Here is a 203821-nt window from a genome sequence, read left to right on the forward strand (position 1 = left end):
CAGGAAAGAAGTCAGGAGGAAAGAATAGAATGCACAAAGACCCAAAGATGTGGGCAGGCACGTTGTGCTTTGGGAACTCATTCTTTATAGCAGTATGATTTTTAAAAAGAAGAGGAAAAGAAGCTTTTGTTGAGTGTCTACTTTGAGCCAGGCATTGGCAGCAGGCCTTTCACATCCATTCTCATCTTCACAACTACAGGACGAAGGGAAGGTTATTCTATTTTGCCAAAGACAGAATGGAGGCTCAGAAAGGTTGAACTATTTATTCTCGGAGTTGTTCTTCCTCTTTATCTGGACAGCCTCTTGGAGACGGGGAGCCTTTCGTTAACTCCTCTGTTTTCCTCCACAGCACCTAACACGCAGCTCTGCACGTGGTAGGCACTCAGAAAGTTTGTCTTGAACGCAGAGTATTTTCTCAAGTCAGAGCTCCATGCGCAAAGCCAGGGAGCAGAAGCACCAGAGGGCGCCCACGAGTATTCTCACCCGCGGGTCCCCAGGGCCCGGGCAGGATTCAGGACTGGGTGCGGCCCTTCTGTCCCAAGCAGCTGCGCACCCCAGAGAGAAGAGGGGGCGAGGGGAGCCCCACGTCCTGGCTCCGCCCCGCCCCCTCCCCAGAGCCCAGGCGCGCGGAGCCGCCGGGTGCGGAACGACGACACGACATCCTGTTTTTGGGGCCCGCGGCTCCGCCTGCGCCTCTGCTGATCTTGTCTTTCCCCGGGTGCTGACGCCAGCTCTCCTTCCCCCAGTCTCCGCACCCTTCCCAGGGGTCTGGGGCCTTCCCACTACTGAATCACCGCCACCCCGCACTCCCCCGGGGCTCGGGGCAGGGGTGGGGACTGCCCCAGCCGGACCCATTCTGGCCAACCCCCAGCCTGGGCCATCGCTCGATCCCTGGGCCTGACTGAAGGCACCAGGCCTAGGGGCGCCTGTTCTCAGCATCTTCCCGCGGGGGCTGCTGGGGGCGAGATACGGGGAGGGGGGACAACAGCCAAGCGCCTAAGCTACGGCCTCTGCCGGGGTGGGGGTGCAAGGAGACTGGGAGGGACTGACCTTAGGAGGCCGGACCTTAAGGATCTCAGAGGGAAAGGGCCGGGGTGGGGGAGTCCAGCGCCCAGCCGGGGCCCAACCGGGTGGGGGCGACCAGAGGTGGGGGGGACCGGCCCACGGACTTCCTCGTCGGGCCCCGCCCCGCCCCCGCGCCCCGCCCCGCCGGCCGGCCCGCCCCCCCCACTTCCTCCGGCCTCCCGCTCTCACTTCCTTCTCGAGCCCGGAGCTGCTGCCGCCGCCCCCAGCTCCCCCGCGGCGGGGAGGGCACCAGGTGAGGCCCGGCGCCGGCCGGCGGGCTGGGGGTCCGGGGGAGGGGAGCCCGGCCCGCCCTGGACTGGACGCGGCCGCGGGCCGGAGGAGTTTGGCTGCGGGAGGCCGCGGCGGGAGGTGCTCGGCTCGCTTCAAGTTGGGCGGGCGCGGCCGGTCGGGCGGGGCGGGGACGGGCCACTGCGAGCCGGCGGCGGCTCGAGGAGGGTGGGTTCCTGAACTCCGGGCGGCGGTACCGGCCCCCGCGAGCCTCGAGGGACGCCTGAGGTCGGAAGGGCTCCCACTCCGAGAGAAAAGCCTCTGAGTGGAAGAGCTCGGAGCTGGGAGATGGGACTCGGAGGTGGGGTGCCCCCAGCAGTTGCGGGGGGCTGTTCCAAAGTGTATTGAGGGGAAGGGGGCCTCTGGGCTAGAGAAGGCGCTCCCTCTGGTTTGGCAGTTGTGACACTGGTGAGGTAGAGAGAGAGGCTGTCTGTTGCCCCTGAAGCCCTAGCCTGCGGAGAAGGAGCTCCTTCCCTGGAAGATCGAGGCTGGTCCAGACCAACGCTCGCAGCCTGCAACCCAAGGGGCTTCTGTGCTCAGGCAGAGGGGGGAGGAGCCCCACCGACCCCAATCCTTCGCTCTTTATGTCTGTTTTTCTGAGGCCCAACCTCTCCATCCCTGGAACGGAGCAACAGGTATTTTAGTGAGCAAACATCCACTGTGCCTAGCTGCCTGGTGCCTGGCTTTGCTCTTTGTGGGGTAAACTGAGGAAGGAGAGGACCTGATCTTGCCCTGTGACTAGAGGTGAAAGGACTCTTATTCAGAGGTACTGATAGTCCTTGAGGAGATGGCATCACTGAGAGCAGAACTGGTTCCAGGAGATGGAGAGAATAGGGCTTCTGGGAGGCAGCAGAGGCTCTAGCCTTAGAAAATGATCAGGAACCATCTCCTGGTCGCCCCCCTCCCCACCCATCATTAGTCCCTGAATTCTGCATGTTCTCATTCTGTCTTCCTCCATTCCTTCTTCAAACTCTACCCACGACGAACCCTCCATCACCCTCTTCTTGCACGCTCTTCAGTCCCTTTCCCCCCAAACACACAGTCATGCCTGGGCCCTGACCTCTCACCTATGCTGCTTCTCTGTCCACCTCTGTCCTTTCCCTGCGGCCTCCCCTCTCCTTTCCTTGCCCAGCTTCTGGCTCCTGCACACATGTCCACCCTCTCGATTCTTCTATCTCCCCTCATTCCTCTGGATCCCTCTCTGTCTCCTTCCCTTTCAGCCACTCATATCCAGCTTTGGAGAGCCTTTTCAGACCTCCCTAGTTCAGAGAGGCAGGCTACCGCCTCCCCTTGATAGAGGTGATGAAAGGGCTGGAAAACTCTGTATATGTGTATGTGCGTGCAAGTGTCTGCATGTCCACAGCTTTATCTTTTGGAGACAAAATAACTGCCCTCAGCCTTGAGAGGGCCCAGAGCAGGGGAAGCCAGCAGAATGAAGGGAACCTGCAGTGGGTGAGGTTGTGGTTAGGTAGGAGGAAGCAGTCTGTAGCAGTCAGGGTATCAGGGTAGAGTAGCACAGGAATAGGACTGGTGAGAGAGACCGTGGGAAATCAGAATCACCCAGACCCTTGGTTGCTTGATCAAGAGGCCAGGCCTGGAGGCTGGGGGGCAGCCTAAGGTCCCTGACTCTAGTGCTTACTGGTTCCAGCACCACCTGTTGGGCAGAATGGGACCAGGTCAGCTAGGTGTGGTGGAAGGAAAGGGAGGAGTAAAGGCAGGATTCTGGAGGGAAGACTATAGCTGGTCTAACTTCAGTCTTAACTGTTTTAGTTACAATTCAAGAAAAAAAGAGGGGTATGAGGCAAAGGTGTCTGCCCCCTCTTTCCTGCTGCCTTCCAGGGCCTGCCCGGGCCAGGTTCCCATGTGCCCTGGACTGCGTCAAGGCTTTGGTGACCAGGAAGCTCTCTGGAGTTCTGCTCACCCCTCTGCCTTTAGGTATCCTAAATACAACCCCCCCTTACCTAGAACCCTATTCCCTCTCTTTCGGAAATTTCTTCCGAGTCTAACTGCAGTCCAGCCTGGCTCTACAAGCTCTTGCTGTCCCCATTCTAGAGCTCCTTCCTCAAGCCTTTGAGATGCATGCTGAGAGATCCTGCTTCTCTTTGTCTCCTCAAGTCTACTCTATTCATTTCTCTCCACTAGAAGAAAAGAGAAGTGGAGGGGAGCAAATGCTACTCTTGTGGAATTCCCAAGCACAGCTAGATTTAAGGACTATCTCTGTTCCCCATTCTGCCCTCTTCCCTTCTCATAGTTGTCCCTCTCCCGTGGATTGTCCCTTCCTCCGCACTCCTGTTTCTTCTACTCTCATTCTGGGAGGCATAGGGGGTTTGGCCCCAGCAGGAAATCCCAGGGACCTATATAAAAATCCCAGCTCAGAGAAGAACATGTATGCAAGGCACTTTCCCAGCATCGGGGCTCAGTAAAAAAAAAACCACCCAAGAGTCCTGACTCCCCGCCTGCCAAACCAGTACTTATTTTAGATAACTGAGCAACCCATAGGACTCTAAGGGTGAAGATAAGATGGATGAGACAGGGGTTCTCCCAGGCAAGATCTGGCCCCACTGGTGGTTTGAGCTAACTGCATGAAATTCACTGCTGGAAAAATATAACCAGGGTGGGAGGAATCTAGGTGCGGAAATATTTGGGGGTGGGGGGTTGGGGAAGGGATGTGAGCCTGCTATAGGAGGCTGCTGTTGAGGTCTTGGCTAAAGAAATATGGTCAGTGTCTTGACATGAACAGAAGTGGCTGATGTGAGATTGTCACAGATCCTGGTTGAGAATCTAGGATATGGAGAGTTGTTTCTGGCAAGGTATTAAGGCAGATGAGGTAGCTGGTGTGAGTTTTTAGGGGGTCATGAGCAGGAAGATTTGAGAGGTTGTAGCTATAGTGAGACAGTTGGGAAGATACTAGAATGAGGGTAGCTCGGCAACTGGGAGGAAGATGGGGGCCCAGACTGAAAACTCCTCCTCCATACACAATGTAGACCCATCAGTGGTGAGGCTTGTAGGGTTCTGTGAGGAGGGAAACCAAAGACGAAGCCTAGGCCGCCTCCCCAGAACAGATCGGTTTTCCTGTCCGGGGTCCAGCTTCCTCTTTCGTCCTCATGTCATGGGGGGAGGGCATCTCCCCAGGAGCTAGAGCCTAGAGGAGGTTCTCCTCCTCTGGGACAGGGTGGCTGTCTGTCCATAATGTCTGTTCTAAATCATGGATGTCCCAGCATGGGCTAGGCATGAGGCCCTGGAAGCAAAATGGGATCAGATGCCAACCTGGCCCCTTTGGCCCATTTCCTGAAGGGATAAACCATGGTGGGGTCATCCTGAATGAGGTCAGAGAGATGGGCCCATTCCCAGGCTGGAGGTCCAGAGACCCAGGTCCTTGTCTTGGATTTGCTCGCAGCCCTCTGTGTAACTCTGGTCAGCTTTGTCTCCTGTGGCTCAGCTTCAGGATTAAGAAGTTGCCTATCGATACCTCCAAAGCGCATACAGAATACTGGTAGCTCAGACTCTCCTTCGCTCAAGAGGCTCCTTATAGCAGCGCCCCCGGCTCTGGGCCCAACCTTAAACAGGTTTAAGTCTGGGACAAGAACTGTGGCCCCTTTCCCCAAAGCACAAGAGAAGAGGGCAGAGAGTGTCAAGGATTTTGCCAAGGGACAGCAATATGGGGGAGTACCTGGTGCCCTGCTCCAGCTCTGCCCCAACTGACAGTGGAAAATAGATGCCGGAGTTTCCTCCCTGATGTTTTTTTCCCTTGTGGAAACCCCCTCAGGTCTGGGGCGGGGCTGAAGGGACTGGGCAGCCCTGGGTCTCTCTGTGGGTATTTTCAGGTGGGGGAGGCAGGATTGGGAGGATGGCACTTCTGTACAGCCTTGTGTGAAATGAGCAAAGGCAAAGGAAGTGCCATTTCATGGGCCTTTCGTGGGGCCCCAGGACTGCTGAGCTGCTGTTAGGCGGGGAGGAGGAAGGGAGGAGGAAGCAAGTGTTCAGCCTTCCTCTGTGCTGCCTGGTGGGGGAGGGGACAGCCTCCTTAGCTCCCCCAGCCAGAGCTGCCCTAGCCCTGGGGCTTAGTGTGTGTGGAGCGCCCAGGTGCTGGGACACCAAGAGAGGAAGGAAGGGAACTGGGACTGAGTGAAAGGGTCCCAGCCTCCCACAGCCCTCCCAGCTATGGCTGTCTTGTTTCCTCCTCTCCAGTCCCTAGTGGGGAAAGTCACCTCACTCCATCTCTTACACTATCTGTGGCGTGCAGGATCCTCTACAGAGTCTGAGGGGTGGAGAATGACAAGAGGTGGAGAATTCTCCAGGATGAATTTTTTTTAAGGCTGGGAACTAGGCTCTCTTGGGTTCTGTCCCTACTGATGGTAGAAGGGGAAGAAAAAGAGAGACTCAGCCCTTGGCCTGGTCCCAGCCCCAGACTGACCTCATGTCTCCCCCAGCTTCCTCCTGCAGCCCAGCTGCAGCCCCTTTGAGCCTCTCCGTACCATTTCTCCTCCACTCCTCCCTTCAAAACAAACAGACAGACTGGCAGAGCTTCTAAAGCTCTTTCCAACACTGCCCATGACCATGACCGTTACCATGACCCTGACCCTGGCTTCATCTTTCACCAGTCCTGGTCTTCAGATATTCTCAATCCTTAGCCTCATCAGGACCACTTTTCCTACCAATCTTCTCATCACCGCTGGGCTAGAGCTATGCCTGGTCCAGCCGTCTCACCCTTCCAGTTAAGGACATGGCAGTCTAGCCAGTGTGTTCATTACCCTAAATTGTACTCCTCAGGGGGAGGAAGTTAGTTACCCTTGTCTGGTGTCTCCTGGGCATGGAGGCTTTTCCTTATTCCCGGAATCAAAGCCTGAATCAATGAGGGAGGAGATGTGTGTCTGTCTGCAGCTTTTGCTCAGCCTTCTGCTGGGCTTCTGCAAGTAAGCAGGACAGATTTCCCTCCACATGAGGTATCCTGTTAGTTCAGCACAGTGAACCATAATAACATTTTTGGGGAAGGTAGCGCAGAAGAAGGGGTGGCTGTGGTGTCCTGGAGAAGCTGGGGAGCAGAGCTGGGCCCTGAAGGGCTGGGAGGCTCTGGGGTGGGGTGGCAGTGGGGGGAAGCAGAATTCCAGGAGGAGGAACTCCCATGTGCAAAGACATGAAAGACAGATTGAGTTCATTCAGCTATTTACTAACAGCCACTGTGTGCTGTGCTCAGCCTGGGGAGACCTTGCCCTTTAGGCCCTCCCAGTCTAGTGACAAGAGATAAGATTCAGATCAGCTTCCACGTGACTAAGATAGAATGCACCTGTGAGAAAAGCAGGGCCCAGACCTTGGATGGGATAAGTCATTGTGACTTGGGTGATATACAAAAGCTCCCCTGGAGGATATGGCAATGGTGCTTGGCTCTGGAGGACCAGTTGGGGGATCCTTTGAGGGAACTGGAGTCTTCTGAGCTGCTGGGTGGGGTGTTGAAGGATGGAAGTGGGGGAGAAATACTGGATTCCCACCGGGACAGTGAATGTGGGAAGAGAATGTAAAGGCTGCTTGTAGAGAGGATCGGGGTGATGTGGCCAGAGCGTAGGATCAGAATACCCAGAGTGATGGATTATAGTTAGAATGAGTTTCGGGCAGGGCTGCAGAAAGGGATCCCCCATGTCAGGGAGGCAGGTTAGAAGGCTGTAGTAAGTTCCCATTGCCTCCACACTCCCCCATCTCTTAGGGCCTATTCCTCCCCTCCCCCACTCCCAGTTGGGACACTTCCCCTGCTATAACGGCCACAGAGATCTGGCAATCAGGAGATCTGGCAATCAGGCAATCCACTGCTTCCTTTCCTTCCCCCGTTCTGGGCCTGCCTGGGCCACACCCCAAGACCAGGCCCCTCTGGGTACAAGCTGGGCTCTGGGGACTATACTCAGACAGGGTGAGCCATGGAGTGTGCTCCCTGCGGGAGCCAGGTCAAGCTGATACTGGGGAGAAAAGATCTGTCTATCCCGGTCAAAGCTCTTGGCTGCCATTTCTGTGCAAAAGATTCAGCACTGCAGTTTTGACCGTGGGGGTGTCAGTCCAGTTCTGGGCTTCTGACCTGTCTGTCCAGATCTCAGTAACAGGAACAGAAGCAAGCAGATTAGATGCCCTATGTTCAGCTATTTTGTGGGGGAGTTGAGAAGCTCAAGCTTCAGTATTGGTCAGGGGAGCACCCACAAGCTAAGGAACTTATGTATGACTACTGGAGAAGGGGTCCCACAGAGCCAAAGAAGGGTTAAAAGTGGCCATACTGTGGAAGTTCAAAGAAAGGAGAATTTAGTAGCCTCATGGAACCATGAGACTTAAGCTAGGCCTTGAATTAGGAAGATTTGAGAGGAAGATTTGGCAGCAGAGAGAACAAGAGTAAAAGTTCAGAGGCCTGAATAATGCTGGCTTGTTTATATAGAACAGTGAAGACCCCTCTGGAGCAGGGAACTCACATTGCAGACTACCTGCTTTGTACATATATATTGTGCATCAATGCACTTCATCCTTATAACAACCTTATAAGGTTGGTACTATTACCTAGCTCATTGTAGCAGAACTAGGATTTTTTTTAATATAAATTTATTTATTTATTTATTTATTTTTTCTTGGCTGTGTTGGGTCTTTATTGCTGCACACAGGCTTTTTCTACTTGTGGCGAGCAGGGGCTACTCTTCATTGGGGTGTGTGGGCTCCTCATTGTGGTGGTTTCTCTTCTTGCGGAGCACAGGCTCTAGGCACGTGGGCTTCAGTAGTTGCGGCACATGGGCTCAATATTTGTGGCGCACAGGCTTGGTTGCTCCGTGACATGTGGTATCTTCCTGGGGCAGGGATCGAACCCGTGTCCCCTGCACTGGCAGGCAGATTCTTAACCATTGTGCCACCTTGGAAGTGCCCAGAACTAGCGTTTAAGCCCAGGTCTATCTGACTCCAAAACCCCTGCCAGAATATGAAGAACTCTGTATGCCGAGATGAGGGACCAGGCGTGATCTGAATTGACCTGGGAATAGAAAGCCAGAACAAGTCATTGTAATGTGGTTAATACTATACCTATCTGCAAACATTTATTTATTTACTAAACAAAAGTTGTTTAAAAAAAAGAAAAAGGGACCTAGTGAATACGTCACAGTCGATCCCCAACCCCAGGCAGGCCACTCTCCTTGTTTGGCCTCCTGCAGCACTGACTGTCCTTTTTTTCCTACATGGCACAGGCTAGACCCTACCTTTTAGCATGTTCCCTCCTTAAATGAGATTTGGGAACTCATTTGACCCAGTTCAGGCTATTGGATTCCAGAGAAAACAGTTGTCCTAGGAGAGAGGATAAGGGTCTGAACTAGACCTGCATAGGGAGAATTGGGCTGCCTGCCGCCTCTCAGACACCTGCATGCTCACCGATTCCTGCCTCTGGGTGTGAAAGGCTTTGTTCTTGCCACCTCCTCTGTGTACCCTACTTCCCAGTTTATAAAGCACATTCACCCCCATGCCCGGGATCCTCACTTCTGCGCTTTGAGACAGGGAGGGCGAGTTTTATGACGCCTGTTGTACAGATGAAGACACTGAGGTTCCAGGAAGGGAAGTGACTTACTTGCTTAAGGTCACAAAATCAGCTGCTGAGGGGTAACTTGGAGGCTGTGTGACACACTGAGGAAAAGATAGGACTTTGAATTGCAAAACTGGGGTCTTTGTTAAAAAAACTGGCATCTGTGTTAGCTCCCGTTCTTACTAGCTGTGTGACATTGGGTTATTTTAACTGCTGTGGGTTTGTTTCCTCATCTGTAGATAGAAAGATAGGAATAGTACCAGTGAGTTGTTATAAGGATCAAAAAAACCCGTAATATGATCTGTACTGTGATCTATTAAAGGTTGTACCAAGGGCTTTTACTCAAGGGGCAGAGTCAGCAGGTGAACCCAGGAGGTCAGATTCAGGTTTCTGGTGCTCTTGGCCCTATGCTATACTGCCTCTGCCCTGCTTGTTTCTGGACACTACCTAACTCGTGATCCTTTTCCGGTGTCAGTCCCTGTTCCCGTGCCAGCCCGGAAGCTTCCCTCTCCCTCCTGGCTCCTTTGAGGGCTGATTTACTGATTGCTGATTGATAACCCCTCCCTAGAAAGCTGCCTGGAGCCAGCTGTACTTCTAGTCTCTTGGGCCTTGTGACTGTCAGCCAGAGTTCCCTCCTTGCCTTCCTGTCTGGGCCAGCCCAGTGCTGGGCTTGAGGGGGAAGAGTTCCCAGTCACACTGCCATGCCCACTCCCCTGCTTTGTGTGAAACTGAGGATTTACAGGCCTAGGAGTTCTGCTTTCAAGGTGCTGGGGTGTCCTAGAAAATCCAGTGGACACGAGTAATGGCACCAACACCCCCCACTCCAAGATGCTGTCTCTTCTCCAAAGAAGAAGAAGACACAGAATCCTGAGATGAACGTGCCCTGACTTGCCCTCATGTGCCTAGGTCTTAGGTGTTTGCTGACTGACTCAGCCCTCCCACCCCCATCCCTCGTTCCTGGGGGCCTTTCCTATCCCCATCATCCTATCCCCTGCTCCCAGATTCCTTAATGTCTCATCTCATCTACTTAGTACCCTTGCACAGGCTTTTTTCTCTCCAGTTCATGGATTGGGAAACTGAGTCCCAGAGAGGGTAAGTGCTTCATGCTTGGTTACAGCAGAGCAGAGCTGGGGCTAGGACTTAGGTTAGTTCTCTTGACTTCCAGTCCCAAATTCTCTACTGTCCTAGAGAGTCCTTACCCTCTTTCTTCCTGGACCTATACCCCGAGGCCCTCTCTCTTCTCTCCTGAGGTTGAACACACATACTTTTTCGTGCAAATAAGATGAAAATATTTTTAATGTGAACCAGAGAGGCAACCTCATATAATGAACTCATTTCCCTCCCAGCTGGTCCCAGGGAAGCTGGGGCCTGGGCGGGAGCTGAAACCAAGCCCTGGATCCTGTGCAGGTGCCACACCACTGGAGTTCCTTTTCCACTTCCCAGTGGTGGATTCCCCTTCCTCCTCTCAATTTGACTTTTGAGGCTTTGGAACCAGTGGTTGAGAGGTCAGGCTGTGGGGTAAAGGGTTATAAGACCAGGGTGCAGTCTTGCTGTGTATAAAGTGAAATGGAGAAAGTGGGCCAGTGGTGATGGTGCTTGGGTGGAGTCTGCGATACTTAAGAGATCTGGGCGTGTCTGAAACAGGGCTGTCCCCTCCCAAGGAGCAGAGGCCTGGTTGTGAGCAAGCGGCAGGGAAAGGAAGTCACATACTAGCCAGAAAAAGTCCCCCATGGCTGAGAGGAAGTAGCCAATTAGAGGAGGACCCTTGTCACAGCAGTATAAATAATCACAGGGTTTCCGGAAGCTCTGTTCTGTTCCAGAACCCAGAAGAGCAGTTCCTCACCGCAAGGTCCCGTGAGCTGCAGAGGTGACCAGGGTGAGGGCTAGAGCTAGGACTCCTCTCAAACTCACCGCACCGATACTTACAGCAGCTTATTTATTTGGCACTTCCTGTGTGCCACGCCTCATGGCAAACACTTTCTGCACATTAGCTCATTTCATACTCTGACTAACTCTAACCCAACAGGCAAGATTATCCCCATCTTACAGAAGAGAACATTTGAGGCTCAGGAAACTTAAATATGTTGCCAGAGATCATACATGATTAGCTGGTGGAGCTGTGATTAGAATCCTTGACCAGTCTGATTCCAGCATGTGTTCTCAGTGATAGTGCTTTAATGACACTGTGTTCTCTACCCAAGAGTCTGGAAGCCCTCAGGTTCTCCAGAGGCACAGGCCATGGTCTCAGGAAAGGGACAGAAGATTAAGGGGAAAATCAAGTTTTTGTCTTGCTCTTCTATTCCTCCGTCTTGGCTGGGCTTGGAGGATGTGCCTCACCCCACCCCGAGAGAAGATGCAGACATCTGGGGGCCACAGCCTCTGCCTCATTCATCGTTACACACCCAGATCCCAGAGCAAATCCCAGCACTGGCTCCATCTCCAGTGTTCTCCTACACTGGGTTGCCAGCCTGGGTATGTGTGGCCAGATAGGATTTCCCATGCTTCCAAGAATGATGGCGTAAGCTCTCCCTCCTTTTCCCCATCCCCAGGGCACCCTGGATTGAGACAGGGCAGCTGTCTAGAGAATTGTGCCCCCTACTTAGCAGGTTTCTCATTGCACCTTTTGGTTTGCACTCAGTAGCCAGGTTTGGAGTTGAAGCGTCAGTGCACTAGGTGGGGTGGGCCCTGAGTTGGGAGAGGCTCCACCCATGGCTACATCTCAGAGTGACCTGGGACAGCTAGCTGCCCTGTGCTGGAAGCCCGCTCCAGTGTATGGTGGGAGGGGTCCATATCTGATAGAGGATCTGATAGATCCCTGCACACGTGTACCCTCCTTTTGTGTCTAACTTCCTGGAGGAAAAATAAAAGTAGGTAATACTTATTGAATGCTTATTATGACCAGGCACTGTTCTAAATGCCTTATATGAGTTAACTTACGTAATCCTCACAACAACCCGATGAAGTAGGTATTATTTTATCCCCATTTTACAGATTAGAAAAATGAGGCATAGAGAGAGAGGTTAAGTAATTTGTCCAGGGTCATACAGCTAGGAGATAGCAGAGCCAGATTTTGACCTTAGTCTGGCATCAGAACGTATGTGCTTCACATAATATATTACACATTAGTGCCAGCCTCCTTATCCTTGAGCATCTTTGCTTGGTTTCAGGGCCTCTCTCCCGTTTTGTGTCTGTCTCTCTGAGGTCTGTCTTGATGGGCTTGCAGGATGGTGTCAGGTTGAGAGAACTGGAGCTGGTTTCCCTCTGTATGCCCCCATCCTTTCTTCCCAGTGGATAGAGGCCTCCCTAACCAAGCGTATCCCTCTTATCTCTCCATAGGTCAGTGCATCCATAGGGGCCCAGAAGGGGAAGGAGGCATAGCCTCCCCCGCAGCAGCTGCACCCACCATGCAGAGCATCAAGTGTGTGGTGGTGGGCGATGGGGCTGTGGGCAAGACGTGCCTGCTCATCTGCTACACAACCAACGCCTTCCCCAAGGAGTACATCCCCACAGTGTTCGACAATTATAGCGCCCAGAGTGCAGTTGACGGGCGCACGGTGAACCTGAACCTGTGGGACACAGCGGGCCAGGAGGAGTACGACCGCCTCCGCACACTCTCCTACCCTCAGACCAACGTGTTTGTCATCTGTTTCTCCATTGCCAGCCCGCCCTCCTATGAGAATGTGCGGCACAAGTGGCATCCCGAGGTATGCCACCACTGCCCTGATGTGCCCATCCTCCTGGTGGGCACCAAGAAGGACCTGAGAGCCCAGCCTGACACCCTGCGGCGCCTGAAGGAGCAGGGCCAGGCACCCATCACACCGCAGCAGGGCCAGGCGCTGGCCAAGCAGATCCACGCTGTGCGCTACCTCGAGTGCTCAGCCCTGCAGCAGGACGGCGTCAAAGAAGTGTTTGCTGAGGCTGTCCGGGCCGTGCTCAACCCCACGCCTGTCAAGCGTGGGCGGTCCTGCGTCCTCTTGTGACCCTGGCACTCAGCTTGGAGGCTGCCCCTGCTCCCCCACCAGTTGTGCCTTTGTGCCTTGGCGCCTTGTCTGCCCCCAGCTGTGCCTTAAGGACTAATTCTGGCACCCCTTGCCAAGGGGGCTCCCCAAATGCCTTTTTATCCTTAAGGAGGCCCACAGGGAAACGGGGTCTGGGCCTTGCCCCACTCTGCTTGGGAACACCAGGTAGTCTCGAGAGCTCACCCAGGCCAAGGTCGGACCCCTCCCCAAGAAGCCAGCCCAGTGCCTCCTGCCCACTTTCCCCTACTGACCAATTGATCCAGCTTTCCACACAGATGTTGCTGCCTATTGTGGTGCCTTCTCTCAGGTTAGGAGCTCTCAGCCATCCCTAACCGCTCCCTCGCTGCTCCTCAAACTGCTGCCCCCTCAAGATGCTCTCTCCCTTCCCCGGAGAAGGAGCCTCAGAATCCTAAGAAGATGAATGTGCCCTAATCTACCCCCCTGTGCCCAGGCCTTATGCATCCGCTGACTGACTCAGCCCCACCCCCACCCCCTCCAGGCTCCTGGGGGCCCCTCCTACCCCCATCCGCATCAATAAAACCTCCTGTCTCCAGTGGCCCTGGCTCCTCCCTGTGTGCTGGGCATTGGGGGTTGGGCAGGGGCTGGGCATGGGCTGGGGCTCCCCAGAGACTGGGAGCCTTTTGTTTCCTGCAAGAGGGGACAGGGGACAATAGACTTCATTGTGGTCCCCCCACCCCCCAATTTCCCTAACAAAGCTCTGGGCTCCCTTGGAGGGGCCAGTCTTGTTCTGGGGCCCAGCCACAGATTCTGTGGTAGACTGGGATGCAAAGCATGAGGGAAACCTTCCTGATCTAGGGCTCAGAAAGGGAGAGGTTGAGAGCCATCGGCCTGCAGGTAAGTGCTCTCACAGTCATGCATCTGAGAGCTGTCCCCTTACACCCTCAAGGGGACAAATCTTTACTGACAGAGTTGGGGCTGGAAATCAGGCCTTTCCTTCAACCCAAGACGCTCCCAGGTATCCCAGCTTCCAGACCTGGAGTCATGACATGGATAGCTCAGTCACTCCTGCTCATCAGATCCAGGCTTGGACCAGCCTCAGGAGACGACAGGCCTAAGGGGGTGGGGGCGGGTGATGCCACATGGAATCATACCCTCCTATGGACTCATTCCCTCCATCCTGGAGTCTGTCCCTCTCCTCAGTTCCATTAAACAGACGAGCCCCCAAACAAGCAAGTCTCGCCCAGACTGTTGGCAAAAACAAAAAAAATTTATTTTCCTTTGAAATATAATATACAACCAAAGGAGCACAGGACCTGAGGCAGTAGGGAGGACAGGGGGACACCAGAGAGCCCATGTTGGGGTAGGAATCTGTGCCTCTGACCCCTCTACCTGGCACTTTTGCCAAGGAGGAAGCATCTGTAAGCCAGTGATTTCAGAAGGGAAGGGAAATACAGACTGAGCCAGTGCTTTTTCTGGAGCAGGTCATCCTTTGGGTACAGAACACCACCTCCACAGAGAGCAGCACAGACTGGCAGAGTCCTTGGAAATGATACAGCCTTCCCATTCCCCCCACCCCCATCATCCCCATGGACACAGAGGCTCAGGTAGGGAAGGGCACACAACAAATCAGAAGTGAAGTCAGGATTGGGACACCTGGGCAACCTTAGCAGGGGACTGTGGTCATAGGCCTGAATGTGCAGAGCAGATCATTAGACACGAGTCTAGTGAATGGCCCCGTGGGGAGAAATGGCTGTGGTTTTCTGGTAACAGCCACTGCTCAGTGGTCCCTGACCTCAGCGAGGGGTGGCTATGTAAAGGCCAAGAAGCGGATGGTGGTTATGAACCTCAGGACTTTTTTTAGCACCAAATGGTGGAGCTCTCCTGCCAGCTCAGCTTCTTGGGGCTTCTCAGGTACGGGTGGTGCTGCTTGAAGGCCCCTGTGCCTTCACGTGGGTGGGGGAAAGGAGAACCCAGCAGGGCTGGGTAGAGTCTTGTCCTGTGCCCCTCCTCCCTTCTTCCCCTTTCCCCCAGCTTCCCCCAGTAGGGCTCAGAGAGGACACGGGGTGAGGGAAGGCCAGAGTGGTATCTTGTTCCTAGCTCCTGGGCAGTGGGCCTCCTCCTCAGCAGCAGAGAAGGGTTTAGAACCGCTTTTCCTCAGGCTGGGAGGTAATGAGCAGTTCCTTGTTCCCGAAGTCCCACCAGGCCGTCATGTGGAACGCCATGTTGGTTAGGACAACGGTGTACTCCAGGATGGCAAAAATGGTGTATACTGTGGTGAGGACACAAGGAACAGAGCATGATAAGCCTGCTTCCCCCAGGGGCCTCTTGATAGATCACCGCCACTGCATCACTGCACAGAGGACACAATGGCAGGCAGCCCCCAAGACCACTGCCACACTGCACGTTATAGAAAACACCACAGCTGTCCCATAGCCACTGTGACCACCCATGCGATCCTCGCCCGGCCTCACCTCCAGCCTCACAATACATGTTGTGCCGGAAGTAGACAGCCAGCGCCGTGAAGAAGGAGACGAAGTTGACGATGAAGAGCCGCTGTTTCCAGCTGTAGGACTTGCGATCCTAGGGGATGGGCTGCCCGATCACTCTGCCGCTTGTTAGATGTGTGCGGACAGCCTCCCCTCTTGGCCCCAACTCTTAAGGGCTGAGTCTCACCTCCCTTGGTCATGGAAGGGGGCACAGGCAGGGGCCGCAGGAATGACGGACATTTCATACCCCTGCATTTGGGGGTGTATTGAGGCCAAGGAGCAGTGGGGGTCCCTGTCCCTCCCAATTCAGGGGGATGGAGTATGAGAGTTACTTGGAGTTACCCAGCAACCCAACACCTCCAGATACGGTGGGGAGAAGAAAAGTATGAGGGGGCTGGGGTGGGGGGTCAGGAACGCCATGGACCCCGACATGCTGTTCCTGACCCACTGCGGCCTGGGTGCTGCCCCTCATTCTACTCCCATTTGGACCCTCTGCCTCTTCTCTTCTCCAGTTTCCCATACTATCCAAACACAGCCCCAGATTCTGACCAATCACCCTCCACTCGTCCCCAAGCCCAAGTTCACAAAAGAACTCCAGTTCCCACCTCACCATGACCCGCATCCTGCGGACGAGCGTCTTGATTTTCCTCTGGGCCACCTGGAGCCCCTCTAGGGGTAGACCGTACCTCTTGACTTACTGTGTGCTTCTTGGTCAGCCGCCAGAGAATGCAGGTGAGGAGCATGTGACTGAGGGATGAGGCGATGAACACGATGAAAGCATTTTCATGGATGGCTGGAGGGGGAGAGGAGGGTTGGGAGCACGCACCGCAGGGAGCACCCACGGCCCTGCGGCAGAAGGTCCCAGGGCGGAGGGGGCAGGGACGTTCCCTCCCCAGACCTTTCCCCGCTCCTCCGTCCCTTGTCTGGGCACCCACTGAAGTCTTCGGAAGAGGAGACGTAGGTGAGCACCAGCAGCGCGAGGTTCTCCACGACGTTGAGGCTGAAGTTGAGGCGGCAAAGCTGGCGGTAGCCGGGACACGGGGAGGCGCAGCTGAGGTAGTGGTTCCAGTAGGCGAAGGCCACCAAGAAGCGGGGCGCCGAGTGCAGGCCGATGCAGAAGCGCCACACATAGCGCTGGGGCACCTCTCCGCCGATGGCCGAGCTCACCGACGGCAGGTAATTGGGCACCTGGAGAGGTGTGACCCATCTGGACGCCAGCCCCCTGCCGGCCTCACCCACCTTGAGATCTTTCTCTCTGTGTGATCACCCTGACACACAGAAGGCTCTGCTCCAGTCCCCTCCCTCCAGGCAGCCCTCCTTCAGAGCCCCAGAGCTTTCCAGGGAGACCTCCCCTTCCAGGTCCTGGGCCCCCAAACTGCCTGGTTCTCATTCCCCAGCCAGCCTGGGGTTTGTGCTGGGGCAGAGTGGGACGGTCTCCATCTCCCGTCAGGTGACAGGTTCAGATGCTCTCTGAGCCCACAGCACAGGGCTGTGACCTGGATAAGGCCCTGTGGGAGGGTCCATGAGCCCAGCATCCCAGATTCAGTCCCAAAGACAGAAACAAGTCACAGACCATCTGAGTCTCCTTGGGACAGCGCTGGATTCACTGCCCAGCTAAGCTGTTCCTGACTGCTCCCAGCTTCGCTTTTCTTCCGGTCAGGGATACTGAGGTAGTCGAGGGTGCTGTGAGATCCTAGTAGAGCTGGGCTAGAAGGATACCCCCACACTGATCATGCTTAAGAAAGTGGGTGCTCCTAACCGGGGGTAGTCTAAGAAAATGACCCTGTTCTTATGGATCTCTCAGCCATCTTTCTCAAAGCCAGGAGTTCCTCATTCCTTATGGAAATAAGACGGTCACCCTTCAAAGTTGAGGAAGGAGGAGATAATATTACATAGCTGCAAGGACTGGTGTGTTGCTTATATTGGAGAGTGAGAGAATGGGGCATGGGTGAATAGTAGTTTTGATGGGAACAGGAAGGCCAGGAATGGGAGGAGGATCTCTTAGACTTGGGGGTGGACCTAGAGCAGTTCGGCTCAAACTTTAACATGCATACAACTCACCTGGGGTTGTGTGAGAATGCAGAAGGTCTGGAACCTGAGAATCTGCATTTCTATAAGAGTCCATGACTGTAGAAGCTAGCAGTCTGTTGCCCACACTTTCCATGGACATTTTTAGACCTTCAACACAAGGCAGAGTAGTGCCAGAGCCCAGAAACCCAGAGAGGGAATGACCCTGCTGTGACTGGCAGGACCCGTCTTCAGAGATGGAGTTCTGGAAGACCCCTTCCTTTCTCCCAATGGGGATGCTGAATGGGTCTCCAGGAATGACGGAGGCAGCTCACAGGGCAGGGGTGGGCCCGGGCAGGACCAGCCAGGGCCTTCACAAGCATTCACAGAGAAGGAGATGGATTCCCCTCAGCACTGTCCGTGGAAGCTAAGGGCAGTACTCTGAGAGAGAGGGTGATGCTACCAAGGCCGTGGCTTGAGATGCCACAGCTTGAAACCAGGCTCAGATATTCACTCTGAGGAATCAGCGAAGGGCAGCACGGAGGCTTTGGAGCCACACAAACTCGGGTCTGCATCCCAGCTCTGCCTTTATTAGCTGGGGGACCTTGAGCAAGTCACTTCACCTTTCTGAGCTCTAATTTCCTCACTGGCAAAATAGGGATGACATCACCTACCTTGCAGGGTGATGGTGAACACTAAATGTCATGTATGCAAGGCGTCTGGCACACGGTGAGTACAAGCGATGGCTTCCAGAAGACAGACCTTCCTGAAAAGCCTGCAAATAGGCTGTGATCCATGTGGCTACTGAACATGGGAAGGCCGACCTCTGAGTGAAAGGTGGGCGTCATATCTCGACTGGACACTTCTGAGACCTACACGCCTCCTTCCTTGACTCTTCTGCCTCTCTGGGTGGGTCCCCTGAGTAGGGTTAGTGGGAGTGCTGCCTCTGCTTCCTAGGATATTCCTTCTGAAAACTCCTGCCCCAATCTCAGCGACTTGAAGGGGAACAGTACTGACATCTAAGGCTTGGCTGGGAGAGCCCAGAGCGTTCAAGGGCCCAGAGCCCTGACGGATGCTGGGAGACAGGTAAGGGGTAGAGACGGCACAGAGTCAGGGGGATGCCTCAGGAGGGTGAGAGAATTAGGGCCCTGCGGCTGCTCGTCCCACCCTCACAAGCTCCTCTCAGATTAGGGGCGGGGGCAGGATTCTAAGCGCAGGCATTGCCTCCATCATCTCACACGCACACGCACGCGCGTAATCGGGGACAGATACTCACATTCCCCCCCCGCCGTCCCATCTACACAAGCTCCCACTCACCAACTACGCCCACGAGAAGCAGCAGCAGGGGCTATCAGAGCCCAGGCACACAGCTCGCCGCAAACCCCCCCGCAAGCCCAGCGCCCAGCGTGCTGAGAGAGAGGAGCGTAACCTCCTTCCCCTAGAAACCCTTTGGTCTGGAAGACAGGGCTGAGTGGATCTATGGCAGGGCAGTCGATCAGAAATTCACATGGCATAGAGGGAGAAGGTCCAAAACCCTCCTTACCATAGAACCTCACGTTTCCCCATTAGCGATTCATTCCTTTGGCCTCAGATAAAAGTCCCCTGAAATTATGGATGACTTTTCTTTATGCCTGACCATCCCTCCCTCTCCCTACCCCTTGGCAACTGGACAGAAACTCCCGTTCCTGTCAATTCTACTTGCTTCTCTTCTCTGGACTCCCTCCTCTCTTCTCTAACCTCAGAGTTCCCATCTTAGCTCTGGTATCCCCTGTACCATGAGCGATCGTACGAGCTTCCTCACTGGTCTCCCTACTCTCGCCTCCTGCCCTTAAATCTGTTCTCCACTCAGGAGCCAGAAGGGTCTTCTAAAGCTCAAATCTGACCATATTCCTTTCCTGCTTAAAATCTTTCCAAAGGCCCCCAGAGCCCTCTGGTTAAAATCAAAAGCTGTCAGCCTGGCACTCACAAAGATCCTTCTTCACCCCCACAGCAACAATTTCCCCTCCTCCAGGAAGGAAGTCTCCAACGTCCAAGCCATCCAAGCCGGGTTAAGTGCTTCTTCTGGGCCCAGCATCCCTCTGCTCTCTTTTATCACAGAAGGAATTTCACCTTAGAGTGTTGTGACTGACTGTGCCTAGGTCTGTCTCTTGTAGGAAAAAAAATCTAAAGGCAAGTCCATGTTCAATTCCATGCCCCTGACACAGAACCTCCACCCCTGGGCCCTAAGGAAAGGCTTGATGGACTGCTCTTGGAGGCTGGAACTCCTTCTAGGTTCCTTGCTGGCAGAGCTCTGAGTGGACACACATTATGGGGCCTGAGACTGCCAGAGGAGAAACCAAGCTAGAAGAACCCAGGGCAGGGCTGGGGGTCTTCTCGGGTCAGGGCCCTAGTCTGGGCTAAAGCCACCTGTTACTTCTCCTGGCCCATCTTAGCTCTTCAGTCCTGGCTTCCTTTCCAGTGTGGTCTTTCTTCAGCCCCCTTCTCCTTCTCACGATCTCTCCTGCCTATTCCCACTCTCTTCCCTTCCCCCAAGCCCCCTCTGCTCCCTTGTACCCTCTACAATCCTCCTCTACTCTTGGAGGACTGTGACTCTACTTTCCCTGAGTCTCTCTCCCCAAATTCCCCCCCACCATCTTTTTATCCCTCTCCCCTCTCTGCCCCTCCGCCTTCTCTTGTACTCTCTGATGCCACCCTTATCACCATCTCCTGACCTGGCCCTGACCCAGATGCTGGGGAGCCTGGCACTCACCCCACAGTCAGTGGCCACCGTGTACTCAAAGTGGAACACCAGGGACCAGATGATGCAGAAGAAGAAGCCGAACACGGGGAAAGTGACGACCCACCAGATCATGGCTGTGAAGCGGAGTCGGAACACGGTCCCATCGGGGTCCAAGGGTTGGGAGGCCGCAGAGAACATCCTGTAGGGAGTGCTGCCCAGGCAGGGCGAGGGACACAACGTGGAGCCTGGTGGGGATAACTGGGCCTAGGACAGTGGGGCCTTCTCCAGAGCAGGCTCCTCAGGGTATAGAGAAAAGCCAGAGTAGAAAGAGCAGGAAGGGCATAAGGGAGAAAGGAAAGCAGTGCAGAAGAGGAGGTACAGAGTTAGATGGGACAAGAAGAGCAGAGAGAGGCAGGGTCAGCTCACTAGGAATCCCCTTGGCACACGGGTCCTATAGGTTCACCTCTTGAAGCGGCTGGAGAACAGAGGCTCCCAGTGGCCTGGACATGGGAGCTCCGATGGCCCACCTCATTCCCAGGACCCTCATACCCACTCAGGAGAAGGGTCGGAGGTGGAAGGGTTATTATTTCCATTCCACAGAAGGGAAGACCAAGGCCCAGAACTACGGTAGGATCAAACATTAGGACTAAGGCCTCTTGCCACTTGATAGCTTAAGACTCCAGATCAAGGTTTTCTCCAGGCCAAGTAATCTAGATAAAGGACACTTGACTCAGAGTGGCCCGAGCCCTCCCACTGACCCCGTCTGACCACATTCCCGCTCTTCACCCACGTTCAACCAGGAACAGTGGGAGGGCCCCATAACCTGTTTCAATGGGACCACAGGCTTCCAGCCATCCCACCCCCAGGCTCAGAATGATCCAAGCCTCAGGCCAGCAGTACCCTGACCCCAAGATACCAGGGTCCCTCCGGAGGCCCAGACCTCTATCTCCTTCCTCTCTGAGAAGACCATGTCACCCAATCCAAGGCTTTCAGGAACCTGAGGGTCACGGGAACCTTCTCTGCTCAGGCTGAGCGTGCTGTGCCAGGCCAGACCCAGGAAGGACAGACCCAGACGGAGGTGGCTGGGCTTTTTCTGCTCCCTTCTCCCTCTGAGCAGAGAACTCCCTCCCCCACCCCCACTGCCCCGACCACCACGACCCTTCAAGCTAGGCTTCTTTCTGGAGGGCAGATAGAGATGGCTTTGTATTAAGAGGCCAAAGCCCAAATCTCCCCTTGGGCCTCAGACCTCCCTCCATTAAGGGAACTCTAGTCCACCAGTCCAGCTCAGCATCAGGGGGTCAGGGCTGGGGTAGGCGCACTAAGCGACACTCACACTGGGTGCTGAAGGATCCGGGGCTTGGGTTGAGGGCTCCAGCCAGACTGAGACTGCTCTAAGACTGGAGGGTCCCACCCCCAGTTCCCTAGGGCCTGCCTCCCGCCCACAGAGCCCAGATCTCCACGCCTGCCAGGGCACACAAGCTTCCCATGACCAACAAGGCCAAGTAATAAATCCCAGAACATTCTGCACAGGTAAGAATGATAGTGGCCAAGGTCGACCCAGAGCAGATCCTTTTGCCAGAGATGGGGGTGGGGACATTTCTAAGGGTTGGGTCCAGGGATGTAAGCAGGTTTTGGGGAAGGGAAAGGGAGAAAGCAGAATAGGATTTAGCCCCTTTCTGTTGGAGCAGGACTGAATGTGTTTGTTGGGCCCCATCAGAGAGCTAGCTAATCTTAAATAGATTCACGGTCCAAAAGAGATCTAGACAGGCCTGAATGTGAGGTATCAGTGTCCCACCAGTACCTGTGCAGAAACAGTTAGTGGCAGCTCAGGCTCATTCACAGAGGTCTAACAGCCCGTAACAGGAATAGAACAGTCCTGATTTTGGCTGTACTGCCCAGGCCATATGAAGTCCTATGTCCATATCAGGGCCAGGAGAGAAGAATGATCAACTGGGCCAAGTCCGGGGGCACATATCTTGTAAGGATTGCCTGAAGGAACTGGAGCTATGCTACCTAAGGAGAGTAAACTCAGGGGACCCTCCTCCCCTACCATTACTGCCTTCCCATCTCTGCAGGGCTGGCTGGAAGCCAGGTGGAAAAAGTAGCTCCAAGGGTCCCAAAGCAGAGCCAGAGCCAGAGCCAGAACTGAGATTTCAGCAGAAAGAGAGTGTACGCTCACTATAAGATAGAGCTTGCTAATTGTTAGTTACTAAGTCCCCTTGGAGTCAACTGCCTGGGGAGGAAAGAAGCTCCCTATCACCGGGGATGTGCAAGTAGAGGCAAAGTCATCTATTGATAATTATAGACTAAGGCTACTCCTTTTATCCTTGGTTGGCCATTCCTGGGATACTTTGGGTGAGAAATTCAGAGCATACATGAAAATTCCCAGGTGGATCCAGCATAGGAGTCCCAGGGAGTAGGAACAAAATACCCCTGGGGTCACTAGGCCTCGTCTTGCCCCAGAGAGGCCAGGTACCCCTCCAGCAGCTACCTATGCCTCAGCTCCCTAACGAGTATGTTGAGAATGGGTTTTAAGTATACTGAGGTTATTGATCCCATTATCGCTTGGAGCCAGCCATGAGGACCAGAGCAAACAGCCTACTCCATCTAACTCCATATGCCATACAAATACTATAATTCTCTGTACGGACTATGACTGGATTATATCATGCCTTCCTTTATCCAGGGTGCTGAGCTGATATGTGTGTGTGTGTTGGTGGGGCTGGGGTGTCCTATCCATTTATTCAACAAACACTTTTTTTCTCCAGCCGTGCCACGTGGCATATGGGGTCTTAGTTCCCCGACCAGGGACCAAACCCGTATCCCCTGCAGTGAAAGCACAGAGTCTTAACCACTAGACCACCAGGGAAGTCCCTCAACAAACACTTTCTGATTCAGATGCAGTACCCACCTTCAAGGAGTTCCCAGCCTAGTAGAGAAGAGAGACACAAATATAATATGACAGAACGATATGAGAGAGAATACCGGGAACTACGGGCACCCAGAGGAGGGAGTAATTAAGCTGGCCCCATGGAGGATGGAGAAGGAGAGGCTGTTGGATGGATCCTTTCTGACCCTCCCCCTCAGCTCACTTGGTCACCCCCTTTCCTTCCAGTCCTGTTCTTTCTGATAGCTCCCGGCCCTAAGCCTCACCAGACTGGCTGCCCACAACTCAAGGCCCACATTTACCCATTACAAATCAAGAAGAGGGAAAACCTGAAGTCCTATGAACAAAAGAAGTGGGCCCCCACGCCTGCCAGTCAGAGCCCATTCCTGACTGTACCCCGTTTTCTCAAGCAAATGCTCTTTATACGAAGGTGGGAAGCTCAGCTGATTGGGGGCCTTCTGAGCTCTCTGTGAGGCTAGTCCAAGGGTCCATGTCCAGGTTCTGCCTCTTTCCCACCTAGAGACCCTTGGCTAACGTCCCCTCCTGCCCTATCTTCCAACGTGGCAGTCTCCTTTTCCTCTTCCTCCTTCTGCTCCTCCCCCTTCGCATTTCCCAAACCACTTTCCTATTTCCTCTACCTGGAGCTCTACATCAATTCTGAGAAGGAGGACAGGAATTAGCAACCCTGTCAGACATGGGGAAACTGAAGGCTCAGTCTCTGAATCTCAGGTAATATACAGAGTCAGTGGATGAACTAAGAGGAAAACAAAGGTCCACAGAGGTCTCACCCCATTTACTCCAATAACCTACAGAGAAAGAACTCTCACAACTTTCCTTCTGGCCCAGCACTCTATATCCCTGTCCAAGAGGGTGTATGGCCACCTATACAGAGGTCACGGGACCTACCCCAGAAAACACATGTACACAGACATAATCAGGTCCCCAACCAGACGGGCACATATAGTCTCTCTCACACACATACCCCACTCAAAGCCATCACAGTCATGTCCCTCACAGTTAACACACACATACACAATCACATTCCTGTAGAGACAGGCACAGCCCACAGTGCCACCACACGAAGAGGCCCCAAATGCCCTCTAGCCCAGTCTTATTCTCTGTCCCCCAGAAAACCCTGAGGCTGATGAATCTGCCCGTCTGTGAAGTAAGGATTAGGTTCTGGGGATGCCCAACTTCAGGGACCCTGGCCCCCAACAACCTCCATGGAAAGTGGAGGAAGACTAGTCCTTGGGACGTCAATGTGCAGGCGTCCCCCCAGTAGCCCAGTACATATGGTGGCTAATCCTGTTACAATAACATCAGGAGCCAAAATAGATTTGATTGGGCCTGAATATGAGGTAACAGTGCACCCTCCCACACACACAAGCCCTACCCCACAGTGTGTGGCCGTAGTCTCCTTGAAGTAGAAGAGCAGGGACCAGAGGACGCAGAAGAGAAAGGCGACAAGTGGACAGCAGACCGTGACCAGGGCCACCAGGGTGAAGCGGAGCCGGACCAGGGTCCCATCCCGGTCCAGTGGCAGTGGGACCTGGTACATCTTGTCAGACCTGGGGGTGGAGTGGCGTGCTGTCAGGGCCCGAAGTAGTGAGGCTGGGACTCAGTGGTGAAGCTAGCCCTTGTGCTCAGTCCTCAGCTTAGCTATGCTATGGGGTGGGGAGTTTGAGAAAGAAGCCACCTAACCCCTAAGCTTGGACAGCTACTGCCCTGGATGAGGAAGATGGACTCAAAATCCCATGAGAACATTCACCCTCAATTTCAGAGGAAAGACAATGAACCAAATCTGTGCTAAGATGAAGCTTGAATAGATTGGGAAAACTTCTCATCCTTATGCCTGGCTTGACAGGCCTAGGACTACAGGAGCTGGTTCAACTAGTCTCTCTTGTTTCAGGAACCAATCCTAAAACCTCCCAGTGGACAGAATGGCCCATTTCCTCCCTCAGGCCTTGGAGCCTCCATGTTTCAGGGCCTCCTATCAGCTCTCACTGCTTCACCCACCGGCCCAGGGTCCTTCTGCACCTTCAGTTCCTTCCCAGCTCTGTGTGCCCTGCGTGCCTGCACCACAGTCCACTGCGGCAAGGACTCCATGGAAGCCAGCAGAGCCTCAACCCCCAGCCTGTCCCCACCCGCTGCCTCACGTGCTCTGAGAGTGAAAGGCTTTGCAGAATCAGGCCTGGTGCTAGCCTGGGCTTGCTGTTTGCTGGAGAGAGTTGCCTGGTCAGCTTCTGGAGGCTTCCCAGGGGCTATCCACCCCACTCCGGAGACTAGGCAAGGGCTCCTGAGGACTGGTCCTCCCCGCCCACCCCCCAACTCAGACGATGATATCTAGGGTCAGGCACTATACTACTAGCCAAGCATATACCAGCAGTCTTAGCCCAGCTTCCCTCGGTGTATAGAAGGGGAAGTCGAGGCCAAGAGAGGGGCAGGACCCTGCTCAGGGTCACATAGCAAAGAGAAGGAAGAGCCATCAGTGGGGAGATACGGGGCTCACAGTGTCACAGACTGCACCTCTGGCCTTCCTTGACCCTTTCCTCTCTGGGCCAGGGCACTGGGCAGGGAGGTCAGGTTAGGTCAGGTTAGGAGGAGAATGTAAAGGGGTACCTGTCCATAGGAGGAAAAAAACGAAAACACCAAATATATAGATGAGTCAGTCAGCCCTGTTCCCATCTTAAAGACACAAAGAGAGGAAGGTCCTTTCTCAAAGCCACATGCTGAGCCTGAGGGAAAGCCTTCCTTGGAATGTGCCAAACTAGGGCTGGCTCTAGACTCCAGATACACAAAGAACCGGCCCTTCTGGACTCCAGGGCCTTGCCCAGAGACCAATTCCCAGCTCTTCCCGACCCTGCCCTCAGGACTCCCTCCAGTCCCGCCCTCAGCAAGAACCCTGACCTCTAGGAGGCTGGCCTCCTGGCATCCGTAACAAGCCAGGTGGGTAGGCCTCTCATCCACCTGCCTCCACCCACCTCTCTGCCAGGCTCCATCAGGCAGCCGGGCCCAGCTGCACAATCTCCTTCCTCCTTCTGGGGCCGGGGCTTTCCCAGGAGTGGTGGAAGTGGCTCTGACACCACGAACATTCCTACATTCCTTGGATCATCCCCCAAACCTTCCCCACCCAGCCCGAACCCAGATTCTGTGGTTGTAATGGTACCAGCCCCCCTTCCAACAACCCTTCCTGAAGCCAGCTGCTCTGGATTCCCTCAGGAATCACCGGGACCCCCAAACCAAAGACCAGATCCTCAGGGAATGAACAGGCAGTGCCCATGGCAGGGGTTGATAAGGTTTGAGGAACAGTCTGTTGCATTTCTTGGAGGTATGCCTAACCTCCTTTTTAGCTGTGTGACCTTGGGCAAGTCACCTAACCACTCTGGGCCTGTTTTCACAGTTGTACATATGGGATTATGTGGTTTGGATTACTAATAAGGCCATACCATCTAGGTCATTCTACTTTCCCAGGACAGAGAGCTCACTATCTGAAGGGCAGCTATTCAGCCCCAGTCAACTCTAACTTCCACACAGGTACCCCTTAAACTGAACACCGCTTTCTTAGGAGTATCCCTACCTTATTTCCAAAGATCCTTAAAGATCTTCTCAGCCTCCAGTCCAAATCCATACCTACTGGGTGCCTTTGAGTACTAGGCACCCTGCTTAGCACTAGATATACATTGTTTCTTTTAATCCTCACCATAATTCCATGAGGTAGGGGCTAGAGCCTGTATATTTCCATTTTACAGGAGAGGCAAGTGAGGCTCAGGGAGGTTAACACTTGCTCAAGGTCACAGGCTAACAGCTGGCAGAGCTGGGACTTGAAACTAAAGGGTTGCAAAGTCCCCACACCTCCCTCCTGGGCACCTAAGGAAGAATCTGGACCAGGAGTGCCTGCGGAGTGAAGACGGGAGAGCCCACCCCGGCACGTCGGGCCCATGTCGGGAGGCAGAGGGGAAAGGGGTCAGCTCCCCCAGCAGGGACAGCTGCAGTTCCTGGGCAGGCACCAGGACCCCTGCAGCCTGGGGCCCGGCCCTGCGGAGGACAAACCGCGTGGCCGAGCTCCCCCAAGTGGGACTGCCCAGCAGTCCAGCACACCCATCCCCGTACTCACCCAGGCCGTGGCGGCGAGGAGGCCGCGCCGGCGCAGGCCGGGGGCCCGGAGAACCCGAGGGAAGCCCAGGCCGGGCCCGGGGGGCGAGCGGCGGGGGGCGGGTTGGAGAGGGAACGGCGGGGGCGGGGCCGGCACGCTTGCGGCGGAACTTGGGGAGGAAACGGCTCCCAGATCCTCTGCTGGCCCCTCCCCGCTTCTGCGGCTCCGGACCCCGGGCAGCCCCCCTTGATCTGGCGTCCCCTCATGCCCTGCCGATCCAGCCTGGTCTGCCCCACTAATTCCGACTGCATGGGGGCAGCCGGAAGAGCCCTGGACACCTGGGTCTGCCACGTTGGATCAAGCCACCTTGTCACCTTACCTCTCAGCTGCTTTCCATCACCTGTTGAAAGAACATAAAATTAACTCAATAGGGCCCCGAATTCTCTCATTTCCTGACCCCATTCTCTACCCACCTCCCACTCCAATTTAGACGAATCATCCAGTTTCGCACTTCTGAAACATTAAACCAGTTTGGCCCCAGTCTCAGCGCCCCTCCCCAAACTTTGCTCCCTTGAGCCCAATCGGGGTATTTCAGCTAAGGGGAGAGCACATTACAGGGAGTGGGATCTCGTGGTGCCCACCCCAGAAACTCTGGGTCACAGCTATTCCCGCATTTGATCAGGAGAGGGCGCCCTGGCCCGCCTATCATAACACAGCGGATCTCTTGCCACCAAACTCGATCCTGGGTCTCTCTTCACGGTGAGCGCGCTGATCCCTAGAAACCAGCCCTCGGCTAGGATTCCTTCCCCACCATGAATTGACCCCTAAAGTAACCTGAGGGGGAAAAAAGTAACCTTTGTAAAGGCCATCTTTCCTCAACAGGCAAAAAGAATGAAGGGACCAGTAATCCCTCCTACAGTTACAATGTGGGGTTGTCAGAGCAACTGCAGCAGGTGCAGGATGTCTGAGCTAGGCACGGTTACCATCACATTTTCCCCATTTAAATCCACACAGTAATAATTAGCACATTTTGAGCATCCTCTGTGTCCCAGGCACTTTTCTACTTTTTTATGTTATCCCATTTAATCCTCATAAAAGCCCTATGAGGTAAATACTATTAATATCTCCATTTCACCAATGGAACACAGAGAAGATAAGTTACCTACTCACACAGCTAGTGTCAGAACTAGGATTCCAGTCTGGCACCTGAGGTCATTCCCTTAATCACTGTATACTGTTATTCCCACAAGGTAGCTACAGCTATTACTTCGCAGATGGGGAAACAGAGGCCCAAATTTGATTAACTTGCCAAAAGCCCTTTTGCATGCATCCACTCTTTTTTTTTTTTTTTTTTTTTTCATGCATCCACTGCTGTTCATTTACCCAGCCTAGGCCCCCTCTGTGGCAGGCCCTGGGTTGGGCAATGGTGGAGGACCCAGAGATATCTTGCTCATTCCTGTGGGTCCAAGCCTACGGGGGGGTGTCTTATTCTAAAAAAATACTTTTCTTGACTTGAATCTCCCCCTCCACCCTGTCCTTTAAGGTCCCAGGGCAAATGAACAATTAGTGAAACATTACTAAAAGAACGACTCCCATTTAGTTTTGATAACTGGGTTTATGTTTTCTTCCTTGGGGCTTTATGTCATGCTCTTCATCTAGCTCTAACCCACACTTGCCTGCTCCTGGCTCTTGTTACCTGTCTTGACCCCTTGTCTGTTCCTTTGGCTCTAAGTACCATTTTCTGAGGCTGGGTCCCTTCTCCCTGCCTCTAGACTACTGCCCAATGCCTGAAACTTGAGATGTTCTAATTGGCCTTTAATTCTTTGGTGATTTGGGCACTTCTCCACCATACCATCCTGAGTCTCAGTTTCTTCATCTGTAAAATGGTTTTAGGAATATCCACATTATATAATGTTGTTGTGAGAATTAGATGAGGTAATATAGAAATGTGCAAGGTTGATGACAACTAGTGTCAGCTATAGACTGAACTTGTCCTGATTGAGCCTTTTCTGACCTCAGCTGTCACTGACCTTCTCTGAATCTGTTTCCTCCACTGTCAGTTTGAAAGCCTATCACCTATTCAATTTATGTAAGGAAAAGTGGAAGAAGATGAGTTTTCACTATGTGCCAGGGACTATATATGCATTCTCTTATTTGATCCTCTTAATAATCTGATGAAGCAAGTTTGATGAAAGCCATTTTACAGATAAAGAAATTGAACAAGCATCTTAACATCCAGCCTCGCCCTTCTTCAGGAGGTGCTCAGTGTTTGCTGAACTGGCATTTATCCATCGTCCAAGTAGCTGCTGCTGCTATTGAAGCCTTCCAGTTGTCTCTTGTCCTCCTGGCTGGTTTACCTGGTGCCTGGACATACCCGAGAGAGGCCTGTGCCTGAAACAGCACCACCATCTTCAAACATGAGCCACAATCACCACTCCACTCCCCTTTTCACATCTACATACCAGATACTCCAAGCTGACTGAGCATTTGTTTTCAGGGATGTTCCAGCCCCCAGGAGCATGGGGCAATGTAAGAGGGGAAGTGAATGTGGGATGTAGTTATCAAGGAAATTCTGTAGCTCTCCTTCATTTCCCTCCTATTTCTCCATCATTCTCCCCATTAGTCACATTGGCTATGATCAGAGATCTGATCATGTTCCACCCTTGTGGCAAAGTAGTAAATCCTCATGGCTTTCAGGATCAAGGACAAATTCCTTAGCATGGTGTTCAACATCTTTCATAATCTCTACTCCAGCAACCACATATTTTATATTCTAACTGCATTCACCTCTTCCATGGAGCTTTGCTTAACTTCCTTCTTATCTCTCCCTACTCACCATGATCTGCCACCCCCCACCCCACCCCACCCCCACTCCACAGGCAGCCTAGGATGGCCTTCCATCACACCCTTATTAGGGCTCTAACCACAATGAAGCAAAATAATTTGTTGCCTGTTTCCCCCACCTTCCTGGGAGCTCATTTAAGGACACAACCTCCACCTGTTCCATTTATTTCTGACTCTCTCAGCTTAGCCAAGGCACTGGCATACAGTAGGAGCCCTGAAAATATTTGCTAGATTGATTTAATTGAACTGGATTTTGAAGGATAGGCAGGATTTAGATATATCAAGAAGAGATTTAGGAACTACAAGAAAGGCTTTTGAAAAATGACTGCTGGGGATAGAGGGTGGAGGCAGAGAGAGCATGGCTCAGGGGTAGGTAAAGTGGCAGAGACAGAGACAGTGCTAAAAGCTTCCAGCTTCAGGCCAAACTCTTCCCTGCCTCCTGGGCAGCCTTAGGAAAGTCTTCCTGGATTGAGGAGGAGTGTTCTTTTTTTCTTCCCAGAGATCTTTTCCATGGCAGAGACATCCTTCTCGGATGGCTTTAAACTACTCACCTTAGGCTCACACATCTTGCTCTAGCTCCATTCTGCCTCAATTAGTAATTACATCTTCATTGTTCTATAGAACATTCTTTAGCTCTCTTACCACTTCTAAGATGAAGCCACAGTTTGCACCCATGGATACACTGAGCTCTTTCGGGGTCCCACATCTCTGTTCTCCCTGTTCATCTGGCCTGGAATGCATCTTTTCCTCTTGTCTCAGCAAACTCTACCCTTCCTATAAAGGTATTGATTGGCATGACAGTTTAGTAAGTTAGGCATGCATGTAGTAATTTCTAGGGCTATCACTAAAATAATAGAAAAAGAATTTAATTTCCAAACTGATGCAGGAAGAAAAATGAAATAATCGAAAAGACTGCAAGAAAGGAGGTTTAAATGGCCAATAAGCACGTGAAAAGGTGGTCAACATCATTAGTTATTTGGGAAATGTATAAAACAACCACAGTGAGATGCCACTTCATACCCCCTAGCATGGCTATAATTAAAAAAGAAAGCAAAAAAAATAGCAAGTGCTGGTAAAGATGTGGAGAAATTGGAACCCTCATGCATTGCTGGTGGAAATGTAAAATGGAACAGCCACTTTGGACAACAGTTTGGCAGTTCCTCAAGAAGTTAAACATAGAGTTACTATATGACCCTACAAATCCACTCCAGATATAAACACAAGAGAATTGAAAACACATGTCTGCAAAAAACTTGTACAAGAATGTCCATGGCAGTACTATTCATAGTGGAATAATGGAATAATCATTATTCATGATGGAAACAACTCAAATGCCATCCAACTCATGAATCTATAAACAAAATATGGTATAGTCATAAAATGGAATATTATTCTACTATAAAAAGGAATAAAGCACTGATACATACTACAACATGGATGAAGCTGTAAAACATTATGCTAAGTGAAAGAAGTCAGACACAAAGACCACATATTTTATGATTCCATTTATATGAAATGTCCAGAATAGGCAAATCCATTGAGACAGAAAGTGGATAAGTAAATTGCCAGGAGCTGGGGGAAGGGGGAGATGGGGAGTGGTTGCTAATGGGTCTGGGGTTTCTTTTTGGGATTTTGAAAATGTTCTGGAATTATATAGTGGTGGTGGTTGCACAACCTTGTGAATATACTAAAAGCCTCTGAATTGTACACTTCAAATGGGTGAATGTTATATTATACAAATTGTATCTCAATTAAAAAAAATCTGGCAAAGAGCTGGGCCTCGGTAAATGGCAGTTATTTTTACCAAAAAACAAAAATTTTAAAAAACATTTTTTTTAAATGGAGAGAAACAGAAACAACACCAGGGGCAATTAGAAAGTCTAAAATGTTAGATAAAATCCTAAAAATACCAGTAAATTCGTTGAATGCAATTGACTAAATACTCTAGTTAAAAGTCAAAGATATTCACACAAGATTCATATAAATCTAATTATACCATTTATAAACATCACCCTTTCTTACCAAGTTATAGGAAAAGAAGAAGGAAATCAACATTTACTGTGTGCTTACTACATGCCAAACAGGGGCCCAATCCTTTGTAAATTCCATGATCTTATTTGACCTTCACAAGCACCTTATGAAACAAATTATTGTGCCCACTTTATAGATAAGGAAACTGGGGCACAGAACAATTAAGTAATTTGTGCAAGGTCTAAAAAGTAGCAGATCTAGGACTTGAATTTAGATCTGTTTAAATCTAACTCTGCTCCTCTTTCCAATGTATCATGTAAGAAATCTAGAATCATTTGTCTGGAAGGAATTCTCTTGCTTTTTTAAGATTCTAGAGTCCTTACAGGTCTCTCTCCTCCCTGGGCATCAATCCTTCAGAGCTGCATAGAGTGAATTCTCAAGCCATGTGTGAGAGAGACTGGAAACTCCCAGGACAGAAATGGACTTTACTTAGCTCTGCCTCTTTTGGCCAGGGCAGAGTGTTGAGCAGTGGACATTTCTGGGCTCCTGATGCCCAGGACAGAGCTTGGCTCTGCAAGCTTTTGTGAACATGCACCAAACTCCTTGGCTTTAGAGGGGAAGAAGGCAGATGATGACAATCAAAAGGGGGTGTTATGAGAATTGGGTAGAGTAAGAGTATGTGGGCCCAGGAAGCCCTGGCCCACAAAGAAATTCTTCCTGGGGCAGAAGTCCCTGGGAATGATAATCTTGTGGGCCACATGCCTATCAGAATATCTAACAAGAGGTCCTGCTACTTAGAAATCACCGTAGTCACAGGAAATTCCTCCTGGGAGCACTCCTTGTCCAATGTCTCCCCCTCCAGTCTTCCAATAAGAATACACTACTTAAAGGGCCCAGCTCCTGCACATCTGCTAGTACTCTGGACTGAACATACTCACTCACACAAGACATATTTCTGAGCTCCTTTTCTGTGTCAGAATCCATGACTTAGAATATTTAGGATGGGAATTCCTTAATATTTTTAAAGAATACAAATAATATCTGTCATTTATTGAGGGTACCTGTGTACCAGGTACCATATGCCTTATCTCATTTAATTCTCACAATTCTGCAAGGCAAGTACAGTTATTATCTCCATTTTACAGACAAGGAAACTGAAGTTCAGAGGGGTTAAGAAATTTGCCCAAATTCATACAGTTAATACATGGTTGGGCTCAGATTTAAACCCAGCGTTGTCTGACTCAAAAGTACCATACTTCTTTTCTACTTAAGAAAATAATTCACTCATTCATGCATCAAATATTTACTGTGCACCTATGCTGTGTGCCTGGCCTAAGGGACATTAGAAATAAATAAGTAGAGGAGAGGCTTAAACAGAGTTGGGTTTAAGGATTGGAAGATGAGAAGTCAAAGGTTCAAGAGGGCAGTGAGGAAGCTACTGTAACTCTCCAGGGAGACCTAACGACTTTCTGATGCTGAGCACAGGTGAGGGAGGGTGGAGGGAAAGGAGTGATGTTTGGATGGAGGAGCTGGGGGAAAGTGTCTGGAGTCAGATGTTTAGCTTTACTATTTGACCATCCATATACTTATTTTTTTCTTCCTTCAAGCATCTACTGAACATCTACAAAGTACTAGGTTTCTCCTATCCATTTTCTTGTTTTATCTTTACCACCTGATCACTCTACTTTTTGATTAAGTCTCTCTAATCCCTTGCCACCACTGAAAACTCAGAGTGATTTAACTTTATGTTTTGGGCAGAGCCCATTTCAATTTTGTATTGATATGTCCCAGGGAGGACGGACATGGAGGGGTAATCCTAAAAGGTTTTGCTTTCTGAGCACAGTCCCTGCTATTTTGTGTGGGACCCTCAGTCACTAGATCTAGTTTCTAGAACACACTCAACCCATCCCCTTGAAATATAAGGCTTCTTCTCTGGGCTAGGCCTTGGAGAAAAGGAACACCAGCTTGAAAATGAAGCTCTGACCTCCAAAAGCCCGGCACAGAAGATAGGAAAGTAAATAACAATACAAAGTAACAAGGCTGTAACAGAGGTCTGCGCAAGCATTACCCCAACTCTCTGGGAGAGATCCCACAGAAGGTGGGAACATTTCAACTAGACTTTAAGAATAAGTAGGGGTTCCTAAACTGGAGGAGAGAAAGAAGTTCCAAGAATTGTCATTTGTACTAAACCCTAAGCTGAGCCATTCCTTTAAGGCATCTCTAATGCTCCTAACGACCACTCTAGGGACTCAGAAAGGGAAAGGTTGTGTTGGGGCTGGCATGGGTCAGGGGACAGGAAGCCAGGTTTTGGGGCCTCGGACCAGCTGCAGGCGAGCTACGCAGATATACCTCCTAGGAGGTCCCTCCGGCTCCGCACATGGTCTGGCCAGGAAGTGAGGGCAGGACGACGGGGGGGGTTTTCCCATCACCGCCCGCGGACTGGGGTAAAGGAAGGGTAAAATAGTTACCATGCCATCCTGGAGCCTTCACTCTGATTGGCCCGAGCCTCAGCAGCCCAAGACTCTCCGCTCCAAAGAAGGGGGCGGAGCCTCAGCATAGCGTCATCACTCTTCTCCCACCTCCGCCCGATGTAGCCACTCACCAGCTCACTTCGAGGGGCCCTGTGTGACGCCATGACTCTCTCCCAGCCAACCGCGGTGACGAGGGGCGGCACTTCGTGTCCCGCCCACTTCCCTTCCCCTTTCCTCCTCCTAATTCCTTCCGTCCCTCCTCTTCCCCCTCTCCGCGTCTCGCAAAGACAGCCCTCACGTTCGGTTTCAAAAGACTTGTGGTCCAATGACTAACAGGGCGGGCCTAGAGTGGCGGCGCCGCCTGCCAATGCGCAGACAGCGAGGGCGGAGCGCCCTCAGCGAGCCTCTGACGGCGGGCGGCGTGTGACGCAGTCGGGCCCTGTGCGCGCTGCGCCCGAAGCGGCGGTCGGTATCGGCGGCGGCGGCGACGGCGACGGTTTCGTGGCGGCCGCGCGCTGCTCTCTGAGCGGCGGGTGGCAGACGGGCTTAGGCTCTCTCTCCTGACACTTCCCCTCCCCCACCGCACCGCGGTAAGTCGGGAGCCGGGGTGGTGGCGGCCGGGAACCGGCAGGCTCCTCCTCCCCTCCGGGCGGGCGGGTGCGCGGGGCGTCCCAGGCCCTCTCCGCGCCCGAGTCTCGTGCCTCCGGCGCGCACCTTCTGCCCGGAGGGAGGGGGCGGGGCCCGCGACCCTGCGGCCCCGAGGCCCAGCTCTTCGGGCTCTGGGAAGGAATCGCTATCGGTGGGATCTGGGCCTCGGGGTCTTGCGTTGCAGCCTACGTTGAGGGGCGTCCCTCAAGCCGGTTGTACTCATTCATTTGTCCGGCGGTGGTTAGGTGGGCCGGCCCTTGGCGGGGGCAGCGCCTTCAGACCCTGAGTACGGTTTCTCCAGCACTTCCCGGACCAGCGTGCGGGATGGGCTTTATTTTGCCTTGGCTTCTCCAAGGGGAAATTTGCAGCCCCAGGGGAGGGTGAGTGGGTCGGGAGTTTGTTAGCTTTTTAAAACAGTATCTGAGAATTAAGGACGGTTTAATGGTGTGATAGCTTATTTTCTGTCCTCCCACGTGTTCCTTGTAAAGCTACACGAGTAGAAAGGTGACGTTTCTGGATTACTATAGCCATAAAGACCTTGGAAATTAAGCTAATCCCCCTACCCGACATCACGTGCAGGTTTTATAGGTGGAGAAACCGAGGCCCAGAGAAGAAACAGGATTAGCCAATACCAGGTCTGACTCAGTGTACAAATTTTTCCACTATACCGCTCTCCTTGGGTGTTCCAGCTTCCCATTACTGAGGATTCCGTTTGGAGGAGTGAAGGGGGTTAAGGTGGGGACATTGGATAGTTAGAAGCATACCAAGTCTTCAGTAGCGTTTCCGATTTAGTTGCTACCAGGTCTGTTCATGGGAAGGCAGACGCTTCGTTAGTGGCACCCTAACCTAGACCATGAGAGCTAAGCTTACAGGTTGAGTAAAGAATGTCAGTGATGTTATGTATTGGGAATGAATCGATAAAACTACATATCAAGGGCTAGTTTCCTGTTCCAGGTCTGAAATTTTTGTTTGTGTCACCTGTTGGGGACCCAGAAGAAAGAATCCGGTTAGTGAACTACAACATTATTGGAATAGAAAACAGGAAATATGGACAAGATTTAGGTACACAGAAGTCATTTTGTATTTCTTGTACCTTGGAACTCATAGCTTCTCTCTTACTGAATTTGAAAATTGTGGTAGAATAAAGTGAGAAAATTAAACCATTTTGGGAGAAGAAGCTAACTGGAAGAAAGAAAGAAAAGAGCAGTGATCATTCCTGTGACAGTCTTATAAATTCAGAAAGAAACACTTGTTAACTGAGTGACAGATGGTGTGTTTGGAAGTTGGTCGAAGAAGTTAGGATATTTAAAAAGCCAGAAGTTGGACAGGAAGGAGGTACTGGGAAATACTTTGATAAAATTATTTTTTGATGCTTCATTGAGATTTGATGAAGGCCACTTTGGTCTGTTCACATAAGTCAGATCGTCACTTTCCTCTTGTTTAGATGACGAAGCAAAAACTGAAAAATGTAGCATATGAGAGCAGAAGAGAACTGTAATCTTAATACTAAGAGGTGAACAGGGTATGTTTTCTGTGATATTTTCTCTTCTAGGAAGCCTTTCCTGGCATTCTTTCCCCTGCAAGCTTCCACAGCACTTACTTGATACTTCTGTTTATAGCACAAATCATTTTGTATTTTAGCTGTCTTTTTATTAGACTGGTAAAAAAAATTTTATCTTTGTATTCAGTTCGCTTGGCACAGAGTAGGCCCTCAGTAAGTGTGTTTGCCTGAATGGATAAACAAATATGGAGGAGTTAAGCCTAAAAATAGTCTGTAAAGAGGCTGGGTATTTGTGTACTCCTGAAATAGGGGCGCAGATAAGAGGACATACCATTTGTGTGTTACATGGTATTTTGGTACCTCACTTTACTCATGTCCACTTGTTCCTAGATAGCGAAGAACAAGCACAACTTTTAGGGAACCAAATTCATAGCTTGGAAAAGTCAGTAATATTGCTTTATCATGATATTTTTATAGTAGCAATTAACCTTAGGAAGTAAGGGGTAGTGGTACTGATGTTCTATTTCCAGTAAATAAAGAGCACATCTGTAATTATGCAATTTGTCCAAAGCTTAGGAGACTAAGAAATTTAGAGATTTAACAATAGGTATTAGAGATAAAGTATGTTAAGAATTGACAAAGTTTCTTGAGAATTTGGTGCCTTCTGTGTTGTTTGGAATTGAACCTAAGTATTTGGCGTTTGTGTATTGTAGTATTTTAGCCATTAGATACTCATAACACCCCCTCCCTAAGTTGTAACAATCAACAATGTCTCCAGACATTGTCAGATGTTACCTAGGAGGAAAAACTGCCCCTGAGTGAAACCACTGCTCTAGAGAAAATGTTCCCAGTATTTCAGTAAAAAATCTTACCTTTGTCATGCCTGGTCTGTGCTTGTGGAGTCCGATAATAAGTTGCATTTGGTTAAAATTGTCCCTGAAAGCCCTTAAATTGTCAAAAGCTAGTGTGGGAAACTGAAAAGTTGAGAGCCCTAGAGTCACTTTCTTTAGTTTCGCCTCTCATTTCGGTGGTAGCCTCCCTTTCTCTGGGATAGGAGAAATCAAGGTCCTTTTTTTTTTTTTTCCCTCCTTTCTAAGCCCCGTGGCATGTGGAATCTTCCCAGAACAGGGCTTGAACCCGTCCCCTGCATCTGCAGACAGATTCTTTCTTAACCACTGCGCCACCTAGGAAGTCCCAAGGTCCTGTTTGAAAGGGAATAGGTCGTTGGGAAAATAGAGCGAGATTTATTTCAGTTTTTGTGAAAGAGGTCAAAAGAGCTTGTAGCTGAATTGATATAATTAAATGCGATGCTCTGTGATTCCATTATCTTTCCGTTTCACTGATATACTATATGCCACATGAACTGGAGGTCTTGTCCCATTGTACTGACTCTGAGAATTTAATAAACACAGAATTATTTGCCATATTTTAAGAGTTTGTACTTAATTCAGTGTAATGTGAAACAATTGTAATTTTGTAGTAGAGAAGGAAAAATAATTTCTTAAAATATAGCTCTAATTAACTAAATCTGGTACTAAGAGTGAGTTTAAGCTGGGAGGCAGGGTAAATTGGAAGATGCGAAACTGGAGTCAGACGATTAGAAGGAGGCTCTAGCAATGGTCTAGCAGTTCTTGAAGTTTGAGATCTTGGGACTCCTTTATGCTTTTAAGAATTATTGCAGACTCTGAACAGCTTTTGTTTATGTGGGTTATATTTAGTCATATTTACTGTACTAGAAACTGAAACTGATTTTTAAAAGATTTATTGATTTAAAAAATACTATTATGAAAAATTACTAAAACATTTAGTAACAAGAGTGGCGTTGTTTTACATTTTTGCAAATCTTTTAAATGTCTGGTTTGATAGAAGACCACTGAATTTGCAGATCTTTTGCATTCATATGGTTGGTATATTGTTTTAGTTGAAGTATGTGAAGAAAATCCAGCCTCATACAGATAGTATAGTAGTTGGGAAAGGGAATGTCTTAATAGCCTTTTCAAATAATTGTAGATTTCTCCTTTAACACTACTTAAACCTTTTTAAAGTTTTATTGCAACATGGAATCTGAAACCTTATCATTGAACTTTTGTACAACGTTATGTTAAAATTCATTGGTCTGTCTTGCACTTTGAATGGGTGTTTATCCTTGCATGATTTTATGACATCATATACTGGTCATTAGGAATCATTGGTCACTGAGTTATGCAGCTCTTCTAAATGTTGACAGGTTTACAGTTGCTAATATTCCCACCCATTTTATGAGATAAATCTTTTAAGAATTGGGAAGCTGACAAGCTCATAGCGGTACACACAACTTTTCAAGATTCCAGTTTTCCCTTCAAATCTAGGTAACCATAGTTTGTCATTTATTCTTTGAAATAAAAATGGTGTTTCATTAAAAAAAAAAACAAAACCAGTTGGTTCAGCTTTCTACTCAAAAGTAATCACCCAAGTGTTTTTCCCTGGGACAACCGTTGTATTTCAGTATGTAGAAGTGCTTTTGAGTGCTTCCCACTTCATCTCCCAAAGGAATCACACAGAGTGTTGAAAAGAAGTATACTGAAATGTCAAAAGTTAATACAATTAATAATTTTAACTGCTCCGTGAAGGACATTCAAGTGAAAGTGGATTTTTGTGTGTGCTATAGGTGGTTGGCAGTGAAGAATCCAGTGACTATACAGTTTGGGGCCGTGAAGAATCCAGTGACTATACAGTTTGGGGCCATTGTCTGGTTTCGTGTTCAGGTTCTAGGTGCAGAGATCAGCACAATTTTTTTAAAAGGCAAATAATGTCTTAGGATTATTATAAAAATAGTTTTAACTTCTTAGGCCCCCTGAAAAAGGTCTTGAGGACTTCTAGGAGCCTTCAGACCACACTTTGAGAACCACTAATCTAGGACAGTGATTTTTCACACTGGTTCATAACAGCTGTAAGCCTCTTTGAAAGAGCTTAGCTGATGGGGTTCTTCTGTGCCCCCACGCCTCTTTACTTCATCCAGAGCAGCTTTTGTGCTTATGTCTGTTTTATGGACTGGGTTCCATAGCTAACAATATTTGAAAACCGCTGATTAAGGGGAAAATAATCGAATGCCTGAATTAGTCTGTTCAGGAAGGCAACAGTTCATCCTCCATGAATATGTGTTGGAGACACTCATTTCACACCTACTTACTTACATGTGCTTTTTTTTTTAATGAATTGATTAATTTATTTTTGGCTGTGTTGGGTCTTTGTTGCTGCGAGCGGGCTTTCTCTAGTTGTGGGGAGTGGGGGCTACTCTTCGTTGCGGTGCGTGGGCTTCTCTTGTTGTGAAGCACAGGGTGTAGGCACGCTGGCTTCAGTAGTTGTGGCACATGGGCTTAGTCGCTTTGCTGCATGTGGGATCTTCCCAGACGGATTGAACCTGTGTCCTCTGCATTGGCAGGCGGATTCTTAACCACTGCACCACCAGGGAAGTCCCCTCATGTGCTTCTTTTACACAAAGATTACCAGTATCTGCACACCCAACCCTTCTTGCTGGAATAAGCTTCTTAAGAAATAGGCAAATGGTTTTGTAAATTAAAAAGGTGTGAGTAGTTGGGAATGAGGCTAGAGATGTGAGATGAGCAGAAGTGAATGAATGATAAGAGTGACCTCAGTATATTGTGTGGGGAGGTAATAATTGTTTCCATCGATTGCAGTGGTGCTTTATGGTTATGTTAAATGGTCAGTAGGTGATGCTGAAACATTGGAAAATGTCATTATATATGGAGTTCTAGCTAGGCATCGATCAGTCAAGGTTTGGGGGGGTTATTACATTTTTTAAATTAAAAATATTGTAAAACTAAACACAGACCTGCTTTTGAGGAGCTCTAGTTTCAGGCAACCTTGTCCTCCTAACAGTCCTTTGGTATAGGCTGTATAATCCCTATTGTTCAGATGTATCAATAGAAATTGAGATCTGAGTTTGAATATCATGACTTAACTACAATTACACAGTAGCAAGTAGTGGTTTTTTATTCCTCTTTAACCTTTCTATTTTGAATTAATTTTAGATTTACAGAGAATTGCAAACATACTAAGTGGCAGAGAGTTTTAAATATAGATTTGTCTCTAAAGCTAATGTATTCCTCACTACTTAAGTTTGTAAAATGAGTGTTATGTTAAGGGGATGGAAAAACGCTACTCAGCACTATAAGGAAGGAGCTGTATTAGATACTATGGATTATTTTAAATTAATTTTACACACGAATGGGAGAAATTGAGCAAAATCAAGATGCTTTTTACCAGGACAGCAAACAGCTCTTACACTCAAGTGGCAGGTATAACAGTAAATATATTGCATAACTAAAAACAGCTGGGAGGCATTAGTTTATGTAATAGGAGTTGGAAAGGGGGAGGGGAAGGGGAAGTATTTTTATACTGATAAGAGTCTGAAGGGTCTAATCTGGGACAGTCATGTGAAGCAGGTGCGGCTTGAGCAGCAATTTTTGGAAAGAAAAGGGGACATAGTTTTTAGAGAGAAGAATGAATGTTCAAACTAGGGGAATGGCTTGATGTGGGGATCAGTCATAGGAAGGATACTGTAAAACAAGAGGATTGTGGATCGTTTTGCTGGGATGTGTTATTAGGTGATTAAGATTAGGCTGATCTCTTTTACCTGGAATTCTCCCCAACTCCAATCCCTCCTCACCCATTCAAGGCAAAAATTAACAGTCATTTTTCTATTCAGTTTATCTGTGGATGATAATTCCTATCTTTTTAGTACTTTTGTAAAGAGTAGATGAGACTATGAAAAAGTACTTTGTAAAGTGGGTAGTACCTATACTAGTCCATTTGTCTAACAGATGTTGAGTGTTTTTGCTCTTTTCTAAGTTTAATACAAAGGAACTCAGTGAAGTGGAAAGAAAAAAATTACTTCCCATTTGTGTAACTTTCTGTTGTCAGCAGCAAGCTTGCTTAGTCATTCAGATAGCACTTAAAGTTGGCAGTTGACTGGGTGTTACCATGTTTCAGGGTCTGTCCACCACTTTTCTGGAAGAAAACTTGAGTTTTGCCATTGTACCCAGAGTTCACAAAGCTCACAAAAATTGGACATCAGTTTATTGTGCTTTAGTTGGGACAGTGGGGGAATATTGGACTACTGTTAACCTGTTATTAAAGTTACCTCTTTCTTGTGTCTGACAGTCTGAATTATTAGAACCTAATAATTGAGAATTGACCATAGAGAACAGAGTAAATTTAGGGACATTGTCTCTTTCTGTATAGCACTATTTCATTTTTATTTTTTCTTTCTAAATATGTCTTATTCACCACTCCCCCCCCCCCCGCCAAATGCAACCAGTGTAAGTCAGTCCATCTGTAAAGGAAGTGGTTAATCTTTATAGGAAAGTTCATCGAGGCCACTGTGATACCTTATAAATTGTCAGTCTGCAAGAGATATTACCTTCCTGGTGACTAGAACTCCCATGTTTGCCAGAGAAGTGTCTCTTTCTCCTGATAGTGCTGGATCTTTACTGCCAAATTTTGGTCTTATAGGTTCCCTATTTATAATGAATGCAAAGTCATTTCCCTTTAGGTGTCAGTGTCCTTTCTTAAAGAGGTCTAGACTCTAAGAGCATAGCATATGGAGTAAATAATAGCTTTGTGATCTTGGGCAAGTTATTTTTGTCTCAGTTTCACCATTTGTGAAATAGAGATAAAAATACTACCTCATTGGATTTGGGGAGGTTTATAAGAGAATTCATTAAAAAGCACTTAGAAGAGCGCTTGGGACACAGTAAGAACTCAAATGTTAACTAGTCCTTACTTTAGGAGGGTTTCAGTTTGAGCCAAGTTAATGTATTTTTGAAAAGATAAAGACTTGAATATGTGCTGTGCCTTTAAACTTGACTGAATTTAGAAATTCCACACATTTCACTCTCTAGGATTACTTCTTTCTCTTTGGAATAAATTTTTTTATAATATTTTCATTATTTGATGGCTTGACACATTTATTTTAATTTTAATTTTTTTGTCTGCGTTGGCTCTTCGTTGTGCGCAGGCTTCTCATTGCAGTGGCTTCTCTTGTCGGGAGTCATGAGCTCTAGGCTTGAAGGCTTCAGTAGTTGCAGCACGAGGGCCCTAGAGCAGGGGCTTCGGTAGTTGTTGCGTGTGCAGGCTCAGTATTTGTGGCGCATGGGCTTAGTTGCTCTGCGGCATGTGGAATCTTCCCCAGCCAGGGATTGAACCCTTGTACCCTGGATTGGCAGGTGGATTCTTAACCACTGCTCTAGCAGGGAAGTCCTTGAATAGATTTTCTAAATGGAAATAGAGTTAGTACAAATATCTGCATCCCCTAGCTCTTTTGTTGTTGTTAATAGAGGAAGTAAACGTTACAGAAAAGCTTGGATCCTCTGAATTCTCTGCTCCATGTCTCATATCCCTTCCTCTCTCCAGAGGCCACCACCTTCATGAATTTTGCTAACTAGTCTCCCTCTTTTACTTTTACTATTTACTTTTACTGTGTATATATGTTTCCATAAATAACAGTGGATTATCTTTTCTGTTTTACATAAAGAATCTGCCAGATGTATCTTTTTCAATTTCCTTTTATTCATTAAACATCTTTTACTTGAAATACTTCTCTTAGGGTAACTTTGTTCAAATATTCTGGTGGTACCTTATTCTTGATATACCATATTCTGGGTACATACTGAGCAGAATGCTGATTCACTCCTTTAATTGGGTAATTTAATGTTAATGACATCACTACATAATAAACTGTTAAGTACATTTGTTATATGTTTATCATATGAGGGAAACGGGGCTTGGTATTGAGATAGAAGGCCAAATAGGAGAGGTACACAAATAACCCATTCTTTTTTTTTTCTTTTAAAACTTATATTGAGAGACAATTGACATACAATAGACTGCATATATTTAAAGTGTACAATTTGATTTTTTTTCTTTTTAGTAATGTATATATGGCAATCCAATCTCCCAGTTCATTCCCCCTCAACCCCCCACATCCACCGCCTTTCCCCACTTGGCATCCATATGTTTGTTCTCTACATCTGTGTCTCTATTTCTGCCTTCCAAACGGGTTGATTTGTACTATTTTTCTGTATTCCGCATATATGTGTTAGTATATGATATTTGTTTTTTCTCTTTCTGACTCCACTTCACTCTGTATGACAGTCTCTAGGTCCATCCATGTCTCTACAAATGTCCCAATTTCGTTCCTTTTAACAGCTGAGTAATACTCCATTGTATGTATGTACCACATCGTTTTTATCCATTCAGCCGTTGATGGACGTTTACGTTGCTTCCATGTCCTGGCTGTTGTAAATAGTGCTGCAATGAACATTGGAGTGCATGTGTCTTTTTGAATTATGGTGTTCTCTGGGTGTATGCCCAGGAGTGGGATTGCTGGGTCATATGGTAATTCTATTTTTAGTTTTGCAAGGAACCTCCATGCTGTTCTCTGTAGTGGCTGTATCAATTTACATTCCCGCCAGCAGTGCAAGAGAGTTCCCTTTTCTCCACACCCTCTCCAGCATTTACTGTTTGTAGATTTTCTGATGACGCCCATTCTAACTGGTATGAGGTGATACCTCATTGTCGTTTTGATTTGCATTTCTCTAATAATTAGTGATGTTGAGCAGCTTTTCATGTGCCTCTTGGCCATCCGTATGTCTTCTTTGGAGAAATGCCTATTTAGGTCTTCTGCCCATTTTTTGATTGGGTTGTTTGTTTTTTTGATGTTGAGCTGGATGAACTGTTCATATATTTTGGAGATTAATCCTTTTTCTGTTGATCCGTTTGCAAATATTTTCTCCCATTCTGAGGGTTGTCTTTTGGTCTTGCTTATAGTTTCCTTTGCTGTACAGACGCTTTTAAGTTTCACTAAGTCCCACTTATTTATTTTTGTTTTTATTTCCATTACTCTAGAAGGTGGGTCAAAAAAGATCTTGCTGTGATTTAATGTCAAAGAGTATTCTTCCTATGTTTTCCTCTAGGAGTTTTATAGTGTCTGGTCTTATATTTAGGTCTTTAGTCCATTTTGAGTTTACTTTTGTGTATGATGTAAGGGAGTGTTCTAATTTCATTCTTTTACATATAGCTGACCAGTTTTCCCAGCACCACTTATTGAAGAAGGCTGTCTTTTCTCCATTGTATATCCTTGCCTCCTTTGTCATAGATTAGTTGACCATAGTTTATCTCTGAGCTTCCTATCCTGTTCCATTGATCTGTATTTCTGTTTTTGTGCCAGTACTAAATTGTCTTGATTACTGTAGCTTCGTAGTATAGTCTGAAGCCAGGGAGTCTGATTCCTCCAGTTCCATTTTTTCCCCTCAAGATTGCTTTGGCTATTCGGGGTCTTTTGTGTCTCCATACAAATTTTAGGATTTTTTGTTCTAGTTCTGTAAAAAATGCCATTGGTAATTTGATAGGGATTGCATTGACTCTATAGATTGCTTTGGGTAGTATAGTCATTTTCACAATGTTGATTCTCCCAATCCAAGAACGTGGTATATCTCTCCATCTGCTTGTGTCATCTTTGATTTCTTTCATTAGTGTCTTATAGTGTCAGATAGTAGAGGTACACAAATAACCCATTCTTACCTGTGTACCTTTCTTATGCTTTCCTTCTCTTCTCTTTCTAATCCCTTAAGCCCTCACGTTTCTCACTCTTTTTCTGACCTAATTTTGACCTCTTGTTTCTTGGCACTTACATGCTCTTTGAGTTCTTAATGTGTGGTCCTTTCTCTGATTATATCAGAAGTTACAAACTCAAAACCTGTTGGAGCCAGGCAGCTGATGGAGATGAATGATACTGCGTGGGTATTGTGGCACATTGGAGAGTATGGCTCTGATCAAAAGAGACAGTTCCTACTAAGCTCCATCCAGACTGTTACTGCCATGAAGTGATTACAGTCCTAGTCTGCTTAATCATTTTTCTGAGGTATCCCTATTTTAAGTGTTATCAGCTGGTTAAGACAGTATATACATATACATAAACATTTTACAATTCCCTGGTGGCACAGTAGTAAAGAATCCACCTGCCAGTGCAGGAGACATGGGTTCGATCCCTGGTCCTGAAAGATCCCACATGCCACGGAGCAGTTAAGCCGGTGCACCACAGCTACTGAGCCTGCACTCTACAGCCTGTGAGCCACAACTATTCAGGCCCTCGTGCCTAAAGCGGCGCTTCACAACAAGAGAAGCCACTGCAATGAGAAGCCAGTGCGCTGCAGCAAAGAGTAGCCCCCACTCACCACAACCAGAGAAAGCCCACGTGCAGCAACAAAGACCCAACACAGCCAAAAATATATAAATAAATTTATTTAAAAAAACACATTTCAAAATACATATGTGTGCATAATATACCATATATTATATATATGTGTGTATATATAATAGGCCAAAGAAGTATCTACTGGTTGTATCCAGCCATTTTGCGTTCTCTTCCCTTTAGCAACCTCTGAATTAAATGATAAATTCTACCAAGAATCTTTCCTCTCATGGCTTCCTTTTGTTATAAGAGTTAGTCTATCATAATTGTAAGTTAGAAATTACTTCTAAAGTAACTTGATCATGGGACTTCGCTGGTAGTCGATCCAGTGGGTAAGACTCAGTGCTTCCAATGTAGGGGCCGCAGGTTCGATCCCTAACCTGATCAGAGAACTAGATCCCACATGCCTCAACTAAAGATTCCGCGTGCTGCAACTAAGACCTGGCACAGTCAAATAAATAAATATTGAAAAAATAATAAAGTAACTTGATCATTCAGACTGTGTTTTAAAAGCACATTCATGATGGTTGTCCTTAATTTAGAAAATGATACGTCTGTGTTTCAGACCCAGTTAGGTTCTGGGATGGTAAACAAAGGATACTGTTCCTGTGCTGAAGAAGTTCATTACGTACTGAGGGGAGCTTTGGGGGAGGTTGAGAGGTTGACTTCTTGGGAAGCAGATGCTGAATTGGAGGTAATCCTGCGTGAGCTTTATTAGAGATTGTGCTTGGACACCACCCGTGGGAGAGAAGAGAAGGAAGCAGAAATAAGCGGAGGAAGAAATTGAGTTGTGATAGTATCTTAATGAAGTCCTCAGCCAATCCATGGAGAGTATGAAGCTGGGATCACCCTTTAAAGTTATCCTAAGTTGGAGCCAGGGCGCCTGGCTTTTGGATATGGGCTATCCTCTGGAGAGGATCTGACCTTGGGTGAGGCATCTCTCTTCAGCGGAGGCCTTTCTGAAGAAGGCCGACAGCTGAGGGCTGTCTTTTGGTAGTACTTCCCAGCAGCTGGGATAACAAATCTTTCAGTCCCAAAGGGAGATCTTTGTAGTTGGTATTATCACAGGGTCCACTGTAGAGAGTCAAGATAGATATGTGTAAACAAATCATAATGTGTTATGGGAGCCCAAAGGAATGACTAATTGCTAAAGGGAGTTAGGGAAGGCTTATAGAAGAGATGTCACTTAGAGCTAGGTTTTGAAGAATGAATTAGTATGTTGTTTGGTAGGGGCAAGGGTGGGGGGAGCATTTTTCATTGAGTCACTGACATTTCATGGCATATTCAGGAAGTTGATTTGTTTGATGAGCAAAGGGTTTAATGTATTAGCCATTCTTTAATTTCTAGCGATCATAATAAAAATAATGAGGCTGTTTCCAAAATCTTGGTTTACTTCCATGGTGATAATTTTTTTAAAAACACTTAGAATCCCAGTACGAACAGGCTTGAGACTAAGCCAGGCTCATCCTTGTCAGAACCAAAAAGATAGGCTAAGCTTGAGTGAGGGTTTTTTTCCAGGAGGCTCAATTGGATTTGTTCCCTCTATTGTCCTTGTCTTTGGGTCTGGAACAGATGCATTTCCTTAATAAATGGCACATGTTCCTTGCTTGTTGCTTAGTATCTTCCATCCTAGGACTGAGGGTGTCCATGGGAGGTTAGAGGTTAAACTGGGTTGGGGGTCTACCACTTATCACTTCTTTGACCTTGGAGGAACTTGCTGAACACCTGATCCTGTTTCCTCATCTGTAAAATACGGGTGGTGATGCATAATAGCATCCTTTTAGGGTTGTTGAGATACTTTATAAGGGCTTATAAACTGTGAAGTGTTTCTCAGGATATTTTATTACTACATAAAATCCCTTTGTGGAATATGTGTGTGACGCTTAGGTTTTTATATTAGGATCAGACTCTTAAAAATCAAATTTTGAATGTTAGAAGTTGTGGATTTGGTCTGTAATACCTAGTGTCACTGAAGCCCAAATTAACACTAAAATCTTCTATATGAGGACAAATTTCATAGAGAAAAACTGTTACTAGGCTTTTGAATTCTGACATGTCTGCTGTATGGAAGATTTACATGAATAGATTGTTATTTGTGGGGTTGAATAATAAAATGAATGGCAGATTTAGCATGATAACAGTATTACAGCTCAGTTTTTGCCTTACTGGTGATGGGTCAAAGAAGTTAAGAGATAAAGGAAAGTGGATTTAGCAGGGGCTGTGGCCCAAGACTGCGGTATGAGAGAGAGTGCAGTCAAAATGATTTGGTCCAGACATCAGACCCCTAGCACAATTGTCAATTCTGAATGAGTTGTTGAAAAGCAAAACTAGTACTTCCAAGAATAATTTCCCCTGGAAGGGAGAGTCACCAGTTAATATGGTAAAGGTGCAGTCTGTCACTTTGTGACACTGGATAAATTGGGAAGGCAGGAAACTTCAAGCAGATCTCATTACTGAAAGAGAAATGACAGTTACCTGAAATATAGCCTACAGTTCCAAGGGAATGCTTTAGAGTCACTTGAGGAGCCTTTCAAAATACAAATATCTACATCCCAATCCTGAACATTTTGGTTTCTGACTTCTGGAATGGGGCCTAGAGGGTTGTACTTTGAAAAGCTTTCCATCTAATTCTGATGTGGACTTCTTTAACCACTGGTTTCAGTGAGCTTTGTTTAATTGAAGGAGTTGTTAAATTCCTGGATGTTAGGATAAAGAACTAAGTGTTGGAATTTTTTTTCTAGGGGGATACGGGGAGGAGGGTGCAGAAAGTTGCTTTCTATAAAAGCATTTCTTATTTCTTTTCTCAATGTTGCACAAAATGTTTTGGGTGTTAGAATACCAAAGTGCTAATGGGACACTGGAGCATTGTGGGGCACACCTCAACATGTTATTGATACATTTAATTCTGTTGTGTTAATGAGGCACATGATTTTACTAGAAGAAAAAAACTACTTCCTTATGTGTAAATAATAGAAAAGCCATCATGCGTGTCACAAAATCCAAGCAAGCGTGAATGGCTCTTTTCTGAGTTTTCATATTAAAAGTAGTTTACTCATTATTTTTTTTGTCTGCTGGCAGGTAAGTGGCAGCTGATGTCCTAAGTTTAAGGAAAATTTATAGAGCGGGAAAGTGTTTACTTTTTAGTAAGCTATACCTTTACCTTGTTTTCATTCAAATCTAGGGGGAAAAAATCAAACTTCACTTTCATACTTGTTGGAACTTTGGTCCAATTCATTAAGTGAGTGGGTGCATAGTTTGGATACTGGAGGGGACTCATTCATATGAGGTGGGGGTTTTTACCAAAGGTTTTCTATAATATTCCCAGAAGAAGTAGAAGATAGATAAATAGGGGACCATAGAGAGTAGTGTTAAGAAGTAATCTCAAAAAGAATGTCATGGCACCAGAATATCTGGGGCTTAGAGGTGGGAGGAGGGGTTGTGCATAGTTTGAAGAACAATATTACAACATTTTGTATACAAACAAATGGGGGGGGGACTTTTTACAATGCAAACTATTGAAACTGAAGCCTGACAAATTTTAACTTCTCAGGTGGTTGCAATAACAGAATATCCTTGTAATTTTTAATGGGTATTCTGCATAACTTCCTACATGGGACATAAAATCTGGCATAGTAGACCTGAAATCTTTGTTAAAGGAGGGCTTAGGTTTTTTTTTTTTTTTTTTTTAAAAAAAGGTCAAAAAACATTGTTTTAAATGGATGGTTAGTGGTGTGGGATATGAAGTTTAACTTCACATTATGGTACTAATTCAGTTCAGCTCAATTTTACAGTCTATTTTATCATATAGAGTTTTAGAATATTGAATGAGAGTGAATGTTATATTATAGTTTGAGTAGGCCTAACTAAATTTGTAGAATGATACATTTTTTGAAAAAACTCCATTGCATTTTGTGGTCTTTAAAAAGTGATAATTTTTTCTTCTTTCCAGCTTTCTGAAGATTTTTGAAGATGTTTAATAAGTCATTTGGAACACCCTTTGGGGGTGGCACTGGTGGCTTTGGCACAACTTCAACCTTTGGGCAGAGTAAGTTTTAAAAAATAACAAATGAGGGAGAAAAATCTTAAGCTGTTGTTAAGAACAAATCCACTCCGATAGGTTTAGATAGGAATTTATTTATACTTTGGTCTTTATAATAACCTCAGAAAATGATCAGGATAAGATCTTGTTAAAATTTTCTAAAAAAAATAGAAATAAGTTCTGAATTTTCATGGTTTTCTGATTATCAGTAGAAGGTACTTAAAGTATTGTTATTTATTGGCACTTTTAGCAGAAATTTGTAATTTGTTAGTAGTTTTCAGACCAGGAAATACTTTTTAAAATATTGAAGTCTAAAAATGCAATTATTGAGGGACATCTCTATGGTCCAGTGGTTAAGATGAAGTGCTTCCACCGCAAGGGGCCCTGGTTGGATCCCTGATCAGGGAGCTAAGATCCTGCATGCCACATGGCCAAAAAAAAAAAAAAAGAAAAGAAAATACAATTACTGAATACATGCTCTGAGATTTGCTTTGTGAATAAGAAACAACTGCTAAAATGTCAGTCCCTAAACCCCACCAGCCCTCCTGAGATCCATTTCCCCTTCTACTCCACATGACACTAACTGCCTGTAGCAACCCTTATTTACTTACTTTTAAACTTTTTCTTAAAAATTTATACTTAAACACAAAAACAGAAAGAATGGTATAATGACCTTTCATGTACTTCCCAGCTTCAGCAGTCAGCATTTTCCCAATCTTGTTTTTATCCCTTTTCTTTTTAAGTGGAGAGGAGCATCTGAGCAGAGTATTTTAATGGAACTCCCAGAAACTTAACTCTTGAAGGTTTTTAAAAAGCATAACTACCAGACCTCAATCATTCCTAACAAAAATAATAGAGAAAATTTTTACAAGTGTCTCCTGACCTTTTTTTAAACTATTTTATATCTAGGTCCTTGATTTTTTTTTTTTTTTTTTTTTGGCACACGGGCTTAGTTGCTCCGTGGCATGTGGGATCTTCCTGGAGCTGGGATCGAACCTGTGACCTCTGCATTGTCAGGTGGATTCTTAACCACTGCACCACCTAGGAAGCCCCATAGGTCCTTGATTTTTAATCAAGAGTGCCCAGCAGAGTCACTTTTTATTTTTATTTTTTAAATATTTATTTATGGCTGTGTTTGGGTCTTAGTTGTGGAACACGGGCTCTTTGTTGTGGTGCATGGGCTTCTCTGTAGTTGTGGTGGCATGAAGGCTTAGTTGCCCCAAGGCATGTGGCATTTTAGTTCCCTGACCAGGGATCAAACTGCATCCCCTTGCATTGGAAGGTGGATTCTTCCCTGGGACCACTAGGGAAGTCCAGAGTCACTTTTTTTTTTTTTTTTTTTTTCAGAGTCACTTTTTAAAAAAAAATTTTTTTTATTGAAGTATTGTTGATTTGCAATGTCGTGTTAGTTTCTGGTGTACAGCAAAGTGATTGAGTTATACATATATGTTTTTTCAGATTCTTTTCCATTATAGTTTCTTACAAGATATTGAATATATTAATAGTTCCCTGTACTATACAGTAGGACCTTGTCGTTTATCCCAGAGTCACTTTCGGAGGTTTTTTCCAAAATACATATATCCCATCATAGAACTATGGAATGAGAATCTCTGCGATTGGAACTTGAACATGTGTATTTTGAAAACTTCCCAGGTTATTCTGATGTGCTCCTTTAATTAAGGACCATTCATCCCATCAACTATGGAGTGTATGGTGTCTGGAGAAAATTTTAACACTTTAATTTTGGTTATTTTTGTCTGTGGCTCATAGTAGCTTGGCACTCCTTTTTTAAAAACCTGTGAGTATCTTTAACTGATAGAAAAGTCATAACCTTTTTAACTTTGCTTCTTTACTTTACCCAGACAATGAATAAAATGTGGCTTAGTATTAACTCTGTTATAAGTAGTCTGATGGAATCTTGGAAAAATAGTTTTCAGATTAGACCAGTGGTCCTGTTCAAATGCCGACTGTTAAGAAATATTAAAATCCTCTTTCATTGGGTCACCTAATTTAGATTTGATTCTGACCCTGGATTTTACTTTATCAGATACTGGATTTGGCACTACTAGTGGAGGGGCGTTTGGAACATCTGCATTTGGTTCTAGCAACAATACTGGAGGCCTGTTTGGAAATTCACAGACCAAACCAGGTAGGGGCTATATTTGGAATATAATTGGTTTACTCATAGCTGGTATAGGACTTTACTTAGTGGCTGCAGTCTGCTTAACTTTCTTTTTTCCCCTATCTCTCCAGGAGGCTTATTTGGTACCAATTCATTTAGCCAGCCAGCTACCTCCACAAGCAGTGGCTTTGGGTTTGGCACATCAACAGGAACATCAAATAGCTTGTTTGGAACTGCAAGCACAGGGACCAGTCTCTTCTCATCTCAAAACAATGCCTTTGCACAAAATAAACCAACAGGCTTTGGGAGTAAGTAGTAAATCTTTGGACTTCTGCATCTTGCAATTTGATTTGCTTATTGAATGTGTTCTCTCTCCTCCTTTTCCCTGTGTTTACCCACCTCCTTTTCTTACCAGATAGCAAAAACATGGGGAGAAGAAAACTTCAAAATGTATTGAAAAGTTTAATAGGCTGGAAAGGAAGGGGTTATGTACATCTCTTCAAGATTGGAAGTCTGAGGAGCACTGGTATTTAAGGAATATGCAGAGGAAGAGGCACCTGATGTAGAATGACCAGAGAATAAGATGAAAAGCTAGATCAGAGTACCGTCATAGGTGTCAAGAAGGGAGAATTTCAAGGAGAAATATGTGTAGTCAACCATAGTTTACTGCAGGGGCAACTTGTGGCCTTTGTTTCACTTTTTGTTTGTTTGTTTCACTTTTGATTTGAAGAGACTAAAGCAGGAATGATAAGTACTGGATGTGACATGGTTACTCCTCCATTCCTTAGCCATGGCAGGTGTTTTTAATTGATGGCTTCTTTCTCTTTAAGTCTAAATGTGGCCCAGGGATACTTTTCCACACAGTTCTTTGAGGCAAAAACACTGCTAGTTGCACAGGTGTGCCCTGTGAGTTGATGCCATTCCCAGCACTAGTATGACAGAATGAGTAAGTTAGCCAGCTATCAGTATTTTACAAAGGAAAAGTTGTTTGAGGAGATGTTGAAATATTTAACCATGACAATATAAAATGCAATCTGAAAGATTAATTCAAAAGAGATGTGCCTATTTACTTTATATATTAAGACCTGTTTTTAGAAAAGAAATAGTTTGACTGCCAGTCAGAAATCACATTCCTTTTAACTTGGTATTAGGATGTCACTTAAATATTGGTGGATAACTTTTTATTGCTTACTGCTATTTCTGGTACCTTATGTATAATTTCTTTAGAAGTAGTATCTTATATTTTGAAAAATATGTTCCTTAGATAACAGTTAAATTCTCTGTTATGTAATTTTTTAAAACTCAGCATTTTGGAAAAGTAGGTTTATTTCTATAAATGACCAACATGCCTACTAATTTTTCTAAATTGTTTTTCTGGGTGAAATTTTATATTAACCTATGTGTGGTTACCCTAATGGGACCATTTGTTTGTTTTAAACTTTTTGGTTATATGTGGGTGTTTGTAATAATATATGTAAATAAAATATACTGTGACTTCTGTTCAGGTCTGTTGTGATAAGACATTGTCAGAAAGACAAGTACATTTAGCATCTGGTCTTACCAAGAGAAATGAGATAAAATATTTGATGAAACAGAATACTATTTCTTTCAACTTCTTATCTAAGTATGTCCAAGAAGGACTTTACAGATACTTAGCTGACTTAAGGATTCTGATATTGTTTCACTTCAAAATTGTGAGCCTAGAACTGTGTGTGTCTGTATGAAATATCTGTTTGAAGGTACTTGCTAGAGAGATTTGAAAGATAGAAAATTTGAGGATTTCAAGGTAATGCTGCTCTAATGCCACAGGCCAATTCCAAGATAGGTTATAGGTTTCTTAAATTCTACACTGTTACCATCCCATTTTTCTCTCTAATATATAGATTTTGGAACAAGTACCAGCAGCGGGGGACTTTTTGGAACTACAAATACCACCTCTAATCCTTTTGGTAGCACATCTGGCTCCCTCTTTGGGCCAAGTAGTTTTACAGCTGCTCCTACTGGGACTACTATTAAGTTTAACGTAAGTATTGTCTTCCCGTCTTTGTGGAATATTTTCGTCTCCTGTATATCTTCTTGCAGGATGAATCATAAAATTTCTTCTCTTTCCAGTTATGCATAGCTTAGTCTCACTGTTCCTGAAAGGTGTATTAGGAACAATATCTGGGAATAGTTGTATAGTAGACAGGAGAAGTCACAAAACATGAGTCTAGATTATAATTTATATTTGAATTATTCTCAAACCAATTAAATTTGTATTCACAAGGTTGATTACAGTAGCTAGTATAGGGAGTTCCCTGATGGCTTAGCAGTTAGGATTCTGGGCTTTCACTGTTGTGGCCATGGAACTGAGATTCCATAAGCCTTGCAGTGCAGCCAAAACAAAAAACAAACAAAAAAACACATCAAAAAACAAAGCTAGTATAAGGTTGAACTTGTATTTACTGTGTTCATGATTGGCCTCTGAATGGTCAACCATTCTTTATAGAAATAAAGAAGGAATGATGGGGCAAACTATAAGACTCATTGAAAATAGGGCCTCGGAACTTCCGTGGTGGCGCAATGATCAGGAATCTGCCTGCCAATGCAGGGGACGCTGGTTTGTTCCCTGGTCCAGGAAGATCCCGCATGACAGAGAGCAGCTAAGCCCATGTACCACAACTATTGAGCCTGAGCTGTAGAGCCCGAGAGTTATGACTACTGAGCCCGCACGCCTAAAGCCCATGCTCTGCAACAAGAGAAGCCACTGCAATGAGAAGCCCGTGCACCGCAACAAAGAGTAGCCCCCACTCACCACAACTAAAGAAAGCCCACGCGCAGCAATGCAGCCAAAATAAGTAAATAAAATAAAAATAAATTAAAAAAAAAATAGGGCCTCTTAAAGGAGCTGTATGGAATAACTCTTCAGTATTCTATGTGCCAATTAGAAATAAAACTTATGAAAAAAAAAAGAAAACTTTTGTTGGTGAAATGGCAAAGTGAAGCAAATGAGTTTTGTGTTTTCTTCAGCTTTTTTGAGAGAAGTTGGATAGAAGGTTAGAATGAAAGATTTTCTTTTTGAAAATATATGGAATACTGCTTGATACAAGATACCACTTGGTGTGATTGCTTTGGAGACACTTAGGATAGGCTGGCAGTGCACTTAGTCTAATGGAAATCTCTGGCAAAAACAGGGATTGGCAAAACTTGTTAAAATTTTTCCAGGAAAAGAAGAATTTCTTAGGCAAGGTGGTGAATTCATAATACTGAATTTAGAATCCTGAATTTAAAATAAAGTTAAATATAAATGATAGTGAAAAATACTGTGTGTTGTATCTTGGAAAGTACAGTAATTGAGAAAACTAACAATACAAGTAGGAATATTTAGTTACTAATGCCTTTTGCCTCGTAAGCTTATAGGGGTAAAAACCAGGCTTCCATATTTCTTAAATGCAGCAGTAGTCGCAAAGCAGACTCTTCAGAGCTGAGTAGGAATTAGAACTCAGAAATAGAGGTTTAAATGTATATATTGGGTAAATTGGATGAAGCTTCCCTTATGCATATATTATTAAGTGTATTTTAGTAGATAATTGAATGGCTTGGTTATGGCACTAATCTCTGGGTTTTTGATAACTGTTACTGAGATTGACTTATACAGATAACTTTGATACAGGGAGAGGTCAGGAATGCAGTGTATTTAATCAAGCACTCTTGAAACTGTCTTGTTAAGTAAAGGACCTATGGGACTGGTTATAGAGTTTAGTAGTTGAATTTTGTCTAGGAGAGTAAAGCTTGAACTTAAACGTTTGCTTTAGACTTTCAGATTTGCCTTTAACTTCCTTTGCAGCCTCCAACTGGTACAGATACTATGGTTAAAGCTGGAGTTAGCACGAACATCAGTACCAAGCACCAATGTATTACTGCTATGAAAGAATATGAAAGCAAGTCACTAGAGGTCAGTAAAATGCAGTACAGAGTATCACCCTAACCTTTTGATTCTTTTGGGAAGCAGGTTTTAAAAATGTTTTTGATTGTTTTTCAGGAATTATGTGAAAAACATTAACCAAATTACTTTTTAAAATTAATATATTATTTATAGATATCTGTTGTTTTAGGCAAGGATGATATTCAGCTTGTGTGTGCCAGTATAGTTTTACTGATAGTCTGTTCTGATTGGCTGTTGCTCATACTACACTGAGCAGTGTGTGCACATGCATATATTTTTTAGGAAACTCATGCAAAGTCATAAGTGTGCAACACAGTGAGTAAATCATCACCAGCATCCCTGATGTCCCCTTTGGGCCCATAGTCACAATCCTCCCCTTTCCAAAGATAACCACTATCCTGACTGCCCATGTTTTGCCCATTTTTGAATTTTACATAGATGGGATTGTGAGGTTAATCCATGTTGTTGTGTGAAGTTATAGGTTGTTCATTATCATGGCTGTGTGATAGTTTGCTGTACATTTTGACTGTCATCTCTAGTTGTTGCTGTTGCTTATTTTACATCTCAAACTGTGCTTGCTTTTTTGGAGTATACAGAAACACCCTTACTTGTGAGACAAAACTGTTAAACTTTATCCCTTCTTTTCCTAAGTTTTCTGAATTCCTCAGAATCCTCCATCTCTTAATTAGCTAATCTTTACATTTAGGGTGGGAGTAGACAAGATTATTGTATAAATGAAAGTATTATTGACTATAAAAGAAAACTGAAATTAAGATGTGGTTGGTCCTTTGACCTGTAGTTTTATGGTAATTTTGGTATGGATTTTAATGTCCCTTATACACTACTGAAAATGTTTTTCTATAATGATAGTAAGTTAACCATTCCATAGTTTTCTGTTTTTTTAATCATGGTTCTTATGTGAACATAGAAATCAAATACTAAATTCAAGTATTTAGTTTCCTAAATAACTTTTTTGGCTGCACATTAATTTGGAATATATTTTCCCTTACTCTAGGAGCTTCGTTTAGAGGATTATCAGGCCAACCGGAAAGGCCCACAGAACCAGGTGGGAGCAGGTACCACAACTGGCTTGTTTGGGTCTTCTCCGGCCACCTCCAGTGCAACAGGACTCTTCAGCTCTTCCACTACGAATTCAGGCTTTGCATATGGTCAGAACAAAACAGCCTTTGGAGCTAGTAAGCACTTGACATCATCTTGGGCCATATTGAGGAGGGACAGACAACTGAAAGTAAAACATAATTGTCATTTTGTGCTGAAGGGCTATGGAGAAAAATGATTCAGGGGTGCTGGAGGAATAGGAAATGCCTGGTATGTTTGTGGGGGGTGGGGAGATATATAGTATTAACTGCAGATGGTTAAGAAGGGCTTCACTGATAGGTGAAGTTTGAACAGAGTGACCTCTCTGAAGAAGGTGAAGGATAAAGCTATACAGATTTCTGGGGGAAGAATATTCCAGCTAGGGGAAACTAGAAGTCTAAAAATCCTGAGTTTTTGCCCAAAAGGAGAGGACTAGGGAAAGTACTGGAGGATATAGGAGACTATATTTTATAGGCCTTTGTGGGCCAGTGTCAAGATCTGAATTTTTGAGTCAGGAAGCCATTAGAGGGCTGAGATAAGTCATGTGATCATGACTAAAGGATCATTCTGAAGGCTGCTGCATTAAGAGTAGATTGTATGGGGGCAAGGGTGGAAACAGATCAGTTAGGAAAGCTGTTACTCTATCCACATGAGAGATGATGGTGACTTGGAGAGAATGGTGCTGTGGTGATGGTAAAAATGTCAGATTCTGGAACCAGTTTGAATGTAGAACTGATGGGATTTACTGATGGATTAATTTGATGTGGGATGTGAAAGAGGGAAGTCTAGGATGATTACTAAATTACTTCATAAAAATATTATTTTTGCAGAAGTAATACACATATATAAAGTTCATGAGATACAAAAAAGTACGTAACCAAAGGCCTTTTCTTTTTTTCCCCCTAGCCACCAGTTTGCTTCTGTGGAAACAAGCAAAAGTTACATTTTTGGGGGTAGCCTTCTATAGAGATACATACACAAATACACAAATGAATACATATTTACGTGGCATTTACATTCTTTTCAGTTTTGGTATTCTGTGATTTAGTTTAGCCATTATTAAGTATCATTATTGGTCACACCCTATGCTGGATATATTGCTATAAAGAGAAAGGCCCTGTTCTGCAGAAAAGCAGCCTAACAAGGTTAAAAATACACACATGGGCTTTAAGTGTAGTGTGTTATCTTGTAAATAGACAAAAAGATATGTAGTCAATAACATAGACTATTTTGGAGTAACTGGATAATGTGGTGTTTGGCATTTTCCCCCCATTTATTTTTCCTTGTTTCTCCCTGAAAGGTACGACTGGATTTGGAACAAATCCAGGTGGTCTCTTTGGCCAACAGAATCAGCAGACTACCAGCCTCTTCAGCAAACCATTTGCCCAGGCCATAACCACCCAGACCACTGGCTTTTCCTTTGGTAATACCAGCACACTAGGACAGCCAAGCACCAACACCATGGTAAGGAAACAGGTCTTATTTGTAGAGCTAAGTAATGAGGCTTTTAATCATGTCAAACTAACAAGTCCTGTCCCTGCTGCAGTTCTTAAGAGTTGATGGTATGTGTAGTAAAAGGAAGAGAGCAAAATCTTTGAATAATAAAGACATAGAGTCTAGTCCAGGCTTTACTCTGTATTTAATGAGAGGCTATTGAACAAATCACTTATCTGGGCATGTTTCCTCATCACTAAGAGCTCTTAGTGTGCTAGAATTGGCCACCCTGAAGCTATGCCTTAGGACATTGACTCTAGCTATTCTATAGAATATAGGAGAAAATATTTATAAACTACTAGCTATATTTCAGAAGGTTCTTTCAGCTCATCCCCTTAAGCAGAGTCAGGCAGAGAAGTTTAGTTCATTAAAATAAATAAGGGAGAACTAAAACTCAGCCATGTTGGATAATTGCTACTTATGTCCAGATAGTAAAAGAGGAAGTCCTTATAGTCATTACCAGGTTGTTTCTAGGGACTCTTTTTTAGGGAAGTATAAAATTAAAGGTTAATTGTGAGGTATGATTTATTGATTAGAATCCTTGGAATGTACCTGGAGATACTTTGCCTGATTAAAAAAAAGCAAGTACAGGTAGATGCAAGAATCTTCAAAATACTAGCAAACTGAATTCAGCAACATGTAAAAAGGATTATACACTGTGACCAAGTGGGATTTATCCTAAGAAGATTGGTTCAACATATTTTCATATTAACGTAATAAACCATAAAGTAGAATAAAGTACAAAAGCCATATTGTCACCTCAGTGGGTAGAGAAAAGATATTTGAGCATCATTCATAATAAAAACATTCAAAAAAGAATAGAACTCAGTGGACTTCCTAGGTGGCACAGTGGGTAAGAATCCACCTGCCAGTGCAGGGAACACGGGTTCGATCCCTGCCCCGGGAAGATACCACATGCCACAGAGCAGCTAAGCCCGTGTGCCACAACTATTGAGCCTGCACTCTAGAGCCCGTGAGCCACAACTGTTGAGCCCATATGCCGCAACTACTGAAGCCCACGCACCTGGAGCCAGTGCTCTGCAACAAGAGAGGCCATCGCAACGAGAAGCCCGCACACCACAAGGAAGAGTAGCCCCCGCTCGCCACAACTAGAGAAAGCCCATGTGCAGCAACGAAGACCCAACACAGCCAATAACATAAATAAATTAATTAATTAAAAAAAAAAAAGAATAGAACTCAGAATAGCCAAAACAGTCTTGAAAGAGAAGAAAGCTGGAGTGATGAATAGTGATGAAGACAGAGTGATACTGGCATAAGGCTAGACATATAAATCAGGGTATTAGAATTGAGAGTCCAGAGACAAGTCATCACAGTTAATTGATTTTCAACAAGAGTACTAAAACAATTCACTAGGGAAAGAATCTTTTCAACAACGAGTGCTGGGATAATGGTTTTCCACATGCAAAAGAGTGAGGTTGGACCTTTTCTTTACACAGTTGTGGTAACTTTAAAAATTAGCTCAAAGTGGATCAAATGTAAGAGCTAAAACTATAAAACTCAGAAGAAAAGGAGTTAGGCAACGATCTGTTAGATAGTACACCAAAAGCAAAAGCAGCAGAAGGGAAAAATAGATTAGGCTTCTTCAAAATTAAAAACTTTTCTGGATCAGAGGAGATACCATCAAGAAAACAAAAAGAATACCTGCAAATGGGAGAAAATACTTTCAAGACATGTATCTCACAAAGGACTTGTGTACGGATAAGTAAGGAACTCTTATAATTCAATGATAAGACAACCCATTAAAAAATGGGCCAAAGACTTGAATAGACATGTTTCCAAAGAAGATAAACAAATGGCTAATAAGCAGATGAGAAGTTACTCAATATCAGTACACATCAGGGAAACTGCATATCAAAACCACAGTGAGGTATCATTTCATATCCACACTAGGAAGGCTGTAAACAAAAGGACAATAATAATGAGTGTTTTCAAGCATTTGGAGAAATTGGAACCCTCATGCATTGCTGTTTGGAATATAAAATAGTGCACCCACTTTGGAAAAGTTTGGCGATGTCTCAAAATGTTAAACATAGAGTTAGCATATGACCCAGAGGTTATACACCTTGATATTTCCCCCAAGAGAAATGAAAACAGAAGAACTTGTATATAACTGATCTTAATAACTAAAAGGTAGAAACATCCCAAATGTCCATCAGTCATGAATGGATGAACAAATGTGGTATATCCGTACAATGGACTGTTATTCTGCCATGAAATGGAATGAAGTATTGATACTTACTACAGCATGGATGGACCTTTTAAACATGCTAAGTGAAAGATGCCATTCACAAAAGACCACATTTTGTATGATTCCATTCATATGAAATGTTCAGAATGGACAAATCTATGGAGATAGAAAGTAGATCAGTGGTTGGTTGCATAGGAATGGGGAGTGACTGCTAATGGGTCCAGGGTTTGTTTTTAGAGAGATCAAAATTTTCTAAATTTAGAGTGGGGTTGATTGCATAGCACTGAACATAGAAAAAACCCACTGCATAGTCCACTCTAAGTAGATAAACTTTATGGTATGTGAATTATGTCTCAATAAAGCTGTTAAAAAACACTATGTTAAATTCTCAATTCAGCTGTAGTCCATTAATGCAGTGTTTTTCTTCTGTTGACTAATGCATAAAAAATCTTTAAACATTGGATGATACCAACTTTGCTTATTTGAAATTGTGCAGTTTCTCATAACAAATGAAGACTTATTACACTACTGCCTCTGTTCAGATTAATTTGATTATTTTCAGCTGATTATTTTCAGTTATTTGATTCAAAGTCTATTCCCCAGCTCAGTATTAATACGTTCTTTTGGCCTCTCTGAAAGTGAAGCACCCTGTCATGCCATTCTGTTTTCAGTGTGGCAGCCCTGTTATCTCTTAGAGCACAAGAGTTAGTATAAAGTCTTTATAGCTGTCCAGGACTGTGGAGCTCATCAGGCTTAGATACAGGTATGAATTTCTCATCCTGCCACTTAAGAGATATGACATCTTGGGCAAGTTTTTAACTACTCTGAGTTTTATTTTCTTTTGGAAAATGGCCCTGCTTTTTAGGGTTGTTGTAAAGAAAAGAAAAGTTCTATGTAAAGTATTGAGCATAGTATCTGTTACATAAACGTGAAAAAATGGCAGTTATTACTAATAATCTAATAAAGACAACTGACTATTCTAGGATATCTTGTAACCTGGATTACATTTTACAGGGTTTATTTGGAGTAACTCAAGCCTCACAGCCGGGAGGTCTTTTTGGGACAGCTACAAACACCAGCACTGGGACAGCATTTGGAACAGGAACAGGTCTCTTTGGTCAGACCAGTACTGGATTTGGTGCTGTTGGTTCGGTAGGTTTTTACAGTTAACTGTAATTTGAAGATGTGTATAAATCTGTTAAAGGAATATCTAAGAAAAAATCTGTCTTTTGTGAATTCCCTAGTGGTCCAGTGGTTAAGACTCAGTGCTTTCACTGCCGTGGACCTGGGTTCAATCCTAGGTCGGGAAACTAAGATCCCATAAGCCACACAACTTGGCCAGTTGGAGATTGGGGTTGCCATATATACATTACTAATAGGAAAAAAAAATATCAAATTTTACACTTTAAATATATGCAGTTTATTGTATGTCAAAAAAATAGACAAAAAAATAAAATTTTAGAAAAGAAAAAGAATGCTGAATTTAAAAAAAAAGTCTTCAAGTATTTTTTTGGATTATATTGTATGATTTGATACTGATAGTACTGGAGGCTATTTGGTACAAAAAAATTGGTAACTTATAATAGGTTTATTTTCAAAAAATAAGTTTTTTTAAAAAATTTGTCTCAATACGTGTGTAGGGTTTACTTCTGATAGTGAAATATCACTCCCGTTGATTAGTTTAAATTGTTGAGTCTAAGTTGAGATGCTTTTGCTCTTAAAATCAGGTAATTTTAAATTCTTATTTTTAACTTGTATTTGGGTGATAAGTTGGTATCGTATTTGTTAATTAAATATTTTTGGTGGTGATCAAGTTGTTAAAATTGTTGATGTTCTCAAGGTCTTCATGCCGCTGGAGGCTTAACTGAATTTTTTCCCTTGTTAAGTCATTTAAGTAAAAGATTGCTATATAGGAATACACTTGACCTAAAAAACAATAGTAAATACCACTTAAAGAAACTTCATGTCTGTATTATGTACCCATTATAATAAGCTCTGAACTGCAGTTTAAAAAAAAAAAGTCCCCAAATCATGTAGTTGTTTTCATGGAGATTGAAATCTTCTATTTCTTATTTGAGGTGAGAAATTGAGCAGGTTATCTAGTGCTTCAGAAAGTTTTTTTTTTTTAAGTTCTTTATTGGAATATAGTTGCTTTATACTTTTGTACCACCTTTTGAGGTACACCAAAGTGAATCAGCTGTATTTATACATATATCCCCATATCCCCTCCCTCCCACCCTCCCTGTCCTGGCCCTCTGAGGCATCACCCATCATCGAGTTGATCTCCCTTTGTTATACAGCACAGAAAGTTATTTTTTAATAACTTTATTGAGATATAATCCATTGCCATACACTTCACCTTTTCGAAGTGTGAAATTCAGTGGTTTATAGCACATTCACAGATTGTGCAGCTATCACCATAGTCAATTTAAGAATATACTTGTCACCCTAAAAAGAAACGTCATCCCATTAGTAGTCATTTCTCATTTCCCCACAGTCACTTCAGGCCTGCTGTCTATGGATTTACCTGTTCTGGATATTTCATATAAATGAAATCACATCTTTTGTGACTGATTTCATTCACTTAGCGTAATGTTTTGAAGGTTTATCCATGTTGTAGCATGTTTAAATTTTTTACTGTAACTCTTTCTACTCGCAAATTAAATACATGATAACATTTCTGTTATCAGGTAAAAAAATATTTGATTGCCTTGGTTTTTTTTTTTTTTTCTTTGTCTGAAATAGTATGTTTGATGGGGGATTACCATTAACTTCTCAGGCCAGGAGCATTGTTTTGTTAATCTTGCTCAGTATATTTTTATGATAGTTATTCATCCTTCATCATACCTTTTCATAGATATTATGACATCTTCTCTCGCTTACCACACACCCAATCCAGTGTACCTGAGGTAACCTCTATTTACTGCTTAGAGTGTATCTTTATACTACTTAAAATTTTCCTGTATTGTGTTCTTTTTAGACCCTGTTTGGCAATAACAAGCTTACTACATTTGGAACCAGCACAACCAGTGCTCCTTCATTTGGTACAACCAGTGGCGGGCTCTTTGGTAACAAACCAACCCTGACTTTAGGAACCAATACAAACACTTCCAATTTTGGTACATATAAAAAGCAGGTTTGACTCTCTTAAAGTTACACTGACTATACCACACATCATTCTCCTGATTCATATTATTGGGAATATTTTAAAATTCTCAGGTAAGCCGTGGCTTGATATGAGGTACCAGAGGGAAAGGTTTAAAATCAGGGACTTGGGTTGAGATGCCTGGAAGAGATGTAAATTGCCTTAACTAATTTTTATTCTCCTGACTCCCTGCTTTGTATAAAATGGTGCCTTCAGCACATGCAGTAGTGGTACCTTGCAGAACGTTGGTTCTCTAATGGAGGTAGAGTTTTTTCAAAATAAGGAAACATTTTCTTTGGATTACCTCACTAGTAATTGAGAAACAATAAGTGAAACACATTTGATTGAGATAACACAGTCTGATAGGCCAGGTTTCAAACAAGGAAGTAGTGAACAGATGAGATTTGATGATTCTTTTCTCTTTTTTTAACGTTTTATTGTTGTGGTGGTTTTGTATTTTGCTTTGCTGTTTTTTTGAGATTTGATGATTCTCATTGGGAGTTGAAGCCTCTCTGATTTGGGGGATTGTTCAGTAATTTTCCTATAGTTGCAAAAGTTTTATTTTTTAATGCATGTTCATTGGAAAAAAATTTGAAAATATAGGTCAGATTGAATAACAAAAACAAACCTTATACTACTCTTCAGAGTTATGCTGGAAAATTTTCTTCAGTCCTTTTTTTTTTTCCTTGAATTTATTCATTGGCTGTGTTGCGTCTTTGTTGCTGCAAGCAGGCTTTCTCCAGCTATGGTGAGTGGGGGCTACTCTTTGTTTCAGTGTAAGGGCTTGTCATTGCAGTGGCTTCTCTTATTCAGAGCACAGACTCTAGGGAGTACGGGCTTCAGTAGTTGCAGCACATGGGCTCAGTAGTTGTGGCTCGTGGGCTTAATTACTCCGTGGCATGTGGATCTTCCCAGACCAGGGCTTGAACCCATGTCCCCTGCATTGGCAGGTGGATTCTTAACCACTGCGCCACCAGGGAAGTCCCTGAAAAATTTTAAATTTGTTTAATAGAAACATTATTTCTATTATTCTAAATCTCATTTATAACTACCTAATTAAGTTGTTAAACAAATTCAGTGTATTTTGAGTTAAATCAGATATGAAAAGTTCATTTCATTACCAAGGGAAATAGTGATTGAAATAGTTAAGAATTTCATGTGCCAGATGCAACATTAGGCTGTGGATATCTACTGGGAGATGAGTACAAATATGTGGTCATTTGTTGTAAGTCACTAGTTACAGTTTTTCAGTAAGTTTTTTTTTAATGATCTTGTACTGGAGAAAGGCTACGTTATGCATCCACTGGAAGGTTATATGAACTATGTGAAGGAGATAGATATATCTTTGTCAGGTACCAATTCCTGAATTAATGTATTTGACTTGATTTTTTTAGCCCCTTTTGTTGGGTTGTTCATTCATTCCTAGTAATGATTATTATTCTACCTATAATTCTTTTTGGCTGTACTCTATGAGAGAATGGTTTTGAGGCAGTGGACTTGGTTAGCATGGATATCAATTTTGTGTATTTGTTTGTTATCTGTGAAATAAGATGGGAAAGATACCTAAGGGTTAAATCAGTGTTTTTCAGCCTTTTTTTTTTTTATTATTCTCATGGTCACTTCCTCTACCCCAGGGAGCCTTTGTAAACCTTTTCTCCTCTTAATAATTATCTTCTCATCCCATGAGATTTTAATACCACATATATACTGTGTATCTGCTTATGTACCGTGGCCCTTTGAAAGGCCATGAACCATCTTATATCTATGATTTTTCCTGTCCCTTAAGAAGTAATTTTTCTCCCTTTGAAAATGCATGTTTTTTGGTAGTGCACTTCGTGGTCAGAATTAAATATATTTTCTATCTGACAGTGTTTGTGTAGGCTATACTTGATTTGAAAATGAAAACTCTCATCTTTATTTGATATGCCTCACTACTTATGCGCTGAATTTGAATTGTCCTTTTTTTTTCTTTCTTTCTTTTTTTTAAATCCTTAAAGTTGATCTAGTGCCTGGCATAGAGGAGGTGCTCACTAAAAGTTTTTTTAATGAATTAGTGGGGCCCTGAGAGGAAAGACTCCCTGTATAAGTAGGGGTTACAGGGTGGCAAGTTTTGTTTTACTCTTGTGTGAACTTATCATTCCATTACTACCCTAGAGGGATCCAGATCTAAGTAAGACTTTCTTTTATGCTCCTGTTGTCCTGGGAAGCTGTCAGCTTTGATGTTGTGGGTAGAGATAATCTTCTGATTTGGAACTAAGTCATATAACAAATCTGGAAATGGAATAAGGTTACACAAAGATTTATAGCATCGTTATATCATTGTTAGTTGCATGTTACCCAGTATGGGATTGTGTTTCATTATGGTGGTGATTAATCCACAGAGTTAAAAACAATGGGGTACCTACTATAATTGATGTTGCCACATCCTTAAGTCATTCTTTAGAGTCATCAGTTCATTTTCTTAGTAATTATTCCTAACAGGGACTAGTTTAAGATTGAATATATGACAGTGTCAGTTTCTGAGTGAATGAATAGAATTGTTTCAGAAGAGAAATTACAGGTAGGATGTCAGCACTGTGAGCAACAGTTTAAAGAGGTTGAAGATCTTTTGGGTATTGATAAGATGGTACTGGGTAATAAATTATTGATTCTTCCTGCTACATGGTTCAGGGGACAGTTGAGCTGCTTGTATACATAAATATCTGATATTTTAAGCTTTTTTTTTTAATTGAGATAAAATTGACATGTAACATTATATTTCAGATGTATTGGGTGGGCCAGAAAGGTTTATTCGTTTTTTTCCGTAAGACAGCTCTAGTAGCACTTAGTTGTCTTTAATTTCATTGTAAACAATTTTGTTAGATTGTATGTGACAGATGTCATATCAGCATACATTTAAAAAAGACTTATCAAAATTGGTGGATTTTTTCATGCTGCGGAGCAACTAAACTCATATACCACAACCACTGAGCCTGTGCTCTAGAGCCCACGAGCCACACCTGTTGAGCCCATGTGCTGCAACTACTGAAGCCCACGCTCCACAAGAGAAGCCACTACAATGAGGAGCCTGCGCACCACAATGAAGAGTAGCCCCTGCTCACCGCAACTAGAGAAAGCCCCGTGTGCAGCAGTGAAGACCCAATGCAGCCAATAAGTAAATAAATAAATAAATACATTTTTTTTAAAAATTGGTGTATTTTTGTGTAGCCATTTTAATATTGAAGATGGAAGAGAAAAATCAACATTTTCAGCATATAATGCTTTATTTTTTCAAGAAAAGTAAAAAACGCAACTGAAATTCACCAGAAGACTTGTGCAGTGTTTGGAGAAGGTGCTGTGACTGATCGAATGTGTCAGAAGTAGTTCTCGAAGCATCATGCTGGTGATCTCTTGCTGGACAATGCTTCATGGTCAGGTAGACCAGTTGAAGTTGATAGAGATCAAATCAAGACATTAATTGAGAACGGTCAACGTTATACCACACAGGAGATAGCCAGCATACTCAAAATATCCATATCAAGCATTGAAAGTCATTTGTACCAGCTTGGTTACGTTCATCACTTTGATATTTGGGTTCCACGTTAGTTGAGCGAAAAAACCCTTCTTGACCATATTTCTGCATGCGATTCTCTACTGAAACATAATCAAAACGTTTCGTTTTTAAAACAAATTGTGACGGGCGATGAAAAGTGGTTACTGTACAACAGTGTAGAATGGAAGAGATCTTGGGGCAAGCAAGATGAACCACCACCAACCACACCAAAGGCCAGTCTTCATCCAGAGAAGGTGATGTTGTGTATGTGGTGGGAGTGGAAGGGAGTCCTCTATTTTGAGCCTCTTCCAGAAAACCAAATAATTAAGTCCACAATGTACTGCTCCCAGTTAGTCCAACTGAAAGTGGCACTCGATGAAAAGCATCCAGAATTAGTCAACAGAAAATGCATAATCTTCCATCAGGATAACAGAAGACTGCATGTTTCTTTGACAACCATGCAAAAACTGTTACAGCTTGCCTGGGAAGTTCTGATTCATCCGCTGCATTCACCAGACATTGCACCTTCTGATTTCTGTTATTTAGTTCTTTACAAAATTCTCTTAATGGAAAAAAATTTCAGTTCCCTGGAAGACTGTAAAAGGCACCTGGAACAGTTCTTTGCTCAAAAAGATAAAAAGTTCGGGTAGATGGAATTATGAATTTGCCTGAAAAATGGCAAAAGTAGTGGAAGAAAAGGGTGACTATGTTGTTCAATAAAGTTCTTGGTGAAAATGGAAAATGTGTCTTTTGTTTTTACTTAAAAAACGGAAGGCACTTTTTGGCCCACCCAATACAATGTAATGGTCTAAAATTTGTACATATTGTGAAATGATTACCATAAGTCTAGGTAAATGCCTGTCATCATATTTAGTTAGAATTTTATTTTTCTCATGAAAATTTTAAGGTCTACTCTCTTAGCAACTTTCAAATATGCAGTACAGTATTTTTAACTGTAGTCGCCATTGCTGTACATTAAAACCCCAGGACTTATTTTCACAGCTGGAAGTTTGCACCTTTGGACTCCCTTTCACCCATTTCTCCTATCACCCACCCCTTGCTGTGGCAACCACCCATCTGTTCTCTGTTATGTATAAGCTCATTTTTTTGTTGTTGGTGGTAGTGTTGGTGTGGTTTTATTTTTGTTTTTTGGGTTTGTTTTTTTTTTTTTAAGATTCCAAAAGTAAATGAAAATACTTATTTGTCTGTCTTGCAGCACTTATTTGTCTTGTATTTGTCTTTCTTTGCCTGACTTAATTCACTTAGCATAATGCCCATAAAGTCTATCCATGTTGCACAAATGCAAAGATTTTTTTGTATTTTGTGGCTAAATAATATTTCATTGTACATATATACCATGTTTTCTTTACCCATTCATCCATTGATGTGCACTTAGGTTGCTTCCATACCTTGGCTGTTGTAAATAATGCTGCTATGAATATTGAGGAATATATATCTTTTGAAATTAGTGTTTTTGTTTTCTTTGGGTATACCCAGGAGTGGAATTGCTGGATTGTATGGTGGTTCTATTTTTAGTTTTTTGAATACCTTCCGTACTATACCGTTTTCCATCATGGCTGCGCCATACATTCTCACCAACAGCGTGGGAGGGTTCCCTTTTCTTCACATTCTCACCAACACTTCTTATGTTGTCTTTTTGATAACAGCCATTCTTGACTGGTGTGAGGTGATACCACTGTGGTTTTGATTGGTATTTCCCTGATGATTAGTGTTGTTGAGCATCTTTTCATGTATCTGTTGGTCATCTATATGTCATCTTTAGAAAGATGTTTATTCTGATCCTCATTCCATTTTTTAATTGGATTGTTTTTTGCTGTTCAGTTGTATGAGTTCTTTATATAGTTTGAATTTTAACCACTTATCAGAGATATGATTTGCAAATATCTTTTCCCATTCAGTAGATTGCCTTTTCATTTTGTTGTGGTTTCCTTTGCTGTGCAGAAGTTTTTTAGTTTGATATAGTCCCGCTTGTTTGTTTTACCTTTGTTGCCTTTGCTTTTAGTGTCACATCCAAAAAAATCATCACCAAGACAGATATAAAGGAGCTTACCCCCTATGTTCCCTTCTAAGAGTTTTATGATTTCAGATGTTATGTTCAAGTCTTTAATCCCTTTTGTTTATGTTGTAAAATAATGGTCCAGTTTTATTTTACATATGGTTGTCCAGTTTTCCCAACACTGTTTATTGAAGAGACTGTCCTTTCTGCATTGTATATTCTTGGCTCCTTTGTCATAAATTAAATGACCATTAATCAATTAATTGTTCTTAATTTTAATTTAAAGTTGTTTTGAAATAACAGAGTTGATAAAATTTTGTCAGTAAGAATCTGTGGAAATGTGTGGTATAAACAGTGTAAGTTGGGACTTACCTCCTGTGGGTTTGAGGTAGTTCACGAGTATCTTGTTTTATGGGGTTGAAAGATCCTTTTTGGTTAAATTTTAACTCAGAAAGATAACATCTCCAAGTACATTTTCTGTTTTTTCCTATAAAGAAAATTGATTGTGCTTGAGTGGGCAGTACTCCATTTTTGTGGCATAGCTATTAATTAGGAGAATTGAAGAGAATGTTCAATGAATGCATGAAATAAATGTATTGAAAGTAAGTCAGGTTACTTGCTTGGATTTGTAAATGACATTAGAAGTATGTTTTCAAACTGTATAGTTATTTAACTTTTTTTCTTGACATTTTTCATTCAGACATAAATTCAAATATTGCCATGACAAAGTATAATATTCTTAGTTGGTGACACTGACATGTATTCCAAAACACTTTCTTTATTGTTATGTTGAACTTGTTCACCTCCATGATACGTTTTAGAAAGACTTCAGGTATTTCACAAACAGGATTTGCTGGCCAGTGGTTGTCTTTTTTTTCCCTGTTATCAAAAGAGATTAATGATATATTTGTTGATATTTAGCTCCAAAAGGGTACAGAAATTGTGGATATATCTAAACAGAAGAGAAATAATAGCAGTAATGTGATGTGTAGGTGTCTTTGTGGGGAGACTTGTGGATTTTAGAGGGGAATCACAGGATTTTCTCTAAATGATGGGTTATAGTGAAAGAGGATGGTTTTTTCAGCCCTCCATCATCTCTGATAATGAAACAGTTCAACTCAATTCAGTTCATAGAATATTTTCACTTTTTAATGTCAGCTAGCTGAGTCCTTGAATGCTCCTATGAGCTGATTGAGTCTGACTCCTTTAAAGTTCTTATGTGTGATTAGCCACACATTACTATTTATACGAGGTCCATCTTTTCAAAACAAAAGATGCTGTAGAGATTTTTATAGGTAATGTTCTCTTAGCAAGAATCTTTAGGTTCAGTGAAGTGTCTTTGTTGACTGTCTTTATTTTTTAGTGAAAGTTGGGAGGATTTAGTTTTTCTTCTGCTAATTAAACATGAAACATAGAATGGAGGCTTTGAGTCTTAACGAAGGGAATATTCCCCAAGCTCAAGCACAATCACTTTGCTTTAATATTGGGTATTATCCTATTACTGAATTGATATTTCAAGTTTAATATGTAATTAAGTAAATAGGAAGACTGTGGGGTCTGTTTATAGTTATCAAAGTTAAACTTAAAAAAGTCAAATTAGCCTACCATTTAGGATTTCTAAGTATCAAAAAATGAAGGGATGCTAAACTTAGGGTCAGACTGCTTTGTTTTAAATTCCCTTGTACAGGAATGAGAGTTGTGTTAAAGTGCAGTCCACTCATTCTTTTGTCCTTCTAGGGTTCGGCACAAATACCAGTGGGAATAGTATTTTTGGAAGTAAACCAGGACCTGGGACTCTGGGAGCTGGGCTTGGTGCAGGATTTGGAACAGGTAAGGAACTGTACCACAAGATTTAGGAAGTGATACAACTAAATCTAATTGCTGGAACTTAAGACCTGTCTGTTTGATCATATGCATGGAAATAAGAGGCCTAGATTTTCATTTTCACAAATGGATTTAGAAAGCATTCCCATATGCTCTACCAGATTTTAAAACGCTGGCACATTTATCTTAGAGGCTGTATGTTCCTTTTCTACAAAATGTTTGTCCTCTGATAAGTCCTGGTCTGCCTGGGATTTTCATTACTTAATGTGTTATGTCAGAAGATACACATATTTTGAATTTTGGTCAGTCTTGCTAATTTTTAATTTGCCTTCCAAAAAGAATGCCCGTTTGCATTTCTGTTCATGTTTTATAAAAGCTCAAATTTTTTCCTACCCTTTCCATATTGTTGGGCTTCTTCATCTTTGTGTGGATGATAATGGAAGTTGGTATGTTCTAATTTGCACTTCACTGATTACCGGTGAAGGATATCCTTGTGTATGTTTACTGGACATTTGAATCTTTCAGTTCTCTATTCATAATATTTGATCATTGTTTATTTTTGAGAATGCTTTACATATTGTGGATATTAACGCTTTTGGGTTGTGTGGTAAACTTTATGATCCTTAAACTTAAGCAGAATATAACATCTGATATCAGTGTTCTTCTAATCCCAGAAGTAAAAATAGCTTTGGTGTGGGCCTTTTCAAGGTAGTTTTGACTCTGGCCAGCTTATGAACCATAAACCTAAGCTGGGGTAAGATGCTACTCTTAAGGTCTGATACCAGATATTTCCACTCAGTCTTTATCATTTAATTTTGTTTATGGTATGGTCATTGTACAAGTTTTATATTTATGTGGTCAAAGCTATCATTCTCTCTTCTTTGGCTTCTGGGTCTTGCAGGTTATGATTAGCAGTACTTTATTCTGTAGTCCATGATAATAAAGTAGTTTGTAACTTTTTTCCTGATGCTGTTGTCTTCTGTTCCACAATAATGTAATACCTCAGCCTTTTTTTAAAATTCGAATATATTCGGTTTTCCTTGAGCAACTGCACCTCGCAGACAATGAATCTCATTTTCATTGCTGTTATATAGTCCTAATTCATGCCTTGCCCATATACACTGAAAGCCAAATACAATTAATAAAGAATTTTACACCCCCAGCCTTAGCAGCAATAGGTCATATAGGGAAAGGAGAATTGTGAATCACTGAGTACACACTATTTAAATTCTTTGATGGTCATATCTGCTAAAGCAGACTTTTGGCTTTTAGAGGAATGTGTCTGGAGACTATTGGATATAATAAATACCCACATTAATGAATTCTGTATTTCATGGTATCACAATTAGGATAACATTGTAGCTTTGGAGTGTCTAGGGGGAATATTGGCTAAGTGGGTATTCCTATACAGCTTCCTGTTTTGAGTGATAGTCAAACTCGTACCTCAACAGAAGTACTTTTTCATGTAACATAGGCCTTTGGGTACTTCATGACATGAGTAGTAGACTGTAGAAACCTTAAATGTACAAATACATAAATTTTTTGTACACCTAGATTTGTGACCAATGTTGGTATAAAGTGTTTATATTTTCTTTTGATGTATGATTTTTTTTTCTCCCAATGCGCTAAGGTTAAGGACCAGTCATGAATTAAATCATGGGTGCATCTGTTTCTTGTTTCACATAGATATTAACTATCAGCACTATCAGTAGTATGTCATTTTCTTGGTAGTTACTTATTTTAATTCTTAAAATTTTCCATGAAGTAATCATAAGTTTAAGGGTACACCTAGTAAAGTTTGTTACACTAAGATATACACAGAAAAATCTACCCAAAGCTGATACCATAGATAAAATTAAATTCTAACATTTATTAGAAATCTCAATGAAATATAAGCATTCTTACTTATTCTTTGAGCATCCTTGGAGTTTTTAGGACCACTGTACCATGGTGCCCCCAGTATATCTTCCTTATGCCTCCTACAGCTACTCATAAATATAACACAATTCATAAATTGACATTATTTTACATCAGAATGTCCCTCAACTTGGGTAAGTCCTTTCATTAAGTATAAAAAGCATTTTGTGCATAATAGAAGACAGATCTGGATACAATACATGTTTTAATTATTTTGTAGGTTATTGAAGTCGTGATTTTTACACTGTTTCATGATTCTTCCTTTAGGGCTAATGCAAATACACACCCATCCAGAACAGAAATTTTTATCCATTTTTATATATTTGAGTTTTATCTAAGCTTTTTGTTAGGGTAAGGAGGTGTTCTCTGGGAAAAGAAAAGAATCCTGAAATTTTTGCTGTAAACTATGTCCTTTAAGGGAGTAATATAATTTTAGTTTTTCTTGGAATTTTCATCAGTTTCTGATGGGTTGGAACTTTAAAAGAAGTCTTATTCCCTGTTTCAAAGCTGGGTTTTTTAAGGTGAAATAATCCCATTACTATATTGTTATCTTATTATTACTGAGTTGGACAGGGAGTGTTTTGTTCATTTAAGAGTCACCCTCATTAATTTATATTGTATGCATTCTCTGAGTGTAAACTTCCTCTCCTTTTTCTCTGGTTGCAATCTCAAAGCAGTTCTCATTTGGTATTTTTGACCTCCAAGTATTATATGTTTGAAGTGATTTTCCTGAAGTGATTTTCCTGGTAAACTATATCTCTGTCAAGAAACATTGATATATTAAGAACTTCAGATCTTCCAAATTGCCATTAACTTTTTTTTGGGGTGCGGAGGGGAATGGAAAAATTGTTTAAATTTATGCCAATAACTTACTTATTCTAAAAAAACTAAATTCTGCCCATTTTGCACTTTAAAAATCACTGCCAACAACATGGTCCATAAGCAAGATTCATTAGGCTTTAAAATATAGGTTTCTGCAGCAGGTTTCTCCCTGGTGAAAATAAGTTCTTATTCCATCCACAGATTCATGCTGAAACTTGAATCTATTTAATAACCTCATCACAAGGCGTTTATTTAGCTTTTTATTTTTTTTAAAAAATTGTCTGTCAGAAATAGTTTTCATGAGATGGTATACTTGAAAGTGTTACTTTTTGTTCTTCAAAGAAAATATATTGGGTTTGGTTTTCTATTGCCAGCATGTTAGTCAAAAAGATGACGTTATAATTAATTCAGTTGAGTATTTTGATTCGTAGATATTGAAATTTAAAGAGAATTGACAATTTTAAAATTCTTTCAAAATCTGTTTTACTATAGAGTGGCAGTTAAGAGCCCTGGTTGTATTGTCAGATGCATCGAGGTTGGAACTCTAGTTTCACCACTTACTACGTTTGTGACATTGAGCTAATTATCAAACCCTCCATTTTCTCGTCTGTAAAATGGGGACAGTAGTTCCTGCTTCAGGCTTGTGAAGGTTAAATGAAATGATAGTAGTTAATATTTAAGGAATGTTAGTATCTATCAGACCTCTTCTAAATGCTTAATCTTAGGATAAGTATCTAAGCTATGTATTGTTATCTCATGTTATCAACATGTTATCTCATGTTGAGGAAATTGAAGCACAGTGAGGTTAAGTATTTTGCCTGTGATATATATATATTGTACTCAACACCGTGCCTGGCATATAGTTAGCATTTACTGTATTAGATTTTTTGTTGAAATGAGTGGTTATTATGAAGTTTCCAAATGTATTATATTTTTAAGTAACTGACCTCTGGCATAACATTCAAAGGATCTCCTGTGGCGCTTTTTCTTTCCTCTTGTCTCCATAGCTCTTGGTGCTGGACAGGCATCTTTGTTTGGGAACAACCAGCCTAAGATCGGAGGGCCTCTTGGTACAGGAGCCTTTGGGGCCCCTGGATTTAATACTACGACAGCCACTTTGGGCTTTGGAGCCCCCCAGGCCCCAGTAGGTAAGTGTCAGTCACTTCAGAAGGCTTTACTAAATTTATTTCTTGCAATACTTGCTGACTTGATTTTCCTCTCCACCCCATCCTGTCCCTACCAAGCAGTACATACACACTGGTCATTAAACAATCATGTAGTACAGAAGGGCTTATAATAGATCCTGGCCTTCCCCACTTGCCCACTCCTAGGCTTACTCCCCCAGAGAAACTACTTTTTCGTTTTAATATAAATTTATTTATTTATTTATTTATTGGCTGCATTGGGTCTTTGTTGCTGCACACGGGCTTTCTCTAGTTGCTGAGAAGCGGGGGCTACTCTTCATTGTGGTGCTCAGGCTCCTCACTGTAGTGGCTTTTCTTGTTGCGAAGCATGGGCTCTAGGCGCATGGGCTTCAATAGTTGTGGCACACGGGCTCAATAGTTGTGGCACACAGGCTTAGTTGCTCTGTGGCATGTGGAATCTTCCCAGAGCAGGGCTCGAATCCGTGTCCCCTGCATTGATAGGCAGATTCTTAACCACTGCGCCACCTAGGAAGTCCAAGAAACCACTTTTGTTACATCTTTTAATTCATCTGGTGTGTAAGTAAGTTTATATCTGTAAATGATGTGCTTATATATTGCTGTGTTTTGCTTAAGTCTACATATATCAATATTTAACTTGTTAATGGTAGATGAGAATTTAGTTCAGTTATCACCTCTTTTTTATTCACTTCTCCCAATATATGTGTTTACTAAATTCCCTAAGTTTCGGTTTTGTGGGTTTGTTTTTTGTGGCTAGATTTGACTTTTTTTGGTTTTTTTTTTGAACAAATATTTATTTATTTGTCTGTGCCAGGTCTTCATTGTAGCTTAGTTGTGGCATGGAAACTCTTAGTTGCAGCATGCATGTGGGATCTAGTTCCCTGACCAGGGGTGGAACCTGGGCCCCCTGCATTGGGAACACAGAGTCTTAATCCACTGTACCACCAGGGAAGTCCCCCCCCCATTGTTTTATTTATAAAAGTGTTTTTCATACTTCATTCGTTTGAATACACCTTCCCAGTTTTCGTGATATCTGCCTGCCACATTTATTATTATTTCTAATTTAAAATTAACTTACTTTTAACTTAAATATCTTCTTTTAAAGAAAATTGTGTTTTACCAAAAATAAAAAACTGGTATCACCTGGCAGATATAGAATAACTGGGATGGAAGGAAGGAGGGAGGGAGGGAGGGAGGGAGGGAGGGAGGGAGGGAGGGAGGGAGGGAGGGAGGAAGGAAGGAAGGAAGGAAGGAAGGAAGGAAGGAAGGAGAGAAGGAAGGAGTCTCTGTACCATTAAATTCATTTTCTGTACTCTCCTGATCCATGTTTCACATTTTGAGATTTCTTTGCAAATTTAAGCCGTGTCCTTGCATACTTTTTCTTACTCTGTCAACTAGGAGATAGTAGTTCTTGAGTCCCCTTGGTCAAGAAAGGCTAATATTGCTTTTCCTTACCCTTCTTTTTCTCTCATTTCTTTGCCCTCTTAATATTTTTGTATTGATAAAGTACTCTCTCCTAATAATTACTTTCTTCTTTTCTTTGGGGAAGGAATAATTTAAAAGTTGCAAGTGAACACAACATTTTATTATAACTGTGAAAACATTGTTACTTAGTCAAGTAACCTTTCCTCATAAAGCTTTTTCTTTCTCCTGGCACTTCTAATTGTTTTTTCCCCTTGCATTACCCACCCTTATCACCTTCTTACGCTAGTCAAAATTCTTTTTTTGCTTGTTTTTTTTAAAGATTGATTGATTTTTGGCTGCCTTGGGTCTTATTGCTGCGCATGGGCTTTCTGTAGTTGTGGCGAGTAGGGCTCCTCTTCCTTGTGGTGCAGTGGCTTCTCTTGTTGCGGAGCACAGATTAGTTGTGGCACATGGGCTCTAGAGTGCAGGCTTAGCAGTTGTGGCTCACAGGCTTAGTTGCTCCATGGCATGTGGGGTCTTCCCAGACCAGGGCTCGAACCCATGTTCCCTGCATTGGCAGGCAGATTCTTAACCACTGCGCCACCAGAGAAGTCTCTAGTCCAAATTCTTAAAGGGTGGTATGAGGATTCTTTTACCTTGGATACCTCATTCTTTGATCTCTCTGTCCTCCTGCTGCAGTATGAACTCTGATTACTCCCTAGGCCTTCAACATTTCTCTGGGATATATTCCCTTAAAGTCTAGTCAGTGGAAACTGCTTTATCCTGGATATAGGGTTTACCTCTTTATCTGTTTCCTAAATTTTCTGGAATGTGTCTTCAAGTAACCGTGTATATGAAAAGTAAACTTTGACTACTTACAGTTCTGAAAACATCTTCATTCATTCCATACACTTTAATGTTATGGAATTCTGGTGTGAAAATAATTCACCCTCAGAACTTTGACTGTATTTCTTCTTGGATTAACCATTTCTGATGAGAAGTCTAATGCCTTTCTGATTCTTGAGACTTGTTTCCCCCCCACCCACCCCCACAACCATTTAGGATTGTCCCTTTGTTCTGAAATTTCAATGATTTGCTTAGACCTTTTCTGTCTTTTTTTTCTTTGGCCATGCCGCAAAGTATGCGGCATCTTAGTTCCCCAACCTGGCTCCCAGCAGTGAGAGCGCCGAGTCCTAACCACTGGACATCAGGGAATTCCTAGACCTTTTCTGTCTTAACATTTGATTTTTTTTCACCCATGTTTCTACTTTCTAGAAGTTTTTTGGTTTTATTTTTTTGTCTTATGAATCATCTTTTTGGATTTTTATTGTCTTTCTTATTCTCTGAAAGTTCCTTTTTTTAAGCATCCAGAAACCATAAACAAGACTAAAAGGCAACCCTCAGAATGGGAAAAAATAATTGCCTATGAAACAACGGACAAAGGATTAACCTCCAAAATATACAAGCAGCTCATGCAGCTTGATACCAAAAGCATCCAGTTCTTAGATGCACTTTTTTTCTTGAAACTCTAAATGTAATTGGCATTAAAATTTTTTTTTTAGAATTCCTGTTCCTTAAATCTTCAGGATTATTTTTGTTTTGATCCTATTCTTTAATACTCAGTGATACTTTCCAGTCATATTTAAGAATAAAATAATAAAAATCTCACTGGCAACTTGTGTACCAGGGTAGAGCTTTTTTTTTTTTCTTTTTAAAGAACTTCTATTGAGGTACAGTTGATATACAGTAAACTGCATATATTTGAAATGTACAATTTGATATTTTTTTTCTTATTAGTAATGTATATGGCAATCCCAATTCATCCCTTCCCAACCCCCTTCCCCCCACCCCGTTTCCCCACTTGGTGTGTCCATATGTTTATTCTTGTGTAGAGCTTTTTTATCAGTAGATTTCACTTGATAAGTAGTCCAGGAACCAGCTATTAGCCAAGGGTCCTCTGAATGTTAGAATATTACATTCTTAGCTCTGGGATGGTGCAGGTCCCCCCTGTTAACTTGATTTCAGCAGAGGCACACTCTCTCATATTTTGACTTATCTGTTGGGTGTTAGGAGTTAGGAGGATGACAGGGTATAGTGGTTGTTTTGTATATATACTTTGCATTGGTTTTTCTCTCCTTCCACAGTCTTACTTCATCACATTTAGTGTTCTTGAATCCCTCAGCTTTCTGGGATTCAGGCAGTTAGTCCCCCCTTTTGGCTGCAATCCCCTTTGAGTGTACTCCAGGTTATAGTTTACTCTCTCCTGCTTTATCACTTTGTCCATGTCTTTCCTCTAGACATTTGTTATATTTTCTCATCTGTTCATCTACTGCCTTCCTATTCTTTGTCGTTGTGGGTTATGTAGATATTTTAATTTGTTTTAACCATAGATTTTAATTATTTCTTTGGAGGTAGCAGAGGTGAATTAGAACTCTAATTTTTCTGTGAAAATTAGAATCAGTTTTATCATAAAATTATTTTTAAATTTTATTTTTTTACCTTAGTTTTGATTTCAGTAGGGGGTAGCACAAATACCATAACCTGCTATTTTTACATGGATAGCTTTTGAATGGTTTTTAATAATCCATCTTTTCCCAAAGCCAATTAAAAATTCCTGGCATGAATTTGATATTACAGTTATATACAGTAGTGTTTCTGCTCATTTAAATGTAGTTGTATTGATCTAGAATGTATATCTTTGCATCACAGGATCTTAGTTATAAGGTGCTTTAGAGCTTGAGGGAGTCCCTTACTTAAAAGCCTTAGCTGTGGTGGTTTCCTGGCAGGTTAGTCCAGAAACTAACCTATTTTGTTCAGGTTGTTTAGAAACCAAAACCTGACTTTATAGAATTTCCACCTAGTGGTTCTGCTTCTACCTCCTAAAGCCAAGCAAAGTCACTCTCCTACAGTTTCTTTGTGGTAACCCTGTTGCCTTGCTTTCAGATGAAGTATCAGTTTCTTCTGGCTCAGAAGACCTAATTTTTGTACCTTTTTTCTGCCTCTTTAATCATTTGGTCATGATGTGGTTTTTCAGTATGTTTTCAAATTATTATGACCATAACTGAATATAACACCAATAAAATGTTAGCTTAACTAGCACTTATGCTTGCTTGTTACTTATTTTTGCTAACTTATCAGCTCTTTTTTCTGTATTTTATTTGAAATAATTCAGTTAGCATAAAGAAGATTTCATGTTTAAACATACAGAAATGAAGATATCTTTACACACTTTCCTAATTATGTATGTTTGGATTTGTTGAGGAAGCTTTTATTTGAGCATGCCCAAGAGGGGATGACCTGTGCTTGTTAAATGATGGGATCAGCTGGTGTTGATCAGTGTCTTTTTTAATGTATAATTGGCTGTCAGGTAACAAACTGACTAGTGAATATTAGAGTTTTTAAAAAATATCCAGGTTTTCTTTAGTCTCATAGAATAGTCCACAGAACAACATTATGTTATTGTGTGGCATTGTGTATCAAAAGCTACTTCTCTGTATTTTTTCCTCAACAGTAGTCTTAAATTGGATTTAGGAATTTTCTGAATACAGATGATTTACTGTATGATCTTTAAATTGACATCTCCTCTGGGTTTCACAATCCTAAGCAAATTTGTACTCTCTCCTTAAACACCAACATACAGTGTTTTAGTGGTTAGTGAATATATCCAGTTTTAAGAAAGCTTAATTTGACTAAGGTGGATCTACCCCCTTTTCATTAATTTTACTTTAACTGTCTGTTCTGGATTTGTTGATGCTACTGTTTGCTGCTGTTTTGTGTCTGCTCCCCACGCCCCGCCCCCCAACCTGTATTAAATTTTTGAAAATTGTTTGTGGCACTCCTTTTTCTGTGGAGTATCTTTATATTTTGGTTTTAGCCTTATTTTAAATGTTTATAAAGGAAAATATTTCTATTTCTAAAATAACTTAAGTGTGATTTGGTTTTTTTATCATTATATTTTTTTGAAATATTTATCTTACAGAGAGGTTTCTTCATCAGTCAAGGTACAGTGCAGATAATTGTGGGATTTTTTTGTTGCTGATTTCTTTTTACCTGTACAGTTGTATATCATTGTTCCTGTCTAATGACATTTGTTCTTACACTTTGAAAGAAAATGGGGTGATCTTTTTTCTTTCAATTTTTACTTATATGTAATATGAATATCAAATGCAAGTAGTAAATATAAGGATGCCTTAACAGTCATTTTCATTTTTGTTTGCTACCCTCTCTATATTCTCAGTGTACTTAATATTTTTTATTCTCCTATTAAATTAAATCAAAGATATTTTGTTATTTCCACATTGTCATTTTTAACTACTTAATCCACCATGTTGATGAATCATGATTTTTTACAACTGTTAACTTAATGTTGGACATAGGTTTTTTCCAAGTCTTGACTCTTACAGATAATGATCGGTGAATACTTACAAATATGTCTTTATTTTCTTTCTAGTTTAATTAAGTTAAAAAATATAAAACAGTACCTGCTCTATGTACTGTCATATTGGTTTTTTTAGACATATTAGACCAATTTGCAGTGTTTCTAGAAGTCAAGACTGTATCCCCTTTTATATAGCTAGCTATACCATTGATAGATAATGAGGTAGATATAAAATTTCTTCAAGGTTGTTTTGGTTAACATTTCTTTGATTATTAGTAATAATGAACACCTAAGTAAAATTTCATGGTGTGTTGTCTCCTATGAAATGCTCCTTATGTCTTTGACCTTTTAGATTATTTGATTGTTGATTTTCTTCACAGTTTGCTCCTCTGCTCTCAACCAGTAATGCCATTGAGTTGAGTGAGTCTGAGCATTTTGAAGAGAATCTTGAGTTCTCTTGATTTAAAGCACTGGATCCTTGGACTGACATCTTGTTTTTTCTTTTCTTTTTTTCAAAAGCTTTAACAGATCCAAATGCTTCTGCTGCCCAACAGGCTGTTCTCCAACAGCACATCAATAGTCTGACGTACTCACCTTTTGGAGACTCTCCTCTCTTCCGGAATCCCATGTCAGACCCTAAGAAGAAAGAAGAGGTAAATTTAAGGATGTTTCTATGAAATCTATTCTCAGAGTAGGAGAAACGTAGGTGTAATTTAAGTTTGGGTTTTTTGTTGTTTTTTTTTTTAAGATGTATTTATTTATTTATTGGCTGTGTTGGGTCTTCGTTGCTGTGTGCAGGCTTTCTCTAGTTGTGGTGAGCGGGGGCTACTTTCATTGTAGTTCACGGGCTTGTTGTTGTGGTGGCTTCTCTTGTTGCGGAGCACAGGCTCTAGGCACACAGGCTCAATAGTTGTGGCTCGCAGGGTTAGTTGCTCTGCAGCATGTGGAATCTTCCCAAACCAGGGATTGAACCCGTGTCCCCTGCATTGGCAGGTGGATTGTTAACTACTTTGCCACCAGGGAAGTCCCAAAGTTTTTAAGACACATTATTTATGCTTTTCACTATGCCAGGGGATAAATTATTTTTGTATCTGGAAGACAGCATGACAGTGAAATAAGTGTTGAACCAGAAGTGAGGGCTGAGACTTTACAATAGCCCTGAAGTAAGGCAGACATACTCATTTTATAGTTGAGCATACTAAGGCTCACAGAGGCTGACTTCTCTAACATCATAATGTCTTAAGTGGCAAATCAAAATTTTTTTTCTCCTGATTTCTACATAGCTTTGTCTTAATCTTGTAGGCTCTAGAAATGATCTTCTGTTCACTGTGGTGTGGCATTAATAGTAGTCTTTGGTCCGTTTAATCTTTGTTTCACTACTTATAGTCTATGAGATGTTGGTCATCTTTTGCCTCTCTGAATGTGTTTCATCTGTAAAATGGGAATAATAATTCTCTTCATCATTGAAAATTAAAGTTGCTCAGTATATAGAAATTAGTCATTTTTGTCTGATTGGTCATTGTGTTCAGCACTGAGGATACCTAATAAAAATAAACAAGAATTTATTCTGTAAGAGCTTGCTATGTAGTGAGGAAGATCAGACCTGTACATGCTTCAAGTTACTCATCTTTAGCATAGTATATGCAGTAACAGAGACATTGAGCCCATAAACTGGTGAATAGATAAACACAGTGTTGCATATCTATATAATGGGATATCATTCAGCCATAAAGAGGAATGAAGTAATGATACATGCTACAACATGAATGAATCTTGAAAACATGCTAAGTCAAAGAAGCTAAATGCAAAACCCACATGATTCCATTTATATAAAATGTCTAGAATAGGCAAATCCATAGAGGCAAAGTAGATTCATGCTTGGCAAGAGATGAAGAGAGAGGACTTCCCTAGTGGTCCACTGGCTAAGACTCCATGCTGCCAGTGCAGGAGGCCCAGGTTCTATCCCTGGTCAGGGAACTAGATCCCATGTGCCACAACTAAAGATCCCACATGCCACAACTAAGACCTGACGCAGCCAAATAAATTAATTAATTAAATAAATGTTTAAAAAGCGAGATAAAGAAATTGGGAGGCACGGGATTTCTTTTTCTAATGAGGGAAATGTTCTGGAATTAGTGGTTGGTGGTTGCACAGCCTTGTAAATATACTAAAACTCACTGAATTATACGTTAAAATGGTGAATTTTATGTTAGTGAATTTTATAATAAAAATTTTAAAATACCATAGAGGGAAGAGCATAGATTCTTGGGTGAGTTTGATAAGGATTTTCAGAAGAGGTAGGGTTTAACTTTTTTTGAGAACATATGTAGAAGTTGGTAGATCTAGGTCAAGACATTCCAAGCAAAGGCACAGAATTTTAAAAGATCACAAAAGAGATTTGGGAAGGTTTATTGTTACTGAAGTGTAAACAGTCTGCATTGTGAAGAGAAGAATAAACTGTGACAAGTTTTATATGTTAGATATTGTTGTTTCAATGGTTATATAATCCCATGTATACTGTTTAGGAAAACAAATGTATAATCTACTGAAGATGCTATGGAGACATAGTAAAGGTGCTATTAAAACCAACCTGAAGACTAATTTAATTGTATGTCTCCTGCACTGATTACTAATATTGTAATATCCTTAAAAATCAGGGAGAGTAATTATATTGTTTTTATCCTTAGTGTTGACTCATGGTAATTATCAGTGTTTATTAAATGGTTGATAAATGCAAGCTAGTATCTATCCACTTTTTCAGAGTGATTTAGATTGCATAAAAGTTGAATATTTATGGCTATCTCTCAGTTTTTCTTGAAGCATAAGACTTTTGGTTTAATTGAAAAGTAATTAGGCTTTGAATAATTTTGGTATTATATTTTCTTAAAATTGAATATAAATATTGTCACCTTTGTTTTAGAAAGCAAAACAACTGCCGGCTATTCTCTTCTGTAAGATGAAGAGAAATGCACAAAGTATATTAGTATGTTCTGTTAGTACATTTTGATTTACAAGGTACTTCAAATGCAATATCTCAGTTACATTTTGAAACAAGTCAGACAAGTTCTGTTAGTACATTTTGATTTACAAGGTACTTCAAAAGCAGTATCTCAATTACATTTTGAAACAAGTCAGAAAAACTCATTGAAAATGGGGGCTGGAGAGGTGAATAAAAATCAATTATAGAGAAATAAAGACAGTTCCATTAGCATTCACATATACATACAAAGTTGGGTGGGAAATCCTTGTGTTCCGGGAGCCCAGACTCCAAGAGGGATCTAGCAGGTGAGTGGCAGAGATGAGGTGTGAACTGTGGTCTTCTGATTTTTAAGGTTAATACCATACTTGAGTTAAACTAGAACTTTCCTTGATTTTTTTTTCCAGAGATTGAAACCAACAAATCCAGCAGCTCAGAAGGCTCTCACAACACCTACTCATTATAAACTGACACCCCGCCCCGCCACCAGAGTCCGACCAAAGGCTTTACAAACAACAGGCACAGCCAAGTCACATCTCTTTGATGGGCTAGATGATGATGAACCATCCTTAGCCAATGGAGCATTCATGCCCAAGTGAGTTTCTGCTAAATTAGATGTAAAATATTAATATAAACTAAATATAAAACTGTTTACTTAAATGTGCCACAAATATTATACATTTTTTCTTGTAATTTGAAAAATAGAGAATATTATGAAGAAGAATAAAAATAACTTGAGCACTCCCATGGATAATCATAGTTAACATAAGCATGTCTTGGTTAATATGCTTCCAGTTTTGCATATACCTCTTATTTGGTTTTGTTTTTGATAAGCTAATGCTTACATTATTTTAAACAGAAGATACTGTTTTCTTTTACAACTCAAATTGGCCAAACTAGTTAAGAAAATATGTGTGTGTATATATACACACGTTTGTTTTAATTCCTACACATACAGATATTAAATAATAAAATAAATAATTACACAGAACGTAAATTCAGGAAAGTATGTAGAAGAGTTGTTGGTAAACATTGAAAATTATACTTAAAGTATGCAAACGTACCTTACTAGAGTGTTGATATTTATACATGGGAAAAAACCGAAGAAAAATACATATCAACATGTCAACAGTAGTTAACATCTGGAGGTATAATTTCAGGGCATTTCATTTCTAAGTTATTTATTTTTCTAGATACATAGCTAAACACACACAAACATAGAGGGTTTTGTTAAACACTAAGTACTTTTCTAATCAGAAAGGAAAGCTTTTTTTTTTTTTTTTTTTAAACTTTGGGGGGAAAAGTAGGAATTCATCTCTTGTAGTTCTTTGTCTATGAATGTTACAAAGTGTAAAAAATTATCACTCCTTTTTTCCTCTTAAAAGTATGGTGAGCAGCTGCTTCAGAAAAGATGGAAAGTACAATTTTATACATTTCTCATAACATCATTGGATTGTTTTGAAGGCAGGGACTATGTGTTATTCATGTCTGTGTCCCCAGCATTTAGCAAATTGTTTGGTACAGAGTAAGTAAAAATGGCTTAGAGTCACCCTTTTTAGTCCAGTCATCAGATCAACAACTCTCAGGGCAATTTCACCAGGCCTTAGGATCTGCAAGTATGATATACAAATAGAGAGGACTGGAGTGGGAAGGCACACATTTTGCTGTAATGTGGTATCCCCTTCTTGGCTTCTGCTGGTCTGTGGTGTTGCTCTCAACAGTCTTTACTTAATGTATCAGAAGTACACAATTTACCTATCACTTTTCCTTGATTTACTGTCCTGGAAATGTGGCTTCCAGGACCACCCCCCCATCCCCCCCACTTTTCTAGTTTTGTTCCTACCTTACTGGTTGCTCTTTCTGTCTCCCTTGCTGGTTCCTCTTCTTGGCCTCTTAAAATAGGAATCTTGGCCTCTTAAAATTGGAATGCCCCTAGGCTCAGTTCTTGATCACATTATCTTTACTCACTTCCAAAGTGATTTAATTTAATTCAAGACTTTTATTACTTATTTTAATTTAATTAGACTGTAGTCTAATTCTCAAACTTTGATCTCTAGTCTGGAACTCTCTCTCAACCTCCAGAGTCTTATATCCAATATCCAGCCCTACTCAGCATCTCCACTTGCATGTCTAATAGACATTTATTTCAAAATTAACATGTCCAGAACTGAACTTCTGATCTTCCACCTAAAAGCTTTTCCATGCAAAGCCTTTCCTATTGCAGATAGTTGTGTTTCTATCACTCTAGTTGCTCAGGCCAAAAATTTTGGAATCATCATTGACTTTTTCCATACATCCCATATCTAAGCCATCAGCAAATCTTTGTTCTACCTTTAAAAATTATCCAGAATCTGACCAATTCTTACCACCTTCACTGCTACTAATTACCTTGACCCAAGACACTATGATCTCTTGACTGAATTACTGCAGTATTTTCCTAATTGATCTTTCTGCTTTTATCCTTGTTCCTTTGCATTCTTTTTAATTAATTAGCTGCCTTGGGTCTTCGTTGCTGCACACGGGCTTTCTCTAGTTGTGGCGAGCGGGGGCTACTCATTGTGGTGCGCAGGCTTCTCATTGCGGTGAACTCTCTTGTTGCAGAGCACGGGCTCTAGGTGCGTGGGCTTCAGTAGTTGTGGCACATGGGCTCAGTAGTTGTGGCTCACGGGCTCTAGAGTGCAGGCTCAATAGTTGTGGTGCACAGGCTTAGTTGCTCCACGGCATGTGGTATCTTTCTGGGGCAGGGATTGAACCGGTGTCCCCTGCATTGGCAGACAAATTCTTAATCACTGTGCCACCTAGGAAGTCCCTCCTTTACATTCTGTTCAGAATACAGCTAACAGTGATTCTTTTGAAGTGTAAGTCAGACCATGTCACACTCTGTCCAAAACTCAATGGTGGTTCTTACTTCACCCAGTAAAAGCTGAATTCCTTACAATGGCATATAAGGCCCTGAAAGATCTGACCCATCATTACCTCTGTAAACACATCTACTACTGTCTTCACTGTTTACTGGACTATAGTCTTGCTGCTGTTAGGGCAGGAAAGGCATGCTGTCACTTTTGGATCTTTGCTCTAATTGTTCTCTTTACCTGAAACACTTCTCCCCATAAATCTATATAGCTAACTCTCTTACTCTTTACTCAAATGTCACCCCAGTGAAGACTACTCTGACCACCCTTTTTAAACATTTATTTGGCTGCATTGGGTCTTAGTTGCGCCACGTGGGTTCTTTTAGTTGTGCCATGTGGAATCTTTAGTTTCACCATGCAAACTCTTAGTTACGTCATGTGGGATCTAGTTCCTTGACCAGGGATTGAGCCTGGGCCCCCTGCACTGGGAGCGTGAAGTCTTAGCCACTGGCCCACCAAGGAAGTCCCAGAACTCCCCATGTTCTTATCCTTTTCCTTTTTTTCCCATGCCTTCTGTTTATTTATTAACGTTTGGTTTTTGTCTGTTTTCTCTGTCTAGAACGTAAGTTCTATACAGGCAGGTACTGTTTTTTTTTCTTCTGTGATTTAACGGGCCTAGAACAGTTCTGGTGACATTGTAAATGATCTATAAATGTTGAATATATGAATGGATGTTAGGCATAAATAGAGCTAGATAAAAATAAGCATTCCCACTTTACTCCTGTAGCCACTCGTGGGAGGGTGAGGCTTTGAGATGGAGACCATCTAAGCCAAGCGACAGGAGGGGATAGGGACTGTAAAAGTCTTTCCAGTGTCTGCTGTCAGTTTTCTATTACTGAGTTGTTAGTAACTGTATTTTATTTTTTTGTTTGTTTTTTGGGGGTTTTTTTTTGTTTGTTTTTTGCTTTTTTTAAATTTTATTTATTTATTATTTTTTTGGGGGGGTACACCAAGTTCAGTCATCTGTTTTTATACACATATCCCTGTATTCCCTCCCTTCCTTGACTCCCCCCCCCCCCCCCCCCCGAGTATTTTAATAACTACCTAAAGGAAATGGTGTATGCCACTATTCACTTCCTGAACTAAGCCTTGGGCCACCACATTATGGCTTTGTAGAGAGTTGCCATATAGTATCACAAATGGCAGAGGATTCGTGAGGGATTTTATGACTGTGGCCAGCACTAGAACAGTACACTGTTTGCTCTGAAAGATGAATTTGGTAGCTTGACAAGTGTGAGAATCTTATCAGTGCCATGTCATTTTCGTTTTGCCTTTTCATCCTAGTCAGAGGAAATTTGCTATAGAGCAAGCCATTAATTTTCTTTATTCTGAATGACAAAATTAGAAATATTCTTTATTGTTTATGTTCATTCCTTTATTCAGCAAAAATTTATTCAGCTACTACATGCCAAGTGTGATGGGCACTGGGAATGCAGCTGTGAATAAGACACATTCCTCCATCACAGTCTGTGGGGGAAGAGAAATGTTGACAGAGTAATCACAAGTGAGACAAGTGACAGAAAGAAGTAGAGATTGCCACTGTAGGAGACAAACAGAATGATGAAGGAAAGCTTCTCTGAGGATGTGTTGTTTAAACTGAAGAGGGGTAGGGAGAACTGTCAGGCAGAAGGGAGTGTTTTGATGTTTATGGTTTTAAGTACACATATATATTTTTTCAAATGGATATATTTTTATTTTCGAGTTTTCTTTTCAATGTTTGTTTCAAACATGACTTGACCAAATGGTGTTCTGTCTTGTATTTACCAAGCTAGTTTCTGTGCCGACCAGTCCCCCCCCAATTACATCAAGTACTAGAAAGTGCAAGTTGTTGCCTGGAGATGAGGGAGAGGTCTTGGAGAGGTAGAAAGGAGAGATTACAAGGTGTATGAGGAGACTTCTGAGTGTTTATGGCTATATTGTTTTTCCTGATTGTGATGATGGCTTCACTGGTGTATACAGATGTCAAAACTTATCAAATTGTACAATTTAATGTGTGCTATTTACTGTATGTCAATTTTGAACTAATAAGTAGATGTAGCAAGGTTGTGGGAAACAAGTTAAATATATACAAGTAACTTTTATGCCTTTGTAGCTCTAGTCCTATAAGCCAGCTGAGGGCAGTGACATAAATATGGCAAAACACATATGGATCTGTCACTTGTTTTTACTTATGAAACATTTCATTGTTGAAATAAATCAGGTATTCAAAGTCACATAGTTTTGCTTTCACAAATTGTGCAACACTTTTCTGTTCTTGTGTTTGTTTTTTGTACCTGTCTCATCTTAATATTTCTGATCCTAATCCTCTTCACATTTGCCTGACACTGTTTTTATGTTTCATATTTAGCCTTGTCTTTTAGTTGTGTGTTCTTCATGAGAAACATTTAATTAAACCATCTTCTCTACCCCACCCCCTCCACCCCTGTTGCTGTGTTTCCATCCATTGCAGCCAATATTTTCTGTGATCACCAGGTTGTACGCTCTTTGGCCAGAAAGAACCCTTTCACATTGGCTTCTAAGTCCTTTCCATAGGCTCTGATAGTGTGTGGTAACTTACTTTCTTGTAGAATTCTCTGTGTAAAATTGTGTCCGGGATTTTTTTCCCCTTCTTTGTTCCTGATTTAGATTGGCTTCCTTTCTTATAATTTCCTTGCCCAATTTTGGTATAAAAGTTATGCTGATCTCACAAACAAGTTGGATCATTTCCTCTATTTTCTGGAAGACTTTGTGTAAGATAGGCCTTTTTCTTTCTCCCCCTTCCATTAAATGTTGGATACTGGTAAAGATACAAGTCCGTATCTAAAGTAATAGGACTTCAGCTTTTCATTTTTTTTGTCACTTTTGAGAAGTTATGTTCTTATAATATTCATTTCAGCTCATTAAAATTCCAAACTTATAGGCATAAAGTCATTTAAAAATATCCTTACTGTCTTAATTCATTTTAGTGGAATCTGTAGGGATGTCCCTGTTTTCATTCCTGACATCTTGTGCCTTCTCCTTTTAGCATTGTGGTCAGGAATCTACCAGTTTTACTGACTGCTTCAGAGAACTAACTTCTGGCATTATTGATGCTCTCTAGTCTGTGTTTCCTGTTTCATTAATTTTTAATTTTATTTATCATATTTTCACTAATGTTTAATTTTGTTTTTAGTCCCTTTCTCCCCCTTTTTTAATGGTGTTTAATTTTCTGTCCTTTGTCTAAATGGATGCTTAGCTTTTATTTTCAACTTTCCTTCTTTCCAAATATTAATATATGCTTTTAGAGATGTAAATTTCCCTTTTATTTCAGCTCTATTTCTACTGAGTTTTGATATGGAGTACTTTTTTTTTTTTAATAAATTTATTTATTTTTATTTATTGGCTGCATTGGGTCTTTGATGCTGCACGTGGGCTTTTTCTAGTTGTGGAGAGCAGGGGCTACTCTTCATTGTGGTGCGCAGGCTTCTCATTGCAGTGGCCTCTCTTGTGGAGCACAGGCTCTAGGTGCGTGGGCTTCAGTAGGTGTGGCACGAGGGCTCAATAGTTGTGGCTCACAGGTTCTAGAGTGCAGACTCAGTAGTTGTGGTACACGGGCTTAGTTGCTCGTGTATGTGGCATGTGGGATCTTCCTGGCCCAGGAATGGAACCCGTGTCCCCTGCATTGGCAGGCAGATTCTTAACCACTGTGCTGCCAGGGAAGCCCTGATATGGAGTACTTTTAACATTCAAGTAATAATTATATGATAAATGCTTTCTGATTTTCATGGGATTTTTTGAGGCTTGGGTTATTCAAGAGTATAAATTCTTTTTATTTATTTATTTATTTATTTATTTATTTATTTATTGGATGCATTGGGTCTTCGTAACTGCACAAAGGCTTTCTCTAGTTGTGGCGAGCAGTGAATGGGGGCTACTTTTCATTGTGGTGCATGGGCTCCTCATTGCAGTGGCTTCTCTTGTTGCAGAGCATAGGCTCTAGGTGCGTGGGCTTAAGTAGCTGCGCCACATGGGCTCAATAGTTGTGGCTCATGTGCTCTAGAGCTCAATAATTGTGGTGCATGTGCTTAGTTGCTCCGCGGCATGTGGGATCTTCCTGGAGCAGGGATCAAGCCCATGTCCCCTGCATTGGCAGGGGGATTCTTAACCACTGTGCCACTTAGGAAGTCCCAAGAGTATAAATTCTTAACATGAAGATTTTTAAGTTATCTTTTTGTTATTGATTTCTAGCTTATGTGCAAAACAATGTACTTCAGATGATTTCAATTCTTTGAAACTTGTGGCTTTTATTTTATTCATTGGCTGTGGCACATGGGCTCAATAGTTGTGGCTCATGGGCTCTAGCGCGCAGGCTCAGTAGTTGTGGCACACGGGCTTAGTTGTTCCTTGGCATGTGAGATCTTCCCGGACCAGGATTGAACCCATGTGCCCTGCCTTGGCAGGTGGATTCTTAACCACTGTGCCACTGGGGAAGCCTGTGGCTTGCTTTAATAATCCAGCATATGGTTAGTTTTTGTAAACATTCCATATGTATTTGAAAAGAATATTTATTCCATAATTGTTGTGTATGGTGATATTAAATTAGACTAAGCTTGCTAATCATTTAGGTCATCTACGTACATAGTGATTTATTTGGTTCGGATATTTCAGTTACTTTATTTCTTTAACCTCCAACATCACAAAAACATATATGGACACGTCTGCAGTTTTCCTAAATTTATTTTAATATTTAGCAGCTTTTACAGATGTGTGCCTGAATCGCTTGTATTTTACCATTTTTTTTTACTCACTAATTATTGTGGTAAAATATACATGAAAATGATTAAAATGATAAATTTTATGTTATATACAATTACAGTTCCCTGGTGTTAAGTATATTTACAATATTCTGTAACTCTCACCACCAGTATCTCCAGAACTTCATCATCCCAAACAGAAACTTTGTATCTGCCATGCTGTAATTCCCTGTTTTCTTCTTCCCTAATCCCTGTTAACCTTTATATTACTGTCTATAAGAATTTGCCTACTTTTGATACCTTATATACAGAGAATCATTCAGAATTTACCCTTTCATGTCTGGATTATTTTACTTGGCATAATTTTTTAAAATTAATTTTTATTGGAGTATAGTTGCTTTACAATGTTGTGATAGTTTCTTGCTGTACAGCAAAATGAATTAGCCATACATATACATATATCCCCTCCCTTTTGGACTTCCTTCCCATTCGTGTCACCACAGGGCAATAAGTAGAGCTCCCTTTGCTATACAGTATGTTCTCATTAGTTGGCATAATGTTTTAGAGGTTCATTACGTTGTAGTATGTATCCGAACTTCATTCCTTTTAAAGGCTGAATAATATTCCACTGTATGGTTAACCCACGTTTTGTTTATCCATTCCATCTATTAATGGACATTTGGGTTGTTTCCACCTTTTAGCTATGTGAGTAGTGCTGCTGTGAGTGTTGGTGTAAAAGTATCAGTCCCCGGTTTCAATTCTTTTGGGTATATATCTAGGACTGGAATTGTTTGGTCATACATTAATTCTATAGTTAACCTTTTAAAGAACTGCCAAACTATTTTCCACAGCAGCTGCACCATTTTACATTCCCACCAGCAGTGCACAATGTTTTTATTTTCTCCATACCCTCGTCAGCTCTTGTTATTTCCTGGTTTGTCTGTTTGTTTATAACAGCCATCCTAGTGGGGGTGAAGTGGTACCTCATGCTTGTAATTTGCATTCCCTTTATGATGTTGTGTATCTTATGTGTTTATTGGCCATTTCTCTTCTTTGAAGGAAACTATGGCAGTAATTGAAGTTCAAGGATGATGATATTGATCGTCAGAGGATTTTGGGTGTGTTTGTTTGTTTGTTTGTTTGTTTTTGAGGTGAGTCAAAGCTGAACTTAGGACCATGTGCTGAACTTACGACTTGGGACTTTCTAGGTCCCAACACAAAATGAGTGGCATTCACTAGTGCCCCACCCCCTCGGTAGACTCCAGTCTCTGCCTCCACAGTCCCACAAGACTGTCAAGTTCACCATCAACCTTTTAGCCTTCCCCTTGGAATCAGAAAAGTCTCCAGGAGAAAAGCAACCCCAAGTATCTTGGACACCTCCCCATGCCACTGTGCCCCCAGGTTGCTGGTACAGTCATTTTTTGCTATCTTGTTGGCTCTTAATGCCTAGAAAGAGTTCTGAGTTTTCTGGTGATCCTCCCTAGGAGAATTAGTCTGCACTACCTAGTCTACCATTAATAAGAGGGCAAGTTTTATTTCTCATGGAAATAATAATTTTTTATTGTCAAGTGCCTATTTTATTGGCTTACTTAATACTTATTTAATAACATTATTACAATAGGGAGTATAACTAGCATACATAGGTAAGGAACAAACACTAGATGTTTGTTACTGTATAACCCAATTGTTGAGACTAGAGTAAATAAGAGAGTAGCCTGCTACTTAATGGTTGGCTTTGAGGGGCGGGGCAGGGGGGTAGCGGGTTGGTTGGTGGGATTTTTTTGTTTTGTTTTTGTTATTTTGGCCATACCACCCACCATGTGGGACCTGAGTTTTCTGACCAAGGATCGAACCCATGCAGTGGAAGCCTGGAGTCCTAATGACTGGACCACCAAGGAATTCCCAGTGGTTGTTTTTTTTAAAAGAGGGATTGGAATGCATTCCCAGTGGTTGGTTTTTTTAAAAGAGGGAATCCAGTGATTTTTTTTTTTTAATTGTTTTGTTTTGTCTTGTTTTTAATTGTGGTTTTTTTTTTTTTTTTTTTTTTTGGCTGCATTGGGTCTTCATTGCTGCGCGCAGGCTTTTCTCTAGTTGTGACGAGTGGGGGCTGTGGTTCATTGCGGTACGTGGTCTTCTCATTGAAGTGTCTTCTCTTGTGGAGCACAGGCTCTATGCACTCGGGCTTCAGTAGTTTGCGGTGCATGGGCTCAGTAGTTGTGGCTCGAGGGCTTTAGAGCTCAGGCTCAAGTAGTTTTGGTGCACAGGCTTAGTTGCTCTGCGGCAAGTGGGATCTTCCTGGACCAGGGATCGAACCTATGTCCCCTGCATTGGCAGGTGGATTCTTAACCACTGTGCCACCAGGGAAGTCCCAATCCAGTGACTTTTAAGTGGAGGTTAATTAAGACCTCTTATATGGTTTTTCTATTTAAAGCTGGCATACTGTAGAGATTGTTACCTTCAATAAACCTATTGTACACAAACTTGAACTTTTGAGGTATTCATGGTCATTTCCATTATTGGACATCAAGGGTTTTTACTCCTCTTTCTTGTCTTTTCTTAAAGAAACCTTTTTCATTACATCAACAAATATCTATCCTCCTATTTTCCTTCAAGGCAGCATGCCAGGTTCTATACAGAAGCAGTCATAAATCCTGACTGCCAAAACAGAAAAAATTAAAGAGAGGAAAGACGTGTAGAGAAATAATTGAAATATATGACAGTGTGATGAGGAAACTAGTGTCTGGACAGAATGCTCAGGGAGTTCAGAAAGGGAAGAGTATTTTCTGTGGGATTTCCTACTTGTTTTTGATGTGCTTAGGTTATTCTTCCAGACACCAGAGTGTAATATATTTGAGACTTTGTATTCTGGTTATATGTATTTATGGGACAAGTTGGTGAATTGAACTTGTTAGGTCAAGTTTAGATATATATGAATTGAATAAGAGTACCTTTTTCCACTCAAGGTTTTAAGATAGTCTTTGATGTAATCATGTGTGCCTGAGTTCTTTCTTTTTTTCTTTGGTCTCTGTTTATAGGAAGAGCATTAAGAAGTTGGTTTTGAAAAACCTTAACAATAGCAATCTCTTCTCTCCTGTTAATCGTGATTCAGAAGATCTAGCTTCACCATCTGATTATCCAGAAAATGGAGAGAGGTAAACTGAATTCTCTTTTGGATTATTTCTGGTTAGAGAGCGTTGTTCTCTTTTAGAGGAGATTCTGAGCTTAGCATTTATTCATACTATGAAGTTAGAAGTATTGGGTTGGCCAGAGTTCATTTGGTTTTCCTGTACCATCTTATGGAAGAACCCGAACAAACTTTTGGCCAACCCAGTGTTACAGCGTATGAGCACCTAGAAATTATGTTGTGTTTTTGCTTCTTGAGTACTTTAGACCTTAAAATTATTATTTTTCTGATTCAGTTCTGCAAAACTATTTTGGTATCCAGGTATGTCATTTTTGGACAGGGTTAGCATGCATGTGACACCCCATGCCCCTTTTAAAATAAGGTTTTTTTTGTGATAATTATTAAAGTGATACACAGTCACTGTAACCAACCTCCCCACCCCCCAAAAGTATAGAAATATATAAAGGAGGAAGTAAAAGTATGTACACTAATCCTTAATAGTTCAGTATATATTCTTTTTTTTTTCTAACTATGTACATAGCTTTTTTTTATTTTTTTTATTTTTTTTATTTTTGTTTTTTTTTGTTTTGTTTTGTTTTTTTGGCACACGGGCTTAGTTGCTCCGTGGCATGTGGGATCTTCCTGGAGCAGGGATCGAACCTGTGTCCCCTGCATTGGCAGGCAGATTCTTAACCACTGCACCACCTAGGAAGCCCCTCAGTATATATTCTTACAGTTTAGAAATTTATTTATAAATATATTCTTACATATTGTGGAGTTTTGCACAAAATAATATTCTATAATTTGTTTATTTCTACTTACTATAAATACCTTTCTGTATCAGTATGTATAACCTACCTCTTTTCTAAATGACTCTGTAACCATTACTGTGAATGTAAAGTAATTCAGTCAGTTCTCTATTAGAGGACATGTGGATTATTTTGGTATTCCTATAGTCAAAGTAATGCTTCAATGAAAAATCCCTGTATATATGTCTTTGCACTCCTGTTTTTTTCTCTTTGGATAAAATTTTTTTTTTTTTTTTTTTTTTTTGGCACACGGTCTTAGTTGCTCCGTGGCATGTGGGATCTTCCTGGAGCTGGGATCGAACCCGTGACCTCTGCATTGTCAGGCAGATTCTTAACCACTGCGCCACCTAGGAAGCCCCTCTTTGGATAAAATTTTAGTTTGAGATTTCATAAATGAATCATCTAATGCCTTACTGATTATAACATTAAAAATTAAAATTTTTTCAGGTTTTTATATTGAAATTCACCAGATTATTTGACCGCATATAGTAGACACCCCCCCCCCCACACACACACACACAAACTAAAAATTGTGATGCTCAGATTCATTCATTCATGAAAATAGATCAGTTAAAGGCATGAAATCTACAGCCAGATTTCCTGGGTTACAGTCCCAACTCTAGCTTTTATAGCTTTGTGACCTTGGCAAGTTATTTTTTTGTGTCCTAGTTTTCTATAAAATACAGAGAATGATAGCAGCCCATTTTACAGGATTACCATTAAGTAGTAAGTGAATTTTTAAGACATAGAGTTACCTAGAACAGTGCCACATACTTAGTAAAGGCCTAGTAATGGTTGATTGTTACCATTTTGTTACTGCTACAGGGGACTAACATAGTATTTGTTTATTTTCTCCCTTTTCAGATTCAGTTTTCTGAGCAAACCGGTCGATGAAAACCATCAGCAGGATGGAGATGATGATTCTCTTGTGTCACGTTTTTATACTAACCCTATTGCCAAACCCATTCCTCAAACCCCAGAGAGTGCTGGAAGTAAACATAACAGCAGCAACAATGTGGATGATACCATTGTTGCATTAAACATGCGTGCTGCCTTGCGAAATGGACTGGAAGGAAGCAGTGAAGAGACCTCTTTTCATGAGGAGTCACTGCAGGATGACCGAGAAGAAATAGAAAGTAATACTTACCCTATGCATCCAGCAGGTCAGATTCATATTGGCACACAAGTAAACTCTTAGCAGGCATATGAGACCTCTTGTTTGTTACTGTTTTTCAACATTACAGAAGTCAGCTATCTGAATTTCTAAATGTTTTTTTATTGCATTTTATGGAAGTTAACACAAACACTTCTCACTGATGCCTTGGTTGATTTGGAGTTTACATCTTTTTGTACCTTTGGAGTAGTTAAAATTCATTTCGTTAATTGTCCTGGTATAGTTTAAATATCGCAAATTTTGAGACCAGAGAGACTATCCTGACTTTTCCTAGCTTTATAAACTCACATAGATAGTTTATTGGTTTTTTAATTAAAATTATAGCAGTATTACTTATCATATGAGATTTGAATTAGTTTAAGTATATAGACCATAATACCTGACGAGAATAGGCATTCAAATGTTAGTGGTTGCTGTGGTTATCATCACCTCAGTTCTGTGCTTTTCTTTTTTGTCCCCAACAACGAACTGATTAGTTTATCCAAATTAATCCATGAAACAGTATAAACTACAAGATTGAAGTTTCTTAATGGGATGGTTAAAGTTTGCCCCTTTTTTGTCTGTTGACTTAACATCTCATTTAGGTTTTGACAGGTATCATTACATTCTCCCTTCCCCCCTTGTACTGAGGTACAATTTACATATAGTGAAGTACACAGATCTTAAGTGTTCATTTCAATGAATTTTGAGACATATATACTCAATCAAGAGATACAACATTTCTTTCACCCTGGAAAATTCCTTTACATCCCCATCTCAAGAAGTCAACGAGTCTCATTTCTGTTACATAGATTAGTTTCACCTTGTCTGTCTTCCTTTCTTCCTTCCTTCCTTCCTTTTTTGCCTGCCTGGCGTCTTCGTTGTTGCGCTGTGGGGCTTTCTCTTTCTCTGGTTGTGAGCCAGGGACTTCTCACTGAGGTGGCTTCTCTTGTTTCGGAGCATGGTTTCTAGGCGGGTGGGCTTCAGTAGTTGTGGTGCATGGGTTTAGTTGCTCTGAGGCAAGTGGGATCTTCCTGGACCAGGGATCGAACCCATGTCTCCTGCATTGACAGGCAGATTCGTAACCACTGCACCACCAGGGAAGTCCCTCTTGCCTATTCTTGAAATTTATATAAACTGAGTCATACTATGCATACTTTTATTGACTCTGATTTTTGAGATTTTATTCATGATGTACATATACCAACAGTTCATTATTTTTTATTGCTAAGTAGCATTCCATTATATAAATATGACACATTTGGTTTCTCCATTCTCTGTTAGTGAACTTTTGGGGTTATTTTTACAGTTTGTCTTGATGTGTCTATAAACTTGTTCTATATCTGATTATCTTATTGCCTTCATATATATCTTCTGGTCACTTGGTGCCGTAAGGAAACAACTTTATGCTTTCACATTAAGAATCCTGTGTTATCTATATCTGTGTTTAGACATCTACACGAGTTCATTATGATACTACAGCTTAAGTACCCAGTCTAGATTTTTTTATTGTTTCTAGTTTTCTCACTAACGTTTTTTGCCACCTCCCAATTTAAAATTCCCTTCTTAAGGACACTCTAACAACCCTCTAAAAGTTGCCCATAGAGAAGCAAGTTAAGCATGTGAGTGAGTGGGCATTGCTAGAGGCTGGAGCTTGACCTTATATTGGCCTTGAACTCTTTTCTCTTAGAGAGTACGTTACCCTGATCTCTGCCTATAAATGGAACAAGGAATGGTCAGAACAAGCAATACCCATTATATATTTTCTTTGATTTCTTCAGAAATCTACCGAGTTAGTACTTTTTAAAATAACATCAATGTAGTCCTTTAAGTTCCCATTTGTCTGTGGGACTTTCTCATGTAGGATTTTTCATCTTAATTTTAGCTCTCAATTTGAGGATGTAAATTTGAAAGATACAAGAGGTTTATGGAAGGCAATAGGTTATAAAACTAAAAGCATTGAGCTTGGAGTTTTAGCTCCACCACTACGACTGAATTACTGCGTAAGCCAAAAATCTGGGTTTGGGCATCTTCCATGTGTAAAATAAAAGGAAAAAAATAAGTCTTTCCCAGAATATATTCTATGGAATGCCTTTTATAGTGCAGTATGTTAATGGGTGTCGTATGAAAAGGAAGTTCTGTGGTTAATTAAGTCTTGGAAGCACTGGATTAAGTAAATAGATTTCGTTATTTTGTGAGTTTTCACAGTCTGTAATATGCTGCCTTGTGCATGTTCTCCCAGCTTAACCTAACCATGTTTTTTTTAAAAAAAACACTTGGTTCTCTTAGGAATAGTGTTTCTTAGAAAACCAGATTTAAAAAGAAAGAAAGAAAGAAAAGAATACCAGCTTGGAAAAATGCTTTATTTGTGTATATTTTCTCCTTTTATAATAATTCAATTACTGATTATTTCAGGTAATTTTTAAAATTATCCACTTTGTAGAAAACCTTTAAAAAGGAAAAAGTGAAATAAATATTACTGAAAATTCCTCTACCTGAGGTCAGTCACAACTAATGTTTTGTTTCTTTTGTCATAGGCATCATTCTCACCAAGGCTGGCTACTATACCATTCCGTCCATGGATGACCTTGCCAAAATTACCAATGAAAAAGGAGAGTGCATTGTCTCTGACTTCACTATTGGTCGTAAAGGTGAGTGTGAATTTGGGAGTTAGTGTATAAGACAGAGATCTGTATTTTATTTTGGTAATTAAATAAAGGAAGCTTTTGATAGCTAAATTTGTTTTTTTACCTACATTTGGATCCACCTTGGCCTGAATAGACACTTTGATTGACAAGTAACAAAAAAGACTAGAACTTTGTAACATTCTTTGGTAAGTATTTGCCTCATTGCAATTTTCTGCAATTAAAATACTGCAAACAGCAAGAAACACTAAGTGAGAAAATTAGTAGTTAACAAGAGATGGGTAATATTTAGGTTCAACTTCACATTAAGTTATTACAGATAAAATTTTCTTGGGGAAAAATCTCATCTTGTATTAAAAGAAGGGCTCAAGTATTTTAATTCATATTGTGGGCTAAGTGTTAAGGATTGTTTATGTAGCAGCTGTACGGATACGTGAGAAGAGATTTTACAAGGCTATTTTGAGGATAAGTGCTATAAAAATGCATATGTTAAATCAGATAACAAATGTATTTGCTGTCACCTAATACATATTTTATGAAATAACGCATTCAAGGAATTGCTGGGTGATTTAAAATATTGATTAATATTAAAAGCTGCTTGCTCCTTCTGTTTATATAATCAGTAGAAGTATGAAGAGGGTATTTGCCCTCTATATAGGATGAGTTTTTAATTGTTTGCTCTGATTTATAGGTTATGGTTCAATCTATTTTGAAGGAGATGTGAATTTGACAAATCTAAATTTAGATGACATTGTGCATATCCGAAGGAAAGAAGTGATTGTCTACTTAGATGATGACCAAAAACCACCTGTGGGTGAAGGGCTAAACAGGTAAGAATTTATTTACATATTTAAAAAATAATCAGCTAAATCACGATTTTTTTTTAACACAAATATATTCATATTATATACATTTTCCTGCAACTTGTCTCTTTGATTTACTATACAATGTGTGATTATTTTCTCTATTTTCACTTAAAAGTGTGAGTAATAAAGAAATGCTGTAGTATGACTTTTTTTGACTCCTTTTCCCTAATATCATCAGGTCCAATTGTTAGTTTCCAAAAACTTTTGGAGAATGTTTTGGTTTTTTTAGTTGTTTTTTGTTGGTTGGTTTTTGTTTGTTTTGGTTGGTTGGTTTTTTTGTTTTGTTTTTTTGCCATACCACGTTGCATGCAGCATCTTAGTTCACCAACAAGGGATTGAACCTTTGCCTTCTGCAGTGGAAGCACAGATTCTTAACCACTGGACCACTGGAGACATCCTGGAAAATGCTTTTTAATAGTATTTTTTTCTTTGTGCTGTGACTGTGCTTAACTCTCTCTGTAAATTTTAGTGTGAGATGCTAGCTTCTAATATAGTCTAGGTAAAAGGGCCATAATTAAAATCATTTGTATTCACAACCCACTGAGATTGAATCATGAAGAAATAGAAGTTCTGAACAGCCTGGTAACTAATAAGGAAATTGAGTTTGTAATCAACACCCCCTGCGCTGGCCCCCACTTCACCCAAGCCAGGGACCAGATGGCTTCACTGTGAATTCTAACAAACATTTAAAGAAGAATTTACACAAGTTCTCCTCAAACTCTTCCCAAAAATTGAGGAGGGAACACTTTCTAATTCTGTGAGGCAAGCATTACCCTGATTCCAAAGCTAAAAAAAGATGCTACAAGAAAAGAAAACTACAGACCAGTATCTTTAATAAATATTGATGTAAATATCCTCAACAAAATACTGGCAAACAGAATTCAACTCTGCATTGATTGGATTACACACCATGACCAAATGGGATTTATATCTGGAATGCACAGATGGCTCAACATACAAAAATTGATGAATGTAATGCATCACATTTACAAGATGAAGGAAGAAAACCACATGATCATTTCAGTTGATGCAGAAAAAGCACTAGATAAAATTCAACACCTTTTCATGATAAAGACACTCAACAAAATAGAGATAGAAGAAAACTACCTCAGCATAATAAAGGCCATATTTGAAAAACCCACAGTAAACATCATACTCAGTAGTGAAAGACTGAGAGCTTTTCTTCTAAGATCAGTAACAAGACAAGGATGCTTGCTTTTGCCACTGGCATCCAACACAGTACTAGAAGTCCTAGCCAAAGCAGTTAAGCAAGAAAAAGAAATTAAAAGACATTCAAATTGGAAAGAAAGAAGTAAAATTCTCTCTTTTCACAGATGGTGTGATTTTTTTTTTTTTTTTTTTTTAACCTTGCTGCGCAGTACATGGGATCTTAGTTCCTTGACCAGGGATCAAACCTGTGCCTCCTTCAGTGGAAGCATGGAGTCATAACCACTAGACTGCCAGGGAAGTCCCAGATGATGTGATCTTATATATAGAAAGCCTAAAGATTCCACAAAAAAACTTAACAGCTAATAAACAAATTTAGCAAGGTAGCAAGCTACAAAATCAAGATGCATAAAACAGTTGGGTTTCTGTACACTAACAATAATCTGAAAAGACGTTAAGATGACAGTTTCATTTACAATTGCATCAGAAAGAATGAAATACTTAGGAATAAACTTAACCAAAGGAGGCAAAAGACTTGTATGCTGATAATTACAAAACATTGTTGAGAGAAATTAAAGAAGACAGATAAATGAAAAGATATCCCATGTTCATGGGTTGGAAGACTTAAAATTGTTAAGATGTCCATACTACGCAAAGCAGTCTACTGATTTAATGCAGTCCCTATCAAAATGTCAGCAACATCTTCTGCAGAAATAGAAAAAATAATCCTAAAACATATGGAATCTCAAGGGTACCAGACTAATCTTGGAAAATAACAAAGCTTGGAGGACTTACACTTCCTGACTACAATAACCAAAACAGTGTGTTACTGGCATAGAGACAGACATATATAGAGTAATGGGACAGAACAGAGAGCCCACACGTATATGATTAAATGTCGACAGGGTTGCCAAGACCATGCAGTGGTGAAAGAACAATCTCTTCAGCAAATGGTTTTAGAAAAACTGTATCCACAGCAGAATAATGAAGTTGGACCCTTACCTTATGCCATAAATAAAAATGAACTCAAAATTGATCAAAGACCTAAAACATATGACATAAAACTATAAAACTCTTAGAATATGTTTCACAACATATTTGACAAAGATATTCTGGGTATGACACTAAATGCACAGGCAACAAATAGTAAAAATAAACAAACTGGACTACATCAAAATTTAAAACTTCTGTACATCAAAGAATATAATCAACAGAATGAAAATCCAGCAAATCATGTACCTAATAAGGGGCTAATATCCAGAATATGAAGAACTTCTGTAGCCCAACCATTTAAAAAAGAAAAAGGAAATATCAAATTAAAAATGGGCAAAGGAGTTGAATACATGATTCTCCAAATATGATAAACAAATGGCCAACAAGCATATGAAAAGATGCTCATCGTTGATAATAATTAGGGAAATGCACATCAAAACCACAATGAACTATCACACCCCTTAGGAGGTTACTTTAAAAGAAAAATCACATGTTTTTGCAAGTGTGTGGAGAAATTAGAACCATTATGTATTGTTGGGAATGTAAAATGTGGTGCAGCTGCTGTGGGAAAGAGTATCTGTGGTGGTTCCTCACAAAATTAAAAATGATCCAGCAATTGTGCATCTGAGTATATATCCAAAAGAATTGAAAATAGAATCTTAAAAAAATATGTACACATGCATATTCATAGCAGCACTGTTCATAATAGCCAAGAGGTAGAAGAAACCCAAGTGTCCGTGAATAAACAAAATGTATGTACACACAGTGGAATATTATTTGCCTTAAAAAGGAAGGAAACTTTAACATATGCTACAGAATGGATGAGCCTTCAGGACATTATATCTAGTGAAAGAAGCCAGTTGCAAAAAGACAAATAGTGTATAAGTCAAGTTATTTGAGGCATCTAGAGAGTAAAATTCATAGAAACAGACAGTAGAATGGTGATGATAACTTTTATTATACCTTTTTAACCACAATAAAAAATAATATTTTAAAAAGTCATCTATTAATGTGGTAGTCACTGTACTGGATGCAAAGCACACTGGATGAATAGGACAGAGTCCTTGATCTCAGATTTTGCTATTGGAAGGAGTACATTACCATTATTATCATCAATTCACACTCATTATTTAGTGGTTAATACTGTGATGTTCCTGATACGTCATTCTGCAAGCATTTGTTGTTAATGGTAGTTGCTGCTGTTATTACTGTTGTTGTTCTGTACAGTAGCACTTTAAGACCCTTACTAAGACTTAGGTCTTTGCACTGGACTGTTAGCACTGGACTTGGTCAAGGATGCATAGCTTAAGTATTATTAAAATCAGATTGGAAATAATTGATGTACCATGGTAGTTTGAAATAAGTGGGGTTTGACACTCTTGAACCAGATATTTAGCTAGTTGATATGGGGGTGATTCCTTACTCTTAAGCCCATCTACCTTAGGATCTAGGACTCAAGTTTATGAAACACCTGCAGAATAACTCCAGAGTAACACAGGTATCTTTATTTGCTGTGTATGTAGATGTTACTTGGCTTTCTGGTCATAAATATGAAACATTTACACTTGATTTTACATTACAGGAAGGCTGAAGTTACATTGGATGGAGTTTGGCCAACAGATAAAACATCTCGTTGTTTAATAAAGAGCCCAGATCGACTTGCTGATATCAACTATGAGGGAAGATTGGAAGCAGTTTCAAGGAAACAGGGAGCTCAGTTCAAAGAGTACCGCCCTGAAACAGGTTCTTGGGTATTTAAGGTATAGTCATTTAACCTAATTCTTATAAATTATAGTTAGAAATTATAAACAGTATATAATATATGGAAGTTATAAACATAGTTCTTATAAATTGTAGTTATAAACTATGTTAGAAGAGGTCCTTTCTTAAGTTCTGTTTTTACAAATTAGGAATTAGGTATAGAGATACATTATAATTTGCTTCAAATTACACATCTCATTAAACCCCAGAGCTGTAAGGAGCTGTTATAAACTTTATGAGCACATGATTCAAGTTCCACACCCCATCTTATGACCATTTAGATACACTTCTGTGGTGTGTTTTTCTAATTTGTGGCATCGTTGGGACACCAGGCAGGATTTTTGTCCCTTGATAGATCAACTCTTCCTAAATAATTGTTAGTCTTTTAAAGATTTCTGGGGGTGTAGAGGTTGATTTCCTTCCTTCCAGTGGATTCTTTCTCTTCTAAACCAGTTGGATTATTTAGCTTGTTGAAGGCCCTTGTGTAGGTAGAGAACAACTAGGGGTATGTGTGTGGGTGTGTGCGCGTGCGCGCGCACACACACACACACAGAAAATAGTAATGGCTCTTTTGAATATGGATTCCTGTATTAATAAGAAACTTAGTAATTATATGAGCAACTAGTACACACACCAAACATCATCTAAATCTTAGAAAAAACAGTGAAGTGTGATATATGACATTTCATTGTGCTTTAAATATTTTGATCTCTCCTTTTTAATTTTTTTGTTTTTAGACTAATTGTGCAAGATTGCAAGGGCTAGTAGAATGATTTTAAAATTGACTTTGTTGGATTCTTCTCTTCCTTAGGTCTCTCATTTTTCTAAGTATGGCCTTCAGGATTCTGATGAAGAGGAGGAGGAACGGCCATCCAAAACTAGTACAAAGAAGTTGAAGACTGCCCCTTTACCTCCTGCAGGCCAGGCCACCCCGTTCCAGATGGCTCTTAATGGCAAACCAGCACCTCCACCCCAGGTAGAGACGGGACAATGAATTTGAACGGAGCCCATGATACAGAAGTTGAAAGCAAGTCATTCAGCTAGTACAAAGCTGTTTTATGACCCCTGGAACTTTGAAGAGTACAAATGTATTGGCAGTCACGTAAGACAAGTACAAGGGAGGGCATGAGGTGGTACTGGCATCTGTTGTTTACTTGAGAGATTTAAAGAATTCTCTTACTATTTGGATCATTCCTTCTACAGATTGTCATTCTTAAACACCTCCCTTTCTCTTCATTTGGACTTGCTGAATTCTCTGCTCAGTGATCAACTTAAGATAGTATTTTGCTTTTGTGGGTTGATGCAAAGTAAATCCTACTTTTGCTGACTACCTGATGTGCAGTTTAATCTTGTTCTTTACCTTCATGGTTTTTTAAAAGTTCAATTAGCTTTCTGCAAGGGTTTTTAACTCCATTTTTCTCAAGTCTTTTACTTATGCTTCAGGTAATCTCTTGATATTTGTATTTTAACAATACATAATCTTTATGAAAATACATAAAGCTTTAGAATACAAATGAATTACTGGCTTGGGGAGAGTAGGGGCTGCATTATTTATTGCAATTACCTGTACGACACTGTTTTTCAGTATTGTTAAGCCAGTATAAACCTTTTGTCCTTGAAAGGTTTGTAATTTAAATATCAGATAGTTTCTTTGCCAACTCATGAGAGTTTTACTTTCATTTGGATGTTGTTTATGTTCAGTCAAGTTATAACGATTTTTTTCTGTGCTGCCATACTCCCTCAAAGAAGAGAACTTGTTATAAAATTTCTTTGTAAAGCATCCTCTACCTCTGAGCTACTAAAAGCAGTACCTTTGGAATTTTCCATGCTACAGTTCTTATGGCTGCTGAAATGTGCGATTTTTATGATTGATTAAATAATTTCTTGGGAGGCACTTTCTGGAGATTTTTGTGTATATATGTTCATGTTTGTGCGTACAGGGTGGGGGGAGAGTACGATATAAGTGGGAAATGGGAAATATGTTGACTTTTATGTTTATAATTATAGCATTTAGAATACCTCTCTATTTAGAGTACATCTCTTATGAACTAAAGAAATGCTGTAAATGGACTTGATTTTCCAGTTACCCACATTCATTTTGTCTGAATCATATGCTTTGTATAATCTCTCTTTCCAAAGTGTTTTTTAATCTTACAGTATATGTGTTTCTTAGGATGAGAATCAGATAGCCTTCTTTTCTGCCAATAAAAGTAATATGTAGAATCCTTAAAGATACAGCCGAAAAAGAAAAGCTTCATCTTGTGGACAGAAAATTTGTATAATGTTGACCATAAGTGGTTTTTAGGCTCTTTAATCTACAGAATACAAATAGTAAGAGATAACAGTAAATTCCTGTGATGGCACTATAATAGGTGAGAGGGTTTTTGGTTTTGTTTTTGTTTTTTTAAACTGAGCACCAAAAAATTCCAGGAAAACCAGGTTCTAGGAAAAAGAGGTGGTAAGGATGAAGATGCGCAAAGAGCATATAGTGCATAGGTATCCTTTCCAGATATCTCCTTTGATTGAGGAAGTGGGTGATCTTTGACCTTTTGGATACATAAGGGAGAAATGGGTAGACTTGTTTAGATATTCGGGCTAAAGTGTTAGAACAATAATGGGGGACTTTGGAGAACTGTTCTTTCGTAATGCCCAGTGACCTCAGAGAGGTTAGGGGAAACGCCACTGGTTGCAGTCTTTAAGTTATTAGTAGCAGGACCTGCATTTTACTTGGCATGAGGAAAATACTTGAGCCATTTGAATAAACTGGAAACAGCACAGTCTTCTCTTCTCATCCCAGCATCAAGATGACTGTCTTCACATTGTCACCTGGCTCCCTGGAGAGGTTAATTTCCGTGATACAGTGTTCCTTCAGTCTGCTGTAGCTTTTTTTCCCACCCTGTACACAGTCTCAGGTTCTCTGCCTTTGTGGGGAGGGGGTCCTTGTGGCATTAGGAAGATAATATAGTTTTGTTTAATGGTTACATTTACTCTACTGTCTTTTATGTATTACCCTCAGTCCCCTCTTTGCAGTTCATTCTTAAACCTTGCTTTGCTCCTAAGAAAGCAAGTGAATCTAAGCAACAAGAAAAAAGGAAGGTAACTAAATATTTATGTAATCGTCTCCTCTTTGCCTCCCCCCCCTCTTTTTTTTTTTTTTTTTTGATACACTGCACAGCTTGTGGGATCACAGTTCCCTGACCAGAGAATGAACTCGGGCCGTGGCAGTGAAAGCACCAAATCCTAACCACTAGACCGCCAGTGAACTCCCTCTCTATGCCTTTTAAGTTACAGAAAATATTGGCAGAAAAACCGTCATCACAGATGAATTAGGGTAGTTGCAGAAACATTTGTTTAGTAGTTAGAACATTTGTTCTAAAATGCTGATCCAAGACCCAATTTTCAGCTGACTGCATCAGTACTTCGGAGAGCTTTGATTCCGTGTATCTGGCATTGGGGCTCAGGCATGTTTGTATTTTAAATGCTTTCCCCCAGGTGATTGAGATATGCAGCCTCATGTTTCAAAATTGTCAAAAGACTTCAGATCTTTAGCATTGAGGTAGAGAGACATGTAGCTTTTTCCTCAGCCTTATGCTTAAATGTAACTTGTGTTCAGTACCATCAGGGTACACTAGTTGACTTGCTCAGAAACTTAGCATTGTTTACTCAGCGAGTACATTCAAATAACTTTAAAAGTTTTTTAAGGGAAAAAAGTGTTTAGAATTTAGAAGAAAATTCTATTTTATCTTGTGTTTACTTTTTTAAAAAAATTAAGTGGCAGCTATGTAAATTTAGCCACTGAATCAGCACGTTTTTAATTTATATTTTATGTAACTTATATATATAAAATAGTTCTATAGCCACAATCCTTTTTGCTTCAGATAGTGATGTTATTGAATCTGATGCCTCCTGCAGTAATATCCATGAATGTATGTGTAGAAACATGCACACTTTGATGAGCCCTTGAAACCCTGGCATGGAATTTCTCTTGAACACAATATTGTTAACAGGGCTGATTTTCCAGCAAAATGAATATAAAACATTCTTTGCTGTTAGAAAATGAGTTGTTTTCAAGGTGGGCAATAGTAGTAGTTATGCTGGATTAGGCTATTTGGCTAGGAGGACAATATGAATTATTTAAACATGGGTTTGACCTTGGATTGGATATTTACCCTTTGTTGAATAAGAGTATCTTGATTTAACTTGACTTACTTGCATTACTTTATCTGTTGGATTAAGAGATGCTTTATCTTTAGGGTGTTGTTTGTATGAGGAAGATTCTTTTGAGTTGGAGAGTGGAGGTTTCTAAAAATATTAAAGGTTTCAATCTTGAAACATTGCCCTCCATATATCTAAAGAGAGTCATTTTGTAGATCTTGTCTGTTTACGTAGTATTTGATGGGCTTCTTTCCCCCTCCCCCTTCTTTCCTTACTTAGTTCCTTCTCTGTCACCAATTTTTATTAGTCTACTTTTCTTTCTAGTACTAGCTTTGAAGAAGCACCTGACCTCCCAAGATTTTTCTGAAAATAACATCTTTTGGGGTAGTTTACTGCAATTACGTAGATATACTTAAACAAAATTCATACATGGGGTTTCTAGTTTACCAGATCCTGATAGTTTCATAGTAATTCACTTCCCCCTGTCTACTTACTAGATGATATTAGCTTGGACGTCTCTGCATGAGGATGAAGGAAATAAAATCTTGATCCTTAGCATTCTTAAAGATAGGCTGAGTCCCTTAGGTCTCCAATCTAGTTATTTGATGAAATCCTGCCACTTTGCCTAAAAGTGTTCTAAGTGAGCATCTCTTGCTGTTACTGTTATTCCTTTGTTGAATAGTAGTAGATTGAAACCCTCTTCCCCCTTCTTCCTTTCCTCCCACCTATACTCGCTCCTTCTTATCCTTTCAGCTATTAGCTTTTTCTACCATGTGGCAGACACTACATTAGGCAATAGAAATAACAAAGTGTTTTGGTGAATTTAACAATGTGCTTGATGTTACATATAGAAAACAGTAGACTGTAATCTCTGCTTTCAAGCCCTCACAATCTGGTGGGTCAAATATATATATATATATATATAATATAATATATATACACACACAAGAAATTATACCATAATACAGTGTATAAAATAGGTATAGACAAGGTGTTATGGGAGCCCAACAGAAGAGAGTATCCTGACAGGTTGACAGAGGATGGGGAGTTTCAGAACTTTTCCTAAAAGTGAATTGGTTAAAAATTAACAGACCAGGGGAGCATTAGAGTGTTCCCATAATTCATGTAATTATAATGGGAGGATCACCACCAGGACTGCTTTTATTTTTATTTTTTTTTCCAGAATTTTAAAGCATAAAAGTAGTTAGGCCTCCCTGTAGCCGATAGGTAAAAAATAGGTTACCATTATGTAGCCTGCAGTTTGTTAGAGCAGTCCTTGGGGATTTTTCACAACCTAAGTGGCAGTTCACCATGTTCCCAGCACCTCGACTTTTCTATAGTTATAGATGGAAGCAGTCATTGTTTTAGTAAGGATATTTGTTTAAAGGAATTCAGGGGAGTAATAGATAATATACCATTGAAAATAACGTTTAAAAAGTTACGCTAATGGTTCTATCTTGGTTCAAAGAAATCATGAAAAATTTTTTTTTAACCACCTGTTGTATAATAGCATCCATTTGAAGTTTAACATGAAATAGGCCGCTCATGAAAGATAAGCCAGAAATTGTGGAAGGTTGGTAATCTACAGATGAGATTATGGGAGAAAAATAATTGGAAGAAGTTTTAGATAAATAAATTGGCCTAGCTGCTTATTATGACCTCGTTTAACCAGGTCATATGCAAGTTTAGGACATATTTACTGAATTTGCACTGAGCCAATTTTACAGTGTGTTTCAGCTTTATGAATGTTTATCTTTTCAAACCATAGACTGTTAATCATGGCTATATCTTTAAAACTGCTTTAATAAATATAAATCTAACTCTTGACGCATTTAAACAGAGGAACTATTTCCAGATTAAAATTGTTCCTAATAGAACTTTGTTTTTTCTTTTGGGAAATTAGAGTACACATTTGTTATCTAATATGGTACTGCACAGGTAAATAAAGCCCAGCTAAGCTTAGAATTCAGTCTCCCAAAAGATAAATTCCAGGCCCAAAATTGTGTTTGTGATAACTAGAAATTTATTTCTAAATGTTTTTTAAAAATGCAGAGTTACTGGAGACTTTGATATTTGTATCTTTTATTGTCTTTTCGCAATGGCTTTTGGCTGCAAGGCAATGTGAGGGCAGGGCAACCCTTTGTAAATGAGAAAATTATAGTTGCTAACTAAATCAAGCAAGGCATAATCTTTGTCTCAAGACAACTGTTTGTTCAGTATGGGTGCTGGCTGAGGTTCCAGGCTCCAGACCATAATATTACAAAAGGGTGATTCCATGAATCCTCATTTGGCTCATAAGTACTAATAGAGGAATTTGGGGGTAATTGTTAAATCCTCTTTAGCAAATATGCTACCTCACATTATGATAGAATGAGCAGAATCTAATATTGTTATATCATATTTTGAATAAAGTAAATATGGTCTAGAAGCTCTGTGTCTATTTGGTGTCATTTAATGCTGCTTCCCTGATCTTTCTGCTGTCTACAGAGCCAGAGCCCAGAGGTGGAGCAGTTAGGGAGGGTTGTGGAACTGGACAGTGACATGGTAGATATCACCCAGGAGCCAGTTTTGGATTCCATGTTAGAAGAGAGCGTGCCTGAGGATCAGGAACCTGTGTCCGCCTCAACACACATTGCATCTTCACTGGGAATTAATCCACATGTCTTACAGGTGAAGTCCTAACCCAACCTTACCACAACAGGAATCCAGACTAATATTTATCTTCCTTTCATGACATCAGGCTTTTTCTTTCATTAATCACTTAAGAGCATTGAGTGGTCACTGGAATGAGAAAAACCAGGAATATGCCCCATGTTTAGGCATTATTTTCCGATTTGTGGAAATAAGGCAATATTGGGATTCATAAGACCTGAATTCTAACCCCAGTTTTGTAACTGTTACAGTGTGAGTTTAGGCAAGTCATTTAACATCTGTGAGCACTGATTTTTCTCTATAAGATACTAACTTCATTGACTTTGTAGAGAGGTTTTGAAGCTCTGGCAAGTGCTCCACAGGAGTTTTGTTGTTTTATAAATTGTAGTTACAAGTTTCTTTAAGCTCTGACTTCCCCCTGCCTGTGACTTTTATCATGTTATGAATTTAGCTTTTGACTTATATTTGACTTGGAAATTCATTCATTCAGCAAACACATGAGCAACTGCTGTGTGCCAACCTCTGGTGAGACTGTATATACAAAGCAGAGGAGTTTTATATAACTTCTATCCTTCAGGCACATATAGTGTAACAGAGTCAGTCACACAAATATTGTACTAGCTCTGGACACAGCCTGAGGCAGAGCTTTTTAAAAAAATTGGTCGTTGTAAACTGCATTTGTCTTTTATGACTTTGGATTTGGGGGAGCACATTCATTCTGTAGATATTGCCTTTTTAGATCATGAAAGCATCACTGCTTGCTGATGAAGAAGATGTAGATATGGTCCTCGATCAACGCTTCAGTCGCCTTCCTCCTAAAGCAGATACTTCTCAAGAAATCTGTTCTCCCAGGCTCCCCATTTCAGCAACCCACTCATCCAAATCCCGTTCATTAGGTACTGTAAAAGATGCTCTTTTACAAGAAAGCTGTAAAGTCTGGCTTTTCACATATCTTCTAAGTTGAGTCAACTTCTCTAGCAAACAACTCCCTAAAGGCATATGACATAATGATGCCAAGCAGAAATGTACTCTTATAAATGTACTTGTTAGGTGGGGCCAGTTGTTTTTTTTTTTAAAAAACACCATCATTGGTGCAGATGTGAAAGTTGTATGGAGAAAAAAAAGCATTTGTTTTGTTTAGGGGCGTGTTTTTATTTGCTTATGGGTTAGATAGCAAGCTCAGATATCCTAATTTTTATCGTATCTTAGAGGAATCAGCAAGTTGTCCTGAGCTGTACTCTCTTTGTGCAGTTTTAACACTATCCTTATTGCTTTCTAGGGGCAAATGTTGCTTCTTATAATGTGCAAAACTTTTTAGATTTCTACTTTTCCCTAAACCTTCCCAAATTTCCGGGGAATCGATTACCTGTTTCATTTTAAAGCTTTTCTTACCTCTTCTAGTGGGCTTGTAACTGTGTGGGATTGGAGGTAGAGTACTGATATCAGCAAAGGACTTAAGCAGGTATAATTTCAAAACGTTTTGAAAACCAGAGGGACTATCAGAAAGAGATTTGTTTTGTTGCCTTAAAAACTTTATTTTTCAATTCTTTTGAGTACCCTTATTAACTTTGCTTTTTAAAAAATACTTTAATAAAGCATCAGTTAAACGTTTATAACACACTTTTCCATAACGAGCACTACATGAAAATGTCATACTTTAATAACTTGCTTTAGACAGAAAATATGTAAAATTGAAAAACAGGCAAAAGTAACAAGAACTATCCTTCTGAAAGGCATATATGCAATCACAAGAGGCCTCAGTGGGTTTTTCTTAAGTCTAGCATTAAGCACCGGAGTGGTAGGAATTTGAGTTTTGATCTTACCAACTTTTTATATTAATTAAGAAAGGTTACATTTGGCATTCTGATAAGGGCATGAGCATTGGTGTCTGACTTACCTGGGTTTACCTCAGTCCTGCCACTTAGTGGCTTTGTGGATATGGACAAGTCACTTAACTGAGCCCAGTTTTCCCACCTATAAAATGAGGACTGTAATGTTCTTCATTTAAAGTTATTGAAGGGTGAAATGAAACAGTGTATACGAAGGGCTCATCAAGAGTCTGCTGCAGAGAAGTGCTAGATTGTTTTTTTAAATAGCAGTAGTAGTGTTTGTTATCAGTGTTGTTATTGCTGACATCATCATTAGAATTCCTGCCTTGATTTCCCATGTGAAACGGTAATTTCTGCACAGTCTGCTTTAACCTACTCCTGATCATTTATATCTGATTTAATTAGTTTAATAAAGCTGTAATTTCAGCCTTGCTGGTTGTTGTTCAAGAATCAATAGACTATATTTTCTAATAGTCTTTTTTCCCTCCTTATTTTAGTAGGTGGGTTACTACAATCAAAATTTACAAGTGGAACTTTTCTTTCACCAAGTGCCTCTTTACAAGAATGTCGCACTCCCAGAACATCATCATTGATGAATATCCCATCCACATCCCCTTGGTCTGTCCCTCCACCCCTGACCTCTGTGTTTACAGTGCCCAGCCCAGCCCCTGAGGTTCAGTTGAAAACAGTGGGTACACGCAGACAACCAGGCCTAGTTCCTCTTGAAAAGTCTGTCACCTATGGAAAGGGGAAACTCCTAATGGACATGGCCCTATTTATGGGACGCTCATTTCGGGTTGGTTGGGGCCCCAACTGGACTCTTGCTAATAGTGGAGAACAGCTGAGTGGCTCTCAAGAACTGGAAAATCATCAGATTGCTGATTCTGTGGAATATGGATTCCTGCCTAATCCAGTAGCTGTTAAATCGTGAGTCACATTTCTTTATGCTTTTTGAGAAAAGCAACGTGGTAGGTGAGAAGAAGCTTTTCATCACCAGCAGACCCAAGGTCAGGGCCCTGCTTTGTGATCTTTTTAGATATATTCTTAGCACAATTTTATTTATATAATTGAAAACTAAAATGATTAATACCTCCATTTGTACCATCAGGGTATGAAGAGTATATAATACTTAATCTAATAGTTAAACTTTAGTTGGAAAAGTAACAGACCCAAAACTAATGCTGCAGCATTCCTTAAGTTTTCATCCTTTACGGCATTAGTCATTTTTCTGTTTTCTCACTTAGATATTTGTAATTTCTTCATATATAAGGTATATTCTCAATAAAGCACATCCCCTGTATCTTAGACCTAATAAGGTAAATGTATGGACTGTGGATTATCCATATACAAGTTTTTGGAAATAAGATGACATCTGATAATTATATGTGTTGTGTATCTCTACACAGTTCCCACCGTTAATATTTACATATGTGTGTTTATAATTCTGTATATACTTTACATACTATATTATGCCATATTGATTTTATATGTATAGTGTGTCCTGATAGTTATTAGGAATTACGCATACAGTTTGTTTTGTGTAAAATAGGTAACATTTTTCTATGTACTTTTTTGTGATTGTAACAATTTGTGCTGTCCTTACTACAGATTAAGTGACTGTGATCACCTATTATTATTAGTTTTTAAAGTTGACTTTGAAGAAATAAAAAAACAACGGCATCTCTTGTACCTCACAGTTAGGACTGTGGATCCTAAACCCAGGTTATCCATGGTGTCATGATACTTTAGAGGTTGTTAATGTCAATCTTAAAATTTGGATCAAGACTGGTTGACTGTATGCTCATCTTAATTGAGAATCAGTTCTTTTATATCTGTAAGCTTAGCCGCATAACTTTTAATACGGATAACTCATAATTTAATGAGTTAAGTATGATTTGAGAAACAGGTGTCCCACAGTAGCTTTTGGCCATTGGATTCCCTAGTATCCAGATACATGCAGAAGCCATATCCAGGTCTAATTGTACTGACTTCCATGCTTCTTATAATCTGGCCTGAGAAGTCTTGGAATTCTGAATGCATGGTCAGATAATTTGTTTGCTCAATATATATCAGATAAGTTCATTATAGTTTGATGCTAGGAAACAAAATTTCTTCAAAATCATAGTGGAATGTTTTGCATCCTATTTTGTAATTATAAAAAGAAATGAAGGTTTCATTGTAGGAAAATTCTATCATCTGTCTTCATTTTCTATCTTGTTTGTCATTTGCCCTTGTAGCCTAACAGAGTCTCCATTCAAAGTTCATTTGGAAAGACTCAGTTTGAGACAAAAGAAGCTGGATGAAGACCTACAGTTATACCAGACACCTCTGGAGCTTAAATTAAAACATAGCACTGTCCATGTGGATGAGCTGTGTCCTCTTATTGTCCCCAATCCGGGAGTTGCTGTCATTCATGATTATGCAGATTGGGTTAAGGAAGCATCAGGAGACTTATTGGAACCACAGAGTGAGTATGGACTATGTTGCTAACCTTTGGTGTTCCAAGAACAGGAGTAGGAGCATATGTTCATAGCAGGACACATTTCCTTGTGCCCGTGTAGTGAATGGATGCCTGAGCTTGCACTTATCTGCAGTCGAGTTGGGATGAGCAAAATTTCAAGCAGGAAGAAATCATATCGTTGTCTGCCATTGCTTTTATCATTACTCTTATGTCCTTGTTCAGGGGAACTGTAGCCAGTCAGAGGGATTTATGAAATTAGATCCCTTACCCCCGCCACACCCCCCACCCCCCCACCCCCCAGAGAACACAGGGAGAGAGAGATCCTACACATGTTCAAGTCAGGTGCCACTTGTTTTTCACAACAGCTTCGGTGGTTATAACTTCCCTTCCTGACGTTTCTCACAATGACCTCTCTATAATGATTGTGACCATGTTTTTCTGAACCAATACTTTGATTAAGGGCTTTTATATTTGGCACTTACTGTTTCAAGTAGTAGGAAAAGTACATATTTCACACGTTTCACATCACTTTTATTGAAAAATGGGGACCATTTTACAGTGTTCCATACCACACATTTTGGGAATTGTTTATGTGCATTTCTTTGTGTTTACTTCAGTTGTTTCATCTCTTCAAATATGAGAGTCATCTTCCCAATGCATACTTGTAAGTAGCTTAAGGTGGTAGTCAGTGCTTTTTGTTTTCCTTCGTGAGGAGAAATACTAGCGTAGTGGTTAAGAGTATAGAGTTGGAGAGTAGCAGAGACATATTGGGGGCTACTCTTCCTTGCAGTGTGCTGGCTTCTCATTGTGGTGGCTTCTCTTGTTGCGGAGCACAGGCTCTAGGCATGTGGGCTTCAGTAGTTGTGGCACATGGCATGTGGATTCAGTAGTTGCAGCTCATAGGCTCTAGAGTGCAGGCTCAGTGGTTGTGGCGCACGGGCGTAGTTGCTCCACGGCATGTGGGATCTTCCCAACCCAGGGCTTGAACCCATGTTCCCTGCATTGGCAGACGGATTCTTAAGCACTGCGCCACCAGGGAAGCCCTATCATACAGTTTTATTGAGTAGATTAGAATTTGTTTACTCTTAGGTGCTTTGTTCAGTATCATTTAGTCTCACTAAAATGTTAGGCAGTGCGTCTAGCAGAGAATAATCTCCCACAGGTTTTTAGAGCACTTTATATTTCTTAAAGCATTTTGTGAAAAGAATTTGATCAAACTGCAGGATTTTTCTCTGTCACTTGAGACTATGTTAGTCATAATTAGGCTAGAGGAACCTGTTTAAAGGAGCCTAGAGTTACATTTGTTACATAAGTACCATGAGTACATGCAGTGAGCAGACAGTTATACCACACACCTCTGGAGCTTGTAAAACACAGCTAAGTGAGGTGGAGACAGATTCAGGGACATCAACTTGAGTTGTTGTTTGGGGTATATATTAATTTATGTATTTTTAATGCCAGATTAACTTGATCCCCTCTCTGTAGTTATTGTGTGGCTTCATGTCATTGCATTATGTTCCTGTCCCTTCCTTAGTTGTGAAGCATTGGAGCCTAACATGGACATTATGTGAAGCTCTGTGGGGCCACCTGAAGGAGCTTGACAGCCAGCTAGATGAGCCCAGTGAATACATTCAGATTCTGGAGCGAAGAAGAGCTTTCTCTCGCTGGCTGTCCCGTACCGCCGCACCTCAGATTGAGGAGGAAGTCTCCTTAACCCAAAAAGACAACCCTGTGGAGGCTGTCTTCAGCTACCTCACGGGCAAGAGGATCAGTGAGGCCTGCTCCCTGGCCCAGCAGTCAGGTAGGACATACCGTCCTTCTCTGTACCCCTGCCTACTTCCTACTCAGCTGCCCCTACCCCTTAATCATGGGTTTGCCCTTGTCTTCTAACCTGAATATTAAGTGTAAACTTCCCAGGGACTTCCCTGGTGGTCTAGTGGTTAAGAATCCGCCTTCCAGTGCAGGGGACATGGGTTTGATCCCTGGTCGGGGAACTAAGATCCCACATGCCGAGGGGCAACTAAGCCTGTGCACCGAAGCTGCTAAGCACAACGACCCACAACTAGAGAGCCCTTGTGCCGCAGCTACAAAGCCCATGTTCTCTGGAGCCTATGTGTCACAACTAGAGAGAATTTTGCTCGCTGCAATGAAAGATCCCTTGTGTCGCAACTAAGACCCAATGCAGCCAAATAAATAGTTTTGAAAAAAAGAAAAGAAAAAAGTATAAACTTCCCAGGAAGATCACTGGTTCCTCCAGAGTAAGTAGGAACTGTCTTCTAGTTTTCCTTTAATAACCTCTTTTTTTTTTTTTCTCTGAACTTTATTTATTTCCCATATTTTACCCCGAACACAAAATAACCGAGAGATTTACTCACCGGCAGGATTTTTCAGAGGCCTCTTACTCTCCCCTTGGGGCTTCACGGCACTTCCCAATTCTTTATTTTTATCAATTTCACTTTTTGTGAGCCTTCATCACTCAAGCCCTTCGTTCCCCACGTTGGGCGCCACTTGCTGAGACCAGCTCGGCGACTCGAGGTGAGTGAGTGACGGGTGCTGCAAGCTTAAAGAAAACACAGACATAGATTTAAGAGAAAGATGGGACCGCAAGCTTAAAGAAAACACAGACGTAGATTTAAGAGAAAGATGGGACCCGGGGACTCAAGACCTCTAGGATCAAGAGCCTAGTTTTCCTTTAATAACCTTAAACTTTAAGTGTTAATGAAAATTATTTTAATTTTATATGCTACACATGCATTTGTAGTAAAAGTAGAAAATGCAGATAAGCAAAAAGCAATAAACTAAAATCACCTAAATCGTTTACTGCTATTCACTGCAGACATTTCAACATGCAATTTGAATTTGAAATGTTTACTTTATAAAGTATATACAGATATGTGCACACAGAACAACATATGCATGTTTACTTTTCAAAGATAGTAGCCTGCTATGTAAATCTATTATATATATATATTCTTTCTCACGCAATCCATTCAAAATGTCCTATAATAAAGATATTATAGTCAAATGCTTCTTAGTATTCTTTTACATATAAAATGTACAATGTTAGCAGATTCCTTTTTTGACATTTAGGCGCCCTCAATATTCTGAACTTTTGGGAGTGGGAGAGTTCCCCGACCAGGATTTGAACCCAGGCCCTGGGCAGAGTCCCAACCCCTGGACTGTCAGGGAATTCCCTTTTTTTTTTTTTTTTTCCCACTTCTTTCTTTCTTTCTTTCTTTCTTTCTTTCTTTTTTTTTTTAACTTCTTAAAGATATGTGTTTTGCACTGATTCACTTATTTAATTCAAGTAAATAATAGAAGTTTAATTTCTGAACTTCCCATATATATTTGTGTATATTTAGTTCCCTATCCATTAATGAGAGGCATCTGTCAAGTACTTACCAAGTTTCTAGATAAGAATCTTGATAAGATTAAAAGATGACATAGTTCAATATATATATAATTAGATCCTTGATCAAACTTTGATCTGAAACCAACTAATTGAAGCCATCAACTGAGGTTTTTTCTTTTTAATTTTCACTTTTTATGATTTTTATTCATTTATTGGCTGTGTCAGGTCTTCCTTGCTGTATGTGATCTTTCTCTAGTGTGGCGAGCTGGGACTATTCTTGCAGTGCATGGGCTTCTCATTGTGGTGGTTTCTTTTGTTGCAGAGCGTGGCTTCTAGGCACACAGGCCTCGGTAGTTGTGGCGCATGGTCTTAGTTGCTCTGAGGCATGTGGGATCTTCCCGGACCAGGGACTGAACCCGTGTCCCCTGCATTGGCAGGCAGATTCTTAACCACTGCGCCACCAGGGAAGTCCCTGGGTTTATTTTTAACTTAAAATAGTTGCATTCCACTGTCATTACACATTTAGCTCGGTGCCTTGTGTGGTCTTCATATATATGTACAATGAGAACTTGTCTGCAGGATTGACTTTCTGTGAATTTATAAAGATTATGAATCATTAGAGAAATAATGTTATGCTTACCAGCACACATACGTGTAGTGGAAGAGGATCTTAAGGATTGCAAGAAGTCAGCCTTTAGATTTATTCATTCACAAACTCTGCTTTTCCTTCCTTTATTTTTCTTACCCTAAGATTAAGCTTTTGGCAAGGCACTACCTTTCAGCTTATTAAAAACTTTTGCTTTGGGACTTCCCTGGTGGTCCAGTGGTTAAGAATCTGCCTTCCAGTGCAGGGGATGCAGGTTCAATCCCTGGTCAGGGAACTAAGATCCCACATTCCGTGGGGCAACTAAGCCCACACACTCTGGAGCCCACTCGCCACAACCAGAGAGCCCACATGCCCTAACTGCTGAGCCCATATGCCACAGTGAAAGATCCCACGTGCTGCAACTAAGACCTGAGGCAGCCAAATTTAAAAAAAAATTTTTTTTCCTTTAAAAACAAAACAAAACAAAAAGGTACTGTTGCTTCACTGCCTTCCTCTACTTGCAATAATTGATAGAACAACTACACAGAAAGACAAGAATACAGAATACTTAAACACTATCAGTAATGTGTTACTTGATACCTACCCAACAAGAACAGAGTCCTCAAATCAATAACCTAAGCTTCCACCTTGAGAAATTATCAAAAGGAGAGCAAACTAAACCCAAAGGTAGAAAAAAGGAGGAAATATTAAAGATTAGAACAGAAATCAATGAAAATGAAAATATAGAAACAATAGAGAAGTCAATAAAACCAAAAGTTAGTTGTTTGAAAAAATCAAAAAAGTTTATAAACCATTACAATGACAGTGAAGAAAAGAGTAAAGACATATTGCCAAAAACAGGAATGAAAGGGTGACCGTCACTATTACAGAAAAGGGAATACTATGAGAAATTCTGTGTCAACAAATGGAACAATTTAAATGAAGTTGACAAATTCCTAGGAAGATATATTTATCAAAGCTCAAGAAAAAGTAAAAAGGAATCTAAATAGATCTGTAAGAAGTTGAATTAGTAATTTAACATCTTCTCTTAGAAGAGACCCAGATGTCTTCACTGGTGAACACACTTATATTTAAAGAGGAAATGATACCAGGGAATTCCCTGGAGGTCCAGTGGTTAGGACTGCTAGGTCTCACTGCCAAGGGCCCAGGTTCAGTTGCTGGTTGGGGAACTAAGATCCCACAAGCTACGTGGTGCAGCAAAATAATAATAATAATAATATTAGTAGTCTACAACTGTTCCAGAAAATAGGAGGGATCACTTTCCAACTCATCCTCTCGTACCATTATTGTCCTGATATCAAAACAGATCTATAAAAAACCTACATCTAACATCATATTTAATGTGAAAGACTGGATGATTGGGGACACCATTTCTGGACAATATTGTAATAGATCTTGTAGCCAGTGTGTTCAGACAAGAAAAAGAAGCAGAAGTCATATCAATTGAAAAGAAAAAGATAAAACTGTTTTTATTCATAGATGACATAATTATATAAACAGTCCTAAAGAATCCACAGAAGAGGTCATGAGACTAATAAACTAGTTTAACAAGGTCTCAGGATTCAAAAATCAATATTCAGGATTCATTTAAAAAAAACTGAATTTATTTAAAAAACAAACAGACTTACAGACTTAGAGAATGAACTTATGGTTTCCTGGGAGAAGAGGGTGGGGCACAGATTGGGAGTTTGGGATTGACATGTACACACTGCTATATTTAAAATGGATAATCAACTGGGACTTCCCTGGTGACACAGTGGTTAAGAATCAGCCTGCCAGTGCAGGGGACATGGGATCGATCCCTGGTCTGGGAAGGTCCCACATGCCGAGGAGCAGCAAAGCCCGTGTGTGACAACTACTAAGCTCAAGAACCACAACTACTGAAGCCCGTGTGCCTTAGGGCCCACATACCACAACTACTGAAGCCTGTGTGCTCTAGGGCCCACGTGCCACGACTACTAAGCCTGTGCTCTGAAACCAGAGAAGCCACTGCACTTAGAAGGCCACACACCACAACAAAGAGTAGCCCCCGCCACAACTAGAGAAAGCCTGCACACAGCAACAAAGACCCATTGCAGCCAAAAATAAAAAAGTAAAAGATTAAAAACTTTTTTTTTAATAAAATATAATAGATAACCAATGAGGACCTACTGTATAGCACAGGGAACTCTGCTCAGTACTCTGTAATAACCTAAATGGGAAAATAATTTGAAAAAGAATAGATACATATATATGTATAACTGAATCGCTGCTGTACACCTGAAACTAATACATTGTTAATCAACTCTACTTCAATATAAAATAAAATAAAAAAATTTAAGTATTAAAATAAAAAAAAAATTCAGAATCCAATTGTATTTGTGTATCAGCAACAAACATCCATAAATGAAATTAAAAGAAACAATTCCATTCATAATAACATTGGAAAGACTAAAATACTTAAGGAGTAAATGATACAAAAGTGTAAGGCTTATATACTGAAAACTACAAAACATTGCTGTGGAAAAAAACCTCTAAATAAATAGACATCCCATATTTATGGACTGCATCTCAACCTCAGCCCTGTTGGTGTGCTTGCCTGGTAATTCTTTGCTGTGGAGGCTGTCCTGGGCATCATAGGATATTTAACAGCATCCCTGCCCTATATGCAAAAGAGCCCTTTCCCCTCCAGTTGTGATAACCAAAAATATCATCAGACATTGCCAAATGTTCCCGGGGTTGGGGTGGGGGGTGCACAGAACCACCCAGGTTGTGAACTGTTGATGGATTGGAAACTTCAGTATTGTTATGATGTCTGTTACCCCAAATTAATTTATGCATTCAGTGCTAGCTCTGTCAAAATCTCTAGCAGATGTTTTTGCAGAAATTAATAGGCTGGTCCTTATTTGGAAATGTTGAAAACCTAAACAGTTTTGAAACAGAACAAAGTCAGGGGACTCAAAGCTTTTTGATTTCAGAACTTACAGAAAGCTACAACAGTCACAACAATGTGGAACTGGCATAAGGATGAGCATTTAGATCAATGCAACAGAAATGAGAATCCAAATATAAAACTTTCAGTTATAGTCATTTGAAATATTTTTTGACAAAAGTGCCAAGGTAGTTTAAATGTGAAAAGGATAATCTTTTAACAAATAATGCTGGAGTAGTTAAAGATGAATTGCATGCAAAAGATTAATTTAGATATCCTTACCTCACACCGTAGACTAAAATCAACTTGAAGTTTTCTAGAATCCTGCCATTTGCTCAAGTGTGTTTTTGTCAGTGGAAAAGTCTATGTGAAAAGTCAAGGATTGGCAGAAGCTAATTGGTTGATGAGAGCAAAGATAAGACAGTCTTAGTGAATGATTGAGTCAAGATATGATATGCTAGTTTCTTCTCAGAACTTGTCCAGTGGATACACAGAAATCTTTTTTCCTTCATTGCCTAGAATACTAGCAGCTCATGGTCAAATGGGCTGCAGTACTTATTGCATGAATCATAGTCCAGTCAAGTTTTGGTTAACTGTATACAATCAGGCAGCTTGGCCTATTAACACATTTCTAGATGTGCTCCTGATGCTTGATTTCTTTCCTCCAGGCATCTCTAGTTTGTGAAGGAAACTCTTTGAGATGAGAGCCTTAGTTTCTGGGCAGGACAGTACTTTAGTCATGTAAGCACTGACCCATATCCAAAAACAAAAGAACAAAAGGAAAAGGAGTATTGACTTTTAGGAGGTATGTATTAGGGCCGAAACAAATAATTATTCTTTTAACTTACAGTCTAACTGGAAATTTTCATGAACTGGAATTTCTGTCCCCTCACATTCTGGTTAATTAGTCTTTTTATTGCCTCAATCCTTTGTACTTAACATTTTTTATTAAGAGATACTGGACTCTAGAGAGTGAAAGACTCAACCATTTTCTTTATATCATACACACGTTTTTCCTTTAGGTTTGAGTTTGCCATTTCTCAGTGTCATTTTATAGTACATGCTAGTTGGGCATGTTTCCAGTTATGTCATCTCAGTTTTCACTATAGACCTTTAAATCAGGTGATACTTCCCTCCATTTTACAAATGAAGTGCCTTGTATAGGGTCACAGAAGTAATAGTAGATCTGACACTGAACTCTATATACTATACAATCTATATGTAATTAGTTTAAGCTACAGTACTTTGAAGATTTTATACCCAAGCCAAAAATGGTAAGTTCTGGATCAGTATTTTAGCACTACTGCAGAGAGCAGTCAGAGGTGTTTCTTGAGGGCCAGAAGAAGTAAGATAATGCCCCCAAGTGTTTTCCCAAGTCTGTAAATTCTCAGTATCACCGGAGAACTTCTATTTCTCTTGTAGGTGATCATCGTCTTGCCCTTCTTTTATCCCAGTTGGTTGGCAGTCAGTCAGTCCGTGAGCTGCTTACTATGCAGCTGGTAGATTGGCATCAGCTCCAAGCCGACTGCTTTATCCAGGAGGAGAGACTGCGCATCTTTGCCCTCTTGGCTGGAAAGCCGGTATTTTCCTCTTTTCTCATAAACTCACGTAAATTTTCTCATAGATTCAGGATTGCTTGAGGTTAAGGCAAGAGCTATCTTTGTAAATTGTACTCTGTTACATATAACTAAGCAACTTGTATTTAACTTTTAGCAGAAATAGTTTCAGATTGTAAAGGTACAACATATACATTGTTGGGGAAAATACTGGTTATTTACGTCTATTTTGACATATGTGCGCATATTTACACTTATATATGTATTCAAATAAAATGAAGTATACATAGCAGTTCTGCAACTTTTGTTTTTTAACTTAATGAATATGGACAGTTTTTCATAGTGTGGCCTCTCCTTTTAACAGCCACTTCTCTTCCATTTTATGGATGACGTATCATGATTTAAGCCAGTTTTTTTGCTGGCTGCCTGTTTTGCTTGCCATCTTAAAGTCAATTTCCAAAAATGAAATTGCTGATCAGAGTTTATTCACATCTTAAAGTTGGCAACTGTGGGCAGTGAGTGTTTCTCAGCTCTTCTCAAAGCACTTAATGTCTAAGTCCACCCTATCACTTGCCACCAAGGGACTGTGTATTTTATATCTGGATTGTTAACACTGCTATTTAAATCATTTAAAATCAATTTGAATAAGTGAGCAACGTGCAGGCCTGGGCAGTAACAACAGTTATGTATAATGTAGAGCTGTGATGGTGATTTTGTCTCCTGCAGGTATGGCAGCTCTCGCAGCAGAAGCAAATCAACGTGTGCTCCCATTTGGATTGGAAACGGTCCCTGGCTGTCCATCTCTGGTATTTGCTTCCGCCAACAGCCTCCATTTCCAGGGCACTCAGAATGTATGAAGAAGCATTTCAGGTATATGTATTCAGTATAATAACCAAGCATGAGTCTTGGTAGGAGTTCTGTTTTTGCTAGAAAAGTACTGCAGAGAAAAAAACATGGTCACATTTCATAATACTTTTTCCTAACTGCTTTTTTGAAAGTACCATGAAATTGAAATGGACACAGGAAATCTGATGGGATGCTTCTATTTTATTTAATACAAGTTTCACAATTTCTTTTCTTACTGCTGTTTTCCTGCCCCAACATCAGAGGGTTGTTCTTCATTCATAATGCTGTCTTATTCCTTTGGGAATTCCCTGAGCTACATCCTGACCTCATGTTTAATATAGCCCCAAATTAGCAGGTCTGAAATTTGCCTCTAAATATCATTGTATTTCATATTCCTTATCCATTTGGAGGTTAAAGGATTATTAATGTTTTTAATGCCATTATTTGGTTTTCTTACTGTTCATTTTGGGTCTTTGATATCATTTGCCAGAATTAGCAGTATTTGTCAGGAAAAAGAGAACAAAAAAACTAAGTGTAATAAGAATTGTGGCAAGAAAGGTGGGGTTAGTGAGAGCTATCTGAGGTCTTTGCCAGTCCATTGAAGGCAGGTGGAATGTGTCACTGATCAAAATAAGTTTATAATCCTTGAAACATTCCTTTAGAGGATGTCACACCATTCTTAATACACATCTGAGTAATTGAGACATAATAGAATCTAGTGAAACATAGTAGCAGCTGATGTATTGTTTTATCAAATTCTTCAGAATACCTCTGAGGGTGACAGATATGCCTGCTGCCCACTTCCCTCATACCTGGAGGGCTCTGGCTGTGATGTAGAGGAGGAGCAAGACTCGCAGAGACCTCTCCAAGATGTCTGCTTTCACCTTCTGAAACTCTACAGTGACAGGTGAATCAGAGCCATGTGTTATAGTCACTCAAGGGTTCCATGAGCCCTAGGGAGTCCTTTCTCTTTTATGTGTGGTCAGATTGCTGTACGTCTGTATAAATTACCAAAATATAACTTACAGTAATTGAGTGCAAAGAGCATGGGAACTGGAATTAGAAATCTAAAAATTCACAGCATTTTAAATCAGCTATCCTTCAATGAAAATTTTTTTTAAATCTAAAAATTATTTTAATCATCTTTAATGAGATACAATTTACATATGGTAAAGTGTGTGGTTTGATATGTTTTAATGTAATGTAACTTCCATCACTATCAGGTAGCATTTACATTACCCTCAAAAAGTTCCCTCATGTCCCTTTGCAATCAGTCCACACCACAGACAACTACTGACTGACTTTTCATTACTGTAGGTTTGTTTTGCTTTATAGAATTTTATATAATTGGGATCATACTGTATGTTATCTTTTGTGTCTGGCTTCTTTTACTCAGCACAGTGATTTTGAGATTTATCAAAATTTTGTGTATCAGAAATTTATTAACTTATTCATTTGTTAGTGGACAATTTTCTTGTTTTGGGCTATTAAGAATAAAGCTGCTATGAAAATTTGTATCTGAAAGTGCTTGTATTGTTTTACATTCCCACTGAAATCTGTAATTGCTTCATAGCCTCTTCAAAACTTGGTATTGTCAGCCTTTAAAATTTTACCATTTTAGTGGGCACAGAGTGGTGTCTCATTTTTATGTGCTTAATAAGAATATATTAACATGTATTATATCTAATCAGATAATTAAGACTATCTCAGAGCTGTCTTTTTACCTTATCAGAAACACTGAGCAATTTTCTCAAGTCAAAAGTACGAGGGTGAATCAAAAATTATCCATACTCCGTTGTATTAAAACTTCTGTAAATTCTACAGCCAGAACGCGGATCATTTTGGACTCACCCTCATATCAGCTCACATCTCATTTCAGTTCTTTAAATACTTTCTTTCGAATTAACTATATTAATTATAGAATAATATTAGTCTTTCGTGGTAAAATACACATAATTAAAATTGTGTTTTAATTTGCATTTCCCTAATTCCTAATAATGGCAAGCATTTTTTTCATGTGCTTATTTACCGTGTATCTATATATCTTCCTTGTCGAAAAGTCTGTTTAAATCTTCTGCCCCTCACCCCCTTTTTAATAGGATTGCCTAATAGTTCTTTATTGTGTTGTAATAGTTCTTTATATATTTAGGATACAAATCCTTTATTATAAATGTGTTTTCGCAATTATTTTCTCCCAGTACACAAGCACAGAAGTTTTACATTTTTGTAAAGTCCTATTAAAGTTTTTAAACTTTGAAATCAGTTTCTTTGATACAGAGCTGTTGAGGTTTTCTGTTTATTCTTGAGCCAGTTTTGTTCATTTTTTTTCCCTAAGAAATTTGTCTATTTCACCAAGGCCACCAAATTTATTGCCATAAGGTTCCCTAATTCTTTTGTAATGTCTGTAGAATGTGTGGCTGTGTCCGTTTCTTCCCTGATACTGGTATTTGTGCCTTCTCTCTTTTCTCGATTAGTCTGTCTCCAGCTTTTGGTTTCATTGATTATCTCTATTAGTCCTCTAACTCAAAATGGATCATAAACCTAAATGTCAAACTTAAAAACAATAACCTTTTAGAAGAAAATAAGGAAGAAAATCTTTGCAACTGTGGGTTAGGCAAAGATGTCTTAGATAAGAAACACATAATCCATAAAAGAAAAAATTAGTGAACTGGACTTCAACAAAAATAAAAGCTACTACTTATTAAAAAGACTGTTAAGAAAGTGAAAAGATGAGCCACAGATTGGGAGAAGATATTTGCAACTCATATATCTGATAAAGGACTCTTATCCAGAGCATGTGAAGAACTCTCCGAACTCAATAATAAGAAAACAAACAGTCCAATTTAAAAATTGGGAAAAATATTTAAACAGATGCTTCACCAAAGAAGACCTATGTGTCAAGCCCATGAAAAGTTTTTTTATCAGTAGACATCAGGGACATGCAAATTAAAGCCATCATGGGATGCCACTACCCATCTACTAGAATGGCTAAAAATTTTAAAAGACCTGTACCAGATATCATGGCTGTGGAGCAATTGGAATTCTCAACACTGCTGGGGTTGAAAATGTAAAATAATACTGGCACTTGGGAAAGCAGTTTGGCGGCTTAAAAAGTTAAACATACACCTATATACCTACGATCCAGTATTCCACTCCTTGGTATTTACCCAAGAGGAATGAAAACATATGTCTGTGTATGTATATGTTGATAGCAGCTTTATTTGTAAAGGTCCAAAACAGGAAACAACCAAAATTTCCATCAACAGGTGATTAGATAAGCAAATTGTGGCACATGTATACAGTGGAATAGTATCTCAGCAGTAAGAAAGAATGAACTGTTGATAACACACAACAGCATGGTGAATCACAAAATACTTAGTTTTGAAGAGGTGAGGGGAAAAAAAAGAATACCCTCAGAAATGTACCTACTGCTTGATCCCAATTTATATAAAATTCTGGAAAATGCAAACTAATCTATAATGATAGAAAGATCAGTGGTTGCCTGGGAAGGGTAGCTGTAGGGCGGGGCAGGAAAGAGGGGTCACAAGAGGGGCTTAAAGAAACTTTTGGGGGTGATGGGTGTGCTTGTTATCTTGACCTTGGTGGTAGTTTCACGGTGTGTGTGTGTGTGTGTGTACATACATATATATTTAAACATGAAAATTATGCATTCTAAATATGTACAGTTTATTGTATGTCAGTTTTTTTAATGTCCAGAAAAAAAAAAAAAGACAGTGGAAGAAAAGCATATATCTCAAGGTGCCAGAAATAGAGAAACCAAAGCCAGAATGAGCTAATAAAGCCTTCTCATGTAGGGTAGAACTGCTATGACTAAAACCCTTACATAAACTGTAAGGAACTGCACTGTATAATGGCCAGTTTATAATGGCCGCTATTCACATAAGAGTATTTTAATTTAAATTAATTTTTAAATTTAATTACTCATTCACACTAGCGATATTTCAAGTATTTAATAGCCACATGTTGCTAGTGGCTATCTTATTAGTCAAGGCAAATTATAAAATATTTCCATCATCACACAAAATTCAGTTTGACAGCACTGGTCAAGAAAAACTACTCATGGGACTTCCCTGGTGGCTCAGTGGTTAAGAATTCCCCTGCCAATGCAGGGGACATGGGTGCAGTCCCTGGTCCAAGAGATTCCGACCTGCCTTAGAGCAACTAAGCCCGAGAGCCACAGCTACTGAGCCTGCATGCCTAGAGCCCACACTTCGCAACAAGAGAAACCATTGCACTGAGAAGCCCACGCACCGCAATGAAGAGTAGCTCCCACTCTCCGCAACTAGAGAAAACCCATGCACAGCAACAAAGACCCAACACAGGGTACTGCTGCCCTCCCCCCACCCAGGAAGGAAGGAAGAGAAACTGCTCATTATTTGGGGAGGTATTAGGAACTTGTAAAATGTCTGGGATCTTAGGTGAAAGGGAAAAGGTTTGGTTGGTAATCCAAGTCCCAGACTTGTAGGTATGGGATCTTAGTTCTTACTGTTCTTATGGTCTGGGACTTGGAAGCTAAGAACATAGCACATAAACTGGTCCAGAACCACTGGTCCCTGAGCCCCCAACAGAGGAAAAAAACGAAAGTCTATAGGGAGACTTTCAAACCTGAATTTCGATATAAAGAGTAATACCTACTGTAGACAAAATCAGAAGTAAGATTTACAAGCCGTAGAAGGAAATAACCATTTTTAAGACTAGTTAGCTGTTCAAACAGGTGAAGTAGCATTCTAGCAACTTCCGATAGTAAAACAATCTGAAAGATACTAAGGTAACTTGTATTTTTTAAATGATTAAGAAAAGTAACCGACACTATAATGAAAGAATGGAATGGTGAAAGTTGTGAAGACTCCCTTTACCAGGACGGTAAAAATAGACCAAATACCAGCAAACCTGATAGAAGAGCCACCGAAGGGAAGGTGCCTTGGTTTTTGGTAGGTCTGTAATGTGGCTGACCTTAGAGGAGGCTTATGATGCTTCTGTCCTTGGGTGCCTTTATTGTTTTCTAAGCCGTAGTCAAAACAGTTGACTTGTCCAGCTCAGGTGTCTGCTGACTGGGTTTGGTAACTCTCAGCACATTCTCCTTTGCAGACGTTACGATCTCAACCAGCTGCTGGAGCCTCGAAGCGTAACAGCAGACCCTTTGGACTACCGCCTAAGCTGGCACTTGTGGGAGGTGCTGCGGGCTCTTAACTACACCCATCTCTCAGAGCAGTGTGAGGGTGTGCTGCAAGCCAGTTATGCTGGCCAGCTGGAAAGTGAGGGACTCTGGGAGTGGGCCATCTTTGTTCTCCTGCACATTGACAACTCAAGGTGAGTGAGAAACCATCAGACACACTGGTTGCATCCAGCACTATAGCAGTGCCAAAGGAATCAGTCTCTTAGGGTTCAGTGCAGCAAGTAAGTGTTTAGAGTGTATTTGGGGTCCGGCCTTGTGATAAATCGTAAGACACTTCAGCTCGCAGCCCAGACTGTCTCTGTATTCATGTGAACAAGTTAGAAGACTGCCTTTGATTAAGTGCCAAATTATGGTGTTTATCGTAAGGCCTCCCAGTTGTCTGAGGAAAGGAAGCGAGACCTCTTTGAACTGCAGAATCTCTGTGTCTTTCAAGAGGTAAGATTCAAAGAACATGTAAAATTGGTACAGGAAATAATTAAGTAGAAAGGAAGGATATGCCTGGGAGGGGAAACCCCATTAACTTAGGCACAAATTCCTTGAATGTGGCATGTTTAGAATTTTGCGGAAATAGTGCTGGCTGAGTTGCCTCAGTGGATCCGTGGAGTAAAGGTTGGCAGGGAGGGCCCCTGCTTTTTCTCTACTGGCTTTCTCCCTTTCTGGCCCTTCCCTTTCCACACCCACCCCTATCCCTCAAGTTTGATAGTGTTGTATTTACCTGTTACCAATACAGTCTTACCTAGGTGCGTAATGTTTTGGTTTTCTGTCCTGAACAAAAACCAGAGAAACACCTTTTCTCCATGCTGTGAATAAGATAAAGTTGGAGGTTTTTTGTTAATCGTGGCAGCATATGACATAACACTAAGAACAAAAACATTTATACAGTACTCTGTTACATAATGCTTTTATATATCTTTATACTCTGTTGTAAGTACTTTAAATATATTAACTCATTTAATACCCATAATGAACCTATGAGACACTCTTATTGTTTATTTTATAGATGAGCAACCCAAGGCATAGAGAGATTAGGTAACTTGTTCAGAGTCACATAGCTAGTAAATGGCAGAGTGAGGCTTTCAACTCAAGACAGCCAGAGTCTGTGCTCTTAATCACTGTACTACACTATCTGTCATGTTGTAGGGCATGGAAGGAAGTTGTTTTGTAGTCAAACCTTTCTAAATGCTGGCTCCACCATGTACTCACTTTGACCTAGCATAAAGCTTACTCACTTTTGACTCTGAGTAAAGATACTCTCTAGGCCTCAGGTTTTTAATCTGTAAAATCATAATATTAATCTCTATTCAAAGGTGATTGTGAAATTAAAAGTATAAAGCATCCAGCATAAACTCCCCTTTAAGGAATTTCTCTTTCCTCTTGCCCTTACCAGGAAGCAAAATGATCCCAGAATTTTCCTCTAAGTTTATTGAAACACACTTGTGGAGAATTTCACATGGTAAAAGGCTGGCTGATGGGATGGGATTACTGATGATTGGCTATGGGAAAGCAGATCCTGTTTCCTAAAGGGGAGGAAAAAAGGAGGCGGTTGTCATGAGACTGGGAGTCCTTGAATAGCCTAGGAGTTGAGAAAAGAATCTAGCATGAGGAGAACAGCTTTGATCTGAAATTAAAATGACTGATCCTTTGGCCCAGACAAAGAAGGACTCTTTTTTTTTTTTTTTTAAATAATGGTATGCTTGCTTTATTATTATTTTTTAATTTATTTTTATCTATTTACTGGCTCCCTTGGTTCTTCGTTGTTGCATGTGGGCTTTCTCTAGTTGCAGTGAGTGGGGGCTACTCTTCATTGCAGTGCGCAGGCTTCTCATTGTGGTGGCTTTTCTTGTTGTGGAGCACGGGCTCTAGGCACTCGGGCTTCAGTAGTTGTGGCTTGCAGGCTCTAGAGCTCAGGCTCAGTAGTTGTGGCACACAGGCTTAGTTGCTCCACAGCATGTGGGATCTTCCCAGCCCAAGGATTGAATCTGTGTCCCTTGCATTAGCAGGTGGATTCTTAACCACTGCACCACCAGGGAAGTCCCAAGAAGCACTCTCTTTAAGTGGCCTGGAGAGCAGAAAGAGTGAGTTTAGCCTAAGTCTAGCCATAAAGAGAAAATGAATTAGGAAGGCTGATGGTTTTAAGGGAAAAAACAAGGACCTGAAAGAGACCTTATGTTTAAAAACTCCTTTTTTTTTACTTACACTGAGCACGTGGGAGAGACGGCAGGGAGGAGGTTGGGAATGAACTGCAGAGGACTGTTCGGTGGGTCTCGAATTCCCCTATCCCAGTCCTTCATCTCCTGTTAGCGAAAGGAAACAAATGGGATGAACACACACACACACTACTATATATATGATAGATTACCAACAAGGACCTACTGTATAGCACAGGGAACTGTACTCAATATTCTATGATAACTTATATGAGAAAAGACTCTAAAGAAGAATGAACATATGATTATATATGTACATGTATAACTGAATCACTTTGCCGTACACCCAAAACTAACACAACATTGTGAATCAACTGTACTCCAATAAAAAAGAAAGAAAGGAAGGAAGGAAAGAAGAGAAAAGAAATGAGCCGAGTCAAGTGAAGACCTTTTCGGGACAGTGGGCAACCTTCCCAAGAGTATTCGTTTTCAGAGTTTTTGACTGTGAAAATATAATATACTTCTGTTCCGGTTCATTGTAAAAATTAATGCTGGCGCGATAGCTTTTTTTTAAATTAATTATTTCTTTATCGGCTGCATTGGGTCTTCGTAGCTCCTCACGGGCTTTCTCTAGTTGCAGCGAGCCGGGGCTTCTCTCTGCTGCAATACATGGGCTTCTCATTGTGGTGGCTTCTCTTATTGTGGAGCACGGGCTCTAGGCACAAAAGCTTCAGTAGTTGTGGCATGCAGGCTCAGTAGTTGTAGCACAGTGGGCTTAGTTGCTCCATAGCATGTGGGATTTTCCTGACCCAGAACTCAAACCTGTGTCCCCTGCATTGGCAGGTGGATTCTTAACCACTGTGCCACCAGGGAAGTCCCGGTGTGATAATTTTGTCCCTTCACCCCCTCCCCCCCCGAACCGTTCCCTCTCTCTCTCTTTTTTTTTGACATATAATAAACTGCATGTATTTAAAGTATACGATTTGATTTTTTTTCTTACTAGTAATGTATATGTGGCAGTCCCAATCTCCCAATTCATCCCACCCCCCCACTTTCCCCCTTTGGTGCCCATATGTTTGTTCCTACATCTGTCTCTATTTCTGGCTTGCAAACTGGTTGATCTGTACCATTTTTCTATATTCTGCATATATGCATTACTAAACGATATTTGTTTTTCTCTTTCTGACTTACTTCACTCTGTATGACAGTCTCTGGGTCCGTCCATGTCTCTACAAATGCCCCAATTTTGTTCCTTTTTACGACTGCATAACATTCCATAGTATATATGTACCACATCTTCTTTATCTTTTTTTTTTAAATTTATTTATTATTTTCTGGGGGGTACACCAAGTTCAGTCATCTGTTTTTATACACATATCCCCATATTCCCTCCCTCCCTCCCTCAACTCCCCCCTCACCCTCCCCATCCCAGTCCTCTAAGGCATCTTCCATCCTCCAGTTGGACTCCCTTTGTTATACAACAACTTCCCATTGGCTATCTATTTAACAGTTGGTACTATATATATGTCTGTGCTACTCTCTCGCTTTGTCTCAGCTTCCCCTTCACCCCCCGCCCACATCTTCTTTATCTGTTCATCTTCCAGTGGATATTTAGGTTGCTTCCATGACCTGGCTATTGTAAATACAGCTTCAGTGAACATTGGGCTGCATGTGTCTTTTTGAATTATGCTTTTCTCTGGATATATGCCCAGTAGTGGGATTGCTGGGTCATATGGTAATTCTATTTTTGGTTGTTCAAGGAACCTCCATACTGTTCTCCATAGCAGGTGTACCAATTTACATCTGGTGTGATAGCTTTTTTTTTTTTTTTTTAATTTTTATTTTTTTGGCACACGGGCTTAGTTGCTCCGCGGCATGTGGGATCTTCCTGGAGCTGGGATCGAACCTGTGACCTCTGCATTGGCAGGCAGATTCTTAACCACTGCGCCACCTAGGAAGCCCTGGTGTGATAGCTTTTTAAGTGAAGTTTGTGGTGATCCACTAAGGGTCAGGACCTGAAGCTTAAGAGACTGGCCCAGGGGCCACTTTGAGTTGTCTGAGGCAGCCTTCTCCATCAGTGGGAATGAGATTTATCCCAGCTGACCTTTCCTCCTATAGCATGCGTGAGAAGGCTGTTCGAGAGCTGCTTACCCGGCACTGCCAACTGTTGGAGACCCCTGAATCTTGGGCTAAGGAGACTTTCCTGACTGAGAAGCTTTGTGTGCCTGCTGAATGGATTCATGAGGCCAAAGCAGTGCGAGCACACATGGAATCCGACAAGCACTTGGAGGCCCTCTATTTATTTAAAGCAGGGCACTGGAACCGCTGCCACAGACTCATCATCCGACACTTAGCTTCTGGTGAGTGCTATAGACGAGGGCCTATGTCTGCTGGAATTACCCCCAGTTCTTCCGGTCTCTGAGCCCATGGTGAGTCACGCCAGAGATGATGCTCAGTACAGGGACATGGCAGACTTGAATCAGATCACACAAAAGCTCTCTGTGCAGAAGACGCTTGGTGAGGGTGAGGGGCAGGGGTCAACAGCGATATTGTTACATTCACATTTGCCAGGAATATTCTTGATATTCACTCGTTATGTTAAGCTCTTTGTTTATTTGGGGAGTTTTACTCAGCGACATCAGAAATATCTGTTTGGAAAAGTGAAGCCAGAAATTCATCACAGTTTTCTTTAGAGAATTTCAAAATATCTACTGTAATTCTCAAGTCTAAACCAACATAATTTTCCTTTTCTTCCTGTCTTGGATTTCTACCATGTCATTCCTCTGTGCACTTTTGGTCAATATTTTGTTTCTTCAGATGCCATTATTAATGAGAACTATGACTACCTGAAGGGGTTCTTGGAAGACCTGGCACCTCCAGAGCGCAGCAGCCTAATCCAGGACTGGGAAACATCTGGGCTTGTTTACCTGGACTACATTCGGGTCATTGAAATGCTCCATCATATACAGCAGGTACCCAAGTTCCTTAAACCACAGCCTGGTTTTCTCTTTCTCTGGCCTGTAAAGCCAGAGACCTCCAAAGGCTTGAGCAACGACTTGAAAAACTCACTGGCAGAGATCGCACTGCCAGTGCAAGAGGGATGTTTTGTTGAAGCTGATTTGATGTAGCTATTATGACAGCTGTCAGAACGTTAAAGCATTTTTTTGTGCTTATTGCCAAGTAGCGTGTACAGTGGACATTCCTAAGGCTTATCTGGAGTCAGTCTCCTCCCCCTTGTCCTCCCCTTTTCTCCTAGTTTTAAGTGAGAAGTTTAGGGTTGAGAGAGACAGTAAGGTCAGAGATTTGGTGAGGATGTTTCACACAACATTTGGCATGAAAGTAACTGTGATTTCTTTTGAAACAAAGTCACAGTTGCTGTTAATATCTGCATTAATAATTAAATGCTAATTCTTAGTTGGAGTCAGGAGACTTAAGTGCTGGTTTGGGCTCCACCTCTCATTGTGTGCTCTTAAGTCAATACCATGTCTGTGAACCCAGATTTATGTAGATTTTTGGTGCTGTGTTAAAGCTTGCTAGTTACATGGTTCATGAATGGTGATTTCAAGACTTTCACAGTCCTAGGCCCTGTACACTGTATTCTTTCTTGTTGTGTATAATTGCTAAGCTCTTGTCTTGTCCTCAGCAGCTAGGCTGGATGGTGGTGACATGGCACTGCCGTCCAGCTTCTTGGGTTTTCCCCTCCCTCACCTCATTCTTAAATAAGTGTTGCATAGTCGGTCTATGGGTAGGATTGGAGCGATGGGAGCTCCTCTTGGCCTAATTAGTTTTTCTGCTTCTTTGTAGGTGGATTGCTCAGGTTATGAGCTAGAGCAGTTACACACCAAAGTGACCTCCCTGTGCAACCGCGTAGAGCAGATCCAGTGTCACAATGCCAAGGATCGCCTGGCTCAGTCAGGTCAGCCTCCTCCCCCTTCCTGCCTGGTCACTGCCTGTCTTTATGATTATTGGAGCCCCACCTCACCCCCAGTCCTTTGGTGCTCACTCTGCTCTTTTTCTCCAGATATGGCCAAACGCATAGCCAACCTGCTGCGGGTGGTACTGAGCCTTCAGCATGCCCCTGATGCAACCTCCGACTCAACGCCAGACCCTCAGCGAGTCCCTTTGCGCCTCTTGGCTCCCCATATTGGCCGGCTCCCCATGCCTGAGGACTATGCCTTGGAGGAACTGCGCGGCCTCACGCAGTCCTACCTGCGGGAACTGACTGTTGGGAGCCAGTGAGCCCCAGGCTCCTCCCACCACACTCACATGCTCATCCACACTCACCACACAGAGGTTCCCTGCATTGAGTTTATTGGCACCGTTTACCATTCTCTGGGTTGGCTGTGGAATCCACCCTCCCTTCCTGCTGCCCAAGCAGCAACCTCCAGTTGTTCAGGGCTTTCTTATACTAAATATAGCATAAGGGCTTTTGGTACCCCAAAAATGGAGCCAAGTCTCTTTTTACCATCCTGAAGACTGTTCTTTTTTTCCCTTTTTTTTTTTTTTTTTAATGGTCAGTAAAGCACCTTTGGCCGAATTCCCCAATCCCCAAAGAACTAGGGAATGCTTTTCCTCCCTCAGCCATTCTGGATCTTGTGACTCTCAACGCCAACCTGCTACCCTACTCCTACTCCTGCCCTTTTATACTAGGACTGTTTAAAATGAGTGGGATAGGTGGTGGGACAAATGTGATCTAGGTCTGTCCTTCCTTAACAGGTGAACTATCCACAGAAGGAAAGAGAATCTGTCTCTGAAGTAGGTTGATGATTAACACTGACTTTTGGAGTCAGAGGAGGATTGGACTGAGGAAGCAGAACAGGGTCTTTCTGACTCATTTAGGGTAGAAGTGAGTGCCTGCCATGGAGGGGTGGGGCTCCAAGGCTTGATTGTTCTTGTCTTGAATGTTCCATGAACACCAAACCTTCCCTATGCAGGAGCCCTTGGTCACAGATCACACGTCTCTGGGAAACTCCCAGAACTCAGTTTGGTGCCTGGTTTTCAGACATCTTGCTAGGCCTCCTCCTGTCTGGATTTGCCTGAAGAGTTTGGATGAATCGTGGCAGGTTTGGTAGCCCTCCCTGTCCCTCCCATTCTAGCCCAAAGCATTTCCCACCCTCCATCTACAGTTCCAGAAGGTAAAATTGTCACTGAGGCAGGCAAGGAGCTGGGCTTCAGGCGCAGGCAGAGGGCCTTTGCTACACTGCTGCCCACAGCTATGGGGAGCCCCAGGTAACGGCCTGAGACTGCTGGTGTTGGGGCTGTCACAGACAACGTGGCCACGCCTGGGTCTTTATGCATGAAGATTATGTAAAGGTTTTTATTAAAAAGTATATATATATATATATAAAAATAAATGATCTAGATTATTTTCCTCTTTTTCTGAAGCTACTTTCTTAAATAAATGAAACGTTTATAGCATATCTGGTATTGGCTTTCCTTTTGTGTTTTTGAGCCTTCTTGTCCCAAGGAGTTTTATGATGGCCTTGTTTAATTTTCAATCTAAAGAGAGACTCGCTGTGGGTTAATGAGAGAATAGTTGCAGACTAGATCAAAGGCTAGGTTTATAAGGGTCAATTTGGGGCAGGGGGTTAAGATTATTGATGAACCCTGGCTGCTGTACATTTATATATATGCCCTTAGATTCCTAGTGGGGGATGGGATGTGGTCTCAAATTGCCCAGTAAAATATACTTAGTATTCAAATACTCTGTTCTTCTGCTCTGGGGTTTTTGTTTTTAAATCTTGGCATTTCACCTTTCAGTTTACATTGTGTAAAAGAGATAATGATCCCTGATGTTGCTACTTCACAGAGCTGTTCTTGAGATCAAATGAGGCTGATGAGTAGGTTGGTCGGTTGGTTGTTGATTGGTTCTGTTAAATTGAAGATATGAGCAATTTCCAATTAGAATTGGGCCAGAGATTTCTGGAACATAGAGGAGATGAGAAAGCAGATTGGGTCTTCCTGATGGCTGGGGCTTCACTTTAATTTGGGCGCCTCCAGACAAGGGTTACTCAGTGGGGAATCTCCCACCATTACTGACTGACTGAAACCGAGCGAGTGAGTCACGGAGCATTGCTGGACTTAGAGCAAAGAATTTGTTGTGCGTTCCTCACCAGAAGTGTTTTGTGAAAAGTGAGTGCTTTAGAAGCGATTAGCCTTTAGAAATGTTAAGCATTGTGAATATGGGCAGTATTTCCTCTAAGGACAAGTATTTCCTTAAAAGAAAAAAAAGAAAAACCTAAAATATTTATCACAGCAGCAATTTGCGTCACAGAGAATAGACTTCCAGTTTAAAGTGAATGATAAAGATGATAAACGGTCTTTCTTCTATGTTTCAAAATCCCGATGAAACATATTTTTAAAAATTTAAGTTTCTCAAAAATATAAAAATAAGAACCAGTTGTCTCAAAACTCAACATAGCTGTGGAATCCACCACCTCATAGAATGTTCAAAATATTTCCTCAGCAGGATGCTGGAATAATGCTAAAATCAAAGTGAACAGAGGTCTGAAGATTAAATGCTGGGTTAGTAGAGCCAAGATTTGCAAGTGTAACTGCTCTTTTTTAGATGTTTTACTCTGACACATTTTGTTACTTTGAGTTTCCAGGAAATTATTTCAGATTTTTTTTATTTGTTGTCTTTCAAAGAATCAGCTCTCAGACTTTACAGTTTTACTGGCATTCTATATTGTAATATATTCATTTCTGCTTTAAAAAGTCATTTCTTACACTTTCTTCAGTGTTGGTTTTTTTGTTGTTTTTTTGGCTTCCCTGGGTGGGCCCATTTCCTAAGTGTTTTTGCTCTCCCAGCTGAGCTATTTCAGCTGCCTCCTAAGTGTTTTTAAAAATCTTTTATTGTACAAATTTTCACCCATACGAAAGTAAAATGATGTCTCAGTTTTTTATTTTTTTAATAATTTTTTATTATCTATTTTCTTCGTTTTTCAATCTTATTTAATCTTTACGTAACCCCATTCTTATTCCTACCCATCCCCCTACCCCATGGTACTTCTCAGGGAGATCATCATTTCATCAGTACCTAAGCATTTCTAACATAAATTTTTATAAATATAATCACAATACCATTGTCATACCTAACAAAATTAATAATAATTGCTAAATATTAACTAATACCCTCTGCATTTTCAAATTTCCCCAGTATCTCAAAAGTAAATGTTATTACAGTTAATTTCTTTAAATCAGAATCTAAACAGGGTCCACACTTTGCATTTGGTTGGTAAGTCTCTTGAATCTCTTTTAAATCTATTAACAGTTCTCCTTTCTCCTTTATTTGGTGAAGTACCGGGGACATTCGTCCATTAGCATAGAGGGCCAGGGGCTTCTAGATTTGGCTGACTGTTCTTCTGCCTCCCTTACTTGCCATATACCACTGGTTAGATCTAGAGACTTGATTAGGTTCAGGGTCCTTCTCGTAAGTCGTGCTATGTTTCAGTGCTATGGAAGACACTGTCTCACTGTTCCACTTTTAATGATGTTAAGGTTGTTGATTCAGGTGTTGTCAGCCTGATTCACCCTTTATAAAGTTTCCGTCAACCTTCCACCTAATAATATCATGACCAAGATTCACTGTTTTCATTATTGCACATTCCTTATCTTTTTATATGTGGTGATTCAGTATTTTCAAGAGAGAGACTTAAATCAGTTATTGTTCAGGTCCTTTTTTTTTTTTTTATTATTTCCATAATGGGTTTTTAAAAACTACCCACCAACTTTTAGAATTATTTTTTTCAAATTAACATTTTCACCCCAAAACATACTAAATATGTTGTAAGAAATATTTCAACATTTTTTCAGATAAACACAGCAATTTTTCTATAACTCTTCAATCTGTTCTATGCATGTGCTATTTCCATGTGTTTTGAAGCACTCTTTATTTTGCCCTAGAGGTATTCTGCTGCAAAATGTTATTTTTAAGTGTACTTTGAGAGTAAGACGACCTTGTGCCCCCAAAAGATGGAATAACTGCTGAAGGAAATGGTATAGAAAGAAAAATGCATCTTTTTTCCCCACACCCATCCCTGCAACATCTACCACTCACTTTTTTTAAAAATTAATTTTATTTGTTTATTGGCTGCGTTGGTCTTTGTTGCTGCACACAGGCTTTCTCTAGTTGTGGTGAGCGGGGGAGGGGGGAGCACTATTCTTCATTGTGGTGCATGGGCTCCTCATTGTGGTGGCTTCTCTTTGCGGAGTACAGGCTCTAGTTGTGGCTCTCAGGCTCTAGAGCGCAGGCTCAATAGTTGTGGTACACAGGCTTAGTTGCTCCGCAGCATGTGTGATCTTCCCAGAGCAGGGCTCGAACCTGTGTCCCCTGCATTGGCAGGTGGATTCTTTACCACTGCACCACCTAGGAAGTCCCTGCAACTCACTCTTAAGTCTTGTCTTCCTCCTTTGGTTTGTTTTTTGTCCATGTCACATGGCTTGCAGGATCTTTAGTTGCAGCGTGCAAACTCTTACTTGCAGCATGTGGGATCTAGTTCCCTGACCAGGGATTGAACCTGGGCCCCCTGCATTGGGAGCTCAGAGTCTTAGCCACTGGACCACCAGGGAATTCCGTACCTGCTCATTCTTGATAGTCCTCTTGTTCTTTCATTTTTCAATCCTCATTTATTTCTTACATCATATTACACATACTTCTGTGTTGTCTTTAAAAGAGGCAGTATAATTGTAGCACAGTGTAGTGTAGGGATGGACTCTATCCCAATTATATTCAAATCCTGGGTCCACTGGAATATACTATGGAATCGGCTAAGTTATTCCTGTGCCTCAGTTACCTCATTTGTAAAATGGAATCAATAATAATATTTACTTCATAGGGTGTTGTGAGAATTACAGATTAATATATGTTAAAGTGCTTAGAGCAATGCCCAAAATACATTAACTACTCAAGTTATCATTAATATATCCAATATCTGTGATCTCTTGCTTGTTTCTATAAATGTTTTTATTTCAGCTAACTCATTCATGATGGATTATGACATTTTGATAACAGCTTTATTGATAGAATTCACATACCATACGATTACCCACTTAATGTGTACAATTAGTTTAGCTATATTCACAGAGTTGTGCAGCCATCACCACACAAGCAATTTTAGAACATCTTCATCATCCCTAAAAGAAAACCCATAGCTTTCAGCCATCATTCCCCAACCTTCCCAGACCTACACAACCACTAATCTACTTCCTGTCTCTATAGATTTGCCTATTCCGGACATTTCATATAAATGGAATCACACAATATGTGGCCTTTCGTAACTGGCTTCTCTCACTTAGCATAAGACTTTCAAGATTCATCCATGTTGTAGCATATATCAGTACTTCATTCCTTTTTACAGCCATATAATACTTGAATGTATGGAATACCACATTCTGCAAAATTATCCACACTCTGGTTCTATTAAAACTTCTGTTGGCCGCACTGTCTTTTCAGTGCTTTCTGTTCAAGGCTACTGTCTCCCCAGTCACTGCTGTGCATGTGTAAACGTGTTACATCAGTTCATTTGTAACTGCAGTGCGAGCAAAAATGGATGCCCCACTTGTGATTTATAGGAAAGAAGAGCTGCGTGCAGTGATTCGTTTTTTGTGGTCCAAGGGTGTACCTGGTGCCGTTATTTATCGAAGACTTTGTGTGCAGTATGGAGAAAGTGTTTTGTTATGAAGAAGTGTGTATGAATGGATAGAGAAGTTCAAGGAAGGTCGTACAAGTATTAGCCATCAAGAAGGAGCCAGATTCACTTCTGATGAAGAAACAAAGACAGCAGTGCATTTGTGGCTCGCAGCTCAGCCTAAAACATTTAATGAGGGAATATGAAAGCTTGTTGACAGATGGACAAAGTGTATTGAAAAGCAAGGAGATTATGTTGAAAAATGATGTATTTGTCTTTTCTAAAAGTTAATTAAAATAAATTCTACAGCCAGAGTGCTGATAATTTGACTCACCCTTGTATTTATATATTTCATCAGTATCTAACACCATATACAAAAATTAAGTCAAAATAGATCAAAGACTTAAATGTAAGGCCTAAAATTGTAAAATTCTTAGGGACTTCCCTGGTTGTCCAGTGGTTAGGACTCCATACTCCCAATGCAGGGGACCTGGGTTCAATCCCTGGAAGGCAACTAGATCCCACATGCCACAACTAAAAGATCCCGCACTTGGCAAGATAGATCCCGTGTGCTGCAACTAAGGCCCAGTGCAGTGACTAAGGCCTGGTGCAGCGAAATTAATAAATACATAAATATTTAAATAAGTAAAGTTATAAAACTCAGAAGAAAATATAGGGTAAAATCTTAACGTTGGATGTGGTAATGATCTCTTGGATATGACACCAAAGGCACAGCAACAAAAGAAAAAAATAGACCAAATGAACTACATGAAAATTGTAAAATTTGTTCATTCAAAAGACACTGAGTAAAAAGGCAACCTAGAGAATGGGAGAAATATTTGCAAATTATTTATCCGATAAGGAATTAATATCCAGAATATATAGAGGACTCCTAGAAATCAACAACAAAAAGAAGAAGAAAAAAAAAACAATTTCATAATGGACAAAGTAAGGAGAAGCTGGGACAAAGTGAAAGAGTAGTATTGATATTTATACACTACCAAATGTAAAACAGATGGCTATGGGAAGCAACTGCTTCACACAGGGGGATCTACTCAGTGATTGGTGATGACCTAGGGGGGTGGGCTAGAGAGGGTGGGAGGGGGCTCAAGAGGGAGGGGACATGGGGATATGTGTATGAATACAGCTGATTCACTCTGGTACAGTGGAAGCTGGCACAACTGTGTAAAGCTATTATACTCCAATAAAGATCAAAAGAAAGAAAAAAAAGAAAATACAACAAATAAATGGAGAAATGTTCCAAGAGAAATTAAAGAAATACAAAACAGAAAAACAAAATGGACAAAGGACTTGAATAGACATTTCTCCAAAGAGGATATAGAAATGGTCAATAAGCACATGAAAAGATGCTCAACATCACGAATTATCAGGGAGATGCAAATCAAAACTATGAATGAGATACCACCTCATACCTATTAGGATGGCCGTTATCAAAACCACAGAAAATAACAAATTTTGGTGAGGATGTGGAGAAATTGGAAGCCTTGTGCATTGTTAATGGGGATGTATTGGGTGGGCCAAAGTTTTCTTCATTTTTTTCTGTAAGATGGCTCTAGTAGCACTTGGTTGTCTTGAACTTCATTCGAAACAGTTTTGTTAGAGTGTGTGTGACAGCTGTCATATCAGCGTGCATTTAAAAAATATTGAAGATAGAAAAGCAACATTTTTGGCATATTATGCTTTATTTCAAGAAAAGTAAAAACGCAACTGAAATGCAAAAAGATTTGTGCAGTGTATGGAGAAGGTGCTGTGACTGACTGAACATGTGAAAAGTGGTTTGCGAAGTTTCGTGCTAGAGATTTCTCGCTGGACGATGCTCCATGGTTGGGTAGACCAGTTGAAGTTGATAGCCATCAAAGAGAAACAATAATTGAGAACAATCAACATTATACCACGCAGGAGCTAGCCAACATACTCAAAATACCAAATCAAGCATTGAAAATTAATTGCACCAGCTTGGTTGGGTGAATAGCTTTGATTTGGGTTCCACATAAGCAGAAAAAACCTTCTTGACCATATTTTCTCATGTAATTCTCTACTTAAACGTACTGAAAACATTCCACTTTTAAAACAAATTGTTATGGGCAATGAAAAGTGGATACTGTACAATCATGTGGAATGGAAGAGATCGTGGGCCAAGCGAAATGAACCACCACCAAAGGCCAGTCTTCATCCAAAGAAGGTGATGTTGTATATATGGTGGGATTGGAAGGGAGTCCTCTATTTTGAGCTCCTCCTGGAAAACCAAACAATTCCAACAAGTACTGCTCCCAATTAGACCAACTGAAAGCAGCACTCGACAAAAAATCAGAATTAGTCAACAGAAAACACATAATCTTCCATCAGGATAACACAAGACCCTCATGTTTCTTTGTTGATGAGGCAAAACTGTTACAGCTTGGGTGGGAAGTTCTGATTCACCCAGTATTCACTAGACTTTGCACCTTCGGATTTCCATTTACTTAGGTCTTTACAAAATTCTCTTAACGGAAAAAATTTCAATTCCCTGGAAGACTGTAAAAGACACCTGGAACAATTCTTTGCTCAGAAAGATACAAAGTTCTGGGAAGATGGAATTATGAAGTTGCCTGGAAAATGGCAGAAGGTAGTGGAACGAAAGGGTGAATATAAAGTTCTTGGTGAAAATGAAAAGTCTTTTATTTTTACTTAAAACTGAAGGCACTTTTTGGCCAGCCCAATAAAAATGTATGTCCGCTGTGGAAAACAGTAAGGCAATTCTTAAAAAACTTAAAAACCGAATTACCATATCCAGCGATTCCACTTCTGAGTATATATCCAAAAGAATTGAAAGCAGAATCTTGAAGAGATATTTGTACATCCATGTTCACAGCAGCATTATTCACAATAGCTGAAATGTGAAGGCAACCCGCGTGCCCATCAAGAGATGGATGGATAAGCAAAATGTGATATATACATACAATAGAATATTATTCAGCCTTAAAAAGGAAGGAAATTCTGACATATGCTACAGCATGGATGAAACTTTAGGACATCATATGAAGTGAAATAAGCCAGACACAAAAGACAAATACTGGGAATTCCCTGGCGGTCCAGTGGTTAGGACTCTGTGCTTCCACTGAGGAGCGCACAGGTTCCATCCCAGGTTGGGGAACTAAGATCCCTGAAGTCGCACAGCGCAGCCAAAGGAAAAAAGATAAATACTGACATGATTGCATAGAGACAGAGAGTGGAACGGTAGTTGCCAGGGGCTGGGGCTTACAAATCTAAGTGTGTGTTTCTGAAGATATCCTGACTGACTAACTCACTGGGACCATAGTGCAAATATTGCTGATTGCTGTGCGTCAGGCAAGGTACTACGTGTAAACCCACCCAATATAATTCAAAATGGAGGAACACCTGTCAAGGGCCCCTATCAAGTCTCTTCCAGACACCCAAGAACTGGAAAATTACTGAAGACAGCAGGATTATTCTTGGAAAAACCACATCCTATAGAGATACAGCCAGCCTGGATACTTATGTGGACCGGGATCGATAAGCTCACCCCCTCTTTCCTGCATCTTGCCCTTAAAACTCAATAAAAAACACAAACCCCACCCTTCGTCTGGCCCCTTTCCTCCCTTAGAAAGTGAATAAAAGCTTCCTTTTCTTCCCTTGTTAATACTTCTGTGAATTCTTTCACAACCCGTGTCGGCTCACCTAACACCAGGTACTTGCCTTGCATTACCAGGTTGTCTCATTTAATTCTTACAACATTTAGACGAGGACTGTTAATCCCACTATCCCGTTTGATAAAACTGAAACCCAGAGAGTTTCAGGGTCTTACCCAGGTCAGACAGCTCATAGGACAGAGCCGAAAAGTAACTCTAAAGCCTGTATTTTCCCTGTCATCCAACACCGCCCATGATGTTTGAGCACAGGGAGAATACTGCGATGGCTGTGGGCACTCAGAGGTGAGGATGGGGGCTGCATCTCCTGCTTTGTGGGGCCATCTGGAGCAGCTTGAGGCTTGGCACCACTCTCAGCAGGAGGGCAGAGCTTGCTTGGCACAAAGCACCCAACCTAGACAGATATGTTCAGTCCCTAACTGAGGGCACAGCTGACAGTCTAAAGGGAGCCTCAAGAATTTAGTAATGATGACAGAGCTGGGAGGACAGCATCCACAGGCCCTGTCCTGACCTGGCATCTCTGTACCCTCCAACCCCCCCAAGCTGGGCCTGAGCTGAGCCTGGGTGCTACCTTCCAGAATTTGAATAATTCAGGTCCCAGTGACCTGAGGTGTCAGTTTCAAGTGCTCTGTTCCCATGGACACAGGTGTCCCAACTCTGTAATTAAGGTAATGAAAGGGAAAGGGAAAGGGGCCTGCTGTCCTGTGCCTCAGAGGGCTGAGGGCTGATGGAGCCCCTGCCCCTGTCCTGCTGAGAATGCACGCGGCTCACCCAGAGTCAGGTGTGGGGAAGGCCTTGAGGATGTCAAGGGGGCTGAAAAAGAGGTAGGAGAAAGGAAGAGAGAGTGGAAAGAGGAAGACCAGAGGCAGTGAGGCAGAGACCAAGAAAGAGTCATAGAGAGACAGGTAGAAGGAAACAGAGACAGAGAGGCTGAGTAAGAGGTAAAGGGAGTGGGGGGCAAAGAGCAGGGCAGAGGCAGAGGCCAGGAGAAGCAAAGACCAGCAGAGAAGGAGAAACAGTCGATGCCAAGGCCCAAGTACTAAAATCCCAGGGCAGGTACAAATAGGAGGGTCAGTAACTGGAAGGGCTGCAGGGCTCCCTGGAGGGTAGTTGGACCCACAAGAGATCTGTCTTCCTTCTGACTTCCAGGGATTGTCCACAACTTCCTTGCCAGCAGGGCCTGATGCTGCCGTAGGTCGGGCCAGAAGGCTCATACCCGGAGACCTGCCCCTCCTCTGGCTGTGGCAAGGCCATGGGGCAGGGGAGCCACCACCCCAGCCTCAGCTTCTCAGTCTCCAGCCTGGGCCTTCTGCTCCTGCTCCCACTCCTTCCAGGTATGAAGCTCAGTCAACCAGCCCTGGCCTCTCTGGGTGTTGCTGTTCTTCCCATTCTCCCCCCATCTCTCTCTTCATGGTCTTTCTCCATTTCTATGCTGAGAACAAGCTCTATCTGGGGAGTGTGGAGGAGGGGGAGCTAAAGAGGGCGAGAGGGGCCTTGCCTGGCTGGGGTGGGAGCAGTTGAGGAGGGAGGTCCCAGGGATAGGGCTGGAAAAGCCAGGGGGACCTGATCACAAAGGGTGAGTTTGGGCTTTATCTAGCAGGCCTGGGGAGCCATTGAACAGGTTTAAGCAGCTACTGGTCTAGTTAGATTTGTTTGTTTTAAAGCTTGATCTCTCAGAAGTGTGGAAGATGGTTAGAGAGGTGAGCCTGAGGTGGGAGAGCAGAGAGGAGGCTGCTGTTGTGGTCCACAGAGGCAGGACGGGCCCGGGCTGGAGAGGTGATTAAGCATTCAAGAGCATTCAGCAGGATGACTGAGAGGATGTGGACACGGGGTGTTTTGCCTAGGCAAGGAGCAGAAGGGAGTGATAACTACAAGGTTTCCATCTGAGATCACTGGGGAGTGCTGTTTGCTCATATGAGGAACACAGTATAAAGGAACAGGTTTCAGAACATAGGGGGAGGAAACAAGTTCTTATATTGGACCTACACAGTTTAAGGTGTCTACAGGACATTTAGGACATTCAGGTTTGGAGCTCAGGAGAAAAATCTGGGCTGAAGAAAAAAAGAGATGAGGGCCAAGGACAGGATTCTGGAGAATAATACCTAAACTAAGGACTGAGGAAAAAAAAAAAAAGGGACTGAGGACATTGGGATGTATCACAAAAGCCCGGGAAAGAGTGTGTTTTCAAGGAAGGAGAGGACCATAGTGTCAGAAGACATCAACTGAAGTGCAGCTGGAGAAGCAGAGACAGGCTGGAGAGACCGGAGGGGGCAGGGCAGTAGGGTTCCAGATGCCTGCATAAGAGCTGGGACTCTTGTGGTCTGTTTGGGCCCTCTAGTATTTGTGGTGGGGCAGGCAGAGTCCCGGTCCTTGGGAAGGGAAAGGTGGGGAAGAAACTTGTCAGCCTAGCTTCCGAAGATAGTACCTACTCACACTAAGGTCTTCACCTCATCCATCCCTGGAGGCAGGCCAGGGAGGAACTAGAGTCACAGCCAGAGGAACAGAGAACAGAGACAGACAGCTGTGAGGCAGTGGAGCCGCTGACAGGGCCTCAGCCTTGTGGAGGGTGGAGAGTGTGAGCAGAAGCCCCTGGACTAGGGTCTCAGACGGACACCCCTTTTACTGGTCCACCAGAGTGCTTGGGAGCCGAGGGCAGGCTGGCACACAAGCTGTTCCGAGACCTCTTTGCCAACTACACGAGTGCCCTGAGACCTGTGGAAGACACAGACCAGGCTCTGAACGTGACCCTGGAGGTGACGCTGTCCCAGATCATCGACATGGTGCGTTACGGTTGTTGTGCAATCGTGGAGTGTGCTGGTGACCGTGTCAAGGAATGGGGGAATGAGAGACTAGGATTATTCTCCAAGCAATTTTTTTTCTGTAAGCATTAACATTAGCAAAAATAATAACAGCTACCAGCTGCTGCATGCTAACCGTTGGGTACCCACAGTGTGCCCAATACGTCGCACACTTGAATCCATGTCTATCTAGCAGGGATGTAACATCCGAGGAAACTCAGGCCCAGAGAAGAGAAGGACCTGCCAAGGTCACATAGCAAGGCTGGGTGGGAACTGCACTGTGTGGGCAGGTCAGGTTTGCGGGTGCTGACCGGAGCTCTGTAGGTGAGTATGCACACACGTGTCCCCATCTATGCCCACTCTGTGCCCTCAACTAGGATGAGAGAAACCAGGTGCTGACCCTCTACCTGTGGATCCGGCAGGAGTGGACAGATGCCTACCTACGATGGGACCCTGATGCTTATGGTGGCCTAGATGCCATCCGCATCCCCAGCAGTCTCGTGTGGCGGCCAGACATCGTACTCTATAACAAGTACTGCCTGCCTGGGCCCCACCGCTCTCCTACCCCTTCCTAGAGTTGCCCTTGGCTCTGGGGATGCACTTACCCACCATCCCCCACACCGAACCTGGCTGCTATGGTGCCCTGGAAGCGTTCCCCCAAAACCCTTCTAAAGTGCCAGGAAGGTGTTGGCAATGGTGCGGTAGGGCTTCCTGACTGCGTGCACGTGTGCACACACACACACACTGGTGTTGGCAATGCTGGCTACATGGTGCGGTAGGGCTTCCTGACTGCGTGCACGTGCGCGCACACACACACACACACAGCGGCTCACGGCACGGGCCTGTTGGAGGGACCTCGCAGCCCCTTGATGGCACCCCCACTTTCCTCTGTCCCTAGCCAACCCAGGCTGATTGTCTCCTAGGAACCCTCTGTGTGGTCCAGGGCCAATTCTGTGTACCTCTCGCGGAGCGCGTTCTGGGGCACAAGTGCCTCTTTATGGCATCCTCCACCCTTCTCTCGGCTCCCCCAGGGCCTGCCTAGAGATTTCCTCTAGGGCTTAGCCGTCTGAGGTCGTCCTTTATGCCGCCTAAGCCAGTCTGGGCTGCCCATATTTTCCGCATATTTTCCCCAGAGCCCCGTCTGGGAGCTTTGCAGATGACACCCAAGGGGAGTCACTGTCCGCTCTGCGCCACCTTGGGGCCAGCTGTGCGTCCCGTTCTGGACCCTCCAGGCTGGCCCCCGCTAGGCCTCCAAAGGCACAGAGGGCCGGCCCTCTCAACCGCCGCCTGCGCCTCCCGTGCCGTCCCCAGCGGGCCCGGGACGCACCGGCTCCGGGGGCCGCCCCCAGCGCCCAGGCCCCGGCGCCTCAGGGAGCCCCGCCCCCCTTGCCCGCAGGGCGGACGCGCAGGCGCCAGCCTCGGCCAGCACCAACGTGGTCCTGCGGCACGACGGCGCCGTGCGCTGGGACGCGCCGGCCATCACGCGCAGCTCGTGCCGCGTAGACGTGTCGGCCTTCCCGTTCGACGCGCAGCGCTGCGGCCTGACGTTCGGCTCGTGGACGCACGGCGGGCACCAGCTGGACGTACGGCCGCGCGGCGCCGCCGCCAGCCTGGCCGACTTCGTGGAGAACGTGGAGTGGCGCGTGCTGGGCATGCCGGCGCGGCGGCGCGTGCTCACCTACGGCTGCTGCTCCGAGCCCTACCCGGACGTGACCTTCACGCTGCTGCTGCGCCGCCGCGCCGCCGCCTACGTGTGCAACCTGCTGCTGCCCTGCGTGCTCATCTCGCTGCTGGCGCCGCTCGCCTTCCACCTGCCCGCCGACTCGGGCGAGAAGGTGTCGCTGGGCGTCACCGTGCTGCTGGCGCTCACCGTCTTCCAGCTGCTGCTGGCCGAGAGCATGCCGCCGGCGGAGAGCGTGCCGCTCATCGGTGAGCTCCGGGGCCCGGGGTGGCGCGGGGCTCCGCGGGGGCGGGGGTGGGCGCCAGGCCGGCCTGCGGCAGTGGAGGGGCCCCGCTGGGCGTCTCGGGGTCCGGCCTCGTTCCGAGGTTGAGGGGGAAGAGGGAGGCCCCTTCCACGGGGAAGACCCCTGCCCTCACCCGCCGGGGCGGAGGAGAGGGCTAGTCTTTTCTCGAGAGCGTGATGGTGGAAGGTCGACGTCCCCAGGATTGGCGTAACAGGCAAAACTTACCAAGTACTCACTGCGCGCCAGCCCTTCTCATGAACACTTGACGTTTACTTACTCAGGGAAGCAGCCCCGCAGGCCTGGGAGGAAGGGTCTGTTGCCACTTGCCTCAGGTCATGCTGGTTCTGTTTAAGAGCGTGACTTTCACGGGATTGGGTGAGTCCAGTCTCCAGCAGTGAGGGGACCCAGTAGGGAGCAGGTAGCTTCTGAGAACCTGATGGGGCAGTGCGGGAGGGGGAGCCCTTCACCCTTACCTCCTTCCCGCTTCCTTCCATTGGGCTTGGAGGGTCCTGAGCGGCTCGTGGGGGATGAGCTCATTCCTCCTTGTGCTCAGGCAGCTGGCGAGCTCAGGCCCCCTGAGTCCTTGGTTTGGGCCTCAGTTCCCTTTCTCTGTCTTGCAGGAAAGTACTACATGGCCACCATGACCATGGTCACCTTCTCCACGGCGCTCACCATCCTTATCATGAACCTGCATTACTGTGGCCCCAGTGCCCGCCCAGTGCCAGCCTGGGCTCGGGCCCTCCTGCTGGGACGCCTGGCACGGGGCCTGTGTGTGCGGGAACGAGGGGAGCCCTGTGGGCAGTCTAGACCGCCTGAGTCCGCCCCCAGCCCCCAGCCTCCTGACAGAGGAGCTGGCCCCCCAGCAGGTCCTTGCCACGAGCCTCGGTGTCTGTGCCGTCAGGAAGCCCTACTGCACCACGTAGCCACCATCGCCAGCATCTTCCACAGCCATCGGGCTGCCCAGCGCCGCCATGAGGACTGGAAGCGCCTGGCCCATGTTATGGACCGTTTCTTCCTGGGCATCTTCTTCTCCATGGCCCTGGTCATGAGCCTTCTGGTGCTGGTGCAGGCCCTGTGAGTCCCAGGGGGTCTGCTGCGGCCACAGCACCTCCCGACAGGGATGGAACGGCCAGGCCAGGTGGTAGTTGGCCCTCAAGCCACTCAGTCTCTCTCCGCTGGGCCTCAGAGCCTGGGATATCCTCTCTTCAGTGCTACTGACTTCACACACCAGAGGGAGTCTCTGTACCCTAACCTCTAAGGGAAGTCCAGAGCTTGCCACTCCCTCGATTCCTGCAGAGGAGGAACTCTTAGAATGGTCAGGATCAAAGTGCAGTCCTGGAGGGACAGAATTGAACTTCGGTGCTGAGTGTGAGTGCTTTCCGTGGGGAGAGTGCAGGTATGAGAAACAGAACTGCCACGTTTCCTATCTTTTCTTCCTTCCTCTGTGGCTGCTGTTACAGGGACTTGGTCTTGCCTGTCCCTGATTCCGGGTCCAGTTTCCAGAGCAGAAGGCCACACAAGGATTTGGCCCCAAAGCCCCAACTCATAATAAAGAAAGTGTGTGCCTAGCACTTCGTCTATGTCCTCTCTTACCCTTAGGGCCCATGGTGGTGGAAGTTGGGGATCCAGCCTCTTAGGGGCCTTAGGACTCATGGATCAGAGCAGAAATTACATCTTTGCTGACAAGAAAATGACAGATTTGGTTGAGACCCCTAAAGCTCTCTCTGCTATTCTCTTGCTGTCTACCTTCTGGACTTAGATCCAGTCCACCCAGTTCCCACACAGTGACATCTGGACAGCTTGAAGATGCCTGAAGTAGGCGGTACGGGAACCAGTTATTCACCAGGTATGTGTCCCTTTCTGACTTCCACACATTTTCTGGCACCATCTCTGTGCCTCGGACGCAGTCCTTACCCTCAGAAGCTCACAGTTGGACGTGGGAGACCAGGGCCCTTTGGGTGCACAGAGGCAGGGCCCCTAACCCAACAGGGTGGAGAGGCCAGAGAGGGCTTTCTGGAGGAGCGAATAGATGCTGTCCAGCTGCACATGGGAAGCATTTGAGTAACATCAGCAAATACTATGGCCAAGGACTTTTCTCCCCAGTCACCCCCCGCCCCAAACTAATCTTCCATCTCCAAGTGAGTGGTTACCTGTCCTGCAGTCCCCCACCTCTATTCAGCATCTTCCTCCTAGACCCCTGGGTGAGGCTCAGTGCCCACATTTTCCTCTTCCCACTAGCAGGCCTGGCAGCTGCCAGGGAAGGTCCCAGAGTTCCCTGCAGACGGAGTTACTGCAGATCTTGACCATACTTAAAGCACACATGGCTGACTTCCTCATGTTGTGCCGAGGCGACAGGCAGAGCTGTTCAGTGGCTGATGGACTAGAAGAGGCCTGGATTCTCTGGAAAGACTTCCCCAACAAGGAACCAGAGCAGCAGTAGAAGGCTCCAGACTACAGAAAGGGGGCCCTGACCCATGGCTGCAGGGAAAACAGAGACAGAGAGATTTAGGGGCAAAGTGAGATACACAAAGAAACAAGATAAAAAGAAATGAGCAGAGTGAAATGCAATGGGAGCCGAAGGTGAAGAGGAAGAATTGGGGGAGGAAGGTTGACAGAGACAAAGAGACCAAGGAGAGCCCCCGTTCCCCTTCCAGAAGGCGTCAGGTCTATTCCCCCAGTCTCCTGTGGACACGACTGAGGCACTGAAGGGCGGGATGAAGCAGGGTAGAGATCTGAGTGGGATCTGGTGACAGTGATCTTTGCTCCTCTGCCCAGACTCTGATGGGAGAGGTGCCGGTGGACTGGGATGGGGTGGGGGGAGGGGGGTGGGACTCCTGAACTTTCCCAGTGCTTGAAATTACATTATCAGAGCTCAAAGAAGCCGCGTTGGTGGCTGGAGACCAGGCTGGTCTTGACTCTACCACTAACTCACTCTCACCTGGAGCAAGTCACTTCTGTCTCTGGGTCTCACTTTACTATATGATGAGTGTTAATACTCCCTGTTCCACCTCCTTCCAGTCAATTGCTGTGCAGTAAGGATAAAATGAGATGGTGTCTGAGGAGGTGGGGGCCAGCCTGGTGTGGTGGTTCCAAGTTCAGCTCTAGGGCCAGGCTGTTTGGACCCCACCCTCGCTAGCTCTGTGTGTGGGGCTGGTTGCTTCCCCTTTCTGTGCCTTTGCTTTCTTATCTGTGGAGCAGGGGTGATGACAGTACCTGCACCATTGGATCATGGTGAGGGCTCATGTGCCTGGAAACCTGAGTGGTGCTGTGTCATGGAGAAGAGTGGGAACAACATGGAGGCTGGGGGGGGACTTCCCTGGGGGTCCAGTGGTTAAGACTTTGCCTTCCAATGCAGGGGGTGTGGGTTCGATCCCTGGTCAGAGAGCTAAGATCCCACATGCCTTGCAGCCAAAAAACCAAAACATAAAAACAGAAGCAGTATTGTAACAAATTTAATAAAGGCTTTCAAAATGGTCCACATCAAAAAAAGAAAAATGGACCCTGGGGCTCTTTCCTGCCCACTGTTCTCAGAGCCCTGAGGGAGGAGGCAGGACCCACGGCAGAGGAGTGACCCTAATTTCTTCCCTAGGAATGGCCTGTTCCCACCTAGAGAAGTGGTGGCTCAGGCAGGCCCTGGCACAGCAGGTGTTCAAGGGAAGAGAAGAGTCATAGCCAAAGGGAACCTGGGGACCATCTAGTCCAATATGCTTGTTATACAGATAGGGAAACTGAGGCCCAGAGCAGGAATGATTGGTCACAGAGAGAGTTAGGGCAGAGCCTGGGCTAGAGCCCAGGTTTCCAGCACCCAAGACTTGACCTTGACCTTGGGAGGTGGTCTGAGGGCAGTAATGGACAGTGGGTTCTCCAGCGGAAGGAAGAGAAGGCCTGGGGAGGCCTGTGTAGAGCGGCCCTTCCCTCTGTCACCTCAGTGCAGCCTGGCGCTCTCTGGGGTCTGATCAGTGGCCTCCTGTGAAGGAAGGGATGGCCCCAGGCTGAGGGGCAGGTGTGTCAGCTCGCCAGCCACCACCTACATAACAGCCTCTGGGAAAGCTTAGAAACCCCCACGGCTGTCTGCTTAAAAGAGTGTACTTTTCTGATTAAAAGGAGGTCATTTTTCTTTTAAGGGGGGTATCCATCCAGGAGAGGGGCCCAAACCCCTCATCCCCAAACAGCCAGCTCATCCCCAGACAGAGCCCCACACATGGCTGCAGCCCTTACCTGAGTTATCCAGATGGCAGGGCCCAGACTGGCACTGCTTATCTGCAGGAAAGAAACAGAATTCAAAGGCTCAATAGCTCTCAGGACAGGAAGGGACCCCAGAGCCCCGTGGTCCATCCCTGGCTTGCTCGAGGAGAAGCTGGTGCATTTTCCCCTAATTCTGCTTCCTTACAGTGGGACCTCCCTTGCCTGGGTTTGACTTGACCTGTGAGCAGTGGGACCAGAAGGGCGCCAGCCCTCAAAGCCACTCCTCCTGCTCCCTTGGTCTGTAACTCTGCCTCCATGCCACACCCACCTCTCCCTCTCCCTTGTCTTGTGCCCGCTAAGGAGGGCCTAGTTTATGTTCTCTGCGTGTCTCCCTCACCTTCCATCAACTCATGCACGCTCGTGATGCTGTCTACGGTGGGAACTGAAGTCACACTGAATCTTCTCCCACTTTAGATGTGGTCCATGGTTGCAGCCAACAGCCTGCCTCTAACTATGAAAACTGGGCGGCACAAGCCCCTGGGCATCCCTCAGCCAGGACCAGGAGCCTACAGCCCCTTCAGAGATTAAAGACCTGGGCCCGTCCTCAGAATTACTTCTCTGGCTGGTCCTGGGAGGATGGACAGGAAAGCATCCGAGACCTGCCAGAGCCCAAACTAGAACTTCGGGTTGTGACACCTGACTGCTGTCTTACCACCTCACCCTCACCCCACACCCCCACAGCCCCCCAGCACACGTGACAGCCCAGGATTTCTGTTCAGTCGAATAAACACGCTCCACTCGGAAAACTGAGGTGGGGGAGCTTACTCATTTCTGGCAACAGCTTCCAGCTGGGAGAAAAGCCTGACCACGTCTGGCCCTCAGGTGGCCAAAGACACCTACCCGTGTTGGTCAGGGAACCCTCTTCAGCCTCCCAGCAGGCAAGTGGCCAGCCCTGGCTTAGGCAGCTCCAGGGTCAAGAAGCAAGTGTACTACCTAAGACGGTGATGTCCCCCCTTGGATGGAAGGGGTGGAGGGGCTGGGAGACAGGACTAGGTCCTCACTGTTTTGACATCTATGTATGTATCCCCTGAAAACAGGATGGGCAAGCCCACCTCCTCACGGCTGCTGGCCAGCAGTGCCCTGCTCACCTTTGATGTACTCGCAGTTGTACGTGCTGCGCTTGCCCAAGGCCCGGAGGTAGACACGAGCGGGGCCCTGGGCCGGTCTGCTGGCGTTGATCACCTGGAAGGTCTCGAAGGGAGGGATCAGCACCTCCTCCTCGCCAGGGAAGAAGGAGTAGCCCTTGATAGGGACCCCGAGGCAGGTCCAGATGCCAAAGAAGGTGTCTTCCCCAAACTGCTGGGCTGCAACATTCTTCAGGGATGCGGAGGCAAAGCCCCCCAGCCTGACAGTGGCCCTGGGCCCCGCTGGCCGGAAGCGCAGGCCCTGCACCCCTCGGAACACCTGGCGGCACTGGGGTGGACGCTGGCCCCTGCCCAGCAGCTGCAGGGCCTCCGTCAGCAGGAAGTGGAGTGTCTTGAAGGAGAAGTGGTGGAGGTAGTGGGCCCGGGAGCGGCCGGCCTCGCGCACGGCTGCGTTGAATTCTTTGTGCAGGGGGCTGTTGGCTGTGTAAGCCAGGAGGGCCAACCCGTGCTCTTCTCGGAAGCCCGGGGGTGGGGGCAGGCGGGTCGAGCTGAGGCCCCACTCAGGCCCCCAGGCCTGGCGCTCCTGCCACTGGCTGCTTGCCCGCGCCCAGCCATCCGCGTACACTTTGTTGGCCTGGAACTCCGTGCGGTTGAGGTCCGGGAGAGCCGCCGCCATGGCTGCAGCGCAGCCCACGTATTGGTCATCAAAGGAGGCCAGGGCCATGTCCAGCGGCATTTCTCGAGAGAAGAGGTCTCGTGTGATGGGGTGGCTCTGGGCCTGAGGGAGGGGGCGCAGCAAGGACTGAGAGGTTAGGCCCCAGGAGAACCGGAGCCCTGTCATCCAGCTTCCCCTCCGCTGAGCTGGGAAAGATGAAGGGCCCCAAGCTCACCTGGAGGGGAAGGGGATTGGGAACTAGTAGCCACAGACTCCCCAAGACCAGCCTCCGGGTCTGTCCCCTTGGGCTGAGCAATCCCCAAGGGAAGCATCCGGCAGCGTTCAGAAGCCAGCAGCTGGGGGGCTGGGGACCGTGGAGGGTGACCGTACCTGACGTGCTTCCATGAGGCCCATGGACACGAGCAGCAGAGACATCATGGCAGGGGTCTGCATGTTGGAGGTGACCCTGGGCAGGTCACTCTCTGGATCTCAGTTTCCTCGTCTGGAAAGTGGGAATCTGCACAGTTCAGGAAACATGAATTGACACCTGATCTGGGCCCCTTGCGGTGCGTGGCTCGGGGTCACAACATGGGAACGGAGGCTCAGAAGAGAGAGAGGACCCTTCTTGCCAGAAGGAACTTGGGAGACGTCCTGGATGAGGTGACATGTGAACAGGGTCTTGTGGGATGAAGAAGAGAATAAGGCTTCAGTCAGTAAAGGTGGGAGAGAAAAGATTGGAGTCTGGGGTGGGAAAAGAGTTTGAGGTGGCAGGAACTGGAAGAGCAAAGGTATCAGAGGTAGGAACTCTCAGGATGTAAAGCGTGAAAAACATTTTGTCTGGTGGGGCAGTCGCAGTGTTGGAAAGCCTGGGGTCAGTCCTGAAGGAACGTGACTGCCGCACTGAGAGTTCGGGGCTTCCCCTCATGGCCGTGCGAGGCTGGAGGAGGACAGATCCAGGAGCCGTCCGCTGGTGGGGCCACAGCAGGGCTCCAGGGACAGGCTTAGAGCAGGGCTTGGGGATGCAGAGGGTACTCCCTCTCTGCCTGCCGTCCTGCCGTCCACTGAACCCTCCCCGTAAGCCCTGATTCCAGGCAGGGGCCCCCAGGTGGCGAGGGAAGAGGGGCTGGTGAGGGAGAGTACAGAGGGTACGTCTTCCCCGAGAGAAGCCTCCTGTGTCCTGTGGGTGGGCACACTGAGGGCCCGAAGTGGCTCCAAGACGGCGCCCAGCTTTGAGATTGGAACAGTTTCTAAGTTGGGGCTCCTCCTTTTTTTCTGTTTATTGAAATGCATGCTTATTGTGTATGAATGAATCACAAAACCCAAGTGCCCCTTTTCTTCTTCTCCCTCCGCTTCCCCCCTTCTCACTGTTACCCATACCTGCTGTTTCCGTGGTAATGGCACACTTCAAGACCTTTTTCGATACACATACGAATAATATAATATTTAAATATATATACACACACAGTTTTCCATATACAGACTGTTTGGGGCGTTTCTTATTGTCACTTTTTTCAGAATGAAAAAGGAAACTTGCTTACACGTACATGTTCTACAACCTTTTCTTTTCCCAGGAAACAATGTACCATAGACGTCCTTCCATGTCATACATGCATATCTATCTTGTTCATTATAATGGCAGCATGATATTTTATAGTACAGTTAACCCATAATTTATTTAACCATTTCCTTATTGATGGACACTTAGGGTTTTTTCCTGATTTTTTGATATTACATGTGATACTGCAGTGAACATCCATGTATATAAATCCTTGTCTACTAGTCTGCACATTTCTATAGGAAAGATATCAAGAAGATGATATGTAAAGGATGTGAAGAGTGTTCATTTAGATAGCCACTGCCAAGTTGCCATCCAGAAGGACCCACTTCACCCCCCCACCAACAATGGACAAATGTGCCCTTTTCTCCATGTCTTTGCCAACACTAGGCATTATTAATCTCTCTTAATTTTCATTTAACTGGTGGGCACAAATGGTATCTAGTTTTTAATTTATGTCTCTTTTCACTGACAGGGTCAATCATATCTTTAAATTTTTTGTTTGTTTTTGGCCATACCACCAGGCATGTGGCATCTTGGTTCCCAGACTTGGGATCAAACCTGGACCCTCAGCAGTGAAAGTGCAGACTTCTAACCACTGAACCACCAGGGAATACCCATAACTTTAATTTTTAATATTTTAAAGTTTTTAACTAAATTTTCTAAAAGGTAGGACACTTACATCATTCAAAATTTGTACTCTGTGAGGCATGCAATGAACTGTCCTTCTCTCACTGATTCCCCAACTCCACCTCCTCTCCCCAGAGGGAACCAATGTTCTCACTTCCTGTGTATCCTTTCAGAGGTACTCTAGGCAGACACCAGCAACTTCTTGGCTATTTCTGTTTTCCTTTTTTTATACAAAGTGTAATACAGTTAGTGGGTTTTGTTTTTTTTTTTTATCTTTGGAACTCTGATGAAAGCTGAAATTTCTCCTCAGAAAATGGACATGTGCACCTTCACTCAGACGTTGCACAACTTTCAAGGTGGTTATGCATCTGCCCCTGTCTCACTCAGGTTAAGCATCCCTGCTCCCGAAGCTCCCCTAGCTCTTGGTGTGGCCTAGGTTGTGGTAGTTCAATAACTCTGAGACACTGGGATGTTATGTGGCTATGATTCTGCAAGTCTCCAAATCTAAGACCCTGTAATTGCAGACATACAGTTTAAACTGAGATGAGAGCTCTGCTGGGCAGTGGGGTTCACAGCAGTTTCCCCAAGTATGTCATTTCCCAAACGTATCTTCCCTCCCTCAAAACCTGCACACTTGCTCATTCTGCAGAAAGTTCTTGAGCGTCTGTGACGTGTCAGGCACTGAGGATGATGTTATGCACAGAAACAACAAAACCCACATCCGTGCTTTGTTAAGCTCTTTTAAGGTGGAGGTGAAGTTGGGGTTTCAAGTAGCATGTGACACGCGTTACAAGAACCCAGAGAGCCTGATGGAAACACGTTTGTACCAGGAGTGGGTTTCAGGGATGAGCTGTCTCGAGGAGACACGGAGTAGCTGGAACTGCACATGGCAGCACGGTGGGGTGTAAAGCATGAGATACCACTCCCTAGTTCCAGGATAGAATGCAGAGTGTGTAGCAGCAAAACACTACTTGAACTCCTGTGGTCTCTTGGAATCCACCAAAGAAGCCTGAGCTACTACTATAGATCCTCTTTTTGTGGAGAATCTAGTCTCCATGGGTTCAGGTGGGGTTTCCTCCCGCTGAACCCCCATGAGGGGAACACACGACCCCAAACGGGTGCTCTAATGCCCTGGCCATTGTGATTGGGTCAAGGATGGACACTAACCCAAGCAAGACTACTCAGTCTTTCCGGAGATTTGATAGGTGGATGCTGTGTAAAGAGCGTGTGCCAGACACTGTTCACTCCCCAACCCGTATCCCCTCACAGCTCATCTTCAAGTTCACACACGGGGGACATGGATAATTCTCAAGCATCTGACAGCTTCCCACCCCGAGTGCTCCGTATATTTCGGTGTCCAAGGCTTTCTCCATCACCCTGGGAGCTTGCTCAGGGCAGCCCCAAAGTGCAGGAGATTGAATGTTCCCAGGGACAGCTCTCTCCAGTGAGGGTAGAAAGTCAGATTCCCTGTTCCACAGAGGGTCCCCAGTGGGATATAGTTGACCACAGTGCTCACACACTTTTTGTGGGGGGGTGGGGGGCAGGCTTTTCTCTCTCTCCAACTCACTTTGCCACTCCTTCACTTGTGCATCCTGGGATCACCTTACAAATAAGCTCACTACACGCAAGAACGTCTCTCTGGGTCTGCTTTTAGGGGAACCCAAACCAAGAGAGAAAATCTTCTCTTTGGGTCAGAAACCAACAGAACATGGCCCAGAACTGTTCCTTCAGCCTGGACGCCAGAGGAGCAGGCCTGGTCCCAGTCCACAACAGGGGGGCGCCCAGCTGAGGCAGACTGGCAGCCTGAAGCAGAGCTGCCCATCCAAGCTCACTTTAGCCAATCTACAGTCAACCTGAAGACCAGGAGCATGAGAATAAATGTTTGCATGCCACTGAGATTTTGAGGCACACAGCAAAACGGTCATGCAGCAAAAACACGAGGCCAACTGTATCTCTCACTGCCTCCCTGCTGTGCTGTTTCTGTCCCCATCTCTGCCCTGCAATAAAACAAATCAGAGGCTTGAGATAGGGCAGGAGAACTGTGAACTCAGACTGAGGACATTGAATCCTGTGGCCTAAGGTATTGGCAGTGAGGATGGGCCCAACATCACTAGGTAGAATTTACTAGACTTGGTGTGGGATGGGATTTAGGGGATGAGACAGGGGAAATCAAGGCTCACACTCAGGTTTCCATGCTGTAGGTTGGAAATACAGAGGAGAAGCAGAGTAGACATTAAAAGCTCATCTCAGCACATAGTAGGTGCTCAGTAAAAAAAAATATTGAATAAATGATCAGGTTGGGAGGGGAAGTGGTGAGTTCAGATTAGCACATGTGGACTCTCTGGGGGCAGATGTCCGAGAAGGAGCAGAATGGACAATAAGAGACATTTGAGAGTCAGGTGCATTGAAGTCAGGGAAGAGATGAGGTCCCCAGGGAAAGAGGCAGGGAGGGCTGAGGAGCAGAGAGAGCTGCTTGAAGCCACGCCACCGGCAGAGTGAGACACTTCCTTGGATTTCTAGAGACTCTGCACTTCTGGGCTTTGGGCCCCGAGGGATACCCTGGGATCCTTGTGATTAATTCGTCTGTGGGCTTCATCCAGCTCAAGGTGGTTCCTGCGAACGTGCCATCAGAAGAGTCTCATGTAGTCTACCGTCCTTGTTATCCATCTAGTCACCCAAGATGGGTTTCCATTCATTCAGTCATTCATCAAACACTGCAGTAGTTGCCAACAAATGCTGGGCACAGTGTGGGGCCATCCTTGATGCTCTTTCCCTTTCCCCATCCCCACACCCCCTGCCGTGGCTCCGTCGGTCCCTGCCTCCTCCCTGGTCTCCCTGCCTCCACCGTCGCCCCTGCTACTCCAGGCTGCTCCATGGAGCAGGGAGGACAGTGTTTCTAAAGCACAGCTGCTCGTGTTCCTTACCTGCTTGCAAACCTCTGTGCCTCACCTGACTGGGAGAAATATCTCAAAACACAGAGATGAAAAGTATGAGGGAAGGGATGAGAACACATCGAGGAAGAAAAAAAAAACAACCCAGAGCAAAAGAAAACTTCCCTCTTTACCCTCAGGACAGAGTCCAGCCCCCTGGCCCTGGCATTGGAAGTGCTCTGTGACCTGGCCTGCCATGACCTCTTTTGCCTCGTGCCCCACCACCCCTGCTTGACTTCCACAGTACAGAACAAAGTGCCAGGTGAGATGCTGCTGGGGATGCCCTTCTCCTGCTACCCACTCTTCAAGGCTTAGCTCAGGAGCCACCTCCTCCAGGAAGCCTCTGACTCCTCTGGCCTCGTAAATCACCCTGTGCTTTCCCTGTCACTGTCCTAATCATGCTATGCTGCCCTTCTGGGTCTGCCTCCCCGCCTGGCCTGTGAGTTCCTTGAGGGCAGGGACCAGGTATGACCCACTCTGTGTCCCCAGAGCTCAGCCCAAGGCCAGGCACAAGTGAGTCCTCCTGGAATGTTTGCTGCAAGTCTGAGAGGATTTCTGGGTGCAGCTGACAATGTAGACCACTGCAGAGCAGGCAGATTGATAGCTTAGTGGCCAGTTTTGCAGGGAATGGGTGTGGGGGCCAGAGGGGTGGGGAGAGCCTGGGAAGCCAGCAAGTGGAGGCACTGGGCAACCCCTTTTCCTATCCCAGGTGCCCTTCTGTCCTTCCTCTCATCCTGCTCAGCGCATTTGTCAGTTTCTCCTCATCTAGACTCGTGATGCACATTCCCTACTGGGGATGTGACTCAAATCCCTCCCCAGAAATCCCCAAATTTCCCAATGGCCTGAAACCTCCCTATGTATCCCAAACCTCTCCATCAGCGGTGCAAAGGTCTGAATATTTGTGTCTCCCCACAATTCATATGTTGAAACCCTAATTCCTGATGTGATGGTGTTAGAAGCTGGGGCCTTTGGGAGATAATTTGTTAGTTCATGAACCCTCCTGACTGGCACTGCTGTTCTTATCAAAGAGACCCCACAGAGCTCCCTAGCACCTTCTACCATGTGAGGACACAGTGGGAAGGTGCTGGCTATGAACCAGGAAAAGGGCCCTCATCTGACCAGGCTGGCACCCTGATCTCAGACTTTCAGCCTCCAGAACTGTGAGAAATAAATATTTGTTGTTGATATGTTATCCAGTCTGTGGCATTTTGTTATAGCAGCCTGAACAGACTAAGATAAAAGTTCCCCGAAACTTTACCTAATGATTCCCGTCCTCTACTATTAATACCGCCAAATTTCCCCCTTTAAAAAACCACTATCCATGCCCAATGCCCAGGAGGAGGGTGTGCCCCTTACCTAGACTTTCTCCGGGGTGGGGAAGCTGGTGTTGGTCTCCAGCGATGGCCACCAGGGGACGGGGAGGGCAGGTTTCTCTTTTATACCTTCAGTCCTCCACCCCTTGTACCTCTCCCACACAGCTGCTCAGAAATGTGACACTCCCCCATCTATTTCTGGATGTCTCCTCGAGGCTCAGGAACACTAGCCTCTGCCCAGTCTGCTCTGGGCCAGAGCACTTCCCATGAAAAACGGAATCCCTGAAGCCAGAGAGAAATCAAGGATCCAGGCTGGAACAACTGCCTCCCCACTGGATTGGGTCCTGCATTCAGCACCCCTGGCCTCGGGGTGTATCTCCTTATTGTTCCTTTCATGTGAGCATGGAGACTCACCAAAGGTGCAAGGAGAGATTCCCAGATTAAAGAGTCTGGGTCCCAACCCCAGCACTGACTGGAGGACTTTCTGCTTCACTCGAGAGCCCTGTTCAATGACTAAATTAGATTCCATCTCTTGGGGTCTTCCTTGGGGCTCCAGGTCTTGGGATGGGAGAAGCAAGTCCCCAAAGCCAGAGGGTGGAGAGAGAACAAAGCCATGATACCGGTAGATCTGGTCCCAAGGACTGTCCTGCAGGCCTAGCTGTCCCAGACAGTATCCTCTGCTCCAGCAGCTGTAAATGCTCAGGGTCCTCCAGGGAGAGAGGCAGGCAGGGTATGTAGGTGAGATGCTGTGGGGTTTTTTTGTTTGTTTTCACAATAATGGAAAATGGCAGAGTGACTCCTGATTTTCTAATCTTGGAGAGATTGGGGTAGCCAGTCTCATTGGAAGGGGGCAAAAGAATTTGTCTTGATTTGCTGTGTTTGCCTGACAAGCAGTCTGGTTTCTTTGGGATGCCACTCTTTTTTTTTTGTTTTAAATGGCCATGCTGCCTAGCTTGTAGGATCTCAGTTCCCCCACCAGGGGCTGAACTCAGGCTGTGGTAGTGAAAGCCCCAAATCCTAACCACGAGGCCACCAGGGAATTCCCTGGATGCCACTCTTTTCACCTTCCACCCCACCCTCCCCAAGCCTGGATGCAGTTTGTCTTCCTTTCTGGTCTACGTGAAGGATTTTTGGAGGAAGCAGGATTCTAGGTGAAAGAAATTCTTTATTTGGTCGGCAACCTGAGGGCATGGGGGAGAACAGATGGAGCTGAGTGAATGAGCCAGAACAGGATGGAAGTCCTGGGGGGAGTTTAACCTCCTGTGCCCACCTCAGACACAGCAGGTGGCAGGCTCACCTCTTAAATCCTGGCTTTTGGGACCCCCCCAAGTCCTCTGGTCACTCTGGGGGAGTGACCTGGCCACTCCAAGAGGCTCAGGCTGCCAGAAAGCTCTTCCCAGAGCTGCTGACTGATTCCTCAGCTGGCCCCTTCTCCCACTACCTCCCAGTGGGCATCCAAAACTCAGAGCCAGGTTATTTATAGGCAAGCCCAGGGAGGTGAGGGGAGAGGCTAGTGTTTATAAACACGGGGCCCCCTGAGTCTGAGAGGTCCAGGGAGACAGGATCTGGGGAGGGGCGGGGCTGGACCCTAGGATATGGGAGAGAGAGAACTCTGTATCTGGGCCAAGCTTACAGAAGGGAAGAGTGGTAGAGAAGGGAGGGAGGGTGGGGGCCACTCAGATGCTGGACCCCACGTGACCCGTGCGTTGGCCATATGCAAATTATATGTCAATCAACGAGTGCACAAGTGGTGACCTCTGGGTGGACGGAACCCTCTCGGTCTCCTCGGCCTAGTGGTCTAGAGGCCAGGCCACGGCTGTCAGGGCCCGCCGCAGGGAGCGACCACGTCTCACAGTTCCCCTCCTCTAGCGCTGGTCTCGCTGGGAGAAAAGGGACCTGGAGAAAGACCGCGCAGTCCTTGGGAAGGGGAGTTACCTATGGCCCTCAGCCGCACTCCCCCAACCCTGGATCTGTGGTTGGGGACCAGAAGTGTCGGGTTACAGCGGCGGGGGCTCTAGTTAGCCTCGGGCTTTGCTCATCCGCCGGGCTCCGGAGACAGGTGACAGCGTGGCGCCCATGCAGACTTTGGTCCCCGCGCAGACTTTGGTCCCCGTGCAGACTATGGCCCCCGCTGCCCAGAACCTTCAGGGCTCCTTCCGGCTCTCGGCCTCCGCCACCTCCAGGTGGGTCCCCGGCCCCTGTCCCCTCCCCTCTGCAAGCGGAGCCAAATTACCATTCCACCTTTAACTTCTCTGGGCAGAAGGCGCTGAGCACCCCAGCAGCCGGCAGCTGGAGCAGAGACAGGTTGTGCTGGGGTGGAGGCCGGAAACCCTAAACCCCACGCCCCGTCCACTCCCTTAGGCCCGCTCTTGGCCAGGCCCACGCCCCGCCGGGCACGTTCTGGATCTAGGACCCCCTCCACCACAGAAGAAAGTCTCCAAGTCTCTGTCCCCCCGCCCATCGAAGCCAAGACTCTACCGTCGCTGGTCCCACCCTCATCTGGATCTCACTCTCCAAGTCGCGGCAAGGAATGATGTTGGCGGCTCTGCTGATCGCCCTCTGTGGCCTCGGCCTCCGCACCCAGCAGGTAACTGGGGGAAAGCTCTGCTGCCACAAAGGGAAGAGCTGGGATGGCCCCGGGGCCTGACACCTCAAAGAGCCTTCGCAGGGATTCTTCCCTAGGATGCCATTCCTCTTCATCCTCTTCCTCTCAGGAACCTCTGTCCCTGCAGGGAGCCCCAAGTTCCCAATCCAGCTCCCAGAATCCCACCTCCACCCACTGGTCCTGCTGTGATCCTCCTTCCTGCATTCCACCCTCCCTAGGGACTGCCTCCAACTTGCCCCTCTCACTTCCCATGTCCCACCCCAGGCCCAGCCCTGGGAAACCAGCTTGGGTTACCTGTGTACTGACCTCCTGCAGCCTCTCCCAGACCAGGGCTTGCCCTCCTCCCAGCCCCCACCCCCAGCTTTGAGGATGGGGGGCTTCTAGAGCAGGAGGGGACTCAGAGTCTCAGAGCTGACAGTGACTTGGTGTGGTATCTGAGCGCCTGTGTGAGAGGGAGTCTGAGGATGGAGATGGGGTCAGGTATCGGAGACTGGCCGTACATGTGTATGTCATCTGCATACTGAGTCTTGGAGCCAGAATGGTGCTTGCAAGTCATTCAGCCCCACGTCCCACCAAGTGCAGGAACCTCTCTAATGATAAGTGACCCCTCTTAGTACACAAGTAAGAATCTATATGCTATCCTTACAATAGCCCTGTGAGGTTGGAAGTATCCTCAGTGTATAGGGAACCTGAGGCCCAGAAAAGTTAAGAGACTTACCCAAGATCTCACAGCCAGTAGGTGGTGAAGCCAGGATTTGAACCATGTCTGATTCCAGTGCCTGTTATTTCAGCCCTTGAGCTCTTGTCAAATTTCACACCCCAGATATTTGGGCATAGAAATGAGATTCGGTGTTTCTGAACTGATCTGCCACCAGGACCTCTGTCCAGTACCCTGAACTTATACGTTTTCCTGTGTGGCTGCTCTCTTCCTTACCGCCACAGGCCCAGACTGTTACCATCCAGACCCTGGACCTGGCTCCAAACACCTTTGATGATGCCTATGTGGGCTGCTCAAAGGAGATGGAGGAGGAGGCAGTCCATCTGCTAGAGGAGGAGAAGGCCAAAAACTCCCTGCTGCGGGAGTCCTGGGAGACAGCCCAGAAGGCCTGGGAGCGAAGGCCTCCAGATCCCAGCCTGCCTCCTGGCTTCAAAACGCAGCACGGAACTGCCATCATAGTCTACACCAGCTCATCCAAAACTTTGTACGAGAAGCTGAACCAGGCTGTGCGGACAGGCGGTGACTCCAGGGAGTCCTACATGCAGCACTTCCCCTTCAAGGCCCTGCATTTCTACCTGACCCGGGCCCTGCAGCTGCTGCGGGGCAGTGGAAAATGCAGTAGGGAACCTGGGCAGGTGGTGTTCCGAGGCGTGAAAGACACTCACTTTGAACCCAAGGGGCTGCGGGACTCTGTCCGCTTGGGCCAGTTTGCCTCCAGCTCCCTGAATGAGAGTGTGGCCCGCAGATTTGGTAATGCCACCTTCTTCTCTCTAAGGACTTGCTTTGGGGTCCCGATCTATAGCCTGTCTGTCTTTCCTGAGGAGTTGGAGGTGCTGATCCCCCCGTATGAAGTCTTCGAGGTCGCCAGTTTCTCCCAGGATGGAACCCGGCACCTGGTGACTCTCTCCAGCAAAAATCAGACCTGCAGCTACTTTAACTGCGCCTATCTGGGTGGTGAGCCACGCATGAGGGAAGCAGGACTGGCAGGATGTCCCTGGTTTCTTTCAGTCCCCAGGGGCTTCAGGAGACCCACGGGATTAGTGGGGAAGTTGAGGGCTAGAAGGTGGCTGGAGTTATTTTTCTCTGTGACTCGGGTTCCACCAGCTCAGAGAGGTCCTCTAAGTAGTTTCTGGATCTGTGAATATTCTCAGATGATTCTATGAATGTTCTTGAAAGCTTCTTTCTGCTGTATCTTCTTCTAAGAGACAAAAAGAACCTGGCTAGGGAGGGCAACATGCAGAGGAAAGTGACAGGAGTGTTGCTTCAGATCTCAGGAGGCCCTGGGCGTAACGGGGCTGACGGGACACACATGGGCTATTCCCAAGTGCTGAGGCAGGGACAGAGTGATGGGCCAGAGTGGGAGCAGGCGTGGAAAGGCAATCTGGGAAGATTCCCTGGAAGGAGGAAGAAGAAGGGAAGTCAGAAGTTTGTGTTTAGCAGAAGGGAAAGCTGGATTGAGATGGGGAATGGCCGTGCCAGGGCCTGGTGGGAAGGGAAGTCTGAGGTGTGAGGGTGTGTCTGCATGAAGGCCTCACTGTGCTGTCTGTTGCAGAGAATAAGAGCCAGAGCTGTGAACCTTTGCCAAGTGAGTCACCCTCCTGCCCCTCCCTTGGCTGCTTTGACTCCCTCTGGTCCTGCAGACCCTTCACCACCTTTTCTTCTCTCTCCTGCAGGAGGGCAGGCCGACTCATTCTACAAGGGAGCCTTCTCTCTGATCTCCTGGAAGACCCTGCTCTTGGTCTCTTGGGGGTTCCAGCTCTTAGGAGCTGGGCTCTGAAAGTTCAGTGCCTGCCACGTAGGAGTCCTGGGAACCTTCACATGAAGAAGGGAGGCTTCGAAGAGCCTGGAGAAGGAAGAACATGGTTTCGGACCCAGACCTAGTAGCCATCTCCCCAACCAGGATGTCGGAGGATCTGAGGCCATGGTAGGGTGGAGGGAGCTCTGCTTTGTGGTGGGGACTCCCGGGGACCAGCAAGGGTAGTGCTGTGATGGCCACTCGATTAAACAGTGTTGCAGTGTGTTGACATCAAATTTCATGATTGCTTTCTTCCATGAGACTAGACCACCTGCCCTGCTCTGGCCTTATGGGACTCAGGGACTGAGGAACTAAAAAGAATGACTTCTTGATCACTTTTAGACATGGTTCCCAAGTGCAGACTCTTGTCACAGCCCATAACCTGCAAACCCAGATGCTTTAACAGAGGTTCCATCCTGAAAGCAGGAAGGGGACAGATGGCTTCCTCGGCCATTTGTCAGATGAGGAATGCAGCGCCAGGGAAGGAAGCACCTTGCTGGAGGTCAGAGAGGCAGTGTTGAAACCAGGACCCCTGCCTCCCAGTCCAGAACGCTTTCCACCAAAGATCTGAAGGAACTCAAAGTAGGATCCTAAGCCCAAGACATTTGGGCCCCTAGAGCAAGCCATTTCTCTCCGCCCTCCTCCCACCAGGGTTCATGTGGGGGTTGGACAGTATCAAGACATCGAGAGACAGATATTCTCACACACTCTGGAGGCATCTGACATCCAGAACAGAGGCTTTATTGAGGCAAGGAAAGCAGCACAGGCTCCTACTACGTGACCCCCACCCTCACCTGCCTAGGCTGCTCCACTCAGCAACAGAAGAAGGGACCCTCCCACTGTATCAGGACCCCTCCTTGGTTCCCAGATCTTCCTCCTGGGGCAGGTCTCCAGCCCCCTCTGATTCTTGCTCCCTGTGCACTAACACATGAGCTGGGGAGGAGAGGCCAGACTCTCCAGATGCTGGAGTCCTAGCCCCTCCAGTGTCCTGAAGCCAGGTTTCTGAAGACACCTGGGTCTCCACAATCCCTGGCACTGTCAGCTCCGGGGTCTCAGGGATGGGGGGACCTAGGTTCTGGAAGCTGTTGCGCACCCGAGTGACGTAGCGACTGAGAATGCTGGCACCGTCCGGTGGCCGACACTGCCCTCCCTCCACCAGAGTCCGCTGCACACCGGCTACATCACTGTGCAGTCGAGATACCGTCTTGGTCAGCTCTGTCAGTCTGTTGCCCAGGTCTGGGGGTGGGGTGGGAGTGGAAGTAGTGATGGGGAGGTCTCTCAGAAGATGAGCCCCCCCTGGACCACTTCTACCCTCAACACAACCCTGAGGGACATTTATGCCGGTTTGTCCTAAGGCAGGAGAACTGGAGAAAGTGAGGGACTGGCTCATGGGCTCTGGGTCCGGTGGGCAGGCCGAGTCGGGGCAGATGAGTCAGCAGGGCTGGGGTGGTGATGAGCTTGGGAGACACCAAGGAGGAAAGCCTTACGGACCAGAGGAGGGCTCGGGAGTCATAAGGATGGGAAATTTTCCAACGGGTAGAGATTCGTACATCCACCGCATCTGCCTTCTTCCCCATCGACACCTGTCTAGCTCGTACCCACCCTCAGGGCCCAGTTCTGATTCCACCTCCTCTTTCTCCAGCTTCTGCTACTCTATCCTTCTACCTTCCCACGAGCCTCTCAAAATGATAGACTCTGTCTCTCCTCTGGGCTCCCACTACATTTGTGTCTCTTTTTCTAAGCACTTTCTGCCTAGTGAGATGGTTTCTCCTCCGCACCAGACTGAAAGCTTCCATGTGTCCCTGCTAGGAACAAAGGGGACATAGCAATGAACCCTGGTTGAAGGAGTGGATGAATGAACGATGAGTGAAGTGAATGAGTGCATGGGCAAGGGAGTGAATGAGAGAGTAAATGACCACATGAATGAAGGCGGAATGAAGGATTAAGTGAAGTGAGTGGAATAAATGTCTGAACAGGTACGGGGGTAATTGTGTGCAAGGGCCCACACTGTCTGTGCAGATTGTGGCTTCCAGGGGTGTGTCGTAGGGGGCCACATAGAGAACTGGATGTGGGATGAGGCTAGATGAGGGGTGTGAGCCTGGGCGTTGCGGCTGAGCAAGGGACAGGAATGGGGAAGCCTTGGAGGGGAGTAACTAACCTTTCCGACGGGTCTCCTCAAACTCCCGCTGGGCAGTCTCTATGTAGCGCTGTACCAGGGCCTTGATGACACGAAGTCGGTAGGATCCACGCTTTCCCTCCCCAGGTCCTGCCCCTGCCCCAGGATTGGCCTGGGATGGGAAGACAGGAGGGTGAGAGTCTTCACCTCCAGCTTTTCTCTAGTCACTGCATCCTCCCCCAGGCAATAAAGATGGAGGCAAAGTCTGTGCAGACTTTTCTATCCCTGAAAGCAACCCATCTAGACCCTCGTGCAGTCCTGGAAGATAGTCTGGATGGAGGCCAGAAGTTGTGGAATGGCTGAGTGCAAGAGAACCAGGGGGGGAGGTGGGTGAGGGTTAGGGGGAGCAGCGGAGAATGGGCAGAGAGAACTGCTGAGCCTGCAGAGTTGAGCTCTCTCCTGCCACCAACCCAACCTTGGTTTTCCTAAGTTGAGTTAGTGCAGGTTAACCCTGTCCTTCATGTTCTGCAGAGGGGAGACTTAGGGGATGTGGGGAGGCATCTGCATGGACCAGCTCATGCAAATGAGATGGAAATCATCATGCAAATTAGAATGATTGGTTCTGGGTCCAGTTTTAGGTCTCAGGACAGTACCAGGAGGACAAGTTGAGCATATGGGGACGATAATGGGAGAGACAGAGCATAGGTGAAGTAGGCAAAGTGCTGGACTTGGAAGACAGTTCCAAATCCCAGCTTGGTCACTGCTCCCCTGTGTGCCTCAAGCAAGCTACTCAACTTCTTCTTCTTTTTTTTGATTACCATAATAAGTTTACTTGGGTAGCTATTTCCTTTCCCACATTAGGGAAGTTTTCAACTGTAATCTCTTCCAGTATTTTCTCAGGTCCTTTCTCTCTCTCTTCTCCTTCTGGGACCCCTATAATGCGAATGTTGGTGTGTTTAACGTTGTCCCAGAGGTCTCTTAGGCTGTCTTCAGTTCTTTTCATTCTTTTTTCTTTATTCTTTTCTGCATCAGTGATTATCATCATTCTGTCTTCCAGCTCACTTATTTGCCCTTCTGCCTCAGTTAATCTGCTATTGGTCCCTTCTAGTGTATTTTTCATTTCAGTTATTGTGTTGCATATCTCTGTTCGTTTGTTCTTTAATTCTTCTTGGTCTTTGGTAAACTTTTCTTGCAACTTTTCGATCTTTGCATCCAGTCTTTTTTCAAAGTCGTGGATCATCTTCACCATCATTATTCTGAATTCTTTTTCCGGAAGAGTGCCTATCTACTCTTCATTTAGTTGTTTTTCTGGGGTTTTATCTTGTCCCTTCATCTGGTATAAAGTCTTTTGCCTTTTCATTTTCTATGTCTTTCTGTGGCTGTGATTTTCAGTTCCACAAGATGAAATACTGCTGATCCTGCTTGATACTGCTGTCTGCCCTCTTGTGGAGGAGTCTAGGAGGCTCCTGCATGCTTTCTCATGAGAGGGACTGATGGTGGGTTGGGCTGGGTGGGCAGAGCTCAGTAAAACTTTAATCTGATTTGGTGGGTGGAGCTCAGTGACACTTTAACCTGCTTGTCTGCCAATGGGTGGGGCTGTGTTCCCACCCTGCTGGTCATTTGGCCTGAGGCAACCCAGCACTGGAGCTTACAGGCTCTTTGGTGGGGCTAATGGTGGACTCTGGAAGGGCTCACGCCAATGAGCACTTCTCAGAACCCCTGCCGCCCGTGCCCCTGTCTCCTTGGTGAGCCACAGCTGCCCCCCACCTCTGCAGGCAACCCTCCAACACCAGCAGGTAGGTCTGGTTCAGTCTCCTATAGGGTCACTGCTCCTTCCCCCTGGGTCCTGATGAGCACACTTTTATGTGTGCCCTCCAAGAGTGGAGTCTCTGTTTCCCCCAGTCCTGTGGAGGTCCTGCAGTCAAATCCTGCTGGCTTTCAAAGTCTGATTCTCTGGGGATTCCTCCTCCCATTGCTGGACCGCCAGGTTAGAAAGCCTGATGTGGGGCTCAGAACCCTCAGGACTTCTGCAGTATAACTGTTCTCCAGCTTATGAGTCACCTACCCAGCATTTATGGGATTTGATTGTAACACGATTGCGCCCCTCCTACCGTCTCATTGCAGCTTCTCCTTTGTCTCTGGATGTGGGGTGTTTTTTTTTGGTGAGTTCCAGTGTCTTTCTGTCGATGATTGTTCAGCAGTTAGTTGTAATTCCGGTGCTCTTGCAAGAGGGAGTGAGCGCATGTCCTCCTACTCCGCCATCTTGATTCTTCCTCGCTACTCAACTTCTTAAGGCGGAATGTTTCCAGATTTAAAGTAGAAATGGTGATAATGCCTACTTCCCAGGCTGGTACTTCCCTGGCATGGAGTGGGGGCTCTCTAAATGCTTAGGAAATGGTTATTTTTATTTATCTATATTTATTTCTCTCTCTAAATACTTTATGGTTAGCCTATTTACTTTTTTTTCCTACTAGTTTTTGGCCATACCACGCAGCCTGCGGGATCTTAGTTCCCTAACCAGGGATGGACCCCACGCCCCCCTACAGTGGAAGCACAGAGTCTTAACCATCGGACCTCCAGAGAAGTCCCTAGCCTGTTTATTTTTATAATGTAAAAAAGCAAGGCATTTTATTAAATATTTTAAAAGGAGAGACAGTATTGACAGGGATGGGACAGCAGAAACACAAGAGAGAATGACGGGTCCTTTCAGTGCAGAGAATATAAAGCATATTTTTTGTATACAATAAGGAATAAGAACTTTGGAAAAGCCATTTCCTAAGGTGCAGGTAGGTGGGAGGAGACACCTGACTGGGTCACCAAAGAGCAGGCTAGTGAGGTGGGGGGCAACTGGAGGAAGGGGTGGGACCTCCGTGGGGCTTCAGGGGAGGGTCGGGGAGACCCCCAGCTGCCTAGTAAGGTGGGGTCTGTCAGGACTCAGTGACGCTGCCCATTCAGGACTGGGCACAGGCCCAGAGACCTGAACACAACATCAGGTGAAGTAGCCGCCTTTCACCCGAGAGGGAAGCGGCCCTGACATGGGGTCTGCAGATATGCATCACCCGGCAGCCGGGACAGGGCCAGGAAGTGGCCAGGGGAAAAGGGTGATAAGTCCAGAATGTAGAGTTTGAGCTCCATGAGGGTGTAAGAGGTACCATGCAGCATAGCCTGGAGCCGGGACATGGTGGGAACCGGGAACTCTGGGCATTTAGTTGCTTGTAAGCATCACATTTTCTCCAGGCTTTTGCACATGCTGTTTCCTATGGCTAGAACTGCCTTCTCCACCGTACCTGCCCATCAGCCTCCTGTTTATCCTTCGGGATTCTACTCTGCCCTCAAGATCTCTGGGAAGCTCCCTGATTCCTGAGTCTGGGTCTGGGGCCTCTCCTCTGTGCTCCAACAGCCCCCTGTGCTTCTTTCTGTCATAGGCTTGTCATCGTGCACAGTTACAGTCCGTTTCCTTCTGCTTCTCTAGACTGTCAGCATCTCAAAGGACCACCATTCTGCATATCTTTATTTCCAGTATAGGTGTGCTTTGGTAAGTGTTTGTCAAACAAACTATTGACTAGTCAGTTAAGGGAAGGCCTTCCTCACCTGGAGATCCAGGGGCCTTAGAGCTTCAGAGTTGGCCTGTGGCCCCCCAGAGCTGACCTGGAGGCCCTGACTTAGGGAGACCCTTAGGTATCATGTTTTAAGGGGAACAGACAGGACCCCCTATAGACCTGGCAATAATGCTCTCTGTATTAGGAGGGGGTCCCATGCCAAGGCAGACTGAGTTAGGGAGCAGATAATGAGAGGTAAGTTAGTCCCTTGGAAGCTTTCCCTCCTCTCCCAGGCCTCAGTCACCTTCTCATTTCCCAGTTTGTGGGGCCTTTTTCCCTTGACTTTTTAACATGTTACTTTGAAAAAAGTTCAATGATAACTTGACTCAGTTTAAGGCAAAAAGTTTTACCTGGAGATTATGGGGTATTGGTGGCTTGGGAGGAGGGTGGCATGAACTTCTGTTTAAGCTGGGTGCTACAGGATGGGAAGTTTAGGAAATGGCCAGAGCCAGGAAGCAGGAAAGGCAAGCCATGTGAGACAGTACGAATTGCGAGCAGGCTTTCTGGGGAACATACTTGGAAAGACAGACAAGCCAGGGGTGTTCAGACAAACAGATGACATAGACAGTACAGCTGAAGGTCAGATGTGAGGAAGACCCACAACAAGCAGAGGAGATACTCACAAAGGTGGGGACTGGGGGATAGTCTGGCTTCTTGGTTTTGCAGCAGGAGCAGCAACGGCACACGAAGAGGAAAATTCTCCTGAGAAATTGAGATGGTGGGAAGGGGTTACTCAGAGGACAGGGTCTGGGCAAATGGGGCGGGAACTGGGATGGGGGTGCTGAGTGCGGGGGGTTGGGAGTGAGAGCTCTGAGGCCATCACCTGAGGAGGAAGAAGATCGCCTTGGGGGAGGGCAGGATGTTGAAGGGCGCGGGCAGCGTCAGGCCCTCGCGGAAGTAGCACAGGTAGAGCTTGGAGCGCGCGAACTTCCACTCCACGTCAGCAGCGTCCTGGGGGCCAGGAGGCAGCGGCTCTGCAAGGACCGCTTCAGTGCCTCTCCCTCCTGCCCACTCAGTCTGCCCCATTTCCCCCCGGTCCTCATGTCTCTCCTTCTCTTCTCCCCATTCTTACCTCCATCCCCACCTATCAGCCACACTTCCCCTCTTCCTCCCCGTCACCTTTCATCCTTCTGACATGCAATTCCTGCTAGCTTGTTCTCCAGCCACAAACCCCAACCCCCCCCCCCCGCCCCGTCTCCTTCCATTTCCCTTCTCATGTTCCCACCTGTACGCTTCCATAACACACCCTTCCGCCCAGCCATAAGGTGGAAAGGGCCCTAGGCTTGGGTCTGGAGAAAATAATAACACCATTAAGACCCTCAGTCTACAGATGAGGGAAACAAAGCCTAGAGGGGAAAAAGGAGGAGAACTTGTCCCCAGCCACAAAACAAGGCGGTAGTGGAGGCAGAGCAGGAACCCGAATGCCTCGACCCCTTGCATCGTGTTCCCCTCCACCCCTTTCTCTCTTCTCCCCGCTGGCCTGAGCCAGCCTCAGTGCACACACCTCGATCTTCTGGAAGGAGTTGGTGATCATGGCGATGAGCATGTTCAGCAGCACGATGACCATGACGATGGTAAAGAGGCCGTAGAGGGCCCGGCCCACAAACTCCGGCACGGGAAACTGAGGCATGTCGACCACGCCGCGCTCCTCCATGCCAAACATGGTCCAGAACAGAAACTGGAAGGTCTCGTTGAAACTGGCACGGCGGGCCCAGGAGTGGGATGTGAGGGGTGGGAGATGAGCCCGAGGGCCCCACAGACCCACTCCTCCTCACCCTCAGGACCCAGTCAAAGGGGCTCTGCTTCCACGACACCCTTTGGACCCCTGGCCATTCCTGAGCTCTAGCCAATGTTTACTGAGTACATAGCAGTGCCAGGAACAGGTGCTCAGGATACAACCGTGAACAAGCCAAGCACAGTCCCTGCCTTCAAGGACCTTAGGTTCTTGGGCAGGGATGGGGGGTGAGACGGACACTAACTATACCGATATTCCTAAATTGCGGCAAGTGCTGTGAAGAAGCAACTCAAGATGTTATGGTCTAGTCTGGGAGTTGGGGAAAACTTCCTTGAAAAGCATTCAAGCGGAGCTCTGAAGCTTGTGGGGATCAACCAGAGGAAAGGGAGGGAGATGGGAAGTGCGCCCAAGGTAGGGGAGCCTGGGGCATTTGAAGAACTGAGAGACGGCCAGCGTAGCTCGTCTCAGAGAGCACACGAGAGAGAGGCTTGTGAGAGCGAATTAGGGACCAACCGGGTCATGCAGGGCCCTGTGAGATAAAAACAAAGATCCCCGCCATGGCCTAGGAGCCTTAGGAAGCCATGAGGGGTTCTAGCAGAGGCGTGACACCTGAATTACATTCGAAAAGATCATGTTGGCCACTGTGAGTAGAATGGAGGAAAAGCAGACGAGAGAGTGGGGGCATGGAGACCAGTCAAGAAGCTGGCGTCATGGTCTGGGTGAGAGAGGATGGTGGTTGGACCACAGCAGCCACCCGTGCTGCTCCAGTTCAGGCCTAGGTGACTGCGACAGTCTCCACAGTGGGTCTCTGGCCCCAGTCCCTCTCTCGTCCTCCCATCCTCCACACTGCATTCAAGGTGTTCTTTCTAAATGCTGATCTGATGTGCTGTACTTCTGCCTGTCAAACTTTAAATGCTCCTAATTACTCTCAGTCTAAATGCCGACCAGATAACTTACCAGAGGTTTTTAGCAAAAATACTTTTGACTTAATTAGCTGTCACCCACGAATGAGCAGGAGGGCCCAGCCTGCCTGTGCTACTGGGAGTGACTGATCCCACCAGGACCCATGAAGCAGGCTGGAAGGAATAGTTCCTGTCCCTGGCACTAAGATTCATGGTTTAAACTGTGTCAGCAGAGTTTCTCAACATCCTGAAGCCAGGACGTGAACAAGGATTCATGGTAAGACAATGGGTCTGAATAAAGCCTCTCTACTTTGGAACCATCAGAAAGCCTTGACCAACATCCACGGGCCCAACCATGAGTCCTTCAGCATCATTAATAAAACCATCATGTAGTTGTACTCATGAAGAATTCATGATTGAACAGTTGCTTGGGAGGCTACCCAGAGCTCCCTGGCCTGCTGGGAAAGCCAGGCCTTTTGGCAAGACCTTCATGAGCTCTGTGACCTGGCCCCTCTACCCTCTCCAGCCTCCTCTCTCAAAATCCCCTCCATGCGCCAACCACGGAGGAAGTCTTACTATTCTCCAGACATACCTCCTTGCTTTGGTACGTGCCCCCTTCTGCCCAGAACACCCTGCACCTTCTCTGAAGTTGACAGCCTTTGTAGATGGAGTTCAGATTTCCCTTTTCTATGAAGTCTTCCCTGATCATCAAGACAGAGGAAGGGGCTTTCCCCTCTGGTTACCCTCAGCGTAAGCCTTCCTTCCTCACAGCACTCATCATCTCAAACTGAGCTTATTTGTGCACATGGCTATCTTCTCCAGGAGACTGGGTCTGGTTCACGTCTATCTGTGCTTCCAGTGCCAGGGATAGTACTTACTACAAAGAAAGTGTCGTAAATGGGTATGAACTCAAGAGCAATGAATGAATGACTAACAAAGTGAATGAATTTTAAAAGTGAGTGAATGGTCACTCCCAGGGGAAGGAGCCACTACTGTACCCTCTCCCGCCCCACACACTGGCGCTTACAGATGGACAATAAAGGAAGCTCTGCTAGTCACAGAATAACACAAAAAGCCCAAGGTGGGTAGAAGGACACTTACAGCTGAGACCCCAAGGAAACAGAAATATTATTATTAATTCTATTGATCTGGTCCATTCTGGGGTCAGTCTAGCTTTTTCTATTTTTTTTAAATTAATTACAATCTTAGTCCTAAGGGATCTACATGTATTATAACATATTTTTTTATTCTTTCATTCTTTTTTCTTCTATTTTTATATTTAGACTTTTTTACATATTTCTATTTCTAGCTAAGTTTTTTATAGTGCTAACTTTCTCTCTCCTACCTTCTTTCCTTCTCTATCTTTTATACATTTCTATTTTTTTCTCTCTTTTCTTTTTCTTTTCATATTTTCAGTCACACTACGCTCTTCTGTTGCCCTGTCTTCTATCCTTTTTTAGTTTATTTTATCTTAATATACTTATAAGCAATATTATCAGTCTGCTCTGTTTCCTTGCTTTATTCTCCAGATGACACACTGCCTTGGTTTTAATTATTAGGTTTTGTCTTTATCTTAGTTCTAAGTAGAATTGTCTGATTTCGTTCTGAGAATCTTCAGTCTGTTTGGTGGTACTCTTGCTCTTTATTATATTTGATCCTAGCTTTCAAAATCTCCCTGGATTTGTGTTTGTGTGTCTAGTGTATTTTGTTTTTGCTTGTTTGTTTGTTTTGGTTTTGAATTTCTGTTAGTTTTCTCTTTGATTGTCTGATTGCATACTGGGGTTCTTCTGTCAGGTCTTTCTAGTGCCTTATGTTCTACGGGATTCAGTATTTGTGAGTCTTATAGATGTATGTGTTTCCTTGATTTAGTATTTCTTTGACTCAACACTCTGCCATTAGTCTGGGGCTTGGACAGTCTTCTTTAAACCCCTTTATTGCTGGGACAAGCAACCTCTGAAGTCTGGACTACTCCATCAGAAGTCAAGTAGGAGGCTCTGGGGAGGGAGCACTGAATCCAGGATGCTAGACTACTAGGAAGTCCTCAGACCCAAGGAAGATTAACTGCAGAGTACTCTCACAGAGCCCTGTATCAGAGTCTAAGACCTGGATTCGTCCGACTGTCTGCAACTGCCAGTGCTGGACACCTCACACCAAACTACAAACAAGACAGGAACACAAACCCACACATCAGCACACAAACTACCTAAAGCCATATTAACCTCACAGATACCCTAAAACACACCTCCTGACACGGCCTGGCTCCTCAGAGAGAAAAGACACAGAGCCACACACTGGAAAGCAGACACCAGAGCCCCCCACCAGGAAGCCTATTCAAGACACTGGACAACCCCACCACAGGGGGCAGAGGGCAGAAACAAGAGGAATTACTACTAGGCAGCATAGGGAAAGGAGACAGCAAATCCTATAAATTAGACAAAATGAGAAAACAAAGAAACACCATGCAGGCAAAGGAGCAGAAAAAAACCCCACAAGACCAAATAAAAGAAGAGGAAATAGGAAAACTGCCTGAAAAAGAATTCAGAGTAATGATAGTAAAGATGATCCAAAATCTCGATAACAAAATAAAGTACAAGAAACAATTAATATGGACTCAGAAGAACTAAAGAGCAAACAAACAGTAATGGACAACAAAATAACCAAAATTAAAAAAACTCTAGATGGTGTAAACAGCAGAATAACTGAGGCAGAAGAACAAATAAGTGATAGAATGGGGAAAATAACTGCCACAGAGCAGGAAAGAGAAAAAAGAATAAAAAGAATGGAAGACAGTCTCAGAGACCTTGGTGACAACATTAAGTGCACCAACATTCAAATCATAGGCATCCCAGAAGAAGAAGAAACAAAGAAAGCGTCTGAGAAAATATTTGAAGAGGTTATAGTGGAAAGCTTCCCCAACATGGGAAAGGAAATAATTAATCAAGTCCAAGAAGTGCAGAGAGTCCCATACAGAATAAACCCAAGGAGAAATACACCAAGGCACATATTAATCAAACTAATGAAAATTAAACACAAAGAAAAAATATTAAAAGCAGCAAGAGAAAAGCAACAAATAACATATAAGGGAAAACCCATAAGGATAACAGCTGATCTTTCTGCAGAAACTTGGCAGGCCAGAAGGGAGAAGCAGGATATAGTGAAAGACCTGAGAGAGAAAAACCTACAGCCAAGAATACTCTACCCAACAAGAATGTTATTCAGATTCAATGGAGAAATCAAAAGCTTTCCAGACAAGCAAAAGTTAAGAGAATTCAGCACCACCAAACCAGACTTACAACAATTACTTAAGGAACTTTTCTAAGTAGGAAACACAAGAGAAGGAAAAGACCTACAAAAACAAACCCACAACAATTAAGAAAATGGTAATAGGAACACACATGTCAATAATCACCTTAAATGTAAATGGATTAAATGCTCCAACCAAAAGACACAGACTGGCTGGACGGATACAAAAACAAGACCCTTCTATATGCTCCCTACAAGAAACCCACTTTAGACCAAGGGACACATATAGACTGAAAGTAAAGGGATGGAAAAAAGATATTCAATGCAAATGGAAGTCAGAAGAAAGCTGGAGTAGCAATACTCATATCAGACAAATTAGACTTTAAAGTAAAGACTATTACAGGAGACAAGGAAGGACACTCCATAATGATCAAGGGATCCATCCAAGAAGAACATATAACAAATTGTAAATATCTATGCACACAAAATAGCAGCACCTCAATACATAAGGCAAATGCTAACAGCCATAAAAGGGGACATGGACAGTAACACGATAATAGCAGGAGACTTTAACACCCCACTTACATCAATGGACAGATCATCCAAGTAGAAAATAAATAAGGAAACACAAGTTTTAAATGAGACATTAGACCATCTCGACTTAATTGATATTTATAGGACATTCCATCCAAAAACTACAGAATACACTTTCTTCTCAAGTGCACACGGAACAATTTCCAGGATAGATCACTCTGGGTCACAAATCAAGCCTTGGTAAATTCAAGAAAGTTGAAATCGTATCAAGCATCTTCTCCGACCACAACACCATGAGACTAGATGTCAATTACAGGAAAAAAACTATAAAAAGTACAAAAACAGGGAGGCTAAACAATACGCTATTAAACAACCAAGAAATCACTAAAGAAATCAAAGAGGAAATCAAAAAACACCTAGAAGCACATGACAATGAAAACACACAACCCAAACCTATGGGACGCAGCAACAGCAGCTCTAAGAGGGAAGTTTATAGCAATACAGTCCTACCTCAAGAAACAAGAAAAATATTGAATAAACAACCTAACCTTACACCTAAAACAATTAGAGAAAGAAGACCAAATAAACCCCAAAGTGAGCAGAAGGAAAGAAATCATAATGATCAGATCAGAAATAAAGGAAAAAGAAATGAAGGAAACAATAGCAAAGATCAATGAAACTAAAAGCTGGGTCTTTGAGAAGATAAACAAAATTGATAAACCATTAGCTAGACTCATCAGGAAAAAAAGGGAGAAGACACAAATCAACAGAATTAGAAATGAAAAAGGAGAAGTAATAACGGACACCACAGAAATACAAAAGATCATGAGAGACTACTACAAGCAACTATATGCCAATAAATTGGATAACCTGCAAGAAATGGATACCTTCTTAGAAAAGTACAATCTTCCAAGACTGAACCAGGAAGAAATAGAAAATATGAATAGACCAATCACAAGTATGGAAATTGAGACTGTGATTAAAAATCTCCCAACAAACAAAAGCCCAGGGCCAGATGGCTTCACAGGAGAATTCTATCAAACATTTAGAGAAGAGCTAACACCTATCCTTCCCAAACTCTTCCAAAATGTAGCAGAAGGAGGAACACTCCCAAACTCACTCTACGAGGTCACTATCACCCTGATACCAAAACCAGGCAAAGATGTCACAAAAAAAGAAAATTACAGGCCAATATCACTGATGAATATAGATGCAAAAATCCTCAACAAAATACTAGCTAACAGAATCCAACAGCACGTTAAAAAGATCATACACCATGATCAAGTGGGGTTCATCCATGAAATTCAAGGATTCTTCAATATATGAAAATCAATCAATGTGATACATCATATCAATAAACTGAAGGATAAAAACCATTTGATAATCTCAACAGAGACAGAAAAAGCTTTTGACAAAATTCAACATCCATTTATGATAAAAACTCTCCAGAAAATGGGCATAGAAGGAAATTACCTCAACATCATAAAAGCCATGTATGACAAACCAACAGCCAACATCGTTCTAAATGGTGAAAAACTGAAAGCATTCCCTATAAGAACAGGAACAAGACAAGGGTGTCCACTCTCACCATAGTTTTGGAAGTTTAGCCACAGCAATCAGAGAAGTGAATGAAAGAAAAGGAATCCAAATTGGAAAAGAAGAAGTGAAATTGTCACTATTTGCAGATGACATGATATTACACATAGAAAACCCTAAAGATTCTACTAGAAAACTGCTAGCACTAATCGATGAATTTAGTAAAGTAGCAGGATACAAAATTAATGCGCAGAAGTCTCTTGCATTCCTATACACTAACAACGAAAAAGCAGAAAGAGAAATTAAGGAAACTCTCCCATTTACCATTGCAACAAAAAGAATAAAATACCTAGGAATAAATCTGCCTAAGGAGGCAAAAGACCTGTATGCAGAAAACTATAAGAAACTGATGAAAGAAATGAAAGAGGATACAAACAGATGGAGGGACATACCATGTTCTTGGATTGGAAGAATCGACATTGTGAAAATGACTATTCTACCCAAAACAATTTACAGATTCAATGCAATCCCTATCAAATTACCAACAGCATTTTTCACAGAACTAGAACAAGAAATCTTACGATTTGTATGGAAATGCAAAAGATCCCAAGTAGCCAAAGCAATCTTGAGAAGGAAAGATGGAGTTGGTGGAATTAGGCTTCCTGACTTCAAACTTTACTACAAGGCCACAGTGATCAAGACAGTATGGTACTGGCACAAAAATAGAAAGGAAGATCAATGGAACAGAATAGAGAACTCAGAGGTAAACCCAAGCACATATGGGCAGCTTATCTTTGACAAAGGAGGCAAAAATATACAATGGAAAAAAGAGAGCCTCTTCAATAGGTGGTGCTGGGGAAATTGGACAGCAACATGTAAAAGAATGAAATTAGAACACTTCCTAACACCATACACAAAAGCAAACTCAAAATAGATTAAAGACCTACATGTAAGGCCAGACACTATAAGACTCCTAGAGGAAAACATAGGCAGAACACTCTTGGACATACATCAAAGCAAGATCCTTTTTGACCCACCTCCGAGAATAATAGAAATAAAATCAAGAATAAGCAAATGGGACCTAATGAAACTTAAAAGCTTTTGCACAGCAAAAGAAACCATAAACAAGACAAGAAGGCAACCCTCAGAATGGGAGAAAATACTTGCCAACGAAGCAACGGACAAAGGATTAATCTTCAAAATATACAAGCAGCTCATGCAGCTTAATACCAAAAAAGCAAATAACCCAATCCACAAATGGGCGGAAGATCTAAATAGACATTTCTCCAAAGAAGACATACAGATGGCCAACAAACACATGAAAAGATGCTCAAAATCACTACTCATCAGAGAAATGCAAGTCAAAGCCACAATGAGGTATCACCACACACCATTCAGAATGGCCATCATCACAAAATCTGGAAACAATAAATGTTGGGGAGGGTGTGGAGAAAAGGGAACTCTCCTGCACTGTTGGTGGGAATGTAAGTTGGTACAGCCACTGTGGAAAACAGTCTGGAGGTTCCTTAAAAAACTAAAAATAGAACTACCATATGATCCAGTAATCCCACTCCTGGGCATATACCCAAAGAAAACCATAATCCCAAAAGAAATATGTATCATAATGTTCATTGCAGCACTATTTACAATAGCCAGGACATGGAAGCAACCTACATGCCCATCAACAGATGAATGGTTAAAGCAGATGTGGCACATATATACAATATTAGTCAGCCATAAAAAGGAATGAAATGGAGCTATATGTAATGAGGTGGATAGACCTAGAGTCTGTCATACAGAGTGAAGTAAGCCAGAAAGAGAAAAACAAATACTGTATGCTAACTCATATATATGGAATCTAAAAAAAAAAAAAAAAAGTGGTACTGATGAACCTAGTGACAGGGCAAGAATAAGGATGCAGATGCAGAGAATGGACCTGAGGACATGGGGTTGGTGGGGCAGGGGGTGAAGGGGAAGCTGGGACGAAGTGAGAGAGTAGCATAGACATGTATACACTACCAACTGTAAAATAGATAGCTAGTGGGAAGTTGCTATATAACAAAGGGAGATCAACTAGATGGTGGGTGATGCCTTAAAGGGTCAAGACAGGGAGGGTGGGAAGGCGTCGTGGGAGGGAGGGGATATGGGGATATGTGTATAAATACAGCTGATTCACTTTGGTGTACCTCAAAAGCTGGTACAAGAGTGTAAAGCAATTATATTCCAATAAAGAGCTTAAAAAATAAAACTTGGAAAATTGTCAAAAAAAAAAAAAAAAGTCAAATTATTAAGAGGAACAAAGTCCCAATCATCTTGGCAAACATTAGTAAGACAGTATAATAGAGTATGCCTATTACATTAATAATAGTCATAATTCATAAATAGCAGTTATACATATACTTTAAAATTTTTTTAAATTTCATATTGGAGTATAGTTGATTTACAATGTTGTGTTAGTTTCAGGTGTACAGCAAAGTGATTTAATTATACACATATCTATTTTTTTTCAGATTCTTTTCCCATATAGGTTAGAGAATATTGAGTGGAGTTCCCTGTGCTATACAGTAGGTCACTGTTGATTATCTATTTTATATACAGTAGTGTGTATATGTTAATCCCAATCTTCTAATGTATCTCTCCCCCCACTTTCCCATTTGGTAACTGTAAATTCGTTTGCTAAGTCTGTGAGTCTGTTTTTGTTTTGTAAGTAAGTTCATTTGTATCATTTTTTTAGATTCCACATATAAGTGATATATATGGGAAAAAAAGTGAGTGAATGAATGAATGAACAATGAATGAGTGAATGAACAAAGAATTAGCTATTGGCCATATTTAAGGAGAATTGAGTATCAAAAAGAACAATGACTGTAATGGATTATTATATTTTAAAAAATCTTTGAAACTATAGTGATACTTGAAAAAAGGGGAGAAGAAAGCATTTCTTTATGGAAGAATGCCAGCTAAGAAATGTAGAAGGAATGATAGCAACAGAAAATCAGCATCTTGAAGCCACCGTTATTCAGGTAAAAATCATCTGTGGATTGTAAAGCCACTCGGGGAAAAGTTACAAGGAGGTGGCCTAGTCAGTCACACAGTCTCAACATCTCTCTTTGTTATCACAAGGGTATCCCTAGTACCTTTTCAGTGGAGAGGTTTGCTAGACCAGTGGGCCTCGCCAATGGGCTAAACTGACATCGTATGAAACGATGGAAAATACACATCATCAACTAGGTTGTGTTCTTGCCAAAATTGCTTAACTTGAATCTGATCATGAGGAAGAGGTGATTGCTAAGCTCCTAGCTCATGGTCCCAGACTCCCAGCTGCCTGTCCTGCCTCTACCCCTGCGTACTTGCCCAGCCGCTCCGTCTCCTGGTAAGGCACGTAGATGTTGTTGAGGCCACAGAGGAAGGCAGTCAGGATGATCATGAGGATGAACATGAACCTGGCATGGGGTGGGATGGGGAAGGGTCAGAGCAGGTCTCCACCCTGGGAGAAGTCAGGCTCTGGGGAGAGGGGTGGGGGTGACAGCCCCTAGGCTCAGCCTCCACTTGATAAGGATTCCGTTTCGTTATTATTAAGAACAGAGAATAAGGGGGTGGGAAATGAGAAGGGATTTAAAGGGTACTGAAGCAGAAGCTCTCCCTCCAGAATAAAGGGTTCTGGGTTGAAACAGTCAAAGCTGGGGATGGGCCAAGTTCCCAGGGAGGGACTGAGAAGCTGAGATGTGGTACAGGGATGAGGGAGAGTCATGGAGTCCTACTGGACAGGACTTATCACCAGCAGAGTTAAAGCCACGTGTGAGTTGAGTTGTCTTGCAACAGGGAGGGCTAGGAGAGTCTCAGGAGTGGGATGGGAGATTCTCCAGGCTGAGCTGACCTGAAGATGTTCACAGATGTAACCAGGGCTTTTCCCATCAAGGGCACTCACTCCCATCCCGCCTCAGGCAGGATTTTCCTAGGGAAGCAGGCACTAACTAAGGGCTCTGTTTAGGGTGAATGCCCAGGTAGGCTGTAAATGATTAGATGATAATTACCAGGAAGACCAGATAATTCCATGAATTTCAAGAGCAGTTGTACAGTGGGAACCATCCAAAGGGACCCCTGAGTCCAGCGCCTTACCACAAAGACGGGAAAAGTGAGCCCCAGAGAGGGCCACGGAGACAGCAACAGGACTGGAATGCCAGCCAAGGGCTCTTTCTGCTCTCAGTGGTTCCTGATCTTTGGAGTCATGGGCCTCTTTGAGAATTAGTTGAAAGTTTTAGACCCTCTCTGCAGAGAAATGTACCTTTACATTTACATCCCCAAATTTGCCTATAGTTTCAGGGTTCTGAGGTCTCTGGAGCCTGGGAAAGGAAGCCAGGATAAGAACCCCTGGGCTACCTAGAGCTGCGGGACTTCACAAGGAGGTCAGGTGGGGTCCATCGGAGGGGAGGCTGCTCCGAGCAGGGGCGTTACGCACCGGAGCATGTCGTCGATCATCCTGCCAATGGAAATCTGCAGGGTGCCCAGCGACTCGTGGGCCGGCAGGATGTAGGCCAGGCGGGTGAAGCTGAGCATGCTGGTGACAGCAAAGAGCACCTCAGCCAGAAACTGGGGGTCCTCCACGCGCCACTCTCTCCGCTCTGTGCAGGTGGAACGGGGCAGGGGTGCTGAGGCCGAGCGCCAAGGAAGAGAGGGGTCTGGGGGATTCAGGGCTGAGCTGGGGGCCACTCACCCGCGGAGCTGAAGTAGTGGCAGGCGGCCCCATCCGGGGCATCTCGGCAGTGCACGTGGGCAAGCCCCGCCAGGAGGAGGCGCAGTGCGAAGGCCGCCAGGTACAGGGACAGGATGACCATGTCCAGGAAGTTCCACCAGTCCAGGAGGTAACTGCGCAGGCCCTCGATCCACACTTCCTTACACTCAAACCACAGGAAGCCTGAAGGAGGTGGTTGGGCGCCAGGACGGGTTGAGGCACCTCCTCCATCCAGGTCAGAGTTGGGTTGCGGGTGTGGTCGGTGGGGGGATACTATGCAGGGGGTGGGGGCACTCAAATATCACAGGCACGCGATGGGTAAAATGTGGACATCTAATCTGCTTAAGGGCAGAGATCTTACGTGAAAGTTAAAAGGACCCCTGGCTGCTGCAGACTCAGCTGCCGCGAAGCCCGCGCAGTGATTCCAGTCGGCTGAGAAACTCAACAAGTGAGTCACACCTGGAGAGGCTGGTTATGGGGAGGGAATGACTGAAATCTGTTTCTCCCTGCCCTCCACCAAATAAATACTGGACAACTATTTAAAGAATATTGATTTGGGGCTTCCCTGGTGGCGCAGTGGTTAAGAATCCGCCTGCCAATGCAGGGGACACGGGTTTGATCCCTGGTCCAGGAAGATCCCACATGCCGCAGAGCAACTAAGCCCGTGCGCCACAACTAGTGAGCCTGCGCTCTAGAGCCTGTGTTCTGCAACAAGAGAAGCCACCACAATGAGAAACCCATGTACTGCAACAAAGAGTAGCCCTCCTCACTGCGACTAGAGAAAGCCCGTGCACAGCAACGAAGACCCAAGCAGCCAATAGATAGATAGATAAATAAATAAATAAATAAATAAATAAATAAATAAATAAATAAAGTTTATTTATTAAAAAAAAAGGAATATTGATTTATCAACCTGCTCAATACCAGCCCGGGGCCCAGTGCCAGACCTGGGGATGGAGGGTCTTGGGAGCTGGACCCCATGAGCCAGGTGACCCTGCCATGACCTACCTTTCTCCGTTCCCTAGACACAAGCACGTGCTTTATCACTCATGGTTCCGTCCACCTAGAAAGCCCTTCCAACCCTTTTGAAGTCAGGCTCACCTTTGTGGCCCAAGACAAATCTTACCTCCTCTGTGAAGCCTTCCCTAACCAGGGGGAGTGAGTTCTCACAGCTCTCCGTGATACCATCGCTGTGGGGCACTGCAGGATATCTCTTCCTGGGTCTGTCCGCCTCCCCTCCCCTGAATTTTGAACCCCTCAAGGGCAGGGACCACAGCCAATTCACCTCCTTGTCCCCAGTGTCCTGTACAGGCCACAGTAGTTACTACTGAATAAACACTGATTAAGCTCCTACCATGTGCCAGTGGGATCCCGTGGTGAACAGGACAAACGCAGTCCCTGGCCTCCCCGGGTTCATAATCTAGTGAGGGAGCGGGGCACGTGGCCAAGTCGTTACATCCCAGCATGGTAAATGCTAAGGTGGAGGAAAGCAGGGGAACAGAGGCTGCTGTGGGAGTGTTTAGGAACAGATCTTCATTCTGATCTGGGGACCAGGGAAAGCTTCACTTCTCCCAGAAAGTGACATTTGAGCTGAGACCTGACGGAGGAGTGAAGGGGCTGGCGTGGCAGGGGAGAGGGCTGTGGGGGAAAGAGAATGTGCGCAGGCCTGGAGACAAGCAGAGCAGGGCGTGGTGGGAACTGGATCTGTTCCCATGGCAGCAGACCGCCTTGTGAGAGTGGGATGGAGGCTCAGTGATGTATGTTTAATGGGTGGATGGAACCCTATTTAATTTATCTGTGTGTTCTCAGGACGTCGCTCACAGTAGGGCAGCAGCAAGTGTTTACTGCATGAAGAAACGAGGAGTGTTCTTTCCTAAGACTTCTTTCCCCATGGGCAGGCACTGTATTGGTTTCATCTCTACCCAATACATGTCAATAGTGTTTACTAAATAATCGGATGAGAAACTTTTCCTCTTGGACCCCGCTATTGTTTTCTTCCCCCGGAGTTTTTTGGCCAAATTTTCTTTCGGGCCTCACTGACTGGCTTGGTACAGGGTGGAGTAGCAGACAGTCTTCTGGTGGCTTGGCAGTTTGCTAACTAAGCTAGAGGTAAGTAAAGGGAAGACAGATGAGGAAGAGGCCCCCAGTCCAGCTGCTGAGCTGACCAGCCAAATGCTCAGTAGAGCTCATTATCGTCAACTGCATTTGCTGAATTGTTTGAGAATACTTGATTCTGCTATAGAATAAAAGAACACCAATGGAATGGATGAAACTTATACACTGAGCACATATAAATCAGTTATCCAGGTGACATGTTGGACAAATAAAGCAAGTACAGCATATGTGTGCGAACATATGTAGAGTATTTAGGGTAGACACTAAATATTATTGATACACTGAATATACATGAGGCAGATGAAGCCCTTAGGATTCATCAGATTTTAAATCCGCTACCCACTGGTGATACCCATTCTGGCCTCCCATGTCCTCTGCCCAAAAATTGCAAAGAAAAGTCATAGCTGCTCGCCAGGATGAGTAGTGAGCTACAGCTGTGGTCAGATATACTTGCGCCCGTGTTTCTCCCACAGCTCAAGTGTTGGGGCCAGGCAGCTTCTGGCTGTTGTATCCTCTGCTCAAACCTCAACTCTGGTCCTCGTAACAACACCATCATAAGTACACCACTTATGGGTTTAATAAACTGTATGATTCAAGCATCTTAGTTTGGTCTGTGAGCCTTTCTGTTCCATGAACTTCAGGACAGATTGCCTGGTGGTGTACTTACTGGCTACCATTACACCAAGGTAGTCTTCCACCCGACATCATGGACCAGTGTCTTATTTGTGAGAGGATGTGACTATCCAGAATAGGTAGTGACTGATGCCAGGGTCAGGGAAGAATGGGATCCTTTCTCAGGGCATCTATCACAGGGCTAGGTCCCCTGATTAGAGGTGTAGGGGAAACCCTTGGTGGACTAGAGGTTGGAGGGGTCTGGTTTTATGTTCAGGGAGCATCTCCAGGGGCAGTCCCCCTCTGTGGGGGTGCTTACTATGAAGAAAAGTGAGGGGGCCCCCAAGAAGATCTGCCACAAATAAGAAGCCCCACACATGTACCTGCAACCCAAACCATGTGTAGTGAAGTCTCCCAGACGCTCTGGCTGCGGCCTTGGAAGGTACTCAGCTGCGTCTCCATGACCAGGGACTCTCCCAGCAGGAAGATGAGGAACCACAGATAGGAGGCCGAGTGCAGCAGGAACTTTAGCACTGGAATCTTCAGCAGGTGGCCCAGCTGGGGGGAAGGAAGGAGAGCAGGGCTCTCAGAGTCCTGCTTACATATCTCCCCTCCCTGGAGAACTTCTGGGATGCTCAGCCCCCACACGTCTCCTTTCCTTCACTCATGTATTCAGACATTTGTCAAGAATGTACTCTATATCAGGCTTTCCCCCTTCATATCTATTTTTTCCTTCACAACCGTATGAGGTGGGTATCATTATTCCCATTTTTTAGCTAAGGAACAGGATCACAGAGGTAAAGTACCTTTCCCTGGGGGGTCCCACAGGCTCTTCAGTCTCAACCATGTTAAGAAATAAATGCATCATCTCCGATCCCAAACTTGTTCCTTCTCTTCCTCCTGTATCCCCATCTTGGAAAACATCCCAGCCACCCAGACCAGGATGCTTAAACGCATCTCTGCATCCTCTCTCTCACACACTCTGAGTCTCCCTAACTGTCGCCCCTCCCCCAATCCATCCTTCACACCACTAGGAGAGAGAGCTTCCTCAAACACAAAACTAACAGGATCTCTCACCTCTTTACAGTCCTTCAGTGGCTCCCATCATGCCTAAGGGGCTGTGGGACCCGGGCCCTTGCACTTACGCTCTAGCTGCACAGTGTGCCTTTCAGTGTGTCTCATACTTTTCATTCTCCCTCCCTGGGCCGTTGGATGGACATGCTGTTCCTGCTTCCTGGAGCACGGCTCACGCTGTTCCTCACTTGGCTTACAGGTACCTGGCTTGCTCTTTATTACATCCCCAGTGCCAGGCACGATGCCTGGCTCATAGTAGGGTCTCAAGGAAATATTTGTTGAGTGAAGGAATAGAAATATCTGGGTCCATGGGGGCTCCCAAAGAGTTTGTCGGTTGGGGTGGGTGTCTCTTTAGGAGAGCTGAGGGCTGTATGTAGGACTCAGGCTTCGGAGGCAGAGAAACCTCCGTCTCAATCCTGACTCTGCTGTTTCCTGCAGACAGAAGAGCATTTCTGTTCTTTGTGTCTCCACTCTAAAATCCAGGTGCGACGCCTACCTTCCAGGACCACCTCAAATCACCTAATGGGAACATTCCTAAAGTGCCCAGCCCAGGGCCTGACATAAAACCAGTGCTCGACAAGTGACAGTTATCATTACTTCTACCGTCAGTACCCGGGACTTGGGCGCCAGCCAGTAGCCAAGGCAGAGGAAGGGCATGGTGAGGAAGATGAGGAAGGTGACCAAGAGCTTCCAGATGGTGGTGCTCCCACGCCAGCCAGCCAGGTTCCCACACCAGATGGAGGACAGGACTTGCTGGCAGATGGGGTGTGCTACAAACTAAGCAGAGATGGGCGTGAGCAGAGGGGGTGGCCACCAGCCAGGGAGGAGGAAGGGGAGCCAGTTGGGTGCACTGACTTCCCTGCCATAGAGATTGAACCATGTTTCTTTTGTCCCTGGGCCAGCCAGCTCAGAAGAGAGGCAACCCACTTGCCATGTGACCTTTGGCAGACCCCACCCCTCTTTGGAACTTGGTTTCCTAGTCTATGAAGGAGAAGTTGAACTCAAAGATTTTCCTGTACTCTCCAGAACCCCCATGCTTGAATCTCAGTCAGGCAGTGGTGGGTGCAACTGGGTACCTACTTCCAGAACCCTCAGGGTTCTTTGTCTTCTTAGAGATGTGGGCCACCAGCCTGCATGGTCTTGAGGAGGGGAGGAGCAGGGAACGTGGGGTTTGGTGTCATGGGAGCCATTATGAAGGAAGGTTTTTGGTCAAGCTCCTGGTGGGCTAGGATATCTGAGGGTGGGTGAGAGGGAGGAGTAAGGGGCTGGGGGGAGGCTAGAAAGGGAGTATATCTTAGGCTTAGGGGGCAGGCATCTAGTGAGATGAAGAAAGGAATCACTTGGTACTTAAGCCCTGAGAGATCTAGTCTAATTTTGCTGAATAGAGTAAGATACTGAAGTCTAACAATAGAAAAAGACTGAACCAAGCCTACTCAGCAGGCCAGAGGCAGAGCTGAGGGTAAGACCCAGAAGTCTGGTCTGAAGGTGGGGTCTGGGCGAGTAATGGGACTTTCAAGGGCTGGGGAGAGGTTAGGGACGTAGACTGAAGGTAAAAAGGGAGGGTGGGAGACCCACAGGATAAGGGCCTAGATAGAAGGGAGCTCAGAATCAAGATCTAAGAGGGGTCCTGAGGGCAGGGAAACGACTTGCTTAGGGTCAAAGCGGGGGCTACCTAGGAGTGGCAGGGCAAGGGGTCAGGGCAGGGCGGGGGGAGGCGGGTAGGGCCCAGCTGACCCGCTTCTGGTTGTAGTTGACGGCCAGCCGCAGCCTCGCCAGGTTGGGGATGCCCTCCTCAAAGGCCTGGCCCAGACCCTCCGCCTCGGGCTCAGTCTCGCTGTCCTCGCCCAGGTCATTGAGCACCGCAGTGACCTCACTCTGGTTCCGGCACATGCCCAGCAGTTCAAAGCTGTAGTCCTGGCTCAGCAACTCCAGGGCAATGTACTCGGGCTGTAGGGAGGAAGTCCATGTGTGCCTGCCACCCTGCGGGCCCAGCCCCATCAGGTCAGCCCCCTCCCTCCCAACAGCGGGCCCGGGTCACTCTGTCCTGCCCTCGGCCGTCACTTACAGCTGGTATCACCCTGAGTCATCTATTCCTTTCTTCTCTGCCACCCTACCTGTCCTCCTGGTTGTAACGAGGCACCTCCCATGTCAACTTTGCTCCTCTGGTGCTGCATCTACCGTATCGCTGAGTCATTTCAGCCCAGACCCCTCGGTCACCTTTGTCCACCCCTTGTACTTCCTCTTCCCTATTTCTGTCCCTTTCCTGCTCCTATTCTCCATGGCTTCTTGGGTTCATTTAATTACTTTTGTTGAGCACCTACCTTATACGGGGACCCACGCTGGCAGTTTTAGGAGCTGCAGACACAAGTGGGCAGTTCTTGCCTCCACTTTACCAGTCCTAGCCTCGGTTTTACTTGGGGCCCTAAAAACAGAGGCTGCTGGCTAGGGTTTCAGGAGCCTAGGTCTGAGGCCCAGCACGGTCCCTCAGGTGGTGTCACACTGGATAAGGTATTTCCCTTTTCCAAGCCTCCGCCCCCCGCCTGGGAGGTGGGGATGCTCACTCCTGCTGCCTCTTTCTGGGGGCTGCTGTGACGATGGAGGGGAAGTCCTCTGGAGAGGGCTGCTCTTCCTTACTACCTGCGAAGTGGGGGCTCTTCTACGACTCTGGACACGCAGCACACTCTTCCCCGGCCTCGCCCAGCACAGCTCACATCCTGCCTTAGGACTCTGTCTTAATATCCTTGTCTGTTTCCCCACCGAATGGTAATCTTGACCATGGGGACCAAGTCTGCCTGGCACAGAGGGGATGTCCGTGGATGAGTGATGGAGGGAACTGGACGGGTGAATTCAAAGCCCCTGACTAGTCCCTGCCGCCAGGCCTCCCTGGCTCCCCTTCACACATTCTGTCTGCACAGGGCCCCTGCACGCATCCCATGTCTACTTTTGCTAGCTGAGAGTCTTTGTTTGGACTGAACCCTGACCTCAAATATCCTTCCTACCCTTCTCCACCTGTGTTAAACCACCTGGTTGTGTAGCCAAGATTAATCCCGCTTCTTCGAAGGAGTCTGTCCTGCACACAACAGCTGTAGCTTCCTGACCTCTTCTCTGGGCTTTGGAAGCCCTGTAGCACCTGAGCATGGGGCTGAACATCCTGGGAGTCTTGTCTGCCTCCCTCTGTCCTCTCTCTCCCCGCTGTGATCACAAACTTGAGGCCCCAACACGCAGTGCTCTGGGTGGGACCACACAGTAGGTATTCAGAAATCACAGGTTCCACTGAATGCGACCTCTAAGTCTTTATCTATGCCTTTCTATCTAGGTTCTCTCCCGTCCCTCAGACAGAGCCAGGACACCCCCAGGGTGGTGTCCGTTCCACGCCCGTGAGACGAGGTGCCCTAGGGTGATAGCTGTCTGCCATGAGAACGAGATCCCCTTCAGGGTGGGATTCTGCAGCTCCCCACCAGAATGGAGGTTTCCCGAGAACATCTGTCTGTTGTTTCCTTCTTCCCAGAACACCCACCAGAGGCCCGACCATGCCCCAGTGGAAGGACAGATACAGGGCACCGAGGGCAGGGGAAGGGAGCAGAAACCAACCTTAAACTCAGGCTCCTTGCGGGCAAGGCGCCTGAGCTCGCGGCTGAGCTGGAAGGCAGCCAGCATGGCATCCTCGCTGGCCAGGGAGAGGTGGGCGCGGCTGGCGATGCCACGGTAGGTGTTGATGCGGGACAGGGAGAACTTGAGCAGGTCGTAGCGGCGCGCGTTGCTGCACTCGAGGCAGGCGCAGGAGACGGGGTGGGGCCGGGCGATGGTGTGGCCGTGCTCCATGAGCAGCTGGGCGATCTCGTACAGGTCCTTCTGGCAGGCCAGGGTGAGGGGGGTGACACCGGGGGCGAAGCGGGAGGCATCAATTGATGAGTCAAAGAAAGCCAGTGAGAAAGACCTGGTGTCCACCTTGCGGCCCTTCTCCCGCTCCAGCCGGGCCAGCAGGTGGCGCACCACTGCTGGCTGGTTTGTGTCCACGGCCACCAGCAGGGCCTCGTGGATCTGCCGGAAGTCGAACTTGACGTTGGCCAATAGCACATCAGTGATGGCCTCGTGGCCTAGGCGGACGGCCAGATTGAGGGCCTCCCTCCAGGAGCGGTCCTCGGCCTCCTCCACATTCCGCAGGGGCCCGCCTGGCCCGCCAGCCGTGGCCTCGACCCCCGACTCCAGCAGCTGCTGAACCAGGCCCAGCTGCCCCTCCTGGATGGCACCCAGCAGTGCAGGCGGGAACTTCAGCTTTCTGTTCATGATCTCGGTCCAGTTAGGCTGAGGCTGGATGAAGCAGTAGAGAGGGTGGGATCCCAAGTCTCCAACCTCCTTTGCTTCGGGGCCGCCCTCACCTTCCACCTTCAAGCCCTTAACCCTCTACACCCAGGCAACATTACAGTCTTCCTATCCCAAACAGACACTAACACAAATTTCCTTTTTTTTGTTTTGCTAACGCTTATGTAGTGCTTATGTACAGGTAGTTTTCTAAACCCTTCAAAAGTAAGTAACTCATTCAATTCTTAAATATCCCTGCAGCATAGGAGCTATCATTCTCTCTTTAACAGGTGAGGAAGCTGAAGTACGGACATGCCAAACCACTTCGACGAGGTGGGCGCCCAGGCAGCCTGGCTGAGGAGCTGGTATTCCTAACTACTCTGCCGTGCTGCTCCTCAACTCAAATAGAAATTAGTAGTAGTAGAGTAGCTTTTAGATTTCTGGAATCTCTACTTCTTCAAAAGCCCCCAAATGTGGGATATAAGAATGTAGGTAAGTACTTTCCCTCTTTTAAGAAGGAAAATAACGATTTTTATCTGTTTTACTCTGAAATTAAATTCTACATTACATGTTATATACTCTAGGATATGTGGTTTATATAATGTGATCATCTTGTATAAGGACAATATGAATGTTCCCCGCCCCCCCATTATGTCTATGTAGGGAATACGTTTCATTTCCGTATTTTCCAGGAATCAATCATTTTAGAAATTCCCTTTCATACCGTAATAATAGCTTCTTGTATATTTTTCTTAAGCTGTTAGTAAGTGATATCCCATTTACTGGTACGAAATGATGATAATATTTAGAAAATTTGTCTTGGCTGAAAAATGTTTTCCTTTTGTAAAAAATGTAGTGGCTTAAAACCACACAAATTTATTCTCTTGTGGTTCTAGGAGTCAGAACTAAACCCTTGGGCTAAAGGCAAGGCGTTGGCAGGGCAGGGTAGCTCTAGGTGGGTATCCTTTTCTAGCTTCTAGAGCTATGCTCCCTGCATTCCTTAGTTTATGGCCACTTCCTCCATCTTTAAAAGCCAACAGCATAGATGCTCCACATCTCCTGAAGATTTGCAGACCAAAGATTAAACAAATTTTCTTAGTCACCACTTTATTGTGTGGAATGTCAGGTTAGGAGAGTGCCAGAACTGGGTCTGACTGGGGGTCCCTCCCTCAGCACAACTTCCATCTTCACAGGGACCCGCATACACAGTGGGGCCAAATGTGGGCAGCCCGAGAGGTAGTGGGCTGAAGCAGGACAGGGCTGCGCTGGACGCCTAACCCCCACGCAGCACACAGATCTGTCCAGGACCAGCTCCCATCTTGCTGACATCCTCTCCCAGCTGCTCCTCCCTCGGGAAGTCCCAGAGCTTCCGAAGGACAGGTCCAGACACGTCCACACAGGAGGGTCACTGAACTGGGCTTTTTCCAAGCCACTAAGCTCTGATCAGGCCTTGTAGCAGGATCCCACCAGACTCTCCTCCACCAACCTGCCAGCTCTGCCCTCTCCTGCTTTGGGCGGCATTCACCCCCCCACCCCTACCCCCCAATGCTGCCTTGTCCCTCTCTCCCGCCAGGCCCAGCCCACCCTCATCGCTCTTCTCTTCTGGGCCAAAGGTTGGGCCTCCAACAGCTCTCCTCCCACCTGCGGGGTGATGTCCACCACCTGCATGGCAGCTAGGATGTCCCTGCCACGCCTCTGGGTCAATCTATTGTTTTAATCATGGCCAGAAATGTGACCAGGATGGGGGAAGGCGGGGGAGCTGAAAGCCTCTTACCGTGAGGGGGTCCATGGCTGCACCCACCTACACTGGCAGGGATGGAAGGATGGAACTCCTGCTCCTCTGTCTGCTCCCTGACTGTGCCCAGCTTCCTCCTTCCTACCCCTTCAAAACCCCGCCTGGGGCCCTCCCTTTGCCAGGACCAGCTGCTCCCCCTCTGCCTTGTACCCTAGAGACCAGGGTAACTGGTGTTAGTGTCAGGCAATGAAATCTTCTGGGAAAGAGGAGAGGACACAGTTGCTCAAAGAAGGTGGGAAGACAATTTAGAAAAACATAGGCGGAAGGGACCTCAGTGACCCTCTGGTCCAACTGCCCCACTCTTCTCATGGCGACTGGGATTTGCCCAAGATTCCACAGCCGAGCTGAGAACCATTCCTTAGTCATTAGCCCATCTGATCCCCATAAAGCTCTGAATAGAGGATGGGATTTTTTTCTGTTACTGAGGGTTAACTCTGGGGCCCAAGATAAATAACTTGCTTAAAGTCACACAGCAACACTGTTACCTGATTATCATAGGAAGGGAAGCCCCAAGGGATACTGAGAGTTTAGCTCATGCGATGCTCAAAATTCACTCTCCCCTTCCCAGGACACCACAGGATCTTATCTGTCAGGCAGTGCTTTTCTTTTCACTGGGCCTCAGTTTTCCTCTCAGGAAAATGGGCACGAGGATACACATCACTCACTGAGGGAAGGACTTTCTGGACTGTGTCCCAAAGCCCTCGAGAGATCACCAGTTCTACCCAAGAAGTTTCAAAGAAGAGAGAGATGGAGCTGTCCTTGGGGGAGTAGGGTGCCATGGTGACAGAAGCCCTGACAACTGGGAGTGGGGAGCCCAGAGGGGCCCTCAGGCAGAGGACTAAGGGAATGAGGGGAGAGGAGGACAGAGGGCGGCTCGGCCTCATCGGCCCCTCTCAACTGTCAAGAGATGCATGCCCCAGTTTCAGTCACAGAGGGTGGCGGGGGCCAAAAAAGGACTTCATGGCTCATGCCTGAAGGACCTCCCCACACATGCTGGCATGTTCTTCTATTTCTCCTGCTGAGAACGGCAACTGGCAGATAGGGCAGTGGACCCAGGAAATGGGTGGAGAGCTCTCTGGGGAGGACACCCACAGGACAGATGGCGATGAAGATGGTGACGAGGAGGGAGAGGCTGGGGGAGGTGGGGAGGTCTCTCCACAAGTGGCAGCGTGCTGGGGAAGCATCTCAATGCTGAAGGAGCCTGAGGGGGTGAGGAGAGAAGGAGGTGAGAAAACTGGGCTCCCGGGCAGGATGCCACCCCCCAGCAGCCTGATGGGAACATCTGCTGTCAAAATGCAGCTGTTTTTGCAGGAAATTTACGGGGGTTGAACATTTTACACCTGAGAGATGCTACCCAGTCATGAATCCACCAGGCGCTTCTAGTGTTTACTATGTGCCTGACACTGTGCTAGGAGCTGAGGGACGTAAGCCTAGGCCTGTCCTCATGGACTATGGCGTCTGGGGTAAAGATAAGCTATGACCACAAGGAACTGTGACACAAAGCAGAGGGTGACACGTGCTAAGCCCCGGGGAATCAAAGAATGCTGCAGGAGCTCAGCTGGGAGAGATTATCGGAGGTCAGAGAAGACTTGGCAAGTAAGTACCATTTGAACAGAGACTTAGAGAGGAAGCAGAATTTGGTCATGGAGGAAGATGTTATGAATGAAATCCTAGGCCTCTCTGATAGTGTTTTACTTTACTTTGTTTCATATTCCTCTGAGGGCAGGGCCGATGTTCCTTCCTCTGCTTGGTGAACACAATGTGAGTAGGTGTTCAAAACAGACTTGTACGTAACTGCAGAGGACAGAGGCCAGGTATCCAAGTTCACACGTCTCCTGGCAGCATTCCCAGATCTCCCATTCCTCCTTCAAGGGATGCCTAGGACTCCCCCAACACCCCCTGAGCCCGAGAAGCTTACCTGCACAAATGGGGCACTATATATATGTCTGTGCTACTCTCTCGCTTTGTCTCAGCTTCCCCTTCACCCCCCGCCCACATCTTCTTTATCTGTTCATCTTCCCGTGGACATTTAGGTTGCTTCCATGACCTGGCTATTGTAAATACAGCTTCAGTGAACATTGGGCTGCATGTGTCTTTTTGAATTATGCTTTTCTCTGGATATATGCCCAGTCGTGGGATTGCTGGGTCATATGGTAATTCTATTTTTGGTTGTTCAAGGAACCTCCATACTGTTCTCCATAGCAGGTGTACCAATTTACATCTGGTGTGATAGCTTTTTAAGTGAAGTTTGAGGTGATCCACTAAGGGTCAGGACCTGAAGCTTAAGAGACTGGCCCAGGGGCCACTTTGAGTTGTCTGAGGCAGCCTTCTCCATCAGTGGGAATGAGATTTATCCCAGCTGACCTTTCCTCCTATAGCATGCGTGAGAAGGCTGTTCGAGAGCTGCTTACCCGGCACTGCCAACTGTTGGAGACCCCTGAATCTTGGGCTAAGGAGACTTTCCTGACTGAGAAGCTTTGTGTGCCTGCTGAATGGATTCATGAGGCCAAAGCAGTGCGAGCACACATGGAATCCGACAAGCACTTGGAGGCCCTCTATTTATTTAAAGCAGGGCACTGGAACCGCTGCCACAGACTCATCATCCGACACTTAGCTTCTGGTGAGTGCTATAGACGAGGGCCTATGTCTGCTGGAATTACCCCCAGTTCTTCCGGTCTCTGAGCCCATGGTGAGTCACGCCAGAGATGATGCTCAGTACAGGGACATGGCAGACTTGAATCAGATCACACAAAAGCTCTCTGTGCAGAAGACGCTTGGTGAGGGTGAGGGGCAGGGGTCAACAGCGATATTGTTACATTCGCATTTGCCAGGAATATTCTTGATATTCACTCGTTATGTTAAGCTCTTTGTTTATTTGGGGAGTTTTACTCAGCGACATCAGAAATATCGGTTTGGAAAAGTGAAGCCAGAAATTCATCACAGTTTTCTTTAGAGAATTTCAAAATATCTACTGTAATTCTCAAGTCTAAACCAACATAATTTTCCTTTTCTTCCTGTCTTGGATTTCTACCATGTCATTCCTCTGTGCACTTTTGGTCAATATTTTGTTTCTTCAGATGCCATTATTAATGAGAACTATGACTACCTGAAGGGGTTCTTGGAAGACCTGGCACCTCCAGAGCGCAGCAGCCTAATCCAGGACTGGGAAACATCTGGGCTTGTTTACCTGGACTACATTCGGGTCATTGAAATGCTCCATCATATACAGCAGGTACCCAAGTTCCTTAAACCACAGCCTGGTTTTCCCTTTCTCTGGCCTGTAAAGCCAGAGACCTCCAAAGGCTTGAGCAACGACTTGAAAAACTCACTGGCAGAGATCGCACTGCCAGTGCAAGAGGGATGTTTTGTTGAAGCTGATTTGATGTAGCTATTATGACAGCTGTCAGAACGTTAAAGCATTTTTTTGTGCTTATTGCCAAGTAGCGTGTACAGTGGACATTCCTAAGGCTTATCTGGAGTCAGTCTCCTCCCCCTTGTCCTCCCCTTTTCTCCTAGTTTTAAGTGAGAAGTTTAGGGTTGAGAGAGACAGTAAGGTCAGAGATTTGGTGAGGATGTTTCACACAACATTTGGCATGAAAGTAACTGTGATTTCTTTTGAAACAAAGTCACAGTTGCTGTTAATATCTGCATTAATAATTAAATGCTAATTCTTAGTTGGAGTCAGGAGACTTAAGTGCTGGTTTGGGCTCCACCTCTCATTGTGTGCTCTTAAGTCAATACCATGTCTGTGAACCCAGATTTATGTAGATTTTTGGTGCTGTGTTAAAGCTTGCTAGTTACATGGTTCATGAATGGTGATTTCAAGACTTTCACAGTCCTAGGCCCTGTACACTGTATTCTTTCCTGTTGTGTATAATTGCTAAGCTCTTGTCTTGTCCTCAGCAGCTAGGCTGGATGGTGGTGACATGGCACTGCCGTCCAGCTTCTTGGGTTTTCCCCTCCCTCACCTCATTCTTAAATAAGTGTTGCACAGTCGGTCTATGGGTAGGATTGGAGCGATGGGAGCTCCTCTTGGCCTAATTAGTTTTTCTGCTTCTTTGTAGGTGGATTGCTCAGGTTATGAGCTAGAGCAGTTACACACCAAAGTGACCTCCCTGTGCAACCGCGTAGAGCAGATCCAGTGTCACAATGCCAAGGATCGCCTGGCTCAGTCAGGTCAGCCTCCTCCCCCTTCCTGCCTGGTCACTGCCTGTCTTTATGATTATTGGAGCCCCACCTCACCCCCAGTCCTTTGGTGCTCACTCTGCTCTTTTTCTCCAGATATGGCCAAACGCGTAGCCAACCTGCTGCGGGTGGTACTGAGCCTTCAGCATGCCCCTGATGCAACCTCCGACTCAACGCCAGACCCTCAGCGAGTCCCTTTGCGCCTCTTGGCTCCCCATATTGGCCGGCTCCCCATGCCTGAGGACTATGCCTTGGAGGAACTGCGCGGCCTCACGCAGTCCTACCTGCGGGAACTGACTGTTGGGAGCCAGTGAGCCCCAGGCTCCTCCCACCACACTCACATGCTCATCCACACTCACCACACAGAGGTTCCCTGCATTGAGTTTATTGGCACCGTTTACCATTCTCTGGGTTGGCTGTGGAATCCACCCTCCCTTCCTGCTGCCCAAGCAGCAACCTCCAGTTGTTCAGGGCTTTCTTATACTAAATATAGCATAAGGGCTTTTGGTACCCCAAAAATGGAGCCAAGTCTCTTTTTACCATCCTGAAGACTGTTCTTTTTTTCCCTTTTTTTTTTTTTTTTTTAATGGTCAGTAAAGCACCTTTGGCCGAATTCCCCAATCCCCAAAGAACTAGGGAATGCTTTTCCTCCCTCAGCCATTCTGGATCTTGTGACTCTCAACGCCAACCTGCTACCCTACTCCTACTCCTGCCCTTTTATACTAGGACTGTTTAAAATGAGTGGGATAGGTGGTGGGACAAATGTGATCTAGGTCTGTCCTTCCTTAACAGGTGAACTATCCACAGAAGGAAAGAGAATCTGTCTCTGAAGTAGGTTGATGATTAACACTGACTTTTGGAGTCAGAGGAGGATTGGACTGAGGAAGCAGAACAGGGTCTTTCTGACTCATTTAGGGTAGAAGTGAGTGCCTGCCATGGAGGGGTGGGGCTCCAAGGCTTGATTGTTCTTGTCTTGAATGTTCCATGAACACCAAACCTTCCCTATGCAGGAGCCCTTGGTCACAGATCACACGTCTCTGGGAAACTCCCAGAACTCAGTTTGGTGCCTGGTTTTCAGACATCTTGCTAGGCCTCCTCCTGTCTGGATTTGCCTGAAGAGTTTGGATGAATCGTGGCAGGTTTGGTAGCCCTCCCTGTCCCTCCCATTCTAGCCCAAAGCATTTCCCACCCTCCATCTACAGTTCCAGAAGGTAAAATTGTCACTGAGGCAGGCAAGGAGCTGGGCTTCAGGCGCAGGCAGAGGGCCTTTGCTACACTGCTGCCCACAGCTATGGGGAGCCCCAGGTAACAGCCTGAGACTGCTGGTGTTGGGGCTGTCACAGACAACGTGGCCACGCCTGGGTCTTTATGCATGAAGATTATGTAAAGGTTTTTATTAAAAAGTATATATATATATATATATAAATAAATGATCTAGATTATTTTCCTCTTTTTCTGAAGCTACTTTCTTAAATAAATGAAACGTTTATAGCATATCTGGTATTGGCTTTCCTTTTGTGTTTTTGAGCCTTCTTGTCCCAAGGAGTTTTATGATGGCCTTGTTTAATTTTCAATCTAAAGAGAGACTCGCTGTGGGTTAATGAGAGAATAGTTGCAGACTAGATCAAAGGCTAGGTTTATAAGGGTCAATTTGGGGCAGGGGGTTAAGATTATTGATGAACCCTGGCTGCTGTACATTTATATATATGCCCTTAGATTCCTAGTGGGGGATGGGATGTGGTCTCAAATTGCCCAGTAAAATATACTTAGTATTCAAATATTCTGTTCTTCTGCTCTGGGGTTTTTGTTTTTAAATCTTGGCATTTCACCTTTCAGTTTACATTGTGTAAAAGAGATAATGATCCCTGATGTTGCTACTTCACAGAGCTGTTCTTGAGATCAAATGAGGCTGATGAGTAGGTTGGTCGGTTGGTTGTTGATTGGTTCTGTTAAATTGAAGATATGAGCAATTTCCAATTAGAATTGGGCCAGAGATTTCTGGAACATAGAGGAGATGAGAAAGCAGATTGGGTCTTCCTGATGGCTGGGGCTTCACTTTAATTTGGGCGCCTCCAGACAAGGGTTACTCAGTGGGGAATCTCCCACCATTACTGACTGACTGAAACCGAGCGAGTGAGTCACGGAGCATTGCTGGACTTAGAGCAAAGAATTTGTTGTGCGTTCCTCACCAGAAGTGTTTTGTGAAAAGTGAGTGCTTTAGAAGCGATTAGCCTTTAGAAATGTTAAGCATTGTGAATATGGGCAGTATTTCCTCTAAGGACAAGTATTTCCTTAAAAGAAAAAAAAGAAAAACCTAAAATATTTATCACAGCAGCAATTTGCGTCACAGAGAATAGACTTCCAGTTTAAAGTGAATGATAAAGATGATAAACGGTCTTTCTTCTATGTTTCAAAATCCCGATGAAACATATTTTTAAAAATTTAAGTTTCTCAAAAATATAAAAATAAGAACCAGTTGTCTCAAAACTCAACATAGCTGTGGAATCCACCACCTCATAGAATGTTCAAAATATTTCCTCAGCAGGATGCTGGAATAATGCTAAAATCAAAGTGAACAGAGGTCTGAAGATTAAATGCTGGGTTAGTAGAGCCAAGATTTGCAAGTGTAACTGCTCTTTTTTAGATGTTTTACCCTGACACATTTTGTTACTTTGAGTTTCCAGGAAATTATTTCAGATTTTTTTTATTTGTTGTCTTTCAAAGAATCAGCTCTCAGACTTTACAGTTTTACTGGCGTTCTATATTGTAATATATTCATTTCTGCTTTAAAAAGTCATTTCTTACACTTTCTTCAGTGTTGGTTTTTTTGTTGTTTTTTTGGCTTCCCTGGGTGGGCCCATTTCCTAAGTGTTTTTGCTCTCCCAGCTGAGCTATTTCAGCTGCCTCCTAAGTGTTTTTAAAAATCTTTTATTGTACAAATTTTCACCCATACGAAAGTAAAATGATGTCTCAGTTTTTTATTTTTTTAATAATTTTTTATTATCTATTTTCTTCGTTTTTCAATCTTATTTAATCTTTACGTAACCCCATTCTTATTCCTACCCATCCCCCTACCCCATGGTACTTCTCAGGGAGATCATCATTTCATCAGTACCTAAGCATTTCTAACATAAATTTTTATAAATATAATCACAATACCATTGTCATACCTAACAAAATTAATAATAATTGCTAAATATTAACTAATACCCTCTGCATTTTCAAATTTCCCCAGTATCTCAAAAGTAAATGTTATTACAGTTGATTTCTTTAAATCAGAATCTAAACAGGGTCCACACTTTGCATTTGGTTGGTAAGTCTCTTGAATCTCTTTTAAATCTATTAACAGTTCTCCTCTCTCCTTTATTTGGTGAAGTACCGGGGACATTCGTCCATTAGCATAGAGGGCCAGGGGCTTCTAGATTTGGCTGACTGTTCTTCTGCCTCCCTTACTTGCCATATACCACTGGTTAGATCTAGAGACTTGATTAGGTTCAGGGTCCTTCTTGTAAGTCGTGCTATGTTTCAGTGCTATGGAAGACACTGTCTCACTGTTCCACTTTTAATGATGTTAAGGTTGTTGATTCAGGTGTTGTCAGCCTGATTCACCCTTTATAAAGTTTCCGTCAACCTTCCACCTAATAATATCATGACCAAGATTCACTGTTTTCATTATTGCACATTCCTTATCTTTTTATATGTGGTGATTCAGTATTTTCAAGAGAGAGACTTAAATCAGTTATTGTTCAGGTCCTTTTTTTTTATTATTATTTCCATAATGGGTTTTTTAAAACTACCCACCAACTTTTAGAATTATTTTTTTCAAATTAACATTTTCACCCCAAAACATACTAAATATGTTGTAAGAAATATTTCAACATTTTTTCAGATAAACACAGCAATTTTTCTATAACTCTTCAATCTGTTCTATGCATGTGCTATTTCCATGTGTTTTGAAGCACTCTTTATTTTGCCCTAGAGGTATTCTGCTGCAAAATGTTATTTTTAAGTGTACTTTGAGAGTAAGACGACCTTGTGCCCCCAAAAGATGGAATAACTGCTGAAGGAAATGGTATAGAAAGAAAAATG

The 203821-nt window shown here is 43.9% G+C and overlaps 8 protein-coding genes across 29 annotated transcripts; 5 read left to right on the forward strand and 3 right to left on the reverse strand.

The window, feature by feature from the left end:
• The first annotated feature begins 837 nt into the window (after window positions 1-837).
• On the forward strand, window positions 838-13456 carry RHOG (ras homolog family member G). Its single transcript, XM_057748116.1, has 2 exons — window positions 838-1318; window positions 12218-13456. The coding sequence occupies exon 2, from the start codon at window positions 12286-12288 to the stop codon at window positions 12859-12861; it is 576 nt and encodes a 191-aa protein (XP_057604099.1). The 5' UTR covers window positions 838-1318; window positions 12218-12285; the 3' UTR covers window positions 12862-13456.
• A 662-nt stretch (window positions 13457-14118) lies between these two features.
• Window positions 14119-34409, reverse strand: PGAP2 (post-GPI attachment to proteins 2). Of its 17 annotated transcripts, none has more exons than XM_057748113.1 (8): window positions 34337-34409; window positions 27433-27453; window positions 24354-24528; window positions 20104-20284; window positions 16283-16535; window positions 16034-16140; window positions 15333-15441; window positions 14119-15130 (listed from the first exon to the last, which is right to left on the reverse strand). In XM_057748113.1, the coding sequence occupies exons 3-8, from the start codon at window positions 24485-24487 to the stop codon at window positions 15000-15002; spliced, it is 915 nt and encodes a 304-aa protein (XP_057604096.1). In that variant the 5' UTR covers window positions 24488-24528; window positions 27433-27453; window positions 34337-34409; the 3' UTR covers window positions 14119-14999. The 17 variants fall into 17 exon arrangements, 15 of the variants coding, with proteins under 15 accessions (XP_057604096.1, XP_057604093.1, XP_057604089.1 ...); XM_057748110.1 differs by lacking the exon at window positions 20104-20284 and adding an exon at window positions 22985-23002 and having other exon boundaries at window positions 34337-34407; XM_057748106.1 differs by lacking the exons at window positions 27433-27453; window positions 34337-34409 and adding exons at window positions 24977-25579; window positions 27075-27181.
• Window positions 34410-34766: 357 nt separating this feature from the next.
• Window positions 34767-137068, forward strand: NUP98 (nucleoporin 98 and 96 precursor). Of its 6 annotated transcripts, none has more exons than XM_057747930.1 (33): window positions 34767-34929; window positions 49691-49786; window positions 51828-51929; window positions 52034-52210; window positions 53786-53925; window positions 55729-55836; window positions 56843-57023; window positions 58226-58389; window positions 61643-61780; window positions 63609-63747; window positions 71060-71152; window positions 74893-75033; window positions 81350-81483; window positions 84215-84402; window positions 94467-94583; window positions 96229-96527; window positions 99055-99168; window positions 99854-99992; window positions 103771-103948; window positions 104761-104925; window positions 110592-110774; window positions 111496-111652; window positions 113083-113512; window positions 114823-115052; window positions 116581-116847; window positions 123339-123496; window positions 124199-124342; window positions 125083-125225; window positions 129428-129649; window positions 133781-134022; window positions 134480-134634; window positions 135467-135578; window positions 135684-137068. In XM_057747930.1, the coding sequence occupies exons 2-33, from the start codon at window positions 49711-49713 to the stop codon at window positions 135899-135901; spliced, it is 5454 nt and encodes a 1817-aa protein (XP_057603913.1). In that variant the 5' UTR covers window positions 34767-34929; window positions 49691-49710; the 3' UTR covers window positions 135902-137068. The 6 variants fall into 6 exon arrangements, with proteins under 6 accessions (XP_057603913.1, XP_057603914.1, XP_057603915.1 ...); XM_057747931.1 differs by having other exon boundaries at window positions 113086-113512; XM_057747932.1 differs by having other exon boundaries at window positions 63609-63696.
• Window positions 137069-146211: 9143 nt separating this feature from the next.
• On the forward strand, window positions 146212-151799 carry LOC130860860 (neuronal acetylcholine receptor subunit alpha-10). Its single transcript, XM_057749405.1, has 5 exons — window positions 146212-146293; window positions 147543-147739; window positions 148135-148289; window positions 149154-149686; window positions 150342-151799. The coding sequence occupies exons 1-5, from the start codon at window positions 146212-146214 to the stop codon at window positions 150797-150799; spliced, it is 1425 nt and encodes a 474-aa protein (XP_057605388.1). The 3' UTR covers window positions 150800-151799.
• Window positions 151800-151887: 88 nt separating this feature from the next.
• ART1 (ADP-ribosyltransferase 1) lies at window positions 151888-156159 on the reverse strand. Its single transcript, XM_057695360.1, has 4 exons — window positions 156097-156159; window positions 155055-155829; window positions 153940-153981; window positions 151888-152199 (listed from the first exon to the last, which is right to left on the reverse strand). The coding sequence occupies exons 1-4, from the start codon at window positions 156157-156159 to the stop codon at window positions 152102-152104; spliced, it is 978 nt and encodes a 325-aa protein (XP_057551343.1). The 3' UTR covers window positions 151888-152101.
• An 8349-nt stretch (window positions 156160-164508) lies between these two features.
• ART5 (ADP-ribosyltransferase 5) lies at window positions 164509-167469 on the forward strand. Its single transcript, XM_057750392.1, has 4 exons — window positions 164509-164721; window positions 165682-166411; window positions 167010-167042; window positions 167131-167469. The coding sequence occupies exons 1-4, from the start codon at window positions 164665-164667 to the stop codon at window positions 167232-167234; spliced, it is 924 nt and encodes a 307-aa protein (XP_057606375.1). The 5' UTR covers window positions 164509-164664; the 3' UTR covers window positions 167235-167469.
• Window positions 167470-168096: 627 nt separating this feature from the next.
• Window positions 168097-195837, reverse strand: LOC130861112 (short transient receptor potential channel 2-like). Its single transcript, XM_057749662.1, has 13 exons — window positions 195527-195837; window positions 193042-193761; window positions 191185-191397; window positions 190063-190227; window positions 188760-188934; window positions 185632-185832; window positions 185377-185539; window positions 184268-184360; window positions 174472-174664; window positions 173791-173918; window positions 173591-173669; window positions 169411-169540; window positions 168097-168488 (listed from the first exon to the last, which is right to left on the reverse strand). The coding sequence occupies exons 1-13, from the start codon at window positions 195539-195541 to the stop codon at window positions 168097-168099; spliced, it is 2667 nt and encodes an 888-aa protein (XP_057605645.1). The 5' UTR covers window positions 195542-195837.
• A 1743-nt stretch (window positions 195838-197580) lies between these two features.
• LOC130859918 (nuclear pore complex protein Nup98-Nup96-like) lies at window positions 197581-201036 on the forward strand. The gene is made up of 4 exons (XM_057747472.1): window positions 197581-198167; window positions 198625-198779; window positions 199612-199723; window positions 199829-201036. The coding sequence occupies exons 1-4, from the start codon at window positions 197891-197893 to the stop codon at window positions 200044-200046; spliced, it is 762 nt and encodes a 253-aa protein (XP_057603455.1). The 5' UTR covers window positions 197581-197890; the 3' UTR covers window positions 200047-201036.
• Window positions 201037-203821: the final 2785 nt, after the last annotated feature.

Source organism: Hippopotamus amphibius, chromosome 9, assembly GCF_030028045.1.
Source record: "Hippopotamus amphibius kiboko isolate mHipAmp2 chromosome 9, mHipAmp2.hap2, whole genome shotgun sequence".
Classification (NCBI taxonomy): Eukaryota; Metazoa; Chordata; class Mammalia; order Artiodactyla; family Hippopotamidae; genus Hippopotamus; species Hippopotamus amphibius.

Bases quoted from the DNA above. Each gene is read 5' to 3' on its own strand.
- RHOG (XM_057748116.1), top strand. From the start codon at position 12,286: ATGCAGAGCATCAAGTGTGTGGTGGTGGGCGATGGGGCTGTGGGCAAG.
- PGAP2 (XM_057748100.1), bottom strand. From the start codon at position 27,364: ATGCAGTCGGAATTAGTGGGGCAGACCAGGCTGGATCGGCAGGGCATG. The intron at 15,442-16,033 runs GTACGGTCTACC...CCCATCCCCTAG, and splicing joins AGCACACAGTAAGTCAAGAG to GATCGCAAGTCCTACAGCTG. The intron at 15,131-15,332 runs GTGAGGCCGGGC...TCCTCACCACAG, and splicing joins CATGTATTGTGAGGCTGGAG to TATACACCATTTTTGCCATC.
- NUP98 (XM_057747930.1), top strand. From the start codon at position 49,711: ATGTTTAATAAGTCATTTGGAACACCCTTTGGGGGTGGCACTGGTGGC. The intron at 53,926-55,728 runs GTAAGTATTGTC...CTTCCTTTGCAG, and splicing joins GGACTACTATTAAGTTTAAC to CCTCCAACTGGTACAGATAC. The intron at 96,528-99,054 runs GTCAGATTCATA...CTTTTGTCATAG, and splicing joins TTACCCTATGCATCCAGCAG to GCATCATTCTCACCAAGGCT.
- LOC130860860 (XM_057749405.1), top strand. From the start codon at position 146,212: ATGGGGCAGGGGAGCCACCACCCCAGCCTCAGCTTCTCAGTCTCCAGC. The intron at 146,294-147,542 runs GTATGAAGCTCA...GAGTGTGAGCAG, and splicing joins CCTGCTCCCACTCCTTCCAG to AAGCCCCTGGACTAGGGTCT. The intron at 149,687-150,341 runs GTGAGCTCCGGG...TCTGTCTTGCAG, and splicing joins GGAGAGCGTGCCGCTCATCG to GAAAGTACTACATGGCCACC.
- ART1 (XM_057695360.1), bottom strand. From the start codon at position 156,159: ATGCAGACCCCTGCCATGATGTCTCTGCTGCTCGTGTCCATGGGCCTC. The intron at 155,830-156,096 runs GTACGGTCACCC...CCCCTCCCTCAG, and splicing joins GCCTCATGGAAGCACGTCAG to GCCCAGAGCCACCCCATCAC. The intron at 153,982-155,054 runs GTGAGCAGGGCA...TCTTTCCTGCAG, and splicing joins CAACTGCGAGTACATCAAAG to ATAAGCAGTGCCAGTCTGGG.
- ART5 (XM_057750392.1), top strand. From the start codon at position 164,665: ATGATGTTGGCGGCTCTGCTGATCGCCCTCTGTGGCCTCGGCCTCCGC. The intron at 164,722-165,681 runs GTAACTGGGGGA...TTACCGCCACAG, and splicing joins TCGGCCTCCGCACCCAGCAG to GCCCAGACTGTTACCATCCA. The intron at 167,043-167,130 runs GTGAGTCACCCT...TCTCTCCTGCAG, and splicing joins GAGCTGTGAACCTTTGCCAA to GAGGGCAGGCCGACTCATTC.
- LOC130861112 (XM_057749662.1), bottom strand. The intron at 191,398-193,041 runs GTTGGTTTCTGC...TCCTCCCTACAG, and splicing joins GCAAGGAGCCTGAGTTTAAG to CCCGAGTACATTGCCCTGGA. The intron at 188,935-190,062 runs GTACTGACGGTA...CCTTCCCCCCAG, and splicing joins GGCTGGCGCCCAAGTCCCGG to CTGGGCCACCTGCTGAAGAT.
- LOC130859918 (XM_057747472.1), top strand. From the start codon at position 197,891: ATGAGATTTATCCCAGCTGACCTTTCCTCCTATAGCATGCGTGAGAAG. The intron at 198,168-198,624 runs GTGAGTGCTATA...TTGTTTCTTCAG, and splicing joins CATCCGACACTTAGCTTCTG to ATGCCATTATTAATGAGAAC. The intron at 199,724-199,828 runs GTCAGCCTCCTC...CTTTTTCTCCAG, and splicing joins GGATCGCCTGGCTCAGTCAG to ATATGGCCAAACGCGTAGCC.